General features: G+C 40.0%; 1 protein-coding gene and 1 long non-coding RNA gene across 2 annotated transcripts; one reads left to right on the top strand and one right to left on the bottom strand.

Moving 5' to 3' along the window:
- Positions 1-128,591: 128,591 nt before the first annotated feature.
- Positions 128,592-169,790, bottom strand: LOC118629793. The gene is made up of 4 exons (XR_004959510.1): positions 169,748-169,790; positions 167,453-167,533; positions 139,812-139,962; positions 128,592-128,806 (listed from the first exon to the last, which is right to left on the bottom strand). It is a non-coding gene; the product is annotated as an uncharacterized LOC118629793 (long non-coding RNA).
- Positions 169,791-212,201: 42,411 nt separating this feature from the next.
- NR4A3 (nuclear receptor subfamily 4 group A member 3) lies at positions 212,202-248,126 on the top strand. The gene is made up of 8 exons (XM_036261510.1): positions 212,202-212,748; positions 215,979-216,152; positions 218,334-219,301; positions 223,189-223,318; positions 223,786-223,958; positions 234,954-235,153; positions 237,335-237,513; positions 246,741-248,126. Exons 3-8 carry the CDS (start codon positions 218,336-218,338, stop codon positions 246,986-246,988), a joined length of 1,896 nt encoding a protein of 631 aa, XP_036117403.1. The 5' UTR covers positions 212,202-212,748; positions 215,979-216,152; positions 218,334-218,335; the 3' UTR covers positions 246,989-248,126.
- The last annotated feature ends 5,826 nt before the right edge of the window (positions 248,127-253,952 follow it).

Below are 253,952 nucleotides of genomic sequence, written 5' to 3'. Positions count from 1 at the left end.
ATGATTTTTTACTGGAGTTGACAGAGCTAACACGCGAACCCTACAATATTTTTGATGAGCCTCCTAGCTAGTTGTCCACACGGTTCTCACACGTCCCAAGGTGGGCCTTGAGGAAGTGGCATGTTTGAAGACGCCAGGGAAGTGTGGGTCATGGGATAGGCAGGCGGGGGCACAGCCCCAGGTTTGCGTGGAAGAAGGAGACACTTCACTGTGGCCGAGCTGGAAGAAGTGTTTGCCATGCGGGCAGAGCTGGGGCTGGGACCCGCAGGCCGTGTTGCTCTGGCTGCGGGCGCCTGCGGGCTGCCTGCTGGCCGGGATGGTGGACTGGGAGCTGCCCTCCTAGTGGGGACATGGAGCACAGCTGCTTTTGTCAGGCCGTCTTGTGTCGTCCACCTCAAGGAGACATGAAGTCTTCCCAGAAGGGGGATTGTGTCAGCGGTGAGCGAGCCGGTGATGGAGATAAGCTTGACCCCCAGGCTCCTTGTACCCACTTGGACAGCCTCTCCCCACCTGGCTGTCTTCTCTGCCAGCATCACACGAATCTGGCTGGGAAGGAGCCGGGGGGATTGTTAACACTCGATTGTGCAGAGGAGGAAACTGAGGCCCAGAAACACAACACTGCGTGTGGCCTCCCACGGGTGGCACGCACAGGTGGGAACCCTGGTCCCAGCCCTCCGGTCTTCCTCTCCACCACGCTGCCTACGGAGGGGCTGGCCCCTGGCTCTCTGACCCTCCGGACCCATCGCCAGCAGTGAGGCCGGACCTCTGCTCGGGCCAGACTTTCCCTCTGAGATTCCCCCCAGCAGGTGCCCCCAAGCCCGCTCAATGTGTCATTGACACGAGTCCTGCCAGGCTGTGACTAGGGCGTGGAAAGTGGGGCCCGGGCCCAGAATTTAAGGAGGTGCTCCTCTCAGGGTCAGGCCGCGCCGTCACGTCACCAGTTGCGAGGATTCGATGAAACAATAAAGTGCTTAGAAACAGAACCTGGAGCACAGGGTGCGCAATACACATGCTCGGCGTTTCTAGCAGCAGCAGCCAGGGCGCTAGCAGCAGTAGCATTGAGAGAATCTGTTTCTTCCTTTGTTAAGGAGACACGAAGTTACTTTTTGCCAGTGCGCAGACTGTGGACGTTGTGCAGTTTTAGGACTGTGAGCTCTTGTTCCAGGAGGCCTTACACTACTTTGGGGGCTCAAATGAGGGACAGTTAGCTTTGCCCAGTTCAGTGGCCACAGTGACCCCCTACCCTGCCCTGCCCAGCTTGCACGCCTAGAAGCGCGGACTCCATGCTGGAGCTAACAGGAGCCACTGAAGGATTTCAAGCTGCAATTGACAAGGCAAATCTGCGCCTGACACACTCCCTCCGGCAGTGTGTTCTTGGACCAGAGAGGCCAGAATGGAGGCTGAGAGGCCACTGAGAACTTGCCAGGAAGTAATGAGGTTTGAAGTAGGGCAGTGGTAGTGGGGACAAAAAAGGACCAAGCAAGAGAGTGGATGAAGAAGTAAAATCTGTTCATCACTCCTGGAAAAACAACTGTGAATCAGTAATGCCATCTTTATCCCCAAAGCAAACAGATCCTTCATTAGTGCTAGCAATTGAGAGCTGTGTGAGGTTTGGTACTCACTAGCTGCTAAACATGCATATAAAAGGAAGCACACCATATGCTGTGATGAGTTCATGCCAACTGGCCCCACTCAGATATATACTACTTTAATTTTAACACTTTATTTGAACAAAAGTCTACTTCTAATGAAGCTCAGGATTCCCGGTGTTTCTTCCTGCTGGTCAATTTGACTTCATTTATTTCCTCAGTGATGAAATGTCTCTTCTCAATAGGAATGGGTGGGATTTGGATGTCAACTCCATAGAACAAGAAACTTCAAGGGCAGATGAAATGAGATGCCTTTGAAGTAGTGAGCTTCCTGTCACTGGAGCATTCAAGAAGAATATGGATGGCCACTTGATGGAGTTGTTGCAGAGAAGATTCAAACATCAGAAGGTGAGTGGGATGAGGATGTTGGACTTGATGACCTTTATGGTCTTTAAGAACTGTGAAATTCTAAGAGGTTGAATCACAATTGTAGTTCGTGGCTGATTGGGGAACCCCGTAATCACTGCAGTGTCAGAATGAGGATCTAGGATTTTTCAGGCAAATTCAGAAGTTATAACCATCTACGGGGATAAATCTGAACAACTCATCAGCCAAGATGGCCCCACATCATAAGAATGGGCATCATCGGAAGAAAAAGTTTGCTTTCAATGTTCTCCTACATAGCCTGGCACAAAAGAGAAACTTTTAGGCCTAACAGTTAGGAAAATACTTCGATATTCTCTTATGTGTAACTGAACACATGCCTTTTCATGTTGGCCATCGGGAAGCTCAGAACCTGATGTGCACATGAGAACAGCTGTGCAGAGGCTTGTCCCTGTTGTCATCAGGGCTGTCTCCTGCCCTCCCTCACCCCCGTTTGCAGTGGACCTTTCCTAGTCCGAATTTTGTTTTTAATCCACAGTTTACCTTCTATTGCTTCCTATAAGTTCTGATAAACAAGGAGGGAAATAAGAAAATAAATAATAAAGCACCAGCCATTGGTCCCCACTGATAAATTGTAAGGAAACAGCACTAGACGGGGTGTGGGGGGGGCACTTGAGTTGTCAGCCTCCCTCTGCCAGGATGGGAGTTTGGGAAGCTGCTTCCTGAACTCAGTCTCCCCTGTGTAAAACAAGGGGATGGACACCGGCTGGGACTGAGCTTTGGCTCCCAAGAACTTTTTGCCTCCAAATGTCCTGCCCAGGTTCCCAGTGCATCTCCAGAGGCTGTCCCTTTACAAGTGCAGGCCTCCCCTGGACTTTGAGGTCTCCTGCCTACAGACAGTGTCCTAGACTTTTTATTTATTTCTTAAACAACTCGTGTATATAGTACTCATTATGTTCCTTACACTGTTCTAAATACTTTTATACAGTGATTAAGGTAAGTTTCATGAGAGAGGTATTCTTATTATACCCATTTTACAGATAAGAAAACCAAGGCTTTTCGGAGTTAAATAAATCACAGATAATTGACAAGGCCAAATTCAAAACCCAGGCAACCAGACTCTGACTTCATGCTCTTAACTAGATGTTCTTCGAAATCCAGTCATGACGTTGGCTCAGCTCCCTGACCTTACTATAATTCCTAACCTGGATTATTGCTCTCCTGCCATCCAATCAGCGAAGACTTTTCTGAGCGCCTACTCTGGTCAAGCTCTATGCTAGACTGGGGATAGGCACGGATCCAATGTGGTCTTACCCATCAGAAGCTATTTATTTGAGGAAGGAGCCAAACATGTACCCCACTCACCAGAATCCAAAGAAAAATTAAATAAATGCTATGTGGAAATTCAAGCAGTGGGACATGTCAGTGGGACTTGCACTGTGGAGAGGACTTGCACAGGGTAGGGAAGAACATTGCAGGCAGCGGGGAAAGCATGAGTAAGTCCCAGAGGCATGCGAGTACATGGCATGTGTCACAGGGTCTGAGTCTTGGCTTTTGCTGCAGTCTTGCCTTGCATCACTCTTCCCATTCAGCTGTCATTAGCACATATTTGTTTAGTGCCAACTATGATTCAGGCATTGTTCTAGGTGCTGAGGATATAGCAGTCAAGAAAGTAGCTTTATTCATGACCTTTCTGAGGAAATGGAGAGACCCAGTTCATTAACAAATCAAAATGATGTGCCAGGGGGTGGTAAGTGTGAGAAAGACATAGCGCGCAGAGTAAGAGACAGAGAGCAGGAGAGGGTCACGATGACAGGAAGAGTGATCAGAGGAGGCCCCTTCGGTAAGATAACATTTTAGGACAAGCCCAAACGGATAAGGGAGTGAGCTTTGGTAATATCTGAAATGAGGCAGAAGGAAGAAAAAAATCCAAGTGTCCAGAAAATGAACTGCGTTTGTCATTTTAGAAGAGCAAAACGAGGCCAGCAGGGGAAGGGAAGGGTGAGAAAATGCCGTCTAAGCTAGAGTAGGGCTCTAGACTCTGTGGCGTCTCGTTTGCTAGAATGAGGACTCTGGATTTCGCTCTCAGTACAGTAGGAAGCCATTGCAGGCTGTTGCCGAGGCGAGTCCTTACAGTCACAGAAGCTTTTCTAAGTCTCCTGGGGAAGGTCAAGTTCTGCCTTACCTCGGGGCCTTTACCTGTGCTGTGCCTTCTGCCAGGAATGCCCGCCCCCATCCCTTTTCTGAGCAATTTCTTATTTCCCTAAACGCAGCCCCTCAGGCAAGCTGGTGCTGACCCTCCTAAACAAATTAGATCACCCAGCTAAACAACCTCAGCACTCCGAACTTCCTTTTTGTGGTATTTATTAAAACTACAATTACATAATACAACTTTCATTTTCTACTGTGCGTTCCACTAGATAGTGAGCCCCGTGAGGTGGAACTGTCTTCCCTCTCTAACCCTGTTTCTTCAGAACTCAGTCCAGGGTCTGAGTCTTAAGAAGTGCTTGCATTGAATGAACACAGTGAAAGCCCAGAGTGAGAGGGCAGGTTGGAGCTCTAACCCTGGCGGGGAAGCAGTTTTGGCCTGTAAACCACAGAAAGTGCACACGGAAAGCATATGAGGGGTGGGGTTCAAGGTGCACCTAGGCCAAGCCCCTAATGACAAGAGAAATTGAAAGGTATAGGGACTGGAGACAGGAAGAACAGAAAGCAGTTTATAAAACTGTTATAGATGCTTTCATGAATTTGGGGGTTCACAAAAGCCCCCAGGTTTATCCCTTGGGATGTTGCTATGAATGGTGATAATAATCAGTGATTGCTGGTAATATGACTAAACAACAATAGCAAGTGCCAAGTAGGAGAAATCATATTATAACAGGAGCCAGGAGAACCAGGTTTGGTCATTCATTCATTCATTGTTTGTGTAGTAAATGCTGATTATTTTGTTTTGTTTTGTTTTTTATCCTCACCCAAGGACATTTTTCCATATTTTGTTCAGATAGAGTGTGAGGGAGAAAGAAAGAGAGAGAAACACAGACGTGAAGGGACACATCGAGTAGCTGCCACCCGCATGGCCTAACCAGGGCCGGGGACAAACTGCAACCGAGGTACGTGCCCTTAGTGGGAACCAAACCCGGGTCTCTCTGGGCCGCAGCTCTAACCGCTGAGCCAAACCAGCCAGGGCATAAATGCTGATTATTGACCACAAACTAGGGACTAGGCCCTGTACTAGACATTGGGTTTAGAGTCTGTTTTTCACCTACTAAGTATACAAACTTGGACAAGTAATGTAAGCTCTCCGTATGAGGAGGAAAAGAACTTTCATTTATAAGGGAATGGTCTTCCCTATTAAAGGGAAACACAAAGCCCCCCAGTACTTGAGCTAGGTTTCCACATGGGAAGGATGATGTGATAACAGTCCTTGAGGTGGTCCCCTTGATTTTCCCTTTCCCCTCGGAGTTCTCACTTTCATTCTGGCTGGCACACCCTAAAAGTCTGGAATGGTTGTCATCATCTGCTTCACGGCCTCACCACAACCCTTCTTCTTCCTCAAAGCCCATAGCTAACATCAGGGCTCCTGAAACCTTCTCTGGCCCCCTACTCCCTGGAGCAAAATAAATCCCTCCTGTCCTGACCTGCATTGAACCCTCAGTTCTTCGACTGCTATACAGCTGACCGCTCTATGTGACTTACAGTTGGGTTCGTGTGAGAACTGTGCTTTCTCCCCTTTGACTGTCTGGCCCAGAGCAACTTCTCTGTAGCTAGATGGATAAAAAGTCACCAGGCCAACAGAACAGCTGACAAACTATGCAGTGATAGGAGAAAGTCCAAACAGACTTACTATGGCCCAGAAATAAGAGATAAACTAAACCAGTCAAGAACATCATTAATGACCCACTGAGGAGCACTGACAGACCATGGGACATTGTGGGGGTTGGGGTCAATGCCAACTGCCCGTTGAGAACACAGAATGGCAGTCGAGTATTTGTTTTCTTTAATAAAATTACGTTATAGCCCATACCTTTGCCATTTAGAGGCTGATGTAACTTGGGAAATTCATTTAACCTCTCTGTATACGGGGGAAAGACAATGATGGCATATTGGGCTGTCTGTGCAGGATGGTCTGGTCCCCAGGTGCGAGTTCGAGCCTGAAGTGATACACCCTTGATGTCTTTGATGCCTTGGGCACCTCTGGCTCAGGGTGGCTAACACTCGCTTTTTCTCTTAGAATGTTAATAATTAAGGGACAAATACAAGACATGGATTCTTAAGCAGAGGGGTTGTTTGAAATATATATATCAAAGCTACATATTTCACTACATTGCTTTCACTTTGTCTAAAAAGTAAACTTTTGTTTTTTGAGTATTACTCTGGGCAGACGTTATACAAAGGGTTTTACATGCGAAATGGAGGACGTTGTTTTTATATGTTCCTTTAGAATACCTTTCAGGAAGAAAACAAATATCATCACAACTAATAAAATGATGGAGCATTTGAGTGAGAAATGAGATCCCAAAGACATGCGAATGAGTGCTGAGGTTCCTTCTGACAGATGATCCGACGTCCACCTCCAGCGGGGCTTCTGAGCCATGAGAGAGCTGAGAAGACTGGACAGCACCGCGGTGTGCAAGTCCGGGGAAGAACGGAACTGCTCGAAATGGTAGGGGAGGCTGAGCACAGTGTTCAGGAGGGACCTTGGGGACTGCGAAAATCCCACTGTGGGACCTGTGATGACATTTTCTTCTGCATATCTCCTAGGAAATCGTCAGAAAATTCGTCCTATTCCCCAGTCCTCTTGCCAAGATGGAAAGAAGATCTGAGGTCAGGAAAGGCAGCGGCCATAGGAGGACAGGCATAAATCTGGATTACATCTAACCCACAACCTTATTAGCAAAAAGTACTACAGCTTATACAAGCTAACAAACTTGTCCAACACACGTAGCTAAAAGTGGCTGGGCAGTCATTCAAAACACGTCGGCTTGATTCCAAAGCCGATACTTCTAATCCTAGGAGATTCTTCCCTCTATGAGTTCATGACAGTTCACTGACGATCAAAAGTTTGATAAGTGTGATTATCGTTCTCTCTAATTGTATTTGAAGTCATATTAATAACAGGAGAAATAGTTGCACATGGAATGAAAGGAGAATCCTTCCTGCCATGGAGTATAAATAGCCTCCTGATCACCCCTCTTCAGAAAGGAACCAGACGTATAATTTCAGCAGGAGGAGAGACTGCATGTGAGGGAGGGGCGTGGCCTCTTTGCACACATGGGCACATGCTGCTGAAAACGAGGTTTGAGTTATCACTGCCATAGTCTTGACAAACGCCCACCATGGAATGACATCACTGCCAAAGCCCAATTAGCTCAGAGAAGACCCTGGCACTGGATGATGTTCCTTCAAGATGGCATGAAATTCCAAATATAAATTGGGTCCGCACTGGGCGATGATTCAAGAAATCATGTTGGCCAGTTCACAGGACAGCTTGGCAAGTAGAAATTCTTTATACAGGCTTGTAAAACTCTAACACCCCCTAAAAAGACAGAGGTATAATTACACCCCAGACACCTCAGGAAACATCTAGAAAAAGAAATGCAGAAGTTCTCTGTAATGATGCCGTTATCATATCATCAACTATACATACAGAAGATGGAAGAAACATTTATTAAAATGCATCATCCTCGCCCTGGCCAGTTTGGCTCAGCGGTTAGAGCGTCGGCCTGCGGTCTGGAGAGACCCGGGTTCGGTTCCCGCTAAGGGCATGTACTTCGGTTGCGGTTTGTCCCCGGCCCTGGTTGGTTGTGCGGGTGGCAGCCACTCAATGTGTCCCTTCACGTCGATGTTTCTCTCTCTCTCTCTCTCTCCCTTCCTCTCTCTCCCTCCCACTCTATCTGTACAAAAAACAAAAAAAAACAAAAAATGGAAAAATATCCTCGGGTGAGGATAAAAAAAAAAAATGCATCATCCTCTGGAGTTACTTTGTCTTTTCAGGAAAACAAAATTGATAAACATTTAAAATAGCAAAAGTTAATGCATGCTTTCACATACTTTAAATGATCTTACTTACCCTTCCCAGAAACCCAGTGGGATGGATGTAGTTATTGTTGCTATTTTACAGAAGAAACCTACAGTTTAGAGAGGTCTATTGTGAGGGTTATTTGAGAGCGGGGCTTTAAGTCACTCTTTCTTGTGCCATCAGCATAGTTCCTAAGGCCTGACACATGATGGGGACACTCGACAGGTGAATGGAACGGAATATATTAGAATGGAACTGAATGACTTGCCCAAGCTAGAAAGTAACCGCAACAGGACTCACTCACAGCTCAGTGTTCATTTCTGCCTGATATGCTGCTACATTGTTTGGTCAGATGTTGTCCGTGCACCTTTTTTGTGTCTGGGCTTGTTACACCCAATAAAGGACCAGAAGAACATGGGGGAAGGCTTGGTGTTATAGAAGCAGAATCCATAGTCCCTGTGAAAGACTAAATATATGGCCAGACCATATGTACAGTTAGAACACTAACCCTCAATCTGCAGTCATCAGTTCAGAAAGCCAACCTACTACCTACAATCAACAACAGTCAAGTAGGCCAAACAACAACTCCTATAGCAATCAACCCAAAGTGGTGAGAGTGGATTAATAACTGATAGCTTTCCTAATTTTTTTCTGGCTTCCAAACTTAGAACCAACCAGAGAAAGCCAAATATGTACCTTTAACCAATCCCATGGGATGCTCCACTGCTGGCTGGCCTATCTCTAGCTTCCCCAAGCCAACAGCGTCCAATCATGGCACACCGGAAGATTGCTCTTTTTCCCACGATAAAGCTTACTGACTCTTCTGCCTGCCTTTGAGTCTTTGCCAAACCCAAGTGATGGTGGCTGACTCCCTCACTGCAACAAAGGCTGAATATATAGCCTTTGCTTATTTTCATTTGGGTGGTTTTTGTTTATTTCTACACCCATATTTAAAGAAATTATGCTACAGTAAGAGGAGAATAAAAACAAGATATATACATAGGAAACAATAGATAGATGATATAAAACAGTGCCAAAATGAGCAGTCAACTGCCTGAAAAAAATAAACATTCTTCAGTGCTAGCAGTACAAAGAAATCCTTTATAACCGTCTGGAGGAAGCATCCCATGATCAAGGTTGACTTGTCTTTGTTGAGGGTGAGGAGGTAACCTGGATTGACATGGTGTGAGAAACACAGTCATGAGATATCACTGAGATGACCAGGTTCCTAAACTCACCAACTGCTACACATGTCTATAGATCCATAAAGCATCCAAAAGACCATGGGCTACATCTCTTGTCACTTTGAAGTACTGGATAAAAACTGAAAGACTAGAGGGCCCACTTCTTTTAGTTGCAAGGTATAACCTCGAAAGACAAGCAACTATAGGAGGTGAACATTTGGCTACGTAAGATGGGTATGAGAGTTAGGTGTTCAGGACTATGGTTGACAATGGGCTTTGGGAAAGGTACGGGGAATCCTATCAGAACTATAAGTTTCTCCATCAACCTGATAAGACATTAATTCACACAATAGTTATTGAGCAGTTAGGCTGTGCCAAGCATTCTTCAAGGGGCCGTAGCTACAACAGTGAATAACGTTCTGTGTCCTCACAGCCTTTACAATCACTTGCTTTCACTTAAAATTTGAAGAAAATGGAATAAAATTGTCAGAACAATTCTAAACTAGATCATAACAAAAGATATATTTTCTTATATAGAAGATACAGGAAATATCCAATAGTGATGAGAATCCAGTAGAAAAGGCTATCCCTATATCCTTGCATATCTATAAATCAATGCCCAGAGTCTGGACATAAAGTCATTCTAAAATGTTAACATTTACTAGAAAGTATGTAGAACTTAATAAGACTCATATATCAGTCCTGGTACATAACTGGTTTTAAACTTCCTCCAATCCTTACCATCCTCCAAAAGGCCATCAGGATAGTTTCTTAATTCCAACACAATTGTGATCATGTCACTCTTCTGCTCAACATGTTTTAGTGCATCCCATTACCCAGTGCATGCTTTACAAGGCCCTCTATTATCTATTGTGTGTCCTCAATAAATCTTCCAATGCAATCTTCCAAAAACTCTATCTCCAAAAGATCCCTTGCTCCAGTCCATTGTGTCTACATGTGACTATTTCCATGTAAATTTATTAAAATTAAATGAAAAAATTTAGTTCTTTAGTTGCACTAGCCACACTTAACATGCTCATGACCACAGGTGGCTACCGGCTACCATGTCAAACAGCACATCTTAGAAAATTCTGTCAGACAGCACTATTCTAGACTAACCACCAGTATAAATACATTCTTTCATTTCTCAACTCTATGCCTTTCCATCCTGGTCCCTTGTCTAAAATGTTATTTCCCATCTCTACTATTAAAGTTCCAGACAGCATTGGATTTTCATTTGAAATGCCACTTCCTCCAGGAAGCTTTCCTGGGTAAAAATTAGTCAGCTGCTCTTTGTGTCCCTTTGAGCTACTTCGAACTACTCTTTTGTCACTTATACTAAGGTCCTTTGGTAAGTAGCTATTTTCTCCATCAAAGTGCAAATTCTTTTAGGGCTTTGTATCTAGTGAAGTGTTACAGACATAGTTAAGGACCAAAAAACTTTTGGCTTTCTGTTGTACCCTGGTGGAACTGACTTCTAATTAAAACAAAGCAATAGGAGGTTGAAGGACAATAACCAAAGGAAGGAATGTGTGGTAGACAGAATAATGTCCCGCCGAAAGATGTCCATATCCTAATCCCCAGAACTATAATACACATCTTAGGTGACATCGCAGATAGGGAACCAAGGTTGCAAAATGACTAACTTTTAAGATAGGAAGATTATCCTGAGTGGTCCAGGTGGGTCCAGGGTAATCACAGGGATCCTTAAAAGTAGAAGAGTGAGCCAGAGAAATGACAGTGTGAGAACTTGTGTCAACATTGCTGGCTTCGAAGACGGAGGAAGGGAACTATGAGCCAGGGAATGCCGGCCGCCTCTACCAGCTAGAAAAGGCCAGGAAACGGATTCTTCCCAAAGCCTCTGAAAGGAACGTAACCCTGTTCACACTTTGATTTTAACCTGCTGAGACACATTTTGGACTTCTGATCTCCAGAAATTTAAAATAATAATGGTGTATTTGGTTAAGCCACTGAATTTGTGGTGATTTGTTACAGCAGCAATAGGAAACTAATACAGAATGGCAAAGGTTATTACAAGTCAAGATGCATGATTCTTGCATGGATCAAAAACTGACATTATTTGTATCCTTCATTCAGAACTTTACCTCCAAACATTCATCCTCAGAAAATAACAGAATTCTCATGAATGTCTACATCAGGTTTTTCATTTACAACATTATCCATTCCAGTAGAAAGTCCAGTACGAAGGGCCTGTTAGTCATTTACACAACATTTATATATTTTATGTGGCCATTAAAAATAATAGATCTCTTCTTTGAGAAATATTCAGTGACATGAGAAGGCTGATGATTAAGCTTAAGAAGCAAGGTACAAAACATATATAATTCAAATTCTGTGAAAGTTGAAGAAAATACACCAAAATATTAATGATGGATTAAAAAATGTTTTTAATGTTAAATAATGGCTATCTTTGTGGGATAAGATTAAGGAAGATTTTTTTGTTTTCTCTTTATACATTCTTGTATCTTCCAGATGTTTGTAATGAACAGGAATTACTTTTATAATAAAAATAATAAGCCATTTGTTTTATAGAAAATAAGTCCCTCAGGTAATAAGAACCATAAAATTAATCACTCCTTTGACTGGGTAATCTTATTCATAGAAATATATCCTAAGGAAATAATTCAAAACAAGAAAAAAAAATCTTATAAATAAAAAGGCTTTGATAGCAATGTTACTTATAATAGTTTAAAATTGGAAGCCATCTGCATTTCCAACAATTTTTATTATGATAAAGCAAATTATAATATATTTGCTTGACAGAATATTGGGAAGTCACAAGAATAATTAAATACAAGGATGATCTGGAAATACAGAAACTGCAGAATAAGAAGAAATAAAAAGCTCAGGCACAAAATACAAAATGTCTATGATTATAAAAACTCCATTTACATGTAGACAATGATGGGAAGAAGAGAGAAACTATCAATAGTTGCTATGTTAAAGAAAACGAGTTCTGAGAGTAATTTGTACAAAGTTGTTTCGATAATAAATACAGCTATTTGATAAAGACACACATTGGTCCATACCAATCAAGAAGCCTGCGTTTGAAAGACTGGTGAAGAATGTTCAAATCATAACAGAAATAGAGGCAATATCTGCAGAAAAAGACCACCCACACAAGAATATGTGTTTTTATTTATCTATATGACAAATATTTATTGAGCCTGCTTCCTCATATAGGAATATAACTGGAATAAAAAAAAAATGACAAACACAGAACTCAGAGTCAGAGTTACTCTTGGGGAATTAGAAGGGTTCCATTGGGGAGGGGAACACAGTTTCATAAGCACTGGTAATTTCTTACACTAATTCATTTTTTTTCTTTCTTACACTAATTATTATTATTTTTTTTTACCCTCACCCGAGGATATTTTTCCATTTTTTGTTCAGATAGAGTGGGAGGGAGAGAGAGGAAGAGAGAGAGAAAGAGAAACATCGACGTGAAAGAAACACATCGAGTGGCTGCCACCTGCACGACCAACCAGGGCCGTGGACAAACTGTGACCGAGGTATGTGCCCTTAGCGAGAATCAAACCGGGTCTCTCTGGACTGCAGTTTGATGCTCCAACTGCTGAGCAAAACCAGCCAGGGTTCTTACACTAATTCTTAAATTGAGTACTTGGATATTCTTTTTATTATTCTCCTGATGTATCACAAGTGCTTACCACAGTTCTTGGCACATATTGGCTCACACAAGACATTTTCTGTAGATTGAAACTTTTCAGTGGCTTTGGAAATAAAGCTCGAACTCATTAATATGGTGCATGGAGCTCTTCCACAACTGGCTGCTACCCACCTTCTCAACACCTATGCCTTCCCACCTAACATACCATCACTCTTGTTCATTATTTGCCAAATGCACAGACTTTTTGGTGCTTCTGAGACTTTGTCCAGCTGTTTCTTCTGCCTGGTATTTTTTCCTCATCTAGAGAGCCCCTAATCTCAAGGCTAAGTTTACCCTAGCGGCTTTGCAAAACCTTGCTGATCTCCCTAATTATTGTCCCTTCTGTGTTCCTGTGATGTTTTCCTTATTTAGTGCATTGGAGCCTGACTTGCACTGACCTAGTATAATCTCCCATGTTACTGCTTTATTGCTTACAAGGTCTTCTTAGCTCCATTATACTGGCAACAGCACTGTCAGTCTAATCAGTCCACTTAACAGGTGCAAAGTTCGATGCTAAAGATCAAACAGCTTACTGCACTCACAGTTGATAAGTGAAAGAGCAGGACTTGAACACTGGTCTTCAGCGTCATGCAGCCTCTGAAGGGTCTGGCTGCCAGGGCAAGAGAGGGCAGAAGAGGCTGAGGGGATAAATATTGAAGTTGATAGCAATACAGTCAGCATTTGTAAGATGAGAAAGGGCATTTTCGTGAGAATTAAGATAGGCCATGCAGATCAAATTCAGTATGATTCGGATATATGTTATACTTGTTAAATAGAAGGTAGAATGGGCTAAAAGAATGACCACAAAATTTAAAAAAGAAAAGGTCAAATGAATTCAACAGAATGGGACTTAACATCTTCCCAGGAGATTCCAAAATAACAGATTAGTCTCTAAAGTAGGAACCAAGTCTTATTTTTCTCTTATTCCAAGCACCTAGAATAAGACCTGGCACTGAAGAGGGGCTCCAGACATGTTGAATGAATGAATGAGTGAAAGGATGTGCTGTTAAAAAGCACAACTAGTTTTTAGCTTTCCTGCAACTGTTTCTCCTCAGTCACTTGGCGGTTTAGAAGGACCGACGTCAATATCCTACATGTTTAGTAATTCAGATGCTGAAGCACTTCTCTCTTGCTCAAAACCCAAACAAAATATTCATTTGTTTGAACCAGTCAACAAACATTTAGGGAGTAAACTGAATTTAGAGTGTGTTACACAAGAAACACCTGCGCTCCCTTTTATCCTATCCTTCACATTTAAGACATGGACAATGCCTGATTTGAAACACACACAAAAATCCTCATGCTCAAAAGTCACAGCTCCAAAGAACAGACGATCCACAAAGCAAGAAACCTTGACCTGATCTAGAGAAATGGCTCTGATGAAACTAGCAAGAAAATGGCACAAAAAGACATCATTGAGAAACGCAAAGGATTTAAAACCACCCCCATGGAACAGCAGTGACTATCCACTTTATACGTGGAGCATAGAAAATTTATCTTTGGAAAGTGGATCATTGGACAAATCAGCCTTCAGTGAATTCATTTTTTTTGTAAACTAATTCATGGAGAAATGGCCTTGAGCCAAGGCTGGACTCTGACACAAGGCTTGTGTGGCATTTCACAGCCTGGATACTGATGTAACTCATAGTTCTTAATTGACCATGATTCTAGGATACATGTCAAGAAAAGAACAGGTCTAGTTTCAGGTAAATTGATTAAGAGGCAGTGTTTGCAATAAGAAAGGATTTAAAGGGTGTGCCAAGAGGTGCCTATCCTAGAATGAGCCAAGGGTTTTGCCCCAGCTGTCTCCTCTCTGTGTTTCATTATGCATTCTAGTCTGGCCTGAGAAAGGAGGCTGTGCAGGGAAATCCCACAGAGAACTAGGGCTGGATCATCCATAGACAGTGCATATGTGCACGTACTTCAATGGACCCTGCCATCCCCCACTTCAAACCTCATTTGTTCATCCTCTCTTTCAATAAATACTTATCAAGTGTCTATACATTGCTCTAGGGGCTGATAATACAGTAGTGAACAAGCCAGGCAAGGTCTGGGTTCTCACCAAGCTTACATTCTGGAGGGAGGAAACAATAAGAAGGAAATGTCAGGGACTGAGAATGTTGAAATCCCCCCACATTTTTTGCTATGGAGTCAACAAGGTGTTTAGTTTTCACTCCATCTCCCAGTGACATTAGACAAACACGTGCCATTAAACTGCTGACCAAACAGCAAAACTACTCAGATGTTGAGCAGTCCCCAGAATTTGATTATTGGAGCTGGAGAGTGGAGAGTTTCTCTCACTATTTAGTCCAATTTCTAAATGGGAACTCACAGTGTTTGATGAATAATGAATGTGAATAATTAATGCATTTGAGGAAGGAAAATTTCTTACCTGTCAGTTACTTATCTTGGAGATTACACATCCATCACTCCACCCCCGAGGGGCTGGACTCATCTCCATAGAAACTGGGGGCAACCCAGAATGTTAATTATGCCTCAGTGACAGATTTCCCTGCTCAGAACGTGACTCACCAGAAGACCTTCTAGGACTAAGTTGTTCTGAAAAGTAAAAAATTTAATTTATCTGACATTTTTAAAAGCCCCAAATAAGTATCTTAATGAGCCTACGAAAGCATCAAAAGACTGACTCTGTGTGCACACATTTGGGAAAGGACTGCACAGAAGCATGAGCATCCTCTGGGAAAGAGGAATCGAAGAAATGGACCCTTGAGCCATGAATGACAGTACCAGCACCTAGAAAATGATAAGCATATAACAGATGCTCATTGAATATTATTGTTATTGTTGAATGTTGTTGGACATTTTATATAATATAATACCAATTCTGTGCTGTGAAGATATAACAATTTTTATTTTTATGGTGACATTATACACAATGTCTTTTTGATATACCGTATTTAATTTATGCCCTATAATGCCCTGAAAAATAGTATAGGTGCCCCATATATGGTCCATCATTTTTAAAACTCTAAAAATATCAAAAGTTTGGGGACAATTCATGATTACCAAACCTGATTTGAGCTGAAATGAGCTCCTTCACAGTCTTTATCCCATATCTTAAATATCAATACATTTGCTGCAGAAATATTAATATGTTTGCTTTTGTAGGGCTGCCCACGTCCTGCTGGGTTTGTTTTGCTCTACATACATTGTATGCAACAACACATTACCTTTCTAAAATCTGAAAATTCTAAATTCTAAACACATCTCGCGCCAGGAATTTTGGTTGCAAAGATCATGGACTCACACTGTCATCCCGATTCTATAACTGAGGTCCTTTGGCTCAAGAAAGTTAAGCACTTTACCTAAGATCATAGAGCTAGTAAATAGATGCTTAAAGCCATAACCTCAGAAAGAGTCTTTGGGACTTTTTTGATCCCACCCCAACCCATGACATAAAAATTTCAAACTATCTGAAATTGAGTATTGAAATAATTGTCTGTCCTCTTAACATAAAAGAGAGAAATTGATCAGAGACAACACCAACTTAGTCATCGCAGCAGAAACTGAGGAAGAACAAATGGCATAGGGTCTGGAGCCAGGTCAGGACTGTCTCATGTAGAGAGACCTCTGCTCCCTGAAGAAACTGACCCCTGAAGCTTGATCTCACTCTCCAGGGACAGAGGTGCCCACGAAACAGGAGCTGACCATGGCTTCCCTGCAGACTTCTTCGAATAAGTCAGATGTGACCTAACCTAATACTACAATGTCACATCCATTTTTTTCTAATCATGAGCCTTTTATTTTAAGGTAAATGATACCCAGATCTTTTTATGGGGAGAGAGAATAAGAAGAGTTAATGATACGATTGGTACTTGTATCAGTCAAAATAATGTAGGTTCTGCTGCAGCAAATAACATCTCACGAGGCTCCGTAGCTTAAAACAACGAAGGTTCGCTTCTTGCTCATATTACATGCTCATCACAAGAAATCAGGAGAGGATCCATTCCTTGTAATCACTCTGGGATCCAGGCTGATGATATAACCACTATTTCAAACATTGCTGTTTGCCCGACAGAAGGAAAGAGAAGGCAACAGAACACGCACTGTCTCTTTCAGCATCTATCCAAGAGTGATATATTGTCACTTCCACTTACACAGTTCATTGGTCAAAGTAAGTCATCTAGTCACACCTAATATCAAATGGGCAGAAATATAAAATTCATGACTTTCAATCAATTTTCCTATTCAATAAATATTTGCTTGAGTGCCTGCTAGTGCTAAGCACTGCTCCAAGCACTGAGTACTGAGCGCTGTGGAGGACAATAAAGCAGGGTAGGGGATGAGGAGCGATAGGGCCGGGATGCGGAGCCGAAAGGTGAGGCCGGCCGGGGAAGGAGCCTCTAAATAAGAGACCTAGAAGAATCGAGGGAGGGAGCAGGGAAGGGATATTCTGCCTTTGAGGTCAAAACAAAACACAAAGAACTCAAATTCTAGAAAAATCAAACAAGAATCCTAAATTAGAGACCGAGAGGTGAGACATACAATTTGTATCTGTGTGGCTGAACTAGTTGGGCTGTTTCTCCCTGTACCATACCTTCCCACTTCCTTTTTTTCTGACTGAAGCAACACATGTAACAGAGCACTTCCTTTTCCCCTGGTTAAGCCACAGGCAGAAGCATTTTATTTCAGAAGAGAATAAAAATTAGAAGTGTTCTGTAAACAGATAAAATTAGCCACCGTTTATTGAGCAAAAGCTATACTTCAGGAAGTGTTCTAGACACTTCATTTCATTGAATAGGGTTGTGAAAAGGATGAGATCTATAGGGTTAGAATTACCATTTTACAATTCAAAAGGCAATGAAGAGAGGCAACTTTCTGGAAAGGCATGCCAATTTTTCATGGCAAAGATACAATCTAACTACCAAGCCTGTGCTTGAAATTACCATGAAATGTAGTCAATTTTAGACTTCGGGGGAAGAAAATTTGTGAAAATCCATGTCCATGTGAGTTCTTGGTTGGTAATTTAAAGATGAAACTGCCCCTGTAACAGAAAAAGAAACTTCTCTAGGCCTCTTTGCTAAGGCATTTTCCAAAACGGTACACAGGGGTTCCTACAGGTCCAACAATCCATGGCTACTTCCCTCCCCCTTCAAATATTCCTCCAAAGGTCACCTTCTCAGTGAAGCTTCCCCTGATTACCTATTTAGAATCGCAAGTCCTCTTCCTCCATCCTTCCTACTCCCTCTCCTCTGACTTTGTTTCTCCCCATAGCACTTAAGACCTTTTCATAAACCATATGATTTTTGTTCACTGTCTGTCATCCACCACTGGAATGTAAGCTTCATGGGTAAGAAAAAAAAAATTCATGTCTGATTTTTTAATCACTTTTATATCCCCCAGAGCATAGGAAAATGTTTTATACTAAATTAGTAATGAATGGATGCTCAGAATGAATGAATGAACAAATGAATGAATGAAAACATTCAGAGGATGGCCTCTTAAAGTTCTTAAACTGGGGTTCATTAATGGGCTCAGGGTATCTGCTAATGCTTTATAGTTACATGCAATGTATAGGGAGAAGAGCAAATTTGTAGGTGTGGTCAGAGTCTCAAAGAAGGAAGTAACCCAAAGGTTAAAAACCTTTGTGGTATATCCATACAATGGAATATTATTCAGCCATTAAAAAAATGATGCACAACACAAATGAAGCTTGAAAACATTAGGCTAAGTGAAAGAAGCCAGACACAGAAGGCCACTTATTGTAGAATTCTATTATATAAATGTCCAGAATAGACAAACCTGTACAGACAGAAAGCAGTCTAGTGGTTGCCAGGAGCTGGAGGATAAGGGGAGAAGAGAATGGGAAGAGGCTGCTTAGTGGGTATGGGGTTTTCTTTGGGGAAGGTGAAACATTCTGGAACTAGACAGTGGTCACGGTTGTACAACTTGTAAATATATTAAATGCCACCAAATTGTGTACCTTAAACTGGTTAAAATGGTAAATTTTATGCTATGCAAATTTTACCACAATTTTAAAAAAAGCCACTCTGTGCATAAGGAAAAGAAAGATGACAGTGTTGAGGTAAGTCATCTCATACATCTGACAAGACAAATGGAAAGTTGTCTGTTGCAACCAAACATTCTAAGAATACACAAAACTGGAGTATACTAGGGCCGGCAACTTATATTTGCATTGGGTTTTGTGGTTTTGAACAATTTTCCAAATATCTTATTTAATTTAACTCCTAGAAAACAACTTGTGAGGTAGGTAGGATCGACACAATTCATGATTATCTCCATTTTATAATGGAAAAGAATGAGGTTCAAATAATAACTTCCCCAAAGTCACAAAGCTACTGAATGGTAAAATAATATCTAACCTCAGATCTGTACATGCTTTTGGCAATTTGATTCCTCCAGCTCTTTCAACCTTTCAACATCTTTCCAGAAATCACAAGTTTTTCTGTGATAAGGCTCCCCAAGTAATCAGACGCCAAGTTTCTTCCGTGGCGTCTGGAATTAGATTGTCTCAGTATGGTCACACTTGGTACTTCATTGTACCAGAAGTTCTGACTAGAAATGATATGTATCTGTGATAAGTGAAAGCACCAGGGAAAGCAGATTATTGCTTGTGGAAAATTTTTGAGAGTGAGAATATTTTAAAATGTGGGGTTAATGATAAGAAAAACGTAGTCGAAGCTAATGAACCCAACTTCCTCATCTTACCAATGAGAAAATCCAGGTGCAAAGAGACCAGCCACTTGTGCAAGATGTCTCAGAGAGTTAGTGGCAGAGGCAATCTAGAACACGAGGCTTTTAAATGCTCTGGAAAAACACAGGGCTCCTAGGGAACTAACTTTCCAACAGAATACCTGGGAAGAGATGATTAAATTTGGATATTCAGCGGTCCAAGAATACTTTGACATTTATTAGAGACACAGAAAGGAAGAATTAGGGATTCGGTGGTAATAAGTGACCCAAATGCTTACATTTAGCTTCCAATGAATTTATTTTCCACCTTTTCTCATCTCCACGGGGCTAAAGCAAATGACATAGTGATTTTCTGTTTTACTCAGAAGTGGTCAGTTATCCAGCATTTCCCAGTCATGTTTTTTACACACTGTCTGTGGCTGGGTGAATAATGCAGACCCAGAGTGTCACTTCCATCCATGGAGACGCAGATGGTCAGAGCTGACGGGCCTGAGAGATCTTCCAGTCTGGGGTTTCCCAGCCACAGTCAGCTGACCTCCAGCGACGGGGTGGGCACCGCCTTCAGCCCACGTGCAACTCTGCCTTCCCGCTCAGAGACAGAGCTTATGTCTGGCTTCCCTCCCCCTCCTCATCTCATGCTCTCTCATTCTGGGGTAGCTTGAGGGTTTGCAACAAATGCTCCTAAGATGGAGCATCAGCCATCTCAGGGGAGACGTGGAGAACACTTGAAAGAAGAAAAACCTAGTAGAGCAAAGGAAATTCAGCAAAGCTCCTTAGCGTTTGCTTTGAGCTGGAAGGAAGGTGGTCAGACTCATTTAAACTAAACCTCACTCCTTCCGTGAAGAAACTCAGGGAAAATAAAGGTGACCTGTCCAAGTTACAGAGTCAGGAAGTAGCCGCGTCAAAACTCGAACTCAAACCCTCCAGATCCCAGTCGAGTACCTTTTCATGATACTTTTTACCTGCCTCCATCTTTCTCTTTTAGGTAAAATAACCATGATTCATAACTCACCAGGGCTACATCCGGCGCTGACCAGCGACATACTGTTCGCAAACTTCACATGGTACATTTTGAACTCATCACATGCGAGTGAAGTCACGGATTTTTGTCTTATGTACCTGTATCTCTTTGTCACCAGTGCAGGGCCCGTCTCTTACGCATGGCTTGTTTGACAGGATGGATGCTATAGATGAGATGATGAGACAGGTGGGGTTCTACCATGGTTACTGAATTCTCTCAAAACACACCACACTTTTCTCAAGGTGAAACTGTCTCTTCATGTCCCCTCTACCCTCCCTTTTTCCCCCACCTGTTGAAAAGTTTCTGAGCTGCAATCGAAAGCTGCCTCCTGTCATCTCCAGCAGAAAGGAAACTGTCAAGACCCTGGCCCTCGACAGCCTTGAATCTGGATGCCGCCCTGATGAATGCTCGCTGTGTGACATGGGTGAGTGACTTAACCTCTCTGAGATTCAACTAACCTCATTTGACTTTTCTGTGGAAGAAATAACATAAAATCTGTAAAATTCCTTGCATTGCATGTGCCACATGGAGATTCCTCCTTCCTCGGTGGCCTCTCTGCTTACTCTTCACTAGTTTGTTTACATTTTACTGGTGACTTTAGAATACTTCTGTCTTCCCACTAGATCTTAAACTTTCTTTGAGGGCATGACACTATCAGAGAAATCTTGGATTTGCCCACTGTGACTTGCCATACTGTCTAGAATGTTGCCTAGCATACATGTGGCACACAAAGTTTATTTTTGAATTGAGGTGTATGTACATGGTGGTAATGAGGGGAGCTTATAATATATGAGGTCTTTTAGATCATTTGTCTGAAAAGTAATTGCCTTTATGTCGGTGTCTTGAGTATTCATCTTAGGTTTGTGTTCCCCTAAGAGCAGGTGGTCAGGTGTTTGCCAATGACACCCTCCCATTAAAAATGAGCATGTGAGGAGCAGGCACCCCTCGGGGGGTGACTGAGCTGTTTTTCTGTGTTGGGTACTCATGCCCCACAAAGAGGAAGTGGATTTTGGGGATGGCAGATGACAACATGATGTCACCCATCTCCGTCAGTGCTCATTTCATTTCTTCAATTTCCACAAACAAACAGTAGAAAAGGTTGTTCCTTTATCGCACGGGAGGCCCCTCTTTATGTATTAGAATAACTACAGAAGGTTCTCTCTTTACCCAGCCTGCCACTCCAGCGCTTCCCACTTCTCTTACCTCAGGTCCCAACTTTCTAGAAGTAAATGCCAGTAATTGAAACTTAAACAGTAAAGTCATAGATCATAATCTAACAGAAAAAAAGAACCAAAGTTTTTTTTTAAAGAATTAGAGTATTGATATCTATGCATTCCTAATAATAATAATAATAAACATTGACAATTACCAGACAACATTTATTGAGCTCTTGTCATGGTCAAGTCACCGTGTTTTACTGCTCCATCTACTCCTCAAGCAGCCTCTGTGGAGGGTGCTGCGAGCAGAGAGGACAGGTAACCTCTCCAGGATCCCCCATACAGCTAGCAAGCCGCAGGGCTAGGGTGGACCCATGCCTGTCTGACTCCAGAGGACGCGTTCATACCATTACCACACTGCCTCTGTGCCTGGGCTGTGTTCATGAGTCAGTAACATGGAATTTAAGCATACGCAGCCTTCTCCCTAAGGAGAAGCTAACAAGTGGCATATAAATATATACAATAATATATATACGTACACACATGCGTATAGAGAGCGAATATATATAATTATAGCATATCATGAGGACTGTTGGAGTGACACTGTTAGAAAGGGTTATGGAAGTTCCCAAGAGGCAGAGCTGAATCCTGCGCTGAGGTCTGGACGACAATGAGAGCCGCGTGTCCGATCTGTGGCGCAGGCGGCCCCAGGCGCTTCCCCAGAGCAGTCCTGCATCGCGTCCTTTCCTCCGAAGTACTCCTGTGTGATGAGTGAGTAGTTCTCCCTCATGTTTCAGATGTGAGAACCGGGCCTCGTAGGATAATAGCAAACACGATCTAGCATTTACTATGTATTAGGTGCAGCTCTAAGAACTACACATGTATCAGTTCATTTAATTCCCCACAGCAGTTTAGACATATAGGTGCAAAGCCCACTTTAGAGATGAAGAACCCGAGTCCTAGAGTGTTTACGTCAGCTGCCCAGGCTCGTACCATCAGTAAGAGGTGAAGCCAGGCGGAGGGGCTCCTGAGTCCTTGCTCTCAACCATCACGTTACTTCTCTGTGGGGTTAAAGTAACATGCCCAAAGTTACCACCTAAAAATGGACAGAACCAGGATTTGGTCCATAGCTGCCCTTCTGTAATATTTCTGACAATGCTCTTTCAAAACTTTTATTTTAAAATACTTTATACCAGGAAAAAAGACCAGAAATATAGGTTGGAGCAAAATATCCTAAATACCATAGTAAAGAGTGAGAATTTTATTCTATGACAAGGGACAACCTCAGAGGATTTTGAGTAGAAAATAAAAAAAATCAATATGATTAAATCCCCCAGTGCGAAGAGAAAACAAGCTCACTAGATTTAAAGAATGAATGAGAAGTGGGTGGGGCAGGAAGTGATGAACCTAATTAGGAGGATGCTGCAAAACCCCAGCGATGGTCTGAGAGAGGACAGGGTCACAGTTAATAGAGGATGAGGAAGGGAGGATTCGAGGGAGTTTTCAGAGATGGCATTGGCAGGATAGATCCAACGTGGAGGGAGAGGGACAGGTCAAAGAGCCACCCAAAGTTTGTAGCTTGAATGACTAAGAGAACTGTGGTGCTCTTAAATGATCTGAGTAATGAGAGGGATAAGAAGATGTTGGACATGTTGAGTTTCTGGTGCCTCTGTGAAGCTAACCAAGAGAGGGTCATTTCAGGGAGAAAGAATTAGTCTCCTGGTCTCTGGCAAGACCTTCCTACGTAGCCTTCAGGACTGAAAACGAATCTGCCTTTGTACGCTGTTCTAGCCAATAAAGCAGCAATTGAACGTCTGTTCTGTGGCAACACCTGGGGAGGATGCCCCTCACGGAGAGCATCCCCTTAGCCACAGCCAAGATGTCTTAGAGCCTTCAAGTTAATGCAGACGTTACTTACGCTGGGCACAATTCCCAGAGTACCAAAGTTTTTTCTTTTTTTTATCCTCACCCGAGGATATTTTTCCATTTTTTGTACAGATAGAATGGGAGGGAGAGAGAGGAAGGAGAGAGAGAGAGAAACATCGACGTGAAGGGACACATCAAGTGGCTGCCACCCGCACGACCAACCAGGGCCGGGGACAAACTGCAACCGAAGTACATGCCCTTAGCAGGAACCGAACCCGGGTCTCTCAGGACCGTAGGCCGACGCTCTAACCGTTGAGCCAAACTGGCCAGGGCATAAGCACAATTTTTTTTTTTTTTTTTTTTTTTTTTTTGGTACATGCCCCTAGCGGGAACCAAACCCGGAACTCTCTGGTCCACAAGCCAACACTCCAACCGCTGAACCAAACCAGCCAGGGCTCCAAAGTTTTTTCAAAACACCAAGTTTTTTCTTAAGAATGTTAATGACTTGGGGAAACATTTAGGTCATAATCAAGTTATGTAAAAAAAAAAAAGATACAGAACAAAAAAATATATATACAATGTATGCCGAAAATATAATATACATATATTACACATAGAAAGAACACTGGAAGGAAATGCATCAAAACATCAACAAAGTTCCCTCACTAAGCACCTATAATATGCCAGGCATTGTGCTAGGTGTGGTGAGAAAAGAAATGGACCCATACGATGCCCTCGTATAGCTTACAGTTAGAGGACTCAGCTCAGCTATGGACTTAAAGATCCCTGTGAAGCTATCTGAGCACAGAAGACTTTCAGTCTTTTTATAGTTGACGGGGCCCTTGCTCTCCCTCATCATGCTAATGCGTCATAGGGTGAAGTAAAATGCTGGAATGGGGCAGAGCCAAGATCTGGACCATGTCTGTCTTGCACTCACAATCATACCAATTCTTCCAGTGGCTCACCATTATCAAGTGTTTCTAAAACATTCAATGACGTTCTCAGAGAAACGGTTCTCTTTTGCACTCATATTTTACTTAGTTACATAAGGTACAACTAAGTTCTATAGTTACAGTAACAAGTATAACTGACATTTCCATGTTAATGAATAGACACAAGTGATTCTTGGTGAGCATGGACCTGCCTGGTGGGGGCACGAGTGGCCAGGCACACTGGAGAACAGGCCCCTGGCCGCCAGCATTCAGCATGCTGTGGGCACTGGTCCCTGTAACTCACAGAAGTCATGGAGAGAACGCATCAGTCCAGTAAGTCCATTCAATGGAAGCTGATTAAGAGAACATATATTATGTCATATTTCTAGTCACACAGCTTGAAATGGCCATAACATTAGGCGGCCAGTTAAATCATATCGACCTCCCTGTCAGCTGAAATCTTCTTTACATTTTTATAATATCTGCCACTAAGTCACAGCTTGGTGCTGATTATGAGAATTGTGCACCCACAAAATTCGTTTGTTGAAGTCCTACCCCTCTAGTAGCTCAGAATGAGATCGTATTTGAAGAGAGGGCCTTTAAAGAAGCCACTGAGTTAAAATGAGGTGGTACAGGTGGGCCCTCACCCAATACGACTGGTGTCTTTATAAGAAGAGCTTGGGGCAGACAGCAAGCCCATGCGAGGACACAGCGAGAGGGTGGCCATCTGCATGCCAAGGAGAGAGGCCTCCGGAGAAACCAACCCTGCTGGCACCTGGCTCTCAGACTTCCAGCTTCCAGAACTGTGAGAAAATACATTCTTGTTGCTTCAGGCACCCAGTCTGTGAGCAAACTAACACAGTGCTCGTCTCAATGACTGGCACGTGGTCAGCACTTACATATTGATTACGTACACGAGTGACTAAGGAATGCATGTTGTGGCTGATTGTTTTGGAGTTCTTATGGGAGGTTTTTTGTTGTTGTTGTTGTTTTGATTTAATAAGCAGAGGTGTGCTCTAGTTATCTGCCAACACTAAGACCTGAAGATTAGAGAGGCCTTCCCTTGCGGTGATTTCTACCTCTTGATCCTGGGACTGGGGAAACGAGTTCCTATAAAGTCCAATTTAGGAACATGTCGATGATCAGAGCCCAAATCCCAGCACTACTAGAACAGAGCCAGTCCTCAGCTGCTTCTTGGAAGCCTGTGCTCCCGTGTGCTGGGCAACGGCGTCTCCTGGGGCTTCGCTGGGGCCCCTGGTGCACAGACCAGACTAAGATGTGAAAGGGCCAAGCAAATTGGCAGACAGCCAAGAAAATCTCCCAGGCCTTGATTGATAGACAGTCTGTGAGGTCATGGGAACCCACGCTGAACTTTCTCCCTCCCTTTTCCCGAAGGACAAGAATTAAGGTACTCAGCCTGATGCGCCACCTGGATGTGCTCTTCGCAACGTGACCTCAAAACTGGACCGATAAGTCACCGGGCCTGTGAGCATTAGCACAGAAGGCCAGGGCCACCGGAACTTCGAAGGTCCGGGGCCCAGCCTTCTCATTTTGAAAGGAAGCAAAATGAGGCTTTGAAAGGGCGAAGGTCTACTGCTCTTGTTATTGTCTTTTCTTAAGCCTTTGCCATAGGTGACAGAGACAACGTTGAACACATCAGAATGAAATTATCTGTGAATCACCCCTAAATGGGTGAGAAAAGTGAAATGAGAATGTTTACCAATAAAGAGAAAAATGGTCCCTCCCAGAACTAGCTATCCTGTCTGAAACCCGTAACTTCCCTAAACAACCCCTAGGTCTATTTCAACAGGCTCAGCCTAAAGTCTTCCCTGGCCTCCTCCTCCTACACTGGTCACTGCTCCTCCTGCCCCTGCCATCCTCGGCCTCGTCACGTTTGCCCGTCTTGGACTGGATGGATGGAAGGACAATCCATGAAGCATCTGCCAAACTCCCTACAAGGGACGCAGCCCCCACCAATTTCCCTGCTTTCTCTTGCTGTTTTCTCCCCAATGTACTTACTTTGAAGTGAAACCAGTACTGCCCCCCTCATCACAGTGGATTGGAATAAAGACCAGTGCCCATGCTGAGGCTCTGGCATGAGCAGGACCCATAAAGACTAACTATCCGAAAGGCATCCTTACTGAGGAGTCTTGGGAAGATGACTCAACCAAATCAGCTTTGTTGAGAAGCAAAATGAGTTAAATAAACAGAAGCGGGCCACTAGTTCTCCTGAACTGCTTGAGACGGAATGGGAACTGTGTACTGAGGAGTTGGAAGCCCGGGTGACTGCGCGGCTGATGAAGGGACATTCCCATGTTTTCTTGTGATAAACCTACATGTCTAATATGAAAACTCAAGAGTGGAAAGCTGGAAAGTCTGTTTGTTCCTGCCTCATCACCCCTCCCCCTCCGCCCCAGCCACAGTTGAAGGGCAAGCTATTTCCATAATAACTTTCATTTGCTCTCGTTGCTTTAGAATCCTTCCTCTGTATTTGGGACATTCTTATCAGGAATTTGATTGTACCTTGTCTGGTAAATGAAACCTAGGTAGATTAGATATCTGCAGGATAAAATGGGATTTAGAATTCTTTGGAGTGCAGCAAAGTCTGGATGATTAGAGATGTCTAAAAACAACAAATAATTTGGCTGGGGATTTCTTTGAGGAAGAAGATACTCCCTCCATAGAGCCATAGGACCAGGGCTTCTTCCCCTTGCTTTCCATTTCTACACCCAAGACTCATGTGAGGTGTATTTAGGTGAGATCAGGTTTAGACAAAAGGACTCTTTTAACAACTTAATGCAGCAACTGTTCAAATCTTTGAATATGTACACTGGAGAGGGAGGGATAAACAGAGTATACATGGTTCTTGCCTTCATGGAGTTTATAATCACATGATCCTTGTTGCTCCTTTGACTGGTTTTGCAAATGGAAGTCTTTACAAATTGTAGTGGTTGGGGAAGAAAACAATCAATCATGCCCTAAACACATTGCTATAAATTAAATGTTTGTGTTGCCCCAAAATTCATCTATTGAAATCCTAACATCCCATGTGATGGTGTTTGGAGATGGAGCCTTTGGGAAGGAATCGGGTCATGAGAGTGGAGCTCTCGTGATGACTTAGTGCCCTTATCAGAAGAAACGAGAGAGAACTTGCTTCCTCCCTCTGCTCTGCACCACGTGAGTATCCAACAAGAGATGTCCAACTGCACACCAGCAGGCAGGCCCTCACAAGGAACTGAACTGGGCAGCACCTTGATCTGGGGCTTCCCAGCCTCTAAAACTGCGTGAAATAAATTCCTGTTGTCTAAGCTACCCAGTCTATGGTAACTTTGCATAACAGCCTGAACAAGACCTACCTATACATGCCTAGCTAGAAGCACACACCGTTGGGGAGGGAGTGGTGTGCAAAAGACATAAAATGTGGATTCTGTCCATGATGAGCTCAGAAATCTAACTGGGAAAATAAGGTGCACATGGGAAACTGTTGGCCAACAGAGTAGTTTATAATAAAGTGCTAGATTGAACAGTACAGATGGTTGATAACCAGAAAATGTACAATGAAATGTTAAGTATATGGTCTTGGCAACACATTTTAAAGAAGTTTAATTTAAGGAAGAGCACTATAGACTAAGACATCAGAAAAGGCTTTATCAAGAAAGTGGTTCCCGAGTCAAATCTTAAAGGACGGGCAGGAGGGGGTGGGCATTCTGGGCAGGAATAAAGACGCAGCGTCAAAAAAAGAACCCGGCAGTCACTGGGTGGGGGTAACGGAGGAGGACCAATTAAATAACCACAAATTGTGAATGTTATAAAACAAAGCCAAACAATTCAGATCACACCTAACAAACAAAATTATAATAGAAATACCATGTCTGCTCCCCAGACACATGCACATTCTAACACATTCTTGGAAAGAGAGCTGTAACGTTGATTTACATCTGACAGTCCAAGTGAAAAATGAAGGAGCTGCCAAATCTGCCTATATAAATCCCAGTGATTTCACATGTTTTTCTCCTATGAACTGAAGGCGGAAAAAGAGATTTAAGCCTCTCAGACAGCAGACAATAAAACGGTACCCTAGTGAAGCTTCTCACAGGAGCCACGAGAATCATATTTATCATGACCAAGACTGGCATTCATTCTAATGTGCAGACACTCTTTGGCATTCAGATGCACAATGTTAAATGACTAACCGGTGAAGCTAGCAGGTTTGGCATAGGTGCATTGGGTTGTACAGATGGACCTTATACCTGCTGTTACACAGAATCACAGAAGCCATGCTAAGTTTCTTCTGTCGACAGCCAATGACTGGAAACTCTTCTCCAAAACCTACCTGGTTTGAAGTGAGTCTTTTTCCTTGTGGTGTTAAACCCTTGGGCTGCAAATGCCTTGAGCAACTGATCAGAACCAAACCTGCTCTCTAAATAAGGGAAGTCTGGGCCGTGCTTTGGTAATCCTGACTGGACCATGACAAGGAGGAGGAATCCTCTGTCCCAGTGAGGTTACAAATCTACACCCATCAGATGAAAACATCAGTGCTGCTGCTTCTTTGCGCCTATTAAGAACATCTGCCTTCCTGGCCTCACTAGAGTCCCAGGTATTCGCTAACAAGCGACTGACTGCCCCCTGATCAAAAGCCCAGGGCTCTTTGGGGGCAGAGCCAGAAACCCGCGTTGCTAACCAGCATCCCCAGGTCAGTGGTAGTTCCCTAATGTAGTCGATTACCAGAAGCATCTGAGAGCAGTTTCAAAGTGTGGATTCTCAAAACACACCCCAGACCTCTTACATGGCATCTCTGGCACTTTGTGAATCATTATGATGCTGTTCAGAGCTGTGTACTTAATGATGAAAGTGAGAGATTCCGGTTGGTGTAGGCATCGCTTCTCTCTCATTGTTTGCTTCCTTTTATAAGAAAAGAAGAGTTAGGGGGTCCTTGTTTCCATTCTTAACTGGGACACCAGGAAACAGAAAGCTGAGAGCAGCTATTCCTGGCTTACATTTCTAGGTATAATAGTTTCCCTTTCAGTTATTAGGTTCTTTAAATGTTCTTTTAAAATGTAACTTTGAATTACGTCGCCTACAAATAGCCAGAGCATAAGTTACAAATTAGTGCAATATAAATAATCCCAATTCACTCTTTACCTTACCTTCCAGAAAGTCGCCTTCTCTGTTCAGCTTGTAAATGTGGGTGAGCCATGCTGATGATGGGGCTCCCTCCCGTCAACCTGCCTCACTGGACAAATGAAGATGACGGTTCCAGAACTGCTCTCCCTGACAGGGTGGAGAGCCGAGGCCGTGTTCTGTTTCTCCAGGAGCTCGAGTGTCCCCGTCAGCCCAGCTCTCTGCCGAGGAGCCCCAGCTACAGGGCAGTGACAACAGGTGTAAGCTGGGGTCCCCACGCTGGGCGGCATTCTTCAAGGCATCCCCTCGACAGGTCTGGGTTTTTTATTTGTGAAACGGGAGTAATAACCGTCACCTTGCCTGTCTGTTGCAGTTATTAGAAAAGGTCTTTGTAAAATGAAGTGTTTGATAAGACGCAAATTATTTAACGAATAATGGATATAGGCACCAAATGCTAAATAAAGTATACTCCAAGTTGATAACTGACTCTTCCTCAAAGGAGGCTTTCTTGTTCCTAGGGAAGGGTGGTCAGTTTTAAAAAGAGAGCTACAGTGTTCTAACAGGCATCTCCAACCGAGGACAGTGGGCAGGGTGAGGTCCTCAGCTGGGCAGGAGGGCCTCTGAGTGTCAGGGTGTTCAGGCTTGCATTGACTTGGCACTGATCAGATAAATGCTCGGAGCACCAGATTCAACCCCACAGCTCACTGTGGGGGGGCTTCACCACCTATACAGTGTGTCCGAAGGAAACAGACCAGAGTAATAGGGGGCTGGAAAGAGCTAAAAATAGTTCAAGAAACTTGGTACCTATGGACTGGAGCAGACTCGGGGGATATGGCCCTGTCTCCAGATGTATACAGAGAAATAGGATTGTCATGTAAAAGACAGAATAGCTTCTTTCAGTGTGGATGCCCCACAGTTTGAAAGTTGCTGGAGACAAGATGTCGATTCAGGGGAAGACAAATTTCAGAATGGCGCGCATTAACAAGTGAAATGATGACTCCTACATTAACTTTCAGGTGTTTCAGAAGGGATCCGTGCCCCTGGTGAGAAGCTATAATAGATCATCTTTGTCACGTTCTGACCATAAGATGCTCTGTTTCTCATTCTTGGAGACACACTACGATCCTCCTGCTAAAGAACCTAAACTTGACTTCAGGTTGTACAGGTTGGAAGTTATCCCTGAGAAAAACAGCTGTGGATTCTAAGCCCACCCCATGCGGACACCGGAGCTTTGCAGCATCTTTTCTATTTACTACTTCACTCTGATGCTAGGCTCCTCGGATCAAAGCTGGATGCGGCACCCCCCCCCCCCCACGCCGCCTCCCTTGGCACCAAGCCAGAAACCCACTGCTGCCATTTGTGTTTTCATTTAGTAAATAAAGATCAGAAATGGCTGCTGCTTTAATAGGTTGAAAACTCGGGTCTGCAAATAAATATCTTGGGGGAATTAGAGGAGATTTGGAGAACAACAGTCAATCTCAATATAATTAAAAATAAGCTCTCACCTGCTACTAATTTCCTTCTTGTTTCTTTGCTAACAGAAGTCTTTGTTTGAACAAAGAGGTAAAAGGCACAGTTAGAAGCTGTTTACATAGTGCAAATGAGAGTGCTAATTGTAGGGAGCCTGCATGTTAATGAGAAAGAGGTTATTTATCAGTGTGAAATTCTGAGTGCAATAAATTGCAGGTGATATTTCAGGAAACATTCATTTTCTAATGATTTCCCTTCCACTACAACAGTGGCCCCAAATCAGAGTGTAGTATGTGGCGATGAAATGAGAATGGGTTTGGCAGCCTGGAGCTCCCGTTGTGGTCCACAGCTAGCTGTGTGCCCTGGAAAAGGCTGCTTTTCCCCTCTAAGTGTCAAGAAATTAGACATCTCTGTTTCCTTCCAGCTTTGAGCATCATGGTATAAGAAGTACCAGGAGTGTACCCAGTGCTTCTACTGAAAAATAAGTTTCTCTTTCTTGAAATAACCTGTGTTGTTCTGAAATCAACTTACAAAGATACATTCGTAAAAGGGGGCTGGCTTCCAAGCTCCCAGGTTTTGCCCTACCCCGGCTGCTATGGTTCTGCCCGGCCCTTGTTGAGGAACTCATTGAAGGTCCCTGGAAGCAAGCCTCCTAGCAACACCACAGTATCACATGCCCCTCGGTCCTTCGCAGAGATCTCTGAGGAGGTCCCAGGCCCCCTGATCTCCCAGTGGCCACTGCAAAGTCTACAGTGGAGAAAGAGGCTGAAATGTAAGGCTTACCCGTAGGGTTCGTGTTTACCAAGGGAGGGAAGGGGAGGAGTCAACAGGCAGGGTTAAAATCAGCTCCTCTGTAAGACGAGGAACTGAACCGTCAACAGTTTTCTGTGGCAACAAGCAGGGAAATTTCTAGGGGTGGGATGGGCACAGAAGTCAGCCAGCTCCCAGGGCAGCCCCGAGAGGTTTCTGTTCTGGTCCTGTTTCCCTTCCTACTGGAGGTAGAGAACAATACAGACCACAAATGGTCTCCCCCACAGAAGTCACAGTGAAGGGTCTCAAAGAACCGTCTTTCCACGTACTTGGCTTGCAAGGGAACCATACTCAAAAATGCATCTGAATAGGAAACCAAAAAGAAAATTATTCTAAAGAGGCAGGAACTTAAAACCAATGTTAGTAACCTAAAAGTAGTCAAGAAAGGAATGAAACTCTCCCACCAGTTCTTACCATGATGGGAAAGTCCCTTTTCCAATAAAGTGTTCTAAAAAGCAACACTTTATATTCCTTGTAACAAATTCAGTGACACCTAGATACTAGGAAGTAGGATGAACCTTGTTACCACCACCCCCTCCCCCAACACACACACCTCCCAGGAGAAAAATAAGTGCTACCTATATCATAACTGATGCAGAAAACATTGGGGTGCTATTGTCCAAAAATAGACTCAAACTCTCAGTTTTGCATCCTACTATGGAAAGATCAGGGGCACTGTACCCGGCTAGGCATGCATGAGAATCGCTTTCAAGTCTCACTATCAGAAATGAAATACTTAACCTTGCTGAGCCTCTGTTACTCCATCTGTGAAGTGGGACAAGACATGACTCACGTAAAGGACTTGGCACAATGCCTATGAAATAGTAGTGCCTTGTACGATGTTTTGAGTTCTTCCTCCATATCTATAGATTTACTCAAGCACAAAAAAGTCAGAAGAAATCTGGAAGACTTCTCTATTAGGTGAAGAAACCTAAAAAACGGGGGAGTCATTTCTTCTTCTAGTTAAAGGTTATAAATATTAAGTACCTTCTTTGACCCGCCAAAAGAAGGTTAGGGTCCCTCCTGGGTGTCCCTGTAGCGCCTTCATGGCATCCCCAATCACAGCATTTGGGCCACTAGTTGAAATATTATGATCACTTGCTTATTTGTATCCATCACCTACTAGATTTTAAAGTTTAGAATATGATCAGAGGCAGTTTATATATCTTCTTCATAGATGTTTATTCAGTCCTTGGTGCAGCATCTTAATATCTGTTGCATTAATCAATCAACATTTAAAAATTCATTATTATTATTATTATTTAGGAGAAATACATAGTACAAAAATCTGGATAAAAAAACTGAAATAGCATCAATGATTAAATTAGAGAATGGAAAATAGAAATAAAAGATGAGCTTAAGGAGTGTGAAATTTCTTGACTTCAGGAAGGAAGACTTAAAAGATATTATTTCACTCTCTTCTCTAAAATTAGACAAAATAGTTTAGAAAATACTTTTTTACTACAAAAGTAATAATTTATAAAATTTAAAATAGACTATATACTTCCCTAAACAATGGAGAAATTAAAGGAAAGAAACAGTATACCACGTATAGAAAATGACCCCCTTGAAGGTAAGAAGAAAGTATAAAAAATCTAATGAAACAAGATCATATATATATATACATACATATATATATATGTATATATATTTTTTAGTAAAACATGTAAATGAATTTCAACCTTGTATTCAAAGATTCTCAGATTGGGTTAAATAACAAAATCTTACTATTTGTTGTTTATCGACTATGTACACCTTAAAACAACTCAGCATAAAAGTATAAAGAATAGCCCTGGCCGGTTTGGCTCAGCGGTTGGAGCGTCGGCCTGCGGTCCGGAGAGACCCGGGTTCTGTTCCCGCTAAGGGCACGTACCTCGGTTGCAGTTTGTCCCCAGCCCTGGTTGGTCGTGCAGGTGGCAGCCACTCGATGTGTCCCTTCACATCGATGTTTCTCTCTCTCTCTCTCTTCCTCTCTCTCCCTCCCGCTCTATCTGAACAAAAAATGGAAAAATGTCCTTGGGTGAGGATAAAAAAAAAAAAAAAAAAGTATAAAGAATAGGTAAAGGAGCCCGGCTCAGTGGTTGAGCATCCACCCATGCACCAAGAGGTCACTGGTTCGATTCCTGGTCAGGACACATGCCCAGGTTGTGGGCCAAATCCCCAGTGGCATGCAGGAGGCAGCCAATTAATGTTCTCTATCATCGATGTTTCTATCTCTCCCTTTCCCTTCCTTTCTCTCTAAAATCAATAAAGGAAAAAAAATTTTTTTTTAAGAATAGGTAAGGGAATTCTATGTAAATGCACAAACATGAAGTGTGACAACAATATCACTATCAGATAATGTTCAATACCAGGCAAATACAAGAGAGATCATCATTTTATATCAGTGAAGAGTTCATTTCACAATGAAAATATAATTGTCATGAACATTCATATGTCAAATAATATGGCATTAACACGTGTAAAGCAAAAAATTGTTAGAAATACAAAGAGAAAAATGACAGAAATGTGATTGTATTTAGCAATGTTAACACATCTGTCTGTGACAGCTAAAATATATGAAAAGTAAATGACACAAAGGTCCTGATTAATCTAGTTATTAAAGTTTATTTAATATATACATTATAAAATTATATAATTTGATAGTATATAAGTAGAAAATATACTTTCTTTTCTAAGACCTATAGACTATTTACAATAATTTATCATGTTAAGGATATAGAGAAAATTTCAAAGTTCCAAAACCAAACTTTTACAAGCTGTATTTCTCACCACAACTTAATAAATTAATAAAAAATGTTTAAAGAGAAGGCCATCCCCTGAGGAATTAAAAAAGCACTCTGCTAAACCATTGTTAAAGAGGAAATATAAATTATAATTCATTTTAAAAATAAACAGGAGACAACTGTATATATAAATTTATATAAAATGCCAAAACTATTCCCAAAAATGTCTATAGTCCTAGTATTTCAATATTAGACAAGAAAGATGGAAAAATTAATGAATATTTTATTTAAAATCTAGGAGAAAACAACAGGATAACCTTTTAAAATAAGAGAAAGGAATACATAAACATAAAAGAGTATAAGAAAGGTAAAGAAATAAACAAGATTAAATAACCCAGTACTCAGAACTGTTTAAAAAAGCAAACAAACATAGCAAAAAAACAACCCAACCAAGAACTAGTCTTTGAACATAGCAAAATGTAAATAGCTTCTAACATGTAATTAAGAAAGAAAGGGAGGATTCTGGGAAGATGGAGATAACAATGGCAGGATGGTTTCCAACAGTCTCAAATCTCCATATGCAAACAGAGTAACTAGAAAGCAAAACCAAAATTCATAGACAACGTTTACAACAAAACTAGGTGACCAGGTGTCTCCTTGAACCCCTACATATAAATCAAATATATACACCACTTATTCTGGTTTATTTATCCGTGATATAGAATTAATCTCTTGCCTATGAAAACTTCATTATATAAAGTTAAAATGTGATGTTCTGCTATTCTCACTGTGGTAGGTTGGATATCAGTCACCGAAGATATCCAGGTACTAATCCCTGGAACCTGTGACTGTTCCTTTATATGGCAAAGGAACTTTGTAGATGTGATTAAGTTAAGGGCCTTAAAATGGGGAGATTATCCCTGGTTTATCCAGATGGGCTTTAAATGATCACAGATGTCCTTATAAAAAGAAGTCAGAAAATTGAGAAAATTTACTTGCGAAGTAGCCAATAGAAACTTAGTGTTCTATCCTTAGAATTTCCATATTTTTACGAAAAGAAACATCATCCCCGGAGACATTTAGTTGTAGTGAACAGCTGATTTATAGACTAATTCTCTAAAATGAAATCCTATAACTTGAAAGCACACACAGAGAATAGAATCAAGCTAGCAGTGGATCATGGAAGACCCACTGCTGAAGTACTGGCAGGATGCTTTGCCACTAGTTTAAACCTGTCCTCCTCCAGCAAATGACTGCTTACTGTAACCAGTTCTAGAGGCCACTGCCAACAGACAATTGTATGGAGATGATATTTAAATGCTCTTTGGACATGATGGTAAGGGTAAATAGTTTAAATATTCTTTTGAGTCAGGTTTGTATTCTTAATTTCTAAGTATATCTTTAAAAAACAATTAGGTAACACCCATGTAAATTTACTCTCAACCATGAAATGTGATGGTTAATGCAGCCTGATTAGTGAGATCTCACTGTGTTCTTAACAGTGTTAATGAGGTTAGTCTTGGTAAATCTGAAAACACAAAAAATCTGCAGAGGCATCTGGGAGTAAGAGAACACAGGAAAGTTGGAAAGAGACCAACAGGAAGGTGGAGAAGGAGACACAGATGTAGGCAGGGTAACAACTGAAGCAAGGTGCTAGACTGCTGGCTTTGAAGGGGCCACAAGCCAAGGACACAGCTGCCACCAGAAAGTTGGAAAAGACACGGACACGAGTCCCCACTGGAGCCCCAGGAGGGAGCATGGCCATGCTGGCACCTTGATTTTGGCCAGCGATTTTCAGACTTTCTGACCACTAGAGCTGTAGGACAATTAACGTATGTTGTTCTAAGTCACCGAGTTTATGCTAACTTGTTACAGCAGGAATAAGAGACAAATACACTTATAAAACCACCTATGATTAAAAAGCAAGTCAAGAGCAATTGCATAGACATGGATCTAGAACATTAAAAGAGCAAAGTGACAGGGTGGGGGAAGGGGAGCATCTGTAATACATTCAACAATAAGGATTTTTTAAAAAGAGCAAAGTGGCCCTGGTTGGGGTTGTGCGGGAGGCAGCCACTTGATGTGTTCCTTTCACGTGGATGTTTCTCTCTCTTCCTCTCTCTCCCTCCCACTCTGTCTGAGCAAAAATGGAAAAATGTCCTTGGGTGAGGATAAAAAGATATATATATATATATATATATATATATATATATATATATATAAATTAATTAATTAATAAAAAGAGCAAAGTGCAAAACTCCTCCACACCCCAAATAAAATGTATGCTCGTCCTTGCTGGTTTGGCTAAGTGGTTAGAGCATGGGCCCATGGACCGAAGAGTTTCAGGTTCAATTCCGGTCAAGGGCACGTACCTCAGTTGTGGTTTGGTGCCAGGCCCTGATAGGGGTCATGTGGGAGGCAACTAGTTGATGTGTCTCTCTCATATCAATGTCTGTCTGTCTCTCTCTCTCTCTCTCTCTCTCTCTCTTTTTCTCTCTCTCTCTCTCTCCCCTCCCACTCTATCTGAAGATAAATGGAAAAATATACTCATGTGAGGATTAAAAAAAAAGTTATTCTCCCCTGGCAAATGGAACTTAGACTCTAAGCTCTAAAGGACTGTGAACTCTTTCAGGAAAGAAATTGGGCATTTAATTTTTTTTAACAAACATACAATAATTTCTCCATACCAAAGATAAAGAAGGCAGATAACATAAACCTGTAAAGAAGACTAAATCAGTAAAAATAACTATGAGAAGGAATGAAATCCTGAATGAGGTGAGGCTTCCGGGAGGAAGGGAAAAGGAGTATGCTAGGCAACAAACAAGGTGTGTTCCCAGCCAGGAGAATAACAGCGAGGGACAGGCCTATGGGTATCAACTAACTGATGATCTAGAATTGGCAGAATCACTCAGTAGTGCCATGCCTTCCTTTTTTTTCATTAAAAAATAAATGATCTCCAAACAGAAAAAGTATTGCCAATATGGAATTTATGTCATGATAAGTAAAGTGACATTAAGAGAGTTCCTAGTAATGTCAAATCCATCCATCCATCCATATCTTTATTCATTCATCACATATGTATTTAGTGCCTAACATATACCAGGCACTGGGAACTCCAGAGGGAACATAAAGGTCAGGTCCCATCTCCATGGAGGATGTACTCAGTGGAAAGAGGTGACATTACAAGTACTCACGTGGACCTGTCAAGGTGAGGTGAGATCGTATGGAGGACTCGCTTTAGATTGGGGGTGGGGCTGGGGTCAAGGAAAGTTTCTCTTGAGAAGCAATATTCATGACTCTGCGTGTCAGGAGCCCAGAAGAATGTGCTGACGGACTAAAAGCACGCACAGGGCGACTGCAGAAACATAGTCAATGATCCTGAAAAAAAAAACACCAAGAGTGTGAGAAGAGGGGAGATAGGAAAATGCACCTATTTCTGAAAGCAGAGGAAACATGGAGTCTGGAAACTACAGACCAACAAATTCAAAGCTATGAGTATGAGAAAAAAGAGTGGCTTTGCCAGTCAGTTTGCAAAGGACGCATCATACAAAGGAAGTTCACCTCTGCCTTTCCAAGTTCTGCCTGAGCCCCCAGCTCCCTCTGCATCTCCCTCTCTTAGAACCTCCTGCAATTTGCTGAGTGGTGTGGTATGTTTGGACACTTCAAAACAATTTAGCCTCAAAATCCTTTCAGGTACCTTTCACTTGTCATTTGTCTTTTCTCTGGCTGGAGAGATTTGCAACTCGATGTTTATGGGAGGAATAACAAGGTAATTCCTTTCCAAGGACACTGTTTCCACCAGATGTGTTCTGCCATGTTGCGGCTGTGACACATGGCCTCTCCCATTTCATGGACAAGAGCCATACGGGGTATCACTCCTGCTGGCCTGAGTCCAAACTGCCAAGAAGTCATTCGACCAACAGCTTCCTTCCTTCACTTTCTTACAATTTTTGTCCTCTTTGTATTTCTAATTCTCTCTCTCTCTCTCTCTCTCTCTCTATATATATATATATATATATATATATACACACATACACTTTCCAGTAGCTACATTTTTAAAAGTAAAAAAGGAAACAAAATTTATTTTAATTAAAATGTTATTAAATTTAATGCTACAAACTTAATGTTTGTGTCCCCTCAAAAATCATATATTGAGACCTAATGTCCACTAGGTTGGGGTTTAGAGGCAGGGCCTTTTGGAGATAAGCAGGCCACGAGGGCAGACTTGTGAATGGCATTAGTGCCCTTATAAAAGTAACCACAGTGAGCTCCCTTGCCCCTTTGCCATGTGAGGTTATAGCAAAAAGATAGCCATCTATTAGCCAGGACCTCACTAGACACTGAATCTGCTGTGCCTTGACCTTGGACTTCCAGTTCCAGTGCAGGAAAGAAATTTCTGTTGTGTATAAGCCACCCAGTCTGTGATATCTTGTTACAGCAGTCCGAATGGACTAAGGCACTTATTATAACCAAAATATTATTTCAACATTAATCAACATAAAAAAACTATTAATGAAATATTTTGCACCCATTTCTTTTTACTATCTTTGAAATCCATATTTCCCTAACAGCACATCAAATTTGAATGGTGCACACTTCAAATACCTGTGGCTAGAGGTTACTATATTGGACAGCAGAGTTCTAAACTATAACTTACTTTAAAAACAAAATTTTTTTTCTTTATTGATTTTTAGAGAGAGTGGGAGAGAGAGATAAAAACATCGAGGAGAAGAGATAAAGACATCGAGGAGAGAGAACATTGATTGGCCGCCTCCTGCATGCCCCCCGCTGGGGATCTGGCCCACCACCTGGGCATGTGCCCTGACCCGGAATCGACCTCTTGGTGCATGGTGATGCTCAGCCACTGAACCACACCAGCCGGGCTATGTAGCTTACTTTTATACTCCAGAAAACCCTGGAAGTCAAATATCTCAAGATTTTTGTTTGTTTGTTTGTTAATCCTCACCCAAGGATATTTTTCCATTGATTCTTAGAGTAGAAGGAAGGGAGGGAGGGAGAGGAAGGGGGGGGCAGAGAGAGAGAGAGAGAGAGAGAGAGAGAGAGAGAGAAACATTGAAGTGAGTAAGATACATCAATTGGCTGCCTCCTGCATGACCCTGACCAGGGCCAGAGATCCAACCTGCAACTTAGATACATGCCCTTGACCAGAATCAAACCCCTGACCCTTCGGTCCGCAGGCTAATGCTCCAACCACTGAGCAAAGCCAGCCAGAGCAAATATCTCAAGATTTTCAAACTAAAATTTGAAACGGCGTCTTCAAAGCAGCATGTCGCAGGTGCAGTTCACAGGAAATGCAGGCGCTCTCACTAGAACAAAGACAGTTCCCTGCTAGGTGGTGCGATTTCAGGTGACGCCACCAGACTGCGACGCCAGGAGACTGCACTGTGTTTCCGGGATGAGAGGGCGGGCTGCCCTGAGCAAAAAGCAGCCCCGCTGTAGAGTGCCCTGATGCAGAGACAGCGCCACAGTACTCACCAGGGCGACAGATTGCAAGTGGCAGTCACAAAGCAGCGTTTACCCAGGCAGTTTATATATAAAACCACCATCAGCTAATACGGCACTTGTTTAAATTTACTCATTCAATTGTACATTCAGTTTTACAGATCAGAACAACACTGTATGGCAATGTGGAGTTTGCAGTATGTTTCTGCCACTATCTTATTTCATCCTAAGATAACCATATGTCATTGTACTGGGGGAAAGGGACAAGAAATCAGTTTTGATGGGAGCACTAGGGCATTTGACATCACCTTGTTCTAATTAAGTGACAAAGACATGACCATCATTAGTGTCAACATTTTTCATATCTGTGTTGAGATTTCCAAACTAGAGGGAAGAACATATTTCTTAGCTGATTAGCACAAATTAACATAGAATAGTCATTAATAGTTTTGGGGCGTTTCCCCAGCCAGTGTTCAAACAAAAGAGAAGGTTAAAAATAGGTGAAATCTCATTTTTAATAATATTAAAGTTAAAATTTTCCTTTAGATGAAGTGAACATTCTTTGCAACCATGTTTATTCTCATCAAGACTATAGTTCTACAAAATAAGCTGTTGACCAAAACAGATCCAGAGTCATGGAAGTAGGGAACAGACTGACAAACCTTAGGGGTATGGGGGTGGGAGGGATGGAAAGAGATAAACCACAGAACTTATGTGCATATATGCACAACCAATGGACACAGACATTAGGTTGGGGAAAGCAGGAGGGGGTGGGAGCAGCGGGGAGAGGGTCAATGGGGAAAAGGGGGGATATCTGTAACACTTGCAACAATTTAAAAAAAACTTTCTGGACATCAAAAGAGCATTATTTTGCTCCAGTTCCAATGGTGGGGCGGGGGGGGCAGACTGTAGTTCTAAAGTGTTTACTCTTGTGGACCAGGTAAGAGTAGAAATCTCTGTCTGGGTGCTATATTAGTGAGCTCAAAACACCTGTTTTCTCTCTGTCACCATTCCTCCATCATCTATTATTGGAGTGCTTAGACATTTTGACAAGGGTGTTATTTTACTATGAAACCTTACAAAAGAGGAAGAATATTTTTTTTTTTTAATGATGAAAACATCCAAGGTTATTACGCTCCTCATTTCTTTGCACTGAATTTATTGCCTTTTGGTATTTTACTGTGCACACAAAAATTTCAATGTAGAAGAAATTCAAAAGCCCTCCTCTGCCCCAAAGATAAAATCTTTTAAAATTTTATCTTTCCCCCAGTGATTTGATTTGTTTTAAGAAAAAATAGAATTGAACATTAACAATTCAGTGTAGGAGTCTCAGTAATATAAGTTCTCTTTAATAAAAATTATGTATAAAAAATGTAACACCTGTGTTTAAGAAGATAAAGTCTAGCCCTGGCCAGTGTGGCTCAGCTGGTTGGAGCATCATCCCATGCACCGAAGGGTTGTTGGTCCAATTCCCAGTCAAGGCACACATACCCAGGTGCGGGTTTGATCCCCAGTCAGGAAGCAACTGATCAATGTTTTTCCCTCACAACAATGTTTCTCTCTCTATCTCCCTTTCCCTTCCTCTCTTTCTCTAAAATCAATAAAAACATATCCTTGGGTAAGCCAGCACCTTTAAAACACTTATCACTAATTCATAGATTAAATAACAGCTGTGCATTTGCAACGACTCTCTCTTTCTCTCTCTCTCTCTCTCTCTCTCTCTCTCCCTCTTAACATTAGTATTTTTTTAATTTATTTATTTTTGTTTCTCTTTTTTTTCCCCATTGACACCCTCCTCCCCACTCCCCCCACCCCATCCTTAGCTTTGTTGTCCGTGTCCCTCAGTTATGCATACATGCATATAAGTTCTGTGGTTAATCTCTCCCCCCCACTCCCTCTTCTGAGGGTTGTCAGTCTGTACCCTACATTCATGTCTCTGGGTCTACTCTGTTCCTCAGACTGTTATGTTCATTATATTCTACAAATAAGTGAGATTATGTGATATTTGGCTTTCCCTGCTTGGCTTGTTTCTCTTAGGATAATACTCTCCAGGTCCCTCCATGTTATCTCAAAGGATAAGAGAAATTTCTTTCTTACAGCTGCATAGTACTCCATTGTGTATCTGTACCACAGCTTTTTTATCCATTCGTCTATTGATGGACACTTGGGCTGTTTTCAGAGCTTAGCTATTGTAAATAGTGCTACTATGAATGTGGGAGTACATATATTCTTTCTGATTGGTGTTTCAGGCTACTTAGGGTATATTTCTAGAAATGGGATCACTGGGTCAAATGGCAATTCAATTTTTAATTTTTTGAGATAACACCATAGTGTTTTCCATAGTGGCTGCACCAGTCTGCATTCCCACCAGCAGTGTACTAGAGTCCCCTTTTCTCCACACCCTCGCCAGCACTTGTTTGATGATTTGTTGATGGTGAACATTCTGACAGGTATGAAGTGATACCTCATTGTTGTTTTAATTTGCAACACACAACTCTTAATAGATGCCTTTTGAAAGGTCCTGTTGACTAAGGCTTGAGCAACAAAGTAGTGAGGGATTGCCTAACGAGAGTGACCCATGAACACATAGTTAGACATGGGGGTTTCAGAATTAGCAATCTGCAGGCAAACACCACCCAGGGAGAATGCTCATTGTTAAGTGGGAAGCAAAGCAGATGGATCAAGCACCCCAAAAGTTTAATTTGACTGGGTTGCCAATATAGTGTAAATGAAGGACAGAGAAATGAACAGGTATCAAAACAGAACAAAGTAAGGTAAGGTCAAGAACCAAGTGAGCTAATGATAGCCAGTATGGAACTAGTCTGGTAAGCAGAGCCAGTCTGCCATTGTGTCCTTATCACTGGGTTGAACTGAGGACATGTCTTCTAGAGTAGCATTTTCCAAACTGTATTGTGCATACATTTCCCTGGGAATCTTGTTAAAATGCAGAATCTGATCATTCTGATTCAGTAGGGCCTAGGGTCAGGAGATTCTGCATTTCTAACAAGCTGACAAGGGCCACAGTTTTAGTAGGGAAAGGACAGAATCCTCTCAAAAGTCAAAAATGATTGTGATAGTGATACCTTTTGCTGACACATTTATTCTACATAAATCTAATAGCTTAAAAATAACTTTTCAATCAATGTTTAGGACTCATGCACAGACAAAGAATGGGCCAAGACTGTACTTGACCAAGAGCCCGAATCACTGCCAGGCAAGAAATTCTCTGTGTCCTCAAGGAGATCATGATCTATAGAAAAAGTACAAGGGCCTCTTTGAACTCTTTTCTGTTTCAGGAGTGACCTAGGATATAAGAAAGCGATGTAAGAATGGGCGCAGATCAAGCCTGCCTGAATCTCGAAAATGGCAGGAGAGTCAACTCTTTCAAGTGGCTTGGTTCTGAGTTTCTGCTTAGCAGCAAATCCAGAGGAAAGTAAAACAAGAACAACAAAAATTTCAGGAGCGATGGTAGTCAGGGAGGCTGAGTTAAAAGTCCCGAAACCAACACCAACGTTAAGCCCAAGTTCATAGAACTAAAAGCTTTTACTGCAAAACAAAACAAGCAAACAAATAAAAAAAACAAAAAAACAAACAAAAAAAAACACACAATGATGCTAAGGTTGCCTTGTAATCTAAAAGACATTAAGAAAGAATATTAGAGGTCTAGTCCCTCCCCCCACCCTTTGTCAATAAATCATCAAATAATAATAGCTATTTTAATTTAGCATTTTTGTGATACAGGCACAAATCCCCTGTAAGCATTATCTTATTTAATCCTCAACAAACCTGTGTGGTAGATACTACTGTCAACCCCATTTTACAGGTGAGGGGTCATGTTTCAGAGACATTAAGTGGCCTGTTGCAGGTCATTCAGCTGGTAAGAAATAAAGTAGGATTCCAAACCAAGACTGGTTAGAATGTTTTCATAACAAAAAATATTTGAAAAAATTAAAAGATGACTTCATTCTAAAGCCAAAACACAATTTAAAAGGATCATAACCATATCTACCCAAGCTACTTCATAAGGTGTTTCTGAAGCTCCAGTGAAATTATTAGAAATTTGAAAGTGCTTGGAAAATATCTGTGGCAAAACAAGAAAGGAAGACAGAAAGCAGAAAGAAGCTGGCAAACAAAGGCACTTTGTAAACTTAGAGGATGAGTTTAGTTGATGATGTGATTTAGCATTATTAGGTCCCAAGACTGTGGAGCCAAGTCAAGGCTGCAAACATAAATCAAGCTTCTTCCAGCTTCAGGAGATAAAGGGACCTCTTTGAACTCTAAACTTCAACTTTTCTTGGCCTTGGTATCACCCTTGGTAATTTATATAAATAAAGCCTAATTGCAAGGAAGGTTATTTCTCTTTCCCAATGGAAATACCAATGGAATTCATTCTCTCTCTCTTTCACACACACACACACACACACACACACACACACACACACACAATTACATCTAAAACTTAACTTCTTCTTCTTCTTATGAAAGCAAAAACCTGAGACAGAGACTAGTGATAAGCTCAATGTCTAACTAGACAATAGAGGAGTCAAAATTTTAACCATTGTTTGACTCCATACTGCCTCTTCTTTGAAGAGAAACTGGAAGCAGGATGACCTATACCTTCCTTCATGGAAATACGTTGTTTTCCAGTCATTCGTAATTCAACACATGTTTATCAGAGTTAGAAGCTGTGTGAATGCTGGGATCACAAAGGTGAATGAGACAGTCTATACCCTCATGAAGTCAGAGTCCAGGACTTTCTCTGTGTCTTAGCTACTTTGGGGACACAAAAAATAATTCAGACTCAGTTCCTACCATCAAGGAGCTACCACCTAATAGGGAAGACAAACATATAAACAACTACATTTAAATTGACATAGAGATGAAGGATCCTGAAGAATTGATAAAATTTTGAAAGGAAAAAACAAGAGCAAAGGGACAAATTGTAGATGGTTTTGCATTCTATTCTAATGAGCTAGAACTTATCATGAAAGCAATGAAGAACCACTAAAAGTTATTGCGCTTGGAAATGCAATTATGAACATAGGGCTTGGGAATGGTGCTTTGGAGAAAGGATGGAGAAGAGAGAGAGAAACCAGTTAAGAAGGAGGTAAATATAGAGTCCACATGCGCAGTCCACATACAGGGCCTCACTGTTACAGCAAGTGGTGAAGAAATAGGACCTGGACTTAGAAATGCTTGGTTGGGATGCTAGTGTGACAAGAACTCAGTGAAGACCACAATTTGGGCTTGTTGTTGAGGAAAACAGCAATTCCACCAAGACAATAGATCTGAGGAAAAAGACAATGGGCTTGGTGGAAGATGTGACTGTGGTAGAGACTCCTGAAAATAGGGAACCAATGATTGGGAGAGGTTTTATATACCTAGTCCAAAGTTGAGCATCCTACAAGCTAGGTACATTTTCTTGGATAGGTAATTTTTTGAGGCCTATTCTGAGATGTTTCAGGGGCTGGGGCCTTAATCATTATACTATAACTGGGTTGTTATTCTGATGTTATTAACATTTTTTATTATTCATTTTTTTCCCAACATTTAAGAAAGCGTACGTGTAGCTAGCTATCTCTTCAAAATAGAATCAAGCTTTCTATTCATTCTTGGGAGGGCTCTAGGACCATGAAGGCCATGATATTTAATAAATTCCTGCTCTGAATTGAACTGCTTTCCTAGAAACAACAATAAATCCAGAAGCGAGTTTTCCTAATTCCCCCACTCTTGTTAATCTACCCACATCCATAGCTCCAAAGCCAAACTGAAAAACTTTAACAAAAGAAAGTCCAAGCCTCTCTATCTAGTGCAAGGCCTAGACCTTGACTAATGGGGTTCCAGAGCTTGACTTTTCTTGATACAAAAATCCCACTCCCGTGATTTTAGCTCTTCCCTCTTCACAAGGCTTCAGCGGAGACAGCCAACCCCAATCCATCTCTTAATGGTTAATCAAACCTAATGCTATGCTCCAGGGAAGGTCTGGCCTGCTCCTTTCTTTCATATTTCTTCATCAGCACTCAACATTTGCGAGCACTTCCTGTGTATCAGGACCTGTGTCAGAGGCTGGGGCAGGCACAGATAGAATCCAACATGGTTCCCGTTCGAGTACCTTAGCTTCCAATATAGAAATGATGCAGTAAAATAACCACAGGAACAGGGAGACAGTGCTCAGAGGCATAACAGAGAAGAACAAAGTGCTACAAATTTTTAAAAGAAAGAGTTTACTTTTGCCCAGCCGGTATGGCTCAGTGGTTGAGCATGGACCCATGCACCAAGAGGTTGCCAGTTCGATTCCCAGTCAGGGCACATGCCCAGGGTGTGGGCCCAATCCCCAGTGGGGGGCATGCAGGAGGTGGCCAATCGATGTTCTCTCTCATCGATGTTTCTACTCTCTCTCCTTCTCCCTTCCTCTTTCTCTAAAATCTATAAAGGAAAAAAAAAGAGAGATTACTTTCAAATGGGAGATGAGGAGGCTCCTGAGAGGCTTTGCGGAAGGGAAAGATAGGATTGTGGACATGTGTGAACTTGAAGAGGAGCCCTTGAGCCAAAAGACAGGACACCAGACTAGTTTGGCTGAGGGAATATGAGGGCAAGGTGGACCACTAAAAAGTGGCATATTTGTGGGATCTGCATACGGGAGAAATAATTAGGTTTCTAGTCAACTCAGCCTAGGTTCTATGTTAACCCATGAGTCTTTTCTGTCTACATTCAGTCAAACGAACCTGGATTCAGAAGGAAGTTACATAAGAATTTGAATTTTAGTCTCAGAAGAGGAAGTTGTTATCAGGAAGGAGGAAAAAAAAGGCTTACTGTGATAAGTTAGGACAAGGGGAAGAGGCTTGTTCTTACATCAAGAGTGGTTCCGTGGCAGGGATTCTAAGGTTTTATTTGCATAGCTACACAAGAAGGTGTCTAGATGAAATGTCATCTTTCAGAATGAAGTCTTTCTGAGATGTTAGATTATGTAGCAACACATAGGGAGAATGTCAACACAGTTGATCAAACAGGGAAACAAGCAAATCTCCCTAGAAAGTGGATGTCAGGAAATAGGCATTTTCCCCTAGTCCTGCCAGGCTAAGTAATGTGCCTGTAAGTTTTACCCAATAGTATCCTCAACAAGAGAAAAACACAGAACAATGAAATTAGAGAAAGGTCTGGCAACCAGATTAAAGACTCACAGGCAGAAAAAGTCCCCAAAATAAATGTGTTGGAAAACCCATTTTGCTAATCATGCCAAGAGCTGAGCCCTACTTGAACTACTGGGGGAGGGGGTGTGAACCCTCCTTCCTGCCATTTTCAAGAGAGGGCACCTAACAAATACAAGTTTCCCTGGGAGAATCGGGATGGCGTAATGGCATTTTTGTTTGTTTGGTTCAAATGCCTTTTTTGCCTGTCCTTTATTTGCCTTCTGCTTCTTTTTGTCAAGATACTGCTCCTTGACCACCTCATGTAGCTCTGCAGGTGCAACAGAAAAAGAATACATTTATTTGGGGATGGAATTCAGAATAAAAAGCTAATATCTTGAACTTGGGTAAATTTGATGGTGACGATTTTAAAACAGTATAGCTTATTGAGAAATATGAATCAGTGATTTCTTTCTTTCTTTTTTATTGTTGACACGACTACAGATGTCTCCATTTTCCCTCCTTTGCCCACCTCCACCCAGCCCTGCACACACACACACACACACACACACACACACACACACACCCCACCGGCCTTCACCACACTGTTGTCATTGTCTGTGTGCTATGCATATATGTTCTTAGGCTAATCTCTTCACCTTCTTTTATCTAGTCCTCCCCACATCCCTCCCTTCTGATATTTGTCAGTCTGTTTCATGTAGCCATGCTTCTGGTTCTATTTTGTTCACCAGTCTATTTCGTTCATTAGATTCCACATATTAGTGAGATCAATGATTCTTGTAAAAGTAAATCATCTTGCCCAGTCGGTGTGGCTCATGGACTGAGAGGTCCCACTTTGATCACTTTGATGCCCAGGGTGTGGGTTAGATCTAATCAATGTTGATGTTGATCTCTCATCAAAGTTTCTATCTCTTTCTCTCTCTCCCTTTCTCTCTCCCTAAAGTCAATAAAAATTATTTTTTTTAAAAAGTAAATCATCTTCAGAAAACTAGACATGGCTACTGTGAAAACAGAATTACATTTTCTTTCAGCAAACAGACCATTTATGACGAAATAACCCTATCTGGGGAATATTAGTGATCCTCATTGAAATCCACACAGCTCAGCAGGGGTGGACCAGGTTACCATGCCCCAGTGACAGCAAGACAGATTGAGCCAGCAGGACTTTTCTCTGTCCTGTTTCCCACTAATTCAACTTCTCCAATGAAGAATGATGGTGGAGACAACAGGTGTCTTGTTTGAAGGAAGGCACTGAACGAGGTTATACAAGGCCATACAAGTTTATAAACATTGGTACCTGCCTTTCTGTAAGGAAACAGAGATAGAAAGCAACGCCCTTTCATTGCACAAACCAGCTAAAATGAAAAAGAGAAGAGAAACAGAATAAAGGTAACCAGCTCCCACAGAGGATCACAACATGGGTTTTTGTTTGCAAGTACTGGAGAAGAAAGGTGTGATTACCAGCGACCAGAATGAGTTCCACAGGAGTTGGGAAGGTGCGTTTAAAATGCTAGCACGACCCAGACAACCTGGCACAACTGCTGAGCTTGGAAGCACCACGCAAGCGTGTGTGGGGCACAGGATAAGGACCCGAGCTGCACAGGCCAGTCTTCGACAGGGACACCCTAGGCACCTCTGGTAGAAGGTGCTGATCAGGCTCTCCAGTTATCTTGTTCCTGAACATTCGGAGGTCAGACAAACTCCACGCTGTGGGTTCTCAGAGGAGGTAGAGATAGGGCTGCTGGGAGGCCTCAGAGGGACATACTGAACTTCCTGCTAGGATTGGCTATAAATGCTTACATAATCCTTGGGGGTAATTAGAGCAATATAATCACATTTGTATCCTGAGTAAGTAAAGCAGGCCACACAGATGATAGTAATTACCAAATGAATGCATATTGAAATGAAAAAATAAAATGCTAGCACATCCATACCTGTCTCTCTCTCTCTCTCTCTCTCTCTCTCTCTCTCTCTCACACACACACACACACGTGGCAATTTGAATGCCTATGATGACATGTCCACCCTACCCTTTTCCCTAGTAAATTGGCCTATGTAACCACAAAGTGCATAGATATCAATCCAAAAATATAATTGGATAAAGGAGTCTCAGAAAAAAAAAAAAAAAGAAAAGGACATTCTGATTCCTCAAATCTTTTATTCATAGACAATCTTAACTATCTCTCACTTTCTGTACCCACTTGTGACTCCAATGACTGTGGCATCCGCACTGGCAAATGGCCATTGTCTCTGCTGTCCGAGGCCCGCCCACAGCTGCCTTTACTCCGCTCTCTGAATTTTGAACAATTGGCAGAATCATTTTACTTTAAGCCAATTGGCATGTCACCCTCCAGATGTGAAGAAACTATAAAACTGACTCATAAAGAAATTTGCTGACTTTTCTGGCTCTGGGGAATACAAACCCACTAATCACTTCATCAACAAAGCAGAGTGCTATCTCTGGTGTCCCCGTCTTGACTGCACTCTGGATGTCTGTCCTGTTTTTGTGGGACTGTGAGAAAGGAAGATAAAGTCCTCAGGGACCCTGAGCAACCACGGAGTCATCATTCAGACTTTTACCTTATATAACATTCTTCAACTCTGCAGCAAGTACTTTAGAAGTACTACATCTTCCTTGATTTATGTAATTATTTTGGATTTTTTTAACTTTACTTTTATTGTTGACACTATTACAGATGTCCCCATCCCCCCCCCCCATTGTCCACCTCCACACAGCCCCTGCTCCCCCCTTCCCTCTGGTCATCACCACACTGTTGTCTGTGTCTATATGCCATGCATATGATACATTCTTTGGCTAATTCCTTCACCTTCTTTCATCTAGTCTCCCCCTCCGCCCTCCCTTCTGATAGCTGTCAGTCTGTTCCACATAGCCATGCCTCTGTTTCTATTTTGTTCATTCGTTTATTTTGTTCATTAGATCCCACATATATTTGTCTTTCTCTGGCTGGCTTATTTCATTTAGATAATAATCTCCAGGTCCATTCGTGCTATCACAAAAGGTAAGATTTTCCTCCTTTTTACCACTGCATAGTATTCCATTGTGTAAATGTACCACAATTCTTTTATTCACTCATCTACTTATGGGAACTTGGGCTGTTTCCAGATCTTGGCTATTGTAAATAATGCTGCAATAAACATAGGGGTGCATATATTCTTTTGGGATTCTTAGAATGTATTCCCAGAAGTAGGATTGCTGAGTCAAAAGGCAGTTTCATTTTTAATATTTTGAGGAAACTCCATGCTGTTTTCCATAGTGGTTGCACCAGTCTGCATTCCCACTAACACTACACAAGGGTTCCCTTTTCTCCACAGCCTTACCAGCATTTATTGTTGATTTATTGATGGTAGCCATTCCGGCAGGGGTTAAGTGATACCTCGTTATGGTTTTAATTTGCAATTCTCTGATAAGTAATGACACTGGGCATTTTTTCATATGTCTATTGGCCATCTGTATGTCCTCTTCGGAGAAGTGTCTGTTCCAGTCCATTGCCCATTTCTTAATAGGATTGTTTAAACTTGGAAAACACAGAAGAGAAAAAGTCAGTCTAAGTGATTTTGGGGGAGAATAGATTGGCCAAATATTACAACTAGGACTTAGTCCCTCAGCAGCCAGGAAGGAGTTAGAAGATGGCGATTATACTTGTGTCCCCTCTATGGAACACAAGCATGTATAAGTTCACCAAGAACAAGACAGAACAAATTTCATCTGCTTTTCTGATATAGGAGAAGACCACTGATATAAAGTACTATGTCTCACAGTACTATATATGACCAGGTATCTTACAATATACTTGTGTATTAGAAAAATATGGACTGAATGATCATATACAGTTGCCCAATAAGTCTTGTTTAATGTACCAAGGTCAACCAGAAAAAAATATTTCCATTGGTGTAAACAATTGTTTAATAAGCTTCAACTCATAACAGCTCTCTCAGATCCTGCAAATTTGGTGTTAACCTGGAGGAACAGGGACCTATGTTTATAGAATCACTATGTATTCTCTTTCAAGGTTACTATTAGTTATGCATCGGTATGGAAATATTTGCGTACCTGACCCATTATTTGCCCTGAGAATTTCTGAGCACTATCTCCACTGACTTCTTCTAGGTCCCACCTACTGGAATCCATTTTGCTATTACATTTAGCACTTTTATTCTCTTCTCCAATATTCAGTTAAAATCCCTCCTCGTAGATAAGTCTACAAAAAAAATCATTTCCTCCTAGTCAAGAAATACTCAGAAATATTAGTGTGACCATTTTTGTAAGTCAAAAGAACTGGTCAAACGGTCATTTTATATATGTAGTTCTGCATCAGAAACAAAATCCAAATGTCTTCTGCTAGTAATTCATTGGAAATCTGGGGGCGGGGGATTTAGTTTATAGAAGTCTATGAAGATGATAAAAGAATGCATTTGAAGGAGTAGATATTACGTTAATGTTTGCTCAGAAAAAGCATTAATCAGACAAAGTCCAATGAGCTTCAAGTGTGTTGTTCTTCTTCTCTTTAGAGCGTTATTCCTGAAGATGAAAATGTTCTCTTTCTGCTTGACACCAAGGCGGAGGTCACTACTTCCTGCAAACTTAAGAATTTACCGTGCTGTTCTCTGACACTGATGACTTTCTCCGTGTTCAATCTTTTAAGGCTTCCTAGAAACAGGCTAAAACAAAGAAATACTCTCTTCTTAGAATTCAACAGCTGGAAATTCCATCTAGAGCAAAATCAAAAACATGTAAAAGTAAATTTAACCATTCCATTTGAAATTATTAATGAAATATTTACAAAATATATCAAACAATCTGATAAATGAAGCAATGCTTAAAACAGTTCATCTTAGTAATCTGGAAAGAGTATTTTATTTATCAAGCCCATTTTCTAAAATATAAGTACTTTTTATGAAAGAAAAATATTTTTATAATAAAAATGCATATCTTGTGTCTAATTCAAGATGTTATTCCATCTCACAAGTCTGAATTACAATTCATAACAGTCTATCAATGAGCTCCCTAAAGAAAGACCTGAATTATTCTAGAATGTGCCTTACCATTAAATATGTCAAATATAATTTGCCTTCAACTTTTTAGAAAAGAAATAATTATGATGAGATTAAACAAAATGTAAATATCCAAAATACTAACCTATTTATAATATATGACCAATTAGAAAGATGAGAAAGGGGAACTGAGAATATGTTGCCAAAAAGAAAAATGACTAAAGGGAGATTCTGATAATTTTTACTAAGTTTCTGAACATTGAAAAATATATGGAAGCACAATTTAATGGATCTGTAGAAAACTTAGGAGTGAAGAGATGGGAGGCAGGTGAATGGATATCTATTTTATTTTTGGAGTGTCCATTTTTCATCATTTTTAAAATAGCAAAATATTTTATGTATAGATCACGAGAGGCATGAGACCTAAAAACCTTGAACACAGATACCAAAGAAAATTTTTCCAACCCTGAATTCTTTTTCTACTGTCTTTTCTCATCTCTATATCTAAGAATCTATGACTTAAGCAGAGCAGTCTGTTGCAAAACAAAAACCGAATGTGAAAATACTTGAAATTACTACATTGTTAACCTCCAATCATATATTCATTTTAGGCAGGTATTATTTCATCTTGCCTAGTTCTGTAAAATTCTCTCATAAAAGTCCCCGAGTCTCACCAAAACAGTCAGGGCATGATGGAAGAACTACTTTTTTGAGTTTGTGACTCATACAGCTAAAACTCACGTACAGTATCAGAGTTTCGGTTTCAGTTCCCTTTATTGTTCCTTCAGAGGATGTAGAAAGTTAGAAGTTATCCAAACACTTCAGGTAAAAGAAACAGATACTGAATCAAATAACCAGCATCAGCTAGGAGTAGAAATAAAAATTGCCATATAAATTATTTAACTTCCTAGTTGAACTGTTCTGCACTTAACTAAGCAAACCAACTCTGGGCAAGTCACCATGCCAGATGATTCTGAGAATTTAAAAAACAAGTATCTATCCATTGGTCTGTTTTATACTTGCCTCATATTACAGTACAAACACGAAGAAATGCTTACAATAAAATTGAAAAAAATTAACTAAAAGTAAAATAATAGGACAAAGTAAAATATAAATGAGAGGTATAGGCTAGGAAAAATAAATAAGAAAAACAGGCTCAGATAGACAACCTTGCATTTATGAACTGTAGAATTTACTCTGATCTCCCGGGGTGCCACAGCGAACGTGAGCCATTATTCTAATTATTCATGTTGCTGAAATGCAGCTATCCCTCTAGAGAAGGTAAACTTTTCTTTAGCCCTTACCTCTACAATAGATATTTCTCAGTTGAATGGAAGAATGTGGTACAATGCCCTTAACCATGATGCTAGTTATTTTCCATTTGTTCCTATACTCAAATTCACTCTCTGCCTTTCTCCCCATTCTTTGCTGCAGGAGGCTCACCCCACAGACTCTCTCTCCCAGGAGCCTTGCTGACCAGCTTCAGGCTGGGTTTGGCTGCAGACTGGAGTTCAGGAGAAGAGGGAGTTTGGAGAATTCCTCCCCCACTCCTCTCTGCTTTGCCTCCATTTCTGTTAATGGCTACATTCCTTTAGGACCACAGCTATATTGGTTGGCACTTCCCATGACTCCCGTCGCCCTTTAGCCTGAAATGGCAACAGCTTGCTAGTTTGCTAAACTCTGGGTGCCTCAGCATTTTTTGTTAACTCTCTCCACACGTGTTGTCCTTTGAAGGAATGGTGTGGCTTTCCTACCAGGACCCTGATACAGATGCATTCCTACAGCAGTGTTCTTTTCAAAAGCCTCCTTCTCAAAAGAAAAGTCAGAGTATAGCAATAGCCCTCAAACATATCTAAGAACACTCTGCCAAGGCTGAGAGATGATTGTTCAAATAACAAAACTAACGATCTAGAACAGCGTTATCCAATAGAACTTCCAGAGATGATGGAAATGCTTTTATCTGTGGTGCCCAATATAGTAGCCATGAACTATATATGTAGCTACTGAACTCCTAAAATGTGGCTAGTGAGACTAAGAAACTGAATTTTGTTTTTAATTTTATTTCAATTCTTTTGCATTTAAGTAGCCACATGGGGCTAGTGCTACACTATTGCACAGCACAGGTCTATATTGATCCAAGGACAAACCTAGAGACTGTAAGATATGGTACAAATTAAGCACAGTCCCTGCTGATCAGGAGCCTCTAGTCAGTAGAGAGTTAAGCAAAGGGCACTAATTACTATAATAAAACAAAAATTAAGGTAAGTACAATAAAAAAAGTTTATGAAGTCCAAGAAGGAAACTGTCATCACAAACCACAGGAATCAAGAAAATCTTTGATGAGAATTTTGAGTTTAAGATTAGGCTGGATGACTGGACAGATTTTCTATCAGCTTTCTTTCTACTAATAAACTACCACACACTTAGTGGCTTTAAGACAACACAAATTTACTATCTTGCAGTTGTGTGGCTTACAAGTTCAAAGAATGGGTCTCCCTGCCCTAAAACCAAGGTGTCAGCAGGACTACATTCCTTTCTGGAGGCTGTTGAGGAATATCCATTCCCTTGCCTTTCCAGCCTCTAGAGACCATTAATAGTCCTTGGCTCGTGGCCCTCATCATCCACTTTCAACACCAACAATATTGTATCTCTTTGTACCTCTTCCCCATTGGTGCATGTCCCTCTGACCACAACCAGAAAAAATTCTCTGTGATTACATTGGACCACCCAGTTAATCTAGGATAAACTCCCCCATCTCAAGATCTTTAACTTAATCACATCTGCAAAGCCCCCTTTGCCGTGGAAGGGAACATAGTCACAGGTTTCAGAGATTAGGATGTGAACATCTTTGGGGGCCAGTATTCTGCCTACCAAAGATTTGTTACAGCAAGAGGTTAGCGATGAAAAGGAAGGGATTCCAGGAGGAAGCACAGGCCAAGAGCAAGGCAGACCCACAGGAGTCAACAGGATAACCACTATAATCTGTTAACCAGCTCACCTGGTTAACCAGGTTCTTCAGTCCCTCTGTAACACCTCTGGTAACACATGCTGAATACTTGGGGCTGGTAGGCCACTCTAGGACACCTGATGAGTTACATGCTTACAAAGTTTTAACATGTGTATACGTATTATACATTTTTATAATTTCCTTCTCTCAGTGACTTTTTTCCAATAAATTGGTCAACAAAACATGGTACAAAAGAGGGCTTTCGCTGTATTTAAAAAACAGAGATGGGCCCTGGCCAGTTTGGCTCAGCGGTTGAGCGTTGGCCTGAGGACCAGAGAGTCCCGGGTTCAGTTCCCACTAGGGGCATGTACCACAAAAATAATTAATAAATAAATAACAAAGATGGTACAATTACAGGTGGGGGAGAGCAGAGGGAGAATACACCATTGATATAAGCTAAGTCAACATGGAGAAGGACCTCCAATGTTACAGTGAGGAATTTGGACATTGCAGTAGGCAATACAGGATAGTTAAAGGTTGTTGTCATTGGAATTTGATAGCAAAGGTTTTTGAGCATATCAACAGACTGGCCTTTATGAAATTAATCTGGTAGCCAGCAGGCTTACTGCTTCTGGTGTCCATACTCCAAGTCATCCCCCTACCCCCATAGCAAAGGCTGCGGGGCTCTCACCCACAGGTTGAGTCTTGCCCCTTAGGCCATAGACCTGTGTTGTCTAATACGGTAACCACTAGCTACATGTGGCTGTTGAACTTCAATGTGGCTAATTCTAACTGAGATGTGCTATAATTGCAAATTAAACCCAGATTCCAGAGACTTAGTATGAGAAGAAGAATGTAAAATATCTCATTAATAATGTTTTATTGGTTGGTGATGAAAGAATAATACTTAGCATGTACTGGGTTAAATAAAATATATTATTAAATTTCATTTTATGTGTTGCTGTTTTTTTACTTTCTTTATTGTGGCTACCAGACATTTTAAAACTATATGCATAGCTTGTATCTGAGGCTCAAATTATACTTTTCTTCTGGACAGCCATGGTCTAGTCTAGATCATTCCTGACACAAGGCAGGAGGGTTAAGCCACCCCTACCCCTAGCCCAACACTGGGACTCACATTCCTCTTATTGGGTATCTGATTTTAAATAAGGGGTCTTTGTCACAGCCTTCTTTCTCCACCTTGGGACAAGGTCTGGCTTCCTTGATTTCTGCTTTATGATGTTTATGGCTCAGATTGCTGGCTCCTTAAAGATTTGCCTTTCCTCCCACTTTCCATAATTTCTAAACCCATGTTTATTCTTTATGCCGACTGTTTGCTTCCTCTGGAAAGCAGACACTTCTAGGAGGCTGGATATCAAGAATAGGTCACTGACTTTGGCCATGAAGAGACCATCACTGACCTTCAAAAGAATGAGCTTATCACTGTTTGAGTGGACAGTGGAGCAATGGTCAGGATTGCCACATCAATGATCTCGCGGGCATTCAGACCAGAAGGAGAACACAGTGGCATCTAATTTAATGGTAGAAAAACGATGACAAAAGACCTTGCACATCCCTGGCCCAGTCTTCATCTACTGGCATCACTAAGACTTGGAGAATGGATGGCGTCCTCCCTGTCATTTATTATTCTGAAGTAGAGTGTTACCAAGTGTGCACTTTAGAAAAACACCCAGCTAGCCCATTAGGGATCACAATAACGTTTAAAAGAAAAAAACAACTTTGCAACACTAGGACAGTATTCAGAAGTGAGAAAAATGCTCCTGCAAATTACCTCACACTCATGCACACAAAGCTGAGTATGCCCTGATTTATTTTCCCGTCCAGGGAACTGGCCAAATTTTTTCTAAAACTCCGGAGGGCAGTCTTTGTGCTCATGTTGCCTATGGACATGGCCTGGGAGACAAGCATCTGATTCTGTTTTAGTGGCAGTTCTAATTCTTTTGGGTGGCTGGGGACTCTCAACAGCAAATGTTTTAGTACATATGAGCACATGCATATCTGAGTATATGTACATACACACATCTATCTTATGTTTGTACATGTGTTTATGCATGCAGGCATATTAGCTTATCTAATGCAACAGCTACCTAAAACCATGGCACCCAAAAATCAAAACAGACTATTCACCATCAAAATAATGCCTATGGAGTCAGGTAGGTTTGTGTGTTAGGTTTGTTTGTTAAGTCCCTGCATCAAACTACATAACCTCTCACGTTTTCATCCGTAGGAATTTCATAACATCCTGTATAAAACTGCTTCCTTCTGTTCTTCAGTCTTGCAAAATGCTCGGTGACTTTGCTATTATAGTCTGGAACAATTTAAACCTTTCGCACTGCAGTTATCAAAGAGATCTCCCTACTGACCACACTGAAGGCAGTACGGCATGGTACAAATCATCCTAAACAGTGAGCCAAAGGGTGTGGGTTTAAAGAACTCTACCCACTGTGAATTCAGGCAGGACCCTTCACAACTTTAAGTCTATTTCCTTATTTGTAAAATAGGGCTAATTACCCTTGACCTGTCTTCCTCACAGGACTTTAAAAAGAGTACCTGGGAATGGGCTTTGTAAACTTTGAAGTACAAAATAGAGGAACAGATAGGTATTATTATTGCTCCGATTGTTAAAGTATTTCTCACGACTACGAAGTGATGAGGTCTTTGGTGCAGTGGGACAGGGAGGAATTACAGGATACCAACACACACCTGTCTTGCAACTTCACTCATGTAATTCAGGGTGGAAATTTAAAATGCTTCCCTGGAATTACACTAGCTTCAAAGGAGGTCAAAATCAAGATGTAACAGAAATTTTTATTCTAATTTGTTCTGAAATGTGGGTTTTCAATCATCATGATTCCTTAAATTAGAATGGATCTGAAAAAATAGATACATGCAAACATTTTTTCCTAAAATGTTTTTCATATAAGACTATGCAGCCTGCTATGTAATGTCACACATTAAAATAACATTGGCAAGAAATGGGAGTAAAATCCTTTCTCTGGAAATAAGCATATGTTATTAAAATTATACATCATTTGTAGCCAACTACTAGAAAAGAATCCAGTGTTTAAGTTTAGGGTTGACTTGAAGTACTGTGACATAGGGCAAGAGGCCTGTCAAGCAAGAGAATTGGGTTCTACTTCCAGATATTCCAGTCATTAACCTGATAACTTGAGTAAAGTGTTGACTTCCACAAGCCTTAATTTCTTCATGTGCGAAATGTATTAACACCACATACCTACTTGCCTGTTCCATGGGGTTCTTGTGGGAATCAAATGAAAGTATCTATAAAAGTGGCTCTGTAAACTGTGAAATGGTAGGGAGAAATAAAGAATTAAGAAAATGAGCTTTAGCCCTGGCCGGTTTGGCTCAGCGGTTAGAGCGTCGGCCTGCGGTCTGGAGAGACCGGGGTTCGGTTCCCATTAAGGGCACGTGCTTCGGTTGCAGTTTGTCCCCGGCCCTGGTTGGTCGTGCGGGTGGCAGCCACTCGATGTGTCCCTTCACGTCGATGTTTCTCTCTCTCTCTCCCTTCCTCTCTCTCCCTCCCACTCTATCTGTACAAAAAATGGAAAAATATCCTCGGGTGAGGATAAAAAAAAAAAAAAAAAGAGAGAAAAAAGAAAAAAAAGAAAATGAGCTTTATATGAAAGTACTTATAGCATTATATAGCTTGTTTACCATTTTCCTTATCATATATGTAACCCATAGGGATATGATGGCAATCCTGGTTTTCATATAGCAGCCTTAATAATGAAGTTATAATAACCTTGACCTAAATAAGCCAGCAAAAGGAAAGTTAAAGATACTCTTCATCCATCATCTCTCTGCAGAGTTCAGAAGACAGCTCACCATCCCCCAAGCCATACAAACTTTAGGAACTTTGACAAAGTTGTATGTAGAGTGAGCCATAAAAATGCTATTATAAAAAGAATAACAAGAATATGAACAAGACCTTTAAATGTTAAAAATATCCTATAAGCAAAATGTATTTACAGAACAATAATTAAGAATACAATAGCATGGATGAACCTGAAGGGTATTGTGCTAAGTGAAATAAGTCAGTCAGAGAAAGACAAATACCACACAATTTCACTCATATGTGCAATCAGAAGAACAATATAAATGAACAAACAAAACAGATAGACTCATAGACACAGAGAACAGACTAAAGGTTGCCATAGGGAGGAGATCGGAGGACTGGTGATAAAGGTGAAGGGATCGAGAAGTACAGATTAGTAATTACAAAATAGTCATGGGGATGTAAAGTACAGCACAGGGAATGTAGTCAATAATATTGTAATAACTGTGCATGGTACATGGGTACTAGAAATACCGGGGGAACACTTTGTAAAGTATAAGATTGTCTAAGCACTGTGCTGCACACTTGAAACTAATACAAAATAATATTAAATGTAAACTGTAATTGAAAAAAATTTTTTTAAAGAATACAATGACAGATAATATAGAAAAGTATGTCCTTGGAAACTCAATGTGTCTGCTGAATGCAGCAAAAGTAGCTCTTAGGGAAAAAAGTCGAGACGTTATTCATCTCATTTTCTAAAAAATTAAAGTATATCAGCTGAGTATTTTAGAGGATGAAAAGAAAACCTAAACAAAAATGAGAAAGGGGGAAAATAAAATTAAATAAGCATATTGAAAAATTGAACAGAAGTATAAGTGAAAAATAAAACCATGATCTAACTTGCTAAAATCAGAAAAACCGACAGCAAAAATTTAACCAGGAATAAAATCCAAATAAATTAAATAGAAGTGAGAAAGAACACATAATCAAAATACAAAATAAAATGAGGGAATACACAATTGTATGAAAATTAATTTTATCTAAAGAATAATTTCTTTTCACAAAATATGATAAGCAAAAACTGAAAAATGAATTGGAGACCATATCAAAGAAAGCAAAGGGATTGTATGAGTTTATAGATAAATTATTTGAAATGATCAAGGAATGATATCAATGTATCATAAACCATTTTTAAATTGATTTTAGAGAGGGAAGAAGGAAGAAAGAGAGAGAGAGAGAAAGAGAAACCTCAGTGTGAGAAACATCTATCAGTTGCCTCCCATATGTGTTGCCACCCTGACTAGGGTCAAACCCACAACCTATGTATGTGCCCTGACCAGGAGTTGAACCCACAACCTTCTGGTGCATGAGTTGACGCTTTAACCAACTGAGTCACAACGGCCAGAGCTACCATAAACTATTTTTGAACACTGCAAAATGGTAAAATTCTAAGTAAACTTGGCACTAAAAGATGATAAAGATAATACAAAAACAACAACAACTACAGGCCAAATTCATCTATTTTTATTTATTTATTTATTTTTTATCCTCACCCGAGGATATTTTTCCATTTTTTATACAGATAGAGTGGGAGGGAGAGAGAGGAAGGGAGAGAGAGAGAGAAACATCGATGCAAAAGGAACACATCGAGTGGCTGCCACCCGCACGACCAACCAGGGCCAGGGACAAACTGCAACCGAAGTACGTGCCCTTAGCGGGAACCGAACCCGGGTCTCTCCAGACCGCAGGCCAACGCTCTAACCGCTGAGCCAAACTGTCCAGGGCTCAAATTCATCTATTAATATACATATAAAAATGTTGAACAAAATATTAGTAGACAGAATTCAGCCATTTACTAAAGACCAAATACACCACGATGCAGTGGTATTTGTCACAGAAATTTAAGAATTATTCAATATAAGAAAAATTATCAAATCAATACACCATATTAATAGTATAAATAATAAAATCATACTTAAATATATGCCAACAGGTTTTCAAGAAACATCAGAACTTATTTATAAGTTTTAAACAGAAAATATAGAAATACAATGATAATTCAATTTCACTTCCCAAACATGTTATTAACTACTGTGGAAAGATATTCAACACAAAGGGATATCCACTTAAAACCATTAACTAGCATTCTAGGTAACTGAGGAAAACACCAGCGATGTTCTCATTAACGACAGGAACAAGATTTAATTGCCCATTGTCACTGTTTACTAATTAATACTGCTCTTCAGACTCTTACAGATGCAATGATGCTTTTAAAGAAATACTTTTAGATAGTAGAGAAAAAGAAGAAAATGTTCACTTCAGATAATAACATTGCATACATAAATGTTTGATCAAGTATAAAAATCATTAAAAGAGTTCAGCACAGTTGTGATAAGAAAAACATATAAATCTATAGTATGCCTCATACCACTTCTATATATTAAAAGTAGTCAGAAATGAAAATGAAAACAATTTATTTATACCAACACCAAAAATGTAAAATAGAGATGTTTTCAAGGAAGGCAAAATTTATGTTAAATTATGAATAAAAATTTTGGAAAGGGAAGAACAAATATTATAAAAATGAAACTCCTTCACAGGTTAATCTGTAAATTAAAGCAACTCAAAAGTGAACCTCAACTACTCCTAATATAACTTGAAAAATTATTTTTAAATTCATTTGCAATGGAATTCCTTTCTAAAATGGAATCAAATTAGCAATCCCTGATGCAGTTACTTCCAGCAGCCCAGCAACATTACCAAGAAAGCAAAGTCCAAAATTAAAAACTACTCTGGGAACTGAGACGTGCGGAGAACCTGGCTGCCAGATCTGGGAGGAATTTTCACTATCTAAAAACGTCTGAAGCTGGACTGAGAAAAACAACTGGTGGCGTCTTTCTGCATCACAATAACGATAGTAATAAATATAAAGTCCACACATGAAATGAAAGATGAAGACATCTTTCTCTCATTCATAATCTCTTCCCTGGATCAGAAAACTAAGACCAGAGTCAACCATATTGTTGAGCATCCATCCCTCTGATATTATGATATTCCTTTTTTATGACTTTCCTTTCAACCCTCTCTTTTTTTGACATTTGTTCAGAGAAGGCTTCTAAAAAAAGATTGTTAAAAGGGGGGATGGTGTTATCCTAAAAAAGCAAATCCAACAAGGATAGTAGCTAGAATAGAAATACTTTGCAAGAAAAAGACTGTGGGCTGGTGCAAAAAAGAAAGAAATTTTGTTTCTGCTGTTAATGAGAACATCTCTAATGTTTACCTCCATTACGTAGAATGCTGGTTCTGGTTTTAAGTGGACACTCCTTTGTATTGAATATCTTTCCATGTAGTAAGAAGTTAATAACATTTTTGTACAGTTCATTTTGGGGACTTGCGTTTGACATTTATTCTATTGTTTCACAACATCCCTTTCAACGCCGGAACGAGAGAGAAGGTAGGAACTCTGGTGAGCAGAGCCGTAGTGTATGAATGCTGGACAAACACTGAAAATTGGGCCCAGAACTGCGTGCAACCAACAGCAGATCCGAGAAGGAATTGGGCATAGAAGACAGAGAGAAGAGGGAGAAGCCATGGACTCTCTCTGTTGTAAAAACCTCTGTATGGATAACTCTCTCATTTAAAAATGAGTTATTAACACACTCAAAAACACACCCATGCACACACATAGCCTATGAAAAATGCTGAAAAGGGGGGAAATTCATCATCCTAAAAATTAAAGGAAAAGCCATTTCAACAGATTCATATAAACAGAGACCAAAGGGATAGTTACCAGAAAGGAGGGGATGGGGGGTAAAAAGAGAAGGGGACTATAGGCAATAATATTGTGATAAGTATATACAGTGACAAATGATTGTTAGAATTCATGGGATAATCACATTGTAAGGTATAAAAATGTCAAATTATTATTTCGTACACCTGAAACTAATATAACCAATATCAGACTGTACACCAACTATATTTAAATGAAAAATAAATTTTAAAAAAGGAAAAAAAGAAAAAGAAATTTTCTGCAAATAATTTTTCACAGGAAGCAGAAGATATCAGAAATTTTGTATGACATTTTTCTGAGATGCAAAATTTAGGTTTCCATGAAAGAGAATTGGAGAGCAATAAAAAAAGAGAGAGCCCTGGTCGGTTTGGCTCAGCATTTAGAGCATCAGCCCACAGACCAAAAAGTCTCGGGTTCAATTCTGGTCAAGGGCATGTACCTCAGTCGTGGTTCATTCCTGGCCATGGTCCATGTCATGCGGGAGGTAACTAATTGATGTGTCTCTGTTACATCGATGTTTCTCTCTCTCTCTATCTTTATCTCTCCTTCTCACTCTGTCTAAAAATAAATGGGAAAGTATCCTAAGGTGAGGATTAAAAACAGAGAGAGAGAGAGGGAAAAAGTATAGCATGACAAAGAATGAGAAATAAACTTAAATATCACCAAAGTAATTAAGGAAACTGACATATCTCCCCAAATATTACCCAGCCCAGATGTGCATTTTTAAAATATTTTTTTATTGATATTTTAGAGAGAGGGGAAGGCAGAGAGAGATAGAAATATCAGTGTGAGAAAGAAACATCAATCAGCTACCTCTTGCATGCTCCCTTCTGAGGATCGAGCCTGCAACCTGGGCATGTACCCTGACTGGGAATCAAATTGGGACCTCTCAGTCCATGGGACAATGCTCAATCCACTGAGCCACACAAGCCTGGCCAGATGTGCATTTTGCCAAACTTTCAAGGAAAGGATCATCTCTGTCTTACAGAAGATCTTTTTTGTTTGTTTGTTTGTTTGTTTGTTTCAGAAATATAGAAAGTGCGATAAAGCAGCCCAACTCACTTTCTACGACTAATATCAAATTTTCAAAACTGGGTAAGATTATAACAAGAAAATAAAAATATTGGCCCAGTGCTTTTACAGATATAGAAGCACAAATTCTAAGTGAACTAACTATTAACTAACTCAATTTAAAAATACATTTTAAAACTATATATTATGATTATATGGCTTTCCCTAGGAATGCAAAGAAAATCTATCATTGTGATTCAAAATCCTAAACAGTTACAAGAGCAAAATCATGAATATTTTGATGGATTTTGTAAAAAGCAGTTGGAAGAGACTGACTGCTGGGATGATGGAGCAAGGACCTCTGAAAATATGCTCCATAAAAGCAACAAGAAAACCAACAAAAGAAAATGTCAAAATCAACTTTTTTAGAACTCTGGAGATTAACCAAAGACTTGCAACAATCTGAGGATCACTTATTCAAGAAAAATTGCTGAGTCTTAATACAAACATTGAGTTTTGTGGTGTTTTACTTTGCCCTATTCCCATTCAATTCTTCATCTCCATGGTCGCCTTGAAAACCAACAGCCTCGCAATCATGGTAGCTGCGAAAAACAGGGGCCTTGCACCCACTGGAGGAGGCTGACATGTTTGGAGCTGCCCATAAGCCCCAACTCCAGAGAACTGTTGCTATTGGACTTGTCTGGCAGTTACCCTAGTAACCCCCATTTGCAAAGTTTGTCTTCATGATCCTGACTCAGAGCTTGTTCAATGAGAACAGCCTTTTCCCTGAGGCATTTGTCAAAAACAATCCATGGCCACCATTTAACATTTTGGCTGCCTAGAGTGTTCACAAGAGTTTTGGGCCAATAAGAAGCTGAACTTAAAAACATAAAAGTAAAATCTGGGGAATGAGATGTTCCTAATGGCCCTAATTTATCACCTCTGAAATTGAGGCTCTGTGCAAATAGGAGGTAAAGGCTAAGGCAAAGTAATTAGCTGCCTTTCTGATTGTTGAAGCTATGCCCAACACATAAACAGTCTTCCATCAAAGGCTTAAAAAAATATTGGCAAATGATTTAAGGAAATATCTGTCCTAAAATTAACTGATCACTAAGCTAGCTAAGCAGAGACTTCACTGGCCACATACAACAGAATACAGACTTTATAGAATTAACTCAGGAGAGTCACTAAACTAGCAAACAGCAACAACAACAACAACAACAAAAACCTACAAACCCTTGGGGAAGGACAAATTTGATTTTCTGAGTTGCAACATTGTATTAATTTAAATGTCCAGTTTCTAACAAAATAAATAATAATATTTGTAAAGAAAGTATGATCCATAGACAGAAAAAAAAAAAAAAAAAAGCAGTCAAAGAAATTGTCCTGAGGAAGCCCAGATTTTGGTCTTTCTGGACCTGGACAAAGACTTCACATTACCTACTACAAATATGTTCAAAGAACTAAAGGACTCCATGTCAAAAGAAATGAAGGAAAGTATGAGAAAATGTCTCACCAAATGGAGAATATAAATAAACACAAATTATTCTTTTAAACAAATAAGAATTCTGGCATTAAAAAGTAAAATAACTGAGATGCAAATTTTACTAAAGAGGCTCAACAGCACATTTGAACTAGCAGAAGAAATAATCAGTGGACTGAAGTTATGTTGATTGAAACTACCTGGTCTGAGGAAGTGTATAAAAAGAATGAAGAAAATGAAAAGAACTCCAGAGATCAGTGGGATCTCATCAAGCATGCCAACAGACACATAATGAGAGTCTCAGAAGGAGAAGAGAAAGAGAGAAAGAAGAGCAAAAAGAATATTTGAAGAAATAGCCAAAAACAATAATCTCATGCTCAGGAAGCTCTATAAATTCCAAGTACGATAAAGAGATCCACACAAGACATATCATAATCAAACTGTCAAATGAAAGTCAAAAACAAAGAGAAAATCTTGAAAACAGCGAGAGAGAAGAGACCTATTACATTCAAGTTATCCTCAGACTAGCAGCTGCTTTCTCATTAGAAACCAGGGAGGACAGAAGGCACTGGGATGATATATTCAAGTGCCACAAGCTTGTCAAGAATTCCATGTCCCAAAAAACTATTCTTCAAAAATGAAGGAGAAGTTAAGACACTCCCAGAAAATAAAAATAGAGGATTGGTCACTAGCAGACCTACCTTATAAGAAGGGTTAGAGAGTCAGTCCTTCAGACTAAAATTAAAGGACACTTAAAAATTAAAAATTAAGTTAAATTAAAGGACATTAGACTGTAACTTAAATCCACAAGAAGAAATAAGATAAAGGTAACTACATAGGTAAATATAAAACAGGTAAAGGTAAATATAAAAGACACTATAAATGTATTTCATTTGTAATTCTTTTCTTCCCCTATCTGATTTAAAAGACAGCTGCATAAAGCAGTAATTTAAAAATTGCATTGAGAGGCTTATAATGTATAAAGATGTATATATATAATAATAATAGCACAAAGGGAAGGATGAAGCTATATAGGAGAGAAATTGCATATGATTGAAATTAAGTTTGTGTTTATCCAAAGTGGTTGTTACGAAATGTTAATCCCCAGGGCAACTGCTAAGAAAATAATAAACAAAAATGCAGTAAAATAAATGACAAAGGAAGTAGAATGGTGCACTAGAAAATATTTGTTTAACACAAAAAAAGTCAGTAATAGAACAATAAAGGAACAAAAAAGATTTAAGTCATATGGAAAACAAATAGCAGACATAAATCCTACCTTATGAGTAATTACATTAACTATAAATAGATTAAACACTCCAATCAAAAGACAGAGATCAGCAAAATGGTTAAAAACAAAAACATGAGCCGACAGTATATGCTCTCTACCAGACACACTCAAACAGTCAAAGACAAATAGATTGTAAGGACAAGAATAGAAAGTGATGTGCCATGCGAACAAAACAGAGCTGGAGTGTCTACACTAGTAACAAAAACAGTAACTAGACTTTAAGTTAAAAATAATTAATGAAGATAAAGAAAACCATTTTTAAAATGGGAAAAGAGTCAATTCATCAGGAAGATGTAATGATTATAAACATATATGAACCTAACAATAAAATACATAAAACAATAACTGAAAATATAATTTGAAGAAAAAGATATTATTCAACAATATTATTTGGAGAATTCAGTACTTTAGTTTCAAATAATGGATACAACAACCGGATATAAGGTCAGAAAAAAGAAAGAAAAGACTTTAAGAACACTATCAATCAACCAGGACTAAAAGACAGACAGAATGTTCCACCCAACAACAGCAGAATATTCTTCTCAAGCACATATTAAACATTCCTCAAGAAAGACTATAGATGAGGCCACAAGCCCTGGCCAGTTTGGCTCAGCCATTAGAGCATCAGCCCATGGACCAGAGAGTTCCAGGTTTGGTTCCCACTAAGGGTGCGTACCTCGGTGTCAGTTTGTCCCTGGCCCCAGTTGGGGTCATGTGGGTGGTGGCCAGTTGATGTGTCTCTCTCTTCCCCTCTCTCTTCCTCCCGTTCTATCTGAAGATAAATGCAGAAATGTCCTTGGGTGAGGATAAAAAATAATAATAATATATGAGGCCACCAAAAGTCTCAGTAAGTGTAAAGGACTGAGGTGATACAAAGTATGTTCTCTGAACTAAAAAGAGAACTCTGCAAGGTTGTCAAAAACATGAGCATCTGACGAAAATCAGTAGCATTCCAATACCACTGAGAAACTGCATTATAAAATAATATAGTTCCAACAAGAAAGCTGAAAGGTATTTAGCAGTCAACCTAATAAAGAACAACAGAAACCCCAATGAAAGACATCAAAGGTTTGAGTACATGGAGTACTACACCAGGTTCATAGAGAGATGATTATTAACTTAGTTCTACCCACTTAATCTACAAGGTCAATGCATTCACAAAGAAAATTTCAACTTTTTAAAAACATTCAAACAAATAATCCAAACTTTAGGTGGAGTTATAAAAGTCCCCAAATATCTTATAAAACTTTGAAGATGAAGAGAAAGGAGGGAGAGAGGGATTTCTTCTAACCAGATATTACAACATACTAAAAAACTACTGTGCTTAAAACAGTATGGTGAAGGTTATAAGTCAATGGAACCAATTGGAGAACTAAGAAATAAACTCATGTATGTATGAAAACTTGATATATGATAGAGATCCATTTAGAAACAGGGGAGAAATAATTTTATAGATGGTACTGAAAAGATTGGCTCACTTGAGTAGAAATTAAGTTGGACCTCTGCTTTATACCATATACAAAGGTGAACTCAAGATGGATTAAACACCTTTCTGTATAAGGTAAAGCTAATAGAATAAAATATGAGAATAACTTTATGACCTAGGGATATAAAAATCTTTCTTAAATAAGATCCAAAGTGCGCAAATCATGAGGTAAACATATATAGATGGAATTTACTATATCAAAATAAAAAATGTCTTACTTAGAAATAAATCTGAAAAAAAAATGAGCAAAACATTGCTAAGAGAAATTAAGGATAACCTAAATAAATGGAGAGGTTTACCTTGTTCATAGGTTGGGAGACTCAATATTGTTAAGATGTCAACTCTTCCTAAATTGATGTATAGATTTCACAAATCACAATAAAAATTCTAGTATGCTTTTTCTAGGATTTTTTAGAACTGGCAGCCCAATTCTAAAATTTATATAAAAATGCAAAGGACCTAGAATAGCCAAAACAAACTTGAAAAGATGGAAGAAAGTTTTAGGATTAATACTACCTGATTTAAAGGTTTATTATAAAAAATAAAAATAAAAACTACAGCAATCAAAACAGTGTGTTGGAGAAGACGTGAAAATGGAGGCGGAGTGAATAGAAGCTATGCAGACAATCTCCCAGGACCAAACGGGAATTACAACTAAAATTTGTCTTTACAAATCCTCAGGAAAAAGCAACAGAAAAGCAGCAGGACAGCACCATATAACCAGGGACACTGGTAGGATCTGCGGAGGCGCGAGAGGGTGGCGGGCTGGGAGCCCACGGACAGCAGCAGTCTTAAGGAATAAGCGCCCTTGGGGAATAAAGACCAAACCCACCCCCCAGTGCAGAGAGCCTGGACAGAGCTTTAAAATAGCCATTCACCAAGGGGCTACGGCAGAGTGAGGGCAGACTGGGCTGGAACTCTGTGGGGACACCTGAGATTTGGAGGGCACTCAGAGTGTTTGCTGAGTTGCAGCCACAAAGGATGGTGGTTAGTATGTTCCTTCCCTGAGCTGTGGGGAAAAGCAGCAGCCTCCACCCCTCCCACCACCCCGCAAGAATCAGCCTTTCACAGGTGGGGCAAAGAAATGCAAATTGAAGCTCATTAATAGCCAGCATCTATCCCATCCTCTGGAAATCCTCTTATGCAGAACACAAGCACTACATTCCAAGGCACTGAGTAACTGAAACTAATAGCCACCAAGAAAAAGCTAGAGGATAACTGAACTTTTCCTGGGCTTGCAAATCTACCCAGAAAAGTAAGACTTGACAGTGGTGTTTAATGTGGGCCCATCCAGGCTCATCCAAACCCAGTAGAGGAAACCACAAATAGCAGAACACCAACTCCCACAGGGAAAATTTGGCAGGCTCCAAAACCCACGGAGATAGCCAAAATGGTTAAACAAAGAAGCCAATCCCAAATGAAAGAACAAAAGAACTCTATCGAAGATGAGCTAAATGAAATGCAGCTAAGCAAATTATCAGAGGTAGAGTTCAGAGCCATGATCTTGAGAAAGCTCAACAGCATGAGTAAGGACATCAGCACCATGAGTAAAGATATAGAAACATTGAAAACCAACCAGGTGGAAATGAAGAATGACATAGAAGAAATTAAGAACACATTGGAAGGACTAACCAGCAGAGGGGAAGAAGCTGAGGACCAGACCAGTTATTAGAAGACAGGGTAGAAAAAATCAACCAATCAGAAAACCAAAAGGAAAAAACAATGAAAAAAACAGGAAGACAGCTTAAAAGAACTGTGGGACAACTGGAAACATAACATTCGCATCATAGGAGTCCCCGAAGAGAAAGAAAATGGACAAGGGTTAGAGAATGTATTTGAAGAAATAGTGACAGTGACAGAAATCTTTCCTAACTTGGTGAAGGAAGAAGGCATTCAAGTTCAAGAAGCACAAAGAGTCCCAAGTAAGAAGAACCCAAACAGGCCCACACCAAGACACATAGTAATTAAAATGCCAAAAATTAAAGACAAAGAGACAATCCTAAAGGCAACAAGAGATAAGCAACAGGTTACCTACAAATGAAACCCCATAAGGCTCTCAGCTGACTTCTCAAAAGAAGCACTACAGGCCAGAAGGGAGTGGCATGAAGTAATCAAGGTTATGAAAAACAAGGATCTGAATTCAAGACTACTCTATCCAGCAAGGCTATCATTCAAAATAGAAGGTCAAATAAAAACCTTTCCAGACAAAAAAAATGGCTAAGGGAATATATTAACACCAAACCAGCACTGCAAGATATGCTAAAAGGACTGCTGTAATTAGAAGAAATAGGAAGAAAAATAGAATCACACTAAACAAAAATGGCAATAAATAAGTACATATAAATTATCACCTTATGTGTAAATGGTTTGAATGCTCCGATAAAAAGACACAGAGTAGCTGACTGGATAAGAAAGCATGACTTACATATATGTTGTTTATAAGAAACCCACCTCACAACAAAAGACTCACATAGGTTGAAAGTGAAGGGATGGAAAAAAATCTTTCAAGCAAACAGAAAGCAAAAAACATCTGGGGTAGCAATACTCATATCTAATAAAATAGATTTCAAAATGAAAGCCATAACTAGAGACAAAGAAGGCCACTACATGATATTGAAAGGATCTATCCAACAGGAAGATATAACCTTGGTAAACATATATGCACCCAATATAGGAGCACTGACATATATTAAAAATCTTTTGGAGGACTTCAACAAAGAAATCAACAGCAATACAATCACAGCAGGAAACTTCAATACCACACTGACATCACTGGATAGATCTTCTAGACAAAAAATTAACAAAGAAACACAGACTCTAAATAAAGCACTAGATCAAATGGATTTAATAGATATCTACAGAGAATTACACCCCAAAACTACAGAATTCACATTCTTCTCAAGTGCACATGGGACATTCTGAAACATAGACCACATGTTAGGGCACAAACTAAGTCTCTACAAGTTCAAGAAGATTGAAATCATATCAAACATCTTTCAGTCACAATGGCATAAAACTAGAAATCAATTGCAACAAGAACATGCAAAGACATTTGAACACATGGAGGCTAACTAGCATGTCATTGAACAATGAATGAGTTACCATGGAGATCAAGGAAGAAATAAAAACTTCCTGGAAACCAATGAAAATGACCACACAACACAAAATCTATGGGATGCAGCAAAAGCAGTTTTGAGAGGGACGTTCATAGCACTACAGGCCTACCTCAAGAAGCAAGAAAAATTTCTAACAGACTATCTAACCTCACAACTTAAAGAACTAGAAAGTAAACAAAAAGAAAACCCCCGAGCAAGTAGAAGGGAGGAAATAGTAAAGATCAGAGCAGAAGTAAATGACATGCAGACCAAAAAACAATTCAAAGCATCAATGAAACAAAGAGCTGGTTCTTTGAAAAGATAAACAAGATTAATGGATCCTTAGCTAGACTCACCAAGAAAGAAAGAGAGAGAACCCAAATACACAAAATCAGAAAAGAAAGAGGAGAAATAATAACTGACACCACAGAAATACAAAGGATTGTGAACAAATATTATGAATAATTATACAGCAAGAAATTTGACAATCTAAGCGAAATGGACAAATTTCTAGAAACACATAGTCTCCCAAAACTGAACCGGGAAGAGATAGAAAATTTGAACAGACCAATAACAACAAAAGAAATTGAAGATGTAATCAAGATTCTCTCAGCAAACAAAAGCCCAGGCCCAGACAGCTTCATGGAAGAATTTTACCAAACACTCAAAGAAGAACTAATACCCATTCTCCTCAAACCACTTCAAAAAATTCAAGAAGAAGGAAGACTTCCAAACTCGTTTTATGAGGCCAAAATAATTCTAATTCCAAAACCAGAAAAAGACACTACAAAGAAAGAAAACTACAGGCCAATATCCCTGATGAACATAGATGACAAAATCCTGAGTAAAATACTAGCAAATCGAATCCTGCAATACATCAAAAAAATTATTCACCATGAACAAGTGGGATTCATCCCAGGGATGCAAGGCTGGTACAATATTTGAAATCAATAAATGTGATATACCACATAAACAAAAGGAAAGATAAAAATAATATGATCATATCAATAGACGATGAAAAAGCATTCGACAAAATCCAGCCAGCATCCATTTCTGATAAAAACACTCAGCAATCTGGGAATAAAGGGATCATATCTCGACATAATAAAGGCCACATATGAAAGACTACAGCCAACATCATACTCAATGGGCAAAAATTAAAAGCATTTCCCTTAAGAACAGAAACAAGAAAAGGATGCCCACTTTCGCCACTCTTATTTAACATAGTACTGGAAGTCTTAGCCACAGCAATCAGACAGGAAGAAAAATAAAAGGGATCTAAATTGGAAAGGAGGAAGTGAAACTGTCATTATTCACAGATGACATGATACTATACGCAGAAAACCCCCCAAAGACTTCATAAAAAATTTACTAGACTTAATAAATGAATTTGGCAAAGTAGCAGGATACAAAATTAACATCAAGAAATCAACGGCATTCTTATACACCAAAGGTGTACTCACAGAAAGAGAAACGAAAAAAACAATCCCATTTACCATCACGGCAAAAAAATTAAGATTCCTAGGAATAAACTTAACCAAAGAAATAAAGGACCACCCTGCCAGTTTGGCTCAGCAGTTGGAGCATCGGCCTGTGGACCAGAGAGTCCCGGGTTTGGTTCCAGCTAGGGGCACATACCAAAAAAAGAAAAAGAAATTAAGGACCTATGTGCAGAAAACTACAGGTCATTAAAAAAAGAAATAGAGGAAGATATAGAAAAGTGGAAGCACATACCTTGTTCATGGATTGGAAGAATTATCATTAAAATGTCCATACTTCCCAAAGCAATCTATAGATTCACTGCAATCCCCAATAAAATACCAATGACATATTTCACAGAACTAGAAAAAGTACTTCAAAAGTTCAAATGGAACTAAAAAAGACCTCAAATAGCCACAGCAACCTTGAAAAAGAAGAACAAAGTAGGAGGGATCACATTACCAGATTTCAGGTTATACTACAAAGCAACTGTAATCAAAATAGCCTGGTACTGGCACAAGAACAGGCAGATAGACCAGTGGAACAGAACAGAGAACCCAGAAATGGACCCAAGGCAATATGCTCAATTAATATTTGACAAAGGTGGCAATAGCATACAGTGGAGTAAAGACAGCCTCTTTAATAAATGGTGTTGGGAGAATTGGACAGCTACATGTAAAAATATGAAACTAGACCATCAACTTACACCATACACAAGAATAAATTCAAAATGGATAAAAAACTTAAATGTGATTCATGAATTCATCAAAATCCTAGAAGAAAATGGAGGCAACAAAATTTCAGACATCATACGCAGCAGAATTTTCACTGATACATCACCTAAGACAACAGAAACGAAGGAGAAAATGAACACATGGGACTACATCAAACTCAAAAGCTTCTGCACAGCAAAAGATACAATCATCAAAATGGAAAGGCAACCCACTGTATAGGAGAGCATAATTGCCAATGATATATCAGATAAGGGGTTAATTTCCAATATATATAGAGTGCTCATACAACTCCACAAAAGGAAGACAAAGAACCCAATTAAAAAATGGGCAAAGGAACTAAATAGACACATCTCCAAACAGGACATACAAATGGCTAAGAGACATATGAAGAAATGCTCAACGTCACTAATCACCAGAGAGATGCAAATTAAAACAACAATGAGGTATCACCTCACACCTGTCAGAATGGCCGCCATCAACAAATCACCAAACAACAAGTGTTGGCAAGGGTGTGGAAAAAAGGGACTCTACTATACTGCTGGTGGGAATACAGACTGGTGCAGCCACAATGGAAAACAATATGGTGTTACCTCAAAAAATTAAAAATTTAATTGCCATTTCACCCAGTGATCCCACTTCTAGGAATATACTCTAAGAAGCCTGAAACACCAATCAGAAAGAATATATGTACCCCCATGTTCGTAGCAGCACTATTTACAATAGCTAAGATCTGGAAACAGTCCAAGTGTCCATCAGTAGACGAATGGATAAAAAAGCGGTGGTACATATGCACAATGGAGTACTATGCAGCTGTAAGAAAGAAAGATCTCTTATCCTTTGAGACAACATGGAGGAACCTGGAAAGTATTATCCTAAGCGAAACAAGCCAAACAGAGAAAGACAAGTATCATATGATCTCACTTATCTGTGGAATATAACGAACATAACAGTCTGAGGAAGGGGGTAGTCCCAGAGACATGGAAGTGGGATACAGACTGACAATCCCCAGAAGAGGGGGTGGTGGGAAAGAGAGAAACCACAGAACTTATATGCATGTATGCATGACCAATGGACATGGACAACAAAGCTGGGGACAGGGCGGGGAGGGAGGGGGAGGGGGGAATCAGTGGGGGAAAAAGGAGAAACATCTGTAACAAAAATTAATTAATTAATTAATTAAAATTAAATTTAAAAAACACAGTGTGTTTTTATGAAATGACTGAGAACTAGATCTATGGAACATAACACAAAGTCCAGAAATGAACCCATACATGTAAGAACAACTAATTTTTTAAAAAGTAGATGCAGCCACGGCCGGTTTATCTCAGTGGTTGGAGCGTTGGCCTGCAGACCAGAGAGTCCCGGGTTTGGTTCCCGCCAGGGGCATGTACCAAAAAAATAAAAATAAAAGTCTATGTAAAGGCAATTCAGTGGATCATTTTTCAACCGATGGTGCTAAAATAATTATATATCTATATGTTTTAAATGACCTGCTATCAACACTTTGCACTCTGTACAAAATTAACTTAAAATTGATCACAAACAAGTATAAAAGCTAAAATTATAAAATTTACAGAAGAAAAGATTGGAGAAAATCTTTGTGAGCTTGGGTTAGGCAAAATGTCCTATATAGAACAATAAAAGTAAATCCATACAAGAAAAATTATAACTTAGACTTTATCAAAATTTAAAACTTATGCTCTTTAAAAGGCATTATTAAAACAATGAAAATATAAATCACAGACTAGAGAAAGTATACTTATAAAGTACTTGTATTTAAAACAGAAATACAGCCCTGGCCGGTTTGGCTCAGCGGTTAGAGCGCCCGCCTGCGGTCCGGAGAGACCCGGGTTCGGTTCCCGCTAAGGGCATGTACCTCGGTTGCAGTTTGTCCCCGGCCCTGGTTGGTCATGCGGGTGGCAGCCACTCGATGTGTCCCTTTCACGTCGATGTTTCTCTCTCTCTCTCTCTTCCTCTCTCTCCCTCCCACTCTATCTGTGCAAAAAATGGAAAAAAAAAAAATGTCCTCGGGTGAGGATAAAAAAATAAATAAATAAATAAAACAGAAATACAGCCCTGGCCGGTTTGGCTCAGCGGTTAGAGCGCCCGCCTGAGGTCCGGAGAGACCCGGGTTCGGTTCCCGCTAAGGGCACGTACCTTGGTCGCTGTTTGTCCCGGGCCCTGGTTGGTCGTGCGGGTGGCAGCCACTCGATGTGTCCCTTTCACATCGATGTTTCTCTCTCTCTCTCTCTCTCTCTCTCTCTCTCTCTTCCTCTTTCTCCCTCCCACTCTGTCTGTACAAAAAAATGGAAAAATGTCCTCGGGTGAGGATAAAAAAATAATAATAAAATAAATTAAAAAAAATAAAACAGAAATACAAGTATACAGAAATATAAGCACATAAATACAAGTATATATAAGATTTATAAAAACAAGTATTTAGCCCTGGCCGGTTTGGCTCAGTGGTTAGAGTGTTGTTCTGCGGTCCAGAGAGACCCGGGTTTGGTTTCCACTGAGGGCACGTACCTCAGTTGTAGTTTGTCCCTGGCCCTGGTTGGGTCATGTGGGTGGCAACCAGTTGATGTGTCCCTTTCACGTCAATGTCTCTGTCTCTGTCTCTGTCTCTGTCTCTCTCTCTCTCTCTCTTCCACCCTCCCTCCCTCCCTCACCCTCTGAACAAAATATTGAAAAAATGTCCTCAGGTGAGGATAAAAAAAGTAAATAAATAAGTATACAGATACAATATATAATAAAGGACTTGAAGCTAGAATATATAAAGAATACTCAAAATTCACTAATAAGTTTTTAAAATGGGCAAAAGGCTTGAACAATTAAAGAAGATATAGTGAAAAAAATAAGCACATATAAAGGTGCTCAACATAATTAGTCAGTCATTAGAGAAATGCTCATCAAAACTACAATGAGATATCATTCCTTACCTAATAATAGAATGACTAAAATTTAAAAAACTGACCATATCAAGTGTTGGTGAGGATGTGGAAGAACTAGAACTCTCTCATATATCCAGTTAATTGGAATATAAAATGGTCCAACCAGTCTGGAAAATAGTTTGGCAGCTTCTCATGTATACTGTGTATATTGTGTGTGTGTGTGTGTGTGTGTGTGTGTGTGTGTGTGTACGTGCACATGTGTGTTTAAAAATCTATATCTATGCTGCATATATTAAAGTTTATTGACTTTTATTACCATATAGTATTCCAAAATATCCATCCAGTATGTCTCATTTATCCATTCTCTGCAGAAAGAAAGCCATGTTTACCTTCAACGTTCTACCACACACTTAGACATCATCCCTTTATCTTTGTAGGAATTTATATCCGAAAATAAAGTTGCTGGGCCATCAGACATATGCACACCAAACACACTTTTGTCTAGAATGGCTGACAAGGATACGTTCCGACCAGTAGTGCACAAGAGTTCCCTTTTCCCTTTTCTTTGATAACTGCCAAATGGTGATCTTTTAATTACATATTTCTTTCTATATTTCTTACTTGGCATATAAGGGACAGATTTTTATCTCCACCTGTTCATTTATTTATGCTCTTATTTATTTAATCTGTATGGGCTCATGGATTTCTGTTTTGTTCAAGGGATTATAATTGATCAGAGTCAATATTTTCCTAGAATGGGAGTCCATTCAATCTGGTCTCTGTGTCCCTTTCATAAGTATGCATCATTTTTTAATAGGCTTTTAAAGAGCAGCTTTAGGTTTACAGAAAAATTTCACAGAAAGTACAGAGAGTTCCCATAACCCTCCCCCATGCAGCTTCTCTCTTGAGGTCAGGTAATGAATTAAATGCACCTTCAAACTCCCCGCATCTAGCACAATGGTTGGCACATAGTAAGTACTCACTATGTATCTAAAAAATGAAGAAATAATCAATTAATAAATACAGTCTGAGATAAGCTACCAAGTTCTCCGGGATTCTAAATATTATGTTAAACCATGAAGGTATTGAGCACATTCTGAGAAATTGAATTTGCCCAGTCCTTTGTTGCCAAAATGTTGCCTCATACAGGCTTTAAATCTAAACAGCAAACATCATACTCTATACTTGGAGATTTTTTCCCAGCATGACAACCTTCCCATAATTCTTCTCTTTACTCACAGAGGAAAGGAGACCGTTTGGAGCCATTTCCCTATTCCCTGAAAATATACCCCATGAATGTCAGTCCTAATTTTTGCAATTAGGTGATTATCACAAAGTCAATTGATCATAGACCCTCATTATAAGAAATGTTTGCACTCATCATTTTGTAAATGGAACAACTGAATAAAAAGGTGACATTACTTCCCAAAGTCATAAAGCGAATTAGCAGCAGGGCTAACCCAAGCATGTTGATTCCTAGTCATCTTACCAAATATTTCTACAGTGATAAAAACTAGTTCTCCTATCCACACATAAGCCTTACAACCAATGGTTCATTTACAAATTGTTCCAGAATCATTGTTGATAACGATTACTAAACATGAATAGATTTGGATTCTAAGTTATAAAATGACCCCACACACACACACACACACACACGATTATTACTACCGATATAAAACTAAGTGACATGCTGACCAGTGTCCTACCTAACCAGCAGGTTCTTTGGTTCGTTTCTGTCGTGTGTAGGTGCGCACTGTTCCCCACCCCCCGATTTCTATCAGCATTACACAAAAGGGGAAGTTGGAATGTAAAGACTCTTGTTGCAGAGACATGTGACTTGTCTAAATGGCATTAAAATTGTTCAGACACTGAAATGAAAGTAAATGTGTGTGTACCTTTCACACTACGTAAGGAAACCAACGTAGGCTGAGTTGCATGTTACCAAATGTGCCACATGTGACATACAGAGAAAATGACATAATCCAAGTATTCGGCAAAAGCAGCCCACAGTAACGAATGCATCAGTTCTGAAGAGGAAGAGAGAGCAGATGGCTCAGCAAGCAAGTGTAGAACAGCCAGCTTCCCCCTCCACACCTCCAAACCAAATTGCCTCCCCGTGTCTCATCTTAGGCCCTTGGGAAACTCAGAGGCTAAACACTCAAGTACCACATTAGCAGCAGCCATGGCAGGAGTCCTAGGTCATGGTGCCCTGGGCTTGGACCCAAAGGACCTGGGTTCACAGCCAGATTCTGCTCCTTACCTTCCATGTTACCTTAAACAAATTATTTAGTTTCTTTACATTTTATTTTCTCATCTATAATGTAAGGATAAGTACAACTCTCTGATGTTAAAGGACCTATTGAAATGAAAGTTGCTTCATGAACTACAAAATACTCAGCAAATGTTGAAGTTCTTTAATTAAAAAATAACACATTAGTTGAAACTAATAGTTAAGAGCCAACCTGAAACCTAATAGCATATATTGTACACGGTGTTCAGAGAGTTCCCGCCCAAGCTGGCCACAGCTTCATGGTTCTTTTTCAAGAATGGTCAGTGAATTTTGGCTGTCTCTGTGTGAAAAAGTCACCATGACTGTATTCCTATCACAAACATGACTACATCTATTTCATCCAGTATTCATTCAATAAACATTTATTGAGCATCCACTCTGAGCCATGCATTAGCTAAGTGACAAGAGACATAGTAGCTGAGGATGTTTGGCTGCTAATTTTTTTCAAAGATAATTATCTTTTTCTTTGTTGTTGTTGCGTAAAGGACAGGCATGGCGGAAAACAAAATAAATATTTAATGACACTAAGAAAGTGATAGACATTTCTGGATGATTTGTAAATTAGTGTAAGAAATAATAATGACTTACACTTCTAGTATTTCCTTAAAAAGTCACTGATGCTAACTGATCATACAAACCCCATGAAGTAGGCATTATGTCCTATTTGTTGGAGTCTGAATGCAAATCCCACTATTTTGATTCCAAGTCCAAAACATTCTCCGCTATTCCACGTTGTCTTTCAATTTAATGCCAAGGAACATCAGGATGAGAAGGGAAAAGCATTTTCTCCCCAGATAAATTATAATTATTTTCCATAGTCCAGTGTATTTTGATGAGGCAGAGTCCCAGGACTCTACTGTCCTCAAACCTCATAAATGGTAGAAAGGCAGCTAAAACAGGCATTAGGAAAACCATAAAAATAATGTTAAGTAATTTCAATAATCGCTTTTGCTACTGTTTCAATCTCACACAATACATTTATTTGTTGCTTTCTTCACTGATATTCTGCTAACTACAGAAGAAACTCCCAAATGCTGAAATTACTAGACCAAAATAGAACACTACTAATTGGCAGATCAATAAAGTACCCCATTCTGTTTGCATAAATAGACATTTTGATGGCAATCCTTTGCTTTGATGGCAACCAAAATAGATTAACTGGATCTTTAATAGATGTATATAATAAGCACTGCAGACAATAGGCCCTGAAGATTGTCATTCATGTATTCAGGCAGATGGTAGAAATGGAAGAAGAGGGGAAAGAACCTTCCTGGAGCAGCTGTTGCATGTGGGCACCATGCTGGGCATTTGACATATTTTAAGTCTTCGAAGCTTCATAATCACTACGTTCAATATTACAAATGCGGAAACACTAGGCTCAGGTAAGACCCAGCCTCATCTCTTTGCCCCACCACTTCGCGTTATCTTTGGAAATAATCTGATGCGGAAGGGCCAGGGCACAGTGTGTTATAGAAGAGCACCCTGGCTCCTGATACTCCTTGGAGAGGCCAGGACTCAAGTGTCATGACTCAGGAATCGGATGTGCTGCCAAGGTTGCAGATGGTACACTTGAGGTGCGTTAGCCTATAAACAGAGTCATCCCAGAGAAAGGTAAGAGCTAAGGACAGGGCTTTAAAAACACAAATTTTGGGGCTAGGGAGGCAGAGAGAGAAATGCGAGATGAGAAAGAACTAAAGAAGTACAAATCCATAGAAGTTAAGTATGTGTCAAGAAAGAATGGGTGGTCAAAAGCTACGACAGCCAATAAAATTAAGGCTAATGAAATGACCTCGGGACTTGGAATAAAACCTTAAAACAAGTATGTCAGTAAAATGGGTGGCATTAACTTTACTTTTTAAATGGTTGTAAACCTGATAATTCATTTTACAATAGAAAACTGGTAAGTACAAAAAAGTATACAGAAGTTGGGCCCCAGGGGGCAGGGGTATAACCATAATTCCTCCCTGAAGTGATTAACTTAATTTTTTTTAACATTTCAGCATATTGTCTTCTAATCTTCTGGAAAATTTACACAGTTGAAATTATACCAAATTCACAATTTTGTGTGCCATTTTTAATTTAACATGATCATGAACATTTGCCCAAGTCTTTAAAAAAAACTCCCATTACTGCTTAATCTTGCATTCCACTGAACCACAGACACCAAGGGTAGTAAGGTCGATGTTTTATTCTTTTTTTTTTTTTTATCCTTTCTCGAGGACATTTTTCCATTTTTTGTTCAGACAGAGTGGGAGGGAGAGAGAGGAAGAGCGAGAGAGAGAGAAACATCAATGTAAAAGGGCACATCGAGTGGCTGCCACCCGCATGACCCAACCAGGGCCGGGGACAAACTGCGACCAAGGTACGTGCCCTTAGCGGGAACCGAACCCGGGTCTCTCTGGACCGCAGGCCAACGCTCTAACCGCTGAGCCAGACCGGCCAGGGCTTTTATTCTTTTTTGTATATTTCCATAGAACACCAACACAGTCATTTGCAGAGAGTAGATACTCAAAACATATTTATTGAGTGGAATGTGAATACCAGTACACTCTCATTGTCCCTGAATTTATCAATCCTCTGAAGTCCTTTGTCTGTGGCTCACTTCATGATACATGTGTCTTCTCTCAGGATGTTTTATTCTACCTGTTGCAGGTGTGTATGCTACCCTAAGTAGACAATGTGTTGTATGAGAAATGAGTCCATATTTTCAATTCCTCTTACATCCTTTGCTTTACATCTTAGAAAACAGTGCCCACCATAGTGCTCCTTCCACAAAAGACAACTTAATCTCATTAAGATAAATTTTAACTATAAAAATTCAAAGAATCAGCCCTGGCCAGTTTGGCTCAGCAGTTAGAGCGTCGGCCTGCGGTCCAGAGAGACCCGGGTTCGGTTCCCGCTAAGGGCACGATCCTCGGTTGCAGTTTGTCCCCGGCCCTGGTTGGGTTGTGCAGGTGGCAACCACTTGATGTGTCCCTTTCACGTCGATGTTTCTCTCTCTCCCTCCTGCTCTATCTGAACAAAAAATGGAAAACTGTCCTCGGGTGAGGAAAAAAAAAAATTCAAAGAATCAGAATGTATTTATGTTGGTGATACTTCTCCTAGCACCAAGATACTTTTTTCCTCAGTTTCAGTCCCTAATATCAAATCCTCTTTATGCTTTTTCTCCTCTTCTCTTCCCACCACAATAGACTGAAACTATATATAAGTGTTTGTGTGTGAAAGAGAAACAGAGAAGTAACAGAGAGAGAGTGAGAGAACTGGAATTTTTTTGTAGCCAGGAACAATATGTAAATAAGAAAATGGAGCATGATCTTTCTTTCCTTGAGCTCTTGACAAGTACTCAAGCAGGATAATTCACACTTGGGCTGAATGAAAGAAGTCAAGTATCCAGAACTGGAAAGGAAATATCATTCTCTGCTCTGTGATGTTCAGTAATCCTAGGAATACTGTGTTCAGCTCAAAAGACAAATACTGTAAAAGAAAATTAAAAGGAGAATACTGTTCAAAGTCAAATGCCCAGGAAGGTGATAAGTATCAAAAATGTAAGCACATGTTAGGGGGACTGGTTTTTGTGCAGAAGCTGGGTTAGATGACACGCGGCCTTGTAAGTCATGGAAAATTATCGACTCTTCTGTGGAAGAGCTGGAAAACGGGTCTCAGCTGAAGAGGGATTTAACTTGGGTTTTTGGAGGATCACTTTGTTGAGAATAGATTATAAAGCGGTGAGAGTGGAAGTAGGCTATTGCAAAAATCCAGAATATATGAATCGAAGAGTAGAGCCTCCGTTGTGTGGAAGCCATAGGTGGGCACATGGTATGCTGACTCAGAAGGCACTGAGCTCTCTGCCATCAGAGGTGTACAGGTAGAAAACCGCTTGACAAGGATATTGAAAAGGTGAGCCTGATAATCAAAGCATTATTTCCAACACTGAGACTTCATGATCCTTGCCTACAATCGACTCCTACCTTCAGATGGCCTAATAAGTCCACACTCGTGTCCACAACTTATGTTTTATTATAAAAGCACAATATATTCACTGTAGAAAATTAGAAATTAGAGATCTAGTTAAACCAAAAGAAAAGAAGCAAAAATACAGTTATAACATCCAGAGGTGCTCACTCATAGGACCTTGGTATATATATCCTTCCATAACATTTTCTTGGCACATATATCATTAAATAGATGACAGAAAGCATGGGGTTTTTTTCCTAACTAAATAATATTACTATCTTTATGGCATTTTAACATCTTTTAAAATTCAATATATGGCGAACACATTCCCCCTGTCAATTTATATTAGCAATCCCCTATAATAGCCCCTATTACAGCTGTGAAGTAATGGGTAACATAAATAACATAGAAACTGACGGGATACACAAAGTCTTTGGCGATGTAAATGATAAGATTATGTCTCCTTCACGAATTCTCCCAACCATCTCCCATTAGAACACTTCACAAACTACTCCCCATTTCCATCATTATAATACGCTATATCCCATGTCAAGTGACAGAAAATAATCAGGAGAGTGAAGGGACACCTGTCATCCTAATTGAGCCCCAGAGGTCTCCTCGTACTTTTCCCTGGTTTCCTCCTGGTGTCTTGTGCTATCACAGTGGTCATTCACCCCAGGGGCACTTAAAAGTTTCCAAATGACTGTGAGCTTTATCCATGACCTTAGCACCAAGGATAACACCTTGGTATTTCCTCAGATACAGCATCTGCAGAGCAATTCAACAACAAATATTGATTGAGTTTCTACTATGTAACAGGCAGCACCATTCTCAGCATTTGGGAAAAAGTAGTAAACAAAAGGAAACAAATCTCTGTTTTGGTAGAGCTTTTATTCCTATTGAAGAAATAAGACAATAAAAACAATAATTAAGCATGTTTGATGGTGATAACTGCTGTTGAGGGAAAGCAAGCAAGAGGCATAAATAGTGACAGGAAGGAGGACAGGCATGGTGATTGTATTTATTTATTTATTTTTTTACTGAGAAATTTTATTTTAAAATTAAATATATTGGAATGACTAGGGTTAATGATTATATAGGTTTCAAGTGTACATTTCTGTGAGACGTAATCTGTATATTGTATTGTGTGCACAACACCCAAAGTTTAATCATCTTCTGTCACCATCTATTGGCCCCATTTATCTTTTACTATGCCCCACTTCTTCCCTCTAGTAACCAGGACACTGTTGCCTGTACCTATGAGTTTCAGTTTTATATCCCACATATGAGTGAAATCAAATGATGCTTAGCATTTTCTGACCAGCTTATTTTATTTTATTTTTTAACTTAATTAATTAATTTATTTTTGTTACAGAGGTTTCTCCTTTTTCCCCCACTGATACCCCCTCCCCCACCCTCCCCACCCTGTTCCCAAAACAATATATGTACCCCCATGTTCATAGCAGCACTATTTACAATAGCTAAGATCTGGAAACAGCCCAAATGTCCATCAGTAGACAAATGGATAAAAAAGCTGTGGTACATATACACAATGGAGTACTATGCAGCTGTAAGAAAGAAAGATCTCTTATCCTTTGAGACAACCTGGAGGGACCTGGAGAATATTATCCTAAGCGAAACAAGCCAAACAGAGAAAGACAAATATCATATTATCTCACTTATTTGTGGAATATAATGAACATAACAGTCTGAGGAACAGGGTAGTCCCAGAGACATGGAAGTGGGGTACAGACTGACAATGCCCAGAAGAGGGAGTGGGGGAGGAGAGATAAACCACAGAACATATATGCATGTATGCTGAACAATGGACATGGGCATGGTGATGTTAAATAACATTGTCAGGAAAGCCCTAGACACAAAATGTGGCTTTTGAATACAAGCCGAAGTAGGTGAGGAAGGAACCTTGAGGGTGGGAGGGGAAGAAAATTCCAGGCAGTAGCCTAAGGCAAGAAAGTACTTGGGCATGTTCTAGGGACCCCATGGGGGTCAATGTGGGTGGAACAGTGTGAGGAAAAAAGTAATAAAAGATGAAGTCAGAAAAGATGGCCAGAGACAAGATCACATGGGGCCTTGTATATTATGGAAAGTCTTGAACTTTTCTCTGAGGGAGCTAGAAACCGATGGTAAGTGCTGAGCAGGGAAGAGGGACAAGACGTAACTTGGGTTGGGGAGCATTACCTAGTTGAGAATAGATTGTAGAGGGCAAGGGTAGGAGCAGGAAGACCAAAGAGGAAGCTGGAACAGTCCCAGAGAGCGACGTGGAGCAGAGGACAGCAGTGTGGGCAGGAAGAAGCGCTCAGATCTGCATCGATTTTGAAGATGTGGTCTAAGTGGCTGTTTTGATATGAGGTATGAGAAAAAGAGGAGAGTCAAGGATGCCACCAAAGTTTTTGTCCCTGGAGACGGAAAGAATCAAGTTATCGTTTACTTAAAAGGGAGCACTGTGGAAAGAAAAGTGTGCAGCGGGATAATTAGGAATTCAGCTGTGGACATTGGAGTGGATCAGCCATCACAGTGCAGATGCCAACTAAATAGCTGAACATGTTAGGCTGAGTCTTGGGGAGAGATCCAGGTTAGAAGTTAGGGAGTTACCCCTGGCCAGTTTGGCTCCGTGGTTAGAGTGTGGACCTGTGGTCCAGAGAGACCCAGGTTTGGTTCCTGCTAAGGGCACGTACCTCAGTTGCAGTTTGTTCCCGGCCCTAGTTGGGTCATGCGGGAGGCAGCCACTCAATGTGTCTCTCACACATAGATATTTCTCTCTCTCTCTTCCTCTCTCTCCCTCCCACTCTATCTGAACAAAAAAATGGAAAAATGTCCTCAGGTGAAGATAAAAAAGAAAGAAGAGGAGAGGAGAGGAGAGGAGAGGAGAGGAGAGGAGAGGAGAGGAGAGGAGAGGAGAGGAGAGGAGAGGAGAGGAGAGGAGAGGAGAGGAGAGGAGAGGAGAGGAGAGGAGAGGAGAGGAGAGGAGAGGAGAGGAGAGGAGAGGAGAGGAGAGGAGAGGAGAGGAGAGGAGAGGAGAGGAGAGGAGAAATTAGGGAGTTATCAGCATATAAATGGTATCAAGACTGGAAGAGATTACCAAGGTAGTAAATGTAGATAGAAAATAAATAGTTCCAAGAACTGAACATGGGGGTGTGCCAATTTTTAGAGGCAGAGCCCATGTGGCAGAACCAGCAAGGGGGAAAACACAGCACACAAACATTAACACGCACAGAGTCCTTATGCAAACTCCAGGAAAGACACAAGTGAAAGCTTCTACGTAAAAAGAAATTACACATTATCAGCTTTGTGACCCCAAGATATACAAGCTAATTAGGACTATAAGTAACAGTGTCTGATTCTGGAGAATAAAAGAAATATTGACTAGAGTAGGTTTGATCCCTACCACTTTGCAGTGACTTCAGAACAACTTCATTAATTCCAATTAAAGTCGCTTTCAAAAATGTTCAGCTACAATGTGATTCTAATGATCACATAATACTACATTGTATTAATATAAAATTATTTATTTAAAACAATTTCTTATTTATGGACTTTTACATTTTTACTTCTCTTGACTATTTTAAATACTACTCTAATGAACATCCTTGCAACCATATCTTTGCAGACATAATTATTTTCTTAGAATACATTTCTATAAGCGGAATTACTAGATTAAAGGTGGAACACATTTCTAAAAGACTTGTAATTTCCAGACTGACCTCCATAAAGTGTGTACCAATTACATTCCCACTAACAGAATGAGAATCCTAGGAGTGAGACATAGTCAAGCCAGCCTATGACGTCAACAGTCCTTCCAGCAGTCTCTGCGGACAGCCTTCATCAGAATTTTTTCTAGCTTCTAATATCTAGACACCCCATGGGTTTTTATTCTGGCTTTAGACCTTGGATCTAGGCTTTCGCCCCTGATTAAATTGCTCCAGGGTCTCATCCAGTCCCTGACCCTCTTGCCTTTGCTGACCCAATCCCCACTCCAGGTTTGTACAGTCAGACTCCTGTCAGCCCAGCACAGCGCAGGGCTTCGCCCGTTCAGGTCCCAGGAGCACCAGGAAAGAATAGAAGAAATATTGATCCCCCCATCTAAGTACTCACTCTGGAAAGGGGAGAGGTTGTTGGGACCATCTGTACCCGATGCTCATCTTCCAAAGAGCCCTTCTGAAGGCTTGTCCACCACTACAGCCTTCCTTTATTCTGGCTCAAGAAGAGACTAGTTTTCCTCACTCTCACGACCCTGATAAACCTCAGTGACCTGGGACAAGATTAAGAAGAAAGAGTGGAATTTCAATAATGACCTCACCTGCCCTGGCCAGTTTGGATCAGCGGTTAGAGCGTCGGCCTGCAGACCAATGAGTTGCGGGTTCGATTCTGGTTCAAGGGCACATACCTTGGTTGTGGTTGGTTCCTGGCCCTGGTTGGGTCGTGCTGGAGGCAGCCAGTTGATGTGGCTCTACCACATCTATATTTCTCTCTGTCTCTCTCTCTCTCCCTCCCTCCCAGTCTATCTGATGATAAATAGAAAAGTATCCTCAGGTGAGGAATAAAAAAATATAATGACCTCACCTGAGATTCACAATGACCCTGTGAAGTACATATTTATACCGTCATACCATGTGCACTTTGAAGAAAAGCTTCCACTTTTAGATGAAATGTCTTACTCCCCCTAAAAGAACAGTGCTTACTGAGATAAATGAAAAGAGGGATGGTTGTTTCAAAGCAGTATGACTAATGTTAAAAAAACAGCTGGTAAGGAATAGTAGGTAATCACATACACACGAGCTATCAGCTGGGAACACTAGCGTGCCATACCTACCACAATTTAGCTCTCCCTCCCCACGTAGTCACTCAGAGTGGCAGCTCTGATCTTGGGCTTTGCACATTAGAGACCATTAGGAAAAGCAGCATGATTCATCATCTTCTGCTTGTGTTATTTTAACTTAGTCATCTGGGGGCAGATCTTCTGAGGCACTAACAATAGTCTGAGACTAGATTGATTTTCTTCCTTAAATAACTTGTGAATTTTTTTAAACCGTTGAATTTTTTTTTTTTTTTGCTATTTCAGATAAAGATGCTTAAAATCTTAGAGTTGGAAGGGAACTTAAAGGTCACCTAAAATAATCTTTCACCCTCATCAGACAATCCTCTATAGCATTCCTGGTAATTATTCACTCTCCTTGAGTTCTTCCAGTGATGGGAAGCTTACTACTCACAATAAAGCGCATTTGGTTTTTCAGGTAGCTCTCATTTTCAAATATTTTCTTTATTGTATTCCTATATAATCAATCAATGGTTTCTCATATTGCCTTCTAGATTAATCCAGCAATAACTTATTTTCTTCTCCACATAATACCTCTTCAATTGAGGCAGATTTTACTGTGTTTTGTCTTCTCATTTACAGGATAAACATCTGCAGATACTCTACATTTTTTTCCTTTAGAATTCTCAGTATTCCAGACACTCTCCTTTGAATGGATTTCTTTCTTGGAAAAATGGTGCGAAACTTTAACACGAGGCTCCAGATGCGATCTGGCCAGGGCAGGGCACGAGGGGACTCTGTGGGCACGGCGCTTCCACAGATGAGAGTGCACCTTCCTTGGAAGCCGTGGCACACTAGTGGCCCACCTGAGCCTGCAGTCCCAAAAGCTCCTGGGGCTGCTCTCAGGGTGTCCCTGGTTCTGTAACACAAATCCATTTAACCTAAATCCACTGTTTTATATATTGACAGCTACTAAGTTTTACTTATAGGCTTTGACCCAACATTTAAGGCATTAAGCCAATTTAACTATATCCACTGTCCCTCCCAAATTCATCCTCCAATAAGGTGAGGAGTGTCTTCAGTGGCTTTATCTTTGATGACAGCTCTGGGTATCCAAAAATAGAACAAGAGCAGTAGAGACATCAACCCTTTAATCAATGACCTTCAACAAATCAGCTGTCGGACTACAGCCCAATGGTAAAAGCGGTTCCCTGACTATCAGAGAGTTGCTTATCTTGATGCCATTCTCGAGACCCCTAACCCCCAATTGCTCACAGATGTTTTTACAAGACAATGTTTTTGCCTGCACCAAGGTAATTCATAAGAAGCAGCCACTGAAACTCACCACTGCATTCCATGTAGAGATGTACTGAGAAGATGGTTTCCTATATGACATATGTCCTCTTTACAAGAACCCACAGAAGGTTCTCTCTACTCTCAGTACTGTTTTCCTTTCTTGTAGACACTTTTATTTATAATGTTTCCTCTTTGCTGGACTGTTAAAAAGCCCATAGCAAAATGTATAAACCACCTCTAGAAAGGGTACAGAGTATGGAACAAAGAGTCTTCTGGCACAGATTTTATGGACCAACCACACACCCGTGGTTTTATCATCTTCTCCTTGTTTTACCTTTTACTTAATTTGCTCACTTTTTTCTTTTTTTGGCCTCATCTTATTGAATTTTATGTATTGTTCAAGCCACCAAAGATATTTTTAGAACAAAGATAAAGATGAAAGAGAGATAGATACTCCAGGCCACATTTCTCTAAGTATTTACCCACAAGGATATCATGAGAATTCTGTTTTAAATGCTTTGCTGCATCAAAACACACTACATCTACAAAATTAATGTGTTCCACAGGATTTACAATCATTGAAAAGGAAGAAAAAAAGTAAATGTCCTAGTCCTGGTGAATTCACATTAGCTCCTAACAATTGCTACTTTCTTTTTCTAAGCGCTTATAAATCATAAGTATAGTTGCATTTTTAGAATTTTTCCAGGGATTGTTATCAAGCTGGCAACTCTCTTATTTGGTGGGGTGGGGGTAGAGTACATGTTTTTTCTTCCTTTAGAAATTTGGAAAACTTGCTTATTCCAAGTTTTCTGGAATCCCTCTTATCCTTCATGTCTTTTCAAAGATCATGGATAATAGCTATGAATTCTTAACTGCCAGTTCTCTCGATATTCTGGGGCAAGTAACAAATGCGGGGAACTTTATATTTAAGCCCAAGAAAAATTAGGCAGCATTCTTTTGAGAATAAGGTTTCAAGTATGTTGCAAGCTGTTAGTGTTTAAATCATAATAATTAGTATTTGGGGCAAATAATTTTATCCCAATTACAAACCTCAGAAGAGAGGACTAAGAGATATTAAGGAATAAAAATGTATTAAATACTCACTATGCACAGGTACCATGCTAGGTGGTTTATATGTTATTTCACATTCATAATAATGCTATGATTTTAGTTATTGTCCATTTTACAGATGAGAAAATGAGGTTTCAGAGAGGGTAAGTAGCTTCCCAAGATCAAGAAATTAATTGCAAAGCTGGGCCTTCAACTCAAAGCTCATGCCTTCCTCCGCTCCCCGTGTCAGACATGTGAAATTGGGAGGGGTAACGTACAATGGTTAGCCAGTTATAACTTTTCTCGGACAGGAAAATGACAGCCATGAGGTCTGTGCCTTCCTCGGTAACCTTGTTCTTTCAGCACAGAAGTCGTGCCTAGAGCTGAGAAGACCTACATGAAAGAAGAATTTTTGTCTCTAAGAAAAGAAAATATTCTTCCTCAAGGTACTAAGATCTGGCAAAGTGGTTCATCCCAAAGGCTGAGGAAGAAACTCTCTTAGTAAGAGTTAAGCCCACATACCAAAGTATGAGAAAATAAGCAATGTCCTTAGAGTAGAGTAAGGAAAAGAAAACAAAATGTCTTTAATGAGATCAGGCAATGACAGATTATAGTTAAAGCTTAGTTAAGAAAAAAGGTATCTAGACTTAGCTGCTTATATTTCTTTAAATTTGCTTTAAATTGCAGTGGAAGCCACAGAGTGGGGTGCATAGGAGAGGCTGGTCCAGGAGGGTGGGGTAAGTTCCAGATATTTCTCCTTTCGTAATTCTCTCTAGTTCTGGTGCCCCGCCCCAGGTGAGAAGTTTGGGCCATTGATTATGTGCAGTGTGCTGCCCCCGCATCTAGGAATGAAGCAAAGAACTGATGTCTTCTAAAACTGAAATAAGTAAATAATTGGTATATAATCAGTTATAGAACCTTCTGTAGGAGTAACTCATCTTAAGAAAAAGTTAATAATTGTGTTGCTAAGAAGACTAGTGTGGTTATCAACACTCTATCAACACTAGAGTATTTTCAAAATTCTTTCAAGACAACTAAAATTCATTTCCAGCAGGCATGGCTGCGGCGCGATGGAGGTGAAGGTAGTAGTGATACATCCAGTTGTATTTCTACTTACCTTACTCAAGGTTACTTCTTTTTTTTTTTTTTTTTTATCCTCACCGGAGGACATTTTTCCATTTTTTGTTCAGGTAGAGTGGGGGGGTGGGGAGAGGAACAGAGAGAGAGAGAGAAACATCGATGTGAAAGGGACACATCGAGTGGCTGCCACCCGCACAACCGACCAGGGCCGGGGACAAACTGCAACCGAGGCACATGCCCTTAATGGGAACCGAACCCGGGTCTCTCAGGACCGCAGGCCGACGCTCTAACCGCTGAGCCAAACCGGCCAGGGCTCAAGGTTACTTCTGATAAGTGATAAAAGAGAGTTGTACAACAAACATCTATCTATTTTTATCCAGCAATATGTAAGGAAGAGGGTGTTTCCATTATATGTGAGCAGCATTGATTCCTTACATAGAAACATACTTACAATAAAAAGGGCAGTCCGACCAAATAATTCTGCCTAATGAAAATAGCCTTTTAGAGTCAAGCAACTTCCCGTCTCATCTTGTCCCTCCCCTCCTATTCCAGCTGTATTCATCATAATTCTAGACCCAATCACATCCAAGCTAGGTGTGACTTCAGGAGCTCATCCCATTGGCAATAGACCCTATTGAGCCTTCTTATATGTCACCCAGTCCTTGATCCTCGAACCTGGTATCTGGTACCATTTACCGGGAAGAAGCTGCCACTACAAAAGCAACAGCCTCGTATTTTGAGTATCTACAATGTACTAGCAGGCACTGGGTTTGGTCATTTTCAAAATTAATCTCAATTAAACGTCATCACAATGCTACAAGGTCAATTAATACCCTCAATTTAAAGATGAGGAAAAGAGGTCAGAGAGCCAGTATGTGGCAGAACTAGACTTGAAACCCAGATATGTCTAACTCTAAAGCCCGTATTCTTTCCTGCATGTCACACTGTCCCTCAAATTACAGGAAGAGTACCCTCTTTCTCTCCAGCACCCACTCTGTTCTTTTCTGAGCAGCAGGCACCTTGAATTTGCCATAACATACCTCTTCAATCAGTTAGGATGCGCTTACTGTTCCACTACAATTCCAAGTGGTACTAAACCTAAGACAAACTGATTTTAACACTCAAAGGAGTTCGTTTGGCTCACACACCCAGAAAGTGCAGAGGTAGGAAAGTATCAGCCATGCTCGGCTCGGAGCTCCAGCACCATTTCTCCGCCATTCTGTTGCTATGTTTGGTTTCCAGCAGCGATTTTCATTAAGAGCGAGCAAGGTGTAACAGGAAGCCAGGCTAAGGTGACGGCAGAGGAAATAAGGAGAAGGTACCATGGATCATCTGTGTGTTCATGGAGAGATACTGCAAAGGAAAGAACAGCGAAACCCTAACAATACCACCCATGGCTCACAGCAGTATAATGAACGTGAACCCCAAATGCCATATCATGGGACAAGAGAAAAATCTTGGCAGAGTATAGGCACTCATTTTTTTTTTACTTATTGATTTTTTTAGAAAGAGGAAGAGGAAAGGAAGAGAGAAAGAGAGAGGCAGACAGAGAGATATTGATTTGTTGATTCCTGTACGTGACCCAACGAGAGATCAAACCCACAACCTCAGTGTCTCGGGACAATGCTCTAACCAACTATTCTACCTAGCCAGGGCCTGAGTATTCCTAAAGGATAAACTTTTACACAGCCATTGTATATGATATGAAGATTAATAATACACGGGGGAGTACCTGGAAAGGGTTTGAATGGGAGGGTAACTGGGGTCAAAACCATGTGAGAATCTGAGTATCCGAGTCCCAGATCCATTGTCTCATACCTGAGTCAGACTGAGACTCAAAAGTAAAAAATTCAAAATCAGAATCAAGGTCTCAGAGGCCCAGCCCATGTGGCATGTGTCCCCTCGAGAGAGGTCCCTGGATTTCAGAAGTCTCGAAATGTGTATAGAGAAATAAAGCAAAACACAGCAGGTGATGCCAGCTGGAACCTCTTCTGTTTTATTCATGCCTCGCTGGCAGACGGCTCATTCCCAGGAGGTGGCTGAATCTCACAAGGTTCAGATGTTAGAGGAAACAAATAACTAATTGTGCTGAACCTCAGCTTGGATTCATTCTGGGGTGTGGACAAGCGTTTGTGTCTCCAGAGCCTGCAGTGAAGTGGAAAGCATGTATTAGCCAGCTTGGTGATCTGAATTGAACAGAATAATTGAACTGTTGCCAAATCTGTGGGTGACTAGATGCCCTGTGTGAGCCTGGACAGTCCTGAGGAATTGTGGTAACAGTCAACCATGGTCTATGCTTGAAGGGTAAGGCACGTCCCTCTTTTCCCCTAGTGACACATTAAACATCTCTCTCAACTTACATTTAAGTTTGGTTAAATTATTATAGAATCTATAGAACCTATGTGTATTTTCATATTCTTCTACCTAGATGAGTCACAAGTTGAGTTACTGCCGTGTAACAAAATGTTTCCTTTTACTTGCTTTAAAACTATCTGTTTGGGGCATTAAGCCCTGTCCTGTTGTGGTTCAATTAGAACAGTTTCTGAGCGCTCCACTATCTGCAAGATCTTGTGCTCAGAGTTGGACAGGTGACAGGAGAAGGATGAAAAGATGGCTTCTTACCTTCAAATAATTTCCAAATCACAGGGGATGCAGACACAATTTTTTATAACAGAAATCTATGACCATGGTACAATTAAAATGACATAAAATTTCAAGTGATTATTCATTATACTATAGGAATGTGGGGAGGCTTCCTAGTGGAGGCAACTCTCAATATTGCTGATGGAGTAAAATTCAACAGGAAGTGAAAATAATACTTTAAATCCTCTGAGATTTGCCCAGTCGGTATGGCTCACTGGTTGAGCGTCTGCCCATGCACCAAGAGGTCACCAGTTCGATTCCCAGTCAGGACACATGCCCAGGTTGTGGGCCCGATCCCCAGTGAGGGGCATGCAGGAGGCAGCCACTCGATGTTCTCTCTCACTGATGTTTCTCTCTCTCTTTCCCTCTCTCTCTAAAATCAATAAAGAAAAATACATATATTTTTAAAAGGCAGTTCCGTAACAACAAATCCCGAGATTCCTTTTGAAAAAAGGTGTGATGTAAATGCAAAATAAAATAAACATTCAAATTGCCATATTTGCAGGTGTCTATATGAAGACATCTAGGAGGTAGTTAGAAAATCGGTATTGTAACTACGGACATGGAAGCCAAATGCCTGTGGAGATAAGCACACCTGTGGAGGTACATATGCTAGCAGGAGAGGAGACTCGGAAGAGAAGCTGAGCATAAAAATACCTGAGTCTGAGGCAGAGACAAAGTGGAGCCAGCAACATGGGCAGAGGAGCAGAGGTCAGAAGGAACAGGAAATTATCAGCATATCAACAGACAAGGGCTTCTAAAGAAAAATATCACACAGGATCAAGACTGCGAAGAGGGCATAAGATTTGACATAAGAAGCCATTTTCAATGTTCATGAGAGTAGTTTCATTGGAGCAATGAGGGTAGACGTCTGATTAAAACATACCCAGAAATAAAAGGGAGCTGAGGGAGTGTTGGGAGCTCCTCTTTTTTTTCCCCTTCCAGTAAGTGGGGTGAAAGGGAGACAACATCTTAAATAGAAAACTGGGTCAAGAAAAGGATTTTGCTCATAGCAGTGGTTAGGCACTATGTAAATTAGTTGAAGCAAGTGATTAGGGTCTCTAATCCAGGAGAGTGTTACCACAGAGAGTTCCAGGATGGACAAGTTACACAGTGCATAAGTTATTTATGGACATCGTGTGTGAGTTACAGGTTTATCCTTTTAGCAAGTGTTGTTTTGATTCTTTAAAAAGAGCTCTTTAATTTATTAAAGAACTCAACAAACTTTCTGTTTTACAACTTATTAGTGCTATTTTTAAATTTTAATGTTTCTAAAATTAGAATATATCTTTCACTAGATGTCAAGACGCTTGGCAGTGGCCAAGTAGAGGAGTAATTTGAGGCATGGTTGTTGTTGGTACGTACGTGTGATCTTAGCCATGCATGGAAGGTATGTTCATCCAATTGTCACGTTGGATGTTATTTTCATTGATAGCTCACCATAGAGTTAAACTTTAGCTTATAAATGACTTCTGCATTTTCATTTGAAATGTAATCCATTGAAATGAAAATCTGTGTATGCAGATGATTTTCTGTCTCATACAAGGCAACACCATTAAAGTAGTAGAAAATGACAAAATCTCAGACAGATAACAGAACTTCCAAAGCTAGGAATGGGAGTGTGACCAATGCTGGCTGACTTTCTAGAAATGCTAATTGTCATCCAGCTATGTGTACACCAACTAGGAAAAAATTTTAACCCACTAGCAATAGCAAGTGAACACCTTTCAGTATGCTTTCAAATTAAACTTAACTTTCTAAAGTTGAGTAGTGGTTATGTTCAGAAAAACAGAAATGAAAAGCAGTGTGTCACCATGATGTTAAAAAAAACTGATGACTGCAAAAAAGAAATGCAATCATTTCAGACTTTGAGTGTGAAGAAGGTTCAAACTAAAAATTCGGTTGACTATTGAAAAAAAAGAAAATAGTATGTAATTGTATTAATGAATATATACTATATTGTATTTATTTAGAGATGACATAATTGTATATTAGAAAGTTCTATGAAATCTCAAAAAAAAAAAATTCCAGAACTAGTAAGTGAGTTTAGCTAGGTCACAGAATACTAAATAAATATACACAGATTGATTACATTTCCGTATAATAACAATTGGGAAATTATAGTTCATAAACACAAGATACAAGGTAAATATGCAAAATCAACTATATTACTATTTACTAGCAACTGGAAATGAAATTGAAGCAATATCTTTTACACACTAGTATCAAAACCATATAATGTTAGGGTCAAGATGGCAGGTAGGTAAACGCAATATCGCGTCCTCCCACAACCACATCAAAGTTACAACTAAACTACAGAACAACCATCATTCAAAACCGCCTGAAATCAAGCTGAATGAAGTCCTACAACTACGGAATTAAAGCAGCAGCCACATCCAGACTAGTAGGAGGGGCGGAGGGGACAGGCTGGTCCCACACCCACGTGTGGGAATAAAAATCAGGAGGACACCTCAGCTAGGAAGGTCCTTCCTGAGGACTGAGGGGTCCCCGTCCCACACCAGGCGCCCCGCTCAGGGTTCCAGTGCCAGGAAGAGAATCCCCATAACTTCTGGCTGGAAAAACCAGCGGGAACTGAGGCTCAGGGGGGCTGAGGTGGCTGGAGCCCCAGGCAGCTCCTTAAAGGGCCCGCGCACGGACTTATCGGACTCTCTCCCTCTAAGCTTGGAGGGGAGGCAGCTCGAGGGGCACCAGAGACATACAGGGAAGAACTGAGCTGTTTGGCACTGGAGCGAGAGCTGCAGAGGGGGCTTTCTCCAGGACAAACATGCTGTCAGAGGCCTTTGTTCCTTTGGTGAGCTCTTTCCTGGGGCAGCAGACAGCTGCCATATCTGGGACTCCAGCAACCTGGCTCACACTGGTAGCCCCACCCTGGTGACTCCCTGAGGCCCTGCCCCACCCAACTTTCAGGCCCACCCAACTTTCAGGCCCACCCAAGCTGTTGCCAGTTGCTTAACCATAGGATTGGCCTGTCTTGGATCCTGCTTCAGGTTTTTCCTAAATTCTTTCAAACAAGCAGCATCTGGTCTCAGCTAGCCCCATACCTTTCGTTAAGTAATACACAGAAACAAACACAGGGAGGCAGCCAAAATGAGGAGACAAAGAAACAGGTCCCAAATGAAAGAACAGAACAAAACCCCAGGAAAAGAACTAAGCAAAATGGAGATAAGCAACTTAACAGATGCTGAGTTCAAAAGACTTCTTATAAGGATGCTCAATGAACTTAGTGAGAACCTCAGCGAACTTAGTGAAGGCCTCAAGAGCATAAAAAAGGACCAGTCAGAAATAAAGGACGCACAATCAGAAATTAAGGAGGCACTAACTAAAATAAAGAATAATTTACACAGATTCAATAGTTGAGTAGGTAAAGCCAAGAAGCAAAAACCATCAATTTGGAGTACAGGGAAGCAAAAAACACCCAATCAGAACAGCAAAAAGAAAAAAGAATCCAAAAAGATGAGGATAGTGTAAGGAGCTTCTGGGACAACTTCAAGCGTGCCAACATTCACATCTTGAGGGTGCCAGAAGGAGAAGAGAGGGAACAAGAAATCGAAAACCTATTTGAAATAATAAAGGCAGAAAACTTCCCTTGGCAAAGGAAACAGACATACAAGTCCAGGAAGTACAGAGAGTTCCAAACAAGATGAACCCCAAGAGGCCCACAGCAAGACACATCATCATCAAAATGCAAAAGGTTCAAGACAAAGAGAGAATCTTAAAAGCAGCAAGAGAAAAGCAGTTAGTTACCTACAAGGGAGTTCCCATTAGACTGTCAGCTGATTTCTCAAAAGAAATTTTGCAAGCCAGAAGGGAGTGGCAAGAAATATTCAGTGATGAAAAGCAAGAACCTACAACCAAGATTACTCTATCCTGCAAAGCTGTCATTTAGAATCGATGGCCATATAAAGACTTTCCCAGACAAGAAAAAGTTAAAGGAGTTCATCACCGCCAAATCGTTATATGAAATGTTGAAGGGTCTTTTTGAAGAAAAAGATAAAATATATGAACAAACAAAATGGCAATGAATACATATCTATCGACAATTGAATCTACAAACAAAATCAACAGGCAGAACAGAAACATTCTCATAGATACAGAGAACATTTTGTTGGTTGCTAGATGGGAGGGGGGTTGGGGAAAGGGGTGAAAAAGGTGAAGGGATTAAGAAGTACAAATTGGTTGCTAGACTGACAAATCTCAAAGGGAAGGGGTTTGGGAGGTGGGAAGAAATATACCAAAGAACTTATATACATAACCAATGGACACAGACAACAGTGTGGGAAAAGGCAGGAGGGGTGTGGGAGTGGGGAGGAGGGTATCAATGGGGGGAAAAGAAGGAACATCTGTAATACATTCAACAATAAAGATTAAAAAAAAAGATATGCAAGACCTCTACAATGAATAATAAAAATATACATAAGAGCTCGAATTAAAGGAAAGCTAAAAGTATGGAAAGATAAATCATGTTTATAGTTTGGAAAATTAAATATTGTTAAGATGTCAATTCTCTCTGAATTGATAACTAGGTTTAATGTAACTTCCATCAAAATCCAGCAGACATTTTGCTTCTGTCTTTCTTTGTGGGTTTTTTTTTTAAAGAAACTGACAGCTGACTCTAACATTTACATGAAATTGCAATAAACCTAGAATAGTCTAAATAATCTTGAAGAAGTTGAATAAAGCCCAAGAAATCATAATCTCTGATATCAAGATTTACTATGAAACTACCATAAGACTATGTGACATTGGTATGAAAACAGACAAAAAGATCACTGAAACAAAAAAAGAAGAACCCATAAACAGACCCATGTATGCATAGTCAACAGATTTTCAACAAAGGTGCTGAGGCAAAGCACCAGGTTAAAGCAAAATCTATCCAATGAGTGGTGCCAAAACAACTAGACATCTGTAATGAAACAAAATGAACATACACCCCTACCTCACACCAAGTATAAACATTTATACAAAGTAGATCATACACTTAAATGTGAAAGGCAAAATAATAAACTTTCTAGAAGAAAATATAGAATAATATCTTCACAACTTTGGCATAGATGAACACACAGGACACAAAAAGCACTAACTACCTATTAATAAATTAGACTTTATCAAAATAAAATTTCTGCTTATCAAAATATGCCTTTAAATGAAAATTTAAGCCTTAGACTGGGAGAAAATATTTATAACACATATATCTGAAAAAGAATTTCTATCCAAAATATATGTAAATATTTTTTAAACTTCTATAAACTTCTATAAATCAGTAACAATATATATAAATAAAAATTGTGGCTTAAAGATATACACACAGCTAATATGCAGGTGGAAAAGAACTCAAAATCATTATCATCAGGGAAAATGTAAATTAAAACCACAATGGGATACCAGGTCACGCCCACTAGAATTAAATTTTGTTTTAAGTAAATAGCAAATATTGGCAAAGATGGAGGCACTAAAACTCTCTTTCATTGCTGGCACAATTTGACAAGTACTTTTAAAGGTTGTTCATTTTTTATAAAGTTAAATATACACCACAAGTACATAAATCATCGATAGGCATCAAATTATACTTAATCTCTGCATACTTTATTGCATGGATAGTATACCTTCATAAAAAATTTTAAGTAAAGCTTGGGTAAATCTTTGTAACCTACATTTTATAATTTCAGAACTTGTTCTAAGCAGTTTATTGTCTGAAGTTACACTCTTAATTTTTTTTTTTTTTTTTTTTTTACCATGGGTATTATTTAGGAGATATTTTTTAACTGTTCTCAAATGGCTGAATTTTTGTTATTTAAATGCAATTGTTAGTTTCTAGGTTTAGTATACTATGGTAAATAATGTAATGGTAAATAATTTCTATTATTGATATTTATAAGGATTTTTCCTTCAGAACAAATGTATAATAAATTTCTATAAAAATTTTATTAATAATTTTTAAAAGAAAGCCTAAAATATACAAATAGATATAAAAGACAGAGAATTTGGAAGTATCAAAATAGATAAATAAAATATAGAAGGTTATAAAAAACTAAAATAGAAAAGATTCTGTTTTTCATAGTTTTGAATATAATCTGTCAACTATTAATTTTTCTTTATATTTTGAACAAACTTTGCACTATACATCTCAAAACAATGAGATTTGGTCTGCTTAAACATGTTTTCATTTGATATTGTATCCTTTATTAAAATAATTTTTCATTTTAAACTTTTTATATCACATCACTCTAGATATATTTCCTACAAACAGAATTTAGTTGAATTTCATAGAACTTTTAAAAACAGTCTGAGAATTCAGATCTTTTAATATGTAGTTTATTTCAATTACTTACAGCTTTGACTGGTATATCAGATCTTTATTCTTTCATCTTGCTCTCTGTTTTCATTTTTCCTTACTGTTTTATGGATATTTTTTACACTACATTCTTTTAAAAGTTATTCTAATAATTGCTTTACTTTTTCAAAAACCTCTATTTTCTAACTGTTGGAGTCAAGCATAAAATGGTATCTTTTCTTTTTCCCTTCTCTAGACACACCCTCACAAGTAATCCCAATACACTTATCAGTTTATAAATTCCTTTGCTGTTAACTGGGTTATTAACAAATTGATTTATCTACTGCAAATATCTTTTGATCATCATTTTTGACATCTGCATTCAGCTCTATAAAGAGATTTACAATATCTATTTTTGAACACTGTTTTTCAGACTGTGTTCCACGGCATCCTCAGGTTATGACGAGGTATCCCACAGGTTACCTGTGGGCGGGTTTCTTCATTCTTCAGACCCTCTTTAACCAGAGAATGAAAATTGTACCTGTTTTATATTTTTAGTTTTCGAGAAAGATTTTCTCTAGAGACATAGTTTAGTGACAACAAAACACTGGATACACGCTGATTTGGACATATCCCTATTTAAGCTGCTTCAGACCTGAGACAAAGTTCTCCCACCTTAGGCTTTTCCTTCAAGTACCTGTTTTCAAGGGAGGTACATATTGTGAGACCTTGCATATCTGAGATGTCTTTTTGTTATTTCATAACTTAAAGATGGCTAGGTTAGGTATAAAAGTAATAAGTTACAAACTTTGGTTCTCAAAACTCTGTATATAATACTCCATTTTCTTCTAAATTGAAGCTTTCAGAGTAAAAAAGCCAGGGAACAGCCAGATTTTTGTCACTTTTTAAAAGTAGTCTGTTTCTTCTCCTTATATGCTGTGAAAGTTTTTTCATATCTTTATGAACTAAAATTGTTGCAGGATACAACCCTGTGTGTGTCTTTGTGCGTTGTCGAGAGAACACAAAGATTTTTTCAATATGGGTCTTACTTCTGCTCATAAATTTTTCCTGTTATATCTTTAATTATTGCTTTTTTTCATTAGTTTAAGTATCTTCTTCAGGAACACCAATTCTCTGTATATTTACTCTCAGATCTTTAACATCCATATATTTTATATTCTGTGGCAGAAGCCAAACAATTCCCTGAAATCCTCCCGTTGCTGGATTCTCCAGTAAACCATTTCAGAGATGAGCTCTTCCTCTGGGTCTTCTAGATACTCCTTCCTCCGTTGCAGTGAGGTCTTTTCCACACACTGTGTGTGGTTTTTCCCCACTCCTTATTTATCTTTGAACAAGTTGAAATCCATTCCTATGTGGTGTGTGTTGAAGTACTCTTGGCTCCATTCCATCCCTGAGACACGCACAGCATCTGCCAAGCCCTGGTTTCCAGCACGACTTCCTCTAATGCCCCCTCTGTTTCTGAGGCTCCACCTGGCTCCACCACTGTCTGATTTCCCGGTACTGTGAATCTGCAACATACATAAAAAGCTACAGTTCCCAGCATGCCCTGTACCAGGGTTTTGGTCGTAGTGGTGGCACTTTGATTTTGTTTCCTTCTTTACTTCCTTCTTCCCTCCCTCCCTTTCTTTCTTCCTTCCTTCCTTTCTGACACAATCTAAACCCAAGGAGCTTTACCTGCAAGGAATTTTCCCCTGAAAATGCAATGTACCTCCACCAGTCCTCCAACTCAACCAAAGCTGACCTTGTTTTCCTAGAATCTAATTTGTTTTCTGTGAATTTTAACTTCTCTGGCTATAGAATGATATGGCAATACTCTCAACCTCACATATCAACCCACGTGGGTAAAAGCCTACCCGCCCAGTTTTCCTGACAATGGACATACAGTGGAGAGGTCACAGTGCCTTCCCTCGTTTTAAAGGGTTTCTGTGTCATGCAGGAAAGCTGACCTGGTGTGCCTTAGAAAAAGACAGGGAGCTTTGTCTCAGTCTTGCTTTAGAGTTAATATAGATTCTTCCCCAGTTTTTGAGATTATGCTGTCCATTGTCTTTATTTTTTGTGTTTAAATTACTTTTTTTTCCCCCTGTCTTTATAAGCATTTTAGTAGGAAAGTTGAAAAAGACTTCACCAGGGGTTTCTAGCCAGGCTACATTTTTAGCTGGAACTCCTATAGCTTCTTAGTGAATAATTAAAATGTGTCTGGGGAAGATATTCAGCAACTAAATCAGTGCTAGAGATTATTCACTAAAGATGTGAAATCTGGCTATCTCAATGTGAAAAGAGAGAAAATATTATTTTTCCAGTAAAATTCCTAACAACTAACTAAGGTTCCTTACAGAAATGATGGCAAAGAATGGTATTCCCAAAATAAAAGGCTTATGCTGACAGCTCAAGTTGCTGTCTACCCAAGCAGAATTAAGAGTACCATTCTGCAGATTTGGGATTAATGTCACCACATTGAGTCCGAGCTATAATGCAGGCAATAATGTTTTGTAAAAAAAGAACAGCATGTGGTGGCCTTGTTAATCTTCTGGATGAGAATCAGTTGGAAGTTGGCAACACGTATTGACATGCCTTGGACTAGAAGAAGTTGTTAACATGACACTGCAGTTTTTAGGGCTATTCAGAACTAATAAGAGATAGATGGTCAAATATAGTATGGAATATGGGCAACTACAAAACCGCGGAATAGTAAGCACCTAAGTCAAATAAAATTTTTAAAATTTGGAGTAGTTCAAACAAAACCCTATTGGTAATAGAAGACCAGAGTTAGTAGTTGCTATCTATTGGAGTGGGATGTGGGGAAATACTGCTGGATGAGAGTCCATTTAAGGTTGAATGTGGTCATAATTTTTCAAAAGAATTTAGGTTAAGCCATTTAGTTAAAGGTTAAATAAAGGCTGAAATAAAGGAATGGGTAAGATGGCTCACTCTGAGAGCTGAAACTGCTTCCACCAAGAATAAAATGTTCCCCCATGAGAAATATGAGCTCTCCATGTCTAGTGCCCTAAATAAAGGAGGCCCAGTCACCTTCCTGAGGTCAATGTGAATATCCCCAACCTTCCAAGAGTTGAACAGTTCCAAGTTCTTCACCAGCCAAAGGAGCAGAAGTTAAGGAAGAGCTTGCCTTCATCATGCTAAAGAAAGGCTAAAACTGCAGTCTGTTTAAATCTAATTTCCCATAAGAAGTGCCATGAAGCAAGAACAGGGCCACAGAAAGGGAGCGGGAGCCAAACAGCTGAGACTGGGATGGAATCAGGAGGTGGGGAAAATATATTTAAAAGCAGAATCTCAGTACTCTGGCAACACATGGCAGGGAAACATCTCGTTCAAACTTGTCTGTCCTGTTCATTCGATAGGAGGGGTCCTGCTAATCCTTGGATAAAATGATTTTAGAGCTGAAAGAGAATTTAGGGATTATCTAGTCCAGCCCCTCACTTGAGGACACTTAGGCCCTGCGAGATTAAAAGACTTGCTGGGGCTCACATGTTAAATTAGTTGCAGGAGTAGAATTATAACCCAAAACCTCCTGTTGCTCTTGTGATGTTCTTTCCACTACAACACCCGTCTCCTCATGGCTCTTCTTGAGGAGAGTCTAAGGGAGGCAGCGTGACAGTAGAAAGAGAACTGTAACTTCTGAGTTCTGGTCTTCGCTCTCCTAGTTTAAATGACAGAATCCTAGAAGTCAAGACTTTATTTAGTTCCGCTTGCCACCCAGAGCAAGAGGCCCCTATATCCATGAGCAACTAGGTGGGCGGTCAGGTTCTTGTGAACCCCTCTCAGGGGTAGATAGCTCATTATTTTGGAGAGAACTGATGCTACTCCATGACCTGAAGTCTGCCAATTGCCATGATGACACTGCTCATTCAGCTCAGCAAGCATTCACTCGCAGCCCATACTTGCTAGATCCTGAAGCTGTAGTCTTGAAATGATAAACTTGACATTGAGGATCACATAATCTAGTCATGGAGATGATCCTTAATCACTATTAAATATGATCATTCATGCTGATAATACATGCCGACAAGTGCCAAGCACATGTACACATTCAATACATATTAGACACTATTCTTATTAACTATTATATAAGTCTCTTAGCATCTTGTGTTCAGATGAAATTCCTACTTCCTTCAAGCGTGCAGGATAGAATGGGGCCTGTAGATCAGGGGTCAGCATGCTTTTGCTATGAAGGGCCAGACAGTAAGAATTTTAGGTCTTGCAAGCCATACATCTCTGTCACAACTACTCAACTCTGCACTTCTCGCATGAAAGCAGCTTTAGAGGATGTATAAATAAATAGGTGTGGCTCTGTTCCGATAAACCTCGTCTTATAAAAACAGAGTTGGCTGGATTTGACCCACAGGCCATGGTTTGCCAACTTCTGCACTAGATGTTTCACCTCCTTTAGTTTGTCAGTGTCCCTTTTGAAATGTGTCCCTGAAAGCTAAACACTGCTCTAAAGATGACAGAACCAGTATAAAGTACGATAGGGTTATTAAATACCATGACTAACACATGATAAGTCAATTGCTGTGGTTCCTAGGTGGTCACTTTTTCTAAATAAGCAGAGCACTTATATTAATTTATTTTTAGTTTACAATGTGCTTTCAGAAATACTATCATTTAATTGCTTCACCCCATTATTGGCTTATATTCGTTTGGAGATCAACTAGAAATCCTGGGAGAAAGGATGACATGCCTGATTAAAATCAGAAGAGTACGTGAACGTTGGCATTCTGAACACTGAAGAACCTCCAACCCCTTTCCTCTAGCCAGCTCTTGGAATTCTAAGAGGGAGACTTAAATCTCCTATCCCCCACCAGGGCAAAAGATTAAAGGATTTCAATCTAGGGAAACAGGCCTAAAAAAAGATACTGTCATTTGAGAATCTCCAACTAATGCACTGGGTTCTTTCTGAGTGGATGCTGAAGTTTACACCAGCAATTATCAAGATCTGCCCAGGAATATACAGTTGTCAATCAGCTTTTTAGTACCTCATTTTTAAATATAAATGGACAACACGGATCACTAGTCATTTCAGAAAATTCTCCAATCAGTTCTTAAAACAGAAACCAATATAAACATGTGAATAAAAGTCCAAGGATCTAGAAATAATACAAGGAATTTAAAAAGAACCCCTTCCCCCCAAAATCTGTAATTAATATCTTCAGAGAGATTTTTTTAAATGCCTATTGGTTTTGCTAAACATGAATAGGATGCCATAAAAAAAAAGAATATTCAGATATTCAAAGAATAAGAAAAAAGCTCTTGGTATTTAAAAATATGACAAAAGAGCCCTGGCCAGTTTGGCTCAGCAGTTGAACATCAGCTCAAGGACCAGACAGGCCTGGGTTCAATTCCCGCCAAGGGCACCTACCTTGGTTGCAGTTTGTCCCCGGCCTGGTTGGTGTCGTGTGGTTGGAAGCCACTCGATGTGTCTCTCTCACACTGAAGTTTCTTTCTCTCTCTTCCACCTTCTCCCCCTCCAGCTCTATCTCAAGATAAATGCAAAAATGTCCTCGGGTGAGGATTAAAATATATATATATGACAAAAGAAAAAAGTAAATATTAATATTGGAAGATACAATTGAGCAAGTCATCCAGAAAGCAGAACAAAAAGAAAAATTGAGAGTGTCAACACAAGAAAGATAGCAAATAAAACTCAAAGGCCTGGAGGAGGGTCAGCTATGAGCCATAACTCTGTCTTACATTCGGTCAAATCAAATAACCTCCCTGGATTTACTGGTCATTATTATAAAATGAGAGAGCAAAACTAAAAGGGGCTAAATTCCTTTCGGATGCAAAACTACTTTTGAAAAGAAAGACTTAAATTTAGTTCCTTTTTAACTACATTTTATTAAGGAATTAATAAACACAAAAAATTGTTTAAACTCACAAGTAATCAAAAACGCAAATTAAATCAAGAGGCCAATTTGCCTAACGAATTAGCAAATATTTTTAACTTTTAATATTTCTTTAAGATCGAAGTAATACTTATTTACTGGGGTAAAGTAGAAATAGAGATATGATAAAGATCACCATCCATAATCTTACCAGTCAAAAGTAACTACCGTTAACATTTTAATGTATGTCCTTCAACAACAACATCATGTTATTCTTTCGATTTCATAACCAGTGTACTCCCCGCCAAAAACATATTGTGAATAGCTTTCCATTTCAATATAAAGCTACACCATCCTTTTACGTGGTTGTGTATTCATTTATTTAAACAATTCCCTAGTACTAGACATTATTTGTTGCTATTTTGCTGTTATAACCAGTGCTGATGTGAACATTCTTGGATTATAGCTTGTCTGATTATTTCCTCAGGCTAAATTCCTATAAGTGGAATTTCTGCTATGCACATACTTAAGGCTTGTGGCAACTCTTGCCAGACTGTCTTGAGAAATGCATTGAAGTCTCCAGCAGCCCCACATAAGACTGCCTATTTCCCATAGTTTCCGCAACACTGGGTTTAATCAGCTAAACTTTTGCTGAACTTCTAGGTAAATAGTTTAACAGAAGTCATCTATTTACTAGCGAAAAAAATGTTTCATACATGACTATGCTACATTTTTAATTATGTTATCTCGTCTGCCTGTTTTTCTGTTGGGAAGTTCATGGCTGGTGAGCTGGAAAGTGTCGTGTTCCCTTGGAATTCTTCCCATGAGCAACAGTGACAGAAAAGAAGCTTATTTAACCTGAGGAAAAGAAGACCCAGGTGACATTCGATTATAAACTATAGACATTTGAAGAACTACAAGAGCCTGTATAGGATGAAGAATGTAGACTGTCATGCATTAGCTGTTAAAATAGGACAACTGGAATTTGTACAAACCAAATAACATAAGACAGGTCTTGAGCAAGTTTGGGTGCCATTTGAAGGTGGTCTCCTATACATCCCCCATGTATATGGACAGACATGAAATTTTATCCATCCCACCCAAAAGCACAGCAGGGGCCCAGGTGTCCAGTGTCTAGGCTCGCTAATATGCCAGCCCTTCACGACTAGTCCAAAAAATCAGGATTGAGTGGAAGTCTAGCCTTGAATGATTACTGCATTTAGAAAATGTTTAGTCATGGAAAAAATGTGTTCATCCCACTTATCATAGAATTCCTGAAGATAATACAGGACAAAGAAACCTTAACCACAAATTTTTGTCAATGTGTTTTCAGAGGCCGCGGGCTCTAGTTTTAAGAGGAAATATATCCCTTCAGGTTATTGTTCAATTCTAAGTACAAGGGTAATTTTGCACTCTCAGATAAGGACAGACAACTCCATGCCTGTCTTCTTGTTCTGAGAACAATTCCCAAAAGTCCACCTCCTTGGAAGGCAGGTGGCCTTCAATACCTGCTATTAGTTCTGAAGGCAGTATTATCACCCCCAGGCAAAGGTCCTCAAGGTAGCCTGGACCCAATACCCAGAATAACATGGGAAGTTGGGAACTCAAACATGGACAGCTCCCTGTGACCTTCTGCTTGAACATCCAGGAGTAAGGTCATCTACATGGCAAGCTCCACCAGCAGTAGCTCCCTATTGATGTGTTATTTACTCCAGTTGGATTTCAGCCACATTAGAAGTTACGTAGGTTTAAATATATATAAAAAATAAAAAATAAATTAAAAAAACCAACAGCAATATCTATAACAAAAATAAATCAATAAAATAAAATAAAAATAAAAAACCAACAACAGCATAGTCTCTTAAACCTGTCCAATATTCTACAGTTCGTTATAACGATAGTCAGCAGGCAAATTGCAGAGTCTCATCATTCCAAAGCCATTCTAGAGTAGGTTGACAACCATGAAAAAACAGAGGGTACAAAGCTGGACCTGGCCAGTTTCTCCTTTAGAGGACAGTTAAAAATTACCCAGCCTCTGTAGGTAGGTCATCAAGGAGTTTAGGATTACTGCATTATAGACAGCATCACACTAGTTGCCCATCATTAAGCATGTGAGTAGGAAAGGACCCCTCCTTACACTGCCTGGATTCTTACTCATACAAGGGCACAGACTGTGCGAGGGCCCCAGCAGGTCTGATGAGTGGGTATGCGTAGTGATCATTCTATCTAACCATACACGAGGAGTCAAGCTTGGACATACATCCATGCCAGCTTACTTAAGAAGGATCTGACAAAGCCCTCAAAGAACTCGACATCTAAAGTAATTGGATGCAATCCTTTCTCATCTCTTCACTCCACTCTCCCCAATCAGAGATGGCGCATGACCCATGCCAGGATGCTATGCATTCACTGCAGCACACATAAAACATAAAACATTCCCACTCACAGGGAATTTCTTCAGACTGAAGGTTAGCATGATATTTCTCCAACTTATCATTTAAGAAACACTAACAGATTTGACTACTTGATACTTTTTAATTCTATAAATAAAATCATAACCAAAATAAAAATGCAAACAACCAACTGGGAAAAATATTTACAGCAAAAAATGAAAGATAAACAGTTTATATCTTTGTTTGAGAAACTAAATGATACATAAGTAAGTCACAAAAAGGCAATTAACCAAAGAGAAAATACAACTATTATACAACATACACATACTGGCCATCAAAAATGTTTATTCAAACAAGGCACAATATTGTACTTATTACTTAGTCTCTCAACAAAATGTTTTAATGATATTTCTCAAAGCTTCAGAACTATAATTTAAATGGTCCTGAGCATTCCATGGGAGCTTCTAAGGATCCTCTGAATACCTAGGATTTGGAGGCAGAGCGTATTCCTTTAGAACAGATTGGTGACTGGATGGCAATTGGAGACTCCCTACCACATCCCCCTGCCCTAGACCACTATCTCCTTTAGGGCCACCAGCCCTTCCCCCACCCCAGGAGTGAGCTGACATGAGCTCCTCAGAGCCAAGAGGTCCCAATGTGACGCATCAGGTTTATCAGCTTTGTTTCATCACGGAGTGATCCTATCTCTTTCTCTGGAATTCTTTCACCATGAGCAGAGCAAGGGAGAAACAAGTCTGGAGATAAGGAACCTCGTACCTGAAAACATGTTGGTCCTTACACAAAGAAAAGGAATTCTAACTGCATAGTAGAAAGCAAGTGTATAACAGACTAGACCTGTGAAAACTGGTTTGCTAAGGATACAACTTAATTTAAATTACTAATTTACACAATGTGAGAGACATCACTGAGGAGTGTAGAAAGTATACTGCTGGCCTAAGACCTACCCTGGCTTTCACATTTTCACAGTTTTTCAGAACACAGGAATCATTCACTAAATATTGACCAGTATTCTTAGCACAGAGCAGAGAGTCCATTAGAAAAGATGAATTTGCCTGCTGCCCTTTGACTGGTCTATAAGCAGACCAATGGATTCCCTCACTAGCTAGTTTAATTAAACCCCAGGCAGCTGAGAACAACTAAGAGCAATTTGACCCCTAGAAACAAGGAAAGACCCCTGGAGACCAAAATGGGTTCCAAGAAGGGATTTTGACTATAGACTGAATAGGCAATCAGGAAATACTTAGGCAGGAATCATAGAAGTTTAGATTGGAGAAGACTTAATAGGCTGTCTTGAGATCCAAGTACCTATGCAATACATGAAGAACCTCTACATTCCAGATGGGTGAACATGCAATTCTCCCCAGAGTGCACTACCTTAAAATTGAATAGTGCTTCCTTTCTTATCCTAAGCTGAAATCTCCCTCCCTATAAAGTCTAACTTTAGTTTCAAGATAGTGTTGCACAAGTCATTTGGACATCAGTCCTAGTTGCTTCCATCTAATAAGGGTCTGAGAAGGCAAAATGTTAATAATCTGAGACAGTACAGGAAGTAAACAAAACCCAATGAGTGGGACTCAACTCCATGCATCCCCGCCACCCTTCCTCCCTTCCCTTTGCCTCAGAGGACCAGGTTCTCTACTCCAGCGAAAAGCTAATCTTTCCATCTGCACTCTATTCTAGTGTTTCTCAAACTTTAAGGTGCATCAGAATTACCTGAAGAACTTAACAAAATACAGATTGTTGGTTACCACCAAAAATTTCTGGGGTGTGGCCCAAGAATTTGTTTTTTGTTTTTTTATTCCCATGTGATGCTGCTGGTCCAGGAACCACACTTTAAGAACCACTGCTCTAGATCAGGGATCAGAAACCTCCGTCAAGGGCCAGATAGTAAACAGTTTAGGCTTTGCAGGCTAATATGGTCTGTGTTGCAGCCACTCAGCTCTGCTGTTGTAGTGGGAAAGCAAACAAAAACATTATGTAGATGAATGGATGTGGCTGTGTTCAAACAATATTTTATTTTAAAAAAACAGGCCGTGGACCAGCCTGCAGGCCATCATTTACCAACCCTTGCTCTAAACTCTTCCTATTCAGATTTCTACTGTCATCTTTGCCTTTTGCAGACAAGTTTCTTGACTAAGTCGACAGTCATTATTTCAACTTCCTCATTCCCCCATTTTCTCTACAATTCTTGTAATCTGGATTCTGTTCCCTCCAATGCACTGAAATTGATCTCAGCAAAGTCGTCAGTGCTGTTATATGACAGTTTCCTGTCCCTTTCTTATCTATGCTTTTCTCTTTCAATGATTCTGCTGACTTCTCCATCTTTCTTAGAACATCTTCCTCATTTGGTTTCTTTGATACAACTTTCTTATAGCTCCTGTCAAATTTCTCTTTCTTCTACTCCAGAGTTTTCCATTTCTCTGGCCAGGATCAGCTTCATAGAAGTGAGATATGTGCATTTGCAAAAGACCCAATGTTCAGAAGGGTGCATGCTTGGGGTTTAATGTACTACAGTCACTTTCTTGAATTCTTAATAATTTTCTCTTTGAATTTCAGTTTTGTAAGTGACGTCCAGTGGGAGAACAAAAACATGCACTAGGCTTGGGAGTCTCGGCTCTTGCTCATCCTCCTCCTGCTACCTCCCAGAGATGGGCTCCCACTGCCCACGGCCATGCCTCCTTGGATCCCAGGTCCTGCCTGACCTCCCCACTCTACCTCCACCCCGTGACTATTACCACACTCTGTCCCTGGGAAGGGCCTGGGCTTGGTACTGGAGGAATCAGTGTTGCGTACACACTCCAATCCTGTGCCACACTGGCAGCACCATGGCATGTATGCAGGTAGACACTGGACACTGAGCATTAGCCCACAATCCTCTTGGCCACCCCTATCTGGGTACTCATGGTGTATTGTGGCACAGAGGTTTAAAGATCCTTGGGGCAACCTTTGGAGCAGCAGACCATGGATAGAGGAAAAGACGGCTCAGTTTCCCCTAACCCACCTTTGACCAAGGTGTGATGCGGAAATTTCACTTTGATAGAAGGAAAACTGTGGGGCAGGGCCTGTACTTGCCAGACAAGCATCGCCTTGCCCAGAAGTACTATTTCAGCCAGCCGTAAGGGAGGGCAGGAGTGGGAAGAAGAATCCTCTCTCTTCCTCTTTTCAACCTTCCTGAGTTTGGCTTCAATTCGTGTCTTCTGTCCAGCTCAAGACTCCAGAAATGAGCCATGAAACATGTTATTTCAGTAATTCCACATACAAGTTAAGTGCTCTCATGTCTGCATTTAAAATTGGCATTGCTGACAGAAGCCAGTCCCAAAAATCACCTACTGTGTTATTCCATTTATATTCATTGTCCAGAATAGGTAAAACTGTAGAGACAGAAAGTAAATTAGTGGTTACCAAGGGCTGGGGAAGAGGGCAACTGAGACTGGTAATGGGTAGGGGGGATTTCTTTTGGGATGATGAAAATGTTCTAAAATTAGATTGTGGTGATGGTTGCATGACTCTGTAAATGCACTAAAAACCACTGAATTACGCACTTTAAATGGGTGAATTTATTATATGCAAATTATGCCTCAGAGCTGTTTTAAAAAATCTGGCATTGCACAATATAGAGGTGAATGATAAAATTAATTCAAATAATTTAAAGTTTTAATTTATTGGAATGACCTTACATTGCAAATAAAATCCACCAAGATGTCAAGAGAGAGACCATAGAAGAAAGGAAAAGGCTTTGGAATATAACTTAAATAGCATTTTTTCCTCATTTGGAATAATAGGTACTATATTTTCATTTACATTGGCTTTGCTTCTAACTTCTTAAATATGGTATTTCCCATGGTTTTACCCTAAGTCTTTTTTCTCATAATCTCCCCTGGCAGTCTTATTCAAGATCTAAATTTCAGCTACTATATATTCCTTCATAACTCCCAAGTCTTAATCTCCAGGCCAGACCACTCCAGTTACAAATATTCAAAGGCCCAGTGAATATCTCCATAGGCACTCAAAACTCAACATATATATATATATATATATATACACACACACACACACACACACACACACACACACACACACACGTATACCCATAATCTGCTCCTTCTCTGTATTTTCTGTTTTGGTAAAGGACTTTATTATCCATTAAATTGCTCAAACCAGAAACTCTGAAGTCCTCCTGTTATAGCTCCTCTAATTCTGGCTTTACCTAGACAATTCAAATACCTTTCTTATGAATCTATGTCTTTAATCTCAACCACCTGAAATTCGTTCTTTCATTCTTTAAAAATGGAATCTGACCCTGTCACTCAAAATAAGTATATGTGTCACCATAACCTACATAACAGAATGAAAACTTATCATGACATAGGAAACCTGTAGATACAAAAGTATTTTTAACTTTGATCTTAATGTTTTATAGTAGATAAACACTGGAAACAGGAAAGTGCCCAATGAAAGGGGAGTAGTTAAATAAGTTGTGGTACATCAACTTGATGAATGAGTTCATTTAAAAGGTAAAAGTATTAATTATAAGATAAATGGTGATCTATTCACATGGTACTTTATTATATTGTGCAATCATTTAAAATAAGGTTTAAAAAATAATTTCCAGTAGTGTGAAGGACTAAGTACCAAAACTGACCACAAGTTTAAAAAAAAAAAAACTGAAAGGTAAAAATTTTTATATATTCTTAAATTAATTTATATAAGAAAATAAGATACCCTATCCAAAGACAAAAATTCAGGGAAGAAAAGACAGCACTGAAGCTGACTTTCACCATGACTGTATTTGTCAAATCAGTTCAATTCAAGCTTAAGTTTCCACAACCTCTTGGGGATTGCTCAGGGTGGGAAATCCAATGGATGACTCTTTCCGTCAAGTTGAGATCTGAAAGGGCTATTCCCCAGAGATAGGATGAACCAGAAATAAACTGACTTCCACCATCAAAGAACTATAAAGAAATTTTCTTGAGTGGGACCTTCATTATGAGTAAAAGTAACAAAATTTAAATCTCCACTGAGAACAGGTAACAACAACCAGCACTTATTTGAGTTTGCATCCAAAATTTACATTACGTTACAAAGGTTTCAAAGAAATAATTTGTTTAAATCTCAACCTGAGAATTTAGCTTAAAATGTCTCCTGTCACATGCTGATGTTACCCACAAAGTACCTGAGAAAAACAAATGAAAATTCTCTCTGAAAGAAACCACCTTTATTATATTTTCATATTTAATTTACCCTAAGTGCCTAGGTATAAATCATAATCAAAATTCACAAAATTCAAAATAAAATAAGGTAAAAAAACAGACATCAGAATTAGAAATGCAAATTCCTAAATACTGGAATGGATAGGCACACATCATGAACTAAGGACATCTAATATTTTCAGGAAATAAAAAAAGTTTGAAAATATGAGGAAACAGCAGTCAGATTTGAAAAAGAATAACAATAACATCTAGAAATTAAAAATACAGTCTTTGAAATTAAAATCTCAGTGGACGTTTTAACAACAGACCAGACACAGTGGATAAGAGAATCAATGAACTGAAAGACAGATCTGAAGAAATTATTCAGAATGTGGTGCAGAGGGAAAGTGTAAAAAAAGGTTAAAAAGCATAAAATGCATGTAAAAGTCTAGCATACGTCTATTTGAAGTTCTAGAATACTTTTATAACCTTTTAAAATAAGAATAGTCTGCCCTGGCCGGTTTGGCTCAGCGGTTGGAGCGTCGGCCTGCAGTCCGGAGAGACCCGGGTTCGGTTCCCGCTAAGGGCACGTAACTTGGTTGCAGTTTGTCCCCGGCCCTGGTTGGTCGTGTGGGTGGCAGCCACCCGATGTGTCCCTTCATATCGATGTTTCTCTCTCTCTCTCTTCCTCTCTCTCCCTCCCGCTCTATCTGAACAAAAAATGGAAAAATGTCCTCGGGTGAGGATAAAAAAAAAAAAAGAAAAAAGAAAATAAGAACAGTCTTACAACCATTAAAACACTTGAATCAGAGATATAAATTTTCACATCTGGAGAAAGCTCCAGGTACAGGGGGCTTCACTGGCAAGTTCTACCAAACAGTCAAGAAAAATACAATTTTAAATGTGTGAAAACTCTTTCAGAGAATTAAAAACAAGGAAATACATTGCAATTCTTCCCCCCCTCTCCCCCCACCATTTCAGAAGTCTAGCATAGCATTGATTCTAAACCCTGATGAGGACCTATGACAAAAGAAAAGCACTGGCCAATCTCAATCAAGAACATGGGTGCAATAACCCTAAACACTATACTAACTAATTAACAATATATAACCACTATCATTATATAGAAAGGATAATCTATCAAGTTAGATTTATGCCAGAAATATAATACCAGTTTAACACTAAACAAATCAATGTATTTTTTCACATTAATAAAAAAAGAAAATAGTATGATCACTTTATAAAGAAAAATTTTAATTTAATATTCATTCATGATTTTTTAAAAATACTCATAGCAACATAAAAATAGAAGTGATCTTTTTTAACCTAATAAAGGATATTAACAACAACAAATATAAACCTACAGAAATCATCACAATTAATAGAAAAACTCTGAAAGCTTTCCCTTTGCCATAGAAGGAAGACCCACTATCCCCACTTTTATAAAATATTATACTGGAAATACAAACCAGTGTAGTAAGAGAAGAAAAGAAACAAGTGTTACAACTCCTGGTAAAGAAGAAATGGAATTGTCACTTTTTGCACATGACAGAATCCAAAACAATTTACAGATAAATGATTAGAATTAAAAAGGAAATTTAGATATTTTTTCTGGATACAGTCAGTTTACAAGAATAAATTGTATTTCAATTGCAGAAGAAACAGATAATTAGAATATGTATTTTTTGCCCTGGCCAGTTTGGCTCAGCGGTTGGAGCATCGGCCTGCAGACCAGAGAGTCCCAGATTCGGTTCCTGCTAGGGGCACGTACCAAAAAAAAAAAAAGGATATTTTTTTTTTTACTGGTTTGAGAGAGAGAAAGAAAGAAACATTGATTGTTGTTCCACCCATTTATACATTTCTTGGTTGCTTCCTGTATGTGCCCTGACTGGAGATGGAACCTGCAACCTTGGCTTGGCTCACTGGGAAGATGTTCTAACCAACTTAGCTACCCGGCGAGGACCAGAATGAATTTTTAGTAAATTATGCTGAGACAATTGGTTATCCTTATTTAAAAGACAAAAGAAAGACAAAAATGTACTTTGACCTCACATCACGCACAAAATCACTTTCAGGTGTTAAAAATATAAGTATGGAACTTCTGAATATTTATCCAAAGAAACCCAAAACACTAATTTGAAAGAATACATGCATTCCTCTATTCATTGCAGCATTGTTTACAATAGACAAGATATGGAAGCAACCCAAGTGCCCATCGACAGACTGGTGGATTAGAAAAGAATATAACTTGAACATAAAAAAGAACAAAATCTTACCATTTGTGACAACATGGATGGACCTAGAGGGTATTATCCTCAGTGAAACAAGTTAGTCTGAGAAAGACAAAACCCATATTATTCATTTATATATAGAACCTAAAGAATAAAATTAACAACCACGCAAAATTGAAACAGACTTGCCCTGGCCGGTTTGGCTCAGCAGTTAGAGAGTCGGCCTGCGGTCCAGAGAAACCTGGGTTCAGTTCCCGCTAAGGGCATGTACCTTGGTTGCAGTTTGTCCTTGGCACTGGTTGGTAGTGCGGGTGGCGGCCACTTGAAGTGTCCCTTTCATGTCGATGTTTCTCTCTCTCTCTCTCCCTCCCTCCCACTCTATCTGAACAAAAAAATGGAAAAATGTCTTCGGGTGAGGATAAAAAAAAAAAAAAAAAGATTGAAACAGACTCATAAACAGAGAGTGGATTGATGGTTGCCAGAGGAGAGGAGGATGGGGGGACTGGGTGAAAGAGGTGAAGGGATTAAGAAGTACAGATTGGTAGTTACAAAATAGTCAGGGGGATGTAAAGTACAGCATAGGGAATGTAGTCAATAATATTGAAACAATTATATATGCTGCCAGGTGGTACTGGAAATATCCAGGCGTAGGAGGGACATTTTGCAAAGTATATGATGATCTAACCACTATGATGTACACTTGAAATCAATACAAAATAATATTGAAAGTGAACTGTAATTGAAATTTTTAATAAATAAATAAACTACCCCCCATAATTTTTCCCATTAAAATAAGTAAATAAACAACTGTGGAAGACAGAACCATGACATTTTCAGAAGACAACGTAGGAGAATACCCTTAACACCTTGAGGGGAAATTTTTACTTAACAAGACATAATGGGCACAAATTTTAAAAGAAACTTTGATAAATTTGACTACATTAAAACTAATATTATCTGTTTGCCACTAGACATCATAAAGACAAGGAAAAACAATGGGAGAAGATATTTGAATCCATATAAGCCAAAGAATTAACATCCAGAATATATAAAGAACTCCTATAAACCAATTAGGAAAAGAAAACCCAAGAGAAACATAAACAAAAAATTTGAACAAGCACTTCACTAGAAGATAAACCGTATAAAAACATGTTCTAACTCATTACTACTCGGAAAAGATGCATATTTAAACCCAATGACAAAGCACTTCATACTGCAAAAATCAGAGTGTCTGATAATATCAAATGTTGACAAGTGTGTAAGACAACCAGAATTTTTACACATTGCTGGTGGGAGTGTAATCTGGTAAAACCACTTTGGAAAACAATTTGGAACTATGTATTTGAACAGGTACATACCCTATGACCCAGCAGAGTCATTCATATATACATCCTAAAGAAACTTTTCAGGAATGTAGAGTCCAGGCGAGGGAATATAGTCAATAATATTGTAATGACTATGCATGGTGACAAGTGGGTATTGAAAATAGTGGGGGATTCACTTTGTGAAGTACATGATTGTCTAACTACTATGCTGTATACCTGAAATGAATACAAAATAATATTGAATGTAAACTGTAATTGAAAAATAAAATTTAAATTAAAAAAGAAACGCTTGCCCTGGCCAGTTTGGCTCAGTGGTTAGAGTGTCGGCCTGTGGTCCAGAAAGACCCGGGTTCAGTTCCCGCTAAGGGTGCGTACCTCAGTTGCAGTTTATCCCTGGCCCTGGTTGGTCGTGTAGGTGGCAGCCACTCGATGTGTCCCTTTCACGTCGATGTTTCTCTCTCTCTCTCTCTCTCTCTCTCTCTCTCATCTTCCCTCTCTCCCTCCCACTCTATCTGAAGATAAAAGTAAAAATGTCCTCAGGTGAGGATAAAAAAAAAAGAAAGAAACTCTTGAACAACTGTAATAGAAAATGTATACTACAGTGTTCTTTACACTACCATTTATTTGGGGGGAAAAAAGGCCATTAGCCCAAATGTTCATCATGGATGCTAAATTGTGGTCATATTCATTTAATGGAATACTTTACTGTTATGTAAATGGATATAATATAACACACAATGATATGAAAGAAATATAGATGCTTAATATTAGGTGAGAAAAATGCATTTGTATGAGTTCATTTAAATATAGATTAGAATATTCATGAAACTATATGTTGTTTAGGAATACAGCCAAATATATGCTAAAATTATAAAGAAAATCAAGGCTGCCCACCCGGTGTGGCTCAATGGATTGAGCGCTGTCCCATGGACTGAGAGGTCCCAGTTTGATTCATGGTCAAGGCACTTGCCCAGGTTGTGGGCTGGATCCCTGGAGGGGGCCTGCAAGAAGTAGCAGATCAATGTTACTCACATCGATGTTTCTATCTCTCCCCCTTCTTTCTCTCTAAAAATCAATAAAAATATATTTTTAGTCTGGCCAGTGTAGCTCAGTGGTTGTGCACTGACCCATGCACCAAGAGGTCGCCGGTTCGATTCCTGGTCAGGACACATGCCCAGGTTGTGGGCTCAGTCCCCAGTAGGGGTCATGCAGGAGGTGGCCAGTCGATGTTCTCTCTCATCGATGTTTCTGTCTCTCTCTCTCCCTTCTCCCTTCCTCTCTCTCTAAAATTAATAAAGGAAAAAAAATTTTTAGTGTGTGTGTGTGTGTGTGTGTGTGTGTGTATACACATATATTTTTTTTTAATAAAATCAAGGCCCTGGCCAGTTTGGCTCAGCAGTTAGAGCGTCAGCCTGCTGACCAGAGAGGCCTGGGATCGGTTCCCGCTAAGGGCACATACCAGTTTGTCGCGATGTGTCTCTCTCACATTGATATCTCTCTCTCTCTCTTTCTCCCTCTCTCCCTCCCCTCTATCTGAAGATAAATGCAAAAATGTTCTCGGATGAGGATAAAAATTAAAAAATAAATAAAATAAAATAAAGGGTATACTAAACACAAGATTTAAGGTGGTGATCATGTGACTGCCAGGAAGTAAGAAAGAGGAAGAGCTGGAAAAGAGGCAGACAAGGACCTTCAAAGTTATTGGTAATGTTCTTTATCTTAAACTGAATGATATGCACATGGGTATTATGTGCTGATTTTTTATAACTTATTGTAATTTATATATTTTTGTATATCAGCTTTGAATGAATACCTACTAATGTGAAGCTGTATTACTGAAATGATAATTACAAATTATACTATGTAGCAACATAGAAACATGCTTTTGATATGTTATTTAAATATCAGAATAGAAATTGTATATCAAAAGCTATGATACAACTACACACAAATTATAGCTGTAAATGGATGCAAACTAAATATAAACAAGAGAAAAGAAAAGACCCTTAATTTTTTAGTTTAATTCTTCTTTTTTTTTTATTGGCATTAATGTGGTCATAATTCTGTGCCAATAATAAAATGATATGATTAAAACATGCTCTGAACAGGTCTTACACTGAAGTGATTTGGACCATATGCTACATAACCAAGACACCACCATTCACCTGGTGGCAGCTGATCTCAAATGCAGGGTATCCAAAGAAAAAAAACCAACCTCATGATTGCTGCACTTGTGAATCTCGCTTTATATAGCAACCAAAACATGTCTCATCCGCCTTTTTCATCCATGTTATCTTTGGCCACAATCCTGACAGCTACAGAAACATGGTACCCAGAGAGCTGAGAGAGGACACTACCACAAAATCTTTCCTAAGGCAAACTCTGCAACCCAATGACTTCATTTTGTAAAAGACAGAAGACAAAGATTATGACCACACACACATATGAAGATGGAATATGATTTAAGAAAACTGCATCAGTTTCTTTTTGATTTGCAATCAAACCATTCTTACTATTTTGCATTAAGTATCCTGAGTAATCCAAGGTCATCAGAGACACTTCATTCTCAATCATATTAAGAAACAATCTAAATGTTTCTCAAAGAGATATAAAAAGAAAACTTGAGGAGCGTTAATATTTACAGTTATACCTGTCCAAATATCTAAAGTTTGCAAAAGAATAGAAAATAAAGCACAAATTAGTAATGGTGTTATAATGACTTTAAATCACAACTAAAGTGTTCATACCATCAAACTTAGAAGAAAAAAAATCACTACTGCTATATTGAAGTTAAGAATAAATTAGAGGCATGTAAAAGTCTGGAATAACAATATGCTATAAAAATTACTGATATAAAAATATGCCATTTAACAAATTTGATACTACAGAGACATAAAATTCTACATAGAGTCTGGAAGCAACCATGTGAACATAAGGAGGTAGCTGGGGTAATGCCAACATGGTTAATTCAGAAAGAAACTCAAATTTATAACTGGTTAGGTTTAATTTCTGTTTTGAAGATAAATTACAATGCCAGAAATCTATATGCTTCAAAAATTTTTCTACTGATATTTAAAGGCAAAAACTGGACAATATAAAAATATATTTTCAGTAAACATCTTCCCTCTGTTCTCTCCCAAATCTCCTGAAAAATCTCAGTTCACACAGACATATGCACGTACTCTCACACACATTCATATACACACCTCCTCAAATAGAGTTTCAGTAATGAACAATTCTAGGTTACCACCATAATGTAATATATAGATATAAAACATTGTCATTGTTTAAAAACTAGCTGTATAATTCTGATGTTCAAAGATTTTTTTTAAGAAATTGATTTAGAAAAAGTTGGAAAAGAAGCCCAAGTTGATTGACAGTTTGGAGTTTGTGTTTCTACCATCTGATCATAGCCAGAATGCAAATGTGATTAAGTTCTGAGAGACAGGAATCTGCAAAGTGTCTGCAGCCTACTAGAATCTTTCCTCTAGGTACCATCCAACAAGGACATCAAGGCATCAAGGGTGACCTTCTAGCTTGTTGCCTCAGGAACCCCTTGGATGAGGAAAGGAAAACTCATCTTTCTTCCATGCAGCAAATCTGATACATGGGTGAAGTTGTTATTGGAAGGTAAGGTGTAGAGTTTATGTCTGGGATCAATAGGAAAAAGAACTGAAATGGACTGTTTGTCATGGACACACAAGGGAAAAATGGTGGCAGAGGTGCCACACAGTGACCATCTTTGCCCTAAGCAAATTCTACAATTATCACATCATTGGAAGTAAAACATACACACATATATACATCCTACAAGTGCATTTCTTTACTCTATTAATTGTTTAAATAAAAGTTGCATAAATCTAAACCCATTTTGTATAATTTAACAGTTCATTTAGAAAACTCATTTTTATGTATCCATTTACAAACTGAGTCATAATTATATATACCACATATTGTTCTAGGTACCTGAGATATGGACTAAGAACCGGTTCATGCTCCCAACAGTGGTTCGCAACCTTCCTAAAGCCGTGACCCTTTAATCAGTTCCTCATGTTGTGGTGACCCCCAATCATAAAATTATTTTTGTTGCTACTTCATAACTGTAATTTTATTTTCTGATAGTCTTAGGCGACCCCTGTGAAAGGGTCATTCGACACCCCCCCCCCAAAGGGGTTGTGACCCACGGGTTGAGAACCGCTGATCTAGAGTAAAAGATGTAAAAATCATTATCATACACAATGCCAGTGGAGGAATGTACCAAGTATTAAGCAGACACAGAGAAGGAGCAACTAACTCTTCCTAAGGGAACTCACAGAGTTTTTCTCAGAGGAGGTGACACTGCTTTCGGTCTTGAAAGGCAGATTGGCATTTGTGAAGTGAGTGGGCCAAGCATTCCATTCATCAGTGAATCAACACACAGGGTGTTTTAGTTGTGCCAGGACCTGTGCAAGTTCCTGGGAACAGAAATACATGCCAAGTCATACCCTCCAGAAGCTGGGGTCTGGAGGTTTAGAGGCAGATGGGTAAGCTCCAATAAAGAAACAGAGTTGAGTGGTAATAGGAGTTGGAATGGTAATTGGGATTATAACTCAAAGGAATATTACCAAAAGTTATTTTACAAAGTGAAGAATACTTTCCTAAATTACTCACTTGGGAGTTCTCTTTCCACCTAGGATATAAAAAGCTGGTAAGAACTCAGTCCAACCCTAACAACAATAAAAAGCTAGATACACAACCAAATAGCCTAAATTCTAAGGAAAGGGGAGCCCTTCCAAGGAGAACCAGGACAGTGGAGGAAGCGACACTGGCTGCCACACCAGTGGCTAAGAATTTAGCTAGAATGTTGAACTAATTGCAGAAGACAAGGTGTGGCCTAGCTCTTACCTCTCTCAACTCATGGCAGCTACACTGTCACTATTTAAAATAATAAGCTTGAATAGAAAGGCAATAGCTTATTTGGGTTCAGGAATAGTTGTTTTTTTCCAACCCTGCCAAGACTTACATTTCTAGACTCTCTCTATTCCGTTTCTGCTCTCAAACCAGCTAATTCTTGCCTAAACTCATCTCATTCTTGAAAGATGTTGCTGTAAGCAGCAAGTAAAAGCCAATATACATCAACACTCTGGCTCTTCATAACAACCTCTCCTGGAGTACTCCCATGAGAATCAAATAAGTGATCTTGTGTTCACTGAACACACAAAGAAAGTCTTCAAGTGGTGAAAGATGCGTACTGTGGGACTCCTACATTAATTCATCAACTTCTGTATACCTATAAACCTTAATTCATTTCTATTTCAAAACCATTATAACACTTAGAAAACAGGACTAGAAACAGAATAGAGTCCAGAAATAGACCTATACACATACAGTCAAATAACTTTTGACAAAAGGCACCAAAGCAATTCAATGGAGAAAGGAAAATTTCTTCAACAACTGGGTTAGAATAACTGGATATCCATAGCAAAAAGGAGAGAGAGAGTATCTTCACTACTTCCTCATATCATATACAAAAATCAGTTTGAGATGGGTCATAGACTTAAATGTGAAGGTAAAATAATAGAGCAATAAAGTTAGGGGGGAAACTTAGGAGAAAATCTTTGCAACCTTGCAATAGGCAAAAACTTTTCAAGAAGGTCAGATATAGCATGAACCATAAAATAAAAAGACTGATAAATTGTACTACATCAAACTGTAAAGTGTCTGCTCATCTAAAGACACCATCAAGAAAGTAAACAGGCAAGTTATAGACTGGGAAAAAATATCCACAATACACACACATACCTGACAAATATGTCCAGACCATACAAAGAAATTCTGTAAATCAATAATAAAAAAGACAAAGAATTTTTTAAATAGGCATAGGGCTTGAACAGACAGCTCACAAAGAAGCAATACAAATGGCCAATAAGCACATGTAAAAGTATTCAACATCATTAGTCATCAGGTTAATACAAAGTAAAATACAAAAAGATACTGTGTGTGTGTGCACATGCATGCACACATGCACACACATACAGTAATAAAAATAAAAAAAAATACTAACAACACCAAATGTTGGAAAGGATGTGGAACAACTCAAATTTTTATTTGTTCTGGTGGGAGCATAAAATGGCACAACTACTTTGGAAAAATGCTTAGCAGTTTCTTACAAAATTAAATGTACATCTGACTTGTGACCCAGAAATTCTATTTGGAGATACTTTCCCAAGAGAAATGAAAATGTATGTTTATATAAATGTATGTTTATAGAAAGCTTTATATAAGAATGTTCATAGAAATTTTATCCATAATAGCCAAAATCTGGAAACCAAATGTGCATCACTGGGAAAGGGAGTGTTTTTGTTTGTTTGTTTGTTTGTTTGTTTGTTAATCCTCACCCGAGGATATTTTTCCATTGATTTTTAGATAGAATGGGAGGGAGGGAGGGATGGAGGGAGAGAGACAGAGAGAGATAGAGACATCAATGTGAGAGAGATAGCAATGTGAGAGAGACATCAATATGAGAAAGACACATCAATTGGTTGCCTCCTGCACAACCCCAACTGGGGCACGGGTTCGAACCTACAACCTAGGTACATGCCCTTGACCGGGAATTGAACCTGAGACCCTTCAGTCCGGGGACCAACACTTTAATCACTGAGCCAAACCTGCCAGGGTGGGAAAGGGAGTTTTTAAAACCTGTGGTACATTCAAAAAATGGAATACTAACTACTCAGCAATAAAAATGAATGAACTACCAATACAACATAAATGAATCTCAAAAATATTATACTCAATGAAAGAAACAAAGCACAAAAGAGCACACATTATATGATTCCACTCATAAGAAATTCTGGAATAGACAAACCCAAGGTATGATGACACAAACCTGATCAGTAGTTGAGGGGTAAGTGTGGGAATTGACCAGGGGCATGTGGGAACATAATGAGCTGATGAAAATATTTTGCCTTGATCTGCAGTTGTCAAAACTGATTGAATTTAAAGATTTGAGCATTTCACTAAACATCAGTCCCTGCTTATCCACAGTATCACTTTCTGTGGTTTCAGTTACCCACAGTCAACCAAAGTATGAAAACATTAAATGAAAAATTCCAGAAATAAACAATTCATAAGTTAAATTGTGTGCCATTCTGAGTAGCATGATGAAACCTCTCACCATCCCAATCCATCCCACCTGGTACATGATTTATTTATCCTTTTGTCCAGTGTATTCACACTGTATAGGCTACCTGTCCATTAGTCACTTAGAAGCCATCTGGGTGATCAGATCGACTGCCATGGTATCACAGTGCTTGTGTTCAATTTACCCTTATTTTACTTAATGTTAGCCCCAAAGCACAAGTGTAGTAATGTTGGCAATTCAGATATACCAACGAGAAGCCATAACATGCTTCCTTTAACTAAAAAGGTATGTATATCTATGAAAAAAACTAGTGTATATACAGGGTTCGGTACTATCTATCTGCAGTTTTAGTTTTCCACTGGGGGTCTTGGAAAGTATCCCCATGGATATAAATATAAGTTGTATTTAATTGTACATAAATTATATACTGTACAGAAATTATATCTCAATTTATAAAAAAACAGTTAATAAATGTTGCTAAAGGCTTAGATTTCAGGTAGCACCTCCCTAGATGTAATTTATAAAAATGTAAACTTTTCCTAAAATCCTGGCTCTGCACTGACTTCTGACATACATAGCTCAATTCTCCCTATACTTCTATGGACCTCCTATACTTAGGTTGGGGTGCGGTCACTCCTACCCATTTGAAGTGTTGGCCTCAGATTCTCGAGGGGTAGGGGAGTAGTAGCATTTCAGAATAAACTGAGAACAGAGTGGGGAAAATCCAAGGGACACTACAAGAAGAACAGGAGCTTTATCACCCTGCTATGGGACAGAGATCCAAAGCTGACTTGCCAGGTATAAAACCACATAAGGAGGTTCTCAGGAAGTGATTCTTCACAGCCAACTCCTCTGCACATAGATACAGAGAGACGATGAGGATGTCTTGCCTTATGTTTTCCACTAACCATAAACTGAACAAATTATCCAATTCATTGACTGGAACTTTTCCATTTTGTCTTTAAAGTACTCAGCTTTGAATTTAATCTTGGCTAGATGAAGCCACCTGAGATTTGCACTCACCAAAGACTTTCCAAAGAAGAGAACTCAGTTGACTTTCACTTTAATGCTTTGTCTTTCAAGTGCATTAAGTCATTGGTGCCCACCAGAAGTTGATTTCATGTCCAGAAATAACCAGTTTGGCCCATGATTCCTGACAACAGCTGGCACAACTGAACAAGCTGCCGTCCTTCAGAACTGAAGCCTTTGGGCATACCTGTAAGTGGATGGGAACCTTTCAGCAGAGAAAGTTGATAACTACATTTTTAATGTGCTTATTCAATGCTCAGGCAAGCGTTAATGGACTTTAGAGACATTTGGACTAAGAATGAGAGTTTGGTGTACTTTGGTCATAGGAACACACTGCAACTTCTCAAATACAGAAGCAGATTACTTATTAGTATTTTAGGGGGGGGAAAGCACCTTGATGATTTTATATCCTTGATCCATTTCTTTACAAATGGATGAGTCTTGCAGAATCTGATTCTGGACCACAATATTCACTAGCAAAAGCTATAACCTAAATGCCGTTTCCCTGCCTGTGAACAGTAAATGCAGGGATAGGAAGGCCTTGGCCTCAGGTTTGATTAGTACCCATCCTTAAACAGGTATACTCTGAAAGCAACCACATTATGACGACAACAGCATGGTAAGCCAGAGTAATTTCTTCCTGGTAGATGTCCACTGTTACCTAGTTCAGAGAAGTGTATATATAAGGTTGTAACACAAAAGAATTTTGTTTGGTGGTTTAATTTCTGATTTTCTTGTAATAGTACCCTTCCATCCCTGTGATCATTTCTCTTTGCAGTTTCACCCTACTTCGTCAGTTCACCTTCCCCAGTGGCACTGTTCCACAAAATTCAACTTCTAAACCCTCTGTGATTTTTCTTCACAGTCACCCCCCTCACATCTTAACCATCGTGACTTTATCACTAGTTCCCAGTTTTACCACTATTATCCTTTTGCCTTTTTTTAAATTCCCCTCCTATTGCTTACTTTTCACTTGGATAACCCATCATGCCCCCTAACTCTGCATATCGAGCCAGCACCAAACACCACCCCACTTTCCATAACATCCCTTAATAGCACCACTGGGCTACAAGACTTTCACAGCCAAAGCCTTAACTGCTAATTAATTTTTCTCTTTCTTCATTTACACCCTATGGTCAAGTCTTGGTAAACTCTCTTTTATAAGGTCCTTTCCCCACTGCCGTCTCCATCATCCAGTCCACGAAGATCTCTCTCTTGGACTGCTGCAGTAAGGTCTTACCAGTTTCTCTGAGTATCCACCTCCCATCTATTCTCCACACAGTAGCAAGGAAATCCGGTCAAAAATGCAAGATTGAGCACATCACCTTGAGGTTAAAATATCTCAAAGCCTTCTTATTGTCCTTGATATAAAAACAAAAAACCCCTTTACTCTTTACTGCAGTCAAGTGGGTAGTGACAGAAGATTTGACTTTGGGTGGTGGGCGCACAATGCAATACACAGATGATGTGTCAGAGGATTGTACATTTGAAACCTATATAGTTTTATTAACCAATGTCACCCCAATACATTTAATAAAATATAAAGCCACTATCATTAAAATACACACACACACACACACACACACACACACAGTGTTGTTATCCGGCCCCTGCCTTTCTTTGCAGTCTCATGTCAGCACTCTCTACTTTGTTTACCAAGGCTAACCTTCAACTAGTTACCTTCATTTTTTTTAATGCATGCTCCCCGATACCATAGGGCCTTTACACATGCTGTTTCCATTGTCTAAAATGATTTTCTCCCTTTCCTTGCCTCCCTTTGCATAGTTCACTCCTATTCACCCTCAGTTCAAACATCTTTTTTCTTTATTTTTAGAGAAAACTCCTGATTTCTATTTGCCCAAATTAGATCAGTTTCTATCCTGTTATACATTCTCATATCATCTTGTACTTTTCCTTCATTGCATTATCATAGTTTGTAATTAATCTTTATGTGAGTGTTCAATAAATGTCTAATTCCCTTCCTGGTCTATAAACTCTAGAATGGCAAGGCTCATGCCTATTTGGATCACTAGTAAATCTTGGCATGCAGTATATTGCCTTGCACTTACTAAAAACTCAAAGAACATTTGTGGAATTAATGAGAGAGGGTCATCCATGTTTGTCATTTTCTTTGACTTCCTATTACCACCACCACTGTTCACATCCTTTTAACCTCATGTTTAGGTGACCAAAATATTATCTGGTCTATCCTCAACCTCTCTCCTTTCAAATTTAATCTACACATCTCTAGATCAATCATCCCAAAACATTGTTTTCACTGTGATTCTTTTCTGGTTGTAAATCATTCAATGCCTATAGGTTAAATGGGAAATCTTTACCCTAGCCTTCTCATCTCTTCACGACAGTCCCTCACCCATCTTTCCAGGTTTCCATCTCAATTCTCTACAAAACTGTCCAAGTCCCACTGATGCCCTGGACTACTGTGCAGGTTGTGCACTCAATAATGCCTGGGGTGCTACTTATACTAGAGTCTATGTGAACGGCACCTCTGGAGTTAAGCGGGCACAAATGATGTGGCCAAACATGGCAGCCCCATGAACATCTTAAAGTTCTTTCTTACTCCGCACCTTTAATGAAATATTTGCTTTGTCTGGAATGCCCTCCCTTGGTCTCCACCTATCTCCGTAACCCATCTATGTAGTCCTGCCTCCCTGCTCTACCCAGCCACAATGATCTGCATTCCTAAGTTCCTATAACACACCTTATCTGTGCAGTTCCCTTGCTATACACTGTAAGCTATATATTGGTCTTAACTTTTCTTATTAGTGTGGTGTAGTGGAAAGAGCAATGGAACTGGAGTTAGAGATAGGCCTAGGTCTATGTCAACAACAGCAAGGGCGTTTCAGACAACACAAGTGGATGATCTCAGATTAATTCGCTTAACTTTCAAAGCCACAGTTTCCTGTCTAGAAAATAAGAGTAACAGTACTTCCCAGGTTGTTGTGAGGGTACTGGAAGGGTCTCAACCCACAGGCTGTTGAGGGAAGAATGATTGCCTGAAGGTGCTTTGCAAACAGTGAAGTGTTATACAAAGTGTTCGCTATAGCTGGTAACTATCTTCAACCAGACTAGAAACTCCTTGCCAGAAAGGTGCAGTATGTCACACTCCTGTGTGTTCCTCAAAGCGCCTAGTAGAGTGTCTTCCACATGTTGAGTGGTCAATAAATATTTGCTGTATAAAGAATGGCAGCTGTAGGCAACAGATGACAGTGTCCCACGGTTCTGCTGCTCGTAGCTGCCATCCAGTCTGCCATTGCTGTGTTCAGCCCCTCCCTCTCCTGCTGTACCCACTGCCAGCCTGCTTAGCCCAGCCTCCACCAGCACCAAATTCTCAATGCACAGCCATGAACGTAGGAGCCTGTGATATGGAGTCAGTGGCTTGGAGGTATGTTTCACTTTTTCCACTTTCAGGACAAACAGTGGGAGCAATGATACTACATTAGCACTAGAAATTCTGCTGTGACACTTTAGGCACCATGAAAATCAGTACAGAGAGCTCTTTCAGGAGGTCATTCAATTATCTGTGAGTTTGATACCCCAGGGAATGTGAATGGGTGGACATCACGCCTCCATCTCTTTAATAGAGAATGTAATGAGTTCTTATACAATCATTTAAGAGTCTATATCTCCATGAGAAAGCAGAGCTAAGGGGTGGGGATGAAGGACCCATAGGTCATTTAAATATGGATGATACAGCTCAAGGGTTGTTGCACCAGTTGTCTCATAATTTTTAGATCAAATGAGGAACCCAGAGTCCAGTGAGTTATAGTTTGGTGCTCATCATGTCTTACCTTACATCACAAGATCCCCACTGTGTTTGTAGTTGGAGAGCGAAACTAGGTGGTCATTCCTTCTGCTACACCAGATTACAGCAGCACTCCCTTTACCCTGCATTTCACTAGCTTTTGTAGTTCCTAGAAATAAAGCATTTTCCATTTCTGAAAAAATAAATAAACAAACAAATGTTTTCCCAGAATCTTAGAATTGAAAGAGATCTTTGATGTCATTTAGATCTAATAAATTCTAATAAAATACAATAATGTCTACCCTAATATGTCTCGACTTAAACATCTCCAGTGATGGTGTTATTGGTGGGTACCCTCCGTGCCCTACCTGTTACTAAAGAAAGTAGAATTCTTGGGGTTCCAGGGGAACAAGAATTTCCTGAGGACCCCAAGGGAGAATGAGGTATCATGAAAAGCTTTACTGATGATGTAACATTAGGAGAGTTCCCCTCCAAGATCCCATCCCCCTCCACCTTGCCATGGAAAAAGTCCAACCACGCCTTCAGCAAGACTAGGAATAAAGCCACTGCCCAGAGTTTCTGCTTCACATTAAAGCACAGTCCAGCATCTAGCTAGGTTAGCTTGTGTTCCCAGCTGCAGTCCATTACGTGTGGGATCCACATGGCCATAGGCCATGCGGCTGCTATTGCCACATGGCAGGCAAGTATAGGTCATGGAGCAAGCAAGAAACAGAAATGCAAGAGCAAACAAGAGAGCAAGAACTCTTTGTCTCAGGGTTATAATTAGGAGCTTAACCAATTAAGCCTTCGGGATTTCACATTCTTACAGTGGCTCCACACCCTAGTCAATTATCTTTTTTTTCCAGGTTAGACTGACAGGCAAGCACCTTCCCTATGTCACTCCAACTTCACTGTGCATGCACCTATCTTCCCCTTTGTTGGACTCCTTTCCCCAGTGATTTGCAGGGAATGGACTAGTGGTTCCCTAGGGAGTCTGAAATTGCAGCTTCCTGGTGAAGCTTTCCAGATGACCATGCTTATAACATCTGGCCTTCCCTTTGCTTTCTTCCTATTATTAATATTAATAAACTAGCTAGTTATGATGGTAACAATAAGAAACCCACTGTCTAGGAAGGCAGCCCATTGATAGACCAACTATAATTTCTACTTTAGAGCATGTAATAAGCCAAACCCTGATTTCATAGATTATGAAACTGGGACCTGTGGAGCAGAGAGACTTGACATCATACAGTAATTTAGAGGCAGAGCTATACTAGCTTCTGTCCTCTCTCTGCACATAACAGAAAGTTAAAACATTTCTGTACCCTACCTTTTATTACTACTCTTGGCTTCTGGTTCTGTCTCCAGAGCAACAGGGACTCTAATTTATTTTCCATGTGACAGCCCTTCAAATTTTTCAAGAAAGCTTTATTTCATCTCCTGAGTCTTTTTCCAAAAGAAGTCATTCTCTCTATCCCAGTCCTTTTCATTTTTCTTCATTTGGCATGAGTCTTTGCTCTTCACCATCTTCAGTACTCAACTTCACACAGGTTGAAGACACTTTTTAAATTAGGGACACCTAGAACTAAATAAAAACCCAGCAGTAAAGAACACAGAGGCCATGAGCTTCCCTTGATGTTGACACCCCACTTCTACAATTGTACTCAGTGATTGTTTTACCTTTCTAGCAACCAGATCACACTGTTGAACTTGTTATAATAGTTATCTATTGAATACTAACTATCGCAGGCATTGTCCTAACTACTTTACATGAGTTTAATTCTTACAACAATTCCAACAATATTAGTTGGAATTAATACTATCCTCATCTTCCAGGTAAGGAAAATAAAACACAGACTTTTAAGAAACATACCCTAGCTCTCATACAGCTAGCTAGTGAGTGGCAAAGCCAGGATTTTAACTAAGTAGATAGCTCCAAAGCTTGCACTCTTAACTTCATGCCACAGATGATAATAAAAAATAAATCTCTTTATAAAAAGTTGTTTACACTGTTCACTGCTGTGCAGGGAGATCTCTCACAACCTGTGAAATGAAGTATTTTGCTTTATTTTGCATCCATCCCTATTAAATTTAAGATCGAGTTTTGGTTTCTCCTTCTTTTAAACTTGCATTTTATAATTCAATATATTAGCTATTTTCCCTCAGATTGTATCATCTTCAAATCTGATAATAAGTTTTCTAGCTTTTCATTTAAGTTGTTGATTAAAAGTTAACAACTAGCAAAGGGCCTAGAGATGTAAAAACTTGTTTGGCACAAAAAAATCATCTAAGGATTGATTCTTCTTTGCTCTTCTTGTTTAGCCAGTTAGAAAGCTACATGACTATTATATATTCTAGCCCACAATTCTTCATTTTGTCAGAAGGATATGATAAATTTAACAAATACTGTATAAAAAGCTAAGACAGAATTTCCCAAACTACTGTACCTAGAATACTTCCAAAAATAGAAATGAAGCTAGTAGGTTCCGATTTGTTCTTTGGGGAATCCACCTTACCTCTAAACTATTACAACTTTTGGTAAATTACTGAAAACTCCTCTGTTTAATGGTCTACTTTACAAATGATGTCTGAAGTTGTCATCAAGGTTACTGACCTATGGTCTCCAATGCTCATCTTTTGACCTTTTTGAGGCATAGTGGAACTAATTATGGCTTTCTTGGTCCACATCTACTCTCAGAACCCCAATAAAAGTTTGCAACTTCAAAGATATATGCACATTTTTTTAGTATCATGTGTAGTCATCTGAACCTAACAACTGAAACATTTTCACAACTTCAGACTCTTACATCCAATTGCCTCCTTTCCATCTTCATTCAGACATCTATGAGGCCTTTTCATTTAATGTTTCCAGGGGAGCTTCCACTTTTCTCCCCACTTCAAAACCTGTTCCTCTCGTAGTCTTCCCCATCTCAGTAAATGGCTAGGTCACAAACTTTGAAGTCACCCTTGATTCTTCTCCTTCTTTCACATTCTATAAGCAATCCATTGGCAAATCCTGGGGCCCTGCCTTCCAAATTTTTCCAGAATCCAAATACTTCTCGACTCTTCTGCTACATTCTAGTCCAAGCCACCTTCATCTTTCTTCTGGACGATTGGACTTTCCTCCTAATTGGTGTTTCTACTTCCACTCTTATTCCATGTAGAAGATGCTATTGGCTCACTCAGTCAGACCCTCTGAAATCCCTTTTATCAATTGATTGGTGAGCCCCTTGCCCAGCTGCTGCAAGCACATCAGTGAAAATCGCGCTTGGGCACTGAAAGCCACTACCCCTGGAGGAGCCTGGGATTTACACTGTCCATTTGTTTCCCAGAGTCTTCATCCAATAACCAGGGTGAAGGTAAAAAAAAAACTCCTCTGCCTTGTCTCAAATGGGAAAAAACTCTACTGTGTAATTTATGCTCCAGAACTTCCCGTGAGAGCAGGCTTAAGTTTACCCAAAACTACATTTTTGCCATTCTCCTTCTCTTCAACCCATTTTCTTTCACCCCCTCCCAGTTTGTCCATAAAACGCACACATACAACCTCATCTCAGGCACTACTTCTGGGAACTTGACCTAACACTCTCCCCTTACAGCAGCCACAGTGATCCTGTTAGAATGTTCACATCAGCCCAGTCGGTGTGGCTCAGTGGTTAAGCATTGACCCATGCACCAAGAGGTCGCCAGTTTGATTCCTGGTCAGGGCACATTCCCAGGTTATGGGCCTGATCCCCATTTGGGGGTATGCAGGAAGCAGCCAATTGGTGTTCTCTCTCATCAATGTTTATATCTCTCTTTCCCTCTCCCTTCCTCTCTCTCTAAAATCAATAAAGAAAAAAATATATTTTAAAAAATGTTCACATCATTCCTTTGCTCAAATCCTCTATTGGCTTCCCATTTCACCAAGGTCAGGGATGAGGGGGGGTTCAGAGTCAAAAAGACCACCCAGCTAACTTTCCAACTTCATCTCCTTTCCCTCTCCCCCTCATTCATTCCACTCCACTCTCACTGGTCTCCTTGATATTCCTCCAAATCCTATGCATTCTCCTCTTTCAAGCAAGGCCTTTGTACCCAGATTCCTCCACCAAGAAAAAGCTCTCCCCGCAAAGATCCACTAAGCTTGCTTATTTCCTTCAAGTCTCTGTTCAAATGTCACTTGGTGTAGAGGCCCTCTCTAACTATCCTACTATCAAACAGCACACAGACCACACTTCCTGGCACAAGATGGTAAGCTCCCTGAGAACGGGAGCATTGTTTGTATTGTTAGACTTCCCCAGCACCTAAATCGTGTCTGGCATACATTGGGCATTTAAAATTTTTTTTTTAATTATTTAAGTAGACTATATTTTAATTTCCTACACACAAACCACATGAACACACATACACATCCAACAACTGTCATTGATTTCAAAGCCCTATTAACACTGTTTTTTCCATTTTCTATAGCCTAGGAACCATTACTTGTGATGGCCACAACAGAAGCAAAATAGAAGTCGAGTTGTTAGGACTTTTTTGCTCTAATCTATTAACGTTTTTCCATTAGGGGGAAAAATGCATAATATGTGGAAGTCAAGAAACAATAGAGCTTTGCAATCCAGAAGCTTGAGAATTGTACTGTTAGCGCAAATGGCTCTTTGTCAAGTTGCTAAGCAGATAACTCCAAAATATGGAGCACAGTTGCTATCACTAGTATAAATTAAAGAAGTGAAATTTAAAGTTAATAAAAACTTATGTAACTTGGAAACATGGAACAGACTGACAAATCTCAGAGGGAAGGGGGCGGGAGAGGGGGAGAGTAACTAAAGAATGTATATGTATACGTATATATGCATTGTCCATGGACACAGACAATAGGGTGGTGAAGGCCTGGAGCTGGGCGGAAACCAGGTGGAGGGGGGCAATGGGGGAAAATAGGGGTAACATCTGTAATACTCTCAACAATAAAGTTAAAAATAAAACTTATATAACAGAGATTATTGATATGTAAAACTACAGAAAGCCCAATAATTATCCAATCACATAAAGCGTGGATAAATTTCTCCTGTTATTCATAGGAAGGCTTTTGTGATAGGTCCTTGGAATGGACAAAAAGTAACACAGAAGAATTTGGGGTTTGTATCACTGAGTTATAAGTGGATCATGGAAATCAAACTGATGTGTTTAAACTTTATTTTTATTTTTCAATCCTTACCCAAGGATATGTTTTTATTGATTTTAGAGAAAGAGGAAGGGGGGGGAGAGAGAGAAAAACATCAATATGAGAGAGAAACATCAGTCAGCTGCCTCCTGTATGCGCCCAACCTGGGGTTCAAACCTGCAACCTGGGTATGTGCCCTTTGGTGCATGGGACGACGCTCCAACCAACTGAGCCACACTGGCCAGGGCTAAACTATAATTTTTTAAATGTATAAAACTGACCCTGTAGCAGAAGCACTAATGGCATGAGAGGCACAGGTCGGTCTATGAAGGAATGTCTTACTTCGCTTAGCTCAAACTTAACTCAAAAATCTAGGAAAACAGCCCTGGCTGGTTTGGCTCAGCGGTTAGAGCGTCGACCTGCGGTACAGAGAGACCTGGGTTCGGTTCCTGCTAAGGGCATGTACCTCGGTTGCAGTTTGTCCCCGGCCCTGGTTGGTCGTGCGGGTGGCAGCCACTCGATGTGTCCCTTCACATCGATGTTTCTCTCTCTCTCTCTTTCTCTCTCTCCCTCCTGCTCTATCTGAACAAAAAATGGAAAAATGTCCTCCGGTGAGGATTAAAAAAAAAAAAAAAAAAATCTAGGAAAACACTTCTTACCCCATAGCTTAGGACAGACTCCTTCCTCCCCTATCTCAAGTACTCTATATGTTTCCCTATTTCTACAAAAATATTGATTAATCAGAAATATCATAAGAAGTCTGTCTTCACTGTGCATGTATTAGCTAAATGACCTGTAAGGGATATTCGTGGTTGTTCACAATTATTGGAGGGAGTGGTGAGTTCCAAGCTTCTTCCTATATCAGGCTCCACAGAGTCTCTCCTTTCTCAAGCTTGTTGCTCAAGGTTCTGACCCTCCAGTACGTGCCTGCACTACCCTACCACTCCCTCCAGTGAGGTTCCCCCAGAAGCCCATGTCCCATGTCCCTCTGGCACAGCCTGCTCATTCAAACATTTCCTCGTTGCTCCCAGCTCTCTGCAGACAGGCTAGACGGCCATCCCTGCCTACCCTCTGCTCTCTCAACGGCCAGGTCCCTTGTCCTGTTTCTTTTTGGATCCTAATGGGGAAACCTCTTTCTATGACAGTCTTCATATTCCCAGAGGAAATCATTACTTATTTCCCAAAGGGGACTTCTATTATTTGACCTTGCCCCAACAGCTCCCTCTATAATCTGCTGCAGAGCTTTTCAAAGAGTAGTCCCAGACCCCCTGAGCCAAGACCTTGGGTCTGGGCCAGAAACTCTCAGTGCATTGTGTGTCGTTTCTCACGAGCTACCTAGGAGATTTTGCTGCACATGTAAGTTTAGGAATCCCTGCATCCCTCCGCCACGAGGGACTATCTCTGTGAACCCTCCAGAGCAACCGCGCACTCCTTCTACAGAAGCCCCCACTCTCCGGGCACGCCAAGGGCAGAAGTCTACGGCCAGGGCTCTGACACGCCAGACCATTTCCAATTTCTGAGAATGGCAGTATTTTAGAAAATAAACAAGTGCCAAAACAGGATTACAAAAAATTGTGATATATCCTAAATGTTTACACTCAATAAATACATATAGTACATTATAATTATGCTAGTTACAGGTTTACAAAATATAAAATTGATAGTACCCAACAGCTAATGTGATCTGGTCATAGATGGAACACAAGTTTAAAGTCTTGTGCGATGTCCCCCCACCCCCCACCCCCAGTTAGATTAGTGTATGTCAGTGTCATTGGGAAATTACATCAAAAGTCCACATTTGAAGCTGTTCTTAAATGTGAGTCCTTGGCAATGTGGCCCCCCCAAGACCCACTGCGACTGGCCCTATACATTATCACTTCAAAAGTGGCAAGAACTCCCTTCCTGGGATATATTCCTAGATTTGTTGTGTATGAAAAAAAAAAAACAAAGATCACTCTCCTGGAGTATGCCCAACCTGAAAATGGGCACACATTCTGAATGTCCCCAAATCCCCCCAAGTGTGCTCTTTTGTTCAAGGCAAACTCTGCAGATGCTACCAACCCAACCTGGGAGAGAAAATTGCCAGATCAGTGTCCACTTGTCATTCTCTCTGATGGACACCTCTTTGTCCTCCCCTTTCTCTTCCCCACCCCAACCCTGTAGTCAAGTCTTGATTAGGCCTCCCAGCTGGGCCTCCACTGTATTACAGGAAATTAAAGAGAGATGTGATTGATGCCTGGGCCAGGGCGACCCTACTGGTGGCTGTGGTAACAACTAATGAGATATTCCCAAAGAGGAGGTGAATGGCAAGGTCACATGACCCCTCACAACGCCCAGTGACACCTGGAGGGCTAGGATTTGGTTTGGGGAAGGGAGCTGATGGGGTTTATTCTAGTTACATAAATTAAAATGCTTCTTCATGATCATCTTATTTTAATCAAGAAAATCTGAATTTTTACAATCAGTGACACTCACTAGAGAAAAGGAGCTGTATAAGAAAGGGGTCTTAACCTCTTCCTTTGGGCCTCATTCCCAGTTCACCCTAAAAATCCAGGACTGAAATCTACAATACTTGGCAGACAATTGTAGTTGGGGTTGTTCTGGTCATCCATTTTCTCCCCCAGGAAAAATAAAAGTCCTTTCCACACCTGAAGGCTTTCTGCTTTCCTACCATTGTACCCAAGTAAAGTAATGTCTCCTTGGCAACTTGTGCCCAGGAGAAGAAAAGAGTAAACCAGGGCAAATGCATCCTGCTGCCCGTCTGGGAGTAGAGGGGTCTCCAAACTCACTTTTTCCTCTACGGGCACAGACGTTCTGGTGCTAGTTTCTATCATAACTATGTGGATTTATTTAGCTACAATGTTATCGTCCCCATTAAGACACAAGTAAGAGACAATTTGCTGCTTTTATTTATAACCTGAAGGGATTATTTTTGAGTTAAGGCTTTAAGAATTCAGATCTATCAGGAAAGAACAGCTTGTGTAATGAACTTCCTGTTTTCATCATATTTGGACACCGAGCCTCCTTGTTGCCTGTTATTATTACCCAGTTAATATGAACTGCCTGAGGTTTATTTTTAGCTGTGCTGACTCTATTGTAAGGACTGCATAACTGCTTTCAAAATGGGAAAATGTAATTACGGGATCTAACACTAAGTTGGGGATATTCTTAGGTCCTTTCACAAGGCAATGGCTTAAAAAATGAAAATAGACCATTTTAAATGGCTAAAGAAAACACAGTTATTTGATCCAAGATCGCCCATTGATCCTTTTGCAAATGAAACACTTCACAGAATAAAGTCTCATTTTTGTTTAAGTGACCTAAACCTCTGAATTTATTTCCAAGTTTAGAGTAGGGGGAGGAGAGTGAGAAGAATTGGTAGAGAATAGAGGCAGGAAGGGTGTAAGCATCACTTACCAAAAGAGTAAAACTAAGCTAAAAGTACCAAAACACCCAACAGGTTTAACAGAGGAGGGCTGGGGAATATGGATCCCAGCGTGTCATGAGTCCCACTGTGCGCACCAAATGCCTCATTCATGGTTCGGCGGGTTGCATGGGATCGTCCCTTCACGTTTGGTGGCCTTGAGGTCATCACACACGCAGGCCACTTCCTCGATGCCCACATGCTCCATGACCCCAGATCTTTGCCCACTCCTTTATCCATTTGTTCAACAGAAATGTATAGAACACTAAAAATATACTAGAGCCCTGGCCGGTTTGGCTCAGCGGTTAGAGTGTCGGCCTGCAGTGCGGAGAGACCCGGGTTCGGTTCCCGCTAAGGGCATGTACCTCGGTTGCAGTTTGTCCCCGGCCCTGGTTGGTCGTGCGGGTGGCAGCCACTCGATGTGTCCCTTTCACGGCGATGTTTTTCTCTCTCTCTCTTCCTCTCTCTCCCTCCCACTCTATCTGAACAAAAAATGGAAAAATGTCCTCTGGTGAGGATAAATGTATTAGCCTCCAGGAATGAACGGGTAATTAAAACACTGTCTTTGGGCCGGCTGGTGTGGCTCAGTAGATCGAGCATCGTCCCATGGACTGAGAGGTCCTGGCTTGATTCCCAGTCAGGACACATGCCGGGTTTCAGGCTCGATTCCCAGTGGGGGTGGGCAGGAGGCAGCCGATTGATGTTTCTATCTCTCTCTCCCTCCCTCTCTCTCTCTCTAAAAAAAAAATCAATAAAAAAATATATATTTTAAATTAAAAATAATAACAACAGGGTCTCTGCTGCATGTGTGACAAGTACATTAGTAAAGAGAAGGCCGGGGGACTGCACAAGCACAATAAAGAGGGTACCTAACCCCGCCTGTATGAAGGGGCGAAAGTTCCCTGAAGGAGGTGGCGTCCTGAACTGAGTCCTGAGGAACAAGCTGGGCTTATCCTGGGAAAAAAAAAAAAAAAATGGTACTGTAAGCCAAGAAACAGCTGGCGCAGACCCAGATGTGGAAGAGCCTGGGAAGTCAGGTAGCCGACCTGAAGTGGAGAACCAAGGGCACATAAATAGGGTAAAGGCTGCAGTGTTAGGTGGGGGCCCTGGCAACCACAGCAAAGAACTTGAGCTTTAGCCTAAGAATGATGAGAACAAATTACTGTAAGTTTCTGTAAGAGTGACAGTATTTAATAAATATCACTGTGGTTTCATTGACGTACAATGGATAAGTAGAATGCAGTATATACCTGCAATGAAATATTATTCAGCCTTATAAAAGACAAAAATGCTGACACGTGTCACAACATGGATGAACCTTGAGGACATTGTGTTTATGTGAAATGAGCCAGTCACAGCCAGTATATGGCAACTTCATTCTTTGCATTCCTTGAAGCATTTGCTCTGACCAAACTCTTATCTTTCTTTCAAAAGTCCTATCCTCACAGTCAACAATCCTAGTGGCTCTACCTTCAAAACAGATCCAGAATCTCACCACTTCTTCCTGCTGTCACCATGACAGGCCTGGTCCAAATGTCCAACATCACCTAGCTAGGTTTCCTGCTCCCCCTTTCCCACCTCTCCTCACTACAGTGTATGCTCCACAAAGCAACCAGGTGATGCTTTTAAAACATGTCAGATGATGTTACTGCTCTGCTTGAAGCCTTCCCATTTCCCCCGGCTCATTTTTAAAGCACTTTAGAATGGCCTACATGATCTGGCTCCCTACTCTCTCTCTGGCCTCCCACCACGTTGCTCCCACACTGTTCCTGCCACAGTCTCCGTGCTTTCCTCAAAAACCAAGCACACACCTGCTTTGGGCTTTTTGCACAAAACATTCTCTCCACATGGAAAGTCTTCCCAGAGAGACTCAGATAGCTCTCTCCTTCTGATCTCTGCTCACATGCCACCTGGTCACACTTTTTAAAATAGCAAATTCTACCCCATATCCATTGCACCTTCTCTCTCCCTTACTCACTTGACTTTTCTGCACACCAGTTGTCATACCATGTATTCTTATTTGTTTATTATTGACTCCCCCCTCCCAACACACACACACACACACACACACACTAAAATATAAATTCTGTAAAGGCAGGGAGTTCTGTCTGCTCTGTTTACCAATGAATCCTCGGCACCTAAAATAGTTCCTAGAACATATTAGACTCACATAATGAATGATGGAAAGAATGAATGAGCAAGTGAATGATTATGTTCCCAACAAGATACACTGGTGTGAAATCTACAAAAGCAATGCTACTCAATTTCCTATACTTTTTTCTAAGACGACATCATCGTTTTACCCACCAATTTTAACTAATTTCTTCTTAGGATTTAGGTAAAGGTATTGGCTTAATTCAATTATGAACCTTATGTCATAATTCCCTTAAATAGTAGAACTATAAATGCTATAATAAAATGAATCTCTTCAGGGCTTTCAAAAAAAAAATCTATGAAGAACATGCTCATCTAATTTTGAATTTTTATGAATAGTTATAACAATGAGTAATTAATTTTGATATTTATAGGAAATGAAATGCATTTCTTCCTTTATGAAAATCTAGCACTTCAGAAACAACAAAGTATTGGAGAAAAAAGTTCTGATGGGATCATTAAAATTGGAAGCATTGTACTTACAGAAGCCATAACAAGCACAGCAACCACATGGGCACCAAATGGTGTCCTCCTTGTTGTACCCGACTCTGCTATCTGAGTTTATCACTTCCTCCAATCTGTATGAAACGGCCAGTGGATGAGCACTAGAGATAAACCGTGAGTTTCCTGGTACCTAAGGCACAAAGAGAAACACCCAGTTTCTAACCTATGTTACAAGCAAAGAAAAGCTCATGTCCTAAATCCAGAGGGAATTTATCATGTATTTTTCTAATAGCAGATTTTAGGTAACATAAGGCACAACATCCTCAGCAAAGATATTGCAAAGAAATGCAAAAACATTGTTCCCATGGACTATTCTGATATTGAATCTCACAAAGGCTCAAAGCATAACAGTAAGTATTGAACTCAGTGAGAGCATTTTCATCAGGAGCAGAGGTAATCCAGCCCAGCTATGCTGCTTCCTGATACTACAGCGAACCACAAGTACACAGATTAGAGGAAGAAGAGGAATGGAGAGCTCGCCTGTCCATTAAATTGTCTCTCTCCAATATAACCTGTCTTAGGTGAGCCTCAGGCAAGTGCACAGTTACAAGTCACTTCGGGATTGAATTCCCTGACAAGTGCCTGAAGTGCCAATAGTCTACGATGTTGATTATCCATATGCTTTAAACACCAGATGTGCAGGAAGTGAGCTGACATTCTGTTGTCAAATTTTTAAGAACCTGACTTGTATTCTTGCCAGTCCATTTCTGCACACAGATAAGCTGCAGGGGTTCCTGCAGGTGATACCAGTGTTTTCCTCAAAATGGAGTTTGAATCCACTCACACACTTAGACAAACACTCTTAACCCGTATTGTAGATGATGATTGGGTTCAAGACCTTTCTTGGGGCAGGTGTAACCAATCAACCTTTTCAACTATTTTTTTTAAATAAAATAAAAACAACCAAACAATACCCACCCTCTTTATGGCCCCAGTTGAACTAATACCTGGTATGCCTGCCAGAATGACTTAGCTGGTAAAAAAAAAAAAAAAAAATGCTTCTCTGGACCAGAAAGAGTTGACTCATTGGTTAAGGTTACCTGATGTTATCAAGTTAAATGTTGGAGACCATCTGCCAAAAGCAGCAGTTGTAGCTCTGATAGAGTTGATGCTAAGCTGCTCTTTCTAACAATAATTAGTCAGCAGGTTCAGCTGCTTTTTTTTATAGTATTGTTTATTATAAAACATTATAAAAACATTGACCAAACTCAAAATAAAAGAAAGAAAAAGCCACCCAAAATTCTGCCATCCTACAGACCAAACTGTTTACATTTTTTTCATGCTCCCTTTCAGTCCCTGTCCATATGCAGGCAGAATTTTTACAGCTGTAATCCTAGCACAGATACAATTTTGTAGTCAGGTTTGTCTCAAGTAGAGTGTTCAGTGCATTTTTCCAGTTTACTTTATCGTCTTCATTTTTGCTACTAGGAACATTTCACCCCACCATTCTTAGTGACCTGCCAGGGGATCCTAAGTGATGAGAAAGGATTTAAAAAGAATAATAATCCACAGAATTAGGGAAAACGGTTATTTTAAGTTCCCAGTTTAAAGGAAAAGTTCTCTAGAATTAAACATGGAAAGGGTTTCTTTTGCTCTTTGTTCCCATAGCTGGAAACCTTTATGAAAATAGCTACATTTCCCCAACATCAGGCATGTTTTTGTTATCTTAAGAAAGAGCACTTGCAGGTATTTCCTCTTTACCTAGTTTGTTTTTAAGGCCTGCTTAGTATTTAGGACATAGGCACAGAGAGACATCTTTTCTTCCATCTGCTGTGAAATTTTTTAAGTGTGGATACTACATGCTGAATCCACATGAATATGAAGCGGCAAACTCAGCTGTCAGATGCTGGGAACCTGGATGCATCGTTCTGCATTTTCACTGGTAGCTCTTTAGTCACTGGCACGCACACCAGCCTGCACCTCAGATTCATCTTGGGAGAGGAGGGAAATGGTGAAAATATAGATCCCAAGACTCACCCTTGATCTTGTGAAGCAGAATCTCTGAGGCTGGTCTATGGGCCGATGTTTGTAGCATCATGCATCACAAAATGTCAAAGTCTCTCTTTCTTAACAATAGCTCTGATTATTCTTATGGTTTGTGGGTTTTTATGCAAATAGAAGGGAAAAGAATGGTATAGATTTGGAGAAGGGATGGAACACATGGCCTCTGGAAGTTTTGCTGATTTTTTTGTTTTCTTTGAGCTCGGTAGGCCTGGAATGCGAATGAATACCTGTTTCCATAATCCTAGCACAAATTCTGAAGCGAAGAGTTTCCTGCCATTTGGTGAGCGAACCCAGCTTCTATCTACACATTCCTGGAACCCCAAAGGCTGTGGCCACGAGGGAAAGGATGTCTGGTGTGATAATGTTGGAGCAATATTTATCAAAACAAAATGTCTTTTAATTAGAATGCTTTGATCCTGGAAAGCTTTCCCTTTTAACTCTATGTTCTGTATTATTAGACTTTTTATAAGCATGGATTCATGCATTGATTGTTTTTTGTTTTTGTTTTCATTGAAGAGTGGGTTATTCTCATATGTGGTCCTTTCAAAGAAATGATCTCATTCGTGGTCCAATCAGTGTCCTAGCATTTAACCAATCAGATCACTAGTCCCTCCTCTTCAGAGAAGACAAAGAAGGGCGAGGACAGGAGGACAGACTCTTTTCCTACATCAGGCACAGAAGAAGAAAGGCTTTCCAGGAACTAAAACTCAACAAAAGTAAAGGAGTTGAGGTGCTACATAGCCTGGAGTGTGTACAGTTTGTGATTCACCACCCAACTCCTATTTACCAAACAGGGACAATTTTGCCCACCAGGGGACATTTAGCAATGTCTGGAGTTATTGTTGGTTGTCATATGAGAGAAGGAGTCCACTGGCATCTAGTGGGTGAGGGACGTTGCTAAACATCTTACAAGGGCACAGGACAACCCCCCCCATCCCCAAAAAAGAATTATCCAGCCCAAAATGTCTGTGGTACTCCAGATGAAAGGCCTGTCGCAGTAGGAAGTGCTAGGCAGTGAGCATCAGGTAGAAGATGCACCTGAGAGGTTCATTTAAGCCAAATCACAGGAGCCCTTAGATTTTATGCCAGGAGATTCCTTTTTTGTTTGTTTTTATTTTTACTATGGATGATGGAGAGCCACTGAAAGGAAATTAACTGATCATATTTGGATTTTAAATATATCACTCTGAAGAATAATTCAGAAGACGACACTACTGGTGGCAGAGGAAACCCTTAGGATACTAATGTAAAAGCCCAGAGACAAGTGTGAGGGCTGAGGCTGGCATAGTGCCAGAAGGGATCGAAGGACAGAACAGGGTCAACACACATTTAGGATGTCAAGGTCAGCAAGTGTTGGAAATTGAATGAATATAAGGAGGGCAGGGTGGATACCAGGATAAAGTCCAGGTTTCTCTTTCGGATTATTAGATGGATGATAGTTAAATACAGGAAGAGAAGATTTTGGATGGGTGGGAAATAACGTATCCAGATAAAAGATTCACAAAGGTCTCAGTTATTCTTTGAAGGAGATAAAATAAATAACAGAATCCACTCATTCAACAAATATTTTAATAGTCATTATCTGTAGAAAACAGTTTAAACCTAGAACGACTAGCTCCTATGCAAGCAAACAATTTTTAAGAAGAAATGTAATGTTACTTTGAGGATACTTCTGCAATTTTAGGAGATGGAAGGTTTCCCTTTTTGAATCTAGAGTCAACTACACTCAGTGTTCATGTTGAGGGAATCATACCTGTGAGGTTGATTAAAGTAAATAGGTTGGCAAGGACTTCAGTCAGCTACTCAAGCAAGATTAAAATAATTCTGGCAGGAGAGTTTTCTTCTGGAGTTCTTTTCAGCCTCAAAAGACTAGATTGTTTTAGAGTTGATGAAAAATAATGGATTCTGGCTATCAAGAATCTTGCATACAACAAAATAGAGGCAGAGTGGAAACTGAAATGATTTGTGTAGTAATCAATCCATGCAAGAGATTTGAGTGTCCTCACCCTGAAGTGCTACCAAAGAAGATTAAGTCCCCAAATCACATTGTTGGTGTCCCTGCAGTCGAGCCCAAAATATTCCTGCATATTTTATGTAATTTAATTTTTGGAAAAGAGAAGCCGTTTTTAAAAGAACTGCAACTTAATGAGTCTCTGGATGACTTGATCTCAGTTACATTTAAGATAATATCTTGATAACATGGCCTGGAATTTCTGATCTCTTTTATGAAGAGATGAAAGTACTTGCTCTTGCATCGTCCAGCAACATAGTCGTACAATCACAATCTGTTAATTTTATAAATAATTATTCATGAAGACTTCCAGAATAAAAGATGTGCCATAAATCCTTTGTTATCATAAATGTATTTGTTCACTTCGGTCTAACCTTATCCCCAAAATCTCGCTGATTGAGTTATGTGTAGGAACAGATGCAAGGACCGTTTTGGAAGTTCAAATTAAGTTTAACGAAAATATTTACTTTCAACCGGTCTAAAATATCCAACTCAAGGTTTCAGATACTCTGAAGAGCTAACTCTGCAGTCATCAATAATGCTGCCCCTGGTTGGAAATGTAAGTGGAAGTCCACAGCCTGCCATTTCCCATTATTGGACTCTGATTATAAATTACTTTGACCAGATATTTTCCTCTTTGATTCAGACAGTTATTCCTGGAGAAGTGCCTTAAAAGGAAGAATCTGACGATGGCAGGTTTCTGATGGATGTAGCTCTGGTGGAACCGCTGCCAATCCTGGCATTCAAGTCCCCTGAAATTATGTCAGCTAATGAATACTTAGAAAACATAAAGTTCAGAAGGCTGTCAAATTACTGTACAATTTGAAGTATCAGTACGTGCACTGTAGGAAAAACATATATGTTAAAACCTAGATCAGGAGCTGGATTCGTTCATAAACTCCATCGTCTATAAAGAATTTCTGTCCAGTCAGTGCCACCTCTGTGCTGGCCACCATGGGAGTTTTCACAACAGTCCTGTGGAGCAGTCATTGTTGTCTTCCAAAGTCATCTTTCTAATAATTGCTGGAGCCAGGATTTAATCCAGGTCTTCTAATAAATCTACCCTTTTGGCATTATACTCTCCTAACTCCTAAAACTCCAATTTCAAGAAATGGAGTTTAGCATGTCAATATGAGTTCATAGTTTTCCATCCCAATGTACCTCCTCTACTGAAAGCTCACCAACCCTCTGTCTCCTCCCCACCCCCAAGGACAATAAGTTGTCAAAACCCCTGCTACTATTCGGTGTGGTTGTAAATCAGCATCGTTGGCACCACCTAGGATTGTGTTATAAAGGCAGCATCACAGGCCCCACCCAGACCTACTGAACCAGAACCTCATTTTACAGGACCCCCAGATGATTCCAGTGCACATCTGCCACCTCAGTGACCGGCCCCTCCGCATCCCTGCTACCATCATTATTCAGCAGGCTCTCAGAGTCTCTGATCCAGAGTGTTGACCAATCTCCTAATTAGTCTTCCCCACTCTCGGTCTTCCCACAATCGTTCATCACCCAGTTCCTGTTCATAAACCACCAACACATTGACTTTTCTGAAGAAAAGACTGAGGCACTCTCCTCCACCCCTGACTCAAACCTTCCCGTAGCTCCTCAGGGCCTACAAAAAATAACAAGTGCATACTTTGTACCACGTATTTTATAAGCCTTTACTGAACTAACTCATTTACTCCTTACAGCAACCCTGTGACATTGGCACTACTATTATCTCCACTTTAGAGATGAGAACTCGGAGGCTGAGCAAGGTCAAATAAGTTGCCCAAGGTCACGCAGCTAGTCAATGGCAGAACCAGGATTCAGGCTTCAGAATCTCTTTCCTGGCCACCAATATTCTCCATATTTACACAGAACAGGAAGGGAGGGCCTCTGCCCAAGCAACCACTTTTTGCAGGAATTTTGCTAGGAATTTCCACTCCATTATAACATTTAAACTTCATGACAACCCTGCAGCAAGGTTTTGATGTCGTTATTCCAATTTTTAATGATGAAACTAGGAATTAGAGAAAATTGAACTAAAGTTCAGTTAACTCCAAGCCAATATACTCTCCTGTTATACCTGTATTGGGCTACTATTCTTTCCACCTAGAAAGTGTTCACTACATCTCTGAATGCCCTAAACCCACTATCTTTTAAAGCCAGTATAAATCCTAAGCACAGATTTTTCCCTTTTCTTCCAATTCGGAAGTGCACTTTTCCTCCTTAGAAATCTCGATAGCTCTGTACCTCCAATTTTCCTTTGGCTGCTTTGTATTTTCTTTATGGTTATTTTTGTGTAAGTATGCATATGCATGAACAATTTCAGAATACTGGACCCTACTTCCTTTCAGTAACTGTGACTATTTTCCCCAAAATTTTAGAAGATTAAGCTAAGAAGACATGAAATTAGAGCCATGATATTAAGAAAATTTAATATGAATTCATGCATAGGAAAAAATGCAAGTGTGATCATTTAGGGTTGAAACTGAAATTATAATTCTGAATAAAGACAGAGTTTGAGAAACAGCAAATTACTGTTTACTCTTTCATTTCTTTCCATAAAATCAAGCAGAATCTTGTTATGCGTTGATATTCATGCAAGGTGTTTTCTGGATTTTCTCACCAGTCCGTCTATATTCTGTCACTTTGCTTGCACCTTCCATTCTATTTTATTTTTCCTGTCAGCCGTTGTATGTTATAAACAATTCTTTCAGATGGCTCCATTCAGATAACAGCTCCAAAATTACCTCAGTATAATTCCAATCTTTTCTTACTACATGGCATATATCATCCATATAAATAGCCCACTTTAACATAAATGGAATATGCAGGGAAAGGAGAAGACTTGGCTTAAACATTATTTTAAGGACTCCTATTTTGATAGTTTCTGTAACACTGTTAACCCATTGACAAGTAAGTATTATCCTAAGCGAAACAAGCCAAGCAGAGAAAGACAAATATCACATGATCTCACTTATTTGTGGAATATAATGAACAAAGAAAACTGATGAACAAAATAGATCCAGAGACATAGAAGTAGGGTACAGACTGACAAATCTCAGAAAAGGGGTTGAGTGGGGCAGGGAAGAGATAAACCACAGATCTTATATGCATGTATGCATAACCAATGGACATGGGCAACAAACCTGGGGACCAAGGTGGTGGTGGGGATGGGAAGGAGGGTGTCAGTCAGGGAAAAAGGAGAAACATCTGTAACAAAAACAAATTAATAAAAATAATTTTTTATTTTTTTAAATTTATTTATTTTTGTTACAGATGCCAGCCCATGATTTTCCCAAGGCATATATCACATACCATATCATCAGCAAAAAAAAAAACATTTACATTTTTTACCATTATTATTCATTACTACTTTACTTATCACAGTAAAGAGCTGTATCATCTACAACTAAAGACATTTTTATAACTCAGTAAGTACGTGTTGTCATAGTATAGCAACAAGAGAATTTTCATTTCCTCATTCGCTGACACTGACTCCTGCATCTAAATAAAGGTCAGTGGTAATTATTCCAGTAATTCTTGTTTTAATGTTCTTCTAAAAGAAGAAATCTGAAGTATATTTCCCAAGTGCTTTAAGAGTCTCTTTAAGAGAGGGATGGACATAGTAAGCAGCTTCTGACCTACATCCTTTCTAGACAGAGCATCTCATCCTGGTTTTCACGAAACACCCTGTAAGACACACTGTGAGGTATTCATTTTAAGTTGAAGAAATCCACAAAAACCAAAAACAAACTTCACACATACTACATTCTTTTCTATCCTGTTCAAAAGAGTTTAGAAACTAAGTGAAAACACCATTTATTACACAGGGTAGGGTCAACGTGAATTTACAATCGTTCATATGGAAAACAATACAATACCTAATAAATAATAATACAAGAATAAACTGTGCTTCATATACTCAACTGTAAACCTATTTTTGTCCCACCCTGTACACACAGTGCTAGAAACTCAGAAGGGCCTTGGAATCTGTCCAATTTCACACAGAATATACATTCCTTGAGGGGAGGCATCTTGACTCTTTCGCTCACTGTAGATTTTCCGACACCTGGCACAGGGCCTACCACATAACTTGTGCCTGATAAAGCACTTGTTGAATAAATGAATAAACTTCCCTAATTTCACAGATGAGGAAATTGGAGGCCAAAGCAGTCAAATGACCTAACCAAAGTCACAAAGTAACTTTGAAGCAGTCCCAGCACCAGAACTTCTGTCTACAATTCCTCATTTGGTATACTTTCCACTGAATTCAACCTAAGTAAATGCAGGCGTTGGTGTAGAGAGACGTGAATGAGAAGCAAAAATAAAAAAGGAGGCTGGAGACCATTCTCAAACACCTCATCAGAAGCCAAAAATAAAATTGTATATAAATTGAAAAGGGAGTATCCAAAAAAAATTTTTTTTAATTAAGAGCTCTCCCATGAATAAACAAACAAACAAACAAACAAAAATCCCCACCTGTCTAGTTGATGCCCCCCCCCCAAAAAAATTATAGGGGCTTAAAAAGTAGTTTTTAATCATAGAAAATTAGCCCATATAAGGGGGGGAAAGAAGCCCACGAAACATAGCAGGTTAGTTATAAACTGGAAACTAGACCCAATATAACTTGAGAAATACTTTGAAAAGGACTCCAAAAGCAATAAAACACTTTTTATAACACATTTTTTTTAAAGTAGGCTGAAGCATCTGAATAACAATGTAATGATCAGGGTCTAAAAGAGGTACACTCAGGGAAAAGATCAGATAGCAAATTGGATAAATGAATAATTTTTCTTGGTCTTCATGGGGGAAAAATTGCTAGAGGGGAGATTCATGCATCCTACGTGTCTTGAAACATACAAGTCAGGTCTTCTATATCAGATACTGGCAAATGCCCACAAGTGAGCAGGAAAAGGCAAAGAGGTTTCACTCTATGTAAAGTACACATTTGTGCAATTGAGGAGAAAAAAAATACTCTCAAGCCTCTGTCATGACACCACTGTAACCCAGAGACAAGACAGAAATTCCATGAAGGGCATTGCCTTGACATGAAGCTGCAGCCAAAAATTCCATTTAAAATGCTGCTCACCAGCATCAAGTAGAGAAAAACAAGCAAAAGAAACATTGCTTACTTTTATTTAAAACTGGTGTATCCATGCAGGAAGAAAACATGCATTTCTGACTACTGGTGTTAAGAATAATATAATAGAACTGGATTAGAAAGAGAAAAAAAAAAAGAGGGACTAATGGTCAAGGAGATTATGGAACGAATATAAATTATCCAAGCAAAGTTCATGCTCTTGAGAGCTGTACTTAACCTAAGAATTACACAATACCTCTGAGAGGTCTGTTCCAGTATGTGAATGTGGCTCTCACTTTGCTGAGTGCTTACTCATGTACAAAACATCGTGCTAATCACTTTATATCCATTATCTCATTTAAGATTCAAAATAATGTCAGGATGTGGGCATTATTGTTACTTTACAAATAAACAGACTGAGGTTTAGAAGGTTAAGAAATGCATCCTATTTAACGCACCAAATGAGAGCTTGAATATGAATCAAGGCTGGTCAGACATTAAGATCAAGATTTGTAACCAACATGTTACACTGCCTTCCCCACCCTCACTCCTACCCATTCATTGAACTGTTTTGTTTTGTTGGTCATCCCTTTTGTGTGGCTGAATTGGTTGCTCCCATCTCACCATGATATAACAAATTAAACACGTGTAATTCCAAATACATGCATGACAGACCATGTCTTACTTGACTTTGTATCTTCAGAACCTAACCATCACCTAGAATGAGGTAAACTGTTCGGTAGATGTTTGATAAATTGAAATGAGTTGAATAGATATAATGCATGTCGTAGTAATACAGCATATTTTCTGACAAGAAACGTTGTTGATTCTGTCCGGGGACACAAAGCCTGTACTTTAAAAATCGAGATTTAAGTGACTGCAGTAGACAAAGGCTAGACATTTCTACTATCAATACCTTTGCACTGATGTAAAGAAATGGCCATTCCATGGCAAGCACTGGGGTCTCCTCAGCTGCCGCTTCACAAGAGAGGGACCAGGTCATCACATTCCACTGGAGAAGTTTAATGTTTATCATTTATCAGTGTAAAATCAAGGACAACATTATACTTTTTTTGTTTTAACGTAGCTGTTGCATGTAGGGCAATCTGTCTTTAAGTAGAGATAAATTACTCTAAAAAATAAATTCTACATAATTTTTCCTTAAAGAGAGAGAGAAAGAAAGAAAGAAAGAAAGAAAGAAAGAAAGAAAGAAAGAAAGAAAAGAAAAGAAAAGAAAAGAAAAGAAAAGAAAAGAAAAGAAAAGAAAAGAAAAGAAAAGAAAAGAAAAGAAAAGAAAAGAAAAGAAAAGAAAAGAAACCATTGTAGCAGTAGTAATAGAACAGGCCCAGTGGATCACAGAAAGTCCATGCATTAGGCACAGTTTCAGGTTGGAAACAATAAGACCAACCCTGGCTAGTCATTGAGAAAAGGGAATTCATTGAAAGCTACAGGGCAGTCTACAGAATCAACACAAACACTGTAGAGCTAGGCTTTAAATGTGAAGCAGAAACCAAGAAAATACAGGTAACCAGGACCACTGCCAAGGCCACACAACAGGAATAGCTAGGCTGATGCCAAACCATCGCCACTGAACTTTGGGTGGTACCACCTGCTGGACTGCCACCACCTGCCCCTTAGAAAACTCTGCTAAAACTGCTGACACAACCACCACTGGACGCTGGATGTCACAGCCATCACCACCACCCCCACCACAAGGAATTCCACACTGTCCCTGCTTCTTTATGTAACTCAGCTCAGATTCAAATTCTTGGGCAGAACACCCTATAGTTGAAGATACATATTTACTACAAAATTACAATCTGAGAAAAGGACCTAAAATTGCATTTGGACTGGCCTTCTAGCTAACAGGGTCTCCAAAATCTAGTGAGGGGGAATGACACCTCAAGGTTTAGCAAGTGGACTCACTCAGGAAATGGAACATGAGCTGTATGAACACTGCATGCCACTTTACCACAGGGTCCCATGCAGACACATTTCCTATGTCACAGATTGGCAATCATGGTTTCATCCTTTCCAAAGTCCCTGAAGTTGTGACATATCTACGGCCAAAATTTCTTACCATGCCTGTTCAGACATTTGTTGATGACTTCCTCCTGGGTTTCATTGATGCTACTGCTGCCTTCATAGTAACAACGACAGTGCTTCCATTCACTTGGTTTTTACTAAGTGCCCAGAGCTGCGCTTTCCATGTACTGAGTCATTTTATTCTCACAATAATCTTAGGAAGTAGGTACTAGGATAACACTCATTTTAGCGATGAGGAAAATGAGGCAGAGAGGTTACTCATCTTGCCCAAGGACACACAGCAGGTAAACAGCAGTGTTAAGGCTAGAGCCAGGCAGTCTGGCTGAAGAACCTGTCCTCTTCACCACCTCCCTTTTGAGAGGATTTCCAGCAAGCCCTACCGGACCACTGGGTTTTACCATTTACTTCCTTAATGAGATTACCTGCTATAGAAAATTAGCATTTTACACATCCAGCATAATAGTTTTGTCGCACCGCCAATGCTTCCACTTGCACACCTTTATTGGCCATTATGAATCATTCTATTTACCAGAATGAAACAATGTAGGAAAGAGAAATCACAGTAGAAAGAACAAGCATACTGGGTGGTGAGTCCCACTCCCCAGCTCTGGCTGACTGAGCTTCAGACGGATCTCAATGTGTTACACTTGCTGAGGGACCATGAGGAGGGTCTGTGTTATTGGAATGCTCAGAGCTGGGATGAATGTATACACATATGTATTTCTAATATAAAAATATTTTGGAGCCCAGCCAGTGTGGCTCAGTGGTTGAGCATTGATCCATGCACCAAGAGGTTGCTGGTTCAATTCCTGGTCAGGGCACATGCCCAGGTTATGGGCCTGATCCCCAGTGGGGGCATCATGGGTGTTTCTCTCTCTTTCCCTTCCTTTCTCTCTAAAAATCAAAAATGAAAAAAAATACATACACACACACACACATACATATATATGTGTGTATTGGGGTGTGTCTATATATTATTTGTAATTTATTATGTGGTGGCAATATATTTATGTGTAAGCCAGCTGTTTAATGAACTGTATATAATCCCTTTGTTAATATATAATCAGTACTCATTAACTAATATATTTCATGTCTTTTTTTTCCATTTTGCTGTTTATTTTTTCTATTTTCTTATAATAAAAAAATTTCACAGAAAAGTTGAAAGAACTCTACAGTGAACATCCATACACCTACCAACTGAATTTTACAATTAGCATTTTTCTGTATCTTCATCACACGTAAACCCATGAATCCTCTACCCACTCATTAATTCATCTTATTTTTAATGCATTTCAAAGTAATTTGCAATATCAGAACACTTTCCCAAAAACACTTTGGTGAGTTTAATATTTATTTACAGTTCTCCTGAGATAAAATATATGTACAGTGAAATGCAAAAATCTTAAGTGTACTAGTTGATCAGTTTGACAAATGCATCCGGTGTAACCCAAGCCCTATGACTTGTAAGAACATCAGCACTAACCAAGAAAGTTCCCTGCTGTTCTTTCCCATCTTTTGCTGCCCACGTCCCCTCCTACCCTCCAGAGGCAGCCACTATTTTTACTTTTATTTTTATCATAGATTAGTTTTGCTTGTGCTAGAACTTCATATAAATGGAATCACAAAATATTTACTCTTTTTTATACTTCTTTTGCTCAGTATAGTTTTGAGGCTGTTTTTTAAAAGATTTTACTTATGTTGTTATATGTAGAAGTAGTTTGTCATTTTTATTACTAATATTCATTGTTTGAAAATACCATAGTATCTTTATCCATTCTCTTATAGATGGACATCTAGGTTTTTTCCAGTTTTTATTTATTATGAAAAACGGTGTTACAAATATTTAAGTATAAGTGTTTTTGTGGATATATTTTTCTTTTAGGGGGTAAATATTCTAGGAGTAGACTTGCTGGGTCATGAAGAAGTGTATGTTTAACTATTTAAGAAACTTCTAGACTGTTAAACCATTTTACACACCAATGAACAATATATGAGTGTTCTGATTGCTCCATATCCTCTCCAACGTTTGGTGATACCAGACCTTTTTTTATTTTATTCCTCATCTGAGGATTTTTTCTATTTTTTGTTCAGATAGAGTGGGAGGGAGAGAGAGAAAGAGAGAGAGAGAGAGAAACATGGAGTGAAAGGGACACATCGAGTGGCTGCCACCTGCACGACCCAACCAGGGCCGGGGACAAACTGCAACCAATATACATGCCCTTAGCAGGAACCAAACCTGGGTCTCTCTGGACCGCAGGCCAATGCTCTAACTGCTAAGCCAAACCGGCCAGGGTCAGACCTTTTAATTGTATCCATCCTAGTGGGTATTCAATGCTAGCTCATTGTGGTTTTAAATTGCATTTCCCTAATGACTAATGATGTTGAGCACATTTTTCATGTCCTTATTATTGGCCATTTGTATATCTTCCTTTGTGAAGTATCTGTTCAAATCTTTTGCTCATTTTTATTAGGTTGTGTTTCTTTTTATTAGGATGATGGTTTTTATAAGGTCCAAGTTAAAAGAAATCTCTTACATCCATAAAGCAAGATATATAAATTGGGCTGCCCTGAGTCACATTTTTTTAAAACATATCTTATTGTTGAATATATTACAGATGTCACCCCTTCTTTCCCCAGTGACCTCCACCTACCTAATCCCCCCTGCCTTCCCACACTATTGTTTATGTCCATTGGTTATGCATATATGCATAGAACTTCTTTGATGTATCTCTTCCTGCCCTCCCTCCCCACTTCCCTTTGAGGTTCATCAGTCTAAAACCAATTTGTACTTCTTAATTCCTTCATCTTTTTCATCCATCCCCCCAGCCTCTGCCTATCTGGCAAGCAACAAAAAGTTACCTGTATCTATGAGTCTGTTTCTGTTCTGCTTGCTCATTTTGTTTGTGGATTCCATTGTTGATAGATATATATTTATTGCCATTTTATTGTTCATATTTTTGTTCTTCTTCTCCTTCAGGAAGACCCTTCAACATTTCATATAATACTGGTTTGGTGGTGATGAATTCCTTTAGCTTCTTCTTGTCTGGGAAATTCTTGATATATCCATCGATTGTAAATAATAGCTTTTCAGGATAGAGTAATCTTAGTCGGAGGTCGTTGCTTTTCATCACTTTGAATATCTCATGCCACTCCTTTCTGGCCTACAAAGTTTCTTTTGAGAAATCAGCTGACAGCCTTATGGGAGCTCCTTTGTAGGTAACTAACTGCTTTTCTCTTGATGCTTTTATGATTCTCTCTTCGTCTTTAACCTATGGCATTTTGATGATGATGTGTCTTGGTGTGGACCTCTTTGGGTTCATCTTGTTTGGGACTCTCTGTGTTTTCTGGACTTGTATGTCTGTTTCCTTCACCAAGTTAGGGAAGTTTTCTGTCATATTGTTTCAAATAGGTTTTCAATTTCTTGCTCTCTCTTCTCCTTCTGGTACTCCCATGACGTGAATGTTGGCATGCCTAAAGTTGTCCCAGAGAATCTTTACACTATCCTCATTTTTTTGGATTCTTTTTTCTGTTTTGCTATTCTGATTGGGCGTTTTTTGCTTCCTTATAGTCCAAATCAATGGTTTGCTCCTTGGCTTTACCTACTCTACTATTGATTCTCTGTAAATTATTCTTTATTTCAGTTAGTGCATCCTTCATTTCTGACTGGTCCTTTTTTATGTTGTTGATGTTCTCATTAAGTTCTTTGGAGTTCTCCTTAAGTTCCTTGAAGTTCTCACTAAGTTCCTCGAGCAACCTTATAACCAGTGTTTTGAACTTTGCATCTGATTGATTGCTTATCTCCATTTTCTTTAGTTCTTTTCCTGGAATTTTGTTCTGTTCTTTCACTTGGGACATGTTTCTTTGTCTCCTTTGGCTGCTTCCCTGTGTTTGTTTCTATGTATTAGGTAGAGTTGCTATGTCTCCTAAGCTTCATAAGGTGGCCTATTGTTGTAGGTGTCCTGTAGGGTCCGGTGGCACAGTCTCCCTGATAACCCCAGCTAGGCCCTCAAGGTGCACCCCTAGTGTGGATTGTACACCCTTCTGTTGTAATTGAGTCTTGATTGTTGCTGGTACATCAGTGGGAGGAATATACTCAGGCTGATCAGCTGCAAGGACTGGCTGTGCCCACTGACCTCTGACTCCCTTAGAGGATCAGCGGTGTAGGGGCCCACCACGCAGAGCAAGACTTACTTCAGCAGGGCTCTGGTACTCACTGAGTCTACTTATTGAGTGTGTCACTTGTGGAGGTGGCTGGGTGGTGGTACATTGATGTGGTCTGAAGCTGTCCACTGGGTGTGCTGGCTCTAGGGCCAGGTCAGACACTGCCTGTGTTCTACCCAGGGCTACCAGGCATAAGCTACAAAGTGATCTGCAGATGGCTGCTTCTTGTGCTGGGTTTGGAGGTGCCCAGGTAAAGCCAAGTTGTTGACCAAGGCTGACTGCTCCTAGTGCTTAATGAGAGTGTGGGGCTCTCTGAGGCCAGATGCTGCTTGAAGTTATGGGGACTTCTCCTCCTGGTACTGGAACCCTGAGCTAGGCTCTTGGTGTGGGGCAGTGAACCACTCATTCCCCAGGGGGAACTTTCTCAGCCCAGGTGTCCCTCCTGATTTTTATCTACCACACGTGGGTGTGGGACCAGCCTGTTTGAGCCTCCGTCCCTTCTACCAGTCTCGATGTGGCTGCTTCTTTAATTTTGTAGTTGTAGAACTTCCATTCAGCTTGATTTCAGGTGGTTCTGAAGGATGTTTGTTCTGTAGTTTAGTTGTAATTTTGATGTGGTTGTGGGAGGAGGTGATACCACGTTTACCTACCCCTCCCTCGACTGGAAGTCCTGAGTCACATTTTTAAATATTATATTAGGAGCTAGATTAATAAAATCTTTAATTTCTATTTAAAAACCCAATTTTTTCAAATACTTTTTAAAATAAACAAATTAAAACCTTCTCCTTTTCCTATTGGACCTGTATATACAGGATGTATACAGTGGGAATATACAAATGTTAAACTTCTAAGCAAAGTTATACTCCCTGACCTATGTACACATTTCTGTAAAACAATATGTACCACTCCTCTTCATTCTAAATAAGTGCTTAATGTAGGTCAAGTCATTATGCTGTACACCTTAAACTTATACACTGCTGGATGTCAATTATATCTCAATAAAACTGGAAAAATAAATCAGTGCTTATAAACTACTGACAATCTTTGTTTCTTCCTAGAGTCTCTGAACTTCAGAGTTCAAACCTCAGATGTTTCCATTCTTTCCTAGATAAGATTTTGGTCTCCTATCTTCTACAGAACAATCTTGACTAGCCTTAGATGTGAATCAGCCCTCCTGACTAATCTTCTAGTTGTTCTTAAGTCATCACGCTTGCTCTACTTGATTTCCTAATGACACTGCTCACTTTGAACTCTCCCCATACACTCAGCAAAAGTGCTCTCAATGCAAGTCATCTCCCATCATAAGGACATTGATAAAGTAATAGTAACAAAAGGTATGGAACAGATTACATAGAGGAAGAGATGAGGAAAGTGGATTGCTTGAGCTCTGGGGTACAAGGTAACAGAAATTCAGCTTCATTTAGATTAGGTGGAATGGAGGAACAAATTGGTTTGAGTGCTAAAAGAAGGCAGAACTAGAGCTGGACCTCAAAGGTAAGACACTAGAGTGTCAGCAACTTTGGAACCATGCCAGAATTTTCCGTTGCATGGTTGCTTTTCTATTATTTTATCCTTTGAAACTAGCTGCAAGCATATGATGAGGAAAACAGTTGCCAGAGGTACCATACTTCGTCTCAGCTTTATCACCACAGAAGCACAGACCACGCTTTCACGGGCCCCTAGTTCAAAAATCCAAATGATGAGTTCTGACTACCTACCAGCCATCAGCTGTGGCCAGGTCATAACACATTTCCTAGAGTGGGTCCAGGAGAAGCTGCCCAGCAGGCAGTTGAAACTGTATGTCCATCATTTGGGACAGAGGTCTGAGCTACAGAAAGATATCTGAACCCACGAGCAGAAGGGGGTAACTCAAGCCGTGCAATTGGATGAAATGATCTAGGGGAGTGTGCAGAATGAAAAGAGATCCGAGAACGGAAGCCTGGATTGTATCACTTCAGCCTGGTTTACTAGAGCCTGTTTCTCAATTATACAACGTACTTGTTTATAAAAATTAAACATAGAAAAATTGAACATCAGTTGAAAAACTGGCATATGACATATAAAGGGACAATTTTTTAATTGAAAAATTTAAATGAAAAATACACACACGAGGTGCAGATGATTCACCTGGAGGGGTGTAACGGCATTTGACAGAGCAACCCCCTCAAAGGACCTTGCGTGGAAACATTCTGCTTTCACCTCAAGTGGGAAGTAGGTATGGGGAAAGACAGATGGTATAAACCACACAGATATTTTCCCTGAAAGCCAAGTGCTAATGTAAGTACTTCTTGTACTAGCTCTTTGACAGAGTGTCCTGAAGGCCCTTTCGAACAGCCTATATTTGGCCCAGGTCATGACGCAGCGGGCGGAAGGAGAGTCTCAGGGCTGCAAACAGCAGCGTGGGACTGAGTGCCACAGAGAGTATCGCGTTGTGGTGTAAGTCTGTGGCAGTTAAGAAAGGTGGGTCACAAAACTTCCTGTGGACTGATATCCTTCCAAAATTGATGGCTTGAATGACAGAATTGTTTACATTATGTAATTATAACACTTGGGTACGGACATAAAGCCAACCAACCTTTTACTGATGTGATATGCTTCTCTGACTTCGCAAATCTCTGAAGGGAAACTGAGTCTCGCTCTTGGGTTCTCACATACACACTTTTCAGAGTCGAGTTAGCGATACTACAGGAAGCTTGTAAAAACTGTCCAGAGCAGGGACTTATGTGACAGCAAGTCATAGAAGCATACCATGTGCCCTAAGACTGATTCTCAGTCACAGCAGTTATCCAGATGTTCCACAGGTGTGGGAAGGTGGCCAAGGAGTGCACATGCCAGGGTGGGGCAAAAGTGCGTTTACAGCGGTGAGTATGAAAAACACAGAGTATATTCTTGTATTACTACTTATTATTGTATTATTTATTTTCCATACAAATGACTATAAACCTACTTTCGGCCCACCCTGTACTATTCAGACTCGTCAAAGTATGCCTAAAAGGATGCGGTTTACTGGCCACTTTTCCAAGAACAAAGTTATAACTGTCCTGGCTGTCAAATTTCGTAAAGATTTATGCCCCATGTTCAGGAAGATCAGTGATAATGATGATACTAGCTACCATTTATTGAGTACCTGTCATGTACTCCATATGCTAAGAACTGTATGTGTACTAGTTAATCTAACTCTCACAACAGCCCCATGGTGGATAAGCAATGCTCATAGCAACTTCTACCAGGTCACATAATTAGAAACTAGTAGAACTGGAAATCAATCCCAGATATTTTTGGTTACCCATGTTTATGGTCTTTCTTTATGCTATAATGCCTCTTCTACTGAGAGCTGGTATGGGTGTATATGACGAGCATGCTGTGATCACAGTTGTCTTGCTAGAAAAGGTAAACACCATTCTTTTTCTTATAAAAGAGAACCAAGATAGTTCCACAGGAGATGTGGTAAACTGATAAATACTTCACCACAAATGGTGCCATACTCAAAAAGGACTTCAGCCTTTGGTTCTGTGGCAGTCTAGAAACACCAGGTTCCAGCAGCATCGAGCGACATCCTGGTGATTGGCACAGAATGTAGGGACAAGGGAAGTTTGCCGGCCTTCCCATTTGAGAATTCTTACCTGTACATGGTAAAGTTTTTCAGAATCTGGCACAGAGGTAGCAATGCCACATAGCCAGGTATGAAGAAAATATTGGTAGCAGAAATTTGAAGTGAACTAAAAGGTGTCTGGAGCAGAGTCCAGGGGAAGTTAAAGTAGCTTGAACATACACGAAAAGTAGACCCAGGCACTCTTGACTTACTCCTCAGGCACAGTTGAAGGAGGGAGTTTGTTAGAATGTGACCTCATAAATAGGGATATCCACAGACAATGTCCAAGCTTGAGTCAGATAGGGAGCCTGGCCTGCCATACCAAGGCTGCATCCACAGAGCCACCCAATACTTGCTCGTGGAAGCTGGATTCTTCAGTTAGGAATACCTCTGAAATACAGAACAACCCTTCCTAAGCTGAGACCTAAGAGACAGTAAGGGCCAGAAACCAGCTGTTCCCTGTGGGGTCATGACCATGGACTTGGGCTGCCAGCAGCAGTGGACACACACACACACACCAGTAGAGATAGACATATCACTAGCATTGCCTCTACCCCAAGGACAAGTTCTACCAATTTAGAAAAGTGTTGAAGGTTTCAGTACCAGTTCAGTATGAAGGGCTCTCATGTGGCCTCCTTGGAATTCAATGGAGAAAACAGAATCATCCCATTCCATCTCCTGGGCAAGAGGCCAGGATGATCACTGACCCCACCTAACGCTGAAGACCATGGACATCACTGATGGCATTCCCATCTGCTATCAGTGGGATAAAAAACAACCATCAAAACATGCTTTGAAAACACAAAATGTCAATAAAGCTTTCACCTTTTTCTGAAATCATTTTCTATTTAGTTTCAATAACCAAACAAAAAAATGTCTAGAGAATTTTCTAGCCAGGAGTAATGATAATATTCTGCCTGTTGCTGTGACAATTCTATCTATTCTCTGTGGCTACTAAAATTATGCGTGAAAATAACACAGGAGTTGTGATCATTTTATTTGCCCCCTAATGGTCACTACTGAAATTCAATATAAAGTTATTATTTGATTCTGTCCAAAAATACAAATAAGAATACTACTTCCTTACTACCTCTAAGGAAAGTCAACTTTTCTTGGAGCTCCGTTGAAAAACAAGTTCTCAGAAATTCAGCCTAAGTTTTATGATGATCTACAGAAACTTAAGGGACTAAGTCTTGAGATCTGAGAATAAATTAAATAATTTTTTAAACATTTTAAATAATTTTCTCATTCTATTGCTGAAAATGATGAGTTCTGAATATATAATAATTTTCCAGACTGTCTCCCACAACTATAACTTTCACACTGAAAACAGGCCTTGCATTATAAAATGGAAACTGTGAGAACCAAGTTTCTTTTCTTTTTAATTTTAATTTTATTGATTTTCTAGAGAGAAAGGGAGGGAGAAAGACAGAGAGAAAGAGTAAGAAAGAAACATCGATTTGCTGCTCCACCATTCATGCATTCATCGGTTGTTTCTTGGATGTGCCCTGACTGGAGACGGAAACTGCAACCTTGGCTTGGCGTATTGGGAAGATGCTCTAACCAACTGAACTACCTGGCCAGGGCCCTAAGTTTCTTTTAGATAATAAGTTCATTGGAAGTCATTTTGTATAAATCAGACATTTAAATACTAATATGCAAAATCAAAATTGTTTAAAATTTTGAAAAAAAATAGGCTTACCTAGCACACACACACTATAGTGAATAGAATATTCCTGAATCATTTACTATGACTCACTGACCAGCTATCACATTTGTTCGACATACATTGGCACAAATATTTTGGTTGGGTCAATTTTATATTTTCCAGATTTGGTCATCTTTCAGATTTAATCAATTCCCTAAATTAACCTTATAATCAACTGTCAGATCTCTTTTCATGCAGAAAGAGGGGTGGGGAGTTGGAACTCCAATAGATCCATGTGTAAGTAGCTTGGAATTAAACTACTTGTAAAATAGTGTGGGTGAAATTCTTTGAGAACTACTACTTGAAATAATTTTCATTTTCTTGATTCATCTCTCAGCTTCTCATCCTTATTTGTGTCTTTATTACTACCCAAAACCCCTGTCACTCACCTCTTATTAATTCCGTTTCATTCCCTTTAGTGGCCTTTCAAAACTTTCTCTTCCTCTATGTTCCTAAAATCCCCAATCATAAGACTCCTACTTCTATTCTGAGAAAATAGAAGCCATGTGAGGTATTTTTCTTTTTACTTCCCTTGTCTTCCCCTCTGAATTCCTCTGTGTTGTACATTGTATTCCTCCTTTCTGTCTTTGGCTCCAGGATAAAATGACTCTCCTTCTGGTCATGTTATCCTCTTCATCTTTACACTTAACATAAACCCTCCCATCTCCTTACTTCCTTGCTCTTTCAATTCCCTTCCTTTTTAAAAAAAAAATCTCTCCTGACTAACCATCTCTTCATGTGCCTACTCAGGTAGACCCAGTTTTTAAAAAGAAAAAACAAAAACCTCTTGACCTTGCCCCTTCCCTCAAGTTTCTTCTTCTTACCATGCCTTCAACACCCAAATTATTAGGAGAGTGGTCTACATTTTCTTCCTACATTTCTTCACTAGCCCTTTACTTGATACTACTTTTAAGATCACAGTGAACTCCTCCATGTCAAATCCAACTTCATTCTCTCAAGTTCTCACATTATTTAACACTGCAGGTGACCTGTGTCTCCTGAAACCCTCCCTTCCCTTTGTCTTGTGATCCTGTGCTGTCCTGGTTCTCCTAAGACTGTCTTGGCCACGCATCCCCTTGTTTTCTTTCTCCTGCACTACGACACCAGGTATTCCCCATGGTTTTACCCTTGGTCCTCTTTACACCACCCCACTCTATCCTTTGAAAGTCCAGTGTTTTGGAGCTCTACTGAGATCTCATCTGTATCGTCAGTCCAAAGTTCTCTCTCAAGCTGCTCCCTACCTATGTCTCCACCTGACAGATGTCAGCCATTACACCGGGGACTCCTCAGAGGCATAAATTATGTTTTATTCATCCTTGCCCTTTTAATCCCCCACTTCCAACATCCAGGGCCAAGAACAGGGTAGGAGGAATGCAATAAGAATTAGTTAAGTTAAACTAAACAGCAGTATTTCCCACGCATCTGAAACTCCACAGAAACAAACTAAACAGCTGTCTAGCCCTCTACAACCCAAAACAATCATGCTTCCTAACTTCCCTGTTTCTCTTAATGATGTTTCCAACTTCTAACTTCCAAGTCTTAAAATTGCAGCTCCAACTCTGATATCTTTTTCCTTGTCTCTTTTATTTAATCAATTAACATGTGCTATTGATTCTTCCTTTGTTATATTTTTACACTTGTCTACTCATTTAATTTCTTTCTGCCCTACCCTCAACTTAAGTACATCTTGCATATTTTATTTAATAGTTTACCAAATCAGTTGCTCCATGTCTCCCACACACCACTTCTAGTTTACTCTTCATTTAGCACACTTCTAATGAAATTACTTTGCATGTCAAAAATGCTAACTTGCCTAGCAAATTATAAACATCTTGCCCTAGCATACAAAGTTCTTTATAATAGGCGCCCCCCCACCCCATACCTATATGCTAGGAAGGACTCAAGTTACCTCAAGAAAAGAAAACACGCCCTGCTGGTTTTGCTCAGTGGTTAGAGTGTCGGCCGCAGACCAGAGAGATCAGGTTCGGTTCCCACTAAGGGCATGTACCTCAGTTGCAGTTTGTCCCTGGCTCCGGCTGGGATCATGTGAGTGGCAACCAGTTGATGTGTCTCTGTCACATCAATGTTTCTCTCTCTCTCTTCCTCTCGCTCTCCCTCCCACTCTATCTGAAGATGAATGCAAAAATGTCCTCGAGTGAGGATAAAAAAAAAGAAAGAAAATACTTATTGATCAACTGATAGCTGTCAGAAAACAAGAAAGCTCTGAAACACAACCATTCTCTTTCTATCAGTGTCTCTGCTTCTCTTCTCAGTTTCTCTTCTCTCTATTGCTCCGCTTCCTCTGGTTATTCAGTTTCCATTCCCTCATAATTTTCAGATATGTCACAATATGACAACTCCCAATACCTTCTAAACCTTGGCTTCTCTCAACACTTCTTTGCAGTTTCTGCCCCCACTGCCAATTAGTTTAGCTTATTGATTTCCCAGTTCCAATTCTAAAGAGTTCAAATGCCATCGTCTGTCACTTCATGCTAGATCACAGAAATGCCATACAACAGCCTATGGATCATCTGCACTTAGATCCAATGCCCAATCTGCTGTATCCAATCACATGGGTCTGAGCAGGATCACAGAGAATGGACCCGTGGGAAACAGGGCTGTGGGCAGAAAAAGTCCTATAGAAGGAATCCTTTAGAAGGATAGGCAATGATCAACATCTCTAAGGCATTACCTTTTCCTGCTTTATTCTCCTACATGTACATGACAGTCCTGTCAAACAGGAATTGCTATCTCAAAAACTCAGCCCACAATCTTATAAGTCTATGTGTGCGCTCACGCTGTTCTCTCTGCTTAGAACAATCTCTTCCACCATCTTATTATCTAGAGATCACCCATCCAAAGGACATGAACAGACATAAAAGGAATTCCAAAACAGTCAATGCACAAGAAAAGAAAGCTATGAAAAATCATTTGAATGCAATCAAAGAAACGAAACTCAAATTAAGGTGAAATTTTTGTCAATTAAATTAGCAACAAAAAAATTAGAATGATTAATGTACCTTATGATGACAGTTTCTTGTCTTCCTATAAAATATAGCTAAAAGGAAAGGCATTTAATTCCTGTCAAAAATTCCACAAAGATGTCCAAATATAATTTTTTTAAAAAAAGGAAGCACACCTAAGATAAAGAATTTAAAAGTAAATGTACCAGATCAAGTAATGTTGAGAATACAATAAAGCAGTTAATCTTATAAATGGCTGATGGTATTGCAAAATACTACAATTCTTTTAGAAAGCAATTTACCAACATGATTCATTTTGAAATTACAGGAAAACTAAATTACTTTTCAATATGATCAACTACAGAAAATCATTTTTAACATTTTGGTAAATAGCCTTCTATACCCTCTTATTATGTATATTTTTCCTTTACATATTTTCTATAAAAAAAGGATCAAAGTAGGTATACTAGCAACAGGTTTATTAGCATCTGTTTACTCATTATGTCATAAACCTTCATCTATTCTATTAACAGTATTCAAAAATATTGTTTTTAATGGCTCAAAACAATACTTTTAATAGTCTATCATATGGAAAGGTAATAATATCTTCTTAGCAAAAAAAAAAAAAAAAAAGTCCTAATGCTAGACCTCAGATTTTGTCAACTTTTTCATAATTACTGATGGACTGTAATGAACATCCCAATGTATAAATCTTTTGTGCACACCTCTGGTATTTTCTTAAAACAAATGCCCAGAAGTACTTGATAAGGCAAAGAGTGTAACCATTAAAGAGAATTTTTAATAAAATAATTTCTAAATATTGATTTAACCAACTCTTAAATGACTATGTTAGGAAAATAAGGAATGGGGAAGGAGGAGGGAAAGAACAGATGATATAAGAGAGCTAAAGCTCCATCCTTTATCACAGAAAGTCACTGGTCCATCAAATATTTTTTTAAGTTAGCATAAGAGCGTTATATAGAAAAATGAAGTGAGACAGCTAATAGTGAAGAACAGTGGGCAGAATCAGGTGTAAAAAAGTATGGCTCAGTATACTGCTGTTTTTCATTGCAAGTCTTATTCTGTCTGACTTTTCAACCATGCATTTATATCAGTTTCATAAAAATACAAATTACACTGAAAAGATAAAGCCAGCAGTATAATTCAGATATAAAACATAACAGATGCACAAGTTGGCTTAAGAGACCACAGTTCTCATAATTCTTTAGGTAGAAAAAAACCCTCTTATGTATATACCATTACCTATAAAGACATTAAAATTTATAATTTTGCAAATTCTTATTGAGAACCCTCTGTAAACAAAGCATATGACTAGGTGCTGCAGGAGATACTGAGAAATACTGTTTCTATTCTCTCCAGAGAGAAAACAATTGTTGTGAACACTAGAAATATCCTCTCCACATGACTCAGCTATGGAATGTTAGAAAAAGGCCTATGCAGAAAATCTTCCAGTTTTCTCTCAAACATTTTTTTTTTTAAATAGAGAAAAATTAAGATACCAATTCCTCTAGGTAGAGTTAAGCGAGAGCAGTAAATTTTTCTTCAGAAAACCCTTCCATTTTTCCACACACCAGAGAGAGTGCTATAGGCAGTCCTCACCAAATGTGACATAAAACTGGAAAAATAAAAGGGAAATTAGGATAGTAGAAATAAATGAAGTGTTAGACCCTTCATTCCAGTGAATTCCACACAGATCTTGCCGTGTGTCCTTGATAAATGTTTCTTCCTTAGTTCACTTCATTGTAGGTAGACAAAAATGTTCTCAAAACTCAGAACAGTAGTCCCTTCAAGAGGAATCATCATAGTGGCACCAGATCTGAATTATTTCCTCTTTATACAACTGATTTTCTGGACACCTATCCCATAAATAAGGAGCCTCCACTGACAGTGGTTGTTAAGTCTCTGTCTACATCATATTATCTCCAGCTAGTACACCAAATGGAGCTATTAAACCCAGACTCCTGTCTCCTGCTCCGCCCTCACAATCTCTTCCTGCTCTCTTCCTCCTCTTCACTCCACATTTCTCCTTTAATCTCTTCCTCTCGTTCTCTGCTTCTCCCCTTCTTCAAACCTCATTCCTGAGTTTTCCCTTTCCCTGTCTCCTGCCACTGTCCACGCCAAAGAATTGTGGTGAGGAAGGAGAACCATTCTTGTTTTCTCTACTTCCCTACAGGAAGAAGAACCATACATTCTACATTTAGGTAAGAGAAGTCTGGTAACAAAGACATCTAACAAAATGCCAGCCAACATTTTAAGTATAATTCAGACTAAACTATTTGTAAGTTTATCAAAATTTCATGAATAATTTTCTCTTTGCATTTGAGTGACTACCATTTGGGTGTATTTATTTTGATTTTCAATGGTAAACTAAATGTATAATTGTGTTCTCCATTTCTACATTTATTACACACCCTTTAAAATGTTGTGTCTAATGACTACTATGTAATTTTAGGATCCACTTATATAGTGCTTCCATCCCCAACTTTACCAAAATCTACCTTTCTCTCCCAAATAGTGGGTATTGGAAAGAGAAAGGTGAATGTTCCCTATCCTCATCCAAGCCTCTGTACTGATGGGTCCCTGTGCCAAAGAGTAAACAATATAATGTTCACTCCATGGAAGCAGCTACATCCAAATAGCCTGTTGAGTCAAGTTCAAGTGTACATAGTATATGAACTTTTGAACTCTGAAAAATACGGCTTAGAATCCCCAAAAATCTGGCTTTTAGGGTAGACGTTCAATTTTCAAGTCAGAATAGAGATATTGAAGAAAAAAAAAAAACCCAGGAAGGATTTGATGACTACATCAACTAAAAAATGAGAGAAGGCTCCAGAAATAGCTGGCTAAAAAGTAATACATCAAGCATTTAGATACTATAAGTCTTAACAAATAATCTAAGTTTCAAACATGTTCAAACTTATGCTTAAAGTATAATAAATCCCCAAATACCACCTTAAAACAGTCACATAAATTAGGATGGTATGCATAGGTCTAGGACTAAGGCAAAATCCATCATCAATATTTGTTGGTGCACCAAACTATTAAATAGGGTTTTTTTTATATATATATATAACTATTACTATGTCTTATCATAGTAATTCTACAAATTGTAGATAAGTACAAAAGTACCCAAACAACTAGGTCAAAAAATGCTACCACTCACGCAGTTTCCCTAATTCTTTTGCAGTATCATGGGCTAATGAATTCATAATGGATGAAAAAACATATTATAAGTCTACTGTATTTTGTGCTAAGGAAATCAGGGCACTTCTCTGCCCTACATGATGGACAAAATATCAAAATTCTAAATAAAGACAGGATTAGTTTTGCCTCAGTCTCCAGTGTGGCTTGGCTTGGTACTATTACTGATTCTTTGTTGAAGATCTTGATATTTTGTTCATCATGGATTTTTCACACTAACATTTATTTTCAAATATTACATTAAAATGTTATTTAACTTGATTACTGAGGTTTTCAGGGCCCATTTTAAATTCTGCACCTTAGGCAAGTGCCTCACTCTGCTCATACTGTCCTGGTCCTGCTCAGAGATTACAGTTCACACCAGAGGATGGAAAACGTTTTCTGAAAAGGGCCAGATAATAAGTATTTTAGGTGCTATGAGCTAGGAGGTTCTGTTACAACTACTCAACTCTGCTCCTGTAGAGCTAAACCACCATAGACAATATTCAAACTAATGTGGCTGTGTATCAATAAAACTTTATTTACAGAAACAGGCTACAAGTCACATGTGTCCCACGGGCTGTCATTTGTTAACTCCTAATGTACACTAAATCCTCATTTAGTTGTCAGTGCTAGAGAGTAAAGTAACTCACATTAAATTAAAGAAAAAAAAAAGCAAAGCACCCATAATCACACTATCTAACAATAACTACATACAACCTTGGTAAATTATCTTCAAGTTTTTATATACATTTTAATAAAGATTAGGGTATTGGGCAAGGTAGGACTGATTATGCTATGGTAACAAATTAATCCCTAAATCCCAGTGGCCTCAGTTAAGGCTTATTTCTCATTCATATTACCTGTCCATCACGTGCCAGCAGGGGCTTCAGTCCATCAGGAACCCAGAGTGATTATGAAACCCCAGCACCCTGGAGCTGCATCTGGAACACATGACACCTAGGAGATGAAGCAACAGCTAGACTAGAGGGTCTCACACCAGTTTTTTAATGCTTACAGTCTATTGTCTGTAACTAGTTACATAATTACAGGTGGAAGAATAGAAATGTCAAAGAGATAAAATGGAATGTTTGGTAACCATTATTAACCTCTTTGTCACATTAAAATCACTCTATATATATATACTTTATTCCTGTTTGCTCTTAAAACTATCTCATAAGGATTTCCTGAGATCATCAAATCTCTTCATAAACATATAGACAGATATAACCCTTGGTTACTGAGTCACTTTTTCACTATTATAAATACTGCTATGTGCCAGGCATTTTCCTAAGTATTTTATATGCATTTTTTCATTTAATTATTACAACTAGTCTATGAGGAAGATACAATAGTATGCCCATTTTACAGTGCTGAAAGTAGAGGCCTAGTTTTCCAAAGCCAACCAGCTAGTAAGTGGCAGATCTTGAACTCAAACACAGAATTGTCAGACTTTAATGCCAGTGCTCTTAACCAATGAGTGTAAACTAAAAAACGACTGTCCAGTGTGAAACACAACACTGCTGTCCTGGGGTACTGCCCAGAAAGCACATCATCACAGGAGTGAAAAGATGTATCAGACCATGAGGGCCTGTTGTTACCACTAACCTGTGGATAGTAGAAACAATTGCAGATGAAAAAGTGAAACCCAACAGAAGACTGAAATTTTTTTCTAGTTATTTCTCTTTCTCTGTAAGGTATTTGGAAAGATGACTGGCATCTATGAACTCATTAAGGTCCCTGAATTCTTAGTCCATTTTGGAGGAGGTGGGGACCCTAAAGCTATAAGTGGACACTTGCTACATTGGAAATTTGGAGTTCAGCAACATTCCAATTGTAAAAAATGTAAGAGTAGTAAACATAAGAATCTCCTTTTAAAAGGTTAACTATATCTAATTTATCCTTATTTAATATGTGTTCTCTTTCTACTGAAAGCAAGGATTAACGTATAGGTTTCTGTTGTAGTCTTTAGTATTTTTCATATACTCATGTTTTATAGTAATTCTACAAACTGTAGGACTGACTATGTATTACCATATATTTTAAAATTCTTAATGAACTAAAGGATTTATAGTTAAAAAGTATTAACAGTATAGAGTCATTTAAATATTATCACCACAATTGTGTTTTAAGATGGCAAATTAAACCACCTATCAAATTTAACCATGCTGTCTTAGTCTGTTTGGGATACTATAACAAAAGTATCATGCACTGGGTGGCAAAAACAACAAACATTTATTTCTCACAGTTCTGGAGGCTGTCCAACATAGGGGTGCTGGCAGATTCAACAACTGGTGTGGATGGTTTCCTGGTTCATTGACAGCCATCTTCTCATGTATCCTCACATAGTAGAACAAGGGCAAAGGAGTTCTCTGGGGTCCCTTTAAAAGGGCACTAATCCCACTCATGAGGACTTCATCCCCATGACCTAATTGTCTTCTGAAGGCCCCACCTCCTAATACCATCACATTGGAGGTTATGATTTCAACATGAGTTTTATGGAGACACAAGCATTCAGTCCATAACACAAACCAAGTTCTATTTTTGTAATAAATCCTTTCTCAGAGTTATCATGGAGCATATAGACACATGAGGAATTTCTAATGGTCAAATTTTGTTTATTTAGAAGGTGTATTAGTTTCCTAGGGCTGCCATAACAACTTACTGCAAACTTGGATGGCTTAAAACACAGAAATGTTTTGTCTCACAGTTCTGGAGAGTAGAAGTCCAAATCAAGGTGTCAGCAGGGCCATGCTCCCTTTGAACATTCTAGGGAAGACAATTAGCTTGTCCCTTCTTAGTGTCTAGTGGTTGCTGGCAACCCTTGGCATTCCATGGCTTATAGACCCTTCACCCCAATCTATCTCCATTGTCACATGGCTGTCTCTGTATCCAGATTTCCCTGTTCTTACAAGGATACTAGTCATTGGACTAGAGCCCATCCTAATCCAATATAACTTCATCTTAAATGGATGCAAAGACCCTAGTTCCAAATAAGGTCATATTCACAAGTACCTGGGATTAGGATTTTTTGTGTGCAATTTATTGGGGGTGATATTGGTTAATAAGATTATACAGGATTCAAGTGTACATTTCTATGATACACGATCTGTATATTGCATTGTGTGCCCAACACCCAAAGTCAAATTTCAACATACCTTTTGGGGGGATACAATTCAAAACACAGCAGATGGCATAAATGTCTTCAGGTTTTCCTTGATGTAGGTGAAGAAAGCAAGAAAAGAATTACTCTCCACCTACTCTAGTGGAAGGCTCTATGTTGAGTTTTGATAAGTTTTTACCAAAAGACCCACATTCAAATATTCCATAATAGGATTAAACACATAGACTTTTAACTCTTGAATGGGTTTTGACAAGCAAAACTGGGTATGTATACCCCATATATAACACTGTTTATCAATCCATCATAAAATGTATTCTAAGTTCAAACAAACTACCTACAAACAAAATTTGGCAACCACATCATTTGAAAATAAGAAACTGCTTATAATTTTGAGCATTCCTCATTTTTCTCTCTTTCTTCCAAGGGAAAGACTCTGTTATTTGACATATACTATTTGTAAATGCTTTTAGAACTTATAATAATCCCTGAACTAAATGGTTAGCAAACAATATTAACAGATGATGGTGGTGATAATAATGATGTTGCTGATGATAAGAATAAATCTAAATGGACATTTAAGAGTACACTAGTCTTCTGTTTGTGTAAGAAGGAAATTTTTAAAAGTAGATAACTGCATCCAAGTATTTATTATTTCTTACATAATAAGTACAGATAGAGATCTGGAGCTTATGTTAAAAATAAAAAATCAACCAAAGCTCAAAATAAATATATTCAGTAGTGAACAATGCTCTTACAACAATGTAGCCTTTCACAGAGCACCTTGGAGTGATGAATCATTGTGCTTGATGATCTTAAACAAGGTTACATATAATTAGAGAAGCATGGAAGTTAGGGGGCTGACATTGTTATTTTATACAGAAACATAGCACCAGACATCTAATAAACATTCAGAGGTTTGTATTTGTATTATGTAAGAATTACAACAACCCTAAGAGAAAAAAATCTCTAGTCAAACTGTAAAATGATTTTTCACTTCCGTTTCTGAGTCATTTAAACTGTGAATAGCAAGCCAAAAATAAAAGTACACAATCAGGAAGGGTATCAAGCTAATTCTGTATTATAGATACAGATAGATGATAAATATATAGATAGCTCTTGTATTTTAAGTTTATAATCCATACAGTTATAATTTGAGAAATTTTATAAGAATATTCACAAATGTGATATGTTTAGCTTTTAATTTGTATTATTAAAACCTCTAGAGACCAAATTTTATTTCAAATTATCTAGTACAGGAATCTTTAGAATATATGTTATTTAATATATACTACTCTTTTCTTCTAAAAATTAAAATCTTGAAAAAGATTTCTACCTCCCAAAGTTCTGCCTTCTTATCGCTATTGCCCTCTGCATCTATTAGGCATAACCTTACTTGATTATGCTATCTGGTTGTCCCTCTTAAGATACTGAAATCCTTACTACTTTGAACCCTTAATTCTCCAGTCTTGGTTCCATCCCTACTGCTCCTCTTTTGGCATTTGACACTGTCAAGGCCTGGTCCTCTCAGCTTCAACTGATCACTCTTCTGGTGCTGAGTAAGCAAGGCCTTAACCAAACCAAATATAATTAAAGATTTGAATTTATAAAGGGATTCTTCCGCTGCCGTTGCCCCACTTATTACTTGTTTACCCTCCCTTCTGGCCATTTCTTTACCAGGGCCTAGGAACCCAGTCACAGTTACATCTCAAGGACTAGAAACCATTCTTCCTGGTTGGCTTGGACACCACTGCCCATCCCTGTGTCATTAGGCTGTGCAACAAGCTCTGTCCGTCTCCTCCATCCTGTCCTGAACCTATAAATGAAACCTCTGATATGGAGATAAGGTTCTAAAAATCTCTCTTCTCCATGAATCCTAGAAAATAGCCAAAGCTCCAGAGAGATGTGCCTATTTCTCCTTAAATCCCTGGACACTCAAATAGCTCTATCTCAACTACCAATTCTGTCTGATTCCTAAACTCCCTAAAAATCTGCCTTTCCACAGAATCCTTCTGTTGTTTTTCCTATAACCTGATCAAATCTGCAGGCACTGATTCCGATAAAATATCTTTCCTCCACAGAATCCATGCATCAAGTCTTAACCAGATTCCCAACCCATTGGGAATGATATTCCTGCTTCTTTCACTAGAATGAAAGAGGAGGTAGAATAATTAGGTCAATTGGTCAAGTCCAAAAAAATTGGTGCACATCACACTAGGAACCTAGGGGAGCTCATAAAAATTTAAGAAACAATCACCTAACCTTTGATGCTCTACTCAGTAGCAAGAGAGTAACTATGTTTCTTTGGATTCCTTACATATTAGAGAACAAGAACTCAAATGGAGGCAGAAATTACTAGAATGATCAAATCCCAAGAAAGATAAAACTACCCCCACACACAGGATCTAACAGTTACAAAACTCAGAGGCAGTATCATTGGGCAAGCAGAACCTTTACCCAGAGACCAGCATACTCAAATGGACAAGATAACTTGATAAATAAATCTAGAGAATAATTCCAATTAAAGTATTCTAAAAAAGATCTGAAGCAGCTTCATATTGAAGATATATACTCTATAAATACAATCCTATAAGTAAATAGACATATCATTATTAACGTGAAAAAGTAAAATCCATTAGTGAAATTAAGCGAGAGAAATCTTTACCAGTCTCTGCCATGTTCAGTCTCCAAGTTCTGGCCACTTGTCTTGTATGATGAATGAGGTTGATAATGGAAGAATTATATCTACCACTAGGCATTATAGTCATGAATTTGAGGCAAAAACAACTTTTCTCACTTGGAAAATTAAATTTGCAGAATTAACAGCCACCAGCCCAGTTGGAAGGATAAGTGTTATTACTTATAAGAACAAATATGACATAATAACAACTAATGGCTCTACAAATAGTACAGAAGCAGGTTTCCTTCTTTAATTTACCTCTCCCTGCTAATGAAACTGAACATGACATGCACTGTTTCTTGTCATCACCAATGGTGTTGAGCTTGGCCAAATATGGAAAGACTAGTATTTACAAATGGATTTGAATGAGCTACAGCATCACTTGATAATTACATGCTAAAAACACTGATTTTATACTAACATGGGACAGATACGACACCCAAAAGAAATGCCATAGGTAAATACACAACCAGAAATTAAGTATCCACATTTCTATACCCAAAATCACTGAGGCAAAAAAAAATGCCTTTGATATTCTTAAAATCAATAATAGAATTTACAAAATAAACAGGGATCATTATGCATAAGTTTAATACATGATTTAGAAAAAGATCACTAACCAGTACAGAAAAGAATATACAATAAATGATGCAGTGATAAATCTGTATCTGTGTCTCATAAATAAATGTCAACTGGATGACAGTTATACGCAAAAATTGAGTTTTATAATGCCTAGAGGAAAATATAAAGAATTATATGTAAAAAGGTATATTGGAAAAAAGTCACGTAAGTCATTTTAAAAGTCATGAGTTTTTAAAGTAAAAACTCTTTAGCCCTGGCCGGTTTGGCTCAGCGGTTAGAGCGTCGGCCTGCGGTCTGGAGAGACCTGGGTTCGGTTCCCACTAAGGGCACGTACTTCGGTTGCAGTTTGTCCCCGCCCCTGGTTGGTCGTGCGGGTGGCAGCCACTCGATGTGTCCCTTCATGTCGATGTTTCTCTCACTCTCTCTCTCTTCCTCTCTCTCCCTCCCACTCTATCTGTACAAAAAATGGAAAAATATCCTTGGGTGAGGATAAAAAAAACAAAAAAACAAAAAAAACTCTTTAAAATTTTTTTATTGTGGCAAAATATACATAAGTTAAAACTTACCATTTAACCATTTTTAAGTGTACAATTCAGTGGAATTAAGCATATTCACAACACTATGTTCAACACTATTTCCAGAAATTTCATCATACCTAACAGAAATTCTATCCAATAAGCAACAGTAACTCCCCTCTCCCCTCTCCCCAGGTCCTTGTAACCTCTATTCTACTTTTGTTTCTATGAATTTACCTATTCTCTACCTTATATGTGCAATCATATAATAACTGTCCTTTTGTGTCTGGCTCATTTCACTTAGCATATCATTTTCAAGGGTCATACTATTGTAGCAATATCTGTCAGAATTTCATTTTATGGCTGACTAATATTATCCATTGTATGTGCATATTGCTTTTTGTTTATTCATCTGATGATGGACTCCTGGGTTGTTTATACCTTTAGTTACTGTGAATAATGCTGCCATGAACATTGGTGTACACCTACCTTTTAAGTCCCTGTTATTAATTATTTCCAGTATATATCTAGGAGTGAAATTGCTGGATCATATGGTAATTCTGTGTAACTTTTTGAGGAACCACCAAACTGTGGTCCTCTATAAGATCTTACTGTTATCTTTTTAATCTCTACAATGTCTAATAACATATGTCCCTTATTTTATTTTTTTCTTGTTTCAACAAATTTTTCCAATTATTTTCTTCTTTTAATTTTTTTCCTATAGTAAAATATACATAACATAAAATGTATTGTAACCATTTTTAAATATACAGTTTAGGTAGTATTAAGTACATTCATATTGTTGTGCATTCATCACCACCATCTGTCTCCAGAACTCTTCATCTTGAAAAGCTGAAACTCTGTACTCATAAAACAATAATTCCCCATGACTGCCCCCTCCATCCCTTGGCAACTATGATTTTTAATTTTTCTTTTTCTTTTTTTTATCTCCCTTTATCCCCCACACTCCAGCTTCCAGTAACCACCATTCTACTCTCTATATGAGATCAGCTTTTTGTATTTCTTGGTTAAATTCACATATAATTGAAATAATGAAATATTTGTCTTTCTGTGTCTGGCTTATTTCACGTAGCATAATGACCTCCAAGTTCATTCATATTGTTGCAAGTGACAGGATTTCCTTCTTTCTTAAGGCTGAATAATATTCCATAACATTTACCACATTTTCTTTATCCATTCATCAGTAGACAAACATTTAGGTTCTTTCCATGTCGTGGCTATTGTGAATAATGTTGCAGTGAACATGGGACTGCAGACATCTCTTCCAGATACTGATTTCATTTCTTTGGTTATATACCCAGAAGTAAGATTGCTGGATCGTATGGTAGTTCTATTTTTAACTTTTTGCAGAACCTCCATACTGTTTTCCATAGTGGCAGCACCAATTTACAATCCCACCAACAGTGCACAAGTGTTCCCTGTTCTTCTCGTCCTTGCCAATACTTGCTATCTTTTGACTTTTTGAAAATAGCCATCCTAACAGGTGTGAGGTAATAATATCTCATTGTGATTTTGATTTGTATTTCCCTGATGATTAGTGATGATGTTGAGCATGTTTTCAGATACTTGTTGGCCATCTGTATGTCTTCTCTGGAAAAATGTCTATTCAAGACCTTATCACATTTTTAATCAAGTTGTTTTTCTTTTACTACTGAGTTGTAGGAGTTCCTTATATGTTTTAGATGTTAATCTCTTATTAGATATGTGGTTTGCAAATATTTTCTCCCATTCCATAGGCTGCCTTTTCGTTTTGTAGATTCCATATAACCTAAAAGTGTAAAATCAAAAATTAAAAGGTAAATACAAATGGAGAAAAATACTTACAGCAAATATGACTGACAAAAAAGTCAATATATCAAAAGCATGCACAATTTAATAAGAAAAATGCTAATATTTCAATAAGCAAATTACAAATAGCATAAGTAGTTAATTTACAAAGAGAGAAATGCAGACAACTAACATATATGGGGTTGTTATGTTAAATCCCACTTTGGGTCAAAAAGTAAAAACTTTATTGAATCAGTATCCTACCTGCTGCCCCATGGAAAAGACAAGACAACTTTCAAAAATCACTACAATACAAAGTGATTCTACTATATGATTCCTACTCACAAAAGTAAAATAATTTTTTTCCTCTACCAGAAAACGCTCCAGATTTTCAACAGTCTCCAATCTCAGTTTGGTACCATAATTGCCATAAATAAATTTCTTACGCACTAGAATCTGTTTTGCCCTTTTCCCAGTAGGCTTTTGTAAAGCGCAACATAAATTCAGCTATCTCATATGATGCAACTGTGATTTAGGAAAAGCCAAGACCATCATCAATACACAGTTCCATCCTCCCACACCAACAGCCCAATCTAACTACTGCCAAGTCCCCAAACCCCGAAACTCCCACCCACAAGCTGCCAAACCCTCTGGTTGCCCTGTCACTGGCAGATGCTACAATGCTCTGTCAGTAAAAGGTTTGTGAGAAACTGAAAAGTGTACCAAATCAAACAGAATGCAAAGACATTTTTACTAAATTCAGTGTTTCAGGATTCTGGAATACTTAATGCTTAAGAATTAAGAGAGATTTGGGGATTCGCAGCCCTGTGCTTCTCTGTCTGGCCAACTCCAAAATAGCCATTACCTGTCTACCCCAAAAGGAATCAGAGATGACAGTTTTTGAATACTTTGAACTTGCCCCATGAAAAGCATTATGAACTTACAACTCTGTAAAAGCAAAATATTTCAATTACAGGGAGACCCATGTGTGCCATAGTCCTAATTTCTATGCTGAAGCAATACGATGAACACTCACGGAGTGGCATTATCTGCTAAGGGAGAAGCCACATTCTACTGTTATTTGCATGCACTGCACTTAACCATGTACAAAGACACTGACTGGGTGACAAAGTGAACTACAAGGTTTCACCACATCATGTAGTACTTTTTTCAGTCTGAAAAGCAATCTTCCTACTCTGAGCACTTCATCATATAGAGGGTGGGGCAAGAATAGGTTTAAGTTATGAGTACTTGAAACAGAGTTTATTCTTGTATTGTTATTTATTAATTATTGTATTATTTTCCATATAAACAACTGTAAACCTACTACTGCCCTATGCTGTATATGGGAAAACAGAGGCGCAGGATGTTTAAAGATTTGCCTGTATCTGACAGCTCAGCAAGCAAAATTACTAAAATCCAGACTTCTTGATTCCTAGTCCTATACTTTTTCCACTCTTTTTCCATTCCCCAGCTTAATATAAACCCACTGTTCCCAAGTACGCTTTCCCCATCCAAGTCTCACCTCTCTGTGCTACTACCTATGTATTCCAAATCCCCAGAACTGCTTCTCTGTTTGAGCTGAACCTCTCTTTTACTCACTGCCTCCTGGCATAGCAAGCACTGTTCTCCCTAAGATCATGCCCCCTAAACCTTGGGCTTCTTGTCCTTCCCAACCACCAACTCCTATCTCAGATTTCACTACACTCAGCCCCAGGTCTCTCTTCTCAGATTCCTGAGGCCGGGCCTCCTTCTTACCCTGATATCTTATGTAATGTGGTAGTGTGTTAGCTTTCTATTACATCAGTACTATGTTGTACTGTAACAAGTTATTACAAAGTCAGTGTCTTAAAACAACACAAATCTATTATTTTATAGTTCTGTGGGTCAGACATCTGACATAGGTCTCACTGGACTAAAATCAAGGTACATTCCCTTCTGAAAGTTTTGGAGAGAATTCATGTACTTGCCTTTTCCTGTTTCCAGAGGCCACCCACATTCATTCACTCACGGCCCTTCTTCCATCTTCAAAGCCAGCAGCATAGCATCTCTCTCATCCTGCTTCCATCATCGGATCTCTTTCTCTGACTCTCCTCTCCTCTCCTGCCTCCCTCTTCTAGTTTTAAGGACCATGTGATTATATCAGAATACACCAGGGTAACTTCTGTCTTTAAGATCAGCTGATTAGCAACCTGAATTCCATCTGCAATCTTAATTCCCTTTGGCTATGTAACCTAATGCATTCTTAGGTTCCAGGGATGAGGACATTAACAACTTTGGGGGCTGTTAATCTTTTCTCTTCCCTTCAATACCCTCTTTTCATCCCTTACACCCTCCACCCTGATCTAGAGAAGAATGGAGTCTAGGTTGACTGACTCTTGTTGGGTTTTTTTTCATCCTCACCTGAGGACATTTTTCCATTTTTTGTACAGATGGAGTGGGAGGGAGAGAGAGGAAGAGAGAGAGAGAGAGAAACATCAACATGAAAGGGACACATCGAGTGGCTGCCACCCGCACGACCAACCAGGGCCGGGGACAAACTGCAACCGAGGTACATGCCCTTAGCGGGAACCGAACCCGGGTCTCTCCGGACCGCAGGCCGACGACGTTCTAACCGCTGAGCCAAACCGGCCAGGGTGGTTGACTGACTCTTTAAATGACTATCTTATCCCATGTGCCCAGTGGTCATTTGGGGATTCTTTCCTCAGAGGTCAGTTGGGACATTGGCCAGGCCACTCCACAGCCCTCTGTCTGCATAGAGCTGGGGAGGACTGAGCCTAAAAATGGAGAAGAGAAGGTGGTACTTGGTGTGGAAAGCAAAGATCCAGAAAGACCAGCACACACAGTGCTATTGCTAGGGCTGGTCTTGGTGCTGCTCAAACACAGTACAGACACACGTGCCACTGCATGTGTGGGTTGAGCCTTCACTAGAAAATTTCTTGGGAATAGACTTCATAGTTAAATGATGAAAAGCCATTACATTGTCAATTTATCTACATTTTGTTTTACAAAAACAAAAAGCCTCAACTCAGACAATTGTGGAAGACGTTGTAGAGTCAGCCCTAAAGGAGTCCTATTAACCACCTGGTGAAGACTTAAATTTAAAATTTTTGAAATAACTAAAGATTCACAGTAAGTTACAAAGATATAGCAGAGAGTTCCTATGTACCTTTACCCAGTTTTCCCCAATGGTCTGTACCTTACATAACTATAGTACAATATCAAAACCAAGAAATTGACATTTGCACAACATGTGTTTATAGTTCTATGCCATGCTTGTGACCCAAAAACTCATGGACACTGAGAACAACTGCTGACCCCAAGGCCTGTTGTTGCTCTCTGTATGTTTCTCTTGGAGTGGACCATAGACCAAATGAGAGTTGTTTTTGCCCCTCTGCCCCAAGCTTAGTTTTGGTCTTCCCATAGGGGAAAGTTGGCCTTGTTTGTTTACTTCATAATGATAGAGAAAAAGGAGAAATGGGCAACTCTCAAGCACTCTTTTTTTTTTACTCACCGGAGGACACTTTTCCATTTATCTTCAGATACAGCGGGAGGGAGAGAGGGAGGAAGAGAGAAAGAGAAACATCCATGTGAGAGAGACACATCAACTGGCTGCCACCCACATAACCCCAACCAGGGCCGGGGACAAAATGCAACCGAGGTACGCGTGCCCTTAGCAGGAACTGAACCCGAGCCTCTCTGGTCCACGGGCCGAGGCTCTAACCACTGAGCAAAACTGACCAGGGCTCTCAAGCACTCTTAATTGAAATGTAAACCCATGCAACTACTTTGAAGAGAAATTTAACAAAATTTTGAAAAATTAGAGATGCACAAATGCTGTAACCCTACTCCTAAGTATATGCCCAAGAGGAATAGATCTGTCCACCAAAAAGTCGTTAGTTCAGAGCCTTATTCCTAATAACAAAAACTGTAAATACCTCAAATGTCTAACCAAAGGATAAAAAAATTGTAATATTGTCATAAAATGAAATATTACCTAGCAACTTAAAGAAAACTTACTAATAGCCCAGCTGGTGTGGCTCAGTGGATTAAGCATTGTCTTATGGACTGAAAGGTCCTGGTTTGATTCCTGGTCAGGGCACAGGCCCAGGTTTTAGGCTCGATCCCCAGTAGGGGGTGTGCAGGAGGCGGCCAATCAATGTTTCGCTCTCACATTGATGTTTCTATCTCTCTCCCTTCCTCTCTCTCTCAAAAAAAAAAAAAAAAAAAAAACAATAAAAATATATTTAAAAAAAAGAAAATTTATTAATATTATACACAATATATGAAAGAATCTCAGAAATACTATGTTGAACAAAACAGCCAGGCCCAAAATCACATGCTATATGATTTTATTTATAAGAAGTTTAAGAACAGGCAAAATCAATCTAAACTAGGCCCAAAAAGTAGTTATCTCTGGCGGGACACGCAGAGTAGAACTATTGACTTGAAAGAGGACATGGAGAACTTTCTGGGATGACAGAAATATTCTATATTTTGATCTGGGTGCTGGTCATATGGGTGCATACATATGTGAAAAGTCACCACATTGTACACTTGAAATATGTGCATTTCACTGATCTAGATTATACCTCAAAAGGTATAAAATAGTCCTAGCTGGTTTGGCTCAGTGGTTTAGAGCACTGGCCTGCAGACCCGAGAGGCCCAGGTTCAGTTCCCGCTAAGGGCACGTACCTGGGTTGCAGTTTGTCCTCGGCCCCAATTGGGGTCGTGTGGATGGCAACCAGTCGATGTGTCTCTCTCACATGGATGTTTCTCTTTCTCTCTCTCTCTCTCTCTCTTTCTCTCTCTCTCTCTTTCCCCCTCTTTCCCTCTCTATCTGAAGATAAAGGTAAAAATGTCCTCGGGTGAGGATAAAAAAATATATATATATATAATAAAAATAATAGTATGTTAGCACTATAAAGTATTTTAAAGATAAACAAAAGGAGTAAACAAAATGTTCACTTCCCACCACTCAGATATAACTACTGTTAACTGTTTTTTATAGCCATATATTTTTAATTTACAAATCATGCTACTTTTTAAATTTCTTTTCTACTGAATATATTTATCATATACTTGTTTTTGTCAGTGATCTTCAAACTGTCTAGTAGCAGTGATCTTCCCTGAAACAAAATTTTATGTGAACCCTCAATATACCAATATTGCTCTGGTTAAGGCATATTTAGGAAGCCATGCCCTATCTGCTAGTCCTACTCTTTGTCCACCTCTGGCAGCCTCTGAGCCATCTTAATAGTACCCCACAGTCTAAAAATCCCTGTCTTGGTTCCATTTATAATGACTGCACTCCAGTTCATAAATGACCCACAGTTTACTTAACTCTGATGATGACAAAAAAATCAACACCTGAGCCCTGGCTGGATGTCTCAGGTGGTTGGAGCACTGTCCTGTACACCAAATAGTTGCAGGTTTGATTCCTGGTCAGGACATGTACCTAGGTTTCAGGTTTGACCCCTGTTCCGTATCCATACAGGAGAAGCTGACTGATGTTTATCTCTTTCCCCCTTCTTCTCTAAAAATCAATTTTCTAAAAATCAACACCTGCGTGTTTACAGCCTCTTCTCTTTTAAACCCACAAAGGCAGAGAATTATCAGCTGGAAATACATACAGAAAAGAGAAAGTTGGGGAGGAAGAAGATAAAGCTGAGTCCAAAAGAGAATATGAAATAAATTTTGGAGAAAGAAGCAATGCAGTGAATTGGAAGCAGCTGCAGATGATGGGGGAAATATTGGAAGTTAGAAGAATTTGACGTTGTGAAGAGCAATTGGAGCAGGAAAATTCCAGAACTTTTTTAAGATAAGTGAACCAGTGCCCCATCCAATGCTGTTTTTCTTAATAATACATTTTTCCTGCCGATTTAAAATGAATTTATAACTTAATCATATGTAATGCTTTACACATTCATGGCTGTTCTGTACTTCCTATTCTGTTCCTGTGATCTGCCTATTTCTGAACCAGTTTCATACAGAACAAATTATCATAGCTTAAGGTAAATGTTTTAATAATTTATAGGGCAAGTCACCCTCCATTGCTTTTAAAAGTATTTTTCTTAGATATCTTAGAATGTTTGGAATGCCATCTAAACTTTGGAGTCATTTGGGCAAATTTCCAAAACCTATCATTGGAATTTGGTTAGAATTTAGAAAGTAGTTTGGAGAAAATTCACATTTTTATAATTTTCAGTCTTTTCATCCAGAATTATGGTCTGTTTCTCCACTTACTCTTCTCTTGTCCTCAGGGAATTTTGTAGCTTTCTTCATATAGTTCTGCATATTTCTTGCTAAATTAATTCCAAGTTCTCTGTATTTTTTACTGCAATTATGAAAGGAATTTTGTTTTCTATTATATTTTTTAGCTGGTTTGTGCATGCAGATATGTGTGTGTGTGTATACATACATATACCAAACAGCCTACCAAAAATTCAAATGAACTCTAAAAGTTTGTCATTTGATTAGCTTATATTTTCTAAATATTTTCTAGGTGACGGTAATTTTGTCTCTTCCGTCCCAATATTTGTCCTTAATTACCTTTCCTCTGTTTAAAACAATGGCTGGAAACCCCCATGAGAATAAATATTTTCCGTGATATTTGGCACCTTTAATGGACTGTTTCTAAGGTTCATCATTAAGAAAGTTTATTCTTAGTTTCTCATGAATAGGCTTTAATATGCTAAGAAAATCTTCTGGTCTCACCTAAGAGTTTTAAATCAATAATGGGCAGTAAGTTGTATTAAATGCTTCTACAGTATGATTATTCCTCTTTAAGTTTGTTTAATGTAATAAATTACAATAATAAATTGCATGTAGAACTATCCATAAATTCCTAAAATAAGCCCTACATTATATGGTTACGGTATAATATGTTTAACACAGTACAAGGATCATTTTCTAACATCCCTATAGAACTTTATATCAATTTTCACAGGTGAGATTGATACAGTTGTGTGTATACATTAGGTTTGTCAGATTTAGGTATCATGTCTGATTCCAAAAATATGAATTGAAATTTCTGTATATTTCTTATATCCAAAACATTTAACTAGCATTGAACATTTCCAAAAGTTACCTAAAAACTCATCAAAGTCCATTGTTTTCTAGGTGTCATACATCTTTGACAATCTTTACAATTCCTTGTATGGGTTCTGGTATATGCAGATATTCTTTAATTTTGAACACTTATTTTTTCCTTTGGAAAATCACCTATTTTATCATGACTTCCAGATCTATTAGCTTGAAGATGAGTATCATCATGTTCAATTGTGATTTCTTGTATTCCTTATATCTGTGGTTTCATACCCATTTCCAATCTTATTGTTGTGTTGGTTTTCCTTTCTTCTTCCTTGATTGGCCTTAATTAGATTTTGTTTCTCAACATACTAATTTAATTTATAATTTCACATTCTTTGTGTTTATCAATTCTGTAATTTTTGTATTAACTTTGTTAATTTCTATTTCCTACATCCTCAGTTGTATTTGTCGCTCTGTTTTTAACATTTTCCATCATTTATTCTTCCCTTTTCTTTTTGGGGGGTATATTTTTTTAATTAAATTTATTGGTTAATAGGATCATATAGGTTTCAGGTGTGGATTTCTATGTTACAAGATCTATATATTGCACTGTGTGCCTACCACCCAAAGTCAAATCATTTTCCATCACCATATATTAGGCCCCCTTCACCGCCCCAATCCCCTTCCCCCTGGCAACCACCACACTGCTGTTTGTGTTCACGAGGTTCAGTTTTATATCCCATGTATGACTGAAATCATATGGTTCTTAGCTTTTTCTGCCTGACTTATTTCACTTAGCATAATATCCTCAAGGTCCATAAATGTGGTCACAAATGGCAGTATTTCATCTTTTCTTCTGGCTGAGTAGTATTCCACTGTGTGTGTGTGCACCACATCTTCTTTATCAATCCTCTATCGCAGGACGCTTTGGTTGTCTCCATGTCTTGGCCACCATGAATAATGCTTAAGATGCTTCAATGTGTGGCTCTCTAAGGCTTACCTCTATATTAAGCAGAGAATCCTTGGTTGAGTTATAGATGATTAACTTGTTAAAGTTTTAGGGGGAGAGACCTAGATCTCTCATGCCAACATTCCTCTCTATTTCTCCCTTCTCATATTTATTCTTAAATATGTTTAGGGCAATAGATCTGCTCTAAGTACTGCTTTGGTCATACCCTTAAGTTTTTAGGAGTAGCTTTTATTATTATTGATGCATACATTTTCTCTTTTGCCCCCAAAAACTGATTTAGGAAAGTGTCTTTTAAATTATTAAAGAGTTTAGATTTTTTTTTTTGCTTTAATCAATTTCAAATTTTGATGGTATTATAGTTAGAGACTATGGCCTATACATTTTCTGGTTTTGGAAATTAAGGTTTTCTATCCTGGCCCACAATATAATCACATTTTATAAATGTTTAATGTGGACATCAGGAAACAATAAATAGTGTCTTTATAGGGCCTATTGTTTAATAGATCATTGGTTTTTCTCATTCAAATTTTATGTCATTTTTTTATCCACTTATTCTCCACTTATACTATCAATTACTGAGTTGCAGTTATTGACCTCATCTCAAATCCTCCTTATATGTATAATACTTTGGTTTATATATTATATATTTTAGTGCTGTAGCCTCCAGATATAAATATTTATGAAGTTTTCCTTTTACAATACAAAATGCATTACCTTATTTAATGTTTCTTGTAATGATCTTGCCTTGAAATCTGTCTGATAATATTACCACCCATTTGTTTGTCATTATAATTTGTGCCCAAAAGGTCATTACTATAATGACATAAGTTAACTGTTGGTTTTATAGAGATAAATATACATACAGTTAACCTTAAGAGTATAATTCAACAAGTTCTGATAAATATATATACCCCAATATAAATGTTATAAATATGTAACCACCACCCCAATGAAGATATCAAACATTTCCATCATTCCAGAAAATTACCATATACCCTCACAGCCAACCACTGCTCTTATTTCTATCAACACAAATGTTGACCCTTCTAGATTATTACATAAATAAAATCCTTCAATATTACTTTGTGTCTGGCTTCTTTCACTCAACAAAATGTTTTTGAAATTTGCTCTTATTCCTGTATGTATCAGTTTATTCTTTTTTCTTGCAGAATAGTATTCTTTTACATGAATTATACCATAATTTATACTTCTTTTGATGGCTGTTGGGGTTCTTTCGTGTTTGTGGAGAGTCTGAATCAAGTTGCTGTGAACATTCTTATGCACGTCCTTTTATGGACATGTTTTTGTTTCTTTTTAATAAATACCTAGAAGTACAATTTCTGGGCCACAGCACTGGTATATGATTAACTTTATAAAAAACTGCCAAACATTTTTCCAAACGATTACATAATTGTATACTCCCACTAAAGTTTTTCCACATTCTCACCAATAATCAGTGTTGTCTATCTTTTTCTAATTTCTTAATGAGGTTTGGATACTGAGTACACAGTGAACAAGATTCATGTGTGAAGCACTGCAAATTCAAGGCTGAGTTATCACTTTCATTTGAGTCTTAGAGACTACTTCCAGGTTGTGCGCTCGCGCGCACACACACACCCTCGATGCTGGGGCTTTAGATGTTCTTCATCTTTGGACACACAGTGTTTCTGCATATTGCAGTATACTGAACGACATCCAGGGCCAAAGTCCTGAAGGACCAGGTTTACTGCTTTGAACATGTCTGGACAGTCTGCTGGTACAGCATCATGGCCCAGACTAAACATGAGTCTAGACTGTCAGGCAAAGATAAGGTCCTAAAGTTTAAGTCTCTTTTTCACATTTCTAAAGGTTTTCCTAGGAAACTAGTGGGGGTTAGGAGGGGTTGTCTAAGCATCACTGTCTATATAAGTTTGAGTTCTTATAGATAGTAGAATTATGAAGGTTATTTACTCTGGACTGTGGGCCCATATGTATAATTTGGCAAGTTTTAACACAGTGATCAGTATGTCAAACAATTCAAATTTAAAATTCTAAAATGTTTAATAGAGTTAGTGGGAGAAAAGGTGTATGGGAGGGCTGTAGTAGCAAGACAATTATAAGAGACAATTACTACAATTTAAATATAACTGATGATATAAGCAAGGGGTTCAAAAATTGGAAACTCACAGAATTAAGTCTGCTGCCTACCCCCAACCCCCTAACGTTGAAGTCTGTAGAAGCCAGTGAATACCAAGGAGGTTTTAAACCTAAAAGTGAATTGAAACAATAAACTTTGGTTTTCTGAATATCTTCTACTTTCCACAGAGCATTTTTTCCCACCACTTTCTAACAGTAGTAGTGTGTCTCCTATGATTTATTAATTTCTTTTATGACCTTAAATCTGTAGAAACTCTTCCATTGTGAAGTCATGCAATTGCAAAGGAACTTGGAGAAATAACAGATACGAGACAGACCTACCTCCAACCTGAAGATCCCCTCCCACATTTGTTGAGGTATCCATTCAGTTCCTTTACCACCAGAACTATACTCAGGGTTATTAAATAAATCTGGAAATTGTGTGAGCACTAATATGGCAGTAGAGGTTAAGGTAGGGTGTACTTGCTAAGAACAATTTGCTCTTACAAAAAAAAAATTTAGCCCTGGCCAGTTTGGCTCAGCGGTTAGAGCGTCGGCCTGCGGTCCAGAGAGACCCGGGTTCGGTTCCCGCTAAGGGCACATACTTCAGTTGCAGTTTGTCCCTGGCCCTGGTTGGTCGTGTGGGTGGCAGCCACTTGATGTGTCCCTTCACATCGATGTTTCTCTCTCTCTCTCTCCCTTCCTCTCTCTCCCTCCCACTCTATCTGTACAAAAAAATGGAAAAATATCCTCGGGTGAGGATAAAAAAAAAAAAAATTTAAAGCAAGGCAGTATTTTGGCCCTGGACCTCATGCAATTTTTCTGTAATTGAATAGCACTAAGGTAGTTAATATACAAGGCATCTTGCCTTTTAGTTTTTCAAGAATTATTTATTGAATACCTACTATATACTAGACATTGTGCAAGGGATAAAATGGTGAGCAAAGAAACAGAAAAAAGAAAGTTAAAAGACAGCCATGAGTAGGAAGAGTAGGAATGGAGATGAAAAAGTGAACTGCCAGTGGGCTCCTTTATTACCAAGGACTTTGTATTTCCTTGGGTCCTTGAATGAGAAAAAACAAAGTAGTTATTCTAGATCCCTGTCACAGGCATTGCAAAGAGTGTGTGTGTGTGTGTGTGTGTGTGTGTGTGTGTGTGTGTGTGTGTGTGTTGGTGGGTTTTGGAGAAGATGAGGGAGCATAAGGAGAATACCTCAATTTCTGCCCAATAGAAGTGGGAGGATAGAATCACTGATGTTCCAGAAGCTAAGAAAGGAAAATGTAAATTATTTTCTTTACGCATGTGGTTTGCACAACATCCTCCAACATAAGACTCCCACTTGGGTCCTAAAGTTGGAAAAAATCTAGGGAGTATGAAGAAGGGGAACAGAGCAACAGAACTTGACACAGTATACCAGGTGTCAGCACTAGCAGACCAACCCCTAAAAGGAGACCTCTGCAAGATATTCTCCAGGTTCATTAGCCATGTGCATTATGAATCTGGATTTAATGTAATTTACCTAAAATGTAGAAAAGTATTTCTCACATAACTCCCTTATGTACAGGCAGGGTAGCAAAAAAATGAGTTCTTCAAGTGGGGGTCATTTGAAGAGCACCTAAGAATTCCCTACTCCAAATGGTATTTCCCACATTGAGTGAAATTCATTTTGTTTCACTGCTTCTGAACCCATCTTTACATCTCACTATAACCACAGAAGCAGTTATAATATAGTGTAGTAATTAAAGATTCTGAAATGAGATCACTTTGTTCACCCTGGCCTTCACCACTAATTGCTCTGTGACTTTGGGGTATGTTTCTTAATAATAGTTAAAAATTACATTTATTGAGCATGTAATCATATAGTAACTATATGGCCAAGCACTTTACATATATTTACAAGCTTCATTAATCCTAAATATAAGGTATGAGGCAGGCATCATTATCATTTTACAGGTAGGGAAACTGAGGCACATATATAACTTTCAGGTCTAAGACTAGTAAGTGGAAGAGCTGAAATTCAAACATAAGCAGACTTAACTACTATATTACAATTCCCTCTCTTAAACCCTCTAAGGCTTGTAGACTTGATATGAGTCTACAAGCAAAAAGTGTTCAACACTATTACAATTTCACATTAATCAATTCTTTTTAAGAAATTGAAGTGGTACCCTGCAAATGCAATTCAATTTTACTGAGCTAAGGTGATATAGTAAAGTATAAGACTTGATTCCCGCCCTCAAGAAACTCACAGAATTCAAGGCTTACTTACATTGCTCCCCTACATAAAAACCTGCAAGGGCTCTACATTACTTTCAGAAAGCTCACATCCCTAGTTTAGCACAAGCCCATCACATTTGACCCCTTCTAGCCTCTCTGGCCTCTTCTCTTGCCACTTTACACCTGCACACTACAGCATGAGCTACTTTGTCTTCAAATATGCAAGACATTTCACACCTCCGTGACCTCCATCAGTCTGAAAAATTCTCTCCCCTACCTCCATTTCTCCAACTTCAATATTCAACTCAAATATTTCTGGAATTCCCCATCCCCTGCTAGATTAGATACTCCTTCTCTGTGCCCCCACAGAATCGTCCACACACTCGTTGGACTTATTACATTGTACTGAAACTGTTCTGTTCCTCCACTATTCTTTAAGCTCCTTGAAGACATACGGTCATAGTGGTCTCTATTCTAGCTCTCAGAACAACATGTGAACAGTAGACACCCAATGAAATGTATAGAAAATGAATGAACAAATTAATGAACAAACTGTAATTACTGCTCTTATAGAATTATAATGATTTAATGGAAGAATGAGTAAAGAACGAAATTGGCTGAGAGGGTCTGTGATGCCTTCTTGGAGGAGACGGCATCTGACTTGACTCTCTATGGGAAGGTAGTACTTGGATCGATGGAGATATTCAGAGGAGCTCCCAGTAAAAACAAGGTCTGGAAAGGCCCTAGAAGGAACTTTTAGGGTATAATAAGTAAACCTCTGTGATTATAATGTAGGGAAAACACATGGAGGATAAGGACATACTGGCAATAAAACTGGAAATTGCAGAGAATCCAGACCATCAAATCTGTTCTCAAGCAATTTTCAATTTTAAAAAAATCTTACCACTACAAGTAATGTTATCAGCTTCCATTTCTTCTATTTGTATTTCTTTTCATTCATTCATAACTGACCCCTGATGATCACATCAAAAATACAGCTATATATACAAGAATTTGTGCAAAAGATAAAAGTGGGGAAAGGAAAAGAGTATGGAGAGAAAACAGGAAGAAAACTGCTTTAAATTAAAATACTAAGCAGATAGGAGCATCTCCTCTGTATCAGAGCAAGGACCATGGCATCAGCAATTTGATTATTCCTGTCGTTTTTTACTACACACATTTATGCAGCAGAACCACACTACCTAATTTAGGATGTAGAGACAAGAAATCCCTGAAGGCAACCAATATCATTTTAGAAAGAACACCCTTAACCCACGTACTTTGCACTGTACCTAACTAGCCATTGGCATTACTCAAGAGATCGTGAATCTGGTACAGTACTGAACACAGGTCGCCTGGCACAACCTTGTTATTCATTGTGCTCCCTGCTTTAAGCAACAACTCAATATTTACTGCACACCTGTTATGGGAAAGACTGCTCTTGGCTCAGACAGAAATACCTGGATGAATGTGGTATGATCCAGGCCCTGAAAGAATGTACAGAGTAGGTGGGCCAAATGTGTACATGATAATGCAATTCAAACTGTGATGAATGTATGAAAAATGTAGCAAGAAAGCAAAAAAAGAGGCATTCATTAATCTTAACAGGAGAAAAGGGGGAAGATTGCATGGTAGGGTTAACTGGGACACCTAGGAAAAGTTTTCACTACATTTTCTTTTTTTTTTTAATTACAAGGAAATATATGTTCATTATTTTAAAATGTCAAAAATGCAGATAAGCAAAAAATCACAAACCACTGTATTGTTTAATATGCCATTTAAAATTTTTACTTCTAAAAATTACACATTGTACACATTATTTTCAATAAGCAGCTTTTTTATTTTTTGGTACATGCCCCTAGCAGGAACTGAACCCAGGACTCTCTGGTCCGCAGGCTGATGCTCAACCGCTGAGCCAAACCGGCCAAGGCTCAATAAGCAACTTTTTACAGGCAACGTCTTTCCATGTTATTTACTGTACTTCTACAACTGACTTTTATATATGTATATTTTTTTCTTTATTGATTTTTAGAAAGAAAGGAACGGAGAGGGAGTGAGAGACAGAAACATCAATGAGAGAGAACATCGATTGGCCGCCTCCTGCAAGCCCCCTTAGTGGGGATTTGGCCCACAACCTGGGCATGTGTCTTGACCAGGAATCAAACCAGCGACCTCTTGGTGCACGGGTCAATGCTCAATCACTGAGCCACACCGGCCAGGCGACTTTTATATTTATTTAAATAAGTGCCTATCAAAACGTGTAAGAGTATACAATAAAAGCTTGTCTTTCTACCATCCCAACCCCCTATTACCTTATAGTTTTGACCAGAAGCAACCACTGTTAGCAGTTTGTGATCTTTCCACAAATATTCTATGAATATATATGAGCATATGTGTATATACTTCCTTTTAAATTAACTGTGCACACAGTTTTGTACCTCACTTTTCTCTCCTCAATCAATATTCATATCACTGCCTTGTTCTTTTTAGTGGCTGAAGAGTGTTCCTTTGTATGGATATACAATAACTTATTCATCCAATCCCCTTTGATGAATATTCAGAATATTTCCAATCGTCTGCTATTACAGTATTGCTTTAAAATATAAATATGCACACATTTGTGAACGTACCTTCAAGAAAAGTAGCCAGAAGTGGAATTTTAAGGTCAAGGGATATGTATATTTTAAAATTTGGAAGATATTGCCAGTGTCCCATTCAGGTGGTCTTCCTGCCAACTACAAATGAGAATGCCTATCTAGTCCCTACTTATAGCTTTCCAACCAGTTACTATTTCACATTCCCCTCGCCCCTTAACACACACACACACACACACACACACACACACACACACGACAGGCAGGTGAGGTCACTGATCTAGCCATAGAATGTGGAAATGTGAACAGAAATTATATTTGTCACATCCAAGTCAAAGTAATTGAGAAGCAAGTAAGCATTCTGCACCCTATCTTCGCTCTTTCACCAGCTCGAAACAAGCTTTCAAGACCCTACAGAATGGATGGAGCCACATGGTGCAAGGAACCCAGGTCCTTGAATCAGCACATACAGAAAAACTGCCTATCAACCAGGAACATCCACATTGGACTATTACATGAGGGAGAAATAAATTTGTTGTATTATGCTGCTGAATCGTTGGTGTTTGTTATAACATCTTGTTTTACCCTAATATACCAAGACACCTTTTTTAATATAAAACCCCATATCCACAGCTCACAGGACACACTTAGGAAATGTTGCCTCAGTATTCCAACATTATGTATGCCAATGACTATTCAGATAGTATCCTTCAAGAGAATATACCAAATAAGAAAGTAGCAGTGTGGCCCTGGCCGGTTTGGCTCAGCGGTTAGAGCGTCGGCCTGCGGTCCTGAGAGACCCGGGTTCGGTTCCCGCTAAGGGCATGTACCTCGGTTGCAGTTTGTCCCCGGCCCTGGTTGGTCGTGGGGATGGCAGCCACTTGATGTGTCCCTTTCACATCGATGTTTCTCTCTCTCTTCCTCTCTCCCCCTCCCACTCTACCTGAACAAAAAATGGAAGGATGTCCTCGGGTGAGGATAAAAAAAAGAAAAAAAAAAGAAAGTAGCAATGTGAAAAACATTTGATGGAGAAAATAAATAGTAAAATGCAGTTACTCAATACAGTTGAAAATAAAGTGGGAAGAATCATCAAGGCTAAAAGCTAAATAAGAAAGGCACAGGAAAATATTTATTTGAAGAAATATTTAATATATAAGGAATCTCAGCAACAACTATGCCTTGGCTGATTTACCATTCCTCCATTACTTGCAGTTTCAAATTATGGATTTAAGAAAACTCCAATAAAAAAAAAAAGTATCCTTCATTTCCTGAATTATCAATAGCTGTTTTTTGTTTCAATGTGCATTGATTTATCAAATAAATGCCTTTGCAATATCTGTGGAAATAAGTATAAGATTTTCCTTTGATCTATTAAAGTGATATATTACATTAATACTTCCTAATGTTGAAATAGCCTTACATTTCTAAAATAAACCGTGTTCACTTAGTTATGGTATTTTGATATGCTATTAAATGCAAATGAATTATTAGAATAAAATAACAGACCAGGAAAATTTTTTTTCTTTATTGATTTGAGAGAGAAAGGAAGGGGGAGATAGAGAGAAAGATAAACATCAATGAGAGAGAACATCTACTGGCTGCCTCCTGCATGCCCCTCACTAGGGACTGGGCCCAAACCTGGGCATGTGCCCTGACCGGGAATCAAACCAGTGACCTCTTAGTGCATGGGTCGACACTCAACCACTGAGCCACACCGGCTGGAGGACTGGGAAATTCTTTAAGCATGATTTATAAATTTTAAAAGTCAACTGAGGAAGTAAAACGTAGAATAGACCCTTCTGAAAACAAATCTGTTATAGAGAAAAGCAAGTGAGTTATCACTAAATCCAGAGCAAAAATAAAAAGAAATGGAATTCTTGAATGAAAAGAGAACTAGAGGGCACGTCTAGGAGGCCTAATTGCAAATAAAAGAAGTTCTAGGATAACCATAATGGAGAAAGCAATAATCGAAACATAATACAAGAAACTTCCCTTAGGAGTAGACATGAGTTGTTAGATCAGAAACATTCACCGAGTGCCAGGCAGGACAAATGAAAAAGGCATACACTTAGACATATCCTGATGAAATTTCTGAAGTTTAAAAAGAAAAAAATATAAACTTCCAAAAAGAACAGGTTACTTACAAATGAATAAGCCTAAGGCTAGCACTGGACACAAAGAAGAGGCTCTGAAGTAAGGCCACCTGGGTTCAAATCTTGGTGTGAACTTGAGCAAGTTACTTATTTGTGGTTCTATAAAATAGGGATGACGACAGTACCTAGCTTCTAAGGTTGGTTGGAAGCAGTATTTGAGGTAATACATAGAAGAGTCTGGCACATAGTTCATTAGAATCACTGGACTTCTGTTAACACTAAAAGCTACCTGAGAAGCAAAACTTTGCCAACTTTTGAAAGAGCAAAAGCCTGAACCCTCCCCACAGCTTAACATACAGCACTAATGATCTAAAGAACTGTACAAGGAGCCCCACCCTACCACTTCTAATGGTACCTGAGCTCATGATAGTGATGGGCAGGAGGAATCCCATTGATTAATTTTTATTAGTATGAACAGGATGACAGTATTTTGGCTTGGTGCTCAAGATTATCAGAGATGAGTAAATCATAGGCTCTGTCAAAAGCAAATGAACTCCCAGTGAAATGGATGCCTTAGAGTCAGTGAGGACTCTCCTACAATGAAGAGATCTTGTTAGTGCCATTCAAGACCATTCAAAAAGTGAAATAGTAAGGAGCTTTCGGCTGCCTGACTTGGGTGTCATAAAAAGTTATCTCATTCATTTAGCAAATTGTTTGAGCACATCTATTTGTCAGGAACTACACTAGGGATCTGTGAACAAGATGCACCCAGTCCCTTCCCTCAGAGATTACATACATGGGTCTTATTTATATGATCCAAATTAAAATGCCCATGTGATGTAAAACACTGATCATACTAACTAAAGACATTAATAAGATGACTTACACATGTACATACACACACACACCTTTTAGCCCAATTATACAAAAAACAAAAAAGTCAATTTTTAATACTGCTAATCATGAATAATCAAATGTTACTTTAAGTTAGTCCCATTTTTATAGTTCTGTGAACACAAAAGGTATCATAACAATTTGGTGGAAGTTGTGCATTAATTAGTTCAATTCTAGTTATTAAGCACTTAGCACCAACCAGAAACATTGTAAATGTTCCATTCTACATACTAGCTAAAAATTCCCTAGTCTACTGCTCATCTTCAGACAGAAGATTATTTCTTCAATCCAAAAGGAAGATAAAGAACTAAATGGCATATAAAGAATATAGTGGGTTAAATGGTGGCTCTTGAAAAGATATGCCCATGTCCTAATTCCTAGAACCTGTGAATATTACCTTATTTGAATAAAAAGTATTCGCCAATGCAGAAGAATCTTGGATGAAGACATCATCCTATGAATTTTCTATGTGTGCCCTAAATCCAACAACAAGTGAAATCTTAAAGTCTGTCCTTATAAGAATCCTTGTAAGAGAAAGACAAAGAAATTTGATACAAAAAGAGGAAAAGACACAAAAACAGGAGGAGGCTATGTGACCATGGGACAAGAATTTGAAGTGAGGAGAACCACAAGTTCAGGAATGGCAACAGTCACCAGAAGTTGAAAGAGGCAAAGAACTGATTCTCCCTAGAGATTCCAAAGGAAGTACAGCCCTGCCAATACCTTGATTTTGGACGTGTGACCTCCAGAACTGTGAGAAAATAAATTTCTGTTGTTTTAAGCCACCCAGATTTTGGTAATTTGTTAACAGCGACCATGAAGAACTAATACAAGGTGTGGCAAAAGTAGGTTTACAGTTGCTTGTATGAAAATAATACAACAATAATATAAGAGCAAACTCCGTTTCGCGTGCTCACAACTATAAACTTACTTTGGCCCCACCCTATACTGTGAACAAAGGCATTTTGGTAAGGAGCCCTGGGTTCAAGTCCCATTCTGTTATTTAGTCCCTGTTTGCTCTTTAGTACATCTATTCACTTCTCTGAACCTCCACTGCCTGTATTTATAAAACCGGGATAATCAAATCTGTGCCACTACCTATTCCCCAGAGTTCTGATAAGAATCAAATGAGATCATATATGTGAAAACATTCCAAATACTGTAAAATCCTATATAAATATGGATTAATATCTTTATACTTTATCTGCAATTTCAAATGAGGTTTGGAAACTGGTCTCTTTATTTAAGCCCACTTGCTGCAACCCTTTACACAAATCAATACTTGCCTAATTTTAGCAATGCCCCTATTATCTCAATTCTTAGTATCAAATTTTATTTATAAAATTAAGCTATCACTAATGTACACACTATCGTACCACTTTAGTACTAGCATTTAATGAAGGTCTAATTACCGCTAACTTTATCGTCCATTTCACTTCCCTCAGATATGTTCTAGTAATGTCACACTAATTTAGTAAAGAAACCATCCAACTGGTTTATTGCCCCCATATATATTAATAAGTCAGTTAGAACTGACTTGCCTTAAACAATGTCTGTGAACTCACTTAACATAATCATAATTCCTTCTCTAGCTGACCTTAATTATTCCATACTGAATTTTTCTCAGCTAGGAATACAATAACCTCTCCTTCCTATTTCCGGTTTTCCCCAATAGGTGGATCCTGCTCTACTGCCAGACCTAGTTCTTCTTTCCTGAAATCAAGTACATTTATGAAGTATAATCATAAACTAAAGATATTACTTCCACAAGTTATGCACAAAGGTTAATTTCACCATTACAATCTCACTTTATCCATGTACAAGTTTATATTTTCTAGAGAAATTTTCCATTTTCACTCCACAAGAAACATCATCAAACATATTCCAAATTACTGAGAGGCTGGTTCTACTGCATACTTCAAATTTCTTTCCTTTGGGGAAAAGAAATTTGATATTAAAAATTAAAAAATGGCACTTTGATAATGCAGTCTTGTACCAGAATTTATTTTCATGTGCTTTGATCATTCTCCTCTGTATTAGAATTTAATAGCATTCAAATCTTCTTTCGGTCTGACACAAAGTATCATAAATATTTTTTATTCTCTAAAATTTTACCTCTTCGGATATCTTTAAGTAAATTTTAAAAAATTCTTTCCAAATAGGAATTGAAACAGTAAAATCTTCAATTACTGAGATTTGTAATGTAATAATCACATGCAATTATTACCATCAACAACATACATCCTTAAGATTACATGTCCTTCAAGAATGCATTAGGGCCCTGGCCGGTTTGGCTCAGCAGTTAGAGTGTCGGCCAGTGGTCCAGAGAGACCCGGGTTCGGTTCCCGCTAAGGGCACACACCTCGGCTGCAGTTTGTCCCGGGCCCTGGTTGGGTCATGCGGGTGGCAACCACTCGATGTGTCCCTTTCACGTCGATGTTTCTCTCTCTCTCTCTCTCTCTCTCTCTCTCTCTCTCTCTCTCTCTCTCTCTCTCCCCCCTCCCTCCTTCCCTCCCTCCCTCCCACTCTATCTGAACAAAATATCAAAAGAATGTCCTTGGGTGAGGATAAAAAAAAAAAAGAATGCATTAGATGTGTCTATCAAGCCACTGAATTGTGGGTAATATGTTATTGTAATATACTCAGCTTCACTACCTTTCCACATGTAGCAATTAAACTACTTCTAAGATGAAATTAAACATTTGGTTCTCAGGATCATCACTAAAAATTTCAAATCAAAATCATACTTAGGCCCTGGCCAGTTTGGTTCAATGGTTAGAGTGCCCGAGGACTGAAGGGTCATGGGTTTGATTCCCAGTCAAGTGTACATTCCTGGTCAAGGAGTCATGCAGAAGACAACCAATCAATGTGTCTCAAATCAATGTTTCTCTCTCTCTCTCCCTCTCCCTCCCTTCCACTCCATCTAAAAATTAATGGAAAAATATCTTCAGGTGAGGAGCAACAACAAAAAAAAATCATATTTAGGAAATCCACAACCATTATTTTATATGAATATAGACAAATACTACTCAATGGCATTATCTGTAACTTTAAATATAGGCTTTATCCCCCTGCATATGAGTTTATATAGGTACCTACTATATCATCTCAGAAACAATAAGAAGCTCAATAACAAGTCTCCTAATTTTGATGATCTCTAAATGGCCTACATAAAAGTAAACTGTGCCCTGGCCGGTTTGGCTCAGCGGTTAGAGCGTCGGCCTGCGGTCCTGGGAGACCCGGGTTCGGTTCCCGCTAAGGGCACGTACCTCGGTTGCAGTTTGTCCCCAGCCCTGGTCGGTTGTGCAGGTGGCAGCCATTTGATGTGTTCCTTTCACATCGATGTTTTTCTCTCTCTCTCTCCCTCCCACTCTACCTGAACAAAAAATGGAAAAATGTCCTCGGGTGAGGATAAAAAAAAAAAAAGTAAACTGTGAACCTCTTCCAACAACCATAGCCTCCACATTTTCCAGACAATTGATTCCATGTGAGAGTGCCAAGACACAACTTATTCCATGAAATATGTTAATTCTCCTCATAAATCTGGAGCTAAACATCTTCCCTAATTATTCTAATTTTAGATTATCAGGATTCTTCTTAAGAAGTCATCCACTCCCCAGTCATCCATCTTCTCAATCAAGTGTAGAATCTGGCCCCTTGCCACTAGAGGGGGTGTTTCTCCTATTGGTTTCTTTTTTCCCTAACTTGACTTACCAGAATTTCTGGCTGGACTAGAAATAAACCTCAAGATCAACATCCTGACCTTTACTTCCTCTTCATATTATGTAGCCCTTTCTTTTCATTTGGGGCTATAAACTGACACAAAAATATCAACTTCAATCCCGAATTACTGTTGTTATGTCCCACATCCTACTTCATTACCTTTTTCCAAATAGACTAACAAGCTACACAGAGCTGATTCACAGACTTTGACATTAGTTCTCTGGAAAATAATCAGAAAATCCAACCAAGGTTGAGTATTCTTTTTTTTTTAAGTATTTTACCTTATTTTATTTAAACCATAATAATACGCCCTGGCTAGTTTGTTCAGTGGTTAGAGCGTCGGCCTGCAGTCCAGAGAGACCTGGGTTCGGTTCCTGCTAAGGGCATGTATTTCAGTTGCAGTTTGTCCCTGCCCCTGGTTGGGTCATGAGGGTGGCAGACACTAGATGTGTCCCTTTCATGTCGATGTTTATCTCTTCCGCTCTGTCTGAATAAAAAATGGAAAAATGTCCTCGGGTGAGGATAAAAAACAAAACAAAACCAAAAAAAACATAACAATACTATGAAAAATTAGACAAAAATTAGTAACAAATTTCAAAGAAACTCAACGTCTTTAAGTAACAATCCCAAGATTTTTCAGGTAGCAAATAGTGAAGCCATAATGAGGACTCAAGTGTCCTGACCCCTAGATCATTTCTGGTGCTACTTATTCTGTGCCATGAATAAAAGGTACTAGATGAGAAAATGGACCAAGTACTGACCTACTCTTCCTTTTCACCATACCAGTCTAAACCAGATATCTTATGATTACTTATTTAACTTAACTCACTATTATTTTTGGCAAAGATTATATACATCTGCTTAGAACAGCCCCCACTGACCACAAAGTAAAGTCACAAAGTGAGGAAGGAGTGAGTGAGATTTAGAGAAAGAAGAGCAGAGGGGAGAAGAAAGAGAGAGGAAAATAAATCTATTATACAATATTGAGGCTGGGTATAAGATGCAAAACATGCAAGAGCAAGGACTGAGATCAAAGCCAGAAGTGAGAATCAGAATCAGGAAATGAAGGAGCGAACCACAAACAGGAGCAGTCACACAACCAGGTATCTGAACAATCCAAAAGACTCTATCCAGAAAAGGTAGGGGCTGGCTGGTTCCTTGATTTCTTGAAAAACCCTGGTCTAAGACAGAGCCCTGAGAGAAGACTATGATTAGCCAGTTAGAGTTTACATCCACTTAATGAAGCTAGAAGACAGGGGAGGAAAGAACCCCTGATTTTATCACAATAAAATCAAATCCATCTGATGTGAATCTGCTTGGGACAAAGTGGGTATATAACGTGGAATGCTTTTGGCTACAAGTGACAAAATCCCAGATCAGCTGGCTTACACAACAAGGAACTGTATTATCTCACAGAACTGGAAGTTCGAAGGTAAAGCAGACCAAGAACAATACTATCAGCAGTTCAGTAAGGTCATCAAGGGCTCAGGTTTCTTCTGTGTTCTGTCATCTTCTAGATCAGATTCATCCAAAACTAGCTTCTCCTAAGATGACTTGAGCAGTTCTAGCCATCATATTCAGACACATCATCATCAGGAGAAAAGGCACCATCTCTTTCTTTGATCTCTTTTTAGGAAAAAGAAACCCTTTCCCAGAAGCACTCCAGCCCTCTTCCAAGGCTTCCCTTCACATTTCATTGGGCAGAAGAGGTTACAGGCCATTCATTCCTAACCCCTCATTGACAAAGGAAATGGAATTAACCAAGATAACCTAGACTAATTATCTGGGGTAGAATGAATACTGCAGAGCCAATTACTATGACCAAACCATGGACAGTTTATAATGATGAGTATTACTGTGACACTGTTTTTATTCCATAACAAATCTATATTTTAATGATGCTGCTTCCATAATCTTAAATATGAGTCATGTCTCTGCCTGAGATTCAGATAATTACTCTTTGCTCACATCCAATATTTGCCACCATAAATTTATTTATCAAATACAAAACATTTGATAACTTTCTTATTCAATCCACTATTTAAAAAAATTTTTAAGGCAACATTTTAGAGCAAGAATGGTAAATACGTTTGTCTCCCAGAACAACTTCAATAGATACAGCTACCTAGAATATCATTTCAATAAAGACCCAAAGCTAATTTTGGATCCAATGAGAAATAGTGCCATGACTGATAAGTGATGCCAACCATGGACTTGGGTTTCAGCAAAACACATGGCATATATTTGCCAACAGTAATTTAGAGAAAAATCTCTTTAAATAATGTCCCTCCAACAATAATGACTTTCTCCTTGTTTTTATTTTAGTGGGGACCCAATCTAATTGCTCCCCTCACTTTACTCTCTCCATCTAATTTACATATAAAAATACATAATATACATCAAGCACCCACTCCAAAAATTATTTTATATATAATGGGAGAGTTCCACAAGGCATTTGGAATCGAGTCCCTTTTGTCAGTCCATAGAAAGATTTGGCAGAAAGGCTTCATTACAAACTGTCTCCCTTAAAGGAAGGTGGTGTGTGTGTGGGGGGGGGGGGGGTGTCTTTGAGGCCCAGTTTGCAGGTGGCCTGACACAGGATTGAGGGAAAGAAGGAAAAGGAGAATGTCAATCTACTTCCAGTTGAGGTGGACTGGCCCACACTTGCAACACAAAAAGCAGAAAGGAACCAAAATCTAATCCTGGACAAAGGTGACTGATCAATAACTGGAGAATGCTTATATAATAGCAGATTACAAACAGTATGCCATTTTTGTGTATAAAATGTATTTGAAAAGACACTAAAGAACAATGGTTATTTCTGGGTAAGCTAATTTATGACTTTGTTTTTCTTTTGTTCTTCTATTCCTTATCTACATTTTTCTGAGTGTCCTGTACTGCACATACACTGCCTTTTTAATGAAGAGAAAAAAAATAATAAAGAAAACATGTTTTTATCTTATCTCTCAATGTTTTGGTTGTTCCAATTAACCTCTTATTGCCTTAGTTAAGATCAAGCTTGTTCAAAGCTTGCTGGGCAGCTAGATTGTTTTAACTTTTGGTATCACAAGCAAAAAAGTGCTCCTGTAGCTGAAAATTAATTTGAAATGTAAAAGAAGAAAAATCTCTAGAAAATGAGTTAATTACCACACAATACAAAAAAAAACACCATTACTCAAAAAACTTGTAACTAAGGACATCTGTTTATTTTACCAAATTATTGTTTCAACCAATTTGTTCAGTTGACTAGTTTGCTTTCAACTAAACTGTATTTGGCCAAAATTGGTTTCGGCCAAAATAACTTCAAGTCAAATTGGTGTTGGACAAAAATATACTACCAGCATCAGGGGAAAGTCTGAAGGCAGAGATAAGAAATATGATCCTCAAAAAAAGGTTTAATAATAAAGAACAGGCAATATGCCCTGGACAAGCCTGACAGAGAAAGATCATCTAGGGCAATGATTCCAAGTAGAAGACAGTCTTTTATCAAGGAGCTGTGAAACTAGCCCAATTAGCTCTGAAGGTGCTAATAAGGGTATCAAGTAAATTCCTTTTCATCTGCCTGCTTGGACACTTTCCCCTAGTCGAACAACAGTGGGGTTATCCTTAAGTTCACTAAATGGAAAAACATAATCTTCTTGGGGTTCAAAATAATGATGCATGTTCCCCAAATTATTCATCCATAATCAGTTTCCCAAGTAAATGAGGTTCTGGAGTGGCTACTGCATGATAGGGAATCCAAACCACCTTTTTGGCATATTATGGTTTCCTCTCCAAATTACAAAAGGTAATATCCCATACTGTCAGACAAAGCTGAAGTGCCAAATGACATGAATTTGCACAAAGGAAAGCAATATGAATTAGACAGCCTCAGGAATGAAGGTAGCGGCAAAGCTGGTTAATATGGCTAGGGAGCCCTGGCCGGTTTGGCTCAGCAGTTAGAGCGTCGGCCTGCAGTCCAGAGAGACCCGGGTTCGGTTCCCGACAATAGCACATACCTCGGTTGCAGTTTGTCCCCTGCCCTGGTTGGGTCGTGAGGGTGGCAACCACTCGATGTGTCCCTTTCACATCAATGTTTCTCTCTCTCTCTCTCTCCCTTCCACTCTGTCTGAACAAAAAACGGAAAAATGTCCTCGGGTGAGGATTAAAATATATATATATAGAATATATATATAGAATATATATATAGAATATATATAGAATATATATATAGAATATATATATAGAATATATATATAGTAATAGAATATATATAGAATATATATAGAATATATATATAGAATATATATAGAATATATATAGAATATATATATAGAATATATATATAGAATATATATATAGAATATATATATAGAATATATATATAGAATATATATATATTCTAAGGAACCTGATTATAGTTAGGATTTCTTTTTAGCCAGTTATTACTCAATAAAAAATCCTGGAGAGCTTTCTGAGCAGCCTCTATTCATTCAAATATTAATTGTCTGCCAGGCTGTTGGTGTTGCTGAGGAAAGCAGGGAGGTAGCACAGTGAAAGACATCTTTGCCGTTAAAGAAGGCATTCTAGAGAAAGGAAAACAGAGAACTGTATTCATCTTCAGTCATAGCAAAGTATTTAAGGGGGAAGGGAAAAGGGGTTGTAGATTTAACAGTCTTGTTGTTTTTGGTAAAAAGCAAAACAATGTGGAAGGATTATTCACTAATGCAGCTGGGGAAACTGAGTAGCCATTGGGGAAAAAAATAAGTTAGACCTATTCCTCAACCATACATCAAGAAAATGGGCTAAAATTTTAAGGGTAAAGCCCTGGCAGGGTGGCCCAGTTAGTTAGGGCATCATCCTGTACACCAAAAGGTTTCATGTTCAATTCCTGGTCAGGGCATATAGCTAGGTTCCAGGTTCCATCCCCAATCAGGATGAGTACAGAAGGCAACCAATTGAAGTTCCTCTCTACCCCCCTCCCTCCCTCCTTCTTCCCTCTTCCTCTCTATTAAAAAAAAAAAAAATCAATAAAACATAACCACAGGTGAGGATTAAAAAAATTTAAGCATAAACTAGAAACCACAAAAGTAGAGGACAATATGAAAAAATTATTTTATAACCTTGTAGGACTATTCTAGCTATGATACGAAATCCAGAAGTCATAAAAGAGAAGACTTACAAATTCAACTACATTTTAGAAAAGTATCTACAGAGCAAAAACACCATAAGCAAAGATGGAAAACAAATGACAAGCAGGGTATAAGGGGGCGATTTTGCAACTTCTATGACAAAGGGCCAATATCCATAATAATAAACTAGTCTACAAGGTTATTTTTTAATGACCCTGCCCCTCCTAAAACAGGCAAAGAATACTGAGACACTTCACAAAAGGGAAATACAAATGGTTCTTAAACATATGAAAAGATAGTCAAAGTAATTCATAAGAAACATAGAAATGAAAACTACACTAATATTTTCACCTGATTGAAAAAAATCCAAAAGTTCAATAACACATTTTGCTGGCAAGAATATGGGTAATCAGCCCTAGCCAGTTTTGCTCAGCGGTTAGAGCGTCGGCCTGCGGTCCAGAGAGACTGGGGTTCGGTTCCCACTAAGGGAATGTACCTCGGTTGCAGTTTGTCCCCGGCCCTGGTTGGTCGTGCGGGTGGCAACCACTCAATGTGTCTCTTTCATGTTGATGTTTCTCTCTCTCTTCCTCTCTCTCCCTCCCACTCTATCTGAACAAAAAACAAAAAAACGTCCTCGGGTGAGGATAAAAAAGAAAAGAATATGAGTAATCGGGCATTCTTGTACATTACTGGTGGGCTTGTAAACTATACAACTTCTATGGAGGGCAATTTGGTTGTACCAATAAAACTACCACGAGATACACTCTTTGGTCGGCAATTCTACTTTTAGTAATTTATCTTACAAATATATTCCACAAATGTGAAATAATCTATGTTACAAAAGTATTTATTGCAGCATTGCCTATAATAGCAAGCGACTGAAAATTTCCCAAAAGTCCATCAATATGGGGCTGGTTAAATAAATAATGCTATAGCCACACAATGACGTGAAAGAAATCTCCAATTATACTGTTAAAGTGAAATATGTCTTGGATATTTTCCCACTGTTATGGAAAGAACACCACACTGTTGAGTGGAATAGGCACAATAATACATATAAGCTTCCATTTGTTTAAAAAAAAAAAGGAAAGAAAAACAGGATTTATATTTGTATATTTGTATTGGCCTCAATATGCATTTTAAAATTCTAGAAGGATGGGAATTGGGTAGATAGGGAATAGGAGTAGAAGGGAAACTTTTCATTGCTGAACATTTTTTTTTCTTTGCATTTATCTTCAGATAGAGCAGCAGGGAGGGAGGGAAGAAGAGAGAGAGAGAGAGACACATCGAGTTCATTGCTGAACATTTTGTTGTTGGAATCATGTGAATGCATTATCTTTTCAAAAATTAAATTTTAGAATGTTTAACAGATTAAGTGTTTATAAGATATAATTCAAGCTCCCAGATAATGGTCTACATTTGGGGCCCTTAGTCTATGGATGACAGGCCTGGAGGCCTTGAATAGTAGCATCCAGATATGGAAAACAAAGTCAGAGTTATAGTTGGAAATCTGATGACTAGAAGTAAAGAACTCACTCATGAACATTATGTCCAGAGAAGAGATAGTGAAAAGAGGGAAGAACACAATCTTATGAAAGTGTAACAGCAGAAATGACATATCAAAATAAAGAGACAAGCCAGAGATTAATTGTTGGGGTACTGGGGTCAAAAGGTGGTACAATTCCTTAGGATACCTGAATTAGTTCTTAGTTCAAACATAGATGTCACAGAGTAATATAACTCAGGGGTACCACCCTCAACATGGGCAATTAGAAGACTCGTTGCCAACGATGGGACAGAGAGAGGTGTAGTTAATAGCACAAAAATGTAGACCTTCTCTGCTCCTCTCTTATCCCTAACCCCTGAGTAAAACTCTCTCAGAAAAGTTAATAAAGCCATGAGGCTGGTTAGGATAAAGAAAATAGAATTATTTTGAAAAAAACCTTCTTGAAAACTGCTTTCATTCATTCATCAAATTTACAGAGCATCTACTCTTGTGCCAAAAATTGTTCTAAGTACATGATAAATTCATCCCCCCAAAATACATATGGCCAAGATAATATAAACCAAAAAAAAATTTTTTTAAGATTTCGAGATAAACAGAAGCTTCTCTCAAAAATTTTTGAAATATGAAAAAAAAAATCTCTAAAAAGTCAATTGAGCCCAGCTGGTGTGGCTCAGTGGTTGAGTGTCAACCCATGCACCAAGAGGTCGCCAGTTCAATTCCCGGTCAGGGCACATTCCCAGGCTGTGGAATTGATCCCCAGTGGAGGGCATGCAGGAGGTGGCCAATTGATGTTTTCGCTCAACAATGTTTCTGTCTCTCTCTCTCCAACTTCCTCGCTCTCTAAAATCAATGAAGAAAAAAAAATTATTAAAAAAGTCAATTGGCAACTATAAAGTGCTACAAAACTATCGTAAAGTGATTTCAAATTTTATCCAGTTTATTCTATTGCTTTAAAAAAGTGAAAGTAGTAATTTAACATGAATTTAAAATAATCATTTTCAGAAACTAAACATAATGTAGTTTATTTCAATTTTACTAAATTTAAATAGCATAAAACTTTAAAATATGGCTTTCTATTCTCATCACTACAATTGATAAAACAGGAAAACATAACTGTAAAAGGGAACTAATTAAGAATAGATGTTAGGAAGAAATTTTTCCAGTAGTGAACTGGAATAAATACTGGACATACAGAATAAATACTGGAAAATGTATTATGGTTTTTAAAAAAATCAGAATCAGTTATTAATAACATGATCTAAGTGGGAAACCAAATACCTAAATATGTAGAACAGGCACTTTAAAAATCACCCTAAATTAATGGACAAAATGCTTTACTATCCAAACTTAGATAATACATTAACATGCAATGTGTAAAAACCCAGGTATATTTCCCAATGCCTATTCAGTCAACTCTTATTTATCCATAAAGATGTCCCCAACTACAAACCTAACAAGTTTGCAAACAAAATTTATTCTTTCTGCTTGCTTTCCTAACATTTGTTCAACTTAATAGCTACTTAATACTTTTCTTTTGACTGACTTCTTTTTTCTTTAGTTTTTTTCCTTTCTTGATTTTAGAGAGAAAGGAAGGGAAAGTGAGAGAGTGAGAGAAACATCATTGAGAGAGATGCCCTGACCGGGAATCAAACCGGCGACCTGTGGTGCATGGGTCAATGCTCTACCACTAAGCCACACCAGCCGGGCTTGACTGCCTTCTTAATTTTTCACTTTCTCCATTTACTCACCCTCTAAAAGGAGATATAAAGACTTGAGCCTGGCTAGTGTGGCTCAGTGGCTGAGCATCAATTCATGCACCAAGAGGTCACCAGTTTGATTCCCAGTCAGGGCACATGCCCCAGTTGTAGGCCTGATCCCCAGTGGGAAGCATGCAGGAGGCAGCCAATCGATGTTCTCTCTCATTGATGTTTCTCTCTCTCTCTCTTCCTCTCACTCTAAAATCAATTAAAAAAAATTTTTTTTAAAGACTTGAAACCCGACCATCACCTGGAAAAAAGCAGAAAGGACAGTTCTGCCTTGGCTGCAACATTTAAGAAGAAATGGCTTGCCCTGGCCGGTTTGGCTCAGCGGTTAGAGCATCGGCCTGCGGTCCTGAGAGACCCAGGTTCGGTTCCCGCTAAGGGCGCATACCTCGGTTGCAGTTTGTCCCCGGCCCTGGTCGGTTGTGCGGGTGGCAGCCACTCGATGTGTTCCTTTCACATCAATGTTTCTCTCTCTCTCTCTGTTCCTCTCTCTCCCTCCCACTCTACCTGAACAAAAAGTGGAAAAATGTCCTCGGGTGAGGATAAAAAAAAAAAAGAAGAAATGGCTTATTCCTAGCACACAGTGAAGATCAGAAAAGAACTGAAAAGGAACAAACGACAAAATCCATTCTGATGAAAGTTTATTAATTTGTATGAAGTCAATTTGTGATTCCCCATATTCAAATGATTGTACAAAAAAAAATTTCAAAGCTAAAAATATAAAATGACTTTTGGACTAACCAGGCTTCTGCCTGTTTCCACTTTACGGACAGGCAAAGGCTATGATACTGGTAGCACATTAACTCTCTCAGGCCACCAAGGTCCCATTCAATGGCTACAGTTAATTATCATGCAGGTCAAAGCAGTTTAATATAATATTACAACTATAAGCATGCATGTAAATACAAAAAGAGTTAAGGAGCCTCCTGACTACAGCAATCAGACAGTGATAGAACAGGCTGGAGTTGACCCATGAGTCACAATATTTAACAAACCTAAAAAATCATTCAACTTTACAACCTGAAAGATCCTTCAAGATCTTATAGTGAACCTAACACTATCATTTTACAGATGATGATATCAAGGCTCCCCAAAAGAGTAATTAACTTACACAAGGCAGGGCAGCTTCATAGCAGCAAAGCCAGATCTAATCCTCTGAGAAGCAATCTAGTGGTCTATGTGAAAAACAGCATCCCACTCGGAGAATATGCTGATGGTACTGAACTTGCACATGTAAGGCAATTTTTTTTTGGCGGGGTGGAGGCATTGTAGGATGTTGTTTTTTTTTTTAGAGTAAGGTGATGGGAAAGAGGTGTGGAAAGAGAAACTTTATCCATCAACTGTAGCTAAAATGCCAATCTTATTTCACAGGCATAAATAATATCCTGAATTGATTTATCACACATGAATAATGACTTTTCTCTCCATACCACTGAGGTCTTCCAGAGTTTGCCAGAGACTGAGAAAAACATGATTAAGAAATAAACTACTTTTTTAACTAGAATGCAAGCCTGTCCTGTTACTTACTAATGAATAGAAAAAATATTATTTAATGATATTTTAAAATATTATTAGCACGTACACTACCAAGTAATCTTTCCATCTTGGGTGTTCACTCTTTTCCAAAATTTTCTATAACATAAAAGGTCTTTCCCAATCTATTACTTTTTTCTTCATTAAAGTAAATTTTAATATTCTAAGTCGCATGGGCTTGTCTCTAAAACTTCTAACAAATTATAATTCCAAAATATCTAGTTTACTTCCATATATACAGTCATACAAATCTATTTAAAAATACTTTGAAAAAGGTAAAAGATTCAAGAATTTTTATATTTCATGGGTTATACATAGATGTCATGGTTCTCAATTTTCTAAACCTTAAGACATTTTTCCAAAAGAAGTTAACATTTCCTAGCCTACAGCACCAGTTTATCACTGAGAAGAAGCAGCCTAAGAGAAAGTACAAATACAGGGGAAAGAGGGTAGAATGAGAGTCAAACCAAAAGTCTACCAGGAAAAAAAATCATAGCAAATCTTCCTACGCAGATATTACAAGTACAAGCCAAAGTGCAATTTCCTTGTATCACCATGCAGCTCTCTGGACTTGTGGCAGGCACCTTGACAAGGTACATTCAATCATGAGTATTGAAAGTTCAGGTAAAGAAAACAACTAATATATGATCTCATATACGTCTATTTGTGCCAAGACATCTATTCACACAATTTGTTACTTATATTATTAATTCAAATTTAAATGGAGGAATATTTTATGAATACTTATTATGTTAAACATAGTTGCCACAGAAATCTTAAAGCTGTGTGAGGCATGCTTCTGATGCTTATAGTTTGACGGGAATAAGCAATAAACATAAGAGCACAAAAACAAAAAAGTTTTCATAAGAACTTTATGAAAAACTAAAGCATAACCTGAGCTCATTTCTTGAGCTAATTTTAGAGGAAGGGTAAAATTTCAATAAGCAGAGAAAGGAAAGAAGGAAATGCCATAAAAAGGAAATCTATGAATAAATGTGGGAGGGTAAAAGGATGTTTGAAGAGCAGTGAAAATATCAGTTTGACCTGAACAGAGAAATCCTATGGAAATTAAGAGGCCACAATGTAGAGGCTTTAGGGTTTTATTGTAGAGACATGGTCCAACTACTGAAGACTTTTGAGCCCAAGAGTGACATAACAAAAGCCATATTTTAGGAAGATTAATCTGGCAATAATAGAATTGATAAAGAAAAGATGGTATGCAAGTAGGTCAGATAGAAAACTACTATAATAGTGCCATGTTCCTGAGCCCCAAACACTTAAGTATATAAGTCAATGTAGCTCAAGTTACTAAATTTTATATACATAACTTAAATACAGTATAGAACTTCTACACTGTTTCTAGAAAACTTGAACTTACACACAATTTTTTTAACCTTTCCTACCTCTATTCACCTAAGTTAACTTCTGGCTTAAAATTTTTATTTTACCTTTCTTCACCCAATCTTTGCATTAATAAGACTCATCGTCATTTACATATTAGCAAAGTCAACAAGATTATATATGTCATTGCTTAATCAGAAGCGCATTTAAAGCAATTATTTAAGTCCCACTTTGTTAAAGTAATTGCTTTATATCACACACAAATTTCCCCCAATTTTCATATTTTATTTTCTAAAAGAAAGCACTTTCGTTCTTGCAGACAGATTATACCTACAAAACCAAAACAAAATGAAAGTTAATTACCCAGTGAATCTGTAACAGTTACTTCATAGAAAGAGTTTTTAACAGATTAGCTGCTGTAAGTATTACAAAAGCAGAAACTACTTTATTTGCTTTGTTTATATAATCTAAGCCACACATTAATGTCTGTCTTCTAGAAAAAGGGCAAGCCAGTTAAGTTTTCAGCATTTCATTAAGGTAGTCTTACTCTACTTGATTTCCTAAAAAGAGAGATTAATAAAGTATTAACGTTCATTTAGTAAAAAAAAAGTCATCCGAAAGGTAATTGAGATTACTGAAATAGTCATCTAGATGCCTTACAGAATATTATGCCTGACTTGTAGTAAATCAGACTTCTGAAAAGTTATAGAACAGACATCAGTTTGAAAAAGAGAAGAGAATGATTCATTCCATTTGAGGTTACCTAAAGAACTGCGTATGTTTAGAGACCTAGGATTAAGCAGAGGATGGTGTCCCAGTTTGTAACAGAGCTTTGCCTCTGCTTCCTAGACTTTCCATTTGACTGCAAAAATGTTGCCACTGATCAGTGACCACTGGAACCTCTCTCCAACAGTGGGTCCAGCTTCCTACTCAGAGAAGCACTATGCCAGCTGATTGGTTCAGGGCAATCAGATAACAGTCCTTAGCTTAACAGTTATCAAGCAACAAAGATTGGTGACTATACTCAGGAAGGAAAAGATATAAGAAGGGGGTGGGGCACAGGGAAGCACAAAATTAACCAACATAGATATTCAGAAAGATACGCAGACTCAAAGAGAGATATGCTTTACCCGGAGATATTCAGCTAGGAACAAAAGTATTTTTAATTCAAGGTAAACTAAGATACAGGTTTAAAATTAAGGGAGCCCAATTTATAGGAACAAACTTGGTTAGTAGTTTTGTAACTACCCTGAGTGTAGCTTATTAAATAAATTCGTTGAAAGATGTCCTGTTTCCTAAAAACTGTACCTAATTTTAGAGTTCCTGCTTTAGTGTGATTCCAATTCGGCTTGAGATTTCAAATTGAAGGGGGAATGGGTGGGGTGCAGAACACATGAAATTTTTACTGCATGGAAATAAAAGTATTTTTAAACCTTCTTGGGGGTGAAGAGTTAGGCAAGAAGTAATACGTGGAAATTGTCAAGTGCTTCTCTACACACCCACCCACCAGATACCATCGCAGCCGGCTAAGGGAGTCTCCCTCTTCTTGCCTGACAGCTTCACTTTCTTTGAGGTCTGAAGCTGGTGATCACACTGGCCCGTCATGGTATTTTCAGTTAACAAAGCAGTTACTCAACAGGGGAAAAAGCCACAAAGGAGCAGAGCAGCTGCTGCTGCACCCGTGATGCAAGTGCAGGATGAGCCCCGGGCCGCCACCGCCGCCTCGGCTCCTCCGTGACGTCCGGGAGGGGTATCCCCGGCTCTCAGGAAGTGGTGGCCGCGGGCGGCTCCGCCCCCACGCGACTCCGGGCTGGCCAGGCCGCGGGGTGGCAGGACAGCCGGGCCTGCCAGCGGGCGGGAATCACCGTCCGTCACAACCGCACGCCCCGCGGGCCGCGCGCCCCCCTCCCTCGCCCGCACCACCCCTCATGGCGGACCCCGTGCCCGCGCCTCACCCTCCTCTCCCGTCACAGCCCGCGCCGCCCTCTCTCCCACAGCGTCGCTGGTCACCGAACGGGGTCGAGCGAAGTCCAAGATGGCTACTCCGCCCCCGCCCCCTCCGCTCTCCGGGCGGGGTCAGGGCGCCCCCTCACGCGGCGCGCTCGCGCCGGAGTCCAGGCTAAAAATAGCCAAGCCCGACTATATTTGGTGCGGCCGGATCCCAGCGCGGCGGCGCGCACCGCGCCCCACCCCGCCCCGCCCCGCCCCGCCCCGCCCGGCGCGCCCGGCCGCGCCCCGCCCCGCCCCGCCCCGCGCGGCGCTGAATGGAGAAGGGGCGGGGGTGACCGAGGGGGAACCTACTCCGCTATCTGCCGCGCGCGCCGGCGACGGGGCCGGGCCAACCGCCGAATTTAGTAACATCGCCTGCGTCAATCACGCGCCTCGCGTGCGTCAGCGCCGCGCGGCTCCAGGTCCTGCTCCCCCCACCTCCCAGCCTTTGAATGGATACAATGCCACAGCGCCCTCCTTCCTTCCGAGGCTGGATTGGAACCCTCAGCGGTGCAGAGGCTGGATTCCTCTCCGCCGGGTCAACTTTCGGAGCATCCTCCCACGGTCTCCTACACACCACCCCATCGCAAGTGGGAGTGGAGGCTTGGAAATATACCTGTGTCATATATATAATACTATAGTTTTGTTTTCAAGTTTCTTGTACTAGCTAGAACCTTCTTCGATTCTGAAACTCGTGCTGTGGACAACGGGATCCTACCCCTACCTACACACTCCTCCCCTACACACACACTCAAAGATTGTAACAGATTAAAGAAATAAAATGTCACATCTGATTTAAACGGACACACGGGAACCATGTCTGTCTGTTTGCATTGTTTCACTCAAATATTTTCTTTAAAATGCAGTTCTTTAAAAGAGGATGCTTCCACTCAGATGCAACTTTTGGATCTAGGAGGCTTTAAGTCTTCTAAATTTTTGTTTTTGTTTTCGGCAAGAAATTCACACATAAATTCATCATTTCCAGTAAGAAATTGCTCTCCCTCACACAGTCGCCCAGGCTTTCAGCACACCATTTAATGACAAATGTGTCCCGGGAGACAAGAGCAAATCCCTTAGGGAGGGACTGACTAATAAATCTTGTTGATTGATTTCGAAATGTTTAATTTGGAAGATGGGAGGGGAGGCCCGTCTACTACCATCAAAAAGTGAAAGTGCGAACTGAGAGTTCAATTTCTGACAAGGGAGGCGCGGGAGGGGGAAAACTTGCAATAGTCAGACTCGCTCAGATATTCAACACGTGTTTGTTTTACACACATTTAAATAGTTTCTGCTGCAGCTCGCACGTGGACAGTGGACGTACATAGTTGGGTTACAATGGGTCCAGCTATGAAACGCACACCATAAGTATAAAGAAATAAAACCTTATCTTCCCAGAGCCGTCTGCATCCCAGCAAATTGATGGGAGGACAGAGATTTGCCTAGGCGCAGAGGGTCGAACAGACGTAAACAGTTCTAGAACTGTTGCTGGTGGAAAACGCAGCTGCCCCTCAGGGAGTCTTTGGTCTGATGCCTGACTCCTTCTGCACCCGCTGCCAGGTCACTCGGAGAAGCTGGCTGGCGGAGCCGTCCCTTTCGGAAGAGCTGTCCTCTCCCTTACCCCCTCGCCCTGGCTCCGTGCCTCGGGGCAGCCTCAGAGGCGCGCCAGCAGCTCTCCTCCAACTCTACTCCACCCGAGCCTGACAGCTGGGCGGTCCCGCCTGACCCGCGGGCGGGCCGCTGCTCTGTCTCGCAGACTCGTGCCCGGGCGAACAGCGCCACTGCAAACAGGTTGCCAGCGCGGGTCGGAAAGGCCTCCGGGCTGGGGCTGGCTGCTCCGCGTAGTTTCCATTGTACCGCCCGGCGAATGGCCGGGTAATACGCGCACGCGCGCGCGCGCACATGCACACTCACACACCCTCCCTCGCACACGCGGAACCGGCTAGGCCAGGGGAGGGAGGAGGAGGGTGACGTAGCGTCCCATGGCGTCACATTGACGTCTCGCATTCCAGGCACTCTATGGAGAGGCCGCTAGGGCTCCTGTGGCATAAATGACGTGCCGAGAAAGCGAGCGAACGCGCAGCCGGGAGAGCGGAGTCTCCTGCCTCCCGCCCCCCACCCCTCCAGCTCCTGCTCCTCCTCCGCTCTCCACACACAGACAAGCTCACACCCGCTCCCTCACTCGCACACACAGACACGCGCGCACACACGCTCCGCACACACACTCCACTCTCTCCCGCGCGCTCACACCCCTCTCGCCCTGCACCCTCACGGGTGCAGCGCCGCGCGGTTGCCGGACGCCCCTCCCGGGCTCACTTTGCTACGCTGACAGCGGTGGCCGTGGAGGTGGGAACAACCGGCGGCATCCTTCCCCCTGGTCGCGGCCGGAGCCAGGACGCCAGCGGAATCCTCGGTGGTGCCCTCCCATGAGTCGGGATCGCAGCATCCCCTGTCAGCCGCTCACCGCCTCTGGGAGCCACTGGACTTGTATACCGCAGCTCTTCCGGGACAGCAGCTGTGACTCCCCCCCAGTGCAGATTTCGGGACAGCTCTCTAGAAACTCGCTCTAAAGACGGAACCGCCACAGCACTCAAGTACGTATTTGAGATTCGCCCAGTTAATTGAGGGACTTGCTAAAAAGTTGGCACGCTGGGAAGCTCCGCTCCCGAAATTGACAACTTTGAGTGTGGGGTTTTCCCCCCTCACCTTCTCGCTGCGGCTTTGCTCGCAGAACGGCGGGAGGGTTCTGATCTGAAACTTTTCCCCTGTAGCGGATCCGCGGGGATCTCTGGAGCTCGTGGGATTCCTCCTCCCACCCGAAGGGGCGAAAACCTCTAACAAAGAGGAGGACCGGGATTTGTGCAGTAGCAGCTCCAGCGATGTAATTCAGGGTATTTCGGCTCTAGTTGTCATGGTAATGATGCTCTCGGCGGCGGCGGCAGCAGCAGCAGGGAGTTGCAGCTCCGGTGATGAACGGCAGTAATTTTCCTGCCCTTAACTAGGATTTAAAACACGGGTTCCGGTGGGTCCAAGTTAATACACCTAACAGTGACTCCGAGCTGGTTGACTGAGGGTAGTTTGGGAGGAAAAGGGCCTGGGCAGTAGCGGCCAGAGTTTGCAAAGGCGCTCGGAGGATCTCAGGAAAGAGGGCATAATTGTAGGAATGTGGCTTGTTGTATTAAAATGAGCCTGGTGCTCTACTCGGCACGTCTGCCCGGGTCGCCGACTTGCCCATTTACACTTTTCCCTTCCGAGGTAATCGTGTAGGACTCCCGCGCTCCTACACGCATGGGGACGGTGTCCCTCTCCTCCGAGCTTGGTTCAGTATGGGAAAGGCATGTTTTACTTTGAACTGACAGATCTCGCGCTTTTGGAGAAGTTGCTCCAAGTGTTTTACTCTTAATAGAAATGAAAGTTCTCGGTGTTGAGAAGAAAGCAGTCGTGCCAACGCCGCCTGCGGAGACTGGACTTCCAAAGGCACCTCTAGAACCTGTTGGAAGCTTGGGGAAGTCGTGAGGTTTAAGCACTTGTCCCTTGATTCCAAAGAACGGTCTTGAAGATTGCCTTTTATTTATGCCTCCAGATACTCCAAAGGAAAGCGCTAGCTTCAGGGAGTTTGGTAATCAGAAATCCCGGGCTGTTTGTTATCCCAGAGCCTCGGGGTGCCAAGAGAGAGGTATAGGGCTTCTGTTTAGTTATTTCATCGCAAATTCAATCTTGAATCTTCTTTTCCCACGACGAATAAATTTTTTCTAGAATTAAGTTGGATAAAGAGAAAGCTGCCCAACGCGGCTTCTGGGCACAATGAATGAAGTTAGTTTATTCGAGTAATCTTAGGTGAACAAGATGCTCCAATGTGAGTATCAGACTCCTCAGGCCACAGCAGCCTCAACACCCGCTCCCTCCCCCCGAACCCACCCACTCCCTTCCCTGGGACCTTGCGCCCGCAGGATTTCTCCCCGCGGTTTGTCTCCTCTCCCTCGGTCTTTCTGAGAATCTCTGTCTTTCCCTTTCTGTCCGTCTCCTCCACTCCTCCTGCCCCCGCCCAACCTCCGCCCCCGCACCCCAGGGTTGGAAACTCCGCGGAGGAGCCCGGGTCACAATGGTGCGTTTCACGGTTTCCTCCACACGCTTCACCACCGGGAGGGGAACACGGGGGTGTTCCTTTCGTCTGCCCACGAGAAAGAAAGGGGCTTTGACAGAGGTAGTTATTTCTCCTAATTTACAACCCCGAGGTTCCGTGCTCCAGGGCCCAGCGGCCGCGAGCAGGAGCCACCGAACGTGTTTCCAGGCGCAGAGGCTTTGCCTAGGTAACCGGACGTTTTCTGGGGGTGGGGGTGGGGGGTAGAAGGGGAGTACCAGAGGGCTCTAAGCTCAGCTGTAGGGAACATGGTGTGGTTCTTTCCTGCGAACGCTGGTGCTCGAGGAGAGCCCCTTCCTTGAAGAGACCCGACCCTCGCCCACTGAGTCAGAGGCCGGTCCTCGGAGAAAGGTTCTGCTTGAAAGGCCGCAGGGAAGGGTGGGAATGTGAACACCTACTGCAGAAGATGGTAGGAGGTTGCTGATGACCCCCACTGAAGATGGGGGGTGGAGTGGAGGTCTGGATGCGCAAGCTACCGCCGTGGGAAGATCCATCAGTGCCTGCGCTAGAGCTCACTCAAGCTTTCCGTAGCATCAGCTGGGGCTGGGACGGCGGGTGTCGAGGGAATCCCCCATTTCCTGCCCTTCGAGGGTGTCCCGGACCTGAAGACTCCGAGTACCTCTCCCTTGCTTCAGGGAAGCCACGGGCGCAGGGGCTGCAGGAGACGAAACTTACACTACCCTGGCAGCCCGCGCACCCGCGAAGATTTTAGGGTTTTGTATATTTTGGCTCCACGTTCTCTACCCTGGAGCTGTGAGTGGGTCCGGACCAAGAGGGCGCTATAGGCTGGAGTTTGCGGCTGTGGAATCCCTGGAGGCCAGCGGAGCTGCGCATTCAGCTACAAAGTTTCACAGAGGCAATGCGCAGAGACGTTTGCCCCGGAGCCGCGCTGGCGCCCTCTGGAATGTGCCCCCTCCCTGCCGTCCGAAGACCCCAAGCGTGGAAGTCGCCCACCCTCGAGGATACCGCCCGCTGGGTGCAGGGGACCTCTCTCCGACCTCCACATCAGCTGCGAATGCCATCCGCCCTGTCGCCTTGCTTCCGGCGCGGGCCTATTTCCACTGTGCCCTTTTGTTTGCTTGACCCCTGGCCCCCGAAACTCGCGGCTAATAGACGCGAAGCTCCATTAGCATTTAGAATGAAAAGCTCAGACTTTCTTAATTCCTCGGGGCATTCATGCATTCGTTCCGGACCTTGTGCATTTCCTATGCAACGTGTAAATTTGTATTTGAGGTGTAGAGGCGGGTGGAATTGGAAAATGACTATTTTCCGCTCGTGCACATTCACTGACCCCCACCCCGCCCCCGAATTTGGGTGAAATTCTTTCCTCAAGTGTTTTCCTTTCTTCGGTTTACCTAACTCTGTGAGCTCAGAACCAACTGTGGGGGCAGAGGGATCGATTTCTGGGCGACGTCAGGCTTTGCTTTTTTTAGCCTCAGTTCGGGTGCCACAAAACGACGGTGAACGCGGCTGGTACGGACAACCATTCGTCGGCTACCCACCCCAAGGCTGTGTGATGCGTCTTGTTCCAGGACTCCAGTCACCTTATGGATTTTTTTGCTTGTTTTTTAATTAACGTAGCATTTCTAGAGGCCCCCACCAACTTCCAATACGCCCAGCCCAGGCCTTAGTAACACAGCCTGGACTTACTGTGACCTTTGTTTTCTCTCTGGGTGCCCACAGAGCCCACTGTGGAAGAGCGCAGACCGGCCAACCCCGGCCCTGAAACTGGACCCTCCGCGGAGCAGGGCAGTACCGCCGTCGCTTCGCCTAGTCGTAGGTCTCCTCCTTGTTCACTCTCAGCCTCCGCTGGAGAGACCCACAGCCCCACCATTCAGCGCGCAAGATACCCTCCAGGTAGGTCTGAAGTCACGACCCCTTATTCCAACCCAGCTGCGAGAGGTGGGTGGGGGAGACACACAACCAGTGGGCAAAGTGGTCCACGTGCCCAGCGCGAAGACTGTGACTGCTGGCTTCGCGTTTCACAGCACAGGTGGCTTCCTTGCAGGAAGCTCCTCTGGATACCACACCCTGTTGCTACCGAGTGGAACAGCCAGATTAAATTACGCATTGCATTTCTCAGAAATATTTTTCCTAAGAAAAACGCAAATATACCATAGATTAGAATATTTTAATACATTCTAATGTCTTCATTTTTGCTCTCCCTTTATATGCAGTTACGCATTTAAGAGTTATGGGGTCACTTAGAGAAATACAGAGCATATTTGTTAGTATAAAACCCAAATCACTTGGGTGCAGAGTTGTGGATTATTGAAGCTCAGAGGGAAGAGAAAAAGCATTTGACCTGAAAACCAAGGAGTACATTTGAGTTGGTAAAAACAAGGATTGCAGGTTTGGCTTGTAACACCTCTTTATGCATTTGTCAAAGGGATACCGGGTGATAGGCCTGTGTAGGCATCAAAGATGCAAATAAATAGAACTCTGTCTGGCAATCTCACTGTCTAGATGGAAACCACAGAAAGACACAGAGCAATAGGTAGGGATTGGCAAGAAAGAATGACAGAAAAGACTAACAGAGAAATCTTAGAGATCTGAAGGGAGAAGAAGAATAGATGAAACATCAGACATTGTTCTTTCTTTTAAATAACTAGTCATTCATTTTACCCCAACAACTGAACAGCAGGATCAGTAATCCTTTAGCTTCAAACTAGTGAGTGTTTTTAAGGCCCTGCTTGAAAAATAAAGGCTTGAACTGGCCTCTCCTCACCACTGCTTCTTCCAACAGGCCCTCATCACCTTTTTTCAAGTCAAGATTTCATCCCTTACACCCATGACTCAATCAGATTTGGAAATGTGGGTAAGAGAAAGATGTCAAAGGAAATGTGAAGTACTCACTTTTCTATTAGTCACACCTTTTACACTATAGACCCCTTTGGTTCAGAAAAACCAATCACCAGAAATTGCCCATTTTATCATTTATATTTAGCCATAAAGAAAGGGAAATAATTAGACCTAAGTCAATCACTAGATCCAATAATTCTCAGGACCTTCTCATCCAGTTCAACCTCTCTGAACAATAGTAAGCACCCTGGATACCAGTCGTTTTTAGGGCTCAAAATAGTCAAACTGGCAGAGAAACTAAACCTATTAAGAAACAGCTTTTCTTTTTTTAGGGGTATAAATTCTTCTGTCATAAGAAAATATGTAAACTAATTCACCTATTATGATAGCTGTAAATTGTTGTCATAAAACAGCCACTGATATATTTTATTAGTCAGAATTGTGGAAGAGTAAATATATATATGGCAGAGAGCAGGTTTGGTGGGTGTTTTGTTGCAGCTGCTGATCTTCTTCTTTGCAGATGGTGCAAACTCCTCCAGGTCCATTTCCTGGGCCTACATTTCCATCCTACCACCTAGCTGGCTGAAGTCATCAGCAGGGGTCCAGTCTGTGCAGGCTGCTAGCCCTGTCTGGAGGAGTGGGAAGGGGGTGGCAGAAAGCGACCACAATATGTGTGGGGAGCTTTAGTTGGTACTTATAACATGTTAGAATGGCACTGTTTCTCTTGGCCAATAAGTCCCACGTAGGACACCTTTTTTTTTTACTAACTCAGGTTTATAAATCAATACGTGTGTGACTTGGGGACCAGTGATCTCTTCCCCAAAAAAGAAACCAAAAGAGCATTCACTGGCTTTCTTTTTGTCCTCCCAACTAGTGGCTGAAGTCACTTCAATTAATTTATAAAACACTTTTAAAAACAACACTGGGCCTATGAGAGAAGAGATAAAATTTTCCAGATCTGGTGGAGGACAGGACAAAGGAAGAAAGGTGGGCACAGAGGTCCCCAAGAGACCGGGCTTTGGCATTTTGTGGCCACTTTGACAGTCTGTCAGGGATTCAGCTTTCCTCCCAATGAAGAACGGAAGTAAGGAAGCAATCGGTTTTAGATCTGTGCTGCTAGGAGGAAAGGATGTTACTTCCTCTCTATTTCCTAGACTTAGATTAAAGAGCAATGAAGTCAGTGCTACCTATTAGCTAGGAAGGAGTGCTGAGAGACCCTTTTCCCTGTCCCTGCAGATATGCCCTGCGTGCAAGCCCAGTATAGTCCTTCACCTCCAGGTTCCAGTTATGCAGCGCAGACCTACAGTTCAGAGTACACGGCGGAGATCATGAATCCCGACTACGCCAAGCTGACCATGGACCTTGGCAGCACGGAGATCACGGCCAGGGCCACCACATCCCTGCCCAGTTTCAGTACCTTTGTGGAGGGCTACTCCAGCAACTATGATTTCAAGTCCTCCTGCCAGTACCAAATGCAACCCCCTGGGCCGCGACCCTTGATTAAGGTGGAGGAGAGCCATGCGCACGGCTACCACCATCACCCCCACCACCACCATCACCACCACCACCATCATCACCAGCAACAGCCACAGCAGCAGCCATCCATTCCGCCCCCCTCCGGACCGGAGGACGAGGTGCTGCCCAGCACTTCCATGTACTTCAAGCAGTCCCCGCCGTCCACCCCTACCACGCCGGGCTTTCCCCCGCAGGCGGGGTCGCTGTGGGACGACACGCTGTCCTCGGCGCAGAGCTGCATCGCACCTGGCCCGCTGCTCGACCCGCCGATGAAGGCGGTGCCCACGGTGCCCGGAGCGCGCTTCCCGCACTTCCATTTCAAGCCCTCGCCGCCGCACCCGCCCGCGCCCAGCCCGGCGGGCGGCCACCACCTGAACTATGACCCGACGGCCGCCGCCGCGCTCAGCCTGTCTCTGGGAGCCGTCGCCGCGGGCAGTCAGGCCGCGGCGCTCGAGGGCCACCCATACGGGCTGCAGCTGTCCAAGAGCGGGGCCGCGCTGGCCTTCTCGCCGCTCGGCCTCACTGCCTCCCCAACTGCGTCCAGCCTGCTGGGCGAGAGCCCCAGCCTTCCGTCGCCGCCGATCCGGAGCTCTTCATCTGGCGAGGGCACCTGCGCCGTGTGCGGGGACAACGCTGCCTGCCAGCACTATGGCGTTCGCACCTGCGAGGGCTGCAAGGGCTTCTTCAAGGTGAGCGCACACCTCCTTCTGGCGCCCCCTCCCTCCGCAGCCAGCCTTCTCAGCCACTCGCTCAAGAGAGCATCTAAGTGGGTCTTTCCCGATTTGAGAGGTGAAATTGTTAAACTTTGCGTTCCTGTAGCCTAGCACCTTCGCATCCATTTTCTCAGGGTGGCTTAACTTGAAGTCCACTACAGGAGGTGGTCACAGATGGACTTGAGGGGCTGTGAACTTCCTGACTTGGAATTATCTTATAATCATTTTTCTGGGGGGAGCTTTCAGCAGATTCTCAAAGGGATCTGTGATCTCAAAAGTGCAAAAACTCATCTGTCCATCCTGAGGGGATAGAGTCTGTGTGCCAGGCCAAGGACATTTGTATCTCATTTAAGTCTCATGGTAAGAGTTAGGACTGTTGAAGCGGACAGACCTGAGATTGCATTCTGACTAGCTATTGTTACCACTAAAGTGTCTTGAAGGTAGATCTTAATTATTCTTGTTTCATAGATGAGGAAATGGAGAGTTGGAGAAGTTATTCAACTGCTCAGGACACACACTCAGAGAGTAAGAGGGAGACAGGATGCCAGCTCATGTTTGCATGACCCCAAAGTGCACATGGTCTTCACACCTCTGCAGCTGCGGAATAGCAACTGACTAGATGCAGTTTGGGGCAGCTCCCTTCATAAAGGATAGAAGCTGGGGTCTCACCAATCCACTTACCTCTGTGCCACACCCAGTGCGAGGTGTGGAAGTTCTTCCTGATCTCATAGACCCAAAGGAGAATTTTACAATGGGAGAATTTTACAAAGGGTCTTCAACCTCCCCCACTTTTTAGTCATGTGGGAGCTGAAGCCTAGAGAGGTGAAGCTTTGTGTAACCTGTAAACAGTGATTTATCAGCACGTGGGACAGTTCCAGCTGGTTTCTCCTGACTCGCCTTAGGTGCTCTATAACCATTCAGGGGAAAGGCCTTGTCCTCTTGCTGCTCTGCTTTTGCTATTGACTCCTAGACTTCAGACACCTAATGCTGTCCCCATTTCCCCATTCCCCACTCCCCTGGCCATTATCTTAGGCATTTGCAAACCCACAAGTGTTCTCCCACAATAATCAGTCTCTAGCCTATAGTGCTGGGCAGGATGGAGGGAAAGGGGAAGCTGGATGCTGATTGGGTAACTAGGATTTGAGAGGCAAACAGGATGTATCTGGGAGCAGGCTGGACTTGGAGAATAGGAAACCTTGATCTGTCACCTACCAATTGTATGACATTGGGCATGACACTTCTTTCTAGGCCTCAGTTTCCCTATCAGGTGAACATAACTCAGAGAAGGGCTGTGAGAATGAAATGAGATAAAACAATTATGAAAGCACTTTATAATCTTTAAAGGGCCATAAAACAATAGTTCATTATAAGCAAAAACTACAAAATATCTGTAAAAATTCACATTTGTGGATTGGTATACATACCAGTTATTTTTGATCTGGGGATAGAAATCATGTGATTAATTAAATTCTGGAGAAAAATAAGAAAATGCTTATGGAAAGACTTTGCAATGTTAATGCCATATAGAAGGTATGTACAGGATTATGATATTTTAAATGTAAACCCCTCAGGTTAGCCATTTTTTCAATCTTAAGTACTCAAGCTACCAGGGTTACTTTCAAGGAACTGCATTCCTTTCACAGATTGATTTTTACATTATTTCAGTGGAAATGCTGAAGGGCAGTGAAACAGGCAGCCAAAGGGGGGGGGGGCAATTAAGAGAAGTGCGAGTAACTTCAAATATAACCATCCCTGAATAATTAAGAGTTGACCAAAATACAGGAGTGGAAATACATTCCTAGTCTAGAAATGTCAATTAAGTGTTCCCCAACAGCGTTCCTTTTCTGCAGCAATCCCTTGAAAACAAATCTATATTTGAAAGGGCGGGGGGTAGGATGGGAGAGAACCACCCTACAGATCTGTTAATTAAGGGAATGGGAGCAGGTTTTACCCAGTGGCTTTCTACCATTAAATTGAATTCTTTAAAAATGTGACATGAAATGCAGTTAATGATGGAATTCAGTGATTGAACTGTAACGATCTCTCCCTGTCCTTAAACTGTGCAGGCACACACGACTGTGGGAAAGGTTTCAGGTTATTGGGGAAATTTATACCTGAAGCAAAATGCCATCAGCACTCAAATTGGCATATAGCCTTGAGGACGATGGCAAGAAATAGAGTTTTAGAAATTACTACATGTTCGATGAAAGAGTGCTTCCTTCAGGAAGCAAGTTTCCTACCCTTCAAGACTGCTGAGAATTTAAATGCTGGAAACTCGGAAACATGTTTGTGTTTTGGAATTTTACATTTTAAACTAAAATCACCTACTAACTCAGGGGAAATGTATCTGGCTTTGTTAGACTCTTTAAGTCTTGTTTTGTTTTGTTTTTTTATCCTCACCCGAGGATATTTTTCCATTTTTTGTACAGATAGAATGGGAGGGAGAGAGAGGAAGGGAGAGAGAGAGAGAAACATCGATGTGAAAGGGACACATCGGACACATCGAGTGGCTGCCACCCGCACGACCAACCAGGGCCGGGGACAAACTGCAACCGAAGTACGTGCCCTTAGCGGGAACCGAACCCGGGTCTCTCCAGACCGCAGGCCGACGCTCTAACCGCTGAGCCAAACTGGCCAGGGCTAGACTTTTTAAGTCTTATATGAGCAAAATGATTTCCTAAAGTGAAATTAAAAGGTGAGAGGGTGAAAACTGATAAATGGGGACTAAGGATTGCTGAAAATAAACATTGAAAATAAGTCTAGAATTTTGGCAAGAAAAAGATCACCAACCCCAAAGTACCTGGGTTTCTTCTATTTTTTTAGACTTATCAAATAAATTCCAACTTTCTGCTCTATTTGGAATTGTATAGATTCAGGTAATTTCTGAATGATTTTACCCTAAGTGGTAAATACACATATCCATTTACACAAATATTTTTAATTTTTAAAAAATCAAGCCTCCCTTATATTTGGAGCATAAAATTATGCTCAATTATTTATCCATGTGTCATTTAAAAATTATATGTGATTCTGAAGAATGCAACATGATTTTACAATATGGCTATTTTGGTGTCTATGTCAATAGTCATTTATGAACTATCCTTTGAATGGGAATTTTCATTGAAAATATATGGCTCTCGTATGCCTTTCTTTCTCTCATTTATTTTTGGTTTTGTTTTTAGTGGGTTTTTTTTTTTTTGTTTTTTTGTTTTTCTTTCTTGGATGTGATAGTGGTTTTTAGTGTCCAATTTTAAGATTTTGATTTTAAATATAAAAAATGGGCATTTACCCTTTTAAAGATAAAATAAACTACAAAGGTGATTAAGAGACTTTTTTGTATGAAAACATTGTTTTCTATATGTTTTATCTAGACAAATCCTGATTTTTGCTTTTTATGATTTCATCTCTATTGGGGAACAAAGCCAGTTACTGTGATATTTGACTTACAAAAGTAATTGCCAACAAAGTACATCCCAGATAATTTTGATTTTATTTTAATAAGGTCAGCAATAATCAGGGGAGTGGAACAAGTAGAAAATTGTTCCCAAAGGGATATTAAAAGTGGAGATAATCTAATCCTCCAAGGTATGATATGTTGACCTGGTAATTTCAGATATGATTTTATCATTCAGACTTGGATGTCTCCTGAGACTTGCTTCAGAACAATCCGAGATGATTTTCATTGTCAGCAGCTAACACTAATAAAATTGTTTTTCCTGCAGGCTAGCGTGTTAGGAAATTAAATTTATCTAATTATACGAATTGCACTGTCGCTTTTCACATTGTAATTAAAATACATCTTGTCAGGTTCTACCTCTTTCCAGAAACTATTAGTTGACTATCTCTGTATTGTATTTTCTCAGAGAACGGTGCAGAAAAATGCAAAATATGTTTGCCTGGCAAATAAAAATTGCCCTGTAGACAAGAGACGTCGAAACCGATGTCAGTACTGCCGATTCCAGAAATGTCTCAGTGTCGGAATGGTTAAAGAAGGTATGAGTATAATGCTTTTTATCCAACTTGCTTATACATATTCTCAGATGTCACTGAAAAAATGTTAATATTTACATTGGGAAGGTGAATTTTCCTCGTTTTCCTTTCCTTCCAACATTTTGTTTTTACAGTGTATGTTTACATTTAAAAATAGCTGAGGACTACTTATTCTAATTTCTCAAAATCAATAGAGAGCTTGTGTACATACATCTTTGTTCTATTTAAGAAGGAGATTTTAGGGCTAATTCATTACCAAATGTGAGTAGGGGGTGGCTTTTATGCTGCTTGTTTCAACTCACAGTAGTAAATAATTGTGTGAATATTATTCCAAACTTATGGCCACTTTTAAATGGTTGGTCTCATTAAAGATTGCTCAACTGTAAAGTATTTTGATTCTTTTTTGTGGTTTATGGCTATTCATGAACATCTTTGGAGACTTTCTTTTTCTCTTTTTCTCTTGGCATTAGTTGTCCGTACAGATAGTCTGAAGGGGAGGAGAGGTCGGCTACCTTCAAAACCAAAGAGCCCATTACAGCAGGAACCTTCTCAGCCCTCTCCACCTTCTCCTCCAATCTGTATGATGAATGCCCTTGTCCGAGCTTTAACAGACTCAACGCCTAGAGATCTTGATTATTCCAGAGTAAGTTTTATGATGTCCTGCTTTCAAATGAATGATCAGGATCTTTACTCATGATACTAGTAATAAGAGTTGATTGAATGACTTTGTGCCTGCCACTGTGGTAAACGGTTTTCATACCTTTTCTATAGTTCTCACTTCATTTGGTAATTCCAGTGCATCCATTGCACCAAATAATGTTGCTTTATTGGGTCTCTGAATGCCTTAACAAATGGCCCTGACAGTGCTGCGCCTGTCACACCCATTGTCACAGGATTCCTGGCGGGTGTGCCAATGAAAATCTGCACAGGTGAATTACAATTTATAGATTTCTTACATGGTTTAGACAAAATGACTACTGGTTTTTTCATATTGTGATCAAACCATCTGGGTGAGTTTTAAGTTAACCTTAAGCAGTTTCCCCAATTGCATTGGCATTGATTGACCTGCTGCTTATTCAGAGGGATTAGACCATTGATGGAGAACAGCAAGCTCTGGCCTTGACATCAGGAGGACTGGGATAGAATACCACCTCTGCTACTTCCCACCTGTGTCACCTGGCTCCCACTCTTGGCTCTCTCATCACGACAGTGGAGATGATTATAATATTTAACCTCCGGAGGATGTTTTGATCACCAGTCCTGCAGGAAAAATGGTTGAGAAAACATTTGAAAGCCATAAATGATTATCAGTGTTGTTATTTAAGTCAACCAAAATGTATCCACATTTTTATTTCATATGGGATATAGTAAAATATTATCAGTTTGAATTCTGCAAATTGCCAGGAATTTGAATAACAAAGAGAACTACGAGAAAGGATTTTCTGAGCAAATGTATAAACGTTACTCTACAGCAGTTTTTAAAAAGACTTGGAAAAGCAAACTTCTAGTAAGACAAGGTCTCGCCAAAGAGGGAAAGAAAGAAAAAAAGGTCACAATTAATTGGGCAATTTCTACATGCTAGACATTGTGGTACATAGTCTCAGTTAACCATTAAAGAACCATGAGCTGTAGGGATAATTACCTTCACTCTAAGACAAGAAAACTTAGAAACACAGTTTGCACACAGATCAGAGAGATGCCAATCCAGGGATCCCCAGTTGGTTGGTCTGGCTTGGCAGCTACTACCAGATTTGCCTCCCCAGGTCTAATCAGTATTTCAGACTTCTGGTTTAACAGCTGGAAAAGGGTATGAGTGTATCTGTTATGTGTCCTCCTTTTAGATTACAATGTTGTGATTGATACACCCACTTTGATGCTCCTTCCCTCATCCCTACCTTCATTATGGCTGTGAAGCCTCCTCTCTCCACCTGATCACAAGACTTCATAAGAGAAGCATGGCAGATCTTTAGCACCAAAGGTTGAGAACTCTTATTCTGATTACAAGTAGCATCTCTTGACTAAAGTCAAGTCTCAAATCATAGTCTAGCATAATAATGCAGTGGTTAAGGATTTAGGCTTTGGAACCATGCATGCCCCTAGATTAAGATTCCAACACCAGTCCTGGCTGGTTTGGCTCAGCGGTTAGAGCATCATCCCAAAGACCCAAGGGTCTCAGGTTTGATTTCCAGTCAAGAGCACATACCTGGGTTGCAGGTTTGATCCCTGGTCCTGGTCAGGGAGGCAACCAATCAATGTGTCTCCCTCTCTCCCTCCCTCCCTCCTTTACACTCTCTCTTAAAAAATCAATGGAAAAATATCCTTGGGTGAGGATTAACAACAACTACAACAAAATTTTTAAAAAATTCCAACACCATCATTTAGTAGCTGGATGGCCTTGAGCAACTGCTTAAACCTATTAATGACTCCATTTCCTCATCTGTGTGATGTAGTAATAGTTATAATATCTACTTCCTGGGATTTGTGAAGATTAAATAAAATGATACTCATCAAAGCACAATGCCCTTCCTCCCATTTGTTAATGAGTGTGAATGCCAGGTGCTATGTAGCAACACCATTAAGGTAAGTGTTTTGATCTCTGTTTCACAGATGAGGAGATTAAAACTGTGAAAGGCCAAAGGACTGACTTGCCCAAGGTCACAAAGCTAATACGTATCAGAGATAGAATTAGAAGCCAAGTGTCTTGGACCCAAAATCTGTGCTCCTAATACCAAGCTTTTCTGCATTTCTGGTTTCAGTGGGAGAAGGTGCTAGAAAAGCATTGGGAAATAAAGACCGCCTCCCTAAAGGAACTTTGGCCTTTTGTCATGCAATTTTTCTGCATTTGTGAAGCTTTTCCATACTGCCCACACCAAGGCCACATAGCACAATCTGTCATTATTTCAGGATATTTGAAATCACTTTTGGTGATTTTGGTGAAATCACTGAGGCTCCAAGTTATTTTTTGGCCCCAAATTATCCGATTATTGGTCTATGTGGACTATTCAGTTATTCAGTGGCAAACCCTCCCCAGCACTCTGAGTTGTCCCAGCTGGGAACTGTCTCCACACTGAAAAATCAATCCAGCTTGTTTGCTTGTCTCTGCACCATTCAGCGTGTTAGACTAGAGTCATCATCCTCATCAACAAACATTTATCCAATTTAATAGTTAGCTTTGTCCAAAATAGCAGATTGACCATACCAGAGTCCAGGTCACACTGGTATTACCTTGGGGCTTGGCTCAATTTTGTAAAGTGTATTTATTTTAATTGCATTGTTTTGGAATCAGGTTAAACCTCATAGCTTGGATTCTCCTGCTTTTAGATAGCTTTACAAAATTATCAAAAATTGGACCCAAATCAATAAATTAAAAGACTTTTTCAAAAAATACAGTGAGTTTTCATGAAAAACTTGGATGAAGGCAGAGAAGGCATGCTGATCACATTTGCAGATGACAGAAAGCTGGGAGGGATTGCTAATGTGATGGATGTCAGTATCAACATTCAGAGTGATTTCGACAGGTTGGAACAAGATGGGCTGAAACCATCACGAAGAAAGTTAACAAAAATAAATGTGAAGCTAAGCATTTAGAATTTTAAAACATGGGAGGGCCTTGGCCTGTCAGTAGTTCATGCTAAGAAGATCTTGGGAATTTATACGCTTACTATGAACCAACAGAGGATATGTGTGTGTGGTGTAAGAGAGAGATGCTAATTTACCTTAGGCTGTAGCAGTATGGTACCAGAACCAAGTTGGGGGTGGTCCCATAGGCTCTGTCCTGTCAGACCACACTTCAGGTTTGGGTCCAGTTCCAAGCTGGGGTTTAAGAGGGATATGGACATACTGTTTCTGGAAACTTGTAAGGGGTGATTGGATGAAATGACAATATGTAGACAGGATGGGAGAAAGTTTGCCAGGATCAGGTCACTTTTTTGCCCTGTGACAAAGAGGACTGTTGCCCCCAAGGACAGATTTAGAAGGAGAAGGAGGGGATCCCTTTCAGCTCACTCAGAAGACAAGGATGAGCTCTCTTAGCCACAAGAGCTGCTGTGGAAATGTGATCATCAACACAGTAACTAAGGAGAACATGTATCCGGATTCCTCATTAGCAGAGAGGTTATATTGGATGATATTAAGTTCTTTCCAATTCTAAGATTTTATGATTCTGGGGTTTACATTATTATCCCTAAATGCAAGTGTTTATATATACATATAAAAAATGTGTTGTTAAGTAACTTGTTATTTAACAAGATTGAATTTGCTTTATTCTCTAAAAAATAACGACAACATAAAATGAATGAAACAAAATTAATTTATTGAGTGCCTACTACTTAAGCCCCAGCTTTCTGTGATATAATTTATGGTTTTGGTAATTTTTTTTAAGAATGTCATTCAGCCCTGGCTGGGTGGTTCAGTTGGTTGGAGCACCATCCTGCGCACCAAAAGGTTGTGGGTTCGATTCCTGGTCAGGGCACATACCTAGGTTTCAGGTTCAATCCCCATTTGGGATGTGTATGGGAGGCAACTGATCAATGTTTCTCTTTCACGTTGATGTTTCTCTCTCTCTCTCTCTTTCTCTCTCTCTCCCCTTCCCACTCTCTCTCCCCCTCCCTTCCTCTCTCTAAAACATATCCCCAGGTGAGAATTTTAAAAAATGTCATCAATTGAAACTCAATTTTCATATTTTCTCCTTAAAGTTTTATATTTATAAATTTATACAACTGAAAGTGACCTCGAGATCAGATCATCTAATCCAACCCCCATATTAAAAGGAGTAAATACAGGCTTCCAGGGGGTTAAATGACGTGTCTCAGGTCAGTGGCAGAGCATGGCCTAGATCTAAATCTCATCATTCAAGGTATTTGAATGCAGGTTTCTATTTCACTATCCTGCCACTTTTATTTAGTAGCAGTTTAACTAGATTTTTTTAAAAGAAGCTTTATTTCATTTTCTAAAATTACAATAATAGTAATATATACCCATTTGTTCTTAAAAAGGCAAACCATTTAGAAATGAAATGTGAAAAATGAACGTCTCTTCACTTATTCCGGCCTAATTTCACTCTTCAGCAGTAGCCGATAATAGCAGTAGTGTGTATCCATAATTTATTACATTTTAAATAGAATTTGCCCTGTCAGGTTTGAGTCAGACAGTTGATTTGATAGAAACAATGTATAAAGGGTACTAGGCTTCCCTCAGTGAATCAGGCAAATAGAGAAGTAAGGAAATGTTTGCCAGACAGGTATGTCCCAATCTTCTTGTACCAGCACATGTGCCTTTAAAGTCGTAGGAGGGCGGTTTTCCTCATTTGTGGGGCAAGGAGATGGAAGAGCTGTGTGCCAAGTCACAGAGGGAATGAGTGCTGTAGAGGCCAGACAGAGCGCGCCTCACTTTGGGAAGTGTTTTGGCTCTGGGACCTCCTCATCTCCTTTGGGCCAAACTTCTCTCCTTTACAACTGAGCTCAGATCATTGTATATCAGTGCAGTCAAAACATGTCACATTTGATTTGTTTCTTCTTGAAATGTTGCTGTTCTCTGCCCCACAGTTGCTTTTAATTTAGCAATACAAGTATATATAGATACTGGGCTTGGCTTCAGAGCCTGCATAATTACTAATAAGAAAATAAACTTAACACCCTCATTAGTTGGTCATTTCAAGTATTTTTCAGTGAACTAGGATGTTTTCTGGTAATTGGTGTCACTTAGTGTAGCAACAGATGCCAAATACAAGAGATATTGCTCAGAGAAAACCAGGCACCAGCAAATGGCATTTAAGTATGTTAACAAGATAGCTTGAGAAACAACATGGCAAACACATGTTAGACCTACAAAGTAGACAGCATGAGAACTCTGCAGAGGGTGGTTTCATGAGGCTCCTCAGAAGATCCCCTCAAATTGCCACCAATCCATTAGATGATTTCAGCGCGGTTCCTGCCCCAGTGTGGGTCTGTCTCCTCATCCAAATGGTGAGAAGATTGGACTAAGTGCACTCCCATGACCCCTTCCAGCCTTCTCATTCCCTGACTCTGAACATTATGCCTGCTGTGATTCCACTACAGGTACAGGTCAGCATTTCCCAGTGTGTGGTGCCCAGACAGCCTCTGTCAGAGAGAGCCAGGATATTTGCTTAAAATGCAGACTCCCTGGCCACACTCAGGCCTACTGTATAAGAAATGGGGGAAGGGACAGGCAGGCAGGAGTCTAGATTTTAACAAGCACCTTAGATGATTCATTGACACACTAAAATTTGAGAACCATGAATATAATTTAATAAGAACAATTCAATTTAACCTCTAATCTCCTATTTCTGAGCTTTTCTTGGGCTGAGAAGGAATGAGCTGTGGAGATATAAATGTTCAAGAAAGCAATTGATTCACTTAATAAATATGTATTGAATGGCTCCTGGGTACTGTGGTCTAGAGCAATGGACACATTGTTGAATCAGAAAAGCTCCTACCTTCATGGAACTTACATGCCATGGAGGAAAGGGAAAGTAAACAAATAACTGAGTGATGCTGTTGGTGGGAGGAGGGGGTTGTTTGTTTCTGGTTTAGTTTTTAAGGGGAGTCGATTAGTTAAGAAAATAATAAATAAGGGGGAAAATATATTCACTGCCAATGTTTCAAGTGTAAGAACCTAAGAATATGTATATATAGTTTGGCTTATAGAATGATCACATTTAAAATATATAAAGAACCAGGGAAAAGTAACATTTTTTTTTTGTTTGTTTTTGTTTTTTTTTATCCTCACCCGAGGACATTTTTCCATTTTTTGTACAGACAGAGTGGGAGGGAGAGAGAGGAAGAGAGAGAAAGAGAGAGAAACATCGACGTGAAAGGGACACATCGAGTGGCTGCCACCCGCACGACCAACCAGGGCCGGGGACAAACTGCAACCAAGGTACATGCCCTTAGCGGGAACCAAACCCGGGTCTCTCCGGACCGCAGGCGGGCGCTCTAACCACTGAGCCAAACCGGCTAGGGCGGGAAAAGTAACATTGTAAGGGGAGATAAAATGTTCTTAGGATACTTTACATGTTTAGCCTGGACTGACAAGTGAGACAGAGTAAATACCAGATTCCACGCAGCTATTGAAAGCATCACATTGCTGACTTTTTTTTCTTTTTTCTTTTTCTTCTTCATCTGAGGACATTTTTGCATTTATCATTAGATAGAGCGAGAGGGATAGAGGGAGGAAGAGAGAGAGAGAGAAACATTGACATGAGAGAGACACATTGACTGGTTGCCACCCGCTCGACACCAACGGAGCCGGGGTCGAATTGCAACCAAGGTACGTACCCCTAGCGGGAACTGAACCCAGGACTCTCTGGTCTGGGGGCGGATGCACTAACCACTTAGCAAACCAGCCAGGGCACATTGTTGACTGTTTTTTAGGGCTGGTATTCCCATTCAAATAAGTTTTTTTAGGCCTAGGCTGTGCCTCGGATCTGACCTGTATGGCCATATTATTGTCATAGGAAATGTGACAATGGGCTTATTCCAGGTGCCTTGGTGAAACCACCATTAGATGTTAGCTGTCAGTAAATGTAATACTGTGTCTTGACTGTAAAGCAAGATTTTTGATGGATCAATTATCCATATAGACTAGAATAAAAAGCATAAACAGGAAAATGATTAATTTCTAAAGTCTTTCTCCATTTGGCCTATGTTTGATAGGAATGATCAATAAACAAATATTTCTAGATTATTTTTGGTGAACCCCAAACCTGCCTAGCCCTGAGAGACTAATGTAGGGGAGCACACAAGCAGAGATGGGGGTCTGGTTCTTCCAACTCCAGGTCCAGTATTCCATGGTGAGGTTTTTATAAAGTACTAGACCAGGCAAAGAAAGAATCTAAAATGGTTCATTATGTTTCTTTAAATCTTACATTCAGTAGAGGGGATATTTGGTTTGTCTTTTCCCTTAGCATTGGATGCTGACCCTCCATTCACCCCCAAGTTACTGGTGGCTCAGGCTGAGTCCAGTTTGGCTCCAGAATACTGGAACATGGACTAGAATCACTGCAGGTGAAGCCCAAAGGGTCTGGCTGGAGCCTGGCATGCCAGGCCTGCTGGCTTTTCTCCTTGCTGGGCTTTGTCAGAGAAAATTGCACATGCTGGGCAAGCAGGGGATGCATTTCCCTGTATGCAGGATGCATGAAATGTGAGCCCAGCAGGGTGGAGGCCTGCAGAGGACCCTGGGTGAAAGCTAAGTGCTCTGGAGGATGGTGAGCAAATATTGGAAGCAGAGAGATTATTGAGTTGTGAGCCATGGTTTCAGGGAAGTCAGTGCAGGAGGGAGCTGTTAGGTCCCATTCCTAGGAAAATGTTTGCATCCTTTAGTCTTTTTCTCTCCATTTTACAAACTATTTTAAAGCAAAACAATGCTGAATCAAGGTCACATTCTAGGCAATAACATCATACCTGGTATGATTAGCAACATTTATTTATTTAATGTTTTTATTTTTTGGAGAGAGAGGTAGAAACAACTATGTGAGAAAGAAACATCTATCGGCTGCCTCCTGTATGCCCTCGACTGGGGATCGAGCCTGAAACCCAGGCATGTGCTCTGACTGGGAATCAAATCAGGACCTCTCAGTCCATGGAACATCACTCAATCCACTGAGCCGTACCGGCTGATTAACGACATTTAAAATCATTGCATGCAAGAGCCATCATAGAGCATCCACCAGGATTGCCGATAGTCTAGGCCATAGGACACACCTTAACAAATTAAAAAAAAAAAAAAAATAGAAATCATGCATTGTCTACTGTCAAACCACAATGGAATTAAACTAGAAATCAATAACAGGAAAATATCTGAATGTAGGAGCCAGAAGGAATCTTAGGGATCCGCTAGTGCAGTCACTTTCTACTTCAGAGGCAGAAGCAAACCCAGAAAAGTTAAGTGACTTGTCTAGGGCTGCACAGCAAGTCAGTGCCAGAGCCTAGAGGAGGATCCCCATGATCTGCGGCCTCTACTCCATACTACCACTCATTTGGGAGTTTCACGTGTATGGTGCTGTTAGATTTCTAAAGGTGGATCTACCCTGATTTTCATCCTGTCCTTGGAGAGCACGTGGAATTAGATTCATATCAGAGGAGAAAGTAAAATAAAACCCCCTTTTCCCCCACCGTCCTCCAGTTATAACAGTGTGTGTGAACTGAAAGGAGGTGGTGGGAAGTGTCTGATACCAGGGTCAGGCTGCCATCCTTGACTACCCGTAGGAAGGAAGACTGATTCCTTCTCCGTTGGTCCATTACATCGCAGAAACATCCAGGGCTTCATAGAATCTGGGTGGGATGATTGGGAAGAGAGGATCCAAGGCTCTGAACTGGACCAGATGTTGTAGGATCCTAGAAAGTCAGGGCTGAAAATAGAAACCTTCCCTAATTTTATAAATATGGAGGCTGAGGGACAGTGAGAGTTTCAAGTATCATAACTGTTGTTAGTATCATCATTGTCATTATTAGCGAGACATGTTCTGTGTGTCAGGCCCTTCACATATATTATCACATTTAATCACCACAACGAAATGTTGAGGAAGGCATTATCCCCGTTTTACAGAGGAGAAAACTGAAGCTCTGAAAAGTGAAGGAATTTACCCCAGATAACTAAAGTAAACAGTAAAGCTACACTGTCTCACAAATTAGGGGCCTGGACCAATCTTGGATTAAAGTAGCTGGCTCCTTGTCTAATGTTTCTTTTGTTACTTCTTGATGCCTCTTGGGAAAGCACAAAGGAAAACAACAACTAAAGACCCAATTAAGACAAGTGCCTCATTTCCTCATACCTAAGTAGTTCTACAGTGAGGACTTGGCTGCTTATTGGCTGATTCTCCTCCAGCCAGGCTGGGGCATCTTGGCAAATGTGGGCACTCCCTTGACTCTTCTTTCATTGAACAATATTCAACAACTATTTATTGACAGTCAATCATGTGACAGTGACTGTGCTGCTGACAAAACATGGAACCAGATGAATACATACCTGGAGACCTCCATTTAGAGCAAAGTAAAATGCTTTTTAAAAACTATACCAGGGGCTATCAGCTAGTAACATCAGACATATTAACAGCCAGGAGGGGTTTCAGTCTTAGCTATACCACTGTTGGTCGTGTAACTCAGGCAAGTCTCTTAGCCTCTCTGAGCTTCACTGAGCCTCCATTTCCTCATTTGTAAAATAAGAATTAAAATCCAGCCCTGGTCGGTTTTGCTCAGTGGTTAGAGCATCAGCCTTCAGACCAAAGAGTCACGGGTTCAGTTTCGGTCAAGGGCACGTACCTCGGTTGGGGTTCATCCCCGGGCCCCAGTTGGGGTCATGCAGGAGGCAGCCAGTCGATGTGTCTCTCTCGCATCGATGTTTCTCTCTCTCTCCCTCCCTCCCATTCTATCTGAAGATAAATGGAAAAAAGTATCCTCGGGTGAGGACTTAAAAAAAAAAAAAAGAATTAAAATCCATACCCCAGGAGGATTAACTGAGAGAAGGGATGCAAAAGCACATGCAGCTAATAGTGTGAAGGGAATGATGTGCGTATTTACGTGTTTCTGCAAATCTGTGCTGTTGGTTGTCCCTTGATTATTACCTTGCTCTATCAGTCTTTCTGCCTGAAGCAAGAAAGATTTTCTTCCTGTGATTCAGGCAGAACCCTGACTCTACCAGAATATCCAAAAGCTGGGTAGAGACTTTATTCCTATTTGTATCTTTCTTCTCCTGGGACCCTCCAGATCAATGCTGTTCAATAGGATATTCTGCAGTGATGGAAGCGTTCTATACCACATGTGTCTATTGAGCTTGAAATACGGCTAGTGTGACTGAGGAACTGAATTTTTATTTTAATTTTCATGAATTTAAGTAGCTGCAAGTCCTGACTCTGATGGCACACAGTTGCCTGGGCCCTGCCCAGGGGACACTCTTCCCGCTCCTCTTCCTGGTTTGTTTTGTCCCACAGAAATCTATCTACAGCAAGCAAAAAAATCATTCTCTTCTGCCGTTCGTTGATTCTGTCATTGCCAAACTTCAGTGTGCATGAGAATCACCTGGGATCTTGATAAACTAGTTTATTGGGCCTACTCTCAGAGCTACTGATGCTGTAGGTCTGGGGCAGGACCTGAGATGTTCTTTTCTAGTACATTCCCTTGTGTTGCTGATGCTGCTGGTCCAGGGACCACACTTTGAGAACCATGGGTTAATTAAGCATCTCATTTGGAGACAACTGTGCTTTAGTGGAATCAGTAGATGCTAGAGGCTAACTTGGACACAAACCCCTGAGGTATTGGTTCTCAACACTGCTCTTGGGAATCACCTGGGGAGCTTTTAAAAGTCCCAATGACCAGTCCTCAACCCAGACCAGTTAAATTAGAATCTCTGTGGCATGAGTGTTTTTTAAAGCTCCCCAGATGATTGCAGTCAGGACTGAAAACCACTGCACTGATAGGACTTCAGCAAATTCCTTTGTCTTACTCTATATCATGGGGGCCATTGTGAGAATCAGATGAGACTGTGAATGCCAAAGGGTTTTATAAACTGTGGGACCTAACAGTAAAGATTCAGGCATAGCCCCTCTTGGAAGAGCCCATTTGCAAATGATGCCGTTATGCCCGTTGAATTGAGCTAACGCTGCTCTCTGTGGTTTGCTTTCCAGTTCTGCCCCACTGACCAGGCTGCTGCAGGCACAGATGCTGAGCATGTCCAACAGTTCTACAACCTTCTGACAGCCTCCATTGACGTCTCCAGAAGCTGGGCAGAAAAGATTCCCGGATTTACTGATCTCCCCAAAGAGGATCAGACATTACTTATAGAATCAGCCTTTTTGGAGCTGTTTGTTCTCAGACTTTCCATCAGGTAATTGCTATTATTTTATCTTCCTTCAGTTCGCTCCTTCCTTTGAAGAAGTTTGAAACCTGCTGTGTTTGCAAATGAGTCATCAGAGAGAAGGTTGCTCAAGAAGGAAATAGAGAATATGATCAGGCATTTAAAAAAACTCAGTAGTGGGTAGTGCATTGGACTAGAAGCCAGGACTCCTGGGTTGTACCCTCAGTTCTAATACGAATTTGCTGTAAGATCCTTAGCAGGTCACTTGTCTCATCAGTTCAGTTTCCTTCTTTGTAAAGTGGAGAGGTTGGATTTGGTGATTTCTGAAGCTCCTTGTAATGCCAACATCCTATGATTCTAGAAGAGTCCCATGGTACATCAGGTATTTCCTGGGAGCAAGTATTTGTTTTGAACATTGCATTTACCTCACAGGTTTCTATTTACAAGTCGCTGTTTTAGTACACCAGATGGGGCTCCAAAGAGCTCCCACAGCTCTAAACTCCCAGTGTTTACTCCATGACAATAGCTCCTAGAGCCAAAGATTTGGTTTAACCTGTGATACGCAGTGACACCAAACACAAAGCGGAAGTTCTTTTTCCAAAAGCTGCAACCTGGGATCTCAGCTCGTCTCATAAAGTCCACATGTAGCATTTTAAATTCAATCTTCCTTGCAGTTATGTATTTTTAGGAGATGGTACCAAGATCTCACCAAATATTATAGGGGGAAAAGTCTCCTTTCCCCTCATTCTCATCCTTAACCCCCTCTCCATTTTCAGACTGTGTTAGCAGAAATTCTTATTGAAAGTGCCGGTTCCCATGCCTCATTTGCAGCTCCTTTGGTTTGGAACTATCTTAGAGGAAGTTCGGAGATCTGCATTTTAACTCGTGCTTCGGTGATTCTGATGCCAGTGGTCTGATGTCCCGGTTTTAAACTCTGAGACTGAGCCGTTCCGTCCTTGTGTACCTCTGTGGAGGGATCTGTGGGAGAGAGAGAGCTGGAATTACCAAGAGAATGCCAGTAATTAGCATCATTACAGCTAATCCGGTGTACACCGAAGCTAAGCCAGATATGTGACTATCATCTGTTAGGCAGATGGTGCACTGAGCAAAGGATTAAGTAAATGATTAGCTCCATGCGGGCAAGCACTGTGTCCGCTCTATTCACAAGTTTTCTCCAGCGCCTGGCTCCAGGAGAGGCCCATGTGTGGTGCTCGGGAAATACTTGACACGTGAATGAATGAATGAAGCTATCCATCCAAGAGCTAGAGAGATATTAACTTATTAGTGCAGTAGGCTGAAAGAGATAAACATGTGGAAAGAGATTTGAAAATTAAAGGAAGGCTTACATTGAAGCTAGGACCACATAGAATTCAGAATTAATTGCACCTAGTATTCCTCTTGTGTACCACGCACTGTGTATGGGCTTTCAGGTCCTATATTTTATTTGATTCCCACAACAATCTTAGATGGCAGCAATTAGAACTCCTGTTTTATACATGAGGAAAGGAGCCACAGAGAGAGGAAAGGAGCACCCACGGCCCCATGGCTGAGTGGTGATGTTTAACTAGAAGTGCCAGGGCACCTTTCGTGACAGAATTTGGCATGCTTATGGACATAATGTACACTATCAGGACAGATTTAGAAACGGCCCTCCACAGCCCCACTGTTAAAAGCAGAGAAGGTAACACAAAATAAGGACTCTTTATCTTAGGCCACACTTCAGTTTGTGATTGACTCCTGGGGCTCGCAGGGACTTGGTGTTTTTAGTCTGCACAATGGAACTGCGGTGTCTCGCCTCAGGCCTTATCAGAGTTTGACATTTAAGGAAACGAGGGAACTGTCTCGGTTCACTGCCGAGGGAGGCGGTGCACTGCGCTTCACCTCCATAGTGTGTGAGCGCCTGCTCCTCCGTGTCCTGTCCCAGGGTGAGCCTGCAACAGGGTCTAGCAGTCCCCCCCCCCCCCCCCCCCGGGTAGGTGCTCACCAAGGAAGTTAGCACAGACAAGTGGTGGTGGTTGTTTATCCCAGGAGCACAGTCTTGTTCATCAAGGGTGTTTGGGCAGGTTGGACAGCACCACATGGGTTCTGAACACTGCCCATGGCTGTCTGGGTGCCTGGGTGCTTGTGTGCTCTGATGTTATCCCATGGGATAGACTGAACAGACCCGTTTAATGTGTTTCTATCCCCTATTCCCCCATGGCTCTCTTGTAGGTCAAACACTGCTGAAGATAAGTTTGTGTTCTGCAATGGACTTGTCCTGCACCGACTTCAGTGCCTTCGTGGATTTGGGGAGTGGCTCGACTCCATTAAAGACTTTTCCTTAAGTTTGCAGAGCCTGAACCTTGATATCCAAGCCTTAGCATGCCTGTCAGCACTGAGCATGATCACAGGTAAGCGCCACCCTGCTGTCTCCCAAAGCCACCACGTCCCCCTTTCTCTCCTTTCCTGTGTTAAGGTGGATTCTGGCTTTGGCTGTCACACACACCAGAAAATTAGAAAAATGGCTGTCACTTTTCTTAAATCAGCAATGTTTAACCTAGTTTAAACAAGAGATGTATATCTGCAACTTACTGTCATGAACCTCCAGGAAAGAGGATTCCTATTGAGTTATCACTGTCAACAAGCCCAATATATGGAAATCTAAATTTCCACAGGTGCTCTGTTGGCAGTTGAACTAGCTGCTTCAAGGTTAATTTTACATGAGGTTTCAACGGAAGATTACCTTAGCCAGTCTGTTCCTGTGGGGCAGGGGACAAGTCTTTCCCTTTCCCCAGTCCGTGGCTATTGACCTAAAATAAAACCAAAGGACTACACACATATAAAACATGCCTTTATTTATTTACAACTTTATTTAACAATTTTGATTGACAGAGGACTGAGAGAAATGGATATTTGTAAATAGTAAAAATTTTTAAAAGTTAAGAAACAGAAGCATAAAACATATCCAATTTCTATATTATGCCTTCCTGTCCCTAGATGTCTCTTTCTTTCTATCTTTTGGGTGATAAAGGGTCCCAAGATGGAGAGAGAGAGAGAGAGAGAGAGAGAGAGAGAGAGAGAGAGAGAATACGAAAGCCTATCAGATAAGAGAGGAGACGTCATCTCCCTGTGGCTGCTCAGCAGGCGCAAGGCCCCAGCTTCCTTTGTGCCTTGATACTTGCAGAGTTTCCAGTTTGAGCTCATCCTTCTTGGCCAGACTGGGGCCTCTCGAGGCAGTGACAGCAGGTGGAGGCTCCAGAAGAGGCCAGCCAGTCCTGGGGCTCACCTCACATTCCTTTCATCAGACTGAAGCACAGCCTAAGAACTGAGGTTCAGATTTGACATTCTCTTGACTGTAGGAAACGTGTTTTTCAGGCAGGTGATGAATTTCCAAAAGGACCAAATTCGTCCTTTGGCACAGATGGGCCCTTCTTTCTGATCACCAGGGATGAGCATGGTTCCCATGCACCTTTTTGGGGCCTTTTCTATTAGCTAACATGAGATATGTCTGAGCACCTTGAGAGGCTAGGCTGGTTCATCATCTAATGATGTACATGGAGGCAAAGAGAATTAAATGGCATGTGCAGCAGTAGGAATCAGACACTAGCTTGTTCCCTCGGTATTCTAAGTGGAACCTCACGTCCTCCGGGTCTTTGGTGCTGGCTGAGAAGCTCCTTTCTTTTGATGGGAGCTGCCAGAGACTTCCAAGGAAGCCCTTAAGGAAACAAAAATAAGGGCAATCTTTAAGGGTATGAATTCGATTTAAAGAACTTTCAAAGGGCAAACAGGAGTACCCAGAGAAAATAAGCACTTTTAAGGCACAAGCATATTACTCCAGTAGGACTGTCATGAAACGGGTTCAAAGGCTGCTTTTCAGCTAAAGCTCTTCAGCTCTAGTTCAAAACCATTCAGCTCTGCCTAGGACAGTCAAACATTCAAAATAGAGAGTGTGGAGTTTAGTTAATTAAAAAAAAAAAACAGAAACAAAATCTAGAGCCAGCCTTGGCTTTCTGTAAATAAACCCAGTACATGGCCACATCTCTATAGTTAACCAACAAGTGTTCACTAATCTATAGGCTCTGGCATGTCATTGGGTTTTCAGAGATGATACATGCGATACTGGGTGTTGAGAGTCTTGGTGGGGTGTGGGAGTGGGTACAAAGTGCTCAGAGACCAAAGGTGGGGGCTGGTCTTCTCAAAAGAGGATACAATGTTGTCAAGCTAAAATGGAAGGAGTCCGATTTCTAGGCACAAATACAAATTTGCTAAAGCCGCTGAAAATATGGCTGTTATAAGTTTCAGGAAGGAAATGTCTAAGAAGAGTAGAGTGGTGGGAAATGAGACTGCTATGATAGGTAAGGGTGGGGTAGGACATGAAGAACCTTTCATAACCTAAGTGAGAAGGTTGGAGTTTATTTTGAGAGCAGTAGGGAACCACAGAAAGTTTTGACCAGAGGAGCATCCTGGCGAAGCTTGCATTTTAGAAAGATCTACCCTTGCAGCTGGTTTTGAGGACTAATTGTAGCAGAAAAGAGACTCAGAGGGAAAAGGCCAGTCCAGGTATGAGAGCGTTAGTTTAAGAGGAGGGCCTGAGGTCTATGTCCTTTTTTTGTTTGTTTTACTCTTTAAGTAAATATTAATAGAGAACTATGAGGCCAGGCAATCCCAACCTGGAGAAACTGGACAGTTTATTTGAGGATATAGAGTAGGGATTAGGAGAAGGTGGTGCCAATCCTGTCTCTGCCTGCAATTTGCTATGTCCTGTGGTTATGGCTGCTCAACCCGCTGCCCATGATGTGAAGATTTGCTCAGGAAGGAGGCAGTTTTGCATGGCAGAAATAGCATGGACTTTGGAATCCGGCACCTCCCCCAGGTTTTAATCTGGAGTCCCATATTTAATAAGTAGGTACCATTGAGTAATGCATTTTATTTTTCTGAACCTCAGTTTCCCCATCTGTAAAATGGGGATAACAACATCTATTCCATGAGGTGGCAGTAAGGATTACATAAAATTAGGTTAGTGATGCAGTCAGACTGAGATCAGAATAGGTACTTGATCCACCCATGTTCCATCCTGGAGGGATGGTGACAGGGATGCCCTCAAATTAGGTACATACCTGCCCCTTTCCTTGAGAACCCCAGGGAGTCCAAAATCAGTGTCTCTGAGGTGAAGAAACAGGTGGTGGCTTTAAAAGACAGTATGTTTGCTGGATTTCTCCTTGGGTGTTGAAGAGAGGCTCAAAGGACAGTTATTAAAGGAATTAGGCTGCACTTAAAATGGGCCAAGTCTTTTATGGTGGAGTTCCAGTTCCTGCCCTCAGTCCTGCCAGCCTGCTCAGAGAGGGCTGTTTAGGTGCTGCGGTTACAACATGCACAAGCCCCTCTTCTCTCATTTGAGGACCTGACAGTACTCTTTCTGTGATTTGCTGGATGGGAGGGGGCTGAAATGTGTGACTGTATCAGGAAGTGGCAGGAAAGGTAATGCCTGGGAAACAGAAGTGCACATTGTTGTGGATATTAATTTTCATTTGAATATGGGCCCCTGTGAAATCTTGACTTCTGAAAAAGCTCCATTGATCCCCAAGGGTGATTGTGGAATACCAGTTAGGCTATTGGCATCAGAAAACAGACAACCCAAATTGTCTGTTCCTAAACCACAGAGAACTCATAAAAAGAAACAGGGTCTTGGAAGTCTAACAGTCTTGCTTCCAGGAAAATTAAAAATCTGGACAGTACTGGTAGTTTGCACAAACATGGCTCTCTTCTTCTTCTTCTTCTTCTTCTTCTTCTTCTTCTTCTTCTTCTTCTTCTTCTTCTTCTTCTTCTTCTTCCTACTCCTCCTCCTCCTCCTCCTCCTCCTTCTCTTCTTCTTCCTCTTCCTCCTCCTCATTCTCCTCCTCCTCCTCCACCTCTCTCTATGTGAAAAACTGGGTGGTGAGGTGGGGCAGGAAATGGTTTCTTTCAGATCACTCTTCTCTACAGTAAAAGGGAGTTCCCCATAGTTGTGGTGTTAAATGTTTTTGGGTCCCCAGTTCATCTACCCTAACCATTCCTTTTTACCAGTGCCACTTCCCTGTCACAGGACTAATGAAAATGCTTTGCTTCTGAGGGGGCAGCAGCGAGGTGATATCTAGTTGTGGTTCATTATGATTAATAAGCAAGAAGCTCCCCAAATGGAAGGTTTGCATGGAATTACTGGTTTATAAGTATCCATTCATTAAACCACTGTTGAGGGCTGTCTGTATTTCAGGCAGAGTGTCAGTCTCTGGGGATGCACAGATGAACCATGCATGAATTCTGCTGTCAGAAAGTATATAGGCTACGAGGAAGTCATATCTGATTATGATGCAACGAACTCAATTATGGTGGTTAGTGGTCAGGTCCTTAAAAGGGACAGATTCAGTGCAGGGGAAGTCTAGAGTGCTGCTAACTTTTGGGGGTGTAGAGAGATGGAGGTGCTGGTCATGAATAGTTTCCCAAGCGGTGGTATCTAGACATGGCGAGATATAGAGGAAGGACATTGCAAATCAAGGAAACAGCATAGCAAGGTCATGGCAGGGGAACACTTCAGCACATTTCGGGGAAGAGTGGGTACAGTGGAATTACATTGAACATTTGTTCAATCACCTATGTAATCTCAACAGCAAGAAGAGAAAAAAGAGTGCAGGCTATTGTACTCGATGACTATATGTCCTGGAGTGAGCATGAGACAATCCACGGTGGGTCCTGGGCTCTGCTTCTGGTGTCTCCTATGTGGTGAGCTTGGTGCTGGAGATACAACAGTGAGCAAATACAGTCCGTGCCCCCATGGAGCTTACATTTAAAGGAAGAAGCAGACAATAGTCATATAAATATCTGATTTTGACCTGCATATCCTTCAGAAAAAAAATAATCTAGACTGGGAGTAAAGGGAAAAACTTCCTTAAAGAAATATTTGATCTGGCCCTGGCCGGTTTGGCTCAGAGGTTAGAGCATTGGCCTGCGGTCCAGAGAGACCCGGGTTCAGTTCCTGCTAAGGGCATGTACCTCGGTTGCAGTTTGTCCCCGGCCCTGGTTGGTGGCTGCGGGTGGCAGCCACTCGATGTGTCCATTTCACATCGATGTTTCTCCCTCTCTCTCTTCTTCTCTCTCCCTCCAACTCTACCTGAACAAAAAAATGGAAACATGTCCTCGGGTGAGGATGATAAAAAAGAAATATTTGATCTGTGGTTTAAGAATGTATAGATTTTAACTAGGTGAAGATGGAAAAACATGAGCACAGACCTAAATAGCTCTATTATTTCAATATATCTTTCCCCTCCCTCTCTTTCCCCTCATTCTCTCTCATTTCTTCCCTCTCCCCCATGTCCACCTCTTCCCTGCCTCCCTTCCTCTCTCTCTTAGTGGAAATGTTTATGGCATTGATAGCTAAATGCACAGGAGTCCCACAGTGTCTTTAAATACTAACACCACACAGGTTAGCAGTGTGATCTGTTGTCTGTTTTGTTCATTGCTCTAACCTCAGTGGCTATAAATAGGTACTCAATAAATATTTGTTGAAAGAAGTAATTAATCAATTAGTTAACTAGATACACAAAGTGTAAGAGGAAGGTATAGGGAGGCTAAGGTCACCTCAGAATGAGGAGGGACATTCTAACATAATGTCCAAGGCAGACTGGTATAATAGAAATATTTCTGGACTTGGAGTGAAAGAAATTAACCACTTGTTAATTTTGACCGTGGACAAGTCACTTAACTCAGCCTTACCTTGTGGATAAAATAATAATCATCTTTGTCCTGCCTAATTCAAAGAGTCATTGCGAGGATGTGGTAAAATAATCTAGGTAAAAATGTAGTAGAAAGTGCTTTTAAATATACAGGGGTAGACAAAACTAGGTCTATGGTTGTGAATATGTGAAACACAGAGGTTATTCTTGAATTATTGTTTATTAATTATTGCATTATTTTCCATTCAAACAACTGTAAACCTACTTTTGTTCACCCCTGTATTTTTTTTCCAGGTGAAATAATGAACTCCCGGCTGGTGCTGGGCATTCAATGTAGTATCTTGTAGTGGAGATTCTTGTCTTAAGTGCGAATTTGAACTAAATGATTCAAATTCTTTCTGAATTATATACACTATGGTTTGACACATAAATTCATTACTTCACCATTTCTAGAAGTTGTATTTTAAAGTGTTGAGTACATAAAAACTGAGTTAAAATACTGAAATATTGAATAAGAATGATGTAGATCACAATGCAAGAAATACTGAGACGCTTGTTTTGTTTAACGGTGGACAAAGATCTTAAACTAAAATCTGTATATAATTCTCTAGGAAGGAGGAAATTCAAACATCTGATTTCCTCCAGAACTTGTGAACTCTGATTATCAGCTCTGCCCCCATGTTTACCAAGCTGCAAGAAGAAAGGGGGTCCCTTAAACTAAAATGTCAGCAATTGGGGTTTTGAGGAATTTCAAATTACTAGGAAGCTCCTAGACACTTAGTGACTCCCTGGTGATTTGAAAACCTTGCTGGCTGCTGGCAATAGTTTGCATGGAGACTGAATTTTATCTCAGCCCCTTTGAAAAAGTAAAGAAGCCACAAATCCAGTAGCTGTTCAAAACAACAAAGAAGGTGCCTTTGGCTTCTAATGGGAGTGTCTCTGAATTCCTCAAGGAATTCCAGGCCTAGGGTTGATCCAGCTGGCAGGAGGTATCGATCTCCACTTGAATTCACTGAATAAATAATGGTTGCCATAGTTATTGAGCAGTCACAACTGGTTGGAGAGCAGAGAAAACTCCGAGGCACCTTTTGTGAGTTTGGCCCTGAGAAAGTCTGGTTACAAGGCTCCATAATCAACCCCCTCCCGAAATCCAGCCAACAACATTGCTCAGTTTCTTTCTTCTGATAATGAATATGGGATCTTGACTATAATTCAAGACATCAGGCACCGAAAGAAAGGGAAAGCTTGAATCAATGGATTGGTATTTTATTCCGGGTGAAGCATCTCTCCCTGGGTTAGGAACCTAATTTGATATATATCAGTATTAATAGAATGTACTATTAGCAAAATGATTGTGTGATCATGTTGCAGCTACTAGAGGGCTTTACAAAGGATCAAATCTCCATTTGTTCTGTTTTAACATTGTTTATTATACAAATAGCATTAGCCTGGAAATTTTAAAAAAAGGAGTTATCTGAAAATCTCGTAAATATTTTCACTTTTCTGTTTTCTCTCATCCTTCTCTATATGCAGAAATAATTTGACATGGATGTAATCACAGCTTAGATGCCATTTTATGTTCTATTTTCTATTTAATGTGCTGTTATTATTTTCCCTTGTTGCTTCATAGCCTTAGTATTTGTCCTTTCTGATGTCCACAGAATCTTCCATTACGTGGACGAAATATGTTTTACTTAACAGTTCCTCTACCACCCTTTATCTTTTTCTCAGTTTTTAAAATAGATAATGCTATCCAAAATGTCTTCATACGTGCAATTTTATTCTTCTGTTGAATTTTTTTCTTCAGATCAATTCCCGTGAGTGGGATTACTTGGTCAGAGGCAATGAACATTTTACAGCTCTTGAAATATACTGCCAAATTTGCACTCTGGTTTTTGTTGTTGTTTTATTTTCTGCTGGGGGGGGGGGGGGTGGCGCAAATAAAACTTTTAGGCAGAACACTATTGCAGGCTGGATTACTCTTGAAGTTCCCTCTTGAGTGCATGTACGGAGTGAAGGTAAACCAGAGGGGACAGATCTGCATCTGGACTGACTAGCTAGTTTCCTGGAGAAAGCAACATTTTATACACTATAAAGCTTGGAAATTAGGGGACATTATTACTTTTTTTTTACTCTGCCATCTTCCATGTGTCAGGCATTGTCTTAGGTGCTGACTGTACCATGCGTGTAAAACTCTCCAGTTGACACAACGCTTTCATGTAGCATCATCTTAGTGGAGCCTCACAATAACTTATGGAAGTGGGTTTTATTACAATCACACTTTTGATTTGTTGTGTAATATTTGAGACACATAGAAAGGAAAGAAGAATACAACAAAGACTTACGTATCTACCATCCTGTAATTCCCATGTTTCCTAGGAGGACATTGAGCCCTAGAGAGATGAGGTCATACCACTAGTAAGTGATAGAACCAAAACTGGAACTCAAGTCTGACTCCAAGTCCAGTGCCCTTTTCTCTGTGTTATGTTGCATTGAGATGAGACATCTATGCATTACTATCCATTGAGATGCTGCTGGTTAGACTTGAATATAATCATAACACCTCAAAGCTGGAAGGGCCCTTAGAGTTCATTCAATCGAACTTCCTCCTTTTAAGATGGGCCCTAGAGAGAGAAAAACTCACCCAAGTCATAACCACTAGCCAAGCTGAGGAAGAATGCAGATCTCCTGGTCTCTGGGCCTCCTTAAATTTAGAGCAAGAGAAGAAAAATAAAGTGTCTGGAGAGTTGCTTCATTTTTCTGATGACTTTTGGCTTTAAGGAAGTAACTTTTTTAACAAAAATATTCCCAACTGAAAACATTAATGTGGGGAAAATTAGAAACTAATAAGTGATTTCCCATTGGATGGAGGTCTTTCATCTCTCATGAATTTTTATTTTACATGTAAATGTACTGAGAGATGAAAACTGGCTGAGATAACTGGGGCCAAGGTCTTCACTCTGATGCCGAGAGAGCCAAGTAATTGTTCCTGGATGTCAGGCTCCTTTCTCATTTACAGGCACATGTAACATTGCTCTGGAGCAGGAGGACAGAATCTGCCTCAGAAGACTGGGTTCAGCCGCTGTGTGACTTTGGGAAAAATCACTTAACCTTACATACATAAAATAAGCGATCATAAAATTTAATATGGGGATAATTTTATATATTGTTGTATAAAAAATAGGATACTAGTGTTCATGTCTGGCTACCTTATAAAATGCCTGCACTGCCTCCTTCTGGGCCTCCTCCCTCTCTGACTTTGCCGTCTCCACAGCAAAGGACATGTGTATGTTGTACAGACTGCCAGGTGCAGGTCCATAGGTGTTTCAAGGGGGAAAACAAGGAAAAAAAAAATTGGATTTTTTTTAATGCTTCTTAGCATGAAAACACAAGAGTGCACTTTGGTTTTGGGTCTTGCGGGGAAGCTCTTGGCGATAGCCAATAGAACTTATAGCCTCCCCAACTCTGTCAAAATGAGAACATTCTTTCATGTGCCTAGATGTCATTCTGGATCACTCTGAAAATGAGTTGCCTCCGAACAGGGCTTTTGTAAGACCTCCGTAGGATAAGGTGTGCAAAATAATACCCATCCTGTCATTCATTCAGTGTGGCTACATGCGGGAAACTGTGTGCTTCATCTGCATTATTCACATCTTCCCAGAAACCCTGAGTTGGGTATGTTATTATCTTCATTCTATAAGGAAACCAGGGCTGAGAGGTTAATGGACTTACTCAAGAGCACACAGTGAGTGACAGACTGGGATTCAAACCCTGATGTTGTTTGATACCAGTGGGCACAAACTACCACAAAGAGGGAGGGCCCTTTGATTATAAAATGCCATCCCAACTGGCAGAACGGGATTCAATTAGTGATTCAAAGTTTCTTAAGATGGGACTGCCTCCTAAACTTGCCCTTTTCTATGCCTCTGCAGAACGACATGGGTTAAAAGAACCAAAGAGAGTGGAGGAGCTATGCAACAAGATCACAAGCAGCTTAAAAGACCACCAGAGTAAGGGACAGGCTTTGGAGCCCACCGAGCCCAAGGTCCTGGGTGCCCTGGTAGAACTTCGAAAGATCTGCACCCTGGGCCTCCAGCGCATCTTCTACCTGAAGCTGGAAGACTTGGTGTCTCCACCTTCCATCATCGACAAGCTCTTCCTGGACACTCTGCCTTTCTGAGTAGAAGCAGCCTGATCAGGGAGCTGCCGCATCCACTAGCACCTGCTTGCTAAGCAGCAGAGGGAGGGGTCTGGACACCCATTCCTGTCCTTCCTTAAGAGAAAGAGCAGCTCCTGACAAAAAGAAAGACTTTTTTTTCTGGCACTTTTCCTTACAACCTAAAGCCAGAAAACTTGCAGAGTATTGTGTTGGGGTTGTGTTTTATATTTAGGCTTTAGGGTTGGGATGGGAGGGGGTTATAATTCATGAGGGTTTTCTAAGAAATTGCTAACAAAGCACTTTTGGATGATGCTATTCCAGCAGGAAAAAAAAAAAGGATAATATAACTGTTTTAAAACTGTTTCTTGGGAATACAATTATAGTTGCTTTGTATTTAAAAACAAGAACAGCCAAGGGTTGTTCGCCAGGGTAGGACCTGTCTTGAGATGATCGCTTTAGAATATACTTCCTGTATTAAGGGTATGTATGTGGTGCAAACAAGGCAGAAATTCCCTCGTCTTAATTTCTTTCTTCCTTTATTTTAACAAATGGTAAAAGATGGAGGATAACCTATAAATCAGACATAGCAAAATTATAATGGCTGTTCGCTTCCATATACAAGTGCAATTTTTAAAGTGCTGTCTTACTAAGTCTTGTTTATTAACTCTCCTTTATTTTATACAGAAATAAGAAAGAGGCAGTCAAGTTAGCAAATGCCAAGTGCTAATTTCCTAGCAGAGGCTTTGTCCGCCTGCCCTATAGAACCCTTCTGAGGTACGATCCATCCAAGATTCAGGCCATTCTTAATGGATCCAGATCCCTGCCCTGGGGCTCAGATTATAAAATGGATTACATACAACTGCTTTGGTTGTGTTCTATCAACCCATCCAGAGTTCCCTAAACTTCCTTCAGTTACAGCAACTGACTGACACATTGATTCAGAAGCCCAGGAGCATTCAGTGAGTCTCAAGTGTTTGATCCCTAGATAAGAACGTGCAAAAAAAATAGGAACTGGATCATACAGGGTAAACACCAGGGGTAATAAGATTTTTTTAATATATATAAGTTAATTTTTGTTTTCAGTTAAAGAGACAATTTTGGAGAGCTAGCAAGTCTTATTTTTTAAAAAGTAGTATGAATGTGAGTACTAGAAAGGATTAGTGGGCTGCGTTTCAACATTCCGTGTTCGTACTCCCTTTTGTATGTTTATACTGTTAATGCCATATTACTATGAGATAATTTGTTGCATAGTGTCCTTATTTGTATAAACATTTGTATGCACGTTATATTGTAATAGCTTTGCCTGTATTTATTGCAAGACCACCAGCTCCTGGAAGCTGAGTTACAGAGTACTTAAATGCGGTGTTCACAGTGACTTGGATACGCCGATTAGAAATTAAATAAGCAAATATATATAAATATAGCAGGTTACATATATATTTATAATGTGTCTTTTTATTAACCATTTGTACAATAAATGTTACTTCCCATGAGGTTATTTTATGGTTCATTTGCAGTGGCTTTTAAGGCAGTACTGTTTAGCACTTTGATATTAAAATTTTGCTTATGTTTTGCTAAATTCGAATAATATTTGAAGATTTTTAGTTCTAAAAGTCTTTATATTATATATTCTGTATCAAGTCAAAATATGTTTGGCCATTTTGCTAAGAAACAAACTTTGCTAAGAATGTCAAACTGATGTCACAATAGTTTTTGTTAGCTCTGAATCATTTTTGCTTTAGTCTTTTAAAAGGAAAAATAACAAAACTATGCTGTTTATATTGTCATTAAATTATACAATCAAACAAATGCCAAATGATTGCCTAATTGCTGCAAAGAGTAACCCAGATCACAAACTATATGTTTTTTTTCCCAAGAATCATTCTGATATTTGATCATATGTTATGTTTCTGTGAGCTTTTATGAAAGATTATTATTTTTATATCAAGATTATAGGATCTGGAATGTTGGCTTGGAAGGGACCTGACTTGTCAGCTAGTCCACCCCAACCCCAAAATTCAGAGGAGAAAACTGGGGCCCAGCAAAGGGTAAAGAGTTATCCAAGTTCAAACAGCTAGTACCACAGTAAAGACTAGGATCTAATTCTCCTTTCCATAATCTTTTTACTCAACTTTCTGCATCTATAGGAAAATCAGCTTTTAAAAATAACCAGTAATACTTACATTTTACCTAATGATAATCATGAGTAAAGTAGTACTTTTGCATTAATTTTTTCAGCTTATATGCAAACATAATAAATATTATTAAATATCAGGAAAGCTAACATTTCATATAAGGTAGCTTCAGACCAAATTCGAGTTGAATTTGAATAAAATACAAGTACTGTGCATACATAACCCTTTCGTGCACCACTAGTATTAGAAAGTCAGTCCTTGTTGTTGTTGTTGTTTGTTTGTTTTTTTTGTCATGTCTGAAAAAGAAAAGAAAACAAAACAAAAACAAAGCCCCAGAGAAATGCTGTTACTTTTTATTTTTACACCCATCAGATTTAAAGACTTTTTTTTTTTAACCTAATATCAATTGGTTGGAAGGAATGAAGAAGGTTTTTCATTATAGGTCCAGACACTAGTACTGAAAATAAAGATTATAGCCAGTGTTCTTCTGTCTTCCATAGTTATTACAACTATGAGAGCCTCGCAAGTCATCTATCAATTCAACTCTCTTTTTTTTTGTCTTGATGTTGACACACAGTTTATATAGAGTGGATGACCAAACTAGCTCAGAAGAGGACAGCAAGAATTAAAGCAGGTGATTCTTCCCTTGTGGGAGAGCTCTCTCAGTGTGAACATGCCTTCTGTGGGCAGAAATCAGGAATCCACCAGCTGTTAATGGAGAGTGCCTTGCTTTTATTTCACACGGCAGAGTTTTCCATAGTTTCTCTGCTCCTCAAACAGCATTGCTCTTTAGTATGTGTTAACCTGTGGTTTGAAAGAAATGCTCTTGTACATTAACAATGTAAATTTAAATGATTAAATTAAATTACATTTTATCAATGGCTACTGGTGTGTTGAATAAGCATGTTTCATTTAACAGCATTTTCTCAATCATTTATATAATAGTATTTGCTGTGAACTTTTAAACACATCCCCAAATGGATTTTTTAAAAGGTTTACTAATACTGAGAAATTAATAGGCATTCCAATTGGAAATATATTAAACCTCACTGATTGGGAAGAAGGACATTCTAAATTTAATAACCATTTATTGACTACTTCCTGCAGGCAAAGCACTGTTGGGTGCTTTGAGGAGATACAAAGTGTATAAAAAGTGTTTTTCTTTCAACAGTATATAACTTAAATAGAGCTAACAATTTGTTGCATTCTTTAGGGCTATGAAGAGTTTATTTCTATAAAAGGATGATGGGATATCAATTGTTTGTGAACCAGAATTTATAAGAATCAAGGTTAGAATTCTCAAAGATGAGTCAGATTTTGCAGAAGCATTACTAACTACATTGCTAGACACCCCCTCTGGAGGCAATGCAAATGCAACTTTTATTCAACTCTACCCCAAACATCATATATTGAATTAGTGCAAACACATTTTTTGGGTGTGTTGATGATTCATCTTGGAGAAGAATCAAGAGTAGTATCATGATAGGTAATATTTTAGGATGGCTTGTGTCTTGGAATATGTCTGATTTATATTGTAATCCACATTAGCTGAGGCCTCTGCTCTTTAGGATCTAGAAGGGGTTGTTGTGAACTCCCTATTCCACACATAGGACGGTCCAAAGATCTCCTCAAGATAGCTTCAAATTCTTCCAATTTTTATATTACCCTGGCTTCAGGGTGCCACTTTAGTTTGCTTAGCTTTAGTAATAAACTGTCTTGCTGTACTTCTTTCAGGTGTCATCCCTATTTCTAGAAGTACAACTTGAATCTTTTCCTTAATTTCTACCCCAAAACCATGTATAAGACTTTCCCAGGTTCTAGAACTCTGTCTTAAGCAATAGCGGGTGCCATTCACCTCTTCTTGTTCATCCCTCTCTCCACCTTCTACTGGAACAGGAATGCTACCTTAGATTATGGAGATAAGGTTACCTCCTAGGGATTGTAGAGAAGTAAATTGAAAGGAATCCAGGTCTCTGAGTTTTGCGGAGAAGAGCTACTCTGTCAGTCCTGGGTTGCTTATACTAAACTGTTCATGAGATAGAAAGAAACTCCTTGTTTAAACCACTGTTATTTTAAGTTTTTCCATTATTCAAAGCTGTACTATAATCCTGACAAAGACACACAAGATGCAAAAAAAAAAAAAGCATTGGGAGTATTAAAGATAGTGATTCAGTGTGAATCATTCATGTTTTGAGCCTACCAAAAAACCCAAAGACATCTTAGGTCACAATTATTTGTTCATTTTTTAATTCTTTGATTTGTTCAACTTTGAATTAGGTCCTGTGTTTCTGCTGCTTCTCAGCCTGATAGACCAGACACAGCTGCCCCCTCATGGTCGTAATTCTTTCTGTCTTGTGGTTTTTCTCTTATCACCTTCTAATTTCACTTTGACCACTAACCACCTTAGTCAGTATTTCCCAATTCCTATTTCTGAGAGAGAAAATGTATATGTCTAGCCCATCTTTTCATGCCAGGCCAAATTAGGTCCCTGAACAATCAGTGGATGTGGTGCCATTGGTTCATCTCTGGTCTAATCAGTTGTGGTTGAGGAAGATCATGCATTGACCCTTCAGAAAATATTGTAACTTGAACACTGGCCAGTTTGGTTCAGTGGTTGGAGCGTCGGCCTGCGGTCCCGAGAGACCCTGGTTCGGTTCCCGCTGAGGGAGCATACCTTGGTTGCAGTTTGTCCCCGGCCCTGGTTGGTCGTGTGGGTGGCAGCCACTCGATGTGTCCCTTTCACGTCGATGTTTCTCTCTCTCTCTCTCTCTCTCTGTTCCTCTCTCCCTCCCACTCTACCTGAACAAAAAATAAAAAAATGTCCTCAGGTGAGGATAAAGAAAAAGAAAATATTGTAACTTGAATAGTTTCAGGGGCTATGATTATAGTGGCACTGTGACTATCATGTCTAGTATAGTAGGAATCTGGACTTGATACATGAGGCTTATGATAGAGGACTGTTTGGGTAGAATCATTCCTTCTTGATCTTCTTAGTGCCTAGCACAATGCCTGGTTCCCTGAAGCCCTGAGGAAATGCTTGTTGAGTGAGTTCAAGTTAGATACTTACTGATGGGGTACGAGATGAAAAGCATAACAAATTCCCAAGAGATAAACTATGTCATGATTTCCAACATTGGTATCTATCTAGAACCAATGTGTCTAGTTTCATATTTTTCTGAACTTTAATGCCAAAAAAAATGGGGGGGGGGGGGTAGGAGAGTGATAATCAGCACAACCCCAAGGAAGATTTGTGTGTTTTTTTTCTCTTTCCTTTAGAAAGCAGCTGTCAGTTTAACTTATCCCAAAATACTGTCAGTGATGAGCATGACTGAAAATGCGTTTTATCTGTAATTAGAGAGATTACATTAAACACTATTATTTGCAGACACACATTGAATTAACCCTAATCGAAGCTAGCAAATAGTAAAGCCTGCCTATTTTTTGCCTCAAAATTTTTAGAAAATTGTGACAGTTGACACACAAGGGACAATGCTGAAGTGATTTCTTTCCATCACATGCCAGACGGTAATTGTAATTGCCTTTAAAAATGTTTTAAGCAGTTTCTTTAGTAAATCAGAAGTTGCCACAAATCATACTAATAGTTTCTAAACATAAGGTTGTCGACTGTGCATTCCAATATGAGTTTAATGAATTGATTTTCTAAGGAATTTAACTTTGCATCTGTTTTCAGGTATAATTAATTCACTCTGATTAATGTGATTAGCATGGATATCAGTGGATTACACATGATCCTCTTTATTTATTCACTTATTTTTAATCTGCCACACTGTCCACTGGGAAATTATATAAGTGTTTTGGGGGAAGCATGTTGCTGGTAGCTTTGATCACATTGGATTTCTGCAAAGCAGAATCCTGGCAGGAATTAACTGATTATTCACAGACTGTGAAGCAATGTACTCTTGTTTGAGGGACCTATTAAAGTTTACACAGTCCCTATCTTTAAAGAGTTTATAATCCAGAGGGGAAGATGAGACAAACATTCCAATGAAAGTCACTTATGAGAAAAAAAAAAAAATGGCTGTCCTCAGATTCTTCTTTCTCTGAGCACCCCTCCCCCACTCTCTGTAAATAATCCTCTTCCCTAGGGTATGTCAATGGCCTGCCTCTTCTCTAATGCTTCCCACTATCCTGGGCAGTCTCATTTATAGCTTCAACTACCACTCCTGAATCTACATCCCTAACTCAGTCTTTTTCCCTGAGCTCCCAGTTGCTTCCAGACAGCTTCACCTGCATATCCCACAGATACTTCAAATTTAACATACCCAACCCAAATCTGTGATCTCCATCCAGATTTGCCCCTCCTGTCTTCACAGTTTCTGTAAATAGCTCCTCTGTTCAACCAATCCTCCTAGCCAGCAATTTTCAACCAGTGTGCCTTAAGAAATTTAAAAACATGCAATACCTGACTGTTTAGTCAGGGGCACTGACCTCTTTTCCGTTACCAATGATTCTCAACTTTCCTAATGCCATGACCCTTTAATACAGTTCCTCATGTTGTCTGTGGGCGTACCTGCATGTGGGCGGACCCATCTGGAGAGGATAGAGGAGCGGTGTCTCGGTTCCTAAGACCATCGGAAATATGTGTTTTCCGATGGTCTTAGGCGACCCCTGTGAAAGGGTCGTTCGACCCCCAAAGTGGTCACGACCCACAAGTTAAGAACTGCTGCTTTAGACTGTCAAATTTTAAGAAATGACAACAGCCAACACAACAATAGACATCCAGTGTGAATGAATCAAAATTATACCTATTTTTTGTCAGGCTGGCAAAAAATATATTTTTGGTGTGCTGCAGAATTTTAGTAATTAGCTTATATGTGCCATGAGATGAA

The sequence above is a fragment of the Molossus molossus genome, unplaced genomic scaffold (assembly GCF_014108415.1).
Source record: "Molossus molossus isolate mMolMol1 unplaced genomic scaffold, mMolMol1.p scaffold_m16_p_14, whole genome shotgun sequence".
In the NCBI taxonomy this organism is placed as follows: Eukaryota; Metazoa; Chordata; class Mammalia; order Chiroptera; family Molossidae; genus Molossus; species Molossus molossus.
Note: the sequence above shows the minus strand (reverse complement) of the source record. Positions and strands in the feature narration are given on the sequence as shown.

Excerpts from the sequence above, each read along its gene's own strand:
- NR4A3 (XM_036261510.1), top strand. The coding sequence starts at position 218,336 with ATGCCCTGCGTGCAAGCCCAGTATAGTCCTTCACCTCCAGGTTCCAGT. Across the intron at positions 219,302-223,188 it reads GCTGCAAGGGCTTCTTCAAG|AGAACGGTGCAGAAAAATGC; the intron begins GTGAGCGCACAC and ends GTATTTTCTCAG. Across the intron at positions 223,319-223,785 it reads TGTCGGAATGGTTAAAGAAG|TTGTCCGTACAGATAGTCTG; the intron begins GTATGAGTATAA and ends TCTTGGCATTAG.